The 249449-nt window shown below is 43.3% G+C and overlaps 35 protein-coding genes, 3 long non-coding RNA genes and 1 pseudogene across 54 annotated transcripts; 17 read left to right on the plus strand and 22 right to left on the minus strand.

Moving 5' to 3' along the window:
• Positions 1-14979: 14979 nt before the first annotated feature.
• Positions 14980-17383, minus strand: LOC129592162 (very low-density lipoprotein receptor-like). The gene is made up of 3 exons (XM_055488136.1): positions 17183-17383; positions 15602-15868; positions 14980-15306 (listed from the first exon to the last, which is right to left on the minus strand). Exons 1-3 carry the CDS (start codon positions 17289-17291, stop codon positions 15218-15220), a joined length of 465 nt encoding a protein of 154 aa, XP_055344111.1. The 5' UTR covers positions 17292-17383; the 3' UTR covers positions 14980-15217.
• Positions 17384-19311: 1928 nt separating this feature from the next.
• LOC129592163 (low-density lipoprotein receptor-like) lies at positions 19312-21460 on the minus strand. The gene is made up of 3 exons (XM_055488137.1): positions 21180-21460; positions 20064-20339; positions 19312-19756 (listed from the first exon to the last, which is right to left on the minus strand). The coding sequence occupies exons 1-3, from the start codon at positions 21268-21270 to the stop codon at positions 19668-19670; spliced, it is 456 nt and encodes a 151-aa protein (XP_055344112.1). The 5' UTR covers positions 21271-21460; the 3' UTR covers positions 19312-19667.
• A 1483-nt stretch (positions 21461-22943) lies between these two features.
• Positions 22944-24768, plus strand: LOC129592160 (uncharacterized). Its single transcript, XM_055488134.1, has 2 exons — positions 22944-23938; positions 24045-24768. Exons 1-2 carry the CDS (start codon positions 23036-23038, stop codon positions 24219-24221), a joined length of 1080 nt encoding a protein of 359 aa, XP_055344109.1. The 5' UTR covers positions 22944-23035; the 3' UTR covers positions 24222-24768.
• Positions 24769-25696: 928 nt separating this feature from the next.
• LOC129592164 (uncharacterized) lies at positions 25697-27294 on the minus strand. The gene is made up of 3 exons (XR_008690933.1): positions 26927-27294; positions 26460-26606; positions 25697-26064 (listed from the first exon to the last, which is right to left on the minus strand). It is a non-coding gene; the product is annotated as an uncharacterized LOC129592164 (long non-coding RNA).
• Positions 27295-28266: 972 nt separating this feature from the next.
• Positions 28267-30584, plus strand: LOC129592159 (platelet-activating factor receptor-like). The gene is made up of 4 exons (XM_055488133.1): positions 28267-28677; positions 28932-29069; positions 29206-29473; positions 29600-30584. The coding sequence occupies exons 1-4, from the start codon at positions 28454-28456 to the stop codon at positions 30218-30220; spliced, it is 1251 nt and encodes a 416-aa protein (XP_055344108.1). The 5' UTR covers positions 28267-28453; the 3' UTR covers positions 30221-30584.
• Positions 30585-30606: 22 nt separating this feature from the next.
• Positions 30607-32573, minus strand: LOC129592161 (hatching enzyme 1.2-like). The gene is made up of 7 exons (XM_055488135.1): positions 32520-32573; positions 32190-32307; positions 32027-32124; positions 31840-31938; positions 31479-31772; positions 30844-30927; positions 30607-30747 (listed from the first exon to the last, which is right to left on the minus strand). The coding sequence occupies exons 2-7, from the start codon at positions 32273-32275 to the stop codon at positions 30707-30709; spliced, it is 702 nt and encodes a 233-aa protein (XP_055344110.1). The 5' UTR covers positions 32276-32307; positions 32520-32573; the 3' UTR covers positions 30607-30706.
• Positions 32574-36344: 3771 nt separating this feature from the next.
• Positions 36345-38743, plus strand: LOC129592112 (transmembrane protease serine 9-like). Its single transcript, XM_055488077.1, has 9 exons — positions 36345-36468; positions 36651-36671; positions 36729-37171; positions 37253-37333; positions 37520-37564; positions 37711-37948; positions 38028-38152; positions 38220-38262; positions 38530-38743. The coding sequence occupies exons 1-9, from the start codon at positions 36345-36347 to the stop codon at positions 38697-38699; spliced, it is 1290 nt and encodes a 429-aa protein (XP_055344052.1). The 3' UTR covers positions 38700-38743.
• Positions 38744-46055: 7312 nt separating this feature from the next.
• On the plus strand, positions 46056-47856 carry LOC129592204 (probable G-protein coupled receptor 142). The gene is made up of 4 exons (XM_055488175.1): positions 46056-46246; positions 46425-46562; positions 46798-47065; positions 47142-47856. The coding sequence occupies exons 1-4, from the start codon at positions 46179-46181 to the stop codon at positions 47694-47696; spliced, it is 1029 nt and encodes a 342-aa protein (XP_055344150.1). The 5' UTR covers positions 46056-46178; the 3' UTR covers positions 47697-47856.
• A 5797-nt stretch (positions 47857-53653) lies between these two features.
• LOC129592083 (uncharacterized) lies at positions 53654-57890 on the minus strand. 7 transcript variants are annotated; one of them, XM_055488032.1, is made up of 11 exons: positions 57717-57890; positions 57217-57308; positions 57003-57124; positions 56791-56880; positions 56404-56656; positions 56122-56247; positions 55591-55851; positions 55462-55516; positions 54961-55358; positions 54796-54892; positions 53654-54603 (listed from the first exon to the last, which is right to left on the minus strand). In XM_055488032.1, exons 3-11 carry the CDS (start codon positions 57077-57079, stop codon positions 53666-53668), a joined length of 2295 nt encoding a protein of 764 aa, XP_055344007.1. In that variant the 5' UTR covers positions 57080-57124; positions 57217-57308; positions 57717-57890; the 3' UTR covers positions 53654-53665. The 7 variants fall into 7 exon arrangements, with proteins under 7 accessions (XP_055344007.1, XP_055344011.1, XP_055344009.1 ...); XM_055488036.1 differs by lacking the exon at positions 57217-57308 and having other exon boundaries at positions 56404-56653; positions 56791-56877; XM_055488034.1 differs by lacking the exon at positions 57217-57308 and having other exon boundaries at positions 56791-56877.
• A 563-nt stretch (positions 57891-58453) lies between these two features.
• On the minus strand, positions 58454-60975 carry LOC129592212 (RNA N6-adenosine-methyltransferase mettl16-like). The gene is made up of 3 exons (XM_055488183.1): positions 60412-60975; positions 59644-59890; positions 58454-59228 (listed from the first exon to the last, which is right to left on the minus strand). Exons 1-3 carry the CDS (start codon positions 60875-60877, stop codon positions 58640-58642), a joined length of 1302 nt encoding a protein of 433 aa, XP_055344158.1. The 5' UTR covers positions 60878-60975; the 3' UTR covers positions 58454-58639.
• LOC129592214 (death domain-associated protein 6-like) lies at positions 60440-63272 on the plus strand. The gene is made up of 4 exons (XM_055488186.1): positions 60440-61529; positions 61589-61715; positions 61772-62378; positions 62514-63272. Exons 1-3 carry the CDS (start codon positions 61419-61421, stop codon positions 62086-62088), a joined length of 555 nt encoding a protein of 184 aa, XP_055344161.1. The 5' UTR covers positions 60440-61418; the 3' UTR covers positions 62089-62378; positions 62514-63272.
• LOC129592216 (protein arginine N-methyltransferase 5-like) lies at positions 62475-68988 on the minus strand. Its single transcript, XM_055488187.1, is given in 8 exon segments — positions 62475-63265; positions 65508-65925; positions 66396-66761; positions 66815-66962; positions 66964-67053; positions 67143-67261; positions 67600-67893; positions 68437-68988. Coding segments are annotated over 8 exon segments (2157 nt in total). The 5' UTR covers positions 68824-68988; the 3' UTR covers positions 62475-62930.
• Positions 68989-69202: 214 nt separating this feature from the next.
• On the minus strand, positions 69203-72386 carry LOC129592213 (porphobilinogen deaminase-like). 2 transcript variants are annotated; one of them, XM_055488185.1, is made up of 11 exons: positions 72316-72386; positions 72089-72184; positions 71936-72008; positions 71800-71849; positions 71471-71604; positions 71200-71386; positions 70892-71008; positions 70539-70697; positions 70350-70403; positions 69978-70040; positions 69203-69911 (listed from the first exon to the last, which is right to left on the minus strand). In XM_055488185.1, exons 4-11 carry the CDS (start codon positions 71842-71844, stop codon positions 69669-69671), a joined length of 1002 nt encoding a protein of 333 aa, XP_055344160.1. In that variant the 5' UTR covers positions 71845-71849; positions 71936-72008; positions 72089-72184; positions 72316-72386; the 3' UTR covers positions 69203-69668. The 2 variants fall into 2 exon arrangements, with proteins under 2 accessions (XP_055344160.1, XP_055344159.1); XM_055488184.1 differs by lacking the exon at positions 72316-72386 and having other exon boundaries at positions 69204-69911; positions 72089-72306.
• A 980-nt stretch (positions 72387-73366) lies between these two features.
• Positions 73367-82166, minus strand: LOC129592211 (uncharacterized). Of its 5 annotated transcripts, XM_055488178.1 has the most exons (6): positions 81886-82166; positions 81503-81745; positions 81091-81178; positions 76419-76901; positions 74682-75710; positions 73367-74125 (listed from the first exon to the last, which is right to left on the minus strand). In XM_055488178.1, the coding sequence occupies exons 4-6, from the start codon at positions 76543-76545 to the stop codon at positions 73638-73640; spliced, it is 1644 nt and encodes a 547-aa protein (XP_055344153.1). In that variant the 5' UTR covers positions 76546-76901; positions 81091-81178; positions 81503-81745; positions 81886-82166; the 3' UTR covers positions 73367-73637. The 5 variants fall into 5 exon arrangements, with proteins under 5 accessions (XP_055344153.1, XP_055344154.1, XP_055344156.1 ...); XM_055488179.1 differs by having other exon boundaries at positions 81503-82166; XM_055488181.1 differs by lacking the exons at positions 81503-81745; positions 81886-82166 and adding an exon at positions 78203-78255 and having other exon boundaries at positions 81091-81465.
• A 22497-nt stretch (positions 82167-104663) lies between these two features.
• On the plus strand, positions 104664-106813 carry LOC129592113 (atrial natriuretic peptide receptor 1-like). The gene is made up of 8 exons (XM_055488078.1): positions 104664-105189; positions 105464-105841; positions 105907-105950; positions 106013-106051; positions 106118-106129; positions 106174-106194; positions 106275-106412; positions 106565-106813. Exons 1-8 carry the CDS (start codon positions 104664-104666, stop codon positions 106811-106813), a joined length of 1407 nt encoding a protein of 468 aa, XP_055344053.1.
• On the plus strand, positions 106792-110283 carry LOC129592181 (atrial natriuretic peptide receptor 2-like). The gene is given in 15 exon segments (XM_055488152.1): positions 106792-106797; positions 106879-107108; positions 107178-107355; positions 107412-107588; positions 107674-107856; positions 107920-108160; positions 108248-108360; positions 108423-108721; positions 108780-108854; positions 108856-109000; positions 109266-109431; positions 109505-109553; positions 109633-109682; positions 109749-109846; positions 109915-110283. Coding segments are annotated over 14 exon segments (1920 nt in total). The 5' UTR covers positions 106792-106797; positions 106879-107010; the 3' UTR covers positions 109963-110283.
• Positions 109992-110773, minus strand: LOC129592182 (uncharacterized). Its single transcript, XM_055488153.1, has 3 exons — positions 110677-110773; positions 110395-110556; positions 109992-110271 (listed from the first exon to the last, which is right to left on the minus strand). Exons 1-3 carry the CDS (start codon positions 110716-110718, stop codon positions 110065-110067), a joined length of 411 nt encoding a protein of 136 aa, XP_055344128.1. The 5' UTR covers positions 110719-110773; the 3' UTR covers positions 109992-110064.
• Positions 110774-124150: 13377 nt separating this feature from the next.
• LOC129592158 (uncharacterized) lies at positions 124151-126857 on the plus strand. 3 transcript variants are annotated; one of them, XM_055488132.1, is made up of 6 exons: positions 124151-124327; positions 124402-124485; positions 124662-124794; positions 125036-125523; positions 125773-125904; positions 126094-126857. In XM_055488132.1, exons 1-6 carry the CDS (start codon positions 124264-124266, stop codon positions 126612-126614), a joined length of 1422 nt encoding a protein of 473 aa, XP_055344107.1. In that variant the 5' UTR covers positions 124151-124263; the 3' UTR covers positions 126615-126857. The 3 variants fall into 3 exon arrangements, with proteins under 3 accessions (XP_055344107.1, XP_055344104.1, XP_055344105.1); XM_055488129.1 differs by having other exon boundaries at positions 125773-126857; XM_055488130.1 differs by lacking the exon at positions 124402-124485 and having other exon boundaries at positions 125773-126857.
• A 3173-nt stretch (positions 126858-130030) lies between these two features.
• Positions 130031-135148, minus strand: LOC129592090 (endothelin-converting enzyme homolog). Its single transcript, XM_055488056.1, has 18 exons — positions 134934-135148; positions 134738-134858; positions 134293-134560; positions 134016-134043; positions 133675-133808; positions 133480-133587; positions 133006-133421; positions 132683-132942; positions 132368-132590; positions 131921-131971; positions 131728-131856; positions 131494-131656; positions 131308-131427; positions 131050-131240; positions 130718-130793; positions 130601-130629; positions 130438-130489; positions 130031-130338 (listed from the first exon to the last, which is right to left on the minus strand). The coding sequence occupies exons 1-18, from the start codon at positions 134936-134938 to the stop codon at positions 130214-130216; spliced, it is 2499 nt and encodes an 832-aa protein (XP_055344031.1). The 5' UTR covers positions 134939-135148; the 3' UTR covers positions 130031-130213.
• A 3445-nt stretch (positions 135149-138593) lies between these two features.
• On the plus strand, positions 138594-151625 carry LOC129592114 (atrial natriuretic peptide receptor 1-like). Its single transcript, XM_055488079.1, has 10 exons — positions 138594-138852; positions 139389-139766; positions 139866-139948; positions 140014-140091; positions 140167-140304; positions 140757-140990; positions 141064-141296; positions 141362-141530; positions 141681-141839; positions 151434-151625. The coding sequence occupies exons 1-10, from the start codon at positions 138594-138596 to the stop codon at positions 151623-151625; spliced, it is 1923 nt and encodes a 640-aa protein (XP_055344054.1).
• Positions 144287-145195, plus strand: LOC129592193 (uncharacterized). The gene is made up of 3 exons (XR_008690937.1): positions 144287-144302; positions 144547-144644; positions 144922-145195. It is a non-coding gene; the product is annotated as an uncharacterized LOC129592193 (long non-coding RNA).
• Positions 151626-151687: 62 nt separating the features above from the next.
• LOC129592115 (atrial natriuretic peptide receptor 2-like) lies at positions 151688-154439 on the plus strand. The gene is made up of 9 exons (XM_055488080.1): positions 151688-151787; positions 152101-152213; positions 152371-152672; positions 152730-152952; positions 153015-153204; positions 153275-153323; positions 153581-153630; positions 153820-153917; positions 154277-154439. The coding sequence occupies exons 1-9, from the start codon at positions 151688-151690 to the stop codon at positions 154334-154336; spliced, it is 1185 nt and encodes a 394-aa protein (XP_055344055.1). The 3' UTR covers positions 154337-154439.
• A 598-nt stretch (positions 154440-155037) lies between these two features.
• Positions 155038-156967, minus strand: LOC129592116 (alpha-2B adrenergic receptor-like). Its single transcript, XM_055488081.1, has 2 exons — positions 156283-156967; positions 155038-155496 (listed from the first exon to the last, which is right to left on the minus strand). Exons 1-2 carry the CDS (start codon positions 156832-156834, stop codon positions 155038-155040), a joined length of 1011 nt encoding a protein of 336 aa, XP_055344056.1. The 5' UTR covers positions 156835-156967.
• A 3948-nt stretch (positions 156968-160915) lies between these two features.
• Positions 160916-162182, minus strand: LOC129592117 (uncharacterized). Its single transcript, XM_055488082.1, has 3 exons — positions 162114-162182; positions 161446-161559; positions 160916-161272 (listed from the first exon to the last, which is right to left on the minus strand). Exons 2-3 carry the CDS (start codon positions 161458-161460, stop codon positions 160916-160918), a joined length of 372 nt encoding a protein of 123 aa, XP_055344057.1. The 5' UTR covers positions 161461-161559; positions 162114-162182.
• An 815-nt stretch (positions 162183-162997) lies between these two features.
• On the plus strand, positions 162998-165766 carry LOC129592119 (transmembrane protease serine 9-like). Its single transcript, XM_055488083.1, has 4 exons — positions 162998-163322; positions 164115-164371; positions 164875-165244; positions 165394-165766. Exons 1-4 carry the CDS (start codon positions 162998-163000, stop codon positions 165528-165530), a joined length of 1089 nt encoding a protein of 362 aa, XP_055344058.1. The 3' UTR covers positions 165531-165766.
• Positions 165767-172859: 7093 nt separating this feature from the next.
• Positions 172860-175773, minus strand: LOC129592187 (uncharacterized). Of its 4 annotated transcripts, none has more exons than XM_055488164.1 (7): positions 175580-175773; positions 175228-175341; positions 174736-175077; positions 174297-174428; positions 174041-174187; positions 173864-173971; positions 172860-173476 (listed from the first exon to the last, which is right to left on the minus strand). In XM_055488164.1, exons 1-7 carry the CDS (start codon positions 175748-175750, stop codon positions 173384-173386), a joined length of 1107 nt encoding a protein of 368 aa, XP_055344139.1. In that variant the 5' UTR covers positions 175751-175773; the 3' UTR covers positions 172860-173383. The 4 variants fall into 4 exon arrangements, with proteins under 4 accessions (XP_055344139.1, XP_055344137.1, XP_055344138.1 ...); XM_055488162.1 differs by having other exon boundaries at positions 173850-173971; XM_055488163.1 differs by having other exon boundaries at positions 174032-174187.
• A 1394-nt stretch (positions 175774-177167) lies between these two features.
• Positions 177168-178886, minus strand: LOC129592230 (uncharacterized). The gene is made up of 6 exons (XM_055488209.1): positions 178845-178886; positions 178512-178649; positions 178270-178416; positions 178087-178194; positions 177649-177789; positions 177168-177354 (listed from the first exon to the last, which is right to left on the minus strand). Exons 2-6 carry the CDS (start codon positions 178644-178646, stop codon positions 177271-177273), a joined length of 615 nt encoding a protein of 204 aa, XP_055344184.1. The 5' UTR covers positions 178647-178649; positions 178845-178886; the 3' UTR covers positions 177168-177270.
• Positions 178887-178890: 4 nt separating this feature from the next.
• On the minus strand, positions 178891-179919 carry LOC129592120 (uncharacterized). Its single transcript, XM_055488084.1, has 3 exons — positions 179722-179919; positions 179291-179404; positions 178891-179181 (listed from the first exon to the last, which is right to left on the minus strand). Exons 1-3 carry the CDS (start codon positions 179917-179919, stop codon positions 178891-178893), a joined length of 603 nt encoding a protein of 200 aa, XP_055344059.1.
• Positions 179920-181502: 1583 nt separating this feature from the next.
• Positions 181503-183849, minus strand: LOC129592210 (uncharacterized). Its single transcript, XR_008690948.1, has 6 exons — positions 183756-183849; positions 183268-183609; positions 182494-182625; positions 182233-182379; positions 182017-182124; positions 181503-181625 (listed from the first exon to the last, which is right to left on the minus strand). It is a non-coding gene; the product is annotated as an uncharacterized LOC129592210 (long non-coding RNA).
• A 927-nt stretch (positions 183850-184776) lies between these two features.
• Positions 184777-188959, minus strand: LOC129592168 (WD repeat-containing protein 70-like; annotated as a pseudogene).
• Positions 188960-189421: 462 nt separating this feature from the next.
• Positions 189422-191301, plus strand: LOC129592121 (uncharacterized). Its single transcript, XM_055488085.1, has 3 exons — positions 189422-189701; positions 189758-189869; positions 190801-191301. The coding sequence occupies exons 1-3, from the start codon at positions 189422-189424 to the stop codon at positions 191171-191173; spliced, it is 765 nt and encodes a 254-aa protein (XP_055344060.1). The 3' UTR covers positions 191174-191301.
• Positions 191302-192318: 1017 nt separating this feature from the next.
• On the plus strand, positions 192319-193157 carry LOC129592172 (uncharacterized). The gene has a single exon (XM_055488144.1). It carries the CDS (start codon positions 192383-192385, stop codon positions 192932-192934), a length of 552 nt encoding a protein of 183 aa, XP_055344119.1. The 5' UTR covers positions 192319-192382; the 3' UTR covers positions 192935-193157.
• A 1252-nt stretch (positions 193158-194409) lies between these two features.
• LOC129592201 (uncharacterized) lies at positions 194410-196920 on the plus strand. Its single transcript, XM_055488174.1, has 2 exons — positions 194410-194702; positions 195301-196920. Exons 1-2 carry the CDS (start codon positions 194412-194414, stop codon positions 196867-196869), a joined length of 1860 nt encoding a protein of 619 aa, XP_055344149.1. The 5' UTR covers positions 194410-194411; the 3' UTR covers positions 196870-196920.
• A 4284-nt stretch (positions 196921-201204) lies between these two features.
• Positions 201205-204779, minus strand: LOC129592122 (uncharacterized). Its single transcript, XM_055488087.1, has 5 exons — positions 204656-204779; positions 204312-204594; positions 204090-204234; positions 201350-201612; positions 201205-201230 (listed from the first exon to the last, which is right to left on the minus strand). Exons 1-5 carry the CDS (start codon positions 204773-204775, stop codon positions 201205-201207), a joined length of 837 nt encoding a protein of 278 aa, XP_055344062.1. The 5' UTR covers positions 204776-204779.
• A 2845-nt stretch (positions 204780-207624) lies between these two features.
• Positions 207625-208599, plus strand: LOC129592123 (prostaglandin E2 receptor EP4 subtype-like). The gene has a single exon (XM_055488088.1). It carries the CDS (start codon positions 207625-207627, stop codon positions 208597-208599), a length of 975 nt encoding a protein of 324 aa, XP_055344063.1.
• A 1294-nt stretch (positions 208600-209893) lies between these two features.
• LOC129592124 (5-hydroxytryptamine receptor 1B-like) lies at positions 209894-210859 on the minus strand. Its single transcript, XM_055488089.1, has one exon. It carries the CDS (start codon positions 210857-210859, stop codon positions 209894-209896), a length of 966 nt encoding a protein of 321 aa, XP_055344064.1.
• A 1518-nt stretch (positions 210860-212377) lies between these two features.
• Positions 212378-213337, plus strand: LOC129592125 (alpha-2 adrenergic receptor-like). Its single transcript, XM_055488090.1, has one exon. It carries the CDS (start codon positions 212378-212380, stop codon positions 213335-213337), a length of 960 nt encoding a protein of 319 aa, XP_055344065.1.
• A 28082-nt stretch (positions 213338-241419) lies between these two features.
• LOC129592126 (cysteinyl leukotriene receptor 1-like) lies at positions 241420-242277 on the minus strand. Its single transcript, XM_055488091.1, has one exon. The coding sequence runs from the start codon at positions 242275-242277 to the stop codon at positions 241420-241422; it is 858 nt and encodes a 285-aa protein (XP_055344066.1).
• A 2412-nt stretch (positions 242278-244689) lies between these two features.
• On the minus strand, positions 244690-247153 carry LOC129592127 (uncharacterized). The gene is made up of 2 exons (XM_055488092.1): positions 246845-247153; positions 244690-246258 (listed from the first exon to the last, which is right to left on the minus strand). The coding sequence occupies exons 1-2, from the start codon at positions 247142-247144 to the stop codon at positions 244690-244692; spliced, it is 1869 nt and encodes a 622-aa protein (XP_055344067.1). The 5' UTR covers positions 247145-247153.
• Positions 247154-249449: the final 2296 nt, after the last annotated feature.

A 249449-nucleotide genomic window follows, 5' to 3' on the forward strand; every position in this document is an offset into this window, starting at 1 on the left:
AAGTATCCATCGATTAACGGCCGTCGCTCTTCCACACTCTTGCAAAAGATTCACGAACCGCCGTGCGGTGCTGATTAGCGTGGCGGTCAGCTGGATTATCGGTATCGGCATGGCTGGTCCACTGGCGGCGACGCACGGGATGAAGGCCTACTATATGCAGCCGTGGGGTTTTTGTCACGTGAAGCCTGTCACCAAAGGATGGCGCATCTATTACCAGTTTAACGGCGCCCTGTCGCTGATCCTACCTGCCGTTGGAGCGGTCATGGCGTACGCGGCTGTGGCACTGTTTCTGGCTAAAAAGCGGCATGATGCGTCTTTCGAAGTGCCTAACAGTGTGGTTGTGCGTCGCTATGCGGAGGGAATCCTGATGTCTAAGATCTTGTGCGGAGCCCATACGTGGACGCTACTGTGCTATATACCGCGAGTTATCTTGGCGGTTTTTTATGGCACCCATGTATACCTTGAATATCCTCCTTTGTTCTTGTGGGTCCGCTTGCTATCGTATCTCGGATCTGCTGGGATGCCGGTAAATGGCTTACGGAGAGTTTTGATTATTATTAAATCAGCGTAACCAACACCTGAATCAATTCTTCCGACTGTTCTTAAAAAGTTGTAAAAACTGCACGATTGAATTCTTAGGAGACTGCTGCATATTCCATTGGTTTTACAACTGTCTTTTTAAAAAAACATAATGCTCTCGGAGAAGCGTCTACGCTGTACAGAGAAACGACAACGGAAACAACATCTCCTCGAACAAATCGCTTTTATTTCAATGAAAATAAAGGCTAAAATCACATCAGATGCAAAATCTAAAGGAGAAAGGGCACAAAAACATCTCCATGCTGAAAGTACTGACGTTGTCAGTACCGATGCTGGCACCCAACTGGCAAACACACGCTTTATCGTGTGTGAAGATGGCAAAATAGCAAGCCGATGGTGTGGTGAGGCATATGTGCCAATATCCTGTGCTCTATGCACGGCACTCTGACATGCCACGGGGCGGGATGCCGAGGTCCCTCGAGGCTCACAGGAATAAAAAAAAAATGAGAAAATGTATCAAAACGCAACGCTAATTCAGCGTTTTAACAAAAAAAATGTGCAATCTCATTCCATCATAGTTAGTGAGAACAAAACGCGGCAAAATGCGGCGAAAAATTAATCAAAACGAGTTAAACTCGTTACAAAATCCGGTAAAATTATTCCGGTTAAATCCAAACTCCACGTGTCAATCCGTGTTAATTTCCCAGTCCCATTCCGGAGATTTATCCTCCAATAATACGCATTGTTGCGTTGATCCACGACATCTTTGCAGCTCAGTGCATCTACGGCGATTCTTATCCGTTTGCAAGCATTCAATGCGCTACGGCAATTCGTTAAACTGTGTAGTGTGCACTATTTGTGCTTCTACGGCGATTCATTGTAGTTTAGGAATTAATTGAAATAAATTCAACTTTAAGCACTCTTTGGGCTTTCTACGGCGGTTAAATATCCGATTTCACTTTGTGTACTACGGCGCTTATTTTGCACTTTGTGTAATACGACGATTATCGTTCATTGCACTTTTACGACGATTGAAGTAATATACTTTTTACGGCAATTTATTACTGTTCATTCAATGCATTTAATGCATCTACGGCGGTTTTACCTGCGTTTCTGCGTTTAGTACTTTAAAGGCATCGCCTAATACGGCAGACATAGTCTTTGCTTCGGAGCTATCGTCGGGAAAATTATTTTGACGGTTTGTGAGACACCTGCTGTGTCCTGAAATAACGATCGTTATGTAATTACGGTATCAAATGCGGGATAGCATCTCCGTTAATTTTCAATATGCTGACGCGAGATATCGCATCTCTGCAGTTTTACTTCATTACTTAAGTTGTTTCAAACTGTTGTTAATGCGGGGTATCGCGTCTCCGGTGAAATAAGTCTAAAAAAATACTATTTTAGTATTTCACGGGGTATCTCAATTACGAGATAATTGATTTTACCAGCGTTAGGTAAATGAGTGTAGCCATTGGCACCTTTGCGCACTCGCAATAAAAGTCGTTTTTTAACTGACGGTTTATTAGCGGCATTGCGCTTACGGGTATTTTCCACTGCATTTACAGTTTCCCATTCGTCTTGAGTTTCAGAATTATTTTCTTCAGCGATCGCTGAGTTATCTGCTTCTGGTACTGCAGAGTTTTCTGCTGAGGTACGGACCACATCATTAGTGGGGGAATTATTAGCAGAATTATCTGCGGAGGCATGGACTACCTCATTTGGGGGGAGTTCAGTCAAATTATGATTATCCAATAAATCCTTAATTGATAAAGTTTCGTTTTCACGGTCTTCTTCCGTGGTTTTATACGGTTTAATACGTTCGCAATTTACGATGCGTATTTCTTCTGTTTTATCGGGATTTACCCGTTTTAATTCTACTGCGTTTGTGTACGGAAATCCGATGATTTCCCATGGTTCGATCTCAAATCTGCGACGAAATGATTCTGTCTCGCCCTTCTTCTTCTCTATTTTGAGAATTACACGATCACCAATATTAAAGGTGTCATCCGATCGACCCTTGTCGAAACGCTCGGCATTTTTCTCAAACTCGCTTCGGATGTGCAATTCTGCTATATCGTGTGCGCGATTCAGATTATAGCGCAGTTCTTCCATATATTCGCGAATTGTCGCATGGTCTGGCGGTAGATTTGTCTTAGTTTCAGTATCGCAGGAATAACCTGCTCTCTACCATATAGCATAAAATACGGCGACAGATTTGTCGTCTTATTCGCTACACGATTCTTTCCAGCAATTACAAATGGTAGGACTTTGTCCCAATTACGTTCTCGACCGTCACTGGCGTACATCGCGAGTGAATCGGCAATTGTCTGCATTTGTCGTTCTACAAGTCCTCGCCCGATCGGGTGATACGCAGCACCAAAATGGTGCTGTATTCTTAAGCGTTTATTTATGGCTTCCAATAAATAATTATGGAAATGTGTTCCTCTATCTGTGTTCAATATTTGTGGTGTTCCGTACGGTAGGAACACATCGTAAATCAAGAAATTAGCGACAGTTTCCGCTTTTGCATCGGGTATCGGTTTTGCAATTACGAATTTCGTAAGTTCATCTATCGCCACGGCGATATAGGTATTTCCCCGTGTTGTTTTGGGCAATGGCCCTTTCAAATCCACTTGCATTCTAAACCACGGCTCGCCGATAGCAATCTGCTGTAGCTTGCCTGGTGGCGCTTTGCGCAGTGTCTTGCGATGTTGGCATGCAAAACACTGATCTACGTATTTGATCATCTGAGAGGTCATATTCTCCCAGAAATATCGCAAGGCGATCGCCTGATAAGTTTTGGCGCGGCCTAGATGACCGCTAGCTGGTGCATCATGCATTGCATGCATGATTTCAACTCTCATGTGCTTTGGCACAACAAATCGGCGATTAATTCTGCCGTCTTTCTCAGAGATTTTATATAATACTCCGTTCCACAATTCGTAACCGGAATAACCGGGTCGTTTTAATAAATGTACGCTTTCCACGCGTCCTTCTAACGCGTGAATTATGCGCTCCACATTGGGATCTTTTTCTTGTTCGATGCGATAAAATTTAAAGTTATCTTCATCTTCCTCATGTTCAGCTCCATCCCTGATCGTTACTACACGAATGGACGGAGTACTAAATTTAGAATCCTTGAATTCATCCCAGTCATCGTCTGGGCATTCAATAGCTTCTCCCACCGGGTGTCTACTCAACGCATCAGCGTTGTCACACTGTTTTCCCGGTCTGTACAATATGGTCATTTTGTGACTACTGAGCTGGAGTGCCCAGCGTGTTAGTCGGCCATTTAATCCCTCCTTGCGGGAAACCGATCGCAGCAAATTAGTTAAAGCCTGGTGGTCAGTCTGTACTGAGAAATGCGAGTACTCAATAAAGTGCCGAAATTTCCGGCACGCAAAAACTACTGCCATGCACTCTAGTTCCGTAATCGGATACTTTTTCTCAGCATCAGTGAGCAATTTGCTCGCATAAATAATCGGATGTCCATCTTGGTGTAATATAGCACCAATTCCTATTGTCGATGCATCGCATTCAATTACGGTCGGTTTACTGGGATCGAATTTCGCCAGTACTGGCGCATTAATTAGTGCGGATTTTAAATCAGCAAATTCACTGTCATGGTCGGTCGACCAGTTCGCTTTCACGTCAATTTCTCCTTTTAATAAGCCGTATAGACGACGTGTTCTACCGGCAAAATCTTTAACAAATTTACGGTAATAATTACACAGTCCGAGGAATGACCTCAGATCTTTCTCTGTCTCTGGCTTCGGGTATTTTTCAATAGCTGCTATTTTATTGGGATCTGTTTTTATCCCATCCTTGGACACAATATGCCCAAGGAAATGCAGTTCTGTCTCGCCAATATGGCACTTACTCGGTTTCAGTGTGAAACCAGCCTTTAAAAGGCACTCACACATTAAACGTATTTTACGTTTAAGATCCTCGAAGTCCTTAGCGGCTGCAATAATATCATCCAAATAAGCGAAAATATTTTCGCTATGGACGTCCGACAATGTCCTATTCATGGCTTCCTGAAACGTTGCAGGGCCATTACAGACACCGAACGGCATTCTGAGGAACTCGTAGAGGCCGTCCTGCGTAATAAACGCAGTTTTCTCCACCGAGTCTTCATGCATTTGCACTTGCCAAAATCCAGCATTACAATCAAACCCACAGTAGTACTTATTATCTGCTACTGCTTGTAACAGTTCATCAGGGTTAGGAAGCGGATAGTTGTTCTTTTTTGTAACGTCGTTTAATTTTATATAATTCACGCAAAATCGCGTGCCGATAGTCCCATCGGGATTCTTTTTACTTGCTAGTACAACAGGGAAACACCACGGTGAATTCGACTTGCGAATTATTCCCTTTGCTAACATGTCATTGACATGTTCTTGAATTATTTCACGGCCTCGCCATGAAGTTCTATGTGGTTTTGACTTTATTGGCGCAATATCGCCGGTATCTATCTGGTGCTTCACAATTTGTACATCGCCAAATGGGCGATTTTTTGTGGCAAATAAGCCTGGATATTCAAGGAAAATTTCCTTAATCTCTTTAATTTCCTGTGCGGTTAATTCTGGATTTATTTTTAGCTCATCCACCGCTTTTATCACAGTCTCCTGTTCTTCTGGTGTCATTTCAGCCAACATTGTGGCATTAATTTGTATGTTCACGTCAGGAATATCCTCGTACGGTTCCAAGTAGCCAATAAATTGGCCTTTCTTAATTGACTGCCGCTGATGTTGAAAATTAACGAATACCATATCAAATTTATTATTCAGTGGTTTAACCACTCCTTCCATTGGCCGTATACGCCGCTCAATGTACATATGCGGACTAGGAAGAAATAAAAATTTGTCGGTATCGAATTGCTCATCTGCATCGAAATGGACATTTACTGTCGCCCAATTAGTACCCGGTTTAATTAATAGTTTTTCGGCGGCGAAGACTTTGATAGGCTTAGCGCGATTACCGCGGTAAGAAGGGTTAATGTTCGGGGACTGGGAAAATTCCCAAGTCGGAGGTTCATCACAAATCTCGGCAGAATCGGTGGCGCCTACCTTTTCTGCATTTACGATAATTAAATTGTTAGGATCCGGTACTACTTCGATGCTAGATTCATTAGTTTGATTATTATTAGTTTCGTTAGTAGCGGCAGTATCCAGAGATTTTCTCACTACGATAGGCGAATCGTTTGCCATGAATTCAACTACGCGCGCCATTGGCGCAAAACTTACTGACCGATTATGGTTTGCTACGGTTTTTACAATCGTTTCATTAACGTAATTATCGAGCGGTTTACACTCGTTTAACTGATACGGCAATACTGGCAATTTACGCCTTGTTAGCTGTGCTAATATCCGTAACGGTGTACGTAATACGTACGGTAGCGGCATTTTAAGGTATTTAAATATCTCGTTTAATTGCCTCTGTTTCTCTTCTAAAGCTAAGTATTCAGCTTCATATTGTCTTGCCAAGTTACGGACAATTTCTTCCGCTTTTGCGGAATCTATACCAGGTACTGGTGTCTCTTCGTCCATAAACAAATACATAACATTTGTTCCGTTTTCCTTTGCTTTAACTAATTCCTGTATCTCTTTTACAAGTACTCTGTACTCTGCCCAAAGACGTCGGAATGTTGCTTTTGCAACTAATCTGATCTTCGCTGGTTTCTTTAATATCGGTTTGCGGTTGTTATGTTCTTTTGATTTATCGCCTATATTCTCTGTGGCATTTGCTACGGGTATCGGGAAGACTTTACTCCCTTCTGGTACGGCATTTTTCTCTGCTTGTAGCTTCTCTACGGTATTGTCAATTTGTTCCGTTGCCACGGGTATCGGGAAGACTTCTTCCTCTACGGTACTTGTCGTTTGAATAACCGGCGACACCGGTTCGCTCATTATTAATGGGCCCGGTTTCTTATCGGGCTGATATTCTAAATATCGCAATTTATTATGTCGAACAGCATAAAATTTATCTTGCAGAAAATCCTGCCCCAAGAGTACTTTTATTTCATCGGTCGTTGGCTTAATATAAGCCGAATGTAAAGATTCAAAATCTTTAATTTTTATTGCTATTCTACAATAGTTTGTGACGAGGAATCCACGGACTCCTCCAATACCGCGGATATGTAGCGGTTTAATTAACGGTATTCTTGCGGCTTTAATTTCGTTTACGAATTCACTAGAAACTAGTGAAGTCTCTGCACCGGTATCAATCATTACCGGTACCTCGCAATAATTTACTATTGCCTTTATCATTAATGGTGCCGTTCTTCCAGGCTCGTCATTATCGGTTAAGGTTGTAAAATTAATATCAGCATCGCTGATATCTGATAATTCATCGGTATCGGTTTCAACTACTCGTAATCCATTGATTACTATCTCTTCGGTTTTGTCCGGCGGTTTGGGTGGAATCGGGTCGGTAAAGCCGGAATTTACCGCCCTTCCTCGTTTTGCTGGTCGGCTAGGCCCAAGAACGGGTTATTATCTGGCGACTGCCTATTAGGCGAATTAGGTTCACTTCCTGACTGGCTGCTATTACGGCGCTGGTAGAAATCGGCGGCATATCGCCGATTTCCAGTTTCTGGATCGTGATAGGCCAGATACGTGGGGTTCTCACATCGCGGTTTATCGCGAAACTGACATTCTCGGAAGTAATGCCCGCACAAATCACAGTGCTGGCAGTATTTCACTACTCTAATGCCACGCAAAGTTTTCTGCAAGGCCGGTGACCGATCGGTCGCTTCCTGTATTTTGCTGGCGTTGTTAGCCCACTGCTCTCTGCGTGATGGTGCATGATTATCTGCACCGCTATTACGACTATCGTAGCTCTCAGCTTTGCTGATATTACTCGGACTGCTATTAGCGCGATTACCGTAATTTGGTTTTCCACTATTTTTGCTGCTTGTCCGCGGCGGGCTGGCCGCCGCCGCCGCGTAAGTCTTCGGTTGTACTTGTACAGTTCCTACGGTCACTGCCTCGCTATCGCGATCCTGTTTGCGTCGGAAGTTGCCGACTGGGATTACATATTTTTCAGGGTTATTCGACGATAAATAACGGATAATCTCCAGAAATTGCTCCGGAGTTAGTGGCCTCATGATTTCTATTTTATCGTGCAATTTCTCATGGGTTTTCAACCCTTTTACGAGGAAGTTCACGACCTGTTCCGGTGATCCATTAAAACCTGCGCGATCGCGCAATGTCATCATCGACTGATAATAAGTTTCCAGAGTTTCTTGACCTGGCTTATACGTGCGATTTGCTAATTCAGCGAGTGCATTTACTGCTTTTTTCGAATCGCCAAAACGGGCGATTAATTGTTTCTTCCACTCTTTATAGGTTGTCGGTGGTGTCGTTGACGTTATTAGTCCATTATACCATATAATGGCATCATCTTTAAGGCAATATGCCAATTCTGTAATTTTCCTCTCGTCGGTCACCCAACGATTTGCGGTTACCGCATGTTCAAATTTTATGATAAAACTGTCGATGTCCTCTTTACTACCATTGTAGCTGGGACGCGGTACGGGCTGTCGCATCACTTCAGCCAAGTCCGATTTTCTCACAGGACTTACCGCCCTGCCTTGTACGATGCCAGCTTGCTGGATCTCTTCTCGAAAGATACTGCGGATATATCGCTGTTTGTCATCGATTGACATTTCCTGGGAATTTTTTCCAGTGGATGTCAAGGGTGTATGTTGCTCACGTGATTGCTCTGCTTCCGTATTAGCGGCATACGCCCTACTGAGCGGTCGCTCTTCATACTCTGCTGTCTGCTGATTTATATGTCGGTCGTATAGTACTCGATAGTCCTTCGCTAGGGAATTAAATTTCCCAATAAGGGATTTATGTTCCGTTTGACTTTCATGCAGCATGGACTGCACATTCTTCAAATCCGTTACATGATTAAAACTATCAGTTTTCAATCGCTGATTTTCCTGCCATACCTGGTCTAGCATGGTATCCTTCTCAGCTAATTGCTGATTCATGTCGGAATTTCTGACACGTACTTCATCTACTTTTGCTTTTAATCCGGCAATTGCCGCGTCCTTTTCGCCTATTACGGCCCGCAAGCCCAACACGATTTTTTCCATATTTTTAAAGGAACTATGGGCGTGCTGATACTGATTTTTGTGGTGTTGCACCTCATCTTCGGCTACTTCCAGCTTTCTTTGCAAGTCTTTAATCGCTACCTGGTTTGCCGAGATTGTTTCGGTTGCTTGTTTTAATTCCACAATGGTGGATCCTGTTGCCGGCTTAGCCGCAGAATTTAACAATTCGTTCAAATTGGTCGTGTATGATTGCGTTTTACGCAATGTGCTAGGCACAACTGTTACTGGTTCCTCTTCATCCGTCGTTACGGATTTATTTAGTTCACTTTCGCTTACTTGAGAAAACGACCCCGTTGTGGCCGTTGATTCTGTAGTGGTATCAGATCGCTCAGGTGCAGCTACATGCACCTCTTCCCGATTATCGGGATTAACCTGTTGAGTCCTTTCTGGAGTAAGCGGCCTGAAAAACAACTGTTCCGGCGGCTGCATTAATGGCGTGTCAAGGAGATTATCTCCTTGATCCATTACAGTTGCTTTCCTCGGCTTACGAGGTTTATCCTCGAGAACTTTGTGGGTAATTTTCACACCTGCTTCTTTCAACTGATTCGTTTTACTGCGAGTAACTTCGTCTTGTTGTGTGGTATCACTTGTGCCAGCCTTTGCTGGATCGTCGGTTATTCCTTTCAGTACTTTACTAGCTGATTTTAGGACGTCTTCTACACCCTGTTTCAGCCGATCAATAGCTGGTTGCTTCCTCGGCGGTGAACGATGTATTGGCATTATGCCGTTAATTACGGTATTACTTCCATCGATTGTTAAAAAGACCAAACGATAATAGCTATGGTCAAATTCAAAACTAATTTTAAAGGTATTCCATCGCTGCTTTGCAGCTCACACTCGATGCGGTTTAGAAAGTTGGCCTGGACGGCTATATATAGCTCTCTCTGCTCGAGTCTATTTTGTGGCTTTGCCACTTCCGAGCAACACAAAAGAATAGCTGGCACCGATAGCGATCGGTGAGTGCATCGACTTCTCATACACGGTAATTTCCTTGGAACGATCGTTCCTTCATAAAAGAATATCGTCAATATAAACCGTTATGATATCGGTTACTATTACCCTGACGGTTACATCGTCGACTATCACGACCAAAACTTTCTTCATTTTCTACACAAAATATGTATGATCTTAAAACTGGCCACAATCTGCGGAAATATTTCCCAAGAAAATTCGGAAACTATCGCTTCCTTCGCTCTCGTTATATAAATTCTATAAGAATTGTAACGTGTTTTATTCAACAATTAGTTGTCCCTAATTTAGGGAATTTACGATCATTATTCAGGTTTTAAACCATTACTCTTACAGTAGAACTAATCTACTGGTTTTCATAAAGTAAGCTTACGAATAGAAAAGTGCTCTCCTCGGTTCTTCTCCTTGCTGGCGGCCGCGTGCCTTCCGAACCAGCGACGCTCCTTGCTTCTAGTGCTGTAGGGGATTCTCCTCCGCTAGCTGTCACTGATGAGCTGGGACCTCCACTGAAGGAGAGGAACTTCCGTGTAAGTGCTCTCCTCGGTTCTTCTCCTTGCTGGCGGCCGCGTGCCTTCCGAACCAGCGACGCTCCTTGCTTCTAGTGCTGTAGGGGATTCTCCTCCGCTAGCTGTCACTGATGAGCTGGGACCTGTGGTGAGGCATATGTGCCAATATCCTGTGCTCTATGCACGGCACTCTGACAATGCTATGTATTCCCAGAATTTGTTTTGCACCAGGAATGCAGAAGAAGCGTTAAGCCACAACGTTTACAAAACGGTCCTTGCGTCTTTTTCGAGACATTCTCATTTCTTCCTTGTAGGTAGTTTTTCTGGTACTGGGAAAATCTTACCGGAAAGGAGTCTACAAATGCGTTCATCTTCTGCTGCGAAAAAGGCGGGCGCGGCAAACCGGAGTATCGAATAATGATATAGAAATTTTTTAACTTTTAATTAGCAATTGTAGCAGCGATCTTAAGTCTTTTAGTTAATTTACCCAATAATTGTTGTATCAATCTCCAAGTAATGATGTGGTTACGTTTAAAATAACCATTCTCTCATTCGTTTTGGGTTCTCTCTTTCCTGGTGCTTCGATTACAGTAACTAAAGTAAGCTGTGGTCTGTAGCACTAGCTAACAGCATGCCCCTTTTCGGCAAAGAACCATCAGAACGCGGAAAACGCTGATGCGGTTGCATTACATAAAGCCTAATACAAAGAAAATCTGTAAAAACAATCGAAGTCTCATGTTTGCTTGTGTGTGACAAAATGTCTGGCGTGGCCGTAGCATTCTTTGTAGAGTTTGCTAAAAACAGGCACCTATGTTGGCCGCAAGAAGGCATAGGCTCTTTTCGTTGTCTTCAGTCCAATTGTGCAGTCCAATTGCTGACCCAGAAAGTGTACAGCTGATATGCAGCCGGCACTAAACTCTCACAGACTACAGGGCAAACATTGTATGCACACCCAAGGAGAAGCTATTTCTCCGCCTTTGGTATTTCGACGTCGTTTCCTAACTCTTGGAGCTGCAACAGACATATTCACTCCCAAGCATACAGCGGTATTCCAAGAAGCCGCTTTTCTCTGTACAACAAACATCGGCGTCCTGTTTCTTACGGCAGCACAATAACCCTGTTTTCAGACTAGACAGAAAAATTAGACAACTTCCACTTCTAATCTTCTTCTTCTAATCTTTTTTATGCGTGCTGTGTACAGTTATGCTTTGCCTGAATTTTTATCTGGTTTAAACGTCAAGCACCACATTACTTTTCCACTACGAACATAAGACATACGTATACGATTTGGTAAATGCTCGTACATATCTGCATGCGCTACAGAGCTGCATGTCTCCGTCAGTAATGACAAGTTCTAAGAATTTTTCAACAATCATAGGATTTAAATATGGGCTAGTTGACCTGCACCTCTGCAATGTTTTCGGATGCTATCCAATATGCATGAATGCTTAGTTGTGAGCAAATCTAACGGTACTGCAATACGATCATGTTTACCTGTTTATGTTGCTAATGGTCCTTTTTTACTTCGCCCGTGCTTGTTTTTTCTGCACTTTTCCAATGATCTTTTCTAGATCGTGGTGTGCCACCGCCATCGGTTACTAGGAACGGGGGCACGGTCAAATTTAATATCCACTCGGTGTCTTTGATATTCTTGATGACAATTTCAATAATGCAATAACACAGATGTTGCGCGCTTAAATTAAAAGCAGTTCGACGGCACCTTGTAATACTCTAAGTCCCCGCTGCTTCTAATTGGTGTAGATTCGGTAAGAAAATTTATAATTTGGGACAACACGGAAGAACAGACAGTAGAGCAATGATTTAGTTGCTCCTTGTTGTACTGGGAAATATAATGACAATTACTGTGCCGTTCCGATAAAAAATTTGCCGTCAGAGAGCGGTAGGTCGAATGGTATACTGTCAGCTGCGATGGACATACAATTATCTTGGGAATAAGACTAATGGATCTGAGTGTCTTGTAATCGGAAGTGCAGAATGTGAAACGTCAGAGTTTCTGCGAAAATAACCCGGCAGTTAACCCGCGGCAGCTTGTGTAGTTAAGGTAAGGGTGTTTACAGCATCCGTATACCAACTGTCAATCAGCGCATGGATCACCCCAACTTCCGTTAGTGCTTTTACCTTTTGAAAGCATATCATGCATGGACTGCTCGTAACTAAACAACCATGCCGAGCAACAAATCCTTGTGTGGCTATGTAGGATTGAACACTTCGGAATCCCTTGGTTTTGCAACGCGCTGCCAGTTTTCCACCATTCTAACCCTTTGGTATTATGGCTCGCAGGTCGTAACCTTTGTCAGTGCTGCCCTCGCTTTATTACTGATCATCAGCATCCGAATCCAGAAGCTGCAACACAAAACCTCCCATATCCTGGTGGTGCATTTACTGGTGGATCTCGTCATCGTCAACGCGGTGCTGCAGCCAGTATTCCCGGTTGCCGGGTACTACGAATCGCTACAACTGTCACTCGACGCGTGCCGGTTCATGTATACCGCGTATTGTATCTTTGGTTCGCATGCCTGCTGGATCGCCTTCTTCCTTGGCCTGAACCGTTTGACCGCGGTGACCTCTCCGCATTCTGTGATCAAATTCACCAGTCGGCGAGCGGTGTACGTCAGTATTGCACTAAGCTGGATTATCGCCATCGGTATCACGATCTCCTTCGCCGTGCGTTCACTAATGACTCCGTATTATTCTCAGCCGTTTGGATTCTGTGATGTGAAAGCAGTGAGCAAGATCGGTCGGATAAGTTTTCATCTGTACGGTGCCGTCTCCATAACACTGCCAGCAGCGGGTTGTGTTATGTCGTACGTGGCCATGACGTCGATTATAAGCAGAAAAGCGGATAGGTCGCGGAATGCGGTGTTTGATGTGCCTAATAGTGCCATGGTTCGTCGATCCACCTCGCGTATGGTTATGTCGAAGATACTGATTTCCGCCCACACGTGGACTTTACTTTCCTATGTACCAAGAATTGCTCTGTCCGTTTTCTACGGACCAGAGATCTACGAGAAGTATCCTCCGTTGCTTTTATTTATTCGCTGGTTCTCCTATTTTGGATCTATTGGACCACCGGTAAGCAGTTGTGGATTGTGAACATTTGTGGTAACACTATTTCTCGGGGATTACGGTCGATACATTTCTTAACTGGCTGCCTGTCACATATGTACGTGCACTGCCATCGTATGTATAGAAGTAGTAACACAAAACCTTATCAGATTCTTGTTTAAAAAATGTTGGTGCCAGCTTTAGCAGATAAAAACAAATGCCAGAATTAGTGCTAGCATTATGGTTGGACCGTAGACTATACCTTTGTGACGTACAGACTACACAAAGCAATAATTGCATATTTCTGTGACATTAGTGGTGAACTGCTTATAATAATATTTAGAAGCTTGAAGTCATCCCATCCATGCCTCTAAAACCGGCTTGTAATTTTCGACTTTACCCGTAATGCTGCGAAGCGGAAGGGACATTTCAACGATTAGATACAGCTGATACAGCAGGCCTAAAAAGAAATGCTTTTTACTCTGAATGTTTTTTGTTTCCAGGTTATTTTTCTTGTTTTTGGGAGATCATACCGGGAAGGAGTTTTCAAATGCTTCCGGTTTTTACGTTGTCGACCACGTCCACGAATAACGGGAAAACCTAATAAAATTGGACTTCACTAGCACTGGCGCGCAATATACCACAATTAAAACTGCAGTTTGTAAAAGGTGGCGATTACCCTTACAGGTGTGTCATTACATAATGGAAGCTTCACTGTTTCTATAACTTTTAAAATGTAGAATAAGAACGTGGTTTCATCAAATTGTCGATTTTTGTTGCAGATAAAGGGATTTCCAGATGAATTTGTGTGACGCTTATGTAAGGCAGACAGATTGACGTTAGTTATTCGGTTCGTGCACTTGAAATTATGCCGGCTTGAAATTGGGCTTGACTTTTGTCCGGAAGAAGTACTAACACGCTGTGTAGGTTACGAATAACTGTGAAAAATGTTCACCTAGGCTATCGCTAATTTTCGAGCTGTGAATAAAAAGCGATATTCAACAATCCCAGAAAGCAAAGGAAGTACACTAAATATTATAGTGGTCGGCGTTTTCTTGTGATGAGACGTTTTTCTGTCGAAACATTAATACTAACACGCTGTGTAGGTTACGAATAACTGTGAAAAATGTTCACCTAGGCTATCGCTAATTTTCGAGCTGTGAATAAAAAGCGATATTCAACAATCCCAGAAAGCAAAGGAAGTACACTAAATATTATAGTGGTCGGCGTTTTCTTGTGATGAGACGTTTTTCTGTCGAAACATTAATACGAGTGCGACATCAGAAAGACCAACTATTCAGAACTATACGGAGTTTGTATTTTGTAAGCATATGGATCGCGTCTGCTCAGTTTACATGTACGAAAGTACTTTGATGTTTTCCGTCATAACGGTTTCGTTAAGATGATTACACTTAATGCTTAAGGCAGCTAAGTGCTTTTCATGCGAAATGATATCGCTAAAGCCTTCCCACTTCTATCGCGAAAAGTAGCGGAGTACCAAAGAAAAGAATGTGACCCTAACCTGGAATGACCATTTCGCGGCCGCTTCGTTAAATTGTAGTTTAATTTAGTACGATACATTTGGCGTACATACATTTGGCGGCTACATCGCTTTAAATACAGTAAATCGGTACTGTAAACTTCTAACGGCAATGTAACAATGTAAGTACTGTATAGAATATTATATATACCGATATGTACCGTATGTACAATAACGTACAGTACAATGTGTTACACAGATAGGAATATACGAGGGCAGAAACGTGGTTTGCAATAACTTGTTCTGAAGCTACAATAAATATGTATTCAAACAAAGTACCGGTACCTACAAAGTTACCAGAGAGAGAAAAACATGAAAGATAAACAGAAAGTTATAATGGAGAAATTTACGTACAATCTTAAAGCGTTATCAAAGGGAGCATGTCAACTCTGCGGCAGAGAGGCTCTAATGTAAGACTGTACGCGTATATTCGACAAAATGATTCTGAACCTTTATTCGTAAATAAGTTATCTACAGATGTGGGCACAGATCCTCGTCTTCGCGATTCGGACAGTCGGCGGCACCGTCACAGCGCCAACTCTGTGGAATGCACATTTGGCCTGCAAAGAGTAAATACCGCAAAAAATCAGATGTTTAACGAGCATTACTAACTAAAGATTCTGCTGTGGAAATTGTCAAACGGATAGCACTCGCACGAGATACACGGCAGAGCTGCATCCATTTCCGGATAATACAGCAGCTGAAACGATTTCGTAACATCGCTTGTTATATCGTTTGTTTTATTATATCGCTTGTTATGATCATTTTATTACATCGCTGCATTATATAGTTTATCCGCAAGTTTCATTTTTTCCTTTGAGACCCTTTACTTAAAGCGCTTTCTATTCTCCGTACTTTTTGCGCACTTCCAGTCGGAAGGAGGACATGTCAGTGCACAATTGGTCGGAATTTCATCTGTCCCATCTACGCAGTCCTTCCGGCCATTACAACGCCATTCCAAACGAATACATGACCCATCGCAAGCGTGTTGGTGGGGGGTACAAGTTGGGCGCGGGCAATCCTGTTCATCGCTGCCGTCTTTGCAGTCTTTTTGTCCATCGCACACCCATCCCTTCATGATGCACCGCCCGTCGTTACAACGAACGTCTCCCGGTGGACATTCTGTACAACGAAATAACACGGTATATTAACGCACATGCTTTCCTTCCTACAGACTGACAATGCAAAAGGTAGCATTAGCTTACAGAAATCCGTCAATTAAGCGCAGGAGCCCCTGACAGCAAAACCGGCAGAATGTTGTTCATACAATGTACAAACTGTTGCGGGCTATGGAATACATCATTGCTTAGTAGCTGACGGCACAGTAGCTTACAGAAACTGGCAGCACACTGCTTACGGTGTTTACTGAGTAAATTGTTTTATAAAAAATCGTTTAGAGCATTTGGAAGATGTACTGATGGCCTTTTGCCTGCAAATATGCGTGCATTGTGTATTAAATATTATCCATTTATCCATAAGTCAATTTAAATAGTCGCTTACCACGAATTATCAACTCAACTGGTAAAATATGTTAAAAGTGAAAATCACAAGAATTAAATAGCCCCCAAAATATGAAACCCATCCCGAGTCCAACGCTTTAAAAAAACGAAATGGCTACGCGCGAGAGCCTCCCGCGCTATGAGTTTTGGCTACGCGCGAGAGTATCTCGCGCTATGAGTATTGACTACGCGCGAGAGTTTTTTCCCGCACAAAAAAAACTACCAAAAAACAGTTTAAATCGGTGTATTTATCACCACATGGCAACCAATAATTACGGAAGGTCACCTTTTAGTGCACGAAATACAAAATCTGACCGGCATTTTACATTTTCTGATAATTCAAGTATTCCCAACTATCAGCCGTTATGGCGTCAGAACTTAAAGTGGGAAATCGTTATGAATCCTACGCGGAGGTTTTGAGAGCGGTGGAGCATTGGAGCCAGCGAACACACCAAGTCTTTATAAATCCCGGCGGCAATGCGAAAACGTCAAAGACGCATCCGCTTCACGACACGTTCCCCTACAGCTCAGTGAAGCTGGTCTGCAAAAAAGCTGGCGCTTACCGCCCACACCGGCGGAATTCAGCCCCCACGAAGAAAAGTATAACGACGACTCTGAAAAGTGACTGCCAGGCTATGGTCCGTCTTAAGCTTGTGAACGGCATGATGGAGGTTATTCACCTGCCGGCTTTAGAAGACCATAACCATGAAGTCACGGAAACGATCGCCCAACATTTTCCAGAAAGAAGGCGCCTGTCGGAAGCGGAAAAGAACACTGTGGAGCAGCTAATCGAGACTCGGGTGCCACCTCGAATTATAGCGCGGGAGTATTCTCGCGCGTAGACATGACGTTAAAAAAACACTGACCCTGGGTCACTTACTAGTAAAAGAGGGAACATAAAAGTACTGATTCTGGTACTGCAGTATCCTGTACTTACCGCTCGGATTTGGACTGAACATACGTGACAGCAATGAGGTGTACGCCGATGCAGCATGGATTAGGCAGATGAAGCTGGCAACTGCAATAATCGACCGAGATAAAAACATTCTGGCCAGTCATGTACAAAAACTTTTATTAAAAGTGTTGCCTATAAACAGACTCGGCGGTAACGGGAATCTGCATATCATGAATGGTACGAAGAAAGTGAAAAGAATCGTTCTACCGTTCTTCGCAGACTGGCCAGTTAATAAACACCCGGCCAGACTTCCAAAGTCCCGTTTTATTCAGCTGACGTAATATTGTGGCAGCGTGGAGGTAATTGTTCGAACAATCTGGTGCACTCTTTGAAGGGTGTGGTGCCTCTGAGCACGGTACATGCAAGGTTCGGCGGAAACCACTGATGTCATATCCTACACATTATGGGGTCAACTAAAAGGAAATAGAATGAAAGGGTAGGGTACTTGGATCAAATAGGTTGTAATTGAGGAAAAAACACGCCGTTAGTCATTGGAGAGCCATTAGCGCTAGCAACTGCGCTCGGCAGCTGCTTATCGGGAATCGCGTCTATATTACTTTACTCTGATTAATCGAACCATAAATAAAAAAACTCTTGTCTGTCCAAACAATGTTTTGTTAGAAAACAGAAAAGTCTCAGCTTACTGTATGTAAACTAAATGAAGAAAAAGAATTGGCATAACAAAACCCTAACAAATGTAAGTATACGAGGAGCTTAGCTGGATAAATCTTTTCGTTGACACAAATGATGGATTCGAAAGGAGATAATATTATGGTCTTACTGAGAGGAGAGCTTGGAATTTGTGTAAAAACACTGACCCTAGCAGCAAAGAAGCATCAGTTTATTAAAATTGATAATTTTATAGTACCTATAAGCAGGTGCTGTTGACAGAAGCCTTCGCAAATTGGCTTGTTCAAAAAACGTAAAAAGAAGTGCAATAGGAGACGCACAGTACCATCGTTTAGTTTTGTTTTTGTTTGTGCAGCCGGTTCTACTGTAATGTCCCCCGGGGTTCATAATTAAACTCATAGATTAAGAAGTAGAATATCCCGAAATACAAAGGACGCAGCAGAAACCAGCATTGGCAGAATGAAGCGCATCATTGTTTTGCAGAAACCATCATATTTGATTCACAACACTTTTTGCTGCAAGGGTCTGCAGTACACATCAAAACCATGTGGGCAACATGGGAACGTCGATTAAAATTTTTGCGGGTGGATGGTGTCCATTCAGGGCTGTTCGTTTGTTGGATAACATCAAGCAGAATCGCATGGTTTGGTCTGCTTTGTTTGGATCTGCCTTGGTAAATAAAAAAGTGATGGTCCTCAATCCCAGACAGCCAAAAAAATAAATCGTGGTCGGCGTTTTTCTAGTGTACTGCCGTTTTGCTTCGAAACAAGTTACGAGTGCTATAATAAAAAGACCAACAATCGTGAACTATGCAAAGGTGTCACGATCACACATTATAGATCGAATCTGTTCAGTTTACGTGCAGTTTACAGGTGGTTTTTCGATGTTTCTCGCCTTTTGAACGCTGTTGTTTTTACGACTACACTTAAAGGCTTAGTGCAGCTTTATAGTGTTTTACGCGAACTCATATCGCTAAATTATTTTTAACTATCGCGAAAAGTGGCGGAACACCAAAGTGAATGTAAATCATCTAGTCTGGCACCGTTTCGTGATCGTTTAATTTGTCCAGTTTAAAGAACCGCCGTTGGAAACCGTAGTGTGGTTTAGAAAGGCGTGGCCTATACTATCTTGTACCTGTGGGCTGATTGTCTGAGATGTGCAGTTTATCATTGTAGTTTATACTATCTGTACTGTAAACTGTAAAATATGACGTATTCTTGTAGTACTCGTATGTACAATGTATCGTTGTGTTTTTGTAGTACTCGTAAAATGTAGAATAAATTTATTAATATAAAAGTATTTTTGAACTGCTCGTATGTACGGTTCAAAACGCACTATGGTACGTACAAATCGTGCCGTTGTATGAACTTTGCAATGGCCAGTGAACTGTTTCTGTAAGTACTTACTTCATATGACACTTAAGTACATATATAAACTAAGTCCTTACTAGAGAAAAAATAAAAGGTAAAAGAACAAGTTTTAATAATGAAGAGATTGAGATAACTCACAATCTTAAACGGTGAGCATGGGACAGTACGTGCCTTGCGGCATGGGTATTAGGTCAGCCAAAACTGTACTCAAGGGGTTAATACTGTTAACCCCTTGAGTACAGTTTTGGGTCAGCAAAAGGCAGTTAAGCAGTTATTATGAGCGATTGCTTGTTGAAAATACTGCAATATGTACTAGTAATGTATTGTACTCCGTAAAAAGGATGCAAATTTAAACATAAACCATAATGGGCTGCGCGCTAGAGCATGCATATATCCACTGTAAAATTATTGTATATTCGACAAAATTAATCTGAACTTTTAGCGTTATAATCCCGTAAATAAGTTATCTACAGATGTGGGCACATATCCTCGTCTTCGCGATCCGGACAGTCAGCGGCAAGGTCGCAGCGCCAGTGTTGTGGGATGCACATCTGGCCTGCAATGATCAAATACTAACCGTAAATACCGTTTAAAATCAGATGTTAAATGCAAATTTAATGTGTTAACTAACGCACTCGCTAAGGATGCTCGTAACGAGATTGCTGTTAAGTGATTAACACACTCACTACACACACGACAGAGTTACATTCACTTCCGGCTAGTGCAGCAGCTGAAGCGATTTAATAACTTTGTCAAACCGCTTCGTTATGTCGTTCACTTGACTTCCAGGAAACGTTGCCAAACAGACGTTTAATTTGTCCCCTGTGATACCATTCACTTAAATCGCTCGTCTTTTTACGTACTTTTTGCGCACTTCCAGTAGGCAGGAGGACAGGCCTGGGCGCAATAGGTCGGATTTTCATCTGTCCCATCTTCGCAATCATTCCGGCCATCACAGCGCCATTCCAAGGGAATACATCGCGACAGCTCACAAGCGTGTTGATGAGGAGTACAAGCACGGCCCGGGCAATCCTGTTCATCACTGCCGTCTGGACACTCTTTGCTTCCATCGCACACCCATTTCTTCAAGATGCACCGCCCGTCGTTACAGCGAAAGTCTGTCGGACCTCCTATACAATCTGTGCAACGAAATAACACGGTAGTTTAATACACAGTGCTTTCCTTCCTGTTACTTTACAATTTAAGAACAAGCTTAAAAGAAATCCGAGACTTGCTTGAGCAGTTAGGCGGAGGCGCTACTGAGAGTGAGAGCTAGACCAGGAAAAAGTTGTCTATCAAACTGTTGACGGGCTATGGGATACAGTGCAATAAACTACTATACATCGCTTACGGTAGCTGACTGGCCATATTAAAGGAAGTGAACCAGTACCCAGTATAGAATTCGTGTACATGCACGGAAAATTTTCGCTTAAAATTTTAACACTTTTGATAAATTCTAAAATTTCGAAATTCATTTTAAAATTTGAAAAACATGTTAGAACAGTGAACCGATGTAAGAACAGTCTTATGCTTAAGTGCCTGGAATACGAGAAAGTACTTGTTTTAGAAAGGAGCTGGCGGTACAACGCTTGCGATGTTTACTGTGTCACTTTATGAACAACTTTTTAGTGTGGTTGACAGATACATCGGTGACATTCTGTCTGCGACTTTGCATGCATTGTCTATCAAATCTACATAACAAATTTACCAACAGCGATTTACCAACAGCGAACCCAACTGGTAAAAAGTGGAAAAAGTGGAAATGGCAGCGAATTAAACAGTCTCACCAAATAAAGATCCCTTCATACTATTGTACAAAAAAATAATGACCCCGGGTCAGTTTTAAGTAAAATGTGGTACTTATAGGTAAAACGTAGTAGTATTTCGGTCTTTCTGGTTACAGTGCGCAAATGGCCATGCGCTCTTCCAAAAACGTAAAACACTATTATACTTAAAAAAAACTGTAGAGTAGTACTTACCATACGCGTCGATGTTCATACTCCACACGGATACAACATGGATCAGGCAGATGGCCGTGGCAACTAAAATAATCAACCAAGACAAAAACATTCTTGCAACACAAATTTTTATTAGAATTATTGCCTACAGATATAAACAGACGCGGTGACAAAGGGAATCTGTGTATCAGCGGTACGAAGAAAGTGGAAGGAAATCGTTATACTGTTCTTCGTAGACTGCTACTGTATAATAAACTAGGCTTCCAAAGTCCCGTTTTATTCAGCTGATACACTAACATGGCAGCGTGGAAGTGATTGTACGAACAATCTGATGCATTTTTTGTGCAGTGTGATGCCTCGGAGCACTGTAAACGAATGTTTCGGCGGAAACCGCTGATGTCATATTTTACACAGTATGGGGTCATCTGAAAGGGAACACAGTCAAAGGGTAATGTACTTGGATCAATTGGGTTGTATGCACTCGTATTTAAGAAGAAAAAATCACGCCGTTAGTCAAGTTATTAGCGTTAGTGACTGCCGGCTGCTTATCGGGTAACGCATCTAGTTTTGTGCTACGCATACGTTACCATTAATCTGCAAAACTGGGCAAAAAAAAACAGACAATCGTTGTCTCGGCTTTATGTAAAAATGTTTTGCTGGAAAACTGAAGAGAACATGTAAGGAAATTGAAAAGTAAAAAGAAGCTGCATAAGGAATCAAAAAACTGTGTACAAGGAGTTTAGCTGAAAAACGTTTCGCTGACAAAAATAATGAATCAAAAGGAGTAATCTTGGTCTCACCGAAGTAAGCGCTTGGAATTTAAAAATGTGGATTTTCCAACAACAAGAGGATGCGCCAGCAATGCATCATTTTACTAAAGAATTTACAGAAGCCTGTAAACAAATGTTGCTGGAAAAAGCCTTCGCAAAGTTGCTGGTCGGTTTAAACAACCATCCACGGCATGAAGTAGAAAATTTACCATCGGTTGCATCTGTTTTTGGTAGTGTAATCGGTGCAGCCGTAGTGGCAACCACTCCCCGAAATTAAGGTCATAAATTAACAACTAAAAAATTTAAAATGTCTAACGTATCTGTACAAAAGACGTAGGATAAACCAGCTCTGACAGAGATCAACGAAGCGCAGTAATTTTTTTTCAGAAACAATCATATTTAATTCACAGCATTTTTTGCTGCAAGTGTCTGCAGCACCAGTCAATCTCTGCGGGTAACATGGGAAGGCCGAGTAAAATTTTTGCGGGGATAGTGTCCATTCTGGATAGTTCGTTTTGCCGAATAACATCAAGCAGAAGCGCACGGTTTCATCTGCCTTGTTTTTACAGTAATGACACGTGATACTAACTGCGTACTGTGTAAGGCGCCCACGCTTCAACAGCGTAAGTGACTGCATTGACATCCAATAATTACTCTAACGTACCGCTAATTTCGTACTTGTTATTGAAGCACGCACAGGAACTACGATATTTAGACAAAATTAAACAGGAGTACTTCAGCCGGCGGGGAGAGCATCTACTCGTCGTACTGGTTCAGCGAATTATTGCCTACCTTTCTCGCAATGTAGCGGTCAATGAACGTTACCTCTTCTTTGTTGCGACAACCGGGATTTCAATAATTAATCACCTGACGATATCCTCAAATTTCTTGTCTTCTCTTGCAGCAAAGAGGGGCAATAAACGCTTCCGGCATCCTGGAAGTATTTTTAAAATTCTGCATGTTTGTCTGTTTTCGGTATCTCTGCAGCGTACTTCCATTACCAGCTAGAGCATGTTTTAACAAACCATTATTTTAGACTTTGCCGCGCGACAGTGTTTGTATGATCTTCAACTCGTCAGCTTTAACTGTGCGGGAGGAAAGGTCATCATGTCCAATGCTACAGCTCAATCACAAGCTCTAAATACTAATGGCCAAAATATTTCATCAAGCAGCCAATTCCATCCACGCAACTGGTCGATCCTACAAGCTTTCTGTGGCGTCTCCGGTACTCTTCTGGTCATCCTGGCCGCCCTGTCTATTCTTACCATCCTGACTATGCTGCACCGCCGCAGCACCTTATCCGGTTCCCGTATCCTTCTTTTCCACCAGATCACCATCGAAACCCAGATGACCTTATTCTACTGGCCGGTCAACTCGCTCGTCCTGCAGTTCATCTATACGAAGTACTCCGCCACCGCCAACCGTTTTTGTCAGCATTTCACCTACGGTTTCATGATCACCCTGACCGCCATCTGGTGGGGACTGTTCTTCATCGCCTTGAACCGGTTTATCGCCGTAGCCCGGCCGCATTCCTACGCCCGCTGGATCACCCGACCGGCGCTGGCCGTGCAGATTCTCGTTCCATGGATCATCGGTATCGCTTGCATGATGTATCACTATGTGGGCGGCGATGGAGGATTCCTCTTCGTGGAAAGCACACGCGCGTGTCATGTACCGCAGGGAACGGGTCTCAATGTAGCCAGTATATTCTACAGTTATCTACCGTTGGTGCTTATCTGGCTGTTGTATATCACAACGTTCTTAGTGGTCTGGCGCAATAACCGACAAAGGAAAGCGCAGGTTACAGCCCATGGGGAAGCGGTCCGGTCGGCGCCGGTCGCTCGGAGAGTGACCTTAGCAAAGATGCTGTTTGCGGTGTCGGTGGTGCATACCGTCTGCTTTATCACCATTCCCATACTGTACAGTATTATGCCGGATGTACCGCGTCGCTACCCGATTGTACGTCAGTGGACCAATTTGGTGACCTATATTGGGTACCTTTCCACGCCGGTAAGAATATTACAGTACATTTCGTAAAATTTTGATGCGGAACGCAGATATTTTTCCAAGTAAATTATACAATGAATAAATATATAGCACGATTCTGCGGATGCAGATATCGGTCTTCATAATGAACAAGGACTATCAAGACAGCGCTAAAGAGCTCTTATCCGGCAAATGGAGGACTACGATAGCCGTAGCTTCGGAAAGACACGGACTTGAGATATCGTACAATAAAAGTATGCCGGCCTCCACACATCCTATCAGCCTGCCTGTCAGAAGCCAAAACTAAATGCATCGTTATCCAGTAAAATTAAAAGAAAATTCTGATTTTGAATCTTAATGTAGCGTTAAGAAGCTGGCAATGCTTTGGTTTAGATTATCTATCATGTATTTCATGAAGATTGCCGCTAACACAGATGCTTACTAAGTTACTACACAACGGTGCGTTAGATAACTTAGATTCTAGGTGCATGCATGTTTGGACGCTGTCTATACAAGTTAAGTTGACCGTGAAATGCGCCTTTTAACATTATACGGAGCAAATGTAATCGCTCGCTTTGGAGTTTATGGCATAATTTTCGATAACCCAGGTGAGTATCCACTGTGCACAGAAGCCAACGGACATTGAAGAACCTCTACTCCTGATTTAATTCGTGCATGCAGCCACGGAAGTATTCCCGATGAATTTACCACAAAACGTTATACTTTGAATCGTACGGCAGAATTCTTGCTGATTTGGTTAAGTAACTGCATTTTGTTAGCATTCGCCGTACTGTAACAGAAACCATTATGATATTATGATGATTCGTGTTGTGACCTTGGATACGTGATATGCGATACCATGTTTCGCGTTTTTACAAACTTTCAACCCGCATTTTGTTTGCACATACTTTGGTGTTTTGTGAATCTGCTTACAGGTAAGCATATTTACCACATGGGTGTTACTGTCCAGTTTTGAAGGCCTTGCATTTTAAATTGGCCGGCTTGTAAAATTAATTAAAAGCTCCCTTTTAGTGTCTGCATTACAATGTTATGTGTGCGCGGATATGAATGACAAAAGCTGCCGGATGTATGCTCCTTATTACTGCCACCGAGGACAAGATATCTGTTATAAGTTCGAAGGAGACCTTGCAACTCCTTTTTATTATTACCAAGGTACGACTGCAACTCTTTTCCCAGTTATTAATATCCTGTTCAAGCTAGATCATCCTAAGGCCATCTTAGTTAAGGTCATCCTAATTATGGAATCGATTGCTTATACTGTGAAAAATTTATTGTAAACTGAACAACAAAACTAAGTATCAACAAATTAATAAGGTCGTAGCATAAGCTTAAATTTTATGCTGAACGCGTTTCCGGTAGGCGTTTTTTTTAACTTCACCTAATTATGTATATACAGTAAAGCTAAGTATACGTATACAATAAATTTATTATACGGCAGCGCGCCTTACATATAAGATGATGTCAATAAACATAAACGTTTTACCGCTACCGCTCTTGAATATATTTATAGTTGCATAAGTAAAAACTGCTTTTGTATCGCTTGGTGTTTACTGTTCAGGTATAACGACACGATCATGTGGTGTTTATTCGGCACTACAACTGATACCTTATCAAATTGAGTGGGGACGATGCCGTAATGTCAGCGGAGCCTTTGATCCCGTCACGCGTAACCGCTATACCGGACGTTTCTGTATTTGTGCCGACGCTTACTGCAACACGGGACAACAACGGCATGCAGCTGCAAATTCCGTTGGTCTACTGTCAATTGCGATGATTTTGTTTTCATCATTAATTTCGTTGTAGCATTTTCTTTTCGTAGCACGTAAGAGAGAGGACTGCTTTCAGGAAGAGTATTGAAAGGAATAAATGTATGTAGATACAAAAATCGCTGAGCTAAAAAAGCGTGCGCATCACAGAAAATATTGAGCCGATCGCAAGAAGAACAAAGGAGTATTGTGCATAGGATGAACTATTGCACAGGTTATCGTCACAAAGACAGAATGTCCCGGTGTAGGTATTCCCGGTTGGTTGGTCATATCCGTCGACTACGTAGGCACAGCGATCATAGTCGATCTTATACGAGATTCGGCGCAAATCAGCGTAACTTGCGCAAGTCCGGATGGTACGATCTATACGAGGAATGCACAACTAAATAATTATCTGTATATTTTGTATTACAGTTATGAAGCACTAATTCAATATTCGCGACGGGAATAACAAACTAAAATATCTACCAGTATTAAATGGTTTTAAGCCACAGATACCTGCATGCAGTTGCCACCAAACACAAAGACTAAGTAGATCGGGAATGACATGATGTTACTGTCGTATTATCATTTACAAAAATTTACTACTGGAAAAATGTTAAAGCATTTATCTAATAAACATTCCCAGGGTTTTCTGTTTGTAACCTTGTCTGCTTTTTAATTTACTACGAGTAAAATTGCGATGGAAATGGAAACTACAGTAAACAGATTTACTTAAAACGTTGTAATTCCTTTGACATGGAACGGTCACCGGTTACCTGTATATAAGTTTCCGTTTCGATCTTTGAAATTTCCGTAATATTTAAGGCATGTATCTTGTCTGGAAGAATCGCACTGGGTCTGTGTTACCGTTAGGCAGTTTGGATCATTCGGATCCACGCATACAAAGCAGTTCAGGGCGGAGGCTGTGGAAGACCGAGTTCATGATAAATGGTTAAATTCACATAGTACTTTTTTTAATGAAAAATAATTAGTCACAATGTAAAAGCTGTATTTATGGATGAGGTTCTCTACAATAATTATAATACTGTATTAAAAACTGTCGTGTATGTTTGTTCAACTACATACTTTCAAAAATTAAAGCTGATGACTGTAAAGCTTATTCAAAAAAATGCGCCACTGTACTTTTAGCCCAAGCAATTTACGCTCATATATATATGTACTGAGAGTAAATTATTAGTGACCGGATCCATTAAAAATAAAATAAACAAATAACAAGACCAACCTGTATGAATACCAGCCAATAAACCCAGCAGCAGAATATACTTCGCCATCGTTGATTACGTATTTCGAAAAACGTGTCGACGACAATAATGCAGACTCAAATTGCAACAGACCAACAGCATATATCCACCAATATAAAGAAGCGAAGTCAAAATAATTATAAACAAGTGGAGACAAGTCGTTTTGATAAGACCGATTTTGTAGATGGAATTACCGGTTTACTAATGTGGGTATGTAGAAGATATTGTACAGAGTACCTTATTATTATAGCGCTATTCTATCTTATCATACAAGTACTCTAAACCTCCAGAAATCCAGCAACAACACAACTTAACAAACGGCGATAGGCTTATGGAATTTACATTTTACACTATGAGCTGGTCGTCGCATTCCAAAGTTTTTGTCCGCGTACCGTTAACATGCTCGCCGTGTCAATGTATTATCAGCTATGTGCTGATATGCTAGGAAAGCGGGAATTTCCCGTTATAATTATCATGCGTTCCTTTTGTGTTACACATTTTAAAACTCACCACTGGAACCGTACAACAGCCGGCATGGAATAACAACGAGATAGTATTAAGACTATGTATGAGTACGTACTTTGCAGAGAAGTGTGCGTACTGTACATTCTGCTTTCACAAAGAGCAAACAGGCAAGGTTCATTGACTGAATGCAGTTTATATAATACCTATATTGTTATTATTTTGCTGATTATACAAGATTTGACGATTTTGTTTACCGCGCGCTTCAAACAGTCATTTCCGGCATGCGCAAGGTGTGGCTGGTTGCAAAATGCAGTGTAATTACAGCATTAGCATCCAATTAAAAAAATTTAATAAGTTTAATTATTTAAGCTTCACGTAAAGCAGATATTTCATCCATGATGTTAGTTATACCATGTTAGTTGATGATTTTTTTGCAAGTACAGCTCAAGTGCCCAACACCCGTACATCTGCAATACAATAAACGGGATGAAAATTAACAGTGTTTAGGAAACTGAAAGTGCACGGTTAATAAAAGTATGACTGATGACAGTTTCAGTTTGTAATGCGTGTACTTGCACGTTGCAAGGAATTTGCTTTCTTTATTCGTAAATCTGTAAGTGTACATCTTGCGGACTTGAACTGTAAGCACTTGTTAATAAATTGTGTAAAAGCAGTAATGACACCGTCACACCACTAAAATGAGCAAGCGCAGATTGTGTTTTATATCGCAGTATTAAACAGCCATAAATCGCCAATTCCGTTTAAAGTGTATTGTTGGAAAGATGATTTATATCGAGCGCTTCACACGAAAATATTCCACCATTCACCGTACATACAAGAAAACACCACTCACGATCACAATCATAAACACCCAAAAACGGCAAATACTGGATCGCAATGCACATCAAAAGATTTCATACAAGCGCATTTTACCGAACATTCTATTTTCATAATATTATGACGTAACTCGTTAATTGTTAACTAAAATACTGTTTGTAATTTATGATGCTGTTATGTAATGCATCTTGTAAAAATTATCTTGAATGGAGAACAACATAACGACTAATGCGAGTTATTCATGTCCATGGCCGGAAGAGGAAGTTTATGCATCCCAGTGGGAGTATGTTTTCATCGTGTGCTATCCGATTCTGTTAATAACCTGCACATTTGGGAATTCGCTTAATATCCTGATCTTGGGCTTGGCCAAGGATCCTCAGAGCATCACTGTTTTCTTGCTGGCCTTAGCGGTTGGGGACTTATTAACGCTGTAAGTGTCTTTACTAACCAGGAAAAAACACGGAAAATTAATAGATTTAGACGCACCTTTATTTATTCCCATGGTATCCCGTATAATTAACGAAGGCGCTTTATTTAGCAACGTATCGGCAGTAACGGGTTCATTGGTGTGTAATTCTCTGAGTTACGTGAGCCCTTTACGATTGTTATGGCGATTTTATTCTAAAATCCGATAACAGCTTTGTACAAACTACGTTTATTAACGATAAGTATCTTATAATTTAGGTGGATGCAAGTTCCCCAGTACATGTTTGTGGTTACTCCGGAAATCTTTAATGTCGCTTATATCTTCGATTATGTCAATGATTACGTACAGGGTCTGTACATATGGCTGCAACTGACGTTTCCAACATTCGCTGACTGGTAATATTATTAACTGCTGTATTACGCCATTTTACTGGCATTTATTGTGCAAAAAGGTAGTTTTGAAGAAAACATCGAGCAGAACTGCGATGGTAGAATTTTTGCGATAAACGAGCTTGTCATACCTTTCCTACAGGATTTTGGTTGTATTTTCCGTTGGCCGGGTCCGTGCCGTTATTGACCCTTTATCATACCACGGTCCATCGCCGGCTAGAACCGCCCGGATTATCGTCGTCTGCATCTTTATCTACGCAGCCATAATAAATCTGTACAAAGGGGTAACGCAGTATTACTTATTGGCCACGCTGGATATCCCGACATTCGACGAGGAATCCGGGCGACCATTCATTCGAAACTTGCCGCACTGGCTAGAAACATGGAATACTGTCAACGCATTTTACAAAGTAAAGATCGATACATACAGTACCTGTTTTATTTGTTTCGTCATGTACAAACAGCAGCGTTTATCGTTTTTAAAATTTAATTTACATCCTTACTGTAAATTCTCTTTATAAGTTTTATTGCTTTAGGATGTAGAGATCATGGTGATATTTTTAATCCTACTTTCCTGCAACTCCATCATAATCTGGGCCATTTTCAAGCGTCGCCGGAACCTGCAGTTGCGCGCGACCGTTACCGATACCGACCGGAAGCAGACGAGCGGCAAAGCGATCCTAGTTTCCGCGGTCTCCACCTACCTGATATGCATGCTGCCGGAAGCGATTAACGAAATGCTGGGGATGTTGGCCCGTTATCCGTACTGCATGTACGACTACCGCATGTATAACACCCTATGGCGCCCCGCCCAGCTGCTCATGCTGGTTCCCTATTCCTTCAACTTCTACTTATACTTCGCCTTCAGTATGAAATTCCGCACTGATGCGAAAGAAACGTTCAAGAGGATTGTAGAGAAGTGCCAGTGCTGCCGAGGTGGGATGGAAAATGGATATATGCCGGGTCCAAGAAGAGGCAGCGAAGCGCTTAGTGAGATTTTCCAGCTGGATTCGAGAAGAGCCAGTGATGCCCTTGTGACCATATTCAGTGCGAAACAACAGGGGCGGCAGTCGGAGTTAGGAGGAAAGGTTACTTTGAGTGACGAACGGTCTGCTGAATTACAGTCCAGTCAGGCTACAGGAGAAACGAGCTTGTAGACCTACAGCTCATTATTTGCAACGTTTTGACGAACGCGTTTAGTTTTTCATCAGCTGTCAATCACGACTTTTTCTTTTACATATTTCTTTTACATGTTTATCGTATTGCTGCTGGGTAATATTTATATGATAACAAATTTGTTGAAATAAACATGCTAGGCTGAAGGTAAGTAGTCAGAATGGTTTTACGTGTGTAGAGGTATACAATTAGGTACTATACGCATTTTACTTGCATTTTCTGACAATTCTAACACCGATATCCGACATCTTTGTGCCGAATATACGTGGCATAATATTTCACAATATTTGGTTCCAGTGTCTTTCGTGAATTTGGGATTTATTTTCAACAACCAGAAATGGAATGTCTATAATAATTTGTAAATGCAGAATATTTGATCGCTCAATATGCTCCCTAAATCACATATTGCATCGGCATATTTTATATAACAACGTTAACACTCCAGTTTTATGAGAATAAAAAACGTCTCAACCGCGTCCACCTCCCCCACCAGATCCAAAAAGTACGCCTAGAAAAAAAAGACGGGATGTGACTTTGTCTCGTGTAGCCTGTGGCCTTGGAGCTGCCGTTGTTATATTTGATACTAATTTTTTTCCCGACTTACATGTGTCTGCTCCAGTCGGATCGGGCGTAAGCGTGGCATCGTCGGTTCCTCGAGGGGGACTGATTCCGCTTCCTTCCACGGGGTCTGATATAAGCGGTGCGTAACACATCACTGTGGTCTTTGTGATACACAAACGCAAGGTACGTAATATTCAGCGGTGCCTTCGTATATACATACGTGTTGTCACGCAGCTAAACTAACCGGTTTTCATATTTTGGTATTTCCGGCTATAGTCATATCAATACTTCCCAAATGCTACCATAACTGTTATAGTAATGCACTTTAAGTCTCATAATGACGTATTGCTTCTACGAGCAGGAGTTACAGCCAAATAACAAGCCAAAATTATTCCAGTTCGTGCTATTCAAAGGTCACTTATAGAGGTTAGTGATTTAGCGATGCTGAAGGAAATGTCCGACGAGTCGGGCAAAGCTCAAAAGTTTTATCACTGTTTCTTTGATTTGAACGTACTCGTTAAAAACTGTAATTTATGTAAATATTGCAATCATTAACTGAGATCATTAAAGATCATCATCAGATCAGAGATCATCATAACTGAGATCATTAAAGTCGACTAGACAAATTTGGTAGATAAGATGCACCTTGAAAACAAAGAAGTGTTTGTCACATCTTACCACAAGATGTGGAGGTGTAGGGGCTAGCACTGTAGACGGTTTCGGCTGGTATTACAGGCTGTAGAACCAGGCTGGTGTTTTGCGGGCATGAGTATAAACTGCTGATCTTCTCATAATCCAGATCGCTAACAATCTCCGCGGCGCTGATCCTTGCTGAGGCGTTGTTTTTTCGCGTAATCACCGGTAAACTGAGATTGAGTGCAAATGCTTCGCTATTGTAATGCATGATCGATGTGGTATCATACGGCACATCCACCACAAACTTCCGGTTATATTTGAGAAAATTGTTTTGAACTGTGGATACAATGCTTTGTTATGCATGGTCAAAACTAATCAGATGAACGAGCATTTGTTTACGTACAAGCAGGGTCAACGTTGTTAAGGTCGATATCGATGTATGTATCGCGGTCCAAACGGGATTGCTCATGAACAAATCCCAGAGTGTGCATGAGCTCATGCTCTAGACATTTAAGAAAGCTCATGAAATCTTTCTGGCATTTATTCCCAACATTTTTCAATAATATTTCACCCGCTATCTCATTACCTACCAACCACTGTCCCCGTCAGACATGTTCGATTGTTGGCACCGGCTATTTGCAGCGATAATAACTGCCGCCCGCCCTGTCTTCCCACAAAGGACCAGCAACTAGGAAGTACGAGAATTCTTAGCATCATGTTTTTCCTTGCGATAGTTTGCAAACAGCAGTTTACCCAAGCTGGTTGACTATCTTCACGTAATCGGTCTCTGTTGTCCTTGGATAAAACGTCACGCATGTCTTCTGAGAAATCGCGCACATTTTCTTTACGATGTAAGAGGCATTATCCGCCGCTATAATTGAATAACGTCGTTATCATTCTGAACGTTGTTCATTTACAAATAAAGAATGATGCATCGTTTTCATCGTTGCAATCTAAAAGCATAAAATGGTATGTTTTCGTAAAATAATTCTGTATCGCGCTACAATTACGGTTAACCGAATATAAATTATATGTACATAATATCTTTATGTACATAAATTTTGTAAACATAACTATACGTACAGAAGGCAGAATCTATGACATAGGGAACACCGCCGGGCCACAAACTCGACCGACTGCATACCTACAAAGATTCGAAGCTCCACATTTAGCAGTAGAAACAAATATTTTGCGTTGCAGATAACTGTAACCATACTTCGACAATAGCATTTGTATCGCTGCTGTTGCTAGCTTGCCGCTTTCTCCTAGCTGGCGCGCTTGTAGACGGAGCAGCCGCAATTATATCGTAGGTGATAGAGGCCACCCGAATATCACCCTCGAATAGCTGGGCAGACTGGCGAAGGTCTCCATTGACGAACTTGTTCGGAATTGCTTCATAGCCAACTATTTGGCAATGCAATGGGTATTTCAACCAATAATTAATTAAAAGGGTTAAACTTTGTACAACGGGGATAACCTGGATTAGTACTGTCATCGCGTAGCTGCACAGGACAGCCAACCATGTCTCGGAGACCTCGCGGTACACTGGCACAGGCATCTGTCAGTTAACAAACGTCATGTATAGTAATTTTTGTTATGTCTTGCTGTTTTTATAGATGATGCTTTAAATAATGGACGATTTTAATTACAGGAAAGCAGTTACTTAGAAAGAGCTACAGTCCATTCACTAATGTACTTTAGTATGGGTTACATTTTATGGGTTACATTTTACCATAGTATTCATCTAAAACCGTTGGCGGGCCAGGAGTAATTGGAGCCGGTGTTGGCGCCGCTGTTGGACACGTCGGTGCAGTTGGTCTCGTTGGGGTTGGCGTCGAAGGAGATGGTGTTACCCGCTGGCTCTGAACACTCCGACACAAACCACTGGATGGGTCGAAATAGTGATGCCGATCACACTGACATATCCCTCCACCACTCTCCATTCCATCATTTGCCAATCGGCACACAGAAAACGGCCGCTGACATCGTGTGCCAATCAACCGGCACGGACATCCAATATCCGCTAAGGCACCTACAGTATTACAAGGACGTCCGCTGGCGGAGGTGGCACGCTGTCCGAACGGCCGCATAAAGGCGAACGTTGTGACAAACAAGGTAATATCCAGAACAAGTACTGCATAAAATCCAAAGACTAGGATGCTGCATAAGCAGGATCGAAAGGAGAGCAGCCAGATGAAGTGTCCCTGCATTATTCGACTCATTCAATATCCAAGATTTCAGAAAACAAACGTACAGTTGGACAGAAAGTCACTCTTAATTTTCAGTCTTTTTCCGGTCTGAATTAGCGTATGTATAATACTGATATGGACGAGAGATGTCTCGCTTTCTGATTCGGTAATCTGCCTCGACATCACCGTTACTCTGCTTACATCATTTACGATCTTACATACTCATCTTCATCTTTCTTCTTTTTACAGATTTGAACCGCTGCATCCGGTACTGAAATGTTGACAGAACATCAAAGGGTACTTACGGCTGTACTGACGACAGGTGTAAATGACGGTATAATGACTAAACAATGACTGTACTCTGGGCAGCGCTACCAGCCAACTGCTACGGATGTTATATTAATGGGCGATGGACAGTCCGCTGGGGCATGAAATGAACATCAAGAGTGATCGTTAACCTTGAATCTACTTCTTAGATGGTGCAGGCGTCCTCTCGGCTCCATCTAGAAGGTCTACTTTCTCGGTGAAACGGAATTTGGAAAAACTTGATGTTTCTATCATATAACCATCATGTCTGCTAGTATATTCAAAGCGCAGTTTAAGACCACGGGTATCCAAAAAAAAAGTATATTTTGATAGTAATTTTGTATGCGAAAGAGTGTTGCGCCAGCTTTTAAAACGAACCGCTTGCTAGAAAAATAACAACCACGGCCTGCGATTGGGCATGCAAGGAAATTTATTTTCTAAATGTTACAGTACATCACGGTTACCTAATTAAAAACATTCTGGTACGGGACTATGCGCGACATAACACTGTCCGTTTCGTCAATGCCGGTATCTGGTTTCGGCTCGCCTTCTGGAGCTGTCGCGGGACTCGTACGTAGCAAGAACTACAACATAAAAGTTGCGTCCCTCATACAGTAATTCTGTCTGGTTAAACGGGCAAGAAGAATAATTTTGGGAATAACTACCGGAAACCACTGACGCCTGCGAACAAGCGACCAACACTGCGCACAGCAACATTGTTCTATTGTTCTTTATTATCAGAATGCAGAACCGAAATTATTTAGGGGAGCCGGGAAATTAAGTGCATCGCTGCCATTTTACAGTTAGTTCATCAGCCTTCAGGTTACGAAAGCAACAAATAAGCTGATTGTGAACGGAAAAAAAAGTAGTGCTCTCCGTGAATACCGTATGTTCTAATGGCTTTGCAAGACTTTGTACTAAACGTAAAGCATTGATTAATTCACAAAAATTAAAAGGAGCCGTACGCTCGACAGCCTTAAAACTATTATTTTACCAATTACAATGGGAAATTTCCGACGATAACTAGCTTTAAATTGTCGTTATGTGTCTAGCCATCGTCTTTTTCCTCAGTAATTACTGCAAGCAACTACAATATCTGTAATTTATGTTAGTACAATCCGCAGAGGTAATCCATGTCGCTTCTGTTCTCTACAATGCTGTACATAGCGAAGTACGTTGTAAGAACAGTATGTACATCGCTGTGAACAAACGGAAGACCGCTTCCGCTGCGGAACTGCAAAATGCAATCCCGATACTGTTCCTGGAAGCAACGTGCAACCGCATAGCATAAAACATTTCTATGCAATTGCTATTATAATTTAAGTCGTGGAACTAAAAAACCTCCATCAGAAACATATACGAATCTGTGAGCACTCGCATATACTGTACACTCGCTTATACAAAAAGCCGAGCACTGCTGTTTATGTGAATGGAACTGCAAAATTTTTTTCAGAACTCTGTACAAGTTTTCTAGTAATTTAAGTCTGTACTTTTTTGTGTTTGATTGTTTGGTGCAGCAACCGTTGCATTAGTGCTGTCCGCGTTGCTTCTTGCGTGGTATCTCAAGCTTGTACACAATGTTGCTAGTACTAGTACTTTATTATCACGTGGGAAGTGCGCGAAGGCGAGAGCTTACAAAACCTACAGAACGCAACTTAAATTCTTTTGGTATACGCGATTTTTGGGAAATACATTAATCGCTTGTGAATGCTATACAACAGTCACCTTAGTTTTCTCCACATTCAGGGAATTAAAGTAGTGGTGGTAGCGCAATAAAGCCGCCACTTGAAGCACTCACGTTCTTTTACACTACCGGAACATTTTACTCGTATATACTTGAAAGACCGTCGATTTTCTGGATACAGCACTTAACTTCCCATAATAGTGCTAAATCGTACATTTTTCCAATGGTTTAGTCCGAAACATGACGTCTTACTTCGATGAGGATTTGCTATAAAAACATGCAAGATAGCCGGTAATAACAGTGTTATTAGCATTAACAATCCAACAGTAGATATCATTAATTTTTCTCTATTAACATTTTACGAATAAAGAAGTAAAACGTCCGTAACATATAAGGGAATGTCCATCAGCTCAGTTTTTGCACTTTGTGAAATTCTCGGTTGTGCTAACCTTGCTGCTCAAATAATTGGTAAGTTGTCAGAAATTAATTTCTATCCTGTATTGAAAATTATTTCATGATAACCAACAAATTTCAGTGCCACAGCCAAATAACGCGAAATCGTACGACTCGGACCCTGCGACGCAGATCTTTAACAGTGGTCGAGAAAGCGGTACATTTTATTCGCATCCCGGCTTTTCTAGCCACCCTCGACGGCCGTACGTCGCCGGAACAAAGAAGCGATTCGCTGTTGTACTGCCATCTTATTGTCGAGCAAAGCTTTCCCTGGACATGACCAACACCAGCAATTTCAACATGCGTGATTATGACTTTGGAGTGATGTTCGACGGAGGACTGGCTCTGAATCTTGGAACGTCCATGTGCGACCGCAAAAGTTATGAACATCTCCAACAACGTACGGCTACAATGATTTGTACCAACACGCCATAAATTATTTAAATCTAACTAAAACTAATATGCTAAGACCGTCTTAGTAAGGCGTATACATATTACAAGCATATTGAATTATACATATTGTACATGTACGGTTTTTGTATTACTTTATATTATAGAAGTATGCATTTTTCTCTCTTGCAGAAGGCAACAGCAACTACCAGTGTAAGCTTTTCCAGCATAAGCATTCATTTCTGAACGTAAAGAAATGTCGTTTCTTAGTGGTAACCACTTCCAACAAGTCAGCAGCTCGAAGCTTTCTAAGCAGTACCAATGTGGCGGTGTTTGACTTCTGCGCTCACCCGTACAACAAGGATACAGATGCCACGCGCAGATTGGGATTCGCCACTAAGTGGAGCTGTGTTCGCAGTTCGGCGAACCCCACAACAGTACGGAAGACGACAACCACAAAACGTATGACCACGAAGAGTACCACCACTAAGCCCATGATCCCTCGACCAATCCCCGTCCCAGCCAAACCCAAACCCCCAGTGGCGCCGGTTAACACCGGTTGTGGTATTCCGATTAACTCAGACGATCGACCGGCCTCCAAGTTTCAGCGCATTATCGGCGGCGTGACGCCCGCACCCAGCGCCTGGCCGTGGGCGGCTGCTCTGGTTTTTCAGAATGGACAGAATGAACAGCAGGGCTGCGGCGCCAGTGTGGTACGTAGGCTACTCATTTATCAAAGTGGCGTAGCAGTGAAAAAAACTGAAATTACCCGATTTTATTGTTGTTCACCGCAGCTCAACAGTCAGTGGGTGGTCACCGCCGCGCATTGCGTTAAATTAGGTGTCCCGGAAGATGTGTATCTGAAAGGCATGAAGGTAATGTACTGTTTTGTCTGTGGGCACCGTACATATGCAATGTCGAATAATGGAACTGCTTGTGCTTTATTCCCTGTGAAGTTGATGTACAAAAATAACCTACTTAATTCTTCCGGTCAGCAGATAACTTTAAGTTTGCTAGCGACTTCTGGGTCGTCAAAACGCTAATGTGAAAATCGGTTCTAGGTTTATTACGGCAACCAAAATTTGTTGAAAGTTCCTGCAAGTCAGGTAAGTGATGGTACTCTAAAAAACAGGAAAATTAAAGGCCGTCGTCCGTATTACGCATTTAAATTTCGAAATCAAATAACGAAGAAGTATGCAAAAACTACTCTTTCAAGAAAACAACATAATGGCAGAGAACCTTTCAAATTTAGAAAGCCAGCATCGTCCGCGCTATTGTCCATCCAGATTACACTAAGGCAGCCGGGGGTAATGTCAATGATGTTGCACTGATTAAGTTAACAGCACCCATACCGGATTTCCCTAATTCCATGGTATCGCCTATATGTCTGCCAAGTGATGCAATCGGGACTTTCAAAGCGCAGTCATATGGTGCCAAGGGCCGACCGATTGCTTATGTGGCCGGGTGGGGATTACTAAAACACGGACACGGTAAAATATAAATTCAACATAATTTAAGTAATGCTCTCAGTGTATGAGACTTTGCCGATAAAGCTATCTAAAATTGCAGATAGAGGTGACGCAACGATTGGAGGCGGCACTGACCAGCTCCTGCAGACCAATATAGAAATATTTAGCAACAACGAATGCCACGAGGCTTTGGACCTGCCGACTGGGCGATTCCCTGACACTGCGGTAATGCTAATTTGCCACTCGTTTCGAGAAAAGGTCAGATTATATTCAGTTCCGCGTACAATGCTAGATCTGTGGAGGCTTGGATCAAGGTGGGCGGGACGCTTGTAAAGGTACATTCATCTTTATGGCACTTACAATACATCGGTTGTTGTCGGCTTGCAATTGTTTTTTCGCACCTAATAAACACATAGTACATTTTACACGGTTATTATTATTACGATTCCCAGGATATTTAATTTTTGAATCGATTATCCATCTATCTTATCTCCATCAAAACCGCAATCCTGGTTCCATTTATTCAAAACTGAAGCATTTAGCTTGTCACCGCTGCCAGACTGAAAACAACTTTCGAATGACAAGTTATCACTTGATTGTAGGAGATTCTGGAGGGCCCCTCGTGATGGCCGAGCCACCCAGTTACAACAGATACTCGCTGTTTGGAATTTCATCGTTTGGTTACGGCTGTGGCGAGGCCGGTGTGCCAGGAGCGTACTCGGATGTTTTCAAATTGAAAAAATGGATAACCGACACAATGGCCTCAAATTAGGGAATTTATGAAAGCTGCAGTCTGCAGAGCCTACTGCGCAAAGATTTTTCGGCAGAGGATTTCCTTAAACTGTTTATTCGCAAGAGCAGAGCCATAACTGACCAGTAAAACCCCCTAGTTCCGAAAATTCGTCGTTCAAAATATTTTTTGGTTTGCGTTTTGAAAAAAAGTTTTGTTGTTTGCGCGTCTTGTGACAAAAGATGGAATTTCCATCGGTGAATAATAATAACTATTCATAATTGCCCGTACGCATTTAATTTTACTCATGTAGGAAGTAGTACAGTATTTAATTAATACGATTCCTGAAAACTGGCTTCCCATTCTAAATGCGGCCTCTGCGTTCTTAATAGCTTTATGAAGCTTTTACTTGGTACTGTATTCAAACATTAGTAACCAAAACTGATAGTACGCCCCTAATCATAGTTGCGCACATATTACCATGAGTACAATATTTATTCTTCTTGATGAGTAAATCAGAAGTAGTTTTAATTTTGATAGTACTTCCAAAGTACGATAACAATATCTAGGCCTAATTACGTTTAAACAAAACAGAATTTTTGACTGTACCAATAAAAGGTAGAGCAATACCTCGTTGAATTGCTAGAGATGTGTTCTGCTTTAAAAACTCAAGGCTAAGAATCTCGCCGATTTGTAACAAAATCCCCTTTCCGATTTCTTTGATGAGCAACTTGGCCGATGTCCCAAAACTCTCGAATGTTTCAAATCCGACTGGAACATACTCATATCGTCCAGACAGGAAACTGTATTTCCTTGTTTTACCGACTTCAAACATGTACTGACGAATTAGAGTGAGTCTTGTAATTTACGACCGCGATCGCATAATTCGGATGAGTACCATCGCAATCGTACATGAATTTACGGACGCCCAACTGCCAGTACCGGCAGCAAGGCAGTTATAGCACACGCTATGCTATTGCACCTACTGCACTACAGCAATAGTAGAGCCCCCAAACAGTATACTGTACTGCCGTATACGGCATACTGTACGGCACAACAGTACGTAACCGTAGTGAAAATTGGTACTGTAACGAAAGTGCCGTACGTAACCGTAAGCCAAAAACACGGTTTTACAATGGGCTTGCCGTATACGGTACTGCCGTATACGGCATACCGTACGGTCAATCCAGTTATTTCTGCCGTAACCGTACCGTAGCCGTAGGAGCCGTAAGCGGAAACCGTACGTAGCCGTACACAAATTTGTTACTGTTTGGGGGCTCTAAGCAATAGCAACACCAACCGGACATATGCCACTGTCCTGAAATCAACCAAAGCAGTGGCAAGCATGTACAATTTGACAAGCCCGCCAGTTTCAGAATTTTCACTCTCAGAACAAAAACAGGTTTTCTAAAATATTTTGACACATATCCCATGCACCCGTGTAAACTCAAAATTTTTTGCCAAAACTACCCTGACCCTTCGTGACCTGTACCAAAATGTCGGAATCGGGAGACGCTGAAGGTGAAACTGCTTTTGGTCCTGATGCCGAACTGCTTTTGGTCCTGATGCCACAAAGTAAGTGCAATAATATTGAATGTACGAGTATATATTTATTCGAAATATTCAGCTGCTCTCTATAAATATAACTGTCATAAACAAAATTAAGTTCTTATGTGCGCTTATTATCTCAATTTTAAATATTTATAGACTGTTAATCACTTTGCGAGAAAAGTACGACAAAGAATTTTCCAAGCCGAAGCAAAAGCATGAAATTGCGTGGAAAATGGTTCTTAAAGAATTTCATGAAACCTCTCCATCAGTTCGGGTGACATGGCAAAAGCTGAAAGAAAAATGGGATTATCTGAAAACAACGTACAACGTAAGTTCAATGAACGCTTAAATAATAAAAGAAAAACTGGGTGGGTATCCCTGACGACCGTGGTATGCCACAGTCCCGTGATTCTTTCCAGCTCACTCTTATCCGGATTTCCGCTAACTGTCACAAACATCATCAGAGTTTTGCCCTTCCTAGTCATCTTGATAATGCTTTCTGGATCACCGATATTACCGTTTCGTTCGAGGTCCATTGCCAAAGTTTTCACAAGTCCCACAAATTGGTCTTGATCAATGCGAAAATATTCTTTGAAAAAATTAGGTGGCTTTCTGCAAAAAAAGTAATTGACGGTTTTTTTTGTACTGCACATTAATTACAATCTTCTACTCATTGTAAGGTGGTATACAAGCAAACGTCGAAAATTGTACGTACTGCATCGAGGTGTACGCGTTGATTATTTATTTCTTACCGCAGAAACTGATCAAATGCTCCCCGGAAATGTACGCGGTCATGTTGATCGTCGCGAGCCATTAAAAAAGTAATCTCAGAGAATCTTCTGAGGCTGAGGGAATTTCCATTGGCAGAAAAACTGACAAAATTGCTTCATCGTCGTCATCGTCGGAATCCATTTCAGATAAAAATAGTTTTACATTGTAATCCATGCTTGAATCACGTTTTTATTAATTCAAATCTGATGAGCTGACTGAAATTTCAAGCGATCTGAATTTGTGTGGAACCCTCTTTTGAAACACGAAAAGAAAGTTTCTACCATCATCTACGTTGCTTTGAGGCAACGGAGAAATAGTATGTACCATGATGTGTGCAATGGTGGTATTTGTGGACATCGGTTATTTCGCATTGCCATGGCATATGCTATCGTAGTAAACTGGTAAAATTTTTACCATTGAATTTACGGACACACGTATGCGTTATCGCAGTAACGCAATTTACGGACACTTCGATATACCATTGCGTCCAATATCGCCATCGTACCTGCTATAGCACATCATTTCAGGACGCTGGCATCTACGATTTCTACTGTTATCATCTTGAACGTGAATTACAAGACTCACTCTTAACCGTTGAATCCTACTAGTACTCGTATCTGTACAAACAACTACACAAGCAGAACCTATGTGTGACTCATCCGATGGTTAGTATAATGGTGCTGAAAGTGGCTTGCGTGGGTGGAGACCGTGGAGTAATAATTGTAGGCGAATTTAAAAGGAAGCTATTGAGCGGTGCCTAGATTAAGCTCATCTAGACCCGTATGATCATCTGGAAAAGCTCTTGGAAACGGGAACTGGTATGGTTTTGCGTCGGTGGGAAGTAAATTTGAAGGGATGGACAAGTGAACAGCAAGCGGATACAACATCCAATCCCCTTAACTAAGTGGCAGTGTGGAACCTCGCCGGCTTTCATACTCAACTGATAGGCTGGCAGATACCTGTATAGTCTATTCTTTACTCAATTACATACCCATTAGCTGACCGTCGTTAAGTACGTATGTATCGCGAAGGAACCGGAACGGCACAACATTAAGCAAACTTTTCCGCTAAATGCAATTTGGCTAGAGTTATGAAAGCAGCACGGTATGCAACGTCAACTTTGCATACATTCTACTGTAGTCATTTTGATTAATGGCGTATAAACTACGTGCTCTGTGGAATCGTTTCTTGTACTGTTTCAAGTAAAAAATGTTAAAGCTCAGTCAGCTAATCTAGAAAATCAACAGGCTTTGGACATTGATAACGCTTTTCGGAAACGTATCGTATGCAGTTCCCGGTCGGACCATCGACAATATCTCTCTTCCTGTAATCTGATCCCGTGGTAAGTTCATCGACACCTTGGCAGCAGGTAGCCACTAGCCAGTGACAAAATGCCATATAACCGGCAGATGTAAAATAACACCGCATGTACACATAAAATACATACTCGTATCAGTCGTATTCAACTGCCTCGGTAAATGTCTTACAATATTTACCGAATTTGGACGATTATTGCTGTGCACGCCAGCTGAATTGCTTGGATCCTGTTACAAGCGTCCCGTATGACAGATATCTGCGTTCTGCAGGCATGCCGTACGCCTAGAATATTCATCAACAGCAGTAAAGAAAGCAATTATATGCCTTTGTATCTATATTATGATATGCCTTTCAATTTGTGATACAGAATTACAGATATACTTTCACCGTAGTGCAGCATGTTACTTGGGCACCGAAACTGTTTCGGTGCACGAGTACAGTATACTTCATGTGTAACCTGCAGTCCGAAGACAGTTTTGGCGAGAAAAGTACTTACCTGTACTGCAGTAGTTTGTGACTATCTGTATCAGTTTTTATTCGAATGCAACTGATTCAGGTTTTTACCTGGTCAATATGCAGAGAACTTACGACATTTGAAACTTTCAGGCGGAAGAGCTGAACGGGTTTATTAAATTCAGGACAAACACACGAGACCAAAGGACAAGCACACATTGCTGAAGTGCGCATCCACAATGAAGTTTTCACTTTGAGCGATTTAAGATGCCGGAGAATTCTACGCTTAATACAACCACCAGCTGTCCATGGACCAAAAACGACGAAGATGCACCCCAATGGAAAACCGAGTACGTTTACCTGATTGGCTATCCAATCCTGCTGACACTCTGCACTCTTGGAAATTCGTTAAATATTGCAATTCTTCGAATGGTAAAGGATCCTCATTGTACCACCCTGCTTTTGCTGGCGCTGGCCGTTGGAGATTTGCTGACATTGTAGGTACACCGGAAAAGTTCGATACCTACAATTACTCTAGAGCCAATAGTCTTTGATTGTCAGATTTATAATAATATTATAATGCACCAAAAGCACAGTAGGTAACGTACTGTACAGACCGTATAATATAGATATTATAACAAGCAGTAATAACGAAACTATAACATGTGACTGTTTGTTAAATTCGCTAAAGGGATGACATACGTAATTATGATATGTTTTAGATGGTCGCAAATTCCGCAGTATATGAAGGTAGTAGCTCCTAGGATTTTCAGTGGATCATACTCATTCGACTACCTGAACGATTATGTGCAGGGTCTATACGTCTGGCTGCAGATAGCATCTCCGGACTTTGCTGATTGGTAAGCATTATATTTGTAATACGTAGTACAAGCCCGTTTTCAAACCTGTAGACCGCTGTAACCGGGACATTTGAAAAACGTGGGCTTGAGCCATTCAAAGTGCTTCGGCACGTCACGGCGTATTGATCATTAACGCCACTGCGGTGTGAGGGGTGTGTGAGAGAGACAAGTATGAGATAGACTGAGTGCTCTACGCCAATGCATCCAGTGTAGAGTAGATAAAATCTAGCCTTTAACTGTGCGCTTATTCACTGCGTCGCGCTTACAGCGGTCTACAGGTTTGAAAACGGGCTTGTATGATGTTTGAAAGTACAGTAGCTCGAGTAGGTAATCTGACGAACCTGGGTTCGGCACAATAATTAGAAGTGTCAGTAATAAGTAAAAGCCTATCATTCACGTTTTGCAAATCTATGACAAAAAAGCTATTTCACATGGTACAGGTTAATAAAGCTTATTTGACAATTTTCAACGTTTTCCCACCGTGTAAAGTTTAGATTAATTCAAAAAAAGATAATAACTAAGCACGGGCAGTACGTGTATAATACTGCTCAGCAGCGAAAGATAAAGCTCACTGCTAGAAAGCGCAAATCCAACCATTCCTCGTTTGAAAGCAAAAAAGAAGTCTTCATTCATGTCGTTAGACGTGCATTTTCAAGTTATGCCGTATTTGTATACTGTCGCAGGAATTATGATGTGCTTAGTTAAACTTTTGTTCTGTAGGACCCTAGTTGCGTTCTCCATTAGTCGCGTGCGTGCCGTAATTGATCCATTGTCCAATCCCTCTTCAGCGAAAACAACCAGAATAATCGTGCTCTGTACCCTTCTGTATGCTGCCTCAGCAAGCGTGTACGCAGGAGTGACACAGTATTACCTACTGGCTACCTTGCACATTCCTATGTTCGAAAGGGAAACCAGTCGACCCGTGATGAGAAATATGCCGCATTGGTTAGAAACCTGGAACGATGTTGCCGCGCTTTACCAAGTAAGTGACATCCAAAAATTTGTTAGACCAGCGGTGACCTTTGAAATATCTTAGGATGTGGAGGCGGTCGTCGTTTTTGCGATCCTTTTAACATGCAATATCATCATCATTCGCACTATTATTCAACATCGACAAAATCCCCAGCTGCGCAAAACAGCAACGGCGGCCGATCGCAACCCAACGAAAGGTCACGTTCTCCTTATTTGCGCGGCGTCCACATATGTGGTGTGCATGCTGCCGCAAGCGTTCAACGAAGTATTAGATATGCTGGGCCACTATCCCTACTGCCTGCTGGAATACCATATGTATGCCACCCTATGGCGGCCGGTTCAGCTACTGATGTTGATACCGTATTCGCTCAACTTTTACATGTACTTCGCGTTTAGTAGTAAGTTTCGCAGAGATTCCCAGATTGTATTGCGCCGATTCTTAGGAAAGTTGCATAGTAAGGCTTAGCGTGAAAGCCGAACGCATCAGTTAGAAACGGGTTAGGGAAAAAACGACTGCTTGATTTTTTACATGCGGTGTGCTATTTTCTGCATATTATACTGACATAAAATCCGTCAGATTATTTAATTAACCAAGTAAAATCCATATCCGTTTGTTTTGCTTTTAACCTAATGTTACCGTGTACTAGAATTACTGTTGACCAGAAGACATGTAGCCTATAAATTCAAAGGTCACCGAATAAAAATGCAGCGAACGGCTGTTCTCTCGGAAGAATACCCAGAAGATTACTTTGGGTCCAACTGCAATACATATGTTAATTTTATAGACAAACTGTTATTGTTACTCACATGCTTTATTAAAGGTCCCATGATACTACTTTCGTCGGTACTTGCTGACGCGTTACGATGTATAAACAGCACGCCGTAAAAAAATCGTAGAAGTTTGAAACAAACGTCAAGCAGGTTCATAAATCCAATTATCTGGAGTGGCAAAATTGCCAAAAATTTTTATTACGTATCATTAAAATTTTGACATCGGCTGCAACATGAGCAAAAAAAACGCAAATGTCCGCCGGTGCATGTTAAGCATTAGTTAGAGGAAATCATGCCTGAGATTGAATCACTAATACGAGGTACCAAAGTCACTAATAAGCGAAATAAGTGCGTATTGTTAAAATTATTTAGAGTAATAAATGACTAAGCGGCTTCATACAAAGATGTCATAAATCTTGTCTGCCGTAAACTGGTTCGCACGGTAATGCGTTTAAATTTGTAAAAAAAGGTCAAAAATGATTTATGAGTATTTTGTAAGGCGCATAAATGCAATAAAACCCTAACGTTAATTTGAGCAATATCTGTCGCACTGTAGCTGCTAGGCAAAAAAGCGAATAGCGTCTGCTCATTTATGTCATTTATGTATAACTTTGCCGCCAAGCAGTTAATTTAATCGTGCAAGGCATGTTTTAAATTGAGCATGGCGACCAATGTGACGACTAATTCAAGCGGTGAATGCCCATGGACAAATGAAGAAGAGGGAGCTTCATCGGGATCCCAGTGGGAATACGTTTACATCGTTTGTTATCCAATCTTACTAACCATTTGCACGGTCGGGAATGTGTTAAATTTAACGATCCTCGGCATGGTCAAGGATGCTCAAAATACCACAATACTACTATTAGCGCTGGCGGTGGGCGATTTGTTAACATTGTAAGTTGTCAGATTTCAAGGTTATACTTTATATCCAATACGTGTCTATCATAGTCTGTCAACTTCCGTGCTTTGCTGGTTTATGGTGGTTTGCGTGCAAGTCCAAAGCATCGTGCCAATGTTGTCAAGCTGCAGGAAGTTTGTTTTAGATATTTTATGGAGTATCAAACGTTTGCAGATGGTCCCAGGTACCGCAGTATATGGGGATCGTCACTCCGGAGATTTTCAATGCTACTTACACATTTGATTACGTCAACGATTATGTACAAGGCGCGTACGTTTGGTTGCAGGTGGCGGCACCGGAATTTGCTGACTGGTAACACATCTGATGTCACTAATCAAAGCAGCAGATCTACTTTGTAGATGTTTACATCGCTGCAATAAAAATTATCTTGTATTACAAAAATTATTTGCCATATTACATGCGCAACTTATGATAATGTGATTGTAGAAACGAATGCAAACTCCTCTGTACTTTGCTAACCAGCGTTCTAATACGTTTAGTGACTCGCGCAGAAAATAGCCTGAACATGCTTGCTTGCTGGTTGCAGGATTTTAATAGCGTTCTCCATCGGTCGCGTGCGTGCTGTAATCGCCCCGTTGTCACATCAAGGAGCATCCCCAGCCAGAACATCACGTGTTGTCATCGTCTGCGCTTTTTTGTATGCCGCTGCTACCAGCCTGTATACAGCTGTAACCCAGTACTACCTGTTGGCAACCCTTGATATCCCGACATTTGACATCGAAACCGGTCGACCTGTAATACGAAACCTACCGTACTGGCTCGACACATGGAACACCGCTAACGCACTCTACAAAGTAAGATTTCTCTGTGACCTTTACCACGTAGGTAGAGACCCGGTTTTGAATGTAATCATTAAAATTTGTGCCATAGGATGTGGAAGTCATTGTCGTCTTCGTCATATTTTTAACCTGCAACATTATTATTATTCGCGCCATTGTACAGCGGCGCCGGACCACATCGCTGCGCAAAACATCGACCAGCACCGACCGCAAGCAGACCAGCGGCAAAGCCATTCTAATATCCGCCGTTTCCACGTACCTAGTCTGCATGTTGCCGCAGACGATCAACGAAATCCTGGAAATGCTAGCGCGATATCCCTACTGCGTACGCGAATACCGCATGTATGCGACAGTATGGCGTCCCGCTGAGCTGCTCATGCTGATTCCGTACTCCTTCAACTTTTACCTGTACGTTGCCTTCAGCATGAAATTCCGGAAGGAGGCTAGATCGACATTTCGCCGGATCCTGGCCAGGTTTCCGTGCCGTAGAGGGAGAGTGGCTGATGGATGTGCATCGGGTCAACGAAAAGGCAGCGAAACATACAGTGTGGTATTTCAAGTGGATTCCAGAAGAGCCAGCGATGCGCTGGTGGTTAAGCTCAGCACCAGCAACCCAAGGAAAGCTCAAAAGTCGCCTATGGAGTGACTGTACTGACCAGTGAATAGTGATGCGTTTGGCAAGAAACTGATGGACACAAGGGCATCAGTACTGCGACAGCGATTAGTGATTAAAGGCACTGCTTCGGTTGCCATTTTGTTGCTTCTCAGACTGATGCTGCTTTCATGCACTTGGCTTTAAATCCAAGTTTGTAAAATAGATCTTAATTCTGAACTGGGTTTGACAGTTGAGAGGAAAAGGAAATCAGTACACATGGAATTGAATGCAGCCGCTACTGGTGGAGCATCGATTTTGATTCTGTTATTTCATTCTAAACCAGATTGATATTACTCTCATAAGTCGTATTCTTGTTAATTTTACCATGTAAATTAAATTTTGGGACAGTCTGGATGTGGACTATTTTAAGCCAGCCAGCGCTAGCTGCTCCTGCTGTAAGGTCAGAACTGACCTTACTGAATAAAACAGGCATTTAAATACCCTGAATTCTGGATTGCAGATCCCAGTTATCATCCCAAGAGGGCTTTGTAGTGGAAAATACGTACACACAATATACGATAACCATCTTTCCGAGGTTTCACCATTCGCAAAGGGAGAACACAAACAAAAAGATACCAATACGTAGGTTCAGCGAGCGCTTAACCGTGGCCCCCGTGACCTCCCCCTCCGGGTCCAAAAAGAGCGCCTAAAAAGTAGCATAATAACATTAAGTTATTAACTACATATAAAAATCTGTCCAGAGGAAAATTCATAATCGTGATGAAAACGATTGTCGCACATGTGTCAGCCGTTGATGGGTTGGGAGTGTCCGTATTACTGCCTCGGTTGATGACGTTATCTGAAAGCATTGATTCGACCATTCCCTATAAGTTGTATTGGATTTGTAGACCATTTGCCACAAAAACAATTAATTATGTCGACAAATTCCTTTTGGAATCATAACATGTACAAATTTTAGAAATGAGCCGCTAGTACGCAGACATACTGCATGGAGAAGAGCCATAGTCTTTGCCGATACTGGCATCGATGCACGAGTATAAACTGTTAATCTTTTCATAATCCAGTTCACTCATTGACGTGGCCGGTGCAATACGACTTCCATCTTTATTGGTTGTCATCACCGGGACATCGGGATTGAGTGCAAAGGCATCACTACTGTAGTGCATTACGGATGCAGTGTCGTAGGGAACATCTGGGACGAACTTTCGATTGTACTTGAGAAAGTTGTCGTGAACTGCGCTCACACAAAGCCCATACTTAATTTCATTTCAAGACCAGGTAAACATGTAATTCATCGTACAGGCTGGATCGACTCCGTCAAGGTTAACATTTACATACGTATCCCGATCGAGTCGCGATTGTTCGTGTAGAAATCCAAGAGCGTGCAGAATCTCGTGCTCTAGAAGAAAACATTAAAAGCGGAAGTTCATCACATAAGAATTCTTTTAGTAAATTAGACGTACGAATACGGAACGGGAATAATTATACACACCAACTACAGTTCCGGTCAGGCAAGTGGCTCCGTTATCACCGGCAATTTGTAGCGAGAGTAACTGCAGACCGCCTTGTCGGCCGACAAATGACCAGCATCTACGTCAGTATGCCTAGCTCTCACAGAGAAAAATTTTAAAACATAGGTGTTGAATTCGTACCCGGTTCCGTTGATTATTCTCACGTAATCTGCTTCATTGGTTCGTGGATAGAATGTAACACAGGTCTGCTTCGTGATGGAACACAGTTTATTAGTAATATACCTGACGTTTTCTTCGGCTACACCAACAACGACAGAAACACACTTTGAAATCTATACCTCACTATCACCGAAGTGCTCCAATAAGTATTTTGAAATTTAAGGTAACTTACAAAATGCTTTGTCAATAACGTAGGGCATTCCTCCTGCCCATAAACCGGAGCGACTACACACCTGCAACATTGACGTCACTCAAGTCGGAACTGTCTTTGCGGTCAGCACGTGCTTAATGATTAAAAATGCCCGCCGGACACTTTTGAAAATTAAACGTTAACCGGTAGTGCCCAGATCTGGATTTTTAATAAATCGGTTTTAATAACCCTGCTTTGCCGATCTAGCAGGACTGTTTTGTCTGAACCAATTTAAAGTTTAAAAATTCAAAGATATTGTATAATACCTGTACAACACCGGTAGCGTCTCCGCGGGGTACAGGTACCGGAACAACTGACGGCACGGTAAAACTGGTGGACGGCCTGCTCGTCGTCATCAGTGTCGTTATGGGAAGACCGGTGGTTCCTGGGGTGGTATTTTCAGATGTAATGGGAATCGGGCGTGTCGTAGTACCTTGGAATGTGGTGGAGCTTTGAGAGGTTGTGGTAGTTTCGGGTACGATCGTACTTTCGGGATTTGTAGTACTCTCGGACAAGGTTGTACCTCCAGATGAGATGGTGCTTTCGAGAGACGTAGTTTCGGGTGGAAGGGTACTTTCGGAAATGGTTGTGCCTCCGGATGAGGAAATAGTGCTTTCGAGAGGTGTAGTTTCGGGTGCGATGGTGCTTTCAGAAATTGTAGTACTTTCAGGTATGGTCGTGCCTTCAGATGAGGAAATGGGTGTGTCGGATGAGATAGTGCTTTCAAGAGGTGTAGTTTCTGGGAGGATGGTACTATCGGGGATTGTTGTACTTTCGGGTATGGTTGTGCCTCCAGAGGAAGAAATAGTGCTTTCGAGAGGTGTAGTTTCGGGTGGGATGGTACTTTCGAAAATTGTTGAGCTTTCGGGTGTGGTTGTGCCTTCAGATGTCGTAACAGTGCTGTCGGAAGAGATTGTGCTTTCGAGCGGCGTAGTTTCTGGTGGGATGGTACTTTCGATAAACGTAGAGCTTTCGGGCGTGGCATCGGATGAGGAAGCGGTGCTTTCGGATGGGTCCGTACTTTCAGGGCTTGACGAACCTTCGGGGGTTGTAGTCGTATCCTCAACAGGCGGTGTAGTTGTGCTTTCGTCTACCTGACGCTTTCTTCTCTGGGTACCCGTGCCCCCCGGGGTTGCTTGATAGGTAACTGACGGGACGCGCATATCGCCCTCGACTAACTGAGCGGACTGACGAAGGTCACCGTTTATAAACTTATTCGGTATCGCGGTGTAGCCAATGACTGCAAGGGTATTAGTGTATCAACAAGAAGAAAAAGAAAATAAGAGCAGTTATCGGAAGTCGTGTTTATTTGGTACAGGAGCCATTTGTAATACCTGCTTCAGAAGAGTCACGCAGCTGAAGTGGGCAGCCGGCCATTTCACGGAGTCCCCTGGGGAGTTTTGCACACGCATCTGTATAAATGCCCATTATCATCCTGATGGTACCTCATAAAGATTAATATAAAAACACATTCTGTCTACCAAGATATTCACTAGCAGCAGTTCGGTCGGCTGTCGCGGTGGTTGTTCCGGCCAGTCCGGTGGGACAGGTCACAATTAAAGGTGGCGCTGCCGTTGTCGTCGTCGTTGTTGTTGACGTCAAGCGTTTTGGTACAATACGGCATAATCCAACCGACGTGTCGTGATAATGATTTTTATCACATTGACAGGTCCCGATCCCGTTCGCTGTGTTCCTGATAATCGCACCGTTTACAGCGGTGCACACTGAGAAAGGACGTACACAGCGTTGACCAATCAAATGACAGGGACATCCTATATCCGCCAGTGCTCCAATCGTATGGCATGGATTACCGTTGGCCGATGTGGGACGTTCTGCGGAGAAGGGGCGAAAAAATCCTAGTGTTTCCTTAATCATTGCAAATTCCAAAATGAACAGGTAGAAGAAAAACACTGGATATGAAATTGGTTTTGGTAATACACGAATGAGGATCATGTCTGGAAAAAAGATAGGAGGCGATATATTATTTCGTGTCATACTGTATTATACGCGCTCGGTGCGCTGCGCATAACAATGCTGTGCACGCTTCAGCGAACACTAGAATGTCGGTGTACAACATTACACACAGAAACTACTCGTATAAAAACGAGTAGAATACTGTATGTTATAGAATACTAAATGTGCAAATCTGACAAAGAATTGCTCGTAAATTCATTACTATGTCAAGGCACGTGTGCTCCTGTGGCTGTATAATGAAAGGTCACATTGCTATTCTGAGTTTGCGACATGTTATGCCGTCTTTGCATTATAATAATTATCCTCTATATAAGATTCATGTACGTCACCGGCACGGTAATATTAGCGTAAACATTTTGTTGCCTTGACCGTAAGGAAATAAACATTTTACGGTGCGGTAAACAATCAAAACTGACTGCAATTTCATTACACAAAGTTCCGCACGCATTCCGAATTACCGTATAGCACCGGTACCTGTATTTCGCTAGTCGTTACGCTGACTTGCTTTATCACTTTATTACAGTTACAACGGCCAACCAATTACTTACACTACTCTAGCTTTTACAGTTTACACCTTATTGCCACTTCCGTACTTCATGAACTGTATGTTCAGTCAGTATGCATGGAAATAAAATACGATCCCGCGTACAGCATTTATTGACGATGAGTGAGCGGTACATTGTACGGGAAGAAAGAGGACGATCAGTCGATCACTGCAGTGTCATGACTCATGAGTCCACAACTGTTACGCTACTGCTGCATATTAAAAGAACATTTCTTCCTTTTAAATAATCAAGTCATACATTCCGTATTTTCTTTCGACAGAAAAATCCGAAGCCATATTGAGCTACAATTTACCGGGATTTTCCGCTTAACCGGTCCTATTTTCCACTCTAACCCAGTTCCTTACATTTATTTTCAATAAGAGATCATAAAGACGTTAGCAAACCAACAGCAACAGTTCCATCAACCCTGACCGGAACCACATCACAATCGGCAAAAGTAAGTAACTGAACAATTGGACCTCCACGACCTGTTAAAAAATCGCAAAACAAAAACATCAACAAACCGTACAGAACTATCAATGCAAAAATAAACACTATTCAAGAGACTCTTTATTTGGCGATCACATCCGCCAAGCGATTTTCCAAGAACACCACCACTTCGAGCAGATACTCCCGTTTCGTATTTATGACTTTAAGAGTTATTGCTGTCTAGTTCTACTCCCTTGCACCACATCTTCCACCATGTATTATGCAGTCAGTAAGCACTAAGAAGACAATCAGTTAAATGCATTCATGTTCCCGACCGTCAAGTCCTGACCGCGGTCCCGCTAGCATCTGTAATACGACTCGTATTACATATTACATATACGAGTGGATAATTATATTCTATACCAATGGCCTTGGGCTTGCACAGTTCTACCGGATCAAAATGATGCACTCGTGGGATAGTTCCTCTCCAAAAAAATCTCGAGGAGAGCACGCAGTATATGAACGCCTAAGCGTAAACTAGAAAATTTAAAACTACTACTGTTTAATAGCTGTACAACACCAGTCGCGCCATCGCGGGGTACATTTGCCGGAGCAATTAACCGGTGCTTTCGAGAGGTGTAGTACTTTTCTTCAATGAAATGACATGGAGCCTTTCTAATTTACAGCTTGCCGGAATTTTCCACTTTAACTGTCTCATTTTACACTCTAACAGCTGGTAAGTACTATCAAGTCTTGAATTCATTTTTTATTCGTAGCGAAGTACGGATTTCAGTGCCAGATCGGATTTCAGTGCCAAAAAGACGCGGAACAGCAAGAAAGTAAAAAAAAAACAGGAGAAGAACGTGGAAGAATCTGCGAAACGGGAACAACGGGATGGCGAGGAGGCCGGGAGTCCCACGACGAAAGCACCCGGTCAGGACGATGACGAGGCCAATACCGTACTGTCGAATTGTGGTAAAATGAGTTTTTTTTAAGCATACAAGATCCCATCCACGTTTATGCGTTTTTCTAGAAACAGTTCGAGTGTTATCGCTTTGCAATAACAAAATCATTGGATTGCTTATTGAGTTGCGCCAGCAGTGTTTCCATCAGCGCCGCACTGGCCATCCTATGCAGTTCCGTGGTGCGCGTTCCTGGACAAAACACCTGCTACTTTTTCCGGGCACCAGCAGCTTCCAGTTGGGCAAAATGTTTTTCCCAGAAAATCTTCACCCGCGGAAATAATCTGTCGAGAAGAACCGTGAAAGGCCGCACATACCCATCGGGGTAGACGATCTCGAGATGCACCTCCACTGGTTCCGTCAAGTTGCTGTCGTCCACATGATGTTTCATAACTAGATCGATATCGAACACCCGCCGGATATCATCCCGCGTCATTTTCATCACTTCCTTATTGTACACAGGCTTTCCGTCTAGCAGATGAAACTTGTCATGACCGGATCCCACAGGCTCCCCTTTCAGTGCGTTGTCACACTTTCCGTCAGCGGGGTTGTGGCGCTTCTTTGCTCGGGGAGATGGCATGCGACGAAAGACGTACAGCGTGGCCCAGAAAGGGTTCTTCGATCGGCCATCGTAAGAAATATCGATATCTATTACGTACTGAACGGAAGTCTCGGGACCCAAAAAGTTAGAGGCTTGAATGAATTGGACAATAAGGGTTTCGTTAGCAAATGCCACCTCGAAGGCGACCACGATGTCCGTGGATCCTAGTTCAGGGGCGAATATTACGAACTGCTCGTTCTTTTTGGTGTGGATAATTCCGCATCCCAAACGGTCTTCGTATTTCCTGTTCGTTTCATGGACCTGAATAAAATCACGCCTCTTCAGCTGTTCCATCACAGCCCCTATCAGCTCTCCAATGGCTATCCCATGCACATCGCTGCTGTGAACGACGGCATAAACCCATCCCATGTGCACGGTGATCCGGACCGGCCCCTGATAATCGGCATCGAAGAAGTGCCAATCCGCCTCCGAATAATCGCCGTACTTGCCCACAGCAAACTGCACATCTCCGCCCAACTCGTTCGCTTCGATCAGCGCCGCTACCTGCTCCAAATCCCGAACCAGTACAGGTAGTTTAATCATATCTGCAAACAGAAAAACAGGTTACATAATTATCAAAAGTCAACTGCAACTGCACACCAAAATATTATTAAAATTAAGTAATGATGTATAATCATGAGAAATTATGTACATACTAAAAGAATGTCACATCCATATGACGACAGTCAGCAAGCCTGGCAATGCGATATGAGCGCCGAATACACACGCACACCTACCTACAGATTCCGTGAGTTCACCGTCGTAGCCGCTAATGAGATGACCAATCGATAATATGGCTACATCCAGCACACCCACAAACTGGAAGACAGACAACTGAAACAGGAAAAAACCGTTTAGCTGCAGTGCGCTGACAAAAAACCGCCGAGTGAATGCACGCCTACCGGGCTCCATAAACAGAACAAAAGCGGCTTCAGCACGTCGTCCAGAGGAACCCGCGATCCGGCAACGACAGACTGTAGGATACTATCCAGATTTTTAACCAAGCCGCGAACATTGCATACTTCCGCGTCACGCAACTGTTCCAGCGCCGAGAGCGACGCGTCTGACATATCTCCCGGCGCGGCCAGGGTGCCGTAGAAGACTTTCAGCCGCGATCGGCACACCATCAGCGCCAGGAGGCAAGCGGAGGACAGCTGTACGCGCTGCCGCATGGACAGTTCGGCGGCGGCGTTGGACAATCGCTCTACTTCTTCCCGCACTGCCTCATATTCACCGCGCTTTAGTGCCGCAACGACCACCTCCACGGGATACGTGGCGCTGTCCACATCCACAGTGTCTTCTGAAGAGCCACAAACACAACTTCTGTGGATGTAGTGCGTACAACTGCATTTTACGCTAACTGAATGCACATATCACGTTCTGATAACTTTTATGTAACCGACTTTGTCGCAGTTGGAGGCTGCGGCGGAAGAGGTCCACTTTCAACTCCTTCACTGTCTACAAAAAAAACCACAGAAATACGATCGATCGATCAGGTCAGATCGAAGGGAGGACGGGACAGAAAGACATACTTCGATAATAAATTTCAGATCCACGAAAATCGAAAAATCGAGCATTCTCGGCAACTGGAAAATGGGCATTTCCGGTGGGCATATGCCGGACATTCCGCGGACGCGGATGAATTTCGGCGCAAAGGGAGAAGTGCGGGTGGTGGCTCCGCAGAGGGAGCGGCTCCGCAGCGATGGAGCAAGGAAGCCGACAACAGGCTTCTCTCCTACTTGTCGAGTGACCAGGGAGGGTCCCGTCCGATGCTGACTGCCAGCGGCGACCACCTGCAACGACACTACGATAACGCCTCCATCGGCATTTTTCACCACCACAACTGTACTAAATAGAGAATAATACCACATGCGCGTCCTGCTTTCGGTCTTATTGTTTGTCTGCTCATGAATAAACTGAATAATTTAACCATGGAAAAATTGGCAGAATTTTTGACCGAACGACCGCTGGCAGAATTTTCCAGCAACATTGAATTTTAATAATTTGACATCGGCGTACGTTGTATTCTTTAATGATTTAACTGAACTCAAATAGTACCGCACCTCCGAAGACGGCGTGCCATCTTTGATGGCGATGCGCTGGCACTTTTCGATGATGTGTGTTTTGGACGCGCAGTTTTTTAGCAGTTCGTCCTCGCAGTCCACCGCACGGATCTGCAGCCCGGCCCACTTGACCAGAAAAAAAATTATTCATAAGTAAAAGAAATCTTGGATAAACCGAGGCTCGAATCTTGAATAAATCTAAATCGAGCAATCACACGCCACGCATAATTACTGCGGTCTCGTAACAGAAAACAAAGACAACGGGCGTGGCGTCCGGATTACCTGGCGTCCCGACTCGGACTGGGAACGGTGCAACTGTTCAGCGACGTCGCGCAGGGGCTGCTGGACCAACGGGGCGTCGAAGAGCAGGCCGCCCCCCTCCAGCTTGTGGTGGGCCGGGGCGCCCTGGAGAATGTCAGGTAGAGCCAGTTGGGAGGAGGAGGTACGTAGGAGGGCCTCCTGGCTGATGTCGGAAGAGGGTTTGGGCAGATGGTTCAAGCGAATCTGACTGGGTCCACTGGTGCGGCAGGGGCTGCTGTTAACAGATAACGGCCATCACAGTGCATCAACCAATGTTTCGCCGTCGCGTGCCGAGCGCAGCTACTAACTAGCAACTAGCATGCATATTGCGTACAGTACGACTTACATACGAGTATGGTTGTACTGTACCTGCGGGCTGCGCTGGATGAAGTCACACAGCGCCAGGCTAAACGCAGGGGAACCCCTCCTCCACGGATCAGTTTAGCGGGGAAGATGCTGCTGTCAACAGTTAACGACAATCATGAATCAACATTATCAACCAATGGTCCGCCATGGCGTGCCGAGCATAGCTACTAACCAACAAATAGCATTCGTATTTTTCTATGGTAGTTCTACTGTACCTTCGTGGAGCGCTGGAAAGAGTCGCGGAGCCGTAGGGCCAGGCACAGCGCAGTCGAACTCCTCCGCTATGAATCATTTTTCTTGTTGTGCAGATGGCAGAAAGTGGAGAAAAAGTCCAAGGCTGCAAACAGCGCGTGTTGTAATTTACTGCAACTGCAATGGGACGCATGTGCGATTCTACACCAGAACATAGCCATAACTGTGCTGTCTTACGGTTTTCCCAGTACGTCAGTGACTTCGGCTACGAGCGTAGTACAGAATTTCAACACCACCAACCACAAAAACCCTGGGAACAACGTAGCGGACTACTAACGGAAAAACAACTCAGTTACTGCGCGCAGAAATTACTGTGATGCAAAGTCAAACCAAAGCTTCGCAATCAGTAACTCTTAGTCTTATGTTCCTATAATATACGAAGTACGAAGTCGTTTTCAGAAAATGCAGCTCATAATATTATAAAACAGTTCCAGCCATGCATTTCCTCAACTACATATGTACGATTCAAGAGTACTCGTACAGTCGTACTCCATGCACGGCACATGCTGTCGGGGTTTATTTAGAAATTTAATTTCTACGCTTTTTTCCTTCTACATTCTACAAGTACAGTTTGCAACTGCAAGTATCTGTACAGCAAGTATAGCAAACTGTAGGTCTGCCGTCTGCGAGACTGCAACCATCAACCGATGCATTCTTTCCTACCAGCACTGCCTTACCTGAGGCAATTTTACCCCTTACAATGATTCTCGTAATTGCAGGGAATCCGCGACCATTAAGAAAAGGGACAGAAAGTCGATTTTGGCAAGAAAATACTCGTCTTAATACAAATAACAAATTCAAAACCTCAACAGAATTGCACATCTGGACATTTGGAAATGGCCAGTGGGAATTTGAAACATTAAGTATTGAAAATATTTGAAACTAAAAGCAAATTCACGCTGCCACACCGGGCGGTGCAAACAATCACGTCCCGGAAGTAGCTTTTTCCACTACGGTACAATATGGGCTTTCTACATACGTTAATTCACATAATGACGGTTTTCTATTCATAGTTTTTCCTAGTAATAAATAATAATACTTAATATTATATAGCTATTAAAATTTTATGCTGTAAAACAAAACCTTTCCTCCGGACATCTGTGCCTTTAAAACCGGCATAAATGTCAGGCGGTGCAACTGTTCAACGTTCAAGCAACATTCATAAATTTTTCCTGCCCAGCTTTTTCGGCCCATTTATCTATGGTGAAATGTGAAGTGCCTGGATGCAAGTTTGTAATAAGTCATTTTTGGCGGACTGGGTTTTTAAACAGGACAGTTTTGTCGGCTATACTCGCACTTAGTTTCGGTTATTCGGCATTTTCTTTCAATGGATAAGAGGTGAAGCCGTGTTGGGCTACAGTTTGCCGGGATTTTCCACTTTGATCTGTCTCGTTTTACACTCGAACAGCTCATACAATAAGGTTTCAATTCATTGAGAGATCAGGAAAAAGGTAACCAAACCAACAGCAACACTTAATGACTCCCATAACCGGAACCTGACCGGAACCATATCACAATCTGCAAAAGCGACTGAGCAATCAGACCTCGAATCGTCAACAAGAATTATTAAAACAAAAATAGACACTATTCAAGAGACCCTTTATTTGGCGATCACCTCCGCCAAGCGATTTTTCAAGAACACCACCACCTCGTGGAGGTATTCCCGCTTCTCCCCGTCCACCCACTCCAACTCCACCCCATAGCGGAACGCATCCGCCCGCACCAGCAGGAAGAACTGCAGCACATACCCGCCGGCCGCCACCGGTTTCCCGTTCTCCGGGACACTCTCCTCCCCGTCCACCTCCATCCGCTCCTTCTCACGCCGCTTCCGACGCTGACTGCGCCACGTCATCTCGGTGGCCGCCACCCGCCACTTGCCGGCGCCTTCCGCCACGACGTACATCTGCAGCTCGGACTGTAAGAGATCCATGACGCGGAGGCAGATGCTCATCCGGGAGGTCTCCGACTGCGCGCCGAAATCGATGGGGTAGGAGACGGGTTTCTTGAGGGTTTTGAGTGGATGCGGGAGGGGGTGGTCGTCCAGGTTGAGGCTGGTGGACCACGCCAGACCCCAGCGCATCGTGCGACCTTGGCAGAATTCGGTGGTGGTGAAGGCGAGGTGCTTGGAGTGGAGGAGAGTTTTTAGCGGCGTCAGGCTGGATTTTTTCCCCAGCATCGAGGTATAGATCCTACAAAGATATCCACAAGTTAGCCAGTTCAGGACACTGCAAATATCCAAGAAATATAATACAATAATCAATACAATATAAGTATATAAAAACGTAAATACGTACATAAATACAATAATCAAAACAAAACAGACATGAAAACACGTTCGGAAACCGACCACATTTCATGACCCATGTCCATACTCTACTGCGAAGAACGCACTAACAAATGAAAATGAATTGTTATGAAATTCGATTTCTACATTTGAATGGACTTCAGCCATTATTTCCACATTTTGCTGGGCCTGACGATGACGATATCATTTTTTGTTTAGAGGTAAACAGAAAAAAATATCTACAAATCAAAAATAAAATACGAAACAAAACCTCTTTAAAACCAAAATCAGAAACCTCATACATTTCTAAGACAGCTTACTTTATTTTATTTTCAAGGAGCAGACTTTCCTCGATCATCTTCCCGACAAACGCCACTTCCCCGCCCTCCGCCACGGCATCCGATTCAGCTACCGGGTTGGCACTCAATTTCGGCGGTTTGTACGACGCCTTTTCGGTGCGCTCCGACTGGGATTCGAAGAACGGCGGATTGGACATGCAGAAGGTGAAGTGTCGCCCGGATGACTCTACCGCGGACATTAGCGGCGACTGCTCGTCTCCTTTCGTCACTACAACCAGCACACCGCTACATAAGATTACAAACCGCTACTAAGACACAAGTTGTAATCAAAACTGAAAACATATCATAACAAAAGTTTGGTGCTGCATTCTGCTGGCGCATGCGCAGTGAGCGCACATGTTAAAATGCTAGGAATAAAAATTACTGGATCAGCAAAATTTTTTCACGAGGCAGCCTAACATGCTCCTAATAAAATCTCAATATTATTTGCATTTTATTTCATAGCACTTAAAACAATATCGGTATTTTTTTGCAAAATTATTACTAATCGTAATTAAAACAAAATGTAAAAAATTCATTCTTTCATGCTTAAACAACGAAGATTTTACGCAGGGCTTTAGAACATATGGGCAAGAAATAGAATTAAAAATAAGGTCTCAAAAAAATAAAAATACAGATAATATTCATAACAAAACGATAATAAATAGGTAGGGTTTTTTCTTGGCATGATCACACGATAGATATGGACAGATTGTTACTGATTGTATCTGTAGTTGTCAATGGTCGTACCTAAAATTTTCTCGGTGAGACCATTTCTTTCCACATTATTTTTGGCAAACTGGTAGGCTTCGTCGTTGGATTCCGTCGCCACAAAATGCCAGCCATTTTTCCGCGCGCCCAGCAGCGGATAAATACACGACGCACCCGCACCCACATCCAATCCCCAAACCTCCCCCGTCGTCAATCCCTGACTCTCCAGCAGATCCTCCACCCACAGAACGTAGTTCAGCCGATTGGGCACGGTGGGGATGAGGTGATTCAACGGCAGATCCACCGATAAACCAAAGTCCTGGCGCAGCAGCGCGCATGTCAGTGCGCGGAGTGCCGCGGGATTGTCGAAGTTGTAGGAGACGGTGTTGCGCTCCGCATCGATGCTCATGTACTCCGCCAGATCCGGATTAGTTGCGGAGAGTTTACGGAAATCCGGCGGGGATTTGTAAATGTTTCGCGGATGCATAAAACGGTTTAACGACATCGTGTCAGAAATTTAATTATTCAATTAAATGGCGAAAGAATTTTATTGAGTTTTGTGGAAAACAGAAAGTTTTCAGATGGTTTCACCGTTTCAACTGCTGCGACGAAGGCGCGTAAAACATGAAAAATGCAGATCGTTTCCGATTCCATTGGTAAACGCAACCCACAACACGCCAACTAATATTCACTTCCGGTTCCATTGGATTCCCAATCGAACGAGTTACTGGTAGTCGCTACTGGAATGTTGTCGTTTTTGGGTGTTCCGGTGTTCGGCTTTTGCCGCAAATCGTCAGACGCTACTGCAGAAGCCACAACCGAATTTCTGATTTTGTATTCTGATTTTTCATTCTGATTTTTCATTTTTCATTCATTTCTGATTTTGTATTCTGATTTTCTGTATTCTGATTTTTCATTTTTTTGTCTCGCAACGTTCACTTTGTTTCGTCCCTCATACTTTATGCAGTATCTTTCGACAATCGACATCAATCTATACGATTCTGTGGATTTTTAAACTGTCAGTTTCGTGACTTGCACATACCACCATGGCAAAAACGGAATTAGCAACTGCAAGTCAATCTGCTAATGCACCCAGCATTCCATCCAGTGCTTCCGGAGTTTCTGGAGAATCCTTGGATCCGCCACCGTTGTATCCGGTACTTCATTACTCTCACTTCCACAACGGACCCCTTAATAAGTTAATTTTATTTCTCAGCCCCTGAACATTCCCGAACCGCACATCAGCGAGAAGAAAAAAGAGTCCATGGAGAAGCTTCTGCGATATCGACAGTCCATCGACGCTATGCGCGCCAGTCGCTTCAACGACGATGTCTTCAAGCCGAGTACGCCGTTGCATAATCATCTCTGCGTGCGTCTGTTGTTAATTATGTGTCTCTAGCGAAGTACTTCTGCCCTCCGGATTTCAGCGCCAAAAAGTCGCGGAGTGGCAAGAAAGCCCCGAAGAAGCTTCAGAAAAGCGTGGAGGACGCGGAGAAACGCTCCGAACGCGACGGCGAGGATCCCGGGAGTCCCAAGGCAAAACCAGCCGGTCCGGAGGATGAGGAGGCCAAGGATAAGGAAGAAGAGGACGAGGAGGAGGACACCAACGTCAAATCCGACTCGGATGTGGATGATTACACGGCGGGCGCGGAGTTCGAGGATGATGAGGGGGGCTTCGAGGAGGGCGGGATGGACAACGAGCACGACACCATGTGAAGGTCCCCGTGGACGCTCAACGCTGTTTTAATGACCAAGAGGAGCGTAATCGCTGCTGTGATAAAGGAGTTATTGTTTGAAGCGTACAGGATCTCGTCCATGTTTACGTATTGGTTTTGCTACCAAATATCTCTTGAAAGATTAAACCTTGTGTGTATTGAAGTACGAGTACACTGTACTGACTGTAGTATCAGTGCAAAGACGGTGCTTTACATTTTTTTGTATTGGAAGTTGCGTGTGTGTTATCTGTTTGGAAAAACAGAAAAGAAAGATTAAATCTTGTTATCCAGGTAATAATGTTAATCGTAGCACTTTGATTAGTGATATCGTATCACGGCAACAGGTTGCACTCCACTACACTTGCTACTGAAGTCAGTCAGCAAAACTCATCGCAATTTTTTTATTCCAGTTTTAATCTATTCCAGTTTCCAAGTATTTACCAAACTATCGCCACCGTCCTGCATCAATGGTTCATCACCCGCCCGAAAAACAACGCCAGTACTACTCAGAAGCCACAATGTGCCTGAACAATACTGATTCCGAAGATAATTAACAAAAAATCAACAACACCAACAGAAGACCAGTAATTTTCTAAACTAAGAAAGAACTACGAAAACCTGAGAAGAGAGGTACCATGTACAGAAGCCCATAGATCCCTGATTTTCAACACCAAACAACAAGAGTGCGAAAGAGCAGCAACAGTACACAAGCCCGTAAATTATCCGTCTGATAGTATCTCCTATCACACTCCGAAATCAAGTTAAACAACACAACTTTAACAAAAATCCGACCAATTATTCCCTCGTTAGTCAAAGACCGCATTAAACTATAAACTATTCCTCTTACAACGACATCCAGTGATCGGGACGCGCATTCTGCACCGGCAGCATCACCGGCTCCTGCAACTGCCACACATAGTACACGCGCCGCTCGCTCAGGCGCACCCGTCGCGCCATCGTCACGCGGATGGTGTCGCCGCGCGCCACCTCCACCGGTTGAATCAGCGGGAAGAATGCCGGGAACCAACTGGTCAGGCCGGTGGTGTGCAGCTCCGGATGGATGTTCATGGAGACGTCCTTGTACAGCGTCAGATCGAAGTAGCCCGCGAAGCCCGAGAGGGTGTAGGCCTGGTCCGCTGTGAACGTCAGCGTGGCCTCGCGCTCGTTGGAATGTGGAGCTGAATAGGAAGAAAACAGTTGTAAAAAATACCTAGACAATTTCCATAAAATCGGCAGTTTACAAAATACTGTGAAATTTTTTAATTTAGAAAATTTCTCATCCCTCGCATAATACAATGTGCGTCGATCAAAACCAGAAAACAAATCCCAGCAGATGAATGCTAGGTAAGTACAGGTATTAAACTAAGTTCTTCAAGCAGCAACGATGACTGAAATGTACATAGTAGTAGCACTTAATTGAAGAGGTAGAAACAAAATTGCCACTGGACTACAAATTGTCGTTAACTTAAAGTACTTAAGTCTAAACCTGTTAATGACATGAAATTATTATGATAACTTGCTATTGCGTGCGAGGAATTTGATTTTATTAATCTAATTTGATTAACCCATTCCCGACCATCCCTGTCAAATGGCAGGGTGGCGGACTTTATTCCCCTTCCAGCTCATAATGGAAGAAACTTATGTTCAATGATTTTATTTCACAGCAGGGATGTTGCTGGCTGTTGAAAAAAATTCGACCATCAAATGAAACCCGTATAGGGCACACGACCATTGACCAAAGATGACCGAAATTGCACTTTTTGGGTTCGTAGAGGTCTTGGCTGCTCCTGCAGCTTTCCCATTACCCGATAATTTACAGATAAATCACTCAAAGAGACCCGGTGGCTGACATTACAAAAGCACCAAATGGTTTGAAAAATAACTGGACATTGGGCAAACAGGGTCATTCAAAAATTTCCTGCCAAGTTTGACAGGAATGGGCATGGCGCTACTTTAACAATAAAACTATGACTTCTTTATAAAATCTCAGATACTTGGTAAAATGTCCCACAAGGAATCAAAAAATCAGACAAAAACAGTGCAAAAATGCCTTTTGCTTCGGTGGTCATCAAACTGACCAATGGTCAACAACAGAAAAATTTCCAAAATTCATGTTTTTTGTCGGAAAACTTAGGCTGTTACTTTCGAATAAATTGTGAAATGTAAGAATAAATGTGACATTGCAAAACTGAAGCTGTTTGATATCTTTTTTCATCACCGTTCTGTAGGTTGCTCTGAATAGCCCTAAACATAACAAAGAACTGCATGATGGTCTTCACCCAGTTCAGGATATGATGTAATGGCATGATTTGCATCAATGGGAGCGTAAAATTATATGAAATGTATCTACATACTACCGTTTTAATTCTGCGCAACATCTCCACGTTCTATGAGTTGCATCTTGCAGTCAGTTGTTGTGGTGTAAATGCGTGATAGCGGAAATGACCTTGCCGGTAGTGCCGGTGCCGATGTGCTTTACAGGGTTTAATGCAAGTTATGCAATAAGGGAAGCTATCGCCGAATTTTTAGGGGCAGGCAACTTTTAGACTGCATAATTTACTTATAGTTCAGTAGTTGTACCATCTAAAAAATTAAAAAGTTCACTAAAAGTTAAATTAAAACAGGAAACGGCAAATAAGTACATATGTACTGCTGTTACTGTTGCAGTGTATCATGCAGTATAACGGGAGTATAACTGACAAAACCGCATATCTAATTGTGCCGACATATTCTGTTGTTTTGTGTGACCTAGGGTCATTTTGTATTGTCCTTATATAAAACAAAGTGGATTTTGCACCTTTGTTAGCCTATGGCCGCTCGAAACATACTTTCGTGCAATTTTACCGTTTCTTGACCACTGGTCATTTCGATGACCATAACAGTATCTGACAAATGTAGATCTTGTCAAAACGGTTTTTTAAATAGTCGTGCTTCTCAGTGCGATCTCCCCATCGTTTCCCATAAATTCCGGCGTTTTACCTGCCAAATGGCATGATGCCCATCCCTGTCAGTTTGGCAGGCTATCGCCCTGCTTGACCTATGGTCAAGAAAATTCCCAAAAAAATAATTTTTCTTGATTGAATTATTTGAGGAAGACCCACAAATTTTTAGATTGGTATTCACGTTCCTTCTGGTAGCTGACTTTGTTGGGTTAATTCGGAATTTAATTTAATTTGCATGTAAGTTGTAGTCGCATTTTTTAAATTTGTTCTGCAGCTTTGATACCGTTGTCAGAATACATTTTTTATCAGAAAATCTTGATATACGACTCGTATATCGTACATTTTGCCATCATCGATACGTCTATCACACATCAGTTAGTACAGTAACTAAGTTTCACCTGGCACATAACTGTAATTCCACGCAAAAATGAAATTTAACAAACTATGGCATTACTCTATCCACAATATACCAACCTACCGAAATTCGGATGCTCGAAGGTGAACACTTTCTGGCATGCCGCAATGGGAACAAATCCCCGCAGCTCCGTCAGGACCACGTCATTCAACAGGTGCTGCTTCTTGGGGCCAAACGTCGCCACATCCTCGTACAGGGCATGGGCCATGATCGGCTGCAGGAAGCTGCTGTACGAAGAGGGAATGGAAATTCCGTCGGGCTTCCACAGGTGCTGCGCCCCATCCAAACACTCCGGCGATAACTCATTACAGCCGAAAGAGCCCAACAGTTCGCTGATGATGATATCCGCTTTCTCGCTCGGCTGGAACTCCCGCATGTCCGACGCGATCACCTGGATGCGGTCACCGTGGTTGGCCCAGTCTGTTTGAAATTTCGCCAGCATCGCGCAAATGGCGATGGGATTCTTATCCAAAGCGTAAACCTATCCGAAAATTATCACACTTACTTCAAACAAACAGCTGACAGCGATCCCGACTTTTGCATATAAAAGCAAGCAAAATGCTGCATTTTTGGATTAGGATATGTACAGAACGGCAAACGGGACCACATGGCAATTTCATTTACACTCTTCATTCATTCAGACCGAAAAAAGTTTGTTGAGAAAACTAAACAAGTAAGAAACCCTACTCGTAATCGAACTATAATTAAATAGTAATTTGAATACAATTAAAACAATTTTTTTACAATTAAATTTCAATCTTCACTTTATTCTGATGGCTCGTACACTTATGATGTACAGTTGAACCAAGCATGTACAATATTTTCACTCAGAAATGCCGTATAAAACACGAGCCAAAATAAAAATAATAATAATGATCTATTTACTGGGAAAATAATATTATTAAATTATATTTATTGTGACAACGAAAGAAAACCGTTAATATGACTAACCTTATAATGAATGTTCAGTGCATCAGCGGCGCGGATAAACTCCGTTACCAGCGGTCCACGTCCGGCGCCCAACACCATCGCCACCACCTTCGTCGTCGCATCCCCACCGTATCCACGTTTCTTCAGATCCCCCAACGCCTTCTCACACGCTCTCCCATACAGCTTATACTTGACCGGATCCGTCTCGAACACCGTATAGATCTCCGCCGTCAGATGGTCGCGCAACGGCTGCAGCGGCCGGATCGGCACATCCCCCATATGCCGCACCAAATCCCGGCGATTCGGGTCATCCACCGTGCGATAATACTGGCGGTAGCAGTGCAACAGGAACAGAAGCGCCGTTCCATCTCCGTGGCCAGCTGCGGGCTCACGTGGACGCCGTTGACCGGAGCCGGGCATAAAGTCTGATCCGGCAGCGCGACGAGGTAGGTGAGGGACGGGAGATGGAAGGTCTTTATGAGGAACTGTTTGAGGGGCGCGGGTAGCACCGGGAGATCCATTTTGTTCCGTTTCCACACGGAAGTGGGGATGATGATGCAGCGGAGACGCTCGGCCAGCCAGCGCTCACCGATCTTTACCAGAGGGGATATCCGAGCCGAGTTCCAGGGCCAGACAGAATTTAGGGTTGATGCGGATGTAGGAGCGCAACTGCGACCACCTACAAATTCACAGAATATACTGCTCCGCATCAAACAAGAAACGCCGTTCATCATATTGCATTCCACGAAGGGAAAACCTCACACTAACCATTTCCATGCTTTTTCGTGAGTTTCTTCTGTCGACAACTTCATCCCATCGAATTCGTGACTGTCTTCGTGAACTGACACCTTCACCCAGACCTGCTGCGGACTCAGCGGATGAAATGGCTGAAAACAAAAAAAAAATTCAAAACGGAGGGAAATAGAGGTAAAAAACCAACAAGCGCATCTATCTTAAATAACACTGCTGCAGCTTATGTATTAGGTCGACAGTGTAAATGTGGTAACAATGTAAAAAAACGCTTAAATTATGTTAAATTCAATAAGTAACAAATGTAAAACTAGCTTCGGTAATTATGCAAAAAATATATGGGAATTTATTTTTCCGGAGTAAAATATTAGTCGTCTCATCAAATTAGTCGTCTCAACATTCGTCGGCACAAATTAATAAGTGCTCATTTAAAATAGTATTATAATGTTCAAATGTAACAGCCTTCCCCACTTACATCAACGGGAATCGGCTGGTTTGTCGCTTCCGGCTGCACCGTCCGACCGCGACCGCGCGCCACCACCCGGTTCTGCTCGCGCAGGGCTTTGACGCGGGCTGCCTCGCGTTTGGCCGCCGAGTGCTCGTCCCGGTACTGCAGACGGAAATTATTCTGCAGGATCCCGTTCAGCATGAAGGCGAAGGGCGCCGCGGTGAAGGCATCGGGATTCGGCGGGAAACGGATGCCGTCGTAGGAGAGCAGGAGGGCGCGCACACCTGAGTGCAGCACCTTCACGGCGGTCTGGGCGGCTGCCTAAAACGTCAGAATTTATCAGCAATTTGCGTATAAATTAATAAAGTCATATTCGGAATTAACTATTATTTTTCCACCGGAAAATTTAAATTAATCATTTCACGGACAACGGACAAACAAATCTGCCAATTATTTAATGACTGCCCGTTTACATTCCGCAATAAAAATGGACAAAAAGTTTAAACGCAATTTTCATGCAACAAAAATTCAGCCTGTACTGATCTTGTGATAAAATAATAAAATGCATATGATTTTGAAAACGTTTCTAGTCCCATGGCATCATTTCCAAAATTTAAAATGAAGTACAAAAATTTCGAAAATTTCATTTTAAAATTCAGAAAATTTTATGAATTCGTTGTCCGGTTCATAAAACGACTTTATACTAAAACTGCATTTACGAGTTTCTTTCAGCAAAGTTGCGGGAAGGTCGGATAGTATCATAATAACCTGAATTTTTAGTACGCGACAAATTTTGCGTAATTCTTATTCCTCCTATCCGAGCAAATCGGATGTTAGGATTTCAGAGTACACCGTAATCCTTACCAGATTCAGCGTATCCGCGCATTCCTTATTGGCACACTGCTCCAGATCCGCAATGCGCAGATGATACACGGCATTCTTCACGTCGTACGTCATTGCGGGTTCCCCGTCTTCCTTCTCCGTCAGATGCTCGCCCACGGTAATCAACGGTGCCTGCAACTTTTCTGCCAGCTCCTGCATGATCTTCAACGAGCCTGTATGCGCGTCCTGTACATGGCCGTTGTGGGTACCGTTTTCGCTTCCACCGTTCTCCGTTTTGGCGACAGCAGTGTGTTCTGTGCAGACGAGACGATGCACTTGGCCGTCGCTGATGCTGCCAAAATGCTGGATGGCATCGGCTTTGATCCGCGGGGGCAGTTCGCCGTCCTTCTGCAGGACGGGGTTGGTCATGGTGGTGGGTTATTAAAAAACAGGGAAATCAAAGCTGCATAGCCGAAATTCACGATACAACAGTCCAGGTTGCTGTTCTGCACCCGGAAAAAGAAACAGGATCAGAGAAACTGCAGATAGAAAATTTCACTGCAAGCCAGCAAGTGGAAGCTGGAAATGACAACCAGCTGACTGTATTCACCAGCCTGGTCCAGCCATCCGCGTGCGGACAGACAATTGTTAGAGTGGAATAGTTGGTACAGTGCAGTTCCAGGGGTGGCTGCAACTGCGACACGAGTGGTTACAATAACCACTCTTTTGCTTTGCAGATCAGGTCAAGGCAGTTCAGTGGTCACTTTCCAGTTTCCAAGGATCCATTTTATGACCACTTCGCTTGGTTTTGGGCATTTTGCCGACGGCTCCACTTGCGCGGGCTGGACAAAATTTTAATTTGGCTTTTTTGTGGGCCTGAATTATTGGCGTATCGGCTCAAGCCAGTAAATATAGTTAATTAATTTTGATGTTTATGTCTGTATGTTTTGCCACGTACCGGCTCAGCTCACTCGAGTGACGAACACAAATCTTTTTTTTTACCTTTAATTTTAATAATTTTCGCCTAATTTGTACGCTTCGATTTATCAATCCATTGGCTGTATTAACGACGACTTTGCTACGTACAATAATTTCCTGCAACTGCAGTTAAATACATTAATGCACTTAACTGAAGCAACGGATATAAAGCACTGTCCTAGCAGCATTCTGCTTAATTCGCACTTGAATATAGAAGTTTCGTAGAGGAAAATTCGGGCCTTATTAATTTTCACAGCTCTGTTGTCGGGTTACTGATCATGAGGTACACCAGATTTTCAAACGGCATTTTTCGCACTGCCCGATGTTGGAAGATTAATAATATTGGCGGCCCGTGTCTGGCGTCGTGCTTCGTTTAGAATATTCAGGGCGCCATTTGCTTCTAATTTCTTGGCTAACGTTATGCCGGCTTGCACAGCAGCGTCCAGCATTGTCCTGTTTAGGTGTTGGTGGTGGATACTAACATAATCGCTGTCCAGCTGGTATTCGTTCTCCACCGGCTCCACCGGAAGTAAATTCACCTAAACAGGCGTCTGCGTTGATGCACTGGCAGACTTCTTTTTCGCATTTACATACGGTACAAGTACCTCAATACAATCTTCTACCGCTTGAGATCCATCCAGACTATACACTCCGGCTTTCATCGAAAGCTACAAAGAAATTTCTATAATTCTGTACAACCATTTGACGCAAACCGCAACGCAAGTATCTGTATCAGTTGATATGACGTACCTATTAATTATTGATAATGTATTAATCAGGTAACTAATTAACAATTAGTTGTATCGATTAAGTGTGCAACAATGTTTATACAAGTAGGACAAAATTTTACGCTCGACGCGTGTATACGAAATTCGGTACTTAATAATCAGCCAAAACGAAGAGGTTTGAACTTTGATGTATTACATAATTCAAATTAATTAACGTAATAACTACTGTGTTATTCGTCATTGACTTACAGTATGTTCTTGAATGCATGTACTGACCGCACACGGTACGCTGCAACCGCCCTCCTAAAACACAAAATCATAATTCCTTAAAACAGAACTGCTGATGACCGATGCGATCACGCCAAAAAGCCGTAAATGTTTAAGAGCACTGTAATCAATAGTTTTGTTGGCCCAAATAATAATTGTCTCCGGACGTACCAAATACTTTAACAGTGCCCTTTCCGCAACGCAGCACAACGTTGTATCGGGGTCGACCAACCCTCGCAGAAGGTTGCATGTTTCCACATCATCACTGCGACATTCGACGGCCAGCGCACCCTGACCCACGGCGTACAAACAATCGGCAGTCGGCAAAATCTACAACCTACTTGTATTAGTGACTGATTTGCTAATTTTTCCGAATTGTAACTCGGGCAAGCTAATCTTAAAATAGTTGTATATATACGTGCCTGAACGTACTCGAAGATACATAGCAGTTGTATTTTTAATAAGCAGAAATTAACCTCGTTGACACTGAAAAACCAGAATTACAGGAAGTCACTGCCACTCACAATGCTAATTCGATCTTGCCAACCCAAACGCAGCAGTCCAGCTGTAGCGAGAATCAAAGCATCGTAGGGGCTGTTGGCATCATCCAGTTTCCTCAATCGGCTGTTAAGATTACCTCTCTACAACGGAAGTGTATTTCATAAAGTATAAAATTATGTATTCGTAAATCAAAGCACAGCTATGGGCCAGTGTCTACAATTCGTGCAGAATACGAAATTCCACGGCCATGATCGAATGTTCCGGTCAAATCAGCGAAGGGTTTTGTTCTTCGAATGATAGCGGGCGTCATCAAGTCTGCTCGATCGCTTACCACATCTTTGAAGAGCAAATGCGGATAATGCCGTTTCAGTTGTGCCGCGCGACGCAGCGAACTCGTTCCCACAACCGCGCCCTCCGGCAGATTGGCCAGTGTCCATGTGTTGCCGGCTTCCTGTATTGTCTTACAGCGCGCATGGTGATCCTGGCGAAGTACTACGGCATCTTGGGGATTTTCTCGTCTAACCGGGAAGATTTACAGTGCAGTTATATCGCAAACTTCACTTTCTTGCAAACCATTGTGGTTAACAAATCAGCATACTTACAGTAAAACTGCTGCGATGGTTAGTCCTTCCGGTAAGGTTGAGGGTAAATCTTTTAGGGAATGCACGACAAAATCGACTTTCTTCTGGTCCAGCGCTACTTCTAGCTCTTTTGTGAACAACGATTTTTCACCAATCTAAAACCACCAGTATAACTATTTCTCTCAGGTTTGTATCATTGTGATTGTACTGCCAGCGAAGCATATATGTAAATGTTCCATGTAAACGTACTATACAGTATTCGGCAAGATAAAATTAAATACTGTAATATTTCATTTTATTCAACCAAATTAGAGAATTTAATCATGTACCAGAGTAGAAAGCAAACGCACCTTCGACAGCGCCGTGACTTGGATGTCATCTCCGATAGTGTCCATTCCAACTTGAAAAACACAAACAAATAACTGACAGGAGAAAAAGTCAGCGAATGCAGAACCAAGCGACTCGCTCTTCACGAATCAGACTTACTTATGGAGAAATCCACTCGCGAATTTATTTCACGAAGCCGACTGACCACATAATTTGTTTGCACTATGGCGAGCTGTAAAATTTCCACTAACAATATAAAATGATTGAACAAATGACGGTAGATTACGCGAATGTAAACGGCAGGATGGTTACCTGGCTTCTTCGAGTTCCCACGCAGAATTCTTTTTGACATGGCAGCGGCAGCGTCTCGCTGGAATTTATCTGTTTCAGGCCGTTCCCGACAGGTGCCTGCATGATTAATTCAATATTTCTCTTTTCAGAGATATTTTTATCAATAAAAGCAGTATCGCAGCATAATATTTTTATTGAGAATTGTCGATTATATTACCGTTCACTGTACAGTAAATGAAGTATCGTACCCAACGAACGAAGAATCACGGCTTGGTGGATTGTGTCTTCCGGTAGGAACGTGAATGACCCTAGTTTGCAGTGTGTTGTGCAGCAGATAAGAGATAGCCATCGCCGGTCATAGTCTGGTTGTTCTTTTAAACAACCTTTACCCACAACGTATGTACTGGACATGTAATAAGCAAACAATACGTACTAGTTATTACATCTTCCTAAAATAATTTAATTTTTTTGACAACCTATTTACTGATGTTTTATCAATTACTTTATAGTAGTTATTAATTTTACAGCACAAACGGCTAGGATCGCTGCCATTTTGATCACACGTACCGCTCCGTAACTGCAGCACAGTTCCTGTCACGTACTGTATTGCAGCGATTTTTATTGTGTTTTCTTGTACCTACATTCTGTACCTATGTACCTACATACCTACATACTGTACGTATGTCTACAGACGTATGTCTGTACCGTACGTTTGTACTGTATCTATAATATAGTATAGATATTTTGAGAATTCTTAATAGCATCGGAAGTTGTAGGATTGCTTCCATTTTGGTACAGCCTGTTGATGTGCTATACTTACTTCCAGCTTTTCATGTATGAAGTTTATGTTGCACCTCCTTTTGCAGGGGACGAAATCCTAGAACTACTTTGTTGCTACTGGGTAGCTGGGTGTTCTTCTCCTGTCCTTCTTACATATCTTTAACTGCCCGTGGTGCTGGGGACGATGCTGTTACTTTACAACGGCTCGATTCTACGAGCGGTATTGTTTGATCTTGCACGAACTACATCTCCTGTAAAGTACTAAGGAACGCTTTTGTTTCTTATCAATAAACTATTCTTTTCTGAAGACCGTTGCTCTTACATCTCCGGAATTTTCCACACTCTTGATGGGACGAATCCGTGTCTCCCCAAGGAGTCTCAAGGCCTACCAGAATATAATGCAAAATTAACTTGGCCTTTAGCACTTAAATACACCCATGACACAAGTAACTATAAAAATTTCAGAAAGGTCAATGAAAACCTGTCTTGACAATGTTTGACTATTAACGATACTTTATGGCCAATCTTTATATCATACGCCGTAAATCATCGCATAAACGACAACAAAAATCAATAAGCAATCAAAATTCCGCAAGAGTTTACAATGCCATTCTGTGGAACTGGAGTTTGTCATCAGAACTGGTTCAGCAAACAACGCATATTTACGCGCTGCTCCCGTGTTTCCTTATCTTACATAAAAAATCTTTGGTAAAATCAGTCTGTTCATATCCAACAAACTGAGGTAAAACACTATATACAACTGCGTCAATCGCACAACTGAAAGACTAGTTTACGAAGAGGAGCTGCTTTTCGGCTCACTATGGCCACTGCGTTCCCGCTGCGACGTGGACGACGCCGGGGCCGTAGACGTGGCCGTCGACATGGACGCATCGGCCTGTCGTTGTCCCCAGTGGGTCACTTGTAGCAGGGGATTCTTCGTCAGGGAGGACGAGGAATCCGGACTAGACAGACGCTGACGCGAGGGGATGACCCCGTGGTTGACGAAATTGAGGTACTCCGTCTTCCGCCCCGGGGCGTGCAGGCTGGGCAGGGACGCCTGAAAGTCGGGGTTGGTGTAGGCCCAGGGATTGCGCTCCATGTCGCTCATGAAGAGCTTGGTGGTGCGGGGTAGTCGGGTGAGGGTATAGTCCTGGGCGTTGACGCTGGAGAGTTTCGGCGGGTTGGGCTGGTCACTGGTCAGGGAGATGGAGAACTCCCGGCCGCGGCGACGGTGCAGGCGGACGATGAAGATTGTGGCGATGACCAATAGGGCAAGACCTAAAAGTGCAGCAGAATAGTGTCAACATTTTTTAGGACGCAAGCAAATCAAATCTTTCCGACTTCAGAATGACAAAACTATTGCAAAAAATGAGGATGTTCGATTCACTTTTAATACGTATTCGAATTCGTTTTTAAACACTCCACCCTTGTTTGTTGTCTTCCCACCAAAACAAAGTTTTCATAAATAAATGTTTTACGTTTTATTTGCAAAAAATTCTCTCATGACTTGCGAATCAGAAACTATACAAATCGCCAATAGACTTCATGTAAAAAATTAAAACGAAATAAACTAAATTAAAGTGACCTTATATTACGCTGAATGAGCACTGCGCGCCAATCTTCGTATAGTATGCACTATGCCTGCGTACATATATGTCGGCGAAAACGTCACAGTCATATACTGTAATTACGTATGTAGGAAAAATAAATAAGCATACTTCGAAGTAGCCTTCGTTAATAAATACTTAATTTGAGTGTACCGCGCGAGCGTAAATTGTTGCAACTTGTGACGTAAAGGGGCAACATTATACGCTGGTAATTACAAGTTTCTTACCAACAAGTGCGCCAACCACCACGTAAATCACTCCCGGATAGAACCGACCGGAACTCGGCGCAATCTGCAGGTGGGCGAGTGTCTGTTCGTCCGCCATATCATCCCGCGTACGGGTCAACGCGACCGCCCGGTACACTTTTTCCGTGAAGTAAACCGAGAAGTTGCCCCCTTCCACAATCCTCTGATGCAGATATCCAAAATGATTGGCATGCTCCCAGGTGGGCATGGAGAAGTTGACAATCACCGAGCCGCAGGCGATGGACCACACGTGCACATCCTCCACGGTCAGCGTCTCAAAACGCTCCAGCAGCGCTTTGGAGAAGGCTTGCACGAAACCCTCCGCGGCCTCGTGGGACTCCTCGATCTCGTGACAGCTCCCGTTTAAGGTCAGCAAATAATACACGGAATGGTTAGCGTTGAGGAGTTCCGCTTGTTCCTCCATGTGATGGTAGTATTCCGGCTCCGGCGTCGACGTCCGGCGCTGCGTGACCGGTAAAAGTTTGGCTTTGTTGGTGAAATTATTCGACGGTGTAGTTCGACTTTCCGACGTCACATTTTTTATGGGTTTAGCAGAGAAGGTAGTCGGTAAACGTGTTGTCACCGTCGTGGAAGATTTCGGGATTGTCGGTGTAAAGGTTACGGACGCCTTGGTCAACGGTGTCCGGTACTGGAGATCATTGCTCCCGCGATAAAACGCCGGAGGTGTCGGCCAGGGCAGGGACATACTCCCTTGGTAACTGGGAACGGAATATTTCTCCCGGGATGCGTAGGGATCGTCGTGCTCCAGTTTTCCTTCCCGTTGCATTACGTTCGTGCTTGAATGCGGCGCTGTGGTATTGAGATCGGGTACAACGGTGGTGTTGGGTGCGGTTGTTTTAAGTTTGGGAAAATTTGGCTGGAAGATGGTTTTGTTGAAAAGGGAATGTTTGCGCCAGCACTCCTCACCACAGTCGTATAAAAAGTCGTCGAACGATGTGGTGTTGACCGGTGTGTCGGCTGGAGACGGCGTTGTGGAGTTATGGATCGCGACTGTAAAACAAAAATTTAAATTAAAAATGTATGTGTGAAAATGAATTATTATTCGAGACCGCCCTTGTTACAGGCAAAAATCACCAGGCAGGGCATGGAGATTTGTATAGGTGGTACTTGAAAACTGTAATTGTAGTTAGCGATCGAATGGCATACCTCACTGCATACGCAGTTTACATATACTTGTATAAACTGTGGGAAATACGGTAATTCAGACCGGTTAATTGAATGCTAACTGAACGGTCGCATTAAGCAATTACATTTACTGATTTCTATTATATTTTTTTATTAATTACCACGATATATATTTATGTATATATCTATTCGCTCCATATTGCTCATAAAGAAAATTCGCAAACCGAGACAATCGTTCTATAAACAACAAATTCAGTAAATTGCTTTTTAAACTCAGTGACGTCTGTATACACTGCAGTTGATGGTAAAAACATTTTCGTTACTTTACATAACACGGCCGCCGTCTAATTGGGCAGATAATGCCTAATCCCATTCAGCCGGCAACGGTGTTGATTTAGCCAATAAAGGTCAGCCTATTGTTGTTTGTGCGATTGCAGGTCGACAGTGGCAAGGTGGTGTATTTACTGTGTTATGACTGACACCAAGCTGGGTATCGCTACAACCTTAACTTATTAGCCATGCCGCGACGCACTGACACTGACCACAAGCGTCTCGCGAATGCCCAAAGCTTACCGGTCATTGTTAACGGTGTCCCACTGGCACATGTAGCGGCGTGAAAGATCAGCCAGATCCATGTAAGAGCAACACTAACCCGCATTTTTCTCACACCCTCCCGTGACCGGCGGTTGTGCTGTTCCATAGCGGTGTGGACGGACGCTGGTATTATGGAAACAGTACATCCATCATGCTGAATCACGCTGGTCGTCAACCGGTTCTCCGTTTGAATGCCGGTGCCAATTACAATTATGATCCTGATGGAATGAATATGTATGATCCACAGATTATCCGATTATAGCCGGTATGCGCTGCATCAGACGGAGTCGGCGATGGATGCAATGTGTGATATATGACCATACTGACACAGATCCATCAGCGCGGTTTAATCCTGATGCAATAATATATGTGACAACCAATTCTTATGATGCCGGTTACGGTTTCCTTTCAATGCGATTGCCTCCAATATCAACACGGGGATTTTAATCGCAACGCTGGTCACTGTAACAAAAAGAAACACCCTTCAATGCCAACGAAATTGTATCGAACAGCCAGTCTGACAATAAGGCAGCATGACCGGAAATGATCTGCTTAGCGTCTTTTCGTGGTCGTGCTATATTTTAAGTTTTTAAGAGACACTGTCAATAGAAATATTCAGTTCTTCTATAACTTATGAATAACTTAAACCGGTTCTAACGATAATACAGTACAATGATTCCGCAATAAAATTTCGACGTTGTTAATTAATTGCCCAATTCAAACAGGGAGCTACAAATAATTACAGAATTGAAAGCAATCTAAACAAAGATTTTTTCATGCGCAGTTTTGATACAATACTCAGATTGTTCTCAACGACTCACTCGAACAGCGTCATAATATGTAACAGATGGCGAACGATACAATAAGTCAATACAGGTCATTACTGCAAAACCGGATAAATTGAACAAAGTCTGTACATTAAATTTTAATACAATTTCCCATCGGTTAACGTTAACTAAACAAGAAATTAACAAAAAAATTTTGCTCCTTTGTATCATAAAAAGGTGAGCATAAAAGCGTCTAAAGAAAAATATTCATAATATCGTATCTACACCGGTGAACGTCGTATATATAATTCAATACACAAATATTGGTTTTATGCAATAAAGGCTTATCATGAACCAACATTAAGTAACAATATATCCAATCAGTGCGATGCGCACGCGTGGTGACCATTCATCGTAACGATACATAACGTTCAATAATTACTGCTAAAAGTTATCAGTTTTCCGGTATGCAATTACATTTGGTAGGTGGAGAGTAGGCGAAAAGAACGAACTGTGAAAATCAACAAGCACCGTGGAGAAAAAATGCTAATAATTTCCGGTTAGCATACGACACAATAAAATGCGCGCCGTCGATAGACGCCTTGGCGGCACAGCATGATTATATATGATGCGCAAGTGTCTGACTTCCGGTGTATGACTGGTCTGCGTCCTAATTTAACAGTCCGCGCTTCCTCGGGCAAATATTGGGAATCATGGCAATCTTGTATCAATACATTGTGCAACAAAAATCAAGATGCATAGCGTTTTCCTTTTTCGATATTTATTGGTTAACGTTACATAACACTATCACCCATTTTATCTGCAAAATTTACAAGGAGGAAATTTCCTTTTTTTTGCAAACAAAACTTTTATTGTAGGTCTATAAATGGATTATCGCTTTAATAATCATTGCGCTTAAATCAGCTGTAAATCAAATCAGTAAAATTTGTTCTGAATGCAGAAATTTTTATATGCGGAAGTAAATATGGCACTCACCGAGATTGCGGAATTATCTAACATCCTCAAGCAAAAATAAAGCAAACAATCCTCTGCAATAATAAAAAATCCCCAAATAATTCGATATTATTGCAGATTTCTGGTAAAATTTGGTGCGTAAATTCTAGACATGTGTAACTGAAATTGTACGGCAAATCAGAATCGCGTGCCGGTGATTGTCCGAGCCGGCTAATGCTGTAGCATCTCTCCAGTATATCGCGCAACACAAACTGCGATGCTGGCCACGATGTACAGTACACGGTGAGGTCAGATCGCGAGTGTGGTGAGTAATCTCAATGGCGCTGATTGTGCGCGAGCGGTCGCGCATCGCATCACCGGGGCTGTCAGGTGTACGTCAAAAACAGCGGAGAAAATATATATCTTTGTACCACTGTTGCTAGTTTGGAATACTACGTAAAGCCGGGGCAGCCGGGCTGCCTATCAAAAGCCCTCTTGACTTCTCCATCACCGTGCAAGATGCCGCTAATCCCCTCCAAGCGGACACGTTTGTGCTTGGGTTCCGAATGTGGCGTGTTAACCACCGGTAGACGTCATTAACGGGCTACACGCACATCCGTGTGCGCCGGAAGCCGTTTTTTACAAAACTGAATACAGGAACAACCAGATAATTAAATTATTTCGAAGCCTATTGATCATGAAAATGACGGTCTTTTTTATATAAAATTTTTTGGCAGAATTAGTAATTATACTGTAAATGCAGTAATACCCGTTTGTACAGGGTACAGCCGGAAATACATGAACTTCCATTTTTTTACAAAAGCGTAAAAGTAATACCAAAACTTTTAAAATAGCCGATAACTAATGTTAATTATATTAACCGAAAATCAAATTGAATATCCAACTAAAACCTGCGCCTTAATACTGAAATCACAAAATACATCTGTACTACTAGTGGTATTCCTTTGTGCAGAGAACAACCGCAAATACATTACGTTCTATTTTTCACAAAGATACACAGCTAATAAGTACATCAATTTCGAAGAAACTGCTAAATTTATTTATCGTCAATAAAATTAAATACCGAACAAAAACCTGCACTTTAAGAATACCGTAAAATGATAAATAACCTACTCCTTATAGTTTATTTTCAAATTCAGACATATTCTCGTGGTTCGGACATATTCGCAACAAATCAAATATTTTGAACTATTTGTTACAGAAAGGATTACATCGAACGGACCATTGTCCGAAATAAACGTTATAAATAATAGGCAAGTTTTCTGATAAAATACCTTAGAGCATTATCGACTAATAAAACAGTTATATACGGTAATTGCTCGTGATTACAGAATGGCTTTGGCGCTCAATGTTCGATAACACAGTATCAGCTTTGGTTTTGCTTGTAAAAAGCTACAACGTTGGCTTAACCACAATCCTTAAGCGCATCTACAAATTTACCAAGAACCGGCAACAAAACCCGGTGGTCATCTTTCAGGTTAACGTAACACAAAATATCGTTCAAGGCAAATACTGCGAACAATACACAATAGTCTTAACACCGACCATCCTAAACACTAACAATTGTGCAGCGGTTGTATGTAAACCACAACTTGACCGGCATTAAGGCCACACTGATAGCATTTAACGAGGCTTCCTCTTTACCGGCAATAACAGTGGTATTATTGTTCGGCTTGCAGCAACTCATCAAAGCCGAAGATTGTTTTGCTGTATCTGCCGAAATTGCCGGTGCAATCGTTTTCACCGTTATCATCCCTCGTAAACGCATGATGTTGACCAAACGGCCTAGAGCATTTCACGGCAGTAATAATAATAATGGTCATCGCTAGAGATATCGCTCCGGCTGACCATGATCTTCTGCATATTATAGTGTACACGTACCGGAACCGATCAAGACGCCGTTAACGACACCATGTGCTTCCTAACACCGCTAATCATTTCCGCAAACGACAACAACAATGTCGACGGGCGGAGTGTGTTATATGTCGTGTTGTGACGCCAGCTGCGTATTAACTATACCGTTTCCTAAATGTAACCCTTAAAAATTCGCATTATTAACGGCTTTTGACAATCCGCTGAGTCTTCGCTGTACATAAGACCTATTTAAAGTGGGCCAGCGTTTTACCGCGACGTGCAGTACACGCGGTGAGTATTGTCTCAAGTAGGATAATTGTTAAAAGCCGCTTGTCATTCAGAATCGTTTCTTATTGAGTTTCATGCCAAAGATGTAATGTATAACGCAACAAATGTTATCGAGAAACTACTTACAGCAATTTGTTGAAATTATCTTGGAGATTGACTGCTGTGTACCTAATAATTATTGTCGCACAAAATCGATGCGGTCCGACTTTAAGATTGAAATATACCGAAGCATAATATTTGCCGGTACAGCTTCAAAACCATGTGATATAAATAATATAATATACTTCGATTTTTCAGATGGATGTAGCACGTATATTTAAATGCGTACTTAATAAACCGGAATAAATAAATTATACAATTGCAGCACGCACACATTTGACAGCAAAATTATTTTTTATTATGCAAAGCAAAAACTGCAAGATGCTGATTTGATTAGCTTATCTTAGCTTAGCTTAGATTTGTAAGTATCGTCGTATGGAGAATACAGTGTGCCTGGTTAATAAATGCCTCTGTTTAAAAGCGCGTAAGGATGTAGTGTTATCATACAGAAAGAAACGCCACAAACCAGTTTGATATAACAATGTATACTAACGAGTAGAGACCCAAAAAATATTCTATTAAGGACTTTTACGATAGTCGATATAGGGTATGTACACTGCGGCATACTTTTCGCTGTTATGAGTACGCAGCGGTGCATGGAAAAGTGGCTAGTTATGCAGCTTCCACTAGCCGCTAAGTAATCAGCCAAAATAATTACGTATTCTTACCTTTCCGGTGCTGACTGCTGACCATCCGTCACGGACCACGGCCGCCAACAACAATACCGCGTCTCGAGGACTATGCGGTCGCTAGAAACTGGCACCAAATTATATAAAAATTATGCAAGAAATTAATATGAATCAAATAATTACGAATCGTTGAAAACTTAGACTAGAATATAGATATACGCTTTAAATTTCCGTTCAGGGAAATTTAAGGCAAACGGAATCGATGACTATGAAATTTTCCGATCAACTGAAATCAGCGGATTGCACAGAACCTGCGTGGGCAGTGCATAAGTGATTTCACGATACCGGGAATTCAACGGGCAGAAACCAAGGATCAATCAATACAATACAATCTCACACAGAGGCTCTCGGCATGAAGTATCGACAATATGAGATTATGCGTTCCACATACCCAATGCAAGGTACATATATACGGCCCGTCCAAGCAGCGATGCGGCATTTGTTCTACCGGAAACACGCATGAGTCATAATTGCGCTCCATCACGGGATCCGGTCGACACTCTACACCTCCCCGTTAACCGGAATTTATTCAGATTTGCAAGAGAAAGTTCGCTATATACATGGACGTTTTTGCTTGGCTTTGACTTGGTCAGCTGCAGTGGAAATCCATAATCAAAATATACGAGTACTGCTCCTGAAATATTTTGGTAAAATTAAATTACAGTCTTTGAAAATCATTACTGGTGTCGTGTATAAGCGTTCACGCCGTTTAAGGCTCCATGAACAATCTTTACTCTTCCACGCCTGTAATGCTCAGTCAGTAGGCACTCGTACTCTCAAACTGTAACAGAAGAACTATGGTGGAAATAAGACGAACGATTCAGGAACACAGAAGATCAGGAATCCCTCAGGAACGAGCTAACTACAACTTCCGGTCGTAAGTCCTGTGAGGATCGGCAAGAGCTAGGACGATTGTGTCACGAGCAAACCTGTATACTAAGCGATAATCCGGGAACAACTATGCACTTCAGTAGGAACAAGTATTGCTGTCTCTTTATCCAATTCACATCACAGTTCACAACGCTAGGAAATCGTAATTAGAAGCAGTCTCAGAAGTAAATCTCAGACTACTGATTGCCGATATTAGTGGCAACCAAAACTTATATAGACTTCGCGTTATGACATCATATACACCGCTAGTAAAAGAGAACAGCAAATTACAGATGAGACTGACTAGATTATCCGTTATGTTGCAGGTGGAAGGCGGACAGTCAGCATCCGTACGTACATCCAGTCGGCTCCGCAATTTCAGGAGAATCCTCACGGGCAACAGCGGCAACAGGTGGCACAGCTGGAGCAACTGGCTGCAGAGACGGCAGTGGATCAACATCCATCTTTTCCAGATCGGATCCATCACCACCATCACAATCAACTTCCATATCAACGTTCTCGTCGGTTTCGACATCAGCACTCTGATCAGGGGATAATACGGCCGAAGGATCCTCACGATCTTCCCCATCATCCGAAACGGAACTTCACTGGGCGCAGAGGACGAGGACGGCGAGACCTTCCTGTACTTGCGCTTCTCCCCACGAGTGCGGAAATTATACGGGCGGGCAGCAGAAGTTGAAGCCTGCGGTTCAGCATTTTCCACGGGACCAGCATCAACAACAGCTTGACGCGCAACTGCATCCGCTTTCTGATGCTTGTCCAGAACTTCAAACAGACGAACAAAAACTGGGTTCAAATATAAATATTGGCGACGCAATTCAAAGGCGATAGGCGTGGGCAAGGACCGCGTAATGGTACACAAATCAAATCGATTAATTAAAGATCCGTTGGTAAACAAAAACCGCGATAAGTATAAACGAGGATAATATCGATGAAATCTGTTTAATCCGGAAAAATAAGCCTCGGTAATCACTAACTGATGCTCACCCCGGTTATCCGCTACAGCCATTCGTGGAAATACTCCGGAATGCGCTCGTTTGCGAGCCGTCTGCTTGGTCTTGAAGACCGGCCGCGGTGCATCCGGGTTGTACGGGGCATAAAGGATGCCACCTTTACGCAGATGCTCTTCATCTGTCATTGAATAAAACGTACAATCATCAGTAACACGGCTGAATGATGGGCCTGGACTACATTGTAGACAATACAGCAAGTAGGAGCAGTGATTAAACAGTGAAACACCGATTAATCACGGTGAAGTAAAGCACGCAAATAGACAGACAAGAACAGAACAGCTATACAAAGCGATGAAAAGCAAGCCAAATATGAATTGAGCAAATAGCAGACCAATAAAAGGTAGCCCGAATAGAGACTAGGTAATACCTCGCTTGGCCTTTACAGACGGAGTCTCAGAAGACGATGGTTCTTCTTCCGTCAGGTCTGGAGTACCCAACTGTCTTTCTGCCTGCGTCTGCAGTTTCTTCGGTGACGGCTGACGGATCTCAACGTCAGGATTGGCAGGGAATGATCCTCGGCGGGCCTGACGGCGAACCACAGCAGCATTGCGTCGCGAAATCGTTCGTCGCCGTTGCTTATCATATCGGCGCTGTAAAGCATCGACTATCACATCTGCCCGACTGGCTGAAGGCTGTTGATTCGCTGCTGCACTTACACTTGCAGATGGTGCAGGAGATTGTGCAGAAAACACTGGCTGAGCGGAAGTACGGCGAGAGACGCGAGATCGAGTGACACGCGATGAAGAACGGGCTTCATCGCTGTCCGGAGAATAACCAATACTTAATCCCGCTGTTGCACGATTGGGACGCGGAGTACGCAATGCAGTCTTCCGCGCAGTCGCTTTCTTTGCTGGGGGCGACATTTTCAGCGATAAAACAACAAATGACAGGGCCAGCAGAAAACTTGGGTAAAAATGGATGCAAAAAGTTTAAAGAACTGGAGTGCAGAGAAAAAGCACAACAGAAAATCTCTACTGGCACCGACACCGGAAGTGCCAAATCCACCAAACAAACGCTAACGGCGGTTGACAAGCGACAGACCGAATTTTGTGAATTTGTACGCACGTTAATTGTTTGCCTTAAATCACAGAGAATACCAATTGTTGCGCTGGGGACTTATAAGATACAACCTCAAAACTAGATTTTGACACAAAATAAAGATCTTTGAGAATGAAAAGAACACAAAGAGAGGAAACCGAAACCAAAACACGCGGCTGGGAAATATTCGGAACACAGACCGGAAACCATACAGTTTCCTAACACACTGGCTATTCAAGGCGGTAGACGCGCGACAGAATGCCGGTTCACTAAATATCAGCTGTTCCTCACTAGAAGTGAAAGTGAAGAACCCAACAATATCTATCTTTTTGGTGACGGGATTTTTCTGTTTCTCATTTACTAGCGCATTTTGTTTTCTCTTATTGCTTTTAATTCAATAATTTTTACTAATCATTATGTCAGGACAGCCTGTAGGACCAGCTGGAGAGCCGTTACCTTCGCCCGAAACGGATGCGATTGCCCACTATGAATATTGGAAGGGACGAACTCGCGAATCAGTTCAGTTTGCCATGGCAGAGCCTCTACAGCCAAACGAAACCATCCGAAGCCGTCGACAATTGGCGATGCATACGGCAGCCCACGCGTGCATTCTTGAGGCTGACATTACGGGATATTATGTGGACATGTCATCTATCAAGAAATTCATTGTGGAAATGCACGATGATTTCACGGAAGAACGAGTGGATTTCTTCCTCGGCGACGCTATTAATGCTGGAATCTTGCTCAAGAAGATGAGCCGCGATGGACGTTTCGTGCTCGAAGTGGCCGAGGAAGTAAACAATAACCGCGATCCAGAGACGAAGTTAATCGACACAACTAGCAAGTTTCGTCGGATGATTCGCGTAATTCTTTACCACGGCCGATATGCCATGTCACGCACCGAAATCCAACACTGGATCTGTACGTTCGATGTACATCTGCAGGACGTAGACTACTGGCTGGAGCGCGGGCTGCGCCAACTGGTTAAAAACAAACATGTCGTCGTCGTCTACGGAAATCTTTTCGTGGATAGTTGCATCGACCTGTGGCTACGAAGCATTCGCGGCTGCTGTCTCTGCACCACTCTAGCCCAAACTATCAGTAAGTACTAAGCAGTTTCGATTTCCCGTAATAAAGTCAGGAAAATGTAATGTAGGTGCTTGGTTATATTAATTTATAGACATTTGCGCTTTAAAGGAGGCTAACCATGCTACATACTGCAATTTATCGTACTTTCTGTAGCCTAATTAAAACGACGTATTTTGCAGATATCAAGATGGGCACGATGAAGGTTATCGTAAACGGCAAGGAGACCGAACAGCATGTCGCCGATTGCAGCTTTGGCCATGTGGGGCAAGACGCAGATTTAGTTGTGGATGGGGTTATGGAACGGCTAGAGGCAATCGAGCCCGGGAAGAACAACACCACCAACGTAAATCTGGTAATCCGGGCAAGCAAGGACGGGCGTATTGAGAGAGAGCCAATCATCACTCTCGCTCAACTGAAAGCTATGGGCAGCCGTCCGAAGTACGTTGCCCCATCGCAAAATGCGGATGCGGCTGAGAAAGGCCTGAAGACCAAGGAGAAGGCCGAAAAGCCTGACGCTGAAGTAAGCACTGCAGAACCGGATGCTATTAAAAAGCCAGACGCAATCGACAAGTTACTGGAACAGGTTGAACGCGAAAAGGATATCATGGATAACTGCAAGGCGCTGGTAAATACGCTGAAGGCTCGAGCGACCATGGATGCTAAACATATCGCGTATATCCGTGAGGCTTTGGAACAGCGTCTTGCCAACTTGAAAACTGCGAAGGAGAATTTGGATCTGGACTAAGTAGTGGTGCTGTAGCGCATAATGTTTTTCGCGCAGCTGTCTGTTAATTTTAAATCTGATTTTCGGCCGACTTTGTTTCTTCCGTTTAATCTAACTTCTGTTCTGGTTTTATAATTCTCATTCATACAGATTCTCATATAGTCGTTAATTTTGCTGGTCGAACAGATCTTAATTTGAGATTAATTTTGGATTTATGTAGCATTTTAATAACCGCAATAAAATCGGAGTAACAGTATGCGCATTTGTAACTACAGTGAATTCCAATATAGAGTGGCCAATTAACAAAGTAAAATCAAATATCGCACCCGTAAGCGTGAGTCAAACGCTAAAAACAATTTTAATATTCCATCCTGGGAATAGAGTCACAAAAATCACCAAAGAAAAGTAAAAAGAATGGTGAGAAACTGTTAACACTTGCAAAATTTGTATTCACGCAGGATTGAACCTTGCATCTAGGTGGACAACTAAATCCTGCTCTTGCCCATACGCTAGCATGGCTATTCCACATTTTACTTTTAATTTGGCAATCACCGGAGGCGCTGTACTACGAAATTCCGCAATATAGTAAAAATTCACCACTGAAACAGCTGATAAGTTTTAAGATTTCACCACCATCGTGATCGCAAAATTCACGCCGACAACGGGAATATTTCCACAAGAGTGCCAGTAAAAACATAAAAACGAAAAAGTAAGATTTCAGAAAATGCAATTTTAATTGTAGGGACTCGAACCCGCAACCTTGATTGCACCTGTTGTTGTGGTTCAACAGTTCAGTGCACTACGCCACTACAATCTGCGGAGTTAAACTTTAACTTCGCTCGTCGGGAGTGAACGTAAAATTAGCGATCTCGAAGCCAACATAACGCTGCATATAGATTTAAAAATATAAAACCGAAAAAGAGGGTTTTAAATTAAGCGGATTAACTTTTAGGATTTCGAACTCTAGACTTTGTAAGAAGCGGGTCGGTATGGATTGTCAGTCTAGCCACTACGCCACAAGGTGCTCTACGCTTTAGCCGAGTTAGGTTGAACACCGGAAGCGCCATGTCGTGTATATTTAACCTGACTGCAATAAGGCACCAAACGATTAACTCTTCATCCCACAAAGGTACAAAAATATAGAGCAGAAAAATGTAGTTTTTTTTTTAAACATGCAGCATGTAACCCTGAGATTAAGACCGGCCGTTAAGGAGGTAGTACATGAGGCGAATGGCCATCATTCATAGCCACTGAACTACGAAGTCATTCGAATACAGACAAACAGACGGCCAAGTGCAATGTTAACCATTGAGTGTGTATACAATTTTACGCCCAGCTCTTCGAGTTTAATTCTAATATTCTGGGAACTATTGTCAATACTTTTCCCAAGACGACAACAAGAATATAAAACGAAAAAAGTAAGTTTGTCAAAATTGCAAATTAGCTGTAAGGGACTCGAACCCGCAACCGTTTCATTTCCCCGTTGCTGTAGTTCAACGGTGCAAAGCACTATACTACGCTGTTCTACGACAGTCATTTTTAAATTCGCTCGTCGGGAATGAACGTAAAATTACAACGGTCAACAGCAATACATATTCGATGGTATTATAACAAAATAAAACCCAAAAAAAAGGAAGGTTTTAAGAAATGTGCATTACTTGTAGGGTTTTTGAACCCAGGGCCCTAGATTGACTGAGTCGTAGCGGAGACAAGACGGACAACCACTACACTACGAAGTCTCACGGCAAGATAACAAAATCCGCACGGTAAGGGCTGTACAACTGTGTGCCGCTCGTTGAAAACTAATAAGGAATTAACGGTATCACACCGAATGTGTAAGTACAAACAAATGCAAAAATTTAGACAGAAAAAGGGAGGTTTTATGAAAACGCTTTTAAACTTTTAGGGATTGGAACCCAGGACCAGCAACAGGTAAACGGATTCGCCTGGTATTGTCCACTTTACTGGACCATTCGACTACAGGGGTGATTGACAAAAATAATACTAATAACACAGCTTGCAGTATTCATTTTGACACCTCTCAACAGCGATTCAGCCAATATTCCCCATATTAAATCCCACGAATAAGAATATAACGATTCATGAAATAAAAACCAAAAATGAGGATATTTACCAAATCGCGTTTTTATGTGGACTGGAACCTCCGACCTCCAATGACGAAGCAACGGAAGCCTCTACTATACTAGCGGGGTCGCTCTACGCAAAACCTTTAAAAATGACAGCGTCAGAGGCGAACACCGACAACGATTCATAGTGAAAGTGCCTGTGGCCTACCCACCCAAGTGACCAGCTACATGAAAACCAGTACAACATCCTAACGAAAGTGTAGTCTCGAGCGGTTATGCGTTACATTGTCCAAAAATTACCGACAGACAGCACGGACGGTGACTACCTAGACTTTATTAAACTCGCAACTTGCATAGTAACGAAACAACAAAAGTGTCTTGTGGAACGAAAACGCAAGAACCCTAATGTACCAGCTAAACAGTGTACAACACATATGGCGAAACACAATCTGAATAAAGGAGAAAACTAACCGTAAAACAATAAAAATACAAGATAAAACGCTGCGCTAGATCTATAGTATGAGATCTCTAAAAGAGGGACATAAGTGCACAAGTAAAAGCGTGAAAGCAGGGAGATCATACGCGTGAACAATGCTTCGATGTTTCAAGCATTTCGTACAAAATGCCAAACATTCAACGATAGTGGGCAAAATCCACCTCCAGAAGTCCACCAGATGATACCACTTTAAGGAATCTTGGGAGGGAGCTTAGACACGGCCTCCTTGACAGCAATTCTCCCACGCTCGAAACGCTGCTGGGCTTCAGTGCGTTCAGCCATCTTCTGCGCCACAATCTCCGTCCAAGCCGTGACACGATTTTCCAGCGCCTGCTTGGCCGCTTTCTTCCTCTCGCTTGCCGGAGGGGTCATGATGATGCGAACGATTGGGAGCAAATCACGAATTCCGCAAATAAAGCTTAAGGCAGCAGAGTTAGCAAAATTAGATCACAGTAATAGTAAATAATTAAATTTAAATAAAAACTCATACTGGGATACATTCAGAATAGGAGTTTGACAGCCGCCCACGCTGGCGACCGCATACTTCGTAACCAGCGAAGTCCACTAACACACGGCCTACGGCAGAGCATGTATATTGCAACAACACTTCTTAGCACCGTCAACAATTTCGCTAGAGTGTGTATATTAAACGAATATACGCTCGACAATTTACCGCTTTCAACACGCAAAATCGTAACTTCCACAGGCTTTTAATTCCTTTTACAAAATACTTAAAGCCTATAAAATTACGGATCATTTCATCAGTACAAAATTCATGGAAAACAGAGCCATAACGATGGGCTCGATCACAACTGGAGGAATAGCAAGACAACGCTCATTTAAACATTCAAAACGCGACAGCTGTAAAATTATACTGGATTAAGCGTGCCCCACTGATACATCATAAAGAAAGAACGCAGAAAAGGCAGAGAACAGCACGAGATTTAAACAAAAGAGCCATCAAATCATCTGGCGTGCTTTAAAAATACAAACGGCCGATCGGCAAAAATCCTCACTTCCAGTAGTTGTGGGGAATGCCACGCAGAGAGTGACGCTGCACAACGATGTGCTTACGCTTCTTCTTGGGCGTCCGGTCCGGACCGAGGTCTTCATCCACCCACAGCATATCCGCAGGCAAGGTTTCGACTGGATCCGGAAAATCCAGCTTGTGCTCTGCCCACCAGTCATCCAAATCTGAATCTGGCTCTTTCCAATCTTCAAGATTGCCAGATCCCCACAACTTTGGAATAGGCTCATCGTCCAAAGTATACAGCATCCGACCACACGAGCCTGGGCCATTGTTCTCACACTCCACACAACAAAGCTCTTCTTCCATCACACGCTTGTTGTGTTCCAGCATGCGCTGATGACGCTCACGTGGAGTTTCCGGCGGGTTGAATAAGGATGGCAGCCCATATTCCTTCCGCAGGCGTTCAGATGCTTCACGTCGAACTGGAGTGTCGGGATACAGAATAAACCCGATCTTCAAGTAATACATCTGCGACTCCGACTTGCAAATGTTCTCAATCTCCAGAGCCACCTGAGCCTCGAAATCCAACGGCTCGGGTTCTACAAAAGTTAAGGCCATAATTTCCGAATTAGAGAGCCTGCATAATTCTCTGATAGGAATGTACGGAGCATCAAGCGAACGCCAAAAGTGCACAAACTCAAAAATGTGTTCCTGGTTCGCCAGAACGTAAGCAACAGAGTCAGACAATCTCACAAACTTACGGCGCTTCTGCTCGTCCTGCTCCGCACAGATCATACGCAGGCGCTCTGATTTGTAAAATTCCATCTGCATTGTATGAAAGAGCAGAGATTTAAACCAGAACAAATGACGGCCAAAGTCTGAAGAATTTAAAAGCTGCAGCTAAAAATGTAAAAAGCAAGACTAAACAGGAAAACCGCTGACACACTGCAGCTAGGCAGACCGGAAACAGCTGTGCACTATGTGACTGCCACTGCCCTAACATTTAACGACACACGGGCGGTTGCCATGGTATCAATTGTTTACATGTTCAAACGTGAAGGCTTTGCATTTTTAAACTGTCATTTGTGTGTTAAAATCGTTTTCTGTCGGATTATCTGCCAAATTCTGATTTTAAACAACCGGAGAAGTCTGATTTAAACCGCTTTATTTCTGAACAGCCAAATCTGCGTTCCAGAGAATGAGTGGTAAGCTAGTTCGTAGAATAGCTGCACATTGCACAGGCTGTAAAAATAACGTTAAAGAGCTAAATGTAAACGGAAAACAGGTTCTGTACAATATTCTATGAACTTGGAGTAAAATGCCGAACACCAAAGGTAATGCTCCTCCGTAAAACGAAAAATACAGAAGCTAAAATAAGAGAGCACTAAAACAGGGCTGTGATTGCAGGGAAAATCCTCATTACACCGCAGCGCCCATATTGTCATCATCGTCATCACGGCGTGGGCGATGACGTTTGGCAATCGAAGCATCCAATTTGCCCGGGCCGCGTTTCTCCTGTCCTTCCGTCAGCGACCATCGAAGTGTCAGTCCTTGCCGCTGCTGGCCCGATGGGCGGTGCTGCACAGCATCCAAGCGCTGATAATAACGTTGCTCCGCTTCCAATCGTAAGTCTTCATCAATCATCGAAACATCGTCCGTAATGTGTTGATTATAGACGTCCACGAGTGTGACGACAGCTCCACGGTCACCACTCTCCCCCGGATGATAATTCAAAGCGGTGAGGAACTCTACTGGATTACGCACAACATTAATGCCGTGGTTCCGACGGAGTTCGTAGACAATCTGCCCGATAAGCCATCCTTGCCGGAAGTCCACACGCAGGTAACGAAGTAAAGTATAGTGTGCGTCCTTTGACAGATCCAGAGTGTGGACAAAGCGGTTATATTTGTCCACCGTCATCTGCGAACCATTGTGAAAAATCTTGCCCCGGAAGCGCAGGCGAGTATCCGGGTGCAATTCCACGTAATCAGCATCAGGAGTGTAATGAGAACGTTGCAAACCAGAGGGAGGAATGTAGCTCAGCGCTCCACGAGCATAATCATGCGGAGACGGGCGAAGGCCACAATCCACCATGCGATGGGACCACTCAAATGTCGGTTCTGGCCATCCGACGTGAGGATCAGGATTCTCTGGCGGCGGGATGTCCGCTTCAACTAGCACCGAATCCTCCGAGGAACTCGTGGTATCCTCATGCTGATGAGAAGGATGTGGCGGTACTTTCGGACGATGCATTGCAGCAATATACAGTAATTTTAGCCACAAATTCAGTGTATAAAAAGAGGAAATTCAGACGAGGCTGAAAGCAAATTGACGACTAACGCTGATCTTGCAGGCATGAATATCATTTGCGGCCAGCTATCAGCAGCTTTCCTACGCAGCTGATATGCAAAAAGAGCAACGAACGCTACTACGTCATCGCGGACTGTCCAATGGCGAATACACACCGTCAATCTGTACGTACAAACAGTTTTGGGAATTTTCCAGGCAATTTAATGCAGTAGAGAGTAAAAATTTCAATTCTTAAAATTCAAAAATAAAATGAAATAAAATAAATGTACAAATTTACACGGCCGTCTGGTGATTTAATCGTTACTGCATAAGGTACAGATTTTTATGAAATTATCACAATCACGCCTCATTTCCGGCCAGAAGAGACGAAGACTTCTATACAAGTAATCATACGGCGTAATATTACTGTTATACTTATGCAACAACCGCCGATGTACAGACTCAACTAAGATTTTACGCCACTGATAAGGAATGAGAATTTTAGGTACCCTTTTTGCAATGTCCTGTTTTTCTCCATAATGGCAAATAATGCCGTTTACTTTTAGAACTAAAGGAAGATGCCAGGCCGCGTATGCAGATTCCTCAAGAGTGCAATCTCCATCAACAACGGCGTCCCACAACATCATGTCACTACACTCCATTTGTCGATACTTCCAGAATTCCTGCTTATCAATGGCGTCATCGGATATTACGCCTTGTGGCCAGAACTGCTCAATCGGACGTGCCCAAGCCGCGGCTGGTAGGATTCTATCTTCTACAACGGCCAGGGAAGGCTTCGATGATTGTGCTGGTACAATTTCCATCGCGTTACAGGTAATGGGCGGGGAATCACCAGCCGACGGCGCAACGGGTTCAGATTGGCCCCCTCCCAGCTGGGATACATTCAGAATAGCCGGATCTCTGTTATTTGTAGCATACGCTTTTTAGCATCACCCGACGGGTCTCTTTTACGCTTTTTGTCGTTGTTCTGATTAATAAATCTCTCCACAGGTTTCACCACACGCCCGGAGCGGGTTTTGAGCAATGGAACTGCCTCCATCTGGTTATCCAGGTATTCAGCATACTCAGCATCAAGGCGCGACGATGCTGAGTCAACGGATGGAATCACCGGCGGCGGCGCGGGCGCCTCAGCTAATTCATCGGGGCATTCCTTTTCCACACAGTCGAGTAATTTCGGTAAGTGCTCGTCTTGTAGAATAGTATCGACGTCGCGGAAATTATACGGCTTTAAACGGCTGACATGTACAGTGTCAGTTTTGACATTTCCGCGCCGGTTACTTTTTACTACATAATGCACCGGTCCTGACTGACGCACGATTTCCCATCCAGCAGTCCAACGGGGCATAAGGGATGGATTCTTCCCCACTTTCCGATGAAGTACGTACACCAGAACCTGATCTCCCGGTTTATACGATACATGTGAAATATTTGCATCGTAACGAATTTTGTCCTTAAGTTTATGGCGAAACTCTTCTGCATTCACCAAGTCCAAGGCCTCACCAAGGCCACGCTGCATCTGCTGTACATATATGTGAGCGGGAATTACGAAATCCTCTTCAAATGGCAAGAAGTTATTTATCGGTAAGCGCATCTCGGTGCCGTGCATCATGAAGAATGGTGAACGGCACGTTCGCTCCACAACCTTACTGTTAAATGCCGCACAAAGTGCTGGGAGGAATATATCCCAGTCACTTTGCTGTTCATTAACATACTTCGCCAACGCCTTTTTGATTTCCCCTACACGTTTTTCAACAAGACCGTTACCCTGCTGGTGGCCTGACGCCGTCGGTGCGTGAGCAACACCAGCGAGAGCGAGAAGCTCCCGAAACATTTCAGACATGAAATTGCTGCCGCGGTCCGAGGTAATGTGTACAGGCATACCAAAGACTGTGAGAATACGACGATAAAAGAATAACGCCAATGTGGCAGCATCATTTCTCTCAACTGCCTCTGCGACTATATATTTGCTCCCGTAATCGACAGCGATTATTATGTTTTTATTTCCAGATTCCGTCGTTGGAAGGGCCGGAGCAACGTCGATTGCCCAAACTAACCGGGGAGGAACCGTCGGATTTGACTGGAGAGCACCGGCCGGTGCCGTAGCAAGAGGGTTTTGTGCAAGGCACGCCGGGCAAGAGGCACAATAACTTTTAACGGACTCGAACATACGGGGCCAATAAAAATATTTATACATCCTCTTATAGGTGGCCAGGACGCCCAAGTGTGCTGCTAACGGGGAATCATGGTTATCCTGAAGGAACTGAAGCCGCCAGTGAACAGGTACATACATGCAGTAATAGATCTTCCGGTTTAATTCAAACTTGTAGTATACAACGCCCTGTTTCACTACAAATTTGTTTAGGTGTAATTTCTCGTGCTCTGACATTTTTTCCTTTTTATTCTCTAGGAGCAGTCGCCATCGGACAATCCGGGCATCGCGAGACTGCTCCTCAGCCCAGTGTGAGGCTTTATCATCCGTAATCAACTTTTGGACTTTATCAGTGTCGAAGGCCTGCATATCCTCCTGGGAGACTGCCTTCACTTCAGCCGACATCATTTCGAACCGGATGTCCACATAATCTCTCTCCAAAACCGCAAAGCAGCATTCAATCATCGCTGCATCACCGGCGAAAGGGTGAGTTTGTCGGTAGTCAAATTCGATATCCGAGTCGTCGGAGTCGGGTTCCGGTTGCTCTCCTGGATTTCTACTCAGGGCATCAGCAATAACGTTCTCTTTGCCAGGTATGTGAACAGGTTTAGTGTTAAACTGCTGGATATACAACGCCCAGCGGCCGAGGCGGCCAGCGGCATCGCGCATATTATTTAGGAAGACCAAGGCTTGGTGATCAGTTTGAACTTCAAACTGATAATCAGACAAATAGTGTTTCCATTTTTTAAGAGCACAAATAACTGCATAGGCCTCAAGCTCAGTAGGGAAATACAGTCTTTTTTGCGTCTCTGTCAACTTGCGACTCAAATATGCGATAGGTCTCCAGTTCGTCGGCACATCAGTTGGTTTATCCTTGGGACATTGCATAAGGACTGCACCCACCGCAATAGTACTGGCATCGACGATAACACGCGACAAAGCCTCCGGGTCATAACGGGCCAAGACCGGCGCCGTCACCAAGGCCTCCTTCAATTGTGCGACAGCCCCACACTGATCCGTTCCCCATTCAAAGGTAACTTTTTTAGGAATTAATTTTTGAAGCGGCTCAGCGATTTCTTGAAAATTCTTAATAAATTGGCGATAATATCCAACCATGCCCAAAAATCTGAGAATATCTTTCTTATCTTTTATAGGACCGAACTCCTTAACCGCCTGGATTTTCTCTGGATCCGTACTTATACCAAACTGATCAACCGTATGACCCAAAAAGGTAATCGAATTAACAAATAATTCTGTTTTTTCAGGATTAATGGTCCAGCCGCATTCCTGGAGCCGCAGGAAAAGCTCCTGTAAGTCTCGCATATGATCAGCCAGGTTTTTACTGAAGACAATAATGTCATCAATAAAAACCAACACGTTCCTCCACTTCATGTTCGCAAGAGTCAAATCCATGGCGCGTTGGAAAGCAGAAGGCGCATCCTTCATCCCAAAAGGTAAGACTTTGTATTGAAACGTGAACTCTTCACCAACCATTGTTGTTTTACATCGGTCTTCTGGTTTAATTTTAATTTGCCAAATTCCACTTTTTAAATCGATCTTGCTAAAAACCGTTGCTTTGTCAAGAGCATTCAATATATCGTCCACTCTGGGAAGCGGGTAACTACTGCCCATTAATCTTTCGTTAAACTTACGGAAATCCACGGTTAACGCCTGGATTTATCCTTCTTCTTTACGATGCAAATAGGACTTCCCCACGCCGAATTTGTTGGCTCAATGATACCGTCTTTAATCATTTCCTGTGTTTTAGCTTGGAGCCATTTACGATCTTCAAACGATGTACGATACGGGGGAGTTCTGACCGGCAAGCTGGTGCCTGTATCCACGGAGTGCTCATAAATGGTACAGCATCCCACAGGACGCGTTTTAGTCGGTAAGACTGATTTTGCCTGATAAAATATAGCCTTCAATTCATCTTGCTGGGACAAATGTCTCCCACTTTAATCTTTGCGAAAGTTTCCTCTGTTTCAGGATCAACAGCACTGACGGCAGGTGGCGGCAACTGCATGGCCACACATTCATGGATTTTCTCCGGCACTGGAATGCCCTTGTCATCACAGGGAACACCATTGATCTCTTCTTGACAATTCTCTTGGAACTCCGGCGAGTCCATCTGATAGACCGCATCGACGAGCGCGACTTCGCCAAGGTTAGTTTCTTCGTTTAAAACCAACGGTTTGTCAGAGACATTAACGACGCAGACTCGACAATTACCATACTCATTTAATGTTAAAACGCCGTCCAGTAGTACCGCATTCTTGTTTGATTCAGGAATTTTTCCTTCGTAGAGAAAGGGCTGAGTATATAAATACTCATCCTGGAACTCCATGAATTGCTCATCAGACATAGACGTCATAGCGCGGATAATTCCCTGCGAGTGGGGTTGAAATATGACCGGCGAAGCTGGAAACAGCTCCATTTTGAAGCAATCAATCGGACCGGGTTCTGGCTCGAAGCGGTAAATATCATGTTCTACCGAATTAACTTCAACCTGTGCTTGTGCCTGTTTCAGATGGGCGTCCCTGTACGCCAACTCGATGACATCCTTCGAATAGACGCAAGCTGGAATATCTGTGGACTCACGGACGTCCTGAGACCGTTTCGGTAAATTTTTAGCCGTCGGTTGTTGTAGCACCGGTGCCGGCTGAACTGTCTCAGCCGACATCTGACTTGCAGCCTCGCGCTCTGCATACTCCCGCCGAATTCTGCGGCTGTAACTGAACTTTTTACGCCTGGGCGAGCTTCTTCCTGAACCTTCCGGTGACGGTTCATAATTTCCCACGGTGGGTTGGACTAGACTGACAGCTGCAGATTCACTCAATGCTTTTTGTTTCTGAATCTCATTCCAGATTTCCCACTGTTCATTCATATTAACATTTGTCGAGACATCGTAGGTCGCTCTGACATCCTCTGAAACGAACTCAGACGGCTTCGGCGGCGGTGAGTTACTAATCATTTGAGAATTTATTTCCCTTTGCTTCTCCGCTTGTTTATCTTCGTAGGAGACCGGACACGGGCCGATATTAATGGGTTTCATGCCATCTGCAGGGACAAAGCTACCATTTTCAAATTCACCTGCTGGTGCCGGGTTATCCACAGAAAAGGTAACTTTACGTTTTCCTGCAGCTTTCTGTGCGTGTAATTGCTCTGTGCGTTTCAAGGTTTCAAAATGCCGGCGATCATTAATCGAGTTTCGACAGACCTCGCAGTTCTTTTCATAGCGCTCGATTTCAATTATACAATCAGGCCATTAAAATAATTTCACCAAGTACGGATATAGCTTTTCATGCCGACCGTACGCTTGCTTATGAATAAGAATTTCGTGGAAGCAGGCGATTAATTTCTGTCGCCATTGGTGCGGCACATAAATCCGTGGACAGGCGCCACTATGATCGGGTACTCTGCACAATATACCTTCGCAGATAACAAACCGATTAGTTTCGTACTTCGTAAAATTAGTATTAGCATGCGACGGCTTTTATACATCTTGTACCACATCCGGCTATCAACACACTGCTGTTGCGTTTCGCGCCAAAACTGTGGATCTCTGAAACGTTGTTCCGATGGAAACAACTGTTTATCCTGTGGCCTGTCCATCGGCGTCATCCATTTCTTCAACTCTGGATTGCGTGCCATGTAAGACGGATAATCATGGACTTCATCGACGTCTCTGCGGTCACGCTCAACAGGTATAACATTTAGCAGCTTATTGTCCATGCTCAGACATTCCCGGCTGTGCCGTTCCCGGCTGTGCCGTTCCCGGCTGTGCCGTTCCCGGCTGTGCCGTTCCCGGCTGTGCCGTTCCCGGCTGTGCCGTTCCCGGCTGTGCCGTTCCCGTTGTTCCTGGCTGCCGTTCCCGGCTGTGTTGTTCCTTGTGTTGTTCCCGGCTGTTGTTCCTTATTGTGTTGTTCCTATTGTGTTGTTCCCGGCTGTTGTTCCTTTTGTTGCCGTTGTAAGCTTGTGCCGTTCCGGCTGTTCTTTTTGTGTTGTTCCGTTTTGTTGTTCCCGGCTGTGTTGTTCTTTATTGTGTTGTTCCCGGCTGTTGTTCCTATTGTGCCGTTTTATTGTGTTGTTCCCGTTATTGTGTTGTTCCATTGTGTTGTTCCCGGTTGTGTTAATTCTGCAGTTGTTCTATTGTGTTGTTCCTTATTGTGTTGTTCCCGGCTGTTGTTCTTGGCCGTTGTTCCCGTGTTGTGTGTTCCCTGGGTTGTTCGTTTGTGTTGTTCCGTTCTTGTTCCGTGTGTTGTCTCTGGTCCCATTCATTGTGCCGTTCCCGGCTGTGCCGTTCCCGGCTGCGTTGTTCCTTTTGTGCCGTTCCCGGCTGTGCCGTTCCCGGCTGTGCCGTTCCCGGCTGTGCCGTTCCCGGCTGTGCCGTTCCCGGCTGTGCCGTTCCCGGCTGTGCCGTTCCCGGCTGTGCCGTTCCCGGCTGTGCCGTTCCCGGCTGTGCCGTTCCCGGCACTGCCGGGAACGGCACTTCCTTAGCCGGTTTGGACAACGATGCGAAGATGCGGCTCATGAAGTCCGGGTCTGGCTTGTTAAAGTCGGACGACTGCTTACAGATCCTTCTGATCTGGGCAATCCACCCTTTCACGGCTGTCTTGTCGCCGTCGAAGGTTAGCTGGGTGGTCCGGGCGTTGTTCTTTGCATTAGCCTTTGCATACGAGTCGGCCAGCATCTGCATGTGTACCAGGTCATGCACTGGCGGACTGGCATTTGGCAACGGTGCAGGCGTTATCTGCTGTACCACTACTCGTGGCGGTAGCTGCAGTGCCTATGGCGCTGGGCCCGGCTGATGCCCCTGTTGAGGGTTCAACAACGGTTGAGGCGGGTATTGGATTGCTCCGTTGGACGCCATCAACCCGTATGTTTCATTAGGCAGCTGAACTAGCACGGGCGCATTCTGGCCCTGGTTTTGCTGAGCTGCCGGTCTGGGTGGCGTCGCCGCCGTTGGCGGTGCGCCGGGTGGATTGGGCACATTCTGGCCCGGCTGTAGTTGGGCTTGGCCCGTTGGGGCCGATGGCCCGAACATTGGGCTCGGCGGGTTGGCCCGGTTTGGTTTCGTGCTGCTTGTTGGAGCTTGACCTGATACCAGATGTGGGCTCAGGCGAAAGTTCATATTCGGGAACAGTCATGGGTACAAATGGACATGGCCCTAAGTATCCTCGGCTCGGCGCCTGGTTGTCAAACGTCGGCTGGCTGGGCTAAAGAATAATCCGGTTGACACGGACGGTTGAGTCTGAGTGGCGGGCGTCACTATGGTCTATTGACCCATAGTTGCCGATGCGGTGACCCTGATTGGTGGTGACAGCAGCGTTACTGTCGCAGCTGATGATCCCTGGTTCATTGAACTCAAGGGCGTCGGTATGGTCGGCGGTTGTCCCGTTGATGGCTCCGTTTGGAACCATTGACGTGGTAACGTTGATGATACACTGGCTGCTGGTAGAACCGTTGGTCCTGCCGCAGGGCCTCGTTGGCTTTTTCTTGTCGACTTTGTGTATCCGAGTCCGGAAAGGTCGGTGGTTCTGCGGACATCTCGAAATGTAAATTCTAGAGATGTACTGTACTGCTACCCTGCACTTGTCCAGACTTTTGTACGGTTTGAACCTACTGCACTGTAGTCGAGTGAGAGCTAAAGCCGCTCACGTTCAGTCAGCTGCCTGCTCTCTGTACGCAGTTGCAGGCCGTGTATGTGAATCGTGAATGGGCTCATACAACGTACGTGCGCCTGCACTGCAAAATAAATGGACAAGTGCAGGGTAGCAGTACAGTAATTTTTTCGCATCTAAGCAGGCGTTCTCCGTGCTTAGCCTTTCCAGGTCCTCGTTAAGTTCAGTAATACGTCGGGTGGCCGCCTGGTAGTCTTTGACCAGACCGGCATTGCTGGGCTCCAATTTGATGATCCGGTTGTGTTGGCCCTGAATCACCTGTTTGGCTTGGCTGAAGGCCGACTCAAAGGACAAAATTCTGTTGCCCAACGGCGCTGTTTTGCACAAGTTGGGCTCAAATCGTTGATTCGGTCTTGAGCTGGCTCGGGAGGGCAGCGATCTGCTGCTGTAGTTGCACGATCTGTGCTGCTTTCTGTTGAACCGTTTGGTCCAATAGTCCTCCTTGTTGGGTCACCTGGACGAGAGTTTAATGATTCTCATACAGCAGGTGAAATCCGTTGCGCAAGCGGTAAATCTCGTCCTGCAGCTTGGACATGTCATCGACAAGACGATCGTTTTCTGTCTGAAGTTGGTCCGCCTCAGAGTCAGTTTCGTCGATGATGATTCGACTTCCCGCCAGCCGAGCAAACAGTTTGTTTGTCTGTTGAGGGTTTATAACGGGCCCGCATTTTATGGCATTTTTTTAGCATTTTCTAATTATTTTGTAAGTGAGTTGCCGCGACTTCAAAACAATCGTTGCATTTTATTGCCATTTCTTGCATCTGACCTTGGAGTTTATTTGTAGTGTAGTGGCTACGCGCCATATTAGCGCGTAGCAACCCGCATGACTGTGTTGACCTGTAGAGGACGCATTTTATGTGGTACTACGAGTATTTCCATTATTATCATTATTACTCAGTATCTATCCGGCCAGAGTGGCACAATAAACATCTGTGCCAAGACGTGACAATTGGCGTGAAGTGTAGTATTCTCTGAACTCTGAAGCGGGAAAGGAGAAGAGGAAAGCGAGCGCTATATAATAAGAGATCGAAAATGACGACCACAACCGATCAATTGACCAAGTTCAATCCGGAAACCATGGACTGGAAGGCGTGGAAGTTTTTGTATGATAATTATACTGTGCTGACCGACCTTCATACGGACAAGCACCGTGCCTTGCTAATAAACAGTCTGGACACGAAGGCCCTGCAGCTTTTAGTTTCGATGTGCAAACCCAAGATGCCGTCCGACTTCACACTGGGTGAACTGGTCACGAAGCTGGAAACGGCCTACGCCCCGTACACAAACCAAATAACCGAGTGGGCGCTGTTCTTCAGTCTTCGGCAGGACGAAAAAGAAAAGCCTGGTGGACTTCGCGACACGTTTACGTGACAAAACGATCCTATGCGACTTTCCGGCAACAGTGCTGGAGAAGATTTAAGTGCTGTGCTCGTGGCAGGCGTCAAAAGCGACGCAACAAGACGCTACCTAATGCTGCAAGAGCTGAAGACGTTCGCCCTCAAATTGCTATCAAATATGAAACAAGCGTGAAAGAGTGAGAAAAACTAATGTGGAAGAGAATGTGGTGAACAACATTAAGAAGCGAGAAATAAGAGTGAAGAAAGAGGAGAAGAGCAGTAGAGAAAAGAGACAGGAAGAGAATGATGACGAAAGTGGAAGTGAAGAAGAGATGCCGTCCCGGCGGAAATGTAAAAGATGTGGATCCTGGCGGCATACGCCAGAAGAATGCTGGTATAAAAACACCAGATGCAATGGTTGCGGCATGAAAGGCCATATAGAGAGGGCATGCCAGCAGAAGGACAACAAGAAGAAGGAAAAGGTCAATACCGTCTACAATGTCGAGGAAGATTATTTCGACATTTTGCCATAATGTTCTGCTTTTTCACTTCATTTTAAGGGTGAAGATGTAGTGTAGTGGCTACGCGCCATATTAGCGCGTAGCAACCCGCATGACTGTGTTGACCTGTAGAGGACGCATTTTATGTGGTACTACGAGTATTTCCATTATTATCATTATTACTCAGTATCTATCCGGCCAGAGTGGCACAATAAACATCTGTGCCAAGACGTGACATTATTATACAACATTCTCAACGGGAACAGCGCGAGAGAGATGGATACGAGCAGTTTATAATGTTTTACCGGCGCACTCCCGTTTGTATTTCTATCCGATGTCACTGGTGAAGTTAACAACTGAATATTTGCACTGGCATACCAAAAAATCCAGGATTGGCCACGGCAATGTACCAACCTATAACATTTTTTCCGTTACCTTCGAAAGTGTTATGGGGCTAAATAGCCGGAAGGCTACTCTGACGCCCTCAATGGGGCTAAATAGCCAAGGACTATGAAACCCCAGTATGGGGCTAAATAGCCAACTAACTATTAGACGGGCCCCACTGGGGCAAAATAGCCCAGTAGTTATTGTCCCCCCACACACTGGGGCAAAATAGCCACTCCGTTAAAGTAATCTGTGCAACAAGAGCTTTAAAGGGTGTTAATGAGACTCGTGCTCCGAGTTCCTTATTTAGATGTAGTTAACCAGGACCACTAGATACCTACGGTATATTAAAAGTTACAAATATATATAACTTTTAACTGCTTGTAATTTCAGTTGGTCGGTGCTTCAGAGTTTTGAACGTGTGGTTTTTGATTTAGTCTCGCGATACTGTTACAAAATCCTAATGGCCACCGCGCAGCAAGTCCGCTCTGATGCAGCAGCCGATTTAATTACTTCCGAAATTATGCGGACTAGGCCGACGACCTGACCTTTCTCAGTACCTAAAGTAATCGGTGATGCGTATACGCAAGATTACGACATAAAGTTCTTACTCTCCTGTTCATTGAATTTTTGAAATAACCGCGCGTTGCCGGGATCGCCAAAAAAGGATGCTGAAACAGTTTATTTGATACATACTTGTTGCTATGCTCATGATCAAAGTCTATGGCTGCCGGCCAGAGTACGACGCGAGGTCTGTCCTGAACTGATTTATGGTGAAAGTTTCATTAACCGTTGCAAGAACTTGTACCATGACAGAATCCGTAGCTCTCGCAACAGAAAACTACCACTACGCATTGCCCTGTCACTTTTCTCAACGCTTACACCGCGAGTAATATTAGAAATAAAGAAGTGTCGGATGGCCAAGATCTGTGTTGGGGACGCGGTTATCCGCAACGGTGACATCCAGCTCTCTACAGCTCATGAAAAACCAATTGTGAGATCTTGAATGTTCTGAAAGTGGACTGCTGAGGTTCGAAAGAAGGCAACAACGTGAAGTTCCGAGGTTGCGAACGCTTAATTGTCGCCTTGCCCTGCTAGGCTAGCTCCATGCGAAGAAACCGGTGTGGGACTTTCCGGGGACCCGTGCAAGCTGCCTTGGTGTATATCACGCATTTGTGGCACGTATCGCGATGGCTTCAATGAGTGACGTCGATCCATGTTTGCGAAGGTGTGTCCATGGTTAATGACGGAGCGTGATATTGCGCCTTACTTTCATGTTAACGGTATCTGTGGACGAAGTCTAGAAATGCGGTAGTGTGGTTTAGATGGGACGCTTAACCGTTATAAAGGAACAGAGTATCAAATTCGTCGGGGCCATATTTAACCGGTCAGGCACCGGTTATCACCCTTGGGGAACATGATGTACGAGTATATGTACAATGCATTTACGTACTCGTACTCGCATTTAAACATATTTTATAACCAGCTGCAGTTCTACAGCTCCAAACTTAAACTCTAGGTGTACAGTATTACTGGTAAAGGTCTCAGCCGTCCTAAAAGGGATTAAGCGGTATAATATCATCAAGTATATCATTAATAATATCATTAAGTATGGTGGGAATGCCGGCAAGTTATCTTGACATTGCGGTTTCATATTTTTGTTTGCGGAGGTTGATTTTCAAGTACCACAGAATTACACCCCAGTCTCCTTATGGAGAATCCATTTGTGAAAGCCCCTAGACACCAGTAAGCACAAACAGAAATGCAAGTCTCGTGTATTCACTGCAAGATCATGTTTCCGGTAAATGGATTGTAGTCATTGTACTCCACATGTGATGATTGCAGTGTTCAAGGCTATGTTTTACGAAAGGTTTCACGTTTTACAGTTTCGGCGTAACACAATGTGGGAATATTTACTGATCGTGAAACGATTTTCGTTGATCACGGCTGACAAGCAGCTTAGAAATGCGCACAGATTTTGCTGCGTGTAAAGTAGCACGTATTGCACAGCAAGAACATTTACGGTTCATACCGGATATGCAGTTGCCGGAAACTAATGGAGGAAGGGAGGTGGTGAGCCCTGTTGCTGATCGGTTTTCACGACGCATCGTATAGACCTCGAGGGCCAGAAACGAGGCAGCATGGGATTAAAAAATATTTTTTAGCCAGAACTGTGCGACAAGAGACTCGGCGAATTCGTCAACCCACAGCGTTCAATTCGTCAATCCATTCTTGCCATGCAACGACGAAATTGAAAATGTATCGCGTGTGCTGTGATCAGTTTTTCAACTTGCTACTCTTTTCCTGCAGTACACTCTAATAGGTATGTGCTACCTTTAACTGCACGTATGCGGGCCAGCTGCAGACTCTCTAGTATATTGTAATAATACGTAATATTTCTTTACATATAGTACAATATGTACTTGTAAAAGCGTGCTGGCTGACATTGTGATCAGTATGTTAAATGCATGCAATGCCTGTTCCGGATCCGAAAGTTGACATAAAATGCGCAGTACATAATCTGCGCATTACGACATCTGTGTGCGTAAAAGAGACAAACAAAATTACCACGCAATAAACTTCACTTGATTCTGATTTGAACGGATTACATTCCTGTATCTGTACACACCACCTCGTGCACGATAATAACAACCGTCTAACCCTAGAAACACCTGCAACCGAGATCAAAAGACGATCCCATCCGGCATTATCTTTCATGCAGGGATAATCAGGGCTGATAATCCTCAAGATGTCACATTATGTTAATGGCAGCTGTCACGGCGACAAAGTGCCGGTCCGATGCAACGGGCACCGGTGTCTTTCTGTCCACGATATAACTATTTCCGTCACGCTGCCACTCTCCAAGGGACTTCACTTTACATGACGAGCCCAGTGGCAATATGTACACTGCCTCCCACGCGCTTTACCCGTCGCTTTAATAAAGCGCCGGCGCTGGTGCGGTTGGAGTGGCAGACCGCACTCGACACGATGATGCGCTTCGTTAATGCGGCATTTTTCCTCCCGCTCTTCCTGCCGGTATCCCGCACACAATCACCGAATAATGCTTCCACGTCGGAAGAAGAGACCGTTACGCGGTCCGTTGTGCAGAATGCACAAGCGGCCGACTTCTTACCGAAAGTTCTTCCCAGTATCGGCGAGACGAAATTGTTGGGCTGTATTCTGATGGAACGCGGAGACACGAACGATTTGTATGATTATAATAAAGCCGCAGCGGCCTTTGAACTGGCGGTGGAGTGGATCAACCAGTATGTCTTCCCGGTTAATCTCAGCCTGCAGACGCGCTATCTGGATATCGGCAGTAATTGCGCACCGCGCAATCGCATTGTCGCGTACGCGATGGATCTGTGGAATCGCAACATCAATTGTGACGTGTATTTTGGACCGGGTACGAAAAACTATATTAAGGCTTTATTTTGCTACAGAAATCCTTTAAATTGACAGGTTTTAAAAGCTTTATTATCAGTTTTCTTATTTGCTGACTCGCTTAGTGTTTGTTTATTTATAATGTTTAGTAACATACATTGAGTAAGCAGGCATTATAAAGGTAAAATTAAACTGCACAAATTTTGTTTACACGTTGGACGCTGGACCTCCAATCCGAATTTAAGAATGATTTAATTAGCTTTAGAGTAATTTAATATTCGTCTAATTTTACACAGGGTGTGGTGCGGCGGCGGAGAATCTCAATGACTTTGCCGAATTTACCGGCACACCCATCTTCGGTTTGCCAGCGGCCAGTGTCGGGATGAAAGCGTCACTGGATAAGTACACATTGGTGTTGCGTCCATCGATAACGCATTCGACACTGGCTAACGTCCTGGTGCGCTTCTTCACGAAATTCAACTATACAACACCGTTCTTCTTATACGACACGTTCAGCCCGTTTTTCCGCGAAATGGGCGTACTGCTGAGTGCAGCGATTCTGGAAGAAAACGCCGATCTGTACTACAGCGCAAAATTCCAGGGTTTCGACAGCTCAGTGGCCGGTCATGCCGATACGGTGGATTTCCTGGGAGAAGTCTCAAAAATCTCCCGCGGTTAGCGCAAGGAATATACCGACATTCCATTCCTGCGAACAGATGTGTAATCTTTCTGATTGCAGTGCTGATTATCCTAGCCAACGCGACGACGGTTAGGAATATCATGGTAAAACCATCTCTATACTAGCTTAAACTGTTTGGAAATTAACCACAACCTCTGGGGATCAGGTGACCGCATTCCAAGAAGGAATGACGAACGGCGATTATGTACGTTAAAGGTTGTTGAGCATGTTTACTACAAATGTACACGTGTTCGCTTTTACCGGAATTCAGGTGTTTCTCGCGGTGGAGTTGTTTGAAAATTCCTCTGGGGACGCTTCACATGGCAGTATTACGACGAGAAGGATTCGGTCAGTTGTGCATCTTATTGGCTCTTATTAAAGATGCGATGTTGACATGCCGCATGAGTGGCTTCTGTTTTGCTATTCAGCTGGCTAAACTGGCCTTCCGCCCACTCCTTCTCTTATCCATACGCTTGCCCACGGACGACAGTCTAATGAATTTTTGGACGGATGTGCGAGAGCGCGCCCAAAAGAAGGGATATTATCATTTTGCTTCCGATTCCAAAGTGGGTGTTGTAATTTCCGCTCGTTTCCTCGTGGTTCACTTAACATAATTATTTTATTTATCCTATCTTGTATACCGTATACACATGCTTATGATTTATTATTCATACACATCAACAGAAGATTAAGGTTATCGTTGAAGTTGCTTTTATAGCCGGATTTAATGGTCGCCCATGTCTATGATGCTGTCTACCTCTACGCTTCCGTGGTGGTAACGCTTTTGTCGCGATATCAAGACTTCCTGAACGGTTCGCTTGTAGCAGCTTCCGTTGTCAACTTTACCTTCTTCAGTGTGCCTTTAAACCGTCCAGTCGTCATGGACCAAAACGGTGACCGGGTGTCCACTTATACCATTAGAAATTTCGATCCCGGATCGGGAAGTTTAATGTACGAAATGATCTGACAGTATCGTACCTGCATTCTGTCGCGTATTGGAAAAAACCGTTTTTATGTTATTTCTTTCGATAGGAACTGTACTTGGCCCCATCAACCTCGAAAAAACTTGTCTGTATCAGCCGGCTAAGTTGGCCCATCGGAAACCAGCTACCGCCGAATACTCCCCTCTGCGGTTTCGACGGGAACGCCCTTATCTGCCAGCAGATGAACGCTTTGTCTACATCAACGTTAACTGTGATAATCGTGTTACCGATTTTATTTGTTGCCGCTTGTGTAGTCATCGCCTGGGTGATTGTAAAACGGTAACCATCTGTGAAAAAACCGATAGACTCAAATGGAGAAAGCGTTTTACGCTTAATTTCGCTCATTAGGTTATCGGCTCCGATTGACCCGTACTGGTGGCGAATATACATACATGAACTGAAAGCTCCTGTACTGGATACCGGTGCCGTTAATTTTAAACGCGAATCACAGCTTCATCACACCAACGGGACTTTGTCAGTTCACACTATGAGAGGACGATCGGTGACCTTTAACGGTCATGTTCAGGTACATATTTCTAGTTGCATTAAAAATAGATTTAAAAATTGATTTTTCCGTTTTAGGACCATGCGGACGCTGAGGATAAATCACATGAAATGTCGGAATCGAATATTTTTAGCACCGTGGCAGAGAATCCTTACACGATCGGCGTGCTCCATCTAGAGATGGCGGTGGGATTAGCCGAGCTGCCGAACCCAAAGCACAAAGTGCCTAAGACGCTGCTAAAAGACGTTACTCCGGTAAGGATTAGTGACAATATTTCCTTAATGCATGCACAATATTTCCTTTTGGTTACCTGAAGAAAGTCGCATCGTGTTTGCGCAGATGAAGTTCATTCACCACAGCAATCTTCATCAGTTCATCGGAATTGTTGTCAGTGATGAGAATCTTTGCGTATTTACGGCCGGCGAAGTCTGCTCTAAGGGCTCCTTAAAGCAGCTGCTAATGACATCTCATTTCGAGATCGATAATGTGTGCAAGAATTCCCTGATTGCCGACATTGTCAGTGTGAGTATTGTGTGTTAAATTACGCAACGTCAGCAGCCGCTATGGCGCGGTGTTTTTTTCTAGGGAATGAATGCGCTGCACGCAAGTGTCATCCGCTCACACGGGAATCTCACGGCCCTTACTTGCCTGATCGACAGCCAGTTAATGCTCAAGATTACCGACTATGGTTTACCTAATTTGACAAGAACACTTAATTTCTTTGATGCGCCGTTCGAATCACAAACCGAGCGGAATTTTCATGAACTGTTATGGCGTGCGCCAGAATTACTTCGAAGAAGAATGGAGCCAGCTGGAACGCAAAAAGGTCACGCAAACATTTTCAACGGGGTTTTATGGCCATTTTGATTTAATTTTTTTCTTTTTTAATCTTGTTTTTATGACCTTATTCCAGGCGATGTGTACAGCTTTGCCATACTTCTTCAGCAAATTATTTTGCGTAGTGCACCTTTTCGCTTGGAAGGTGTACCGGGAAGTAATGAAAAAGCAAGAGAAATAGTTCTTGAGGTAACGCTTAAATCTCCGCCTGTTAACACTAAACCGGTATGAAACTCAAATCTGTTTAACAGCTTAAACACGGTACAGCGCCGCCACTGCGCCCACCCGTTCCGTCCTCCGCTTGCGGGCCGCGGCTATACGATTTAATGGAGGCCTGCTGGGACGAGAATCCACTATCCCGCCCATCATTTCCGCGGATTCGCAGCCTTCTCGGCCGCATCGTCGGCCACTCGGGGAACATCGTTGACAGTTTAATTAAATCCATGGAGCGTTACGCCATGACCTTAGAGCAGCAGGTGGAGGATCAAATGCACAATTTCATGGAAGAAAAGCAGCGCTCGGAGATGCTGTTAAGCAATTTGTTGCCAAAGTATAACGTTTTGGTTCACTACCAGCACTGCTCGCAGAAAAGAAAGGGTTTTTTGCAGATCGATTGCCGAAGCAATGCAAACGGGGCACACAATTTACCCGGAAACGTTTGCTAGCACAACCGTATACTTCGGGATATTCCGGGTTTACGGATATTATCTCCAGGGAACCCTCGCCGAAACACGTCATCGGTGTTCTCAATTCTATGTATAATACGTTTGACAGCATCTTGGAGAAATTCGACGTTTACAAAGTCGAGACAATCAATGATGCTTATTTGGTAAGCACAATTGCTTTCCATTTTGTAAAATCTTTCCTCATAGTAAAGCTGTATTTTTAAATATCTTAATAAATATTAAAATATTTTTAGGCGTATCAAAGCGTTTAAAATCTTTTGAACATCTTTTAAGCGAAACGTCTTTAAATCGTACATATCCTTTAAATATCTTCAAGCGTAATATCTTTTCAGTATCTTTTAAAGCGTAAATATGTTTAAGCGTAACAAGGCGCTTATTAGGGAAATTGTTGCTTGATGACCTTTTTAGGTTGTAAGTGGTCTTCCAGTTAGTAATGGCCTTCGCCATGCCAACGAAATTGTGTCCATGGCCATGAGTATGATGAGGGACACGGAGAAACTGAACAGCTTCAACGCAACCGTCCGCTCAGCGGGCAATTCGCCCATGTTTGAACTACGTGTCGGTGTTAACTCAGGTGTTGATCCAAGCACATTTTCGCGCACATATAAACCCAGTATAAAACTGTCACGCCAGTGATCCATTTGTAGGTCCTTGCGTTGCCGGCGTGGTTGGACTGAAAATGCCTAGATACTGTTTGTAAGGTCACATTTCATCTGTCGTAGCGTAAGTTTCGTGAAATTGTGAGTTTGTGACATGTGAATGCGCTGACATGCAGATTCGGGGATACGGTGAATACAGCTGCCAGAATGCAAACCAACGGAAAAGGTTTGTGACAGTTTGTTTTGAAAATTCAGAAGGTTTTACGCTCACTACACCGGTGAATGCTCACAGCGGGTAAAGTACATTCCACACCAACGACAATGGAGATACTGGAGCGAGCGAATAGCGGCCAATACGGTTTCTCTAGCAGAGGCCAAATACAAATTAAGGTACGCAACAATGATGTCACGCTTCTCAACACCCTGTATCGCTGACTGCGAGGTTGCTATATTTCTAGGGCAAAGGACTTATGGAAACATTCTGGATTGTGGAAAAACAACAGTGAAAAGTGTTACTGTGATCTCAGCTTCCGCACTGATAATTCATATTCAAAGCGCTTGCCAGCCCGTGAAAACAATTTCTTGCGTACTAGTATACATGAAATCCGTCAGTGAAAACTTAAGATACGGAACGACTCTTTCAAATCAGCGGCACTGGACGCGGTATCGTTGTTGTACAAGGAAGTGTGGTGGTCCAGCTGCGGCAGCATTCCCTTCATTAGGTTAAGAAGATTATTTTGCAAATGTTTGATCTGTTGTTTGGAGTCGCGGGCTTGATAGATTAAGATGAAGTATGTCAGCATCATTCCGGTTATCTAAAAGTAACACTTCCCTTGTAATTAATATCATTTAATAATTACAGTTGCATATTCTGTACCAATACAAGCATATGTAGCTTGATGATACTCGAAGCAGAAATCAAATATTCGTATTTTTACCGCCCCAAAATATTCTTTAGTGATGACAGCGAAACCGGCAGCGGAAATGGCAGCATTTCCACCCTGATTCAATGCTGCGTCCACGCGTGCACATTCGTTCTGAATTCGTTGATCGTCCGATTTTAAGCTCATACGCTGTGCGTAGTTTCCAAGAATTTTTGCCTGCAATTAAGATAAAATATCATATGCAGATAATAAGTGTTTTCAGCATACAAATTCTTCAGTACTGCGAACTAGGTATCTGCCAAATTATCTGTAATAAGTGTATGCTGCGGTACGTACTTGTTCGTAACAGTAACTGCAGACGCAAAAGCGGAGCACCATATTAATCAATGTTGCTACAACCGGGGCGATGTTCCTCAGAAGCAAGGTAATCCGATCTTTCCGGCGGATTTCATATACAAGCGTCGCTGCAGCTCCTTCGGGCTGAGGTGTCACGTCTTCCAACCATAGCGACACATACAGAATAAACACCATCAAATCCTGCACGCAGAAAATAAAGTTTATCCACCCGAACAGATCGTTAATCCTCTTAATAACATCCAGTAATATGCCACTGTTATGAACACATATCCTCCATTTCTCGATTGTCATATCTAGTTGACCTTTACAGCTTTTGACTGATTTTATTTGGCGTTGAAACGCTTTGGCGGTGGCGAAAACCAGTAAAAATACCAGCGACTGAGAAGTATTACAGATTGCTGTGTTGATAGATGTATGCAGCATAATCAGGGCATTCGGCAGTGCGTTTGGGCCTTTGATTAGGCCAAAAAAGATGGCGGTATCCAAATGAACTGTTCCGTTTACGACCACTGGAGAATCTGCCAATTCCATGCTGTACTGCCAAAACGAGGAGGCCAATCCGACTAGAAACCAAATGACGGCGCACACAGGACATAGCGTTAACCACAGCGGGTGTTTTTCGGAACCGCTGCCCATCCATAAGGCTGGATTTTGCAGGTGCGATAGTAATTTTGGTAGTTTCTTCACTTCTCGCCACATCAGTAAAATTGTCAGTAAAACCTGAAATTTCAATCAAATCAGCTGGTTTGATGCTTTCTTAAATTTGCAAATGCAGGATTTATAACTGCAAATTACCCTTATCTGGGACGATGAAAAACACGTGATGTTGACCAGCGTAAAGAATTCCAGCTGCTTCAAATCCTCTCCATACAGCAGCTGGTGCTTATCGATCCGCACGATTGTGAACCAGAGAAAAAAGCAGAACAATAACACAGAATAGACCATCCACAACCGATGTATGGGCGCATTCTTCCGGGATGGATCATCGCGTGAAAACGTAACCGGTAGGACACCACAGATCTGCAAGCATCGCCAGAAGTACTTTGGAACGACGGTTGGAACGAATGGCGTTGGCAGCACTGGATCGACCGTCATTACTTGCTGTACAGGGTGAACGGTGTTCACAGCGTTCATTTTCATCAGCTGCAATCGGATTTAATAGAAGGTTACCGTGGCGGAAAATAAAAAAGTTCAATAGTAAAGGAAAAGCGTTTGCATGGAACAGGTTTTCCGACAGCATAATTATTATAAAAAGGGAATGTGACTATTCGGTACCTTTCTGCAGATCTGCGCTGAATGGTAGTAGCACTGTATGGTGTTGTGTTTTGTAGTATACTTCCGTTTTAAATATTTTTGCCACAAAAATCGATACAATCTTGTCAAAAATGATAGCAAAGGGCAAGGAGCTACTTGGACAAGCAAACAGTAGGCCATTTTGATGGAACATTAAGTAAACATACAAGACTTCATGATCAAGAAAGTAGTCGCAAGTTTCCCAGTCAATCACCTGTGACCTTTAGGCTTTAGGATATAACGCTTGGGTGTTGCTTCGGTGCTTAACTGCATCTGTTTTGCAAACGAGTGCAGTACAGATCTGTATCATAAAAGGAGTTTGCAAATATAATTTATGCACTTTCGATTGCATAAGTAGTTCCACTAGTTATTATGTACTGTTATTGTACATTGTATTATTATGTAAGGGTAAAAAGCAGATTGTGTGCTAATGTGGTTAACTGGGTTGTGCATTTTCTTTGTTTACAAGAAACAGAAATATTTAGACCTAAGATCAGAAAATACTTACGTATGCTTGAAAGGCTGCCGAATTGATCATCGCTCAGCACTTCCAACCTAATGTATTCCCAATTTGCATAATATTATACTTGGCATCGGCGAAAGGGGAATGCGCAGACGCTATTACATTATGATAATTTTGTTGTCACAGACAAATGCAGCATTGGAATTTTCTTCCGATCATGGATAAATAAAAGCGTATTCCTTATGCATTTCACCACCAATACATTTTCCGAAAGCCTAGTCCAGTTGTTTCCTCGATGTATCTGTACTTTCCTCAAATATACATAGGTAATTTGTATTCATAATTCTTTGACTATTTCGCAAGATCTTCACAATGGCAAAGCCCGAGCCGTCTGAAGTGAAACCGAATCAACTTAGCGTTACTGTAGTGTGCCCAAATGTGATTCCAAAATGTCTTTGGAGATGCCTTCAGATCATCGGTGTTTTACCGGTTGACTATTTCGATCCTACAAAACAAGCGGAACCTGCGTTGAATTGTCCCCTCTTGGCGTACTCCGTAGTTGTAATGGGACTGGTGATCACATACGGAGTTATTCGTGTTGGCAGCTACGTGGAACTGTACGAAGAACAACTTCGAGGTCTAGAGTTCTTCTCATTGATTAGCTTCTTTTGCTTTACTTCTTCTCAACTCCAAGTACGTACTAATCGCAAAAGCCAAGTTATTTTCAGAAAAAGCAGAAAATTACTGGTACGTGGGTAATAATTAAAAAAATTAATTTTACTATGTTCTTTCATACGTAATATCACTGATCAGCTTTTGCGTTGCCGCTTTCGCTTCACGATAGTACGGTAATTCAGTACTCTAGTAATTTTTAATTGTTAGGTCAGCACGGTGCTAATCATCTTATACACAAAATCAAAGCACATTCCTGTCCTGCTAAGTAAACTTCACAACGGTCATTTCTGGAAACGTCCAATCTCCAGCAACAGACGACCTTTATGGACACTGGTCAGTGCTCCAACGGCGCTTGTTTGGATTATACTAACTATCGCCGCGCCCTTTCTCCATATCCAGCAAACAATTGCTCACCGAATCCAGTTTGATGAATCCGTACGCAACAACAAATCTTGGGATACCAACGAACCGTTATTTTACGGCACACTGCCTGGACGATCCTCATACTGGATCACACTGGATGCGCTGCATCGTTCTGTGACGCTGGGAATCATTAACGGCAGCCAGATGTTGACCTTTCTCATTGTTCTGGCCATTGGAAAAGCCTATGCGCAGCAAGGGGATATGCTCGAAAACTGTGTCCCCACACCAATGGTGGACCAGATGGCGTTAATCCGACAGAATGTCGCCAGTTTGCTGGACATCGTTAGCGGTACTAATGCCGTGTTCTCGTGGATAAACTTGTCAGCATGCATGCAGGATATGATGAACATGGTGAATTACGTGGCATTGTTGTTGGATGATAATGACGTTACGGAAGACACGGTCGTTTATGCGGCGAAATTTCGCGCACATCTGCGACATGTTATAATTGCGCAGAATGTCGATGAGGTTATCATGTCGGTTGTTAATCTAATGCTGCGGGTTGCCGTTTGCAGTTACTGCCACGAACAGGTACGGTGCGCTGGTGTGGGCCCCTTTCAAATGCAAAGGTCCCGGGTATCTCTACAAAATTAGCATCGAATTTACTCTATGTAGCATATATCATTTCAGGGCGAGGCTTTGGGCTTTCTGGCGCTAAAGTGCAATCTACGAACAGATGATTCCCGAGTTCACGAAGAGTGTGTGAAAATTCAAATGGCAACGTCGAACAATCGATGCACCGCAATCTCGGCCGGTGGCTTCGTGTGCATCACTAAGGAATTTCTGGCCATTGTAAGAGCCTTTTGTTCCAAGATACGATTATATTGTAAACCAAATGAAACCAGAAATATACATAATATGCACCAAGCCGATCAAAATACATAAATAAATATGCCGAATTAAAACATCTTATTTAAAGTTCATAACTAAACAGAGCGAACTCATGTTAAGAACCTGTGTAACTTTTCTTTAGCTGTTTGGACTCTTTATCACATATTTCATCCTTATCTATCAAACTCGAGATGCAAGGAATGAGATGGATAAACTGGAAACAGCCATTGGTTACCGAGTGAGCAGGGAACTGAGCCAGTTGCTCAACATCTCGCGATTGCAAATGTTTACCTACGTGTAGTTATATTTTGCTGGCATATACGCCCTAATTGTAGTAGTTAACTGAATTACATCGAATTGCCAAAGTTGTTTCTGGTTCATCTGTTTAGCTGTTTCATCTGCTTAGTGCTGTAATTCCCGTTTACTTGCATACGTGACCTTCCATACCTGCAGCGCAATTGCAATTATAGTGAACTTTGTAATTATCGAAATTCTCCAGACACTAAAAGTGTTCAACGTGTCTCACTACGGGGTCTCAAATAAATTCGCCGCAAAAAATGCTGTTTGAGTAAGGATGACAAAATCCATTAACGGAGTTTGTTTACCTTTGTGATTATTTCACCAACTACAAGGAAAAGAATTGTCCCATTTACCTCGAACGGAAGGACTCTACATATGCTTGCACAAACAGGAGAGTATTTGTTGTGTCGGTTTGCATGCTCATCATCCCTTTCGCTTTTCCAGAGACAAGTAAGCAAACAGAAATATTACACGCAGGGCTAACCTGTCCTAAACAAACACTTGTGAGCCCTCATCCGTCCAATTGTAATCACACAACTCTGTGTTTCCGCTGCTATAGTCGATCACTTAGTGCAATATTACATATATCATTGCACCGTACAAATTGCGTTTCCTAAGGTTCTACACAAATGCAAAGCGTGTTATTTCAGTGTCCATATGGCAGTTTCCGTTGATTCCGTGACATAGCATAATGAGCGCCATGCTAGCTCCCATCCAGACAGACCAAAACAATCTCGGCATTCCTCAAACGAAACCGTCAAGTCCCGTGGTTATTCCCAAGTATCTGTGGCGAATTTTCCAGTTTATTGGACTGTTGCCGGTTTCCTATCGTCGACCCACGGAACCTTGTCTTAATCCTCATAATAACTGTTTTCTCGTGCTGTCTTCGCTGCTTTTGCTGTGCCTCATTTTGGCGTACTCAGTTATACGAATTGGAGATTATGTTGCTCTGTACCTCGATCAGCTGAAGGATCTGGAGTTTTTCACGTTGATAAGCTGCATTTGCTTCATATCATCACAACTGGTGTCAACAGAATAGCTCCATAGCTCTGGATGTAGGGCAACAGAATGCTTAAGTTTAACACTTAAAACTACGATAGACGACATGTTTCGATAAACGTTGAAAAGCCGAAAGTCAATTTCGATTAGACACAGGTCCATATCAGAAGCATTGCTTCATCCGCGTCAATCCAAATGATAAAATATCAATATAATTATAAAATACAACTTTTTCTTTATAGTGTTCTCTAATCTCGTTGAGTGGGGTGAAACCGTTATAGTGGTAGAGGTAGTGTATTGTAGTGGCAATCGTTCACAGAGCAACGTATCCGCTAAATACCTTTACGTACCTTTACGATAGAAATTACGGACAAGCTTGTATGCAAAAGCGGATGAATGCTGATTCAGCATGTCTAATTCATCGATATAGACACAGGTCCATATCAGAAGCATTGCTTCATCCGGGATCGGATCAATCCAAATGATAAAATATCAATATAATTATAAAATACAACTTTTTCTTTATAGTGTTCTCTAATCTCGTTGAGTGGGGTGAAACCGTTATAGTGGTAGAGGTAGTGTATTGTAGTGGCAATCGTTCACAGAGCAACGTATCCGCTAAATACCTTTACGTACCTTTACGATAGAAATTACGGGACAAGCTTGTATGCATGTGTTAAAGCGGATGAATGCTGTGTAAGCCATTCAGCATGTGTGACTACCTGTTTTGACCAGCTCGTCATGAGCGTAGTATGACTAGGCACTTTATCGGAAGCTGCCCATTCTACAGGCAGGGGGTAAAACGTGGCATTGGCACCTTCCAGTGGCACTGCCAATGGCATGGCGAGCGATGAAACCTGGAGGCTCTGGCAACTGGCAAACGATAAAACCTGGCAGATGCCACATAAAATGTGGCACATTTCGTAAGCGGGCGAATTTCAGAGCGCTTGGTCAACTGTAGAGTTCTGAAACTTTGCCAGTGCCCTGAGTACAGGCACATTATTTGTAAAGAAACAGCACTGGCCATGAACGAAGTGCCTAAATAAGCGCCGGCATACAAAATTTCAAAAGGTCAGTTTGCCTCTTGCCGTTTGCGCAAATTACCGTAATAAAAAAGAATGACCGGACAAGTTTAGAGTACTATGGCGGCACTTACTGAAGGCGCACCGTTGGAATGTTACTTGCGAATTGCGGTTGAACTTGGTTCTTTAAAGTTCAACCGGCAATTAAATGGGGTGCAGTACAGTAGCCTAAACAAAAAAATAACCTAAAGAACCAGGCCTAAGCGTTCAGGGCATTACAAGTACAGTTCAACACATGATGTCTACCGGTAACACATTGACTGACGTAGCAGCAGAAATTAAGTTTTATTACTTCAGAGTAACGCAATTTGCCATATGCAGACTGTCTGTTCTTGTTTGGTACTCATATAGTACTAATAGTAGAACTTTTAAACTATAAGCTTATGTAGAAGCATAGAACCATGACAGAACTCTCGATGCTGAAACGCTTTGCTGTTATTATCTCTGCACGTGTTGTACAACTTAGCATGCGAAGATTATCTGAAATTGCTATTTTGCACCAATTACCAGTACTTCTGGTAATTAAGGAAGTACGAATGCTTTGCAATACAAATGTACATAGTAATAACATAACTAGCGGGTGGTTCCTAATCACAGCATCTCGGTGCACTGGATGCAAAAATGATTACGAATAACTTAATAAATACTCCAGTTACAGTTTGGAATCAGTTAGGCCTATGTGGTATCCATAAATAACGCCAACATTCGCCAATTTCACCCCCTCCTTCCCTGCGATACGTTTTTTTGCAATATCGAGATAAGGCAAACAGAATTGTCAGACGCTCCTGCTCCCGCCAATTCGCGTCACGGACTTTATGGATGCCGCCTGAAGTATTATGCAACGCTGGGAATTAAATCATCCAACACCACAGCTTTCTTAAGCGGAGTTACTACTCGTTTGCACCCCTTTTGCAAGAAAAAATGCCATGACGGGATCGTAAACAGTACCATAGCGTACGTTACTGCTTCCAGTGCTCAGAACATTGAGCTATACCGCTTTAAAGTCAAAATGTGCGCGCAATAACCGGCTCTTGCGAAATCGCTCAAAAAAGTTTAAAAACTCAGACGCGTCAAATAACTCAGCTATCTACCCAAATTTTATGAAACTTTCCAGTATGCTAAACCTACAAATGAAGTACATTCTGAACCAATATGATGATGTAATCTTAAAAAACAAAGATGCAGCGAATTTTCAAATATTTTAAACTCGTATAACTCGGTGAATTCGCTTCGGATAACCTTTATTTTGGTTCAGAATGTGTACAGGAATTTACTCCATAAGATGGAGTTGTCAAACTTAAAATCGGAGAAAACGCTGAGTTATTTGATCCGTATTTGTAACTTTGAGAAATTCAACTTTTTGTGTTGGGCCAGATAGGCCGGAGAGCAGACTTATTCTTGGGGCGACTGCTGCGTATCCTGTTGTGTCCTGGTCTCATCAGGTCACGTATTGTTCAGCGGAGCAGGAATGGCTTTCTGGCACTGACTTGTGAGTCAAGCGCAAGCAGGGAATGGTGATGCACATGCTAACAGGGGCAATAAATTTGATTGTTCCACCTGATCATTTATGATAGAGTCTGCGTATTCTGATTCCTATACAGCCACGGCTGTCACTTGTTAGCTTCTTGTGGCTTGTACAATGCGAGCAAGAAAGGAAGCTACGGGTTTAGGGTATGCGTTGTAGCGAAGACAGCGAAAACCGGTTTGTACAGCTAGTACGCGCACAGACAGCCACACTCATACGTGTGTAAGTGAATGCGAGCGGATTTACCCACTCACACACACATGTGCGCGATCGATCGATACAGCAAGGCAGCACTCCGCTTGCGCTTTTTGGCAGCACCGGAATGCGCTGTCTTCAGTCTATTTATAGTCACAACAGAGATGCTGCATTGATCAACCAGCCTCAGCGGGCAAAAAAGGCTGTTCGCTGGCTTTTTAACATAGACCGTAGCCTCCTCATTTAGTCAGATTGTAGTCAGCAAACTTGCCGCCACCCGAAACAGAGATATTCTCCTCTACTGCGCAGTATTAAAACGTTGTTAAAGATTTCTACCCTATGACAGTTTTTAAAATAACTGCTTGTGTACAATTTTTTCACAAAGACGTAATGCACATCAATAGATAGAAAAATGAATTCTCTATCGATTCCTGTATAATTTAAAATGGTCTAATTTGAGTAGAAATTCACCTTAAGATCATGCACACACAACAGCGCCGATGATCACTAACTTAGACACCAATAATTAACGGCGCCCGTACTTGTATTACTTGTACATTATTAGCGTGGAATGTACTACGTAGTATGTAGTTGATTTCACGATAATAATGAGTAGTACCAACCTAGTTGTAAAAATGCGCAGTTACCAGTATCGTACAAAATTTAAACCACATACAGGAAGTGTAGTGCGTTTAAACCTCTTGAAACCTTTAAAGTGAAAAGCTCTCAAATGTCAATAATAGGCTAACAGAGGTGCAGGCAACAATCAAGCTGTTTGTTACTTATTACTTACGCAAATTGGCATAGTAGTGGAATATTGAGAACAGAATGATAGAAACTATTACTGGAATGTATTTTACGTAATGCTTCCCGCGAGGATCCTATCCTACTTGATGGAGTGCATATTCTATAGAACTGACTGAACGTCAACTTGGCATGTGTCGGAATTGTTAGGCACGCCGCACAATACAAACAGCATCGCACTAAGACTCAAAAAAACAGGTCAGATGCAGAAGTTCCGACTTACGCAGAGTCAAAAACGTACGCACTACGCACACTGGAAAAAAAAATCTATCGCTTGGGCTCATCTGCTTGTCGCATGAATCATAAGCGGCGTTATGTACACCCTACTACAACGGGCAAAATATTATCAGCCGGCAAAACAAAAAGATAAAGCTGGATGTACAGTATGTATGTGAAGTACAGGGTGTACTATGTGAACTGTGAATGTAAAAGTGTGAATCTACATGGCGCCGGTTTTTTTGTAATAACAGTACTCACATTTCAAAACACTCAGCCGAGCAGGCCTCATAGTACGACTCGTAGATTGAAAATTAAGATTATACAAAGTGTAACACCGTTTACCGTTCTCGGCCTGGTTTGTAGTCTGCAGTCAAAACACTATTGGTGAGCGTGTTAAAAAAGCGCTGCTACATTAAACTTTAATAACTGTAATTTTCTCTTCAGAAGTGATAACGTTAATAAAGTCATTCAACTTATAGTAACACGGTTTCTCTACCAGTCTGAAACTGTTTATCGTGAATCATACTCAAGGAGTGTTATTAGGTACGTCTAATCTAATTCGCATTACAGTGCTCGAAATTTTGAGAAACTCAATGATTTTTAACTGCGAAAATACGAGCACCAGTAACATTACCATTCATTAGCTGCACGTTTACCGATCAAAAAATTAAAGTTTTTGATCGGTAAACGTGCAGCTAATAGTGGTGTCGTTATAAATGATTTTTTATGTACATTTAGCCCGCGGTCAGTTTAGTTTTTATGGACTGTGCTATTTCAGTTTCCTTAAGGGACTTGGCCCGGTACATAGCACCAAATTCGTGTATATCCACGGGAACTTTCGCTATTGCACACTCCCAGTATAAGTGGTTGTGAAATCCGTTTGCGCGCGCAACAAATTTTAAAATTCATTTCAAAATTCCAAAAAAAATCGTAGTAGTCTGGATCCGTACTAAAACCATCCTCATGGTTATGTGCATTTACGTGCAAATTTGAAAGGAATCGGTCCATAATGAGACTTTCGGTACACCTGAATGCATTTGAACTTTTTGGAAATAAATACCATAAAGCAGTGCAAAAAAGTGTTTGGAAGTGCGCGATAGCGAAGTTCCCGTCAATGTACACGAATTTAGTGCTATGTACCGGGCCAAATCCCTTAATCAGCGTTGTTGCGTACTGTATATTTTTCATCCAGGTCAGTCAGACGATATGCAGACGATTAACACCTAAAAATAAACTGAAAACTAATGTTTCGTCACGTAAATTAATAAACAGCAGAAATAAGCGGGCTAATCACAGAGAACATTTTATTTAAATTACCCGAAACAGGTCACGTTATGTAAGCAGTACAAAAATACGAAAATGGTACTGCCACTCTCCAGTAGTACAACATAAATTATCTAAACAAATTACAGAGTCGTTCTTGAATTAGTTTAAAACCGAGAATGGTACTAGTGCAATGGTACTAGAAAATTAATTTTGACTAAGTAAATATGCGTATCATTAATTTTGCATACTGTTTTGTACAGCATTGTACGTGTACAGATACGGTGTGGTGTGTACTTAATAGTGCAATGTTGTGCTGAAGTACTGCTATCCAAAAAATGAAGTGGAAAATTAGATTAATGAACTAACAAATCTGTTCCAGACTTTTATTTTGCCAGTTGTTTCCATAACAGCAAGCCAGTTATGTTTCGGGTTTGAATATGATAGAAGTATTTATCTAAATCATTGTTGGCGGTACAAATTAAACCACCAACTTTTCACATGCGCGTTGCTGCGCATTACAGTGCCTACTTGAATTATGCACTATGAATAAATGTGTTAGCTACCAGCAGACGGTGATTAACTGCTTATGTTCACAACTTCACATCTATCACTTAATTCGATTGCATACGCATATTACAGCGGCGTGCCTTCAGGAATTGCAGCAATTGTACTTTTACGTGTCTGGTCATTCTTTTTATTACGGTAATTTGCGCAAACGGCAAGAAGCAAACTGACCTTTTGAAATTTTGTATGCCGGCGCTTATTTAGGCACTTCGTTCATGGCCAGTGCTGTTTCTTTACAAATAAAGTGCCTGTACTCAGGGCACTGGCAAAGTTTCAGAACTCTACAGTTGATCAAGCGCTCTGAAGTTCGCCCGCTTACGAAATGTGCCACATTTTATGTGGCATCTGCCAGGTTTTATCGTTTGCCAGTTGCCAGAGCCTCCTCCAGGTTTTATCGCTCGCCATGCCATTGGCAGTGCCACTGGCAGGTGCCAATGCCACGTTTTACCCCCTGCCCATTCTACAGTATTTCTAAACCTGATTTTAATAATTTTTCTTCTTCCGTTCTTACGGGACGACGTTCTTCTAAGTTAGGTCTGCGATCTGGCCGCACAGTGAACTGGTGTTTCTCTCGCTTTTGGTAATCGTGATCATAGCGGATGTATGTTGTATTTCTGTTTTTAGGTGCCATGGATTTTCATGCTTATGTACATAAAAGCCAAGTATCTTCCAAATTTATTATGCAAACTACACAAACCGCTTCTCTGGTATGACAACAACAAAGCACGGCGGCCGTTGTGGTCGGTGATTGCAGCACTGTTAGCTCTGCTGTGGGTCATCGTGACCTTCATCGCACCGGTATTCCACCTAGGCCAGGTCATCCGGCAGAACATCATTTACGAATGGTACAATGATCTCAACGATACCTGGAGCACTCCTGATACGAAGTTCTTCAACCTGATCGCCGCTCCGTCCTGGCTGTGGCTGGCCGTGGAAATCATCCATAAAGGGGTCATTCTGGGCGTGACCAACGGCAGCCAGATGTTGACGTTCTTGGTGGTGCTGGCCATTGGGAAAGGCTTTCGTGATCAGTGTCGTCTGTTGAAGAATAACACGGTTAATGATCGCAAACCGGGTTTGGAGGCGTGGGTGTTCTGCCGGCGAAATACGGCGGCATTACTGGATATCGTCTATATAACGAACGACATCTTTGGCTGGATGAACCTGGTTGTCTGCATGCAGGATCTGCTGAATCTTATTCACTATGTCGCACTCATGCTACAGGAGATGATTCGCGAGCAGACACAGGATGAAGACACGTTTGAGGATCAGAGGTTTGAGAAGAAACTAATTCAGATACAAAACGTGGACCCGCTAATCATGTCCGTTGTCGATCTGGCGCTACGCTTTGCGGTGTGCAGTTATTGCAATGAGCAGGTAAATATTCGCGCTAGAAGCTGAATTGTCGGTTCACATTGCCACCGGTTTTCAGGGACAAAAGTTGGGCTTTCTGGCGCAACAGTGCACTCTACAGTCTGATGATGTGAAAGTACAAGATGAATGCCAAAAGATCGTCACCGCAGTGTCCCGGAATGGGAGTACGACGATTTCTGCCGGTGGATTTGCGCAGATTACAAAGGAGTATCTCGCTGCGGTAACAATACCATCAAGACCGCGATCTAATACAGCAGCATCTTCTGTGACAGTAGCGTGCAATTAATTTATCGTTTTTTTTGTTGCAGTTGGTCGGATTGTTCCTGACGTATTTCATTTTGATTTATCAAGCCCGCGATTCCAAACAAGAGATGAGAAAACTCCAAGACGGCATCAAGAGCGACATCAAAGGGCAGATTTCAAAGTTTTCTAAGCTACCCACTAACTGAAGATATTTGTGTACGGACTCAGTAAAAACTACATAATCGCTGGCATGGAGAAACCGTTTACTGTATTTGATTTTTGTGTATAGAGTAATAAATACAGGAAATAGCAAACCCCAGTAGTCCTTCCGCTTGTTATATAACCACGAGTCGCTCATTAGCCTCGAAAAGGGTAATGCGCACGCTCCTCAGAAAATTCCATTGTATACATATGCGTGTACAGGAGCCTGAACTCACCTTGTATGTTTTTTTTCGAGTATACGAATTTTTCTTGCTATACGAAGGGATGGCGGTAGCGCATTTCAGCACTCCCTTTACTTGCTGCCGTCAGCCAGATGGAGTAAGACGTTGCGGCAATACATATGGCTAAATCAAATCTGGCGCGGTATATACAGTATAAAGCACCATGCTTAACCACAACGTCGTACTCCAGCCGGCTGACGGCAGCAAGTACAGGGGGTACTGAAATGCGCTACCGTCATCCCCTCGTTTAATTTTTTAGGTACCGGTATACTTCTTCATATGAATCTTCAGGAGACGAAAAAATCTTTATTGTTAGACTTCGCACTGAAATGTCAAGAAAATTGATACAGTCTGGGGCGCCGTCTAACAGGAGTTCCGATTTTTAATTTAGTTTTTCAGAGTTAAATTTAATAGTGCACAAAGTAATTACGCAATTTACGCGATTTTTTTATAAGTATGACTGCACGAACGAATACAGAGGTTGCAGCTAATAATGAATGTGGTCATTATAAGTTGCAATCTCTGTACTTAAAGTATTGTAAGTTCGTAGGAAACGCGCGTGGAGGTGCAGTGTGCTACGCAAAAAAATAAGATATCGCCGGAACTGACGTATCTTCTGTAGCGCAATCAATATTGTGATCGCAACTTATACAGATACTGTCGCTGTGAATTCTGATCAAATCGCTCTAAAATAATAAAGTAGGCAAAGCATTGCTACGAGTATATTACTTGTATATGTCAAACAGAGCTCAGGCACTCGGCATATCATATGGCGCTGATGTTGTTTTCGTACTACCGTACGTTTCCCCAGCCACCGTTGTTTGCAAGTTTATATTGTCATTGAACGTCATTAAATATCATAGAAAAATGTTGGGTTGCTTTTCTGTGATCTTTCTGAATCTGGCATTACTCGGATCTGTAACATTACAAGGTGAGAAAGTCAAAAATTTCGTCATTCCTCAAAACGTCATACATGGGTATAGGTTAGCGTTGTCATATTTGCAGTATCTGCGTGGACCGGCCTGACGAAGCCAGAAAATTATTGGCCCAGTCCACAATGTATTCCTTACCATATAAGCTCGAATTTCGGTACATACTGATACGCTTTGACAGCCAACTGAAGTTAATTTTTAGCATATAACCAGTCGAAAACAGGGACAGCGACATCAGGAATTGCGTCTCTCGCACCTTGCCACCAACTGCTTTATACATTATAGTAGAGAATATATATCATGAAACTAATTTCTATCGTACAATAATTTTAGATGCAATAACAACGCTACGTATTAAGGATGCGCTTGGGACTATAGTAAATGAAACACGATCGTGTGTGAAATTCAAACGGCGTACCGATGAGAAGGAATATATATGGTTCGAGCTAGTACCAGCAAGGAGCAGGTTCGTTGTGAATTTCGGTCTTCAGTTTTCCTGCCGTTTGTTGTTAAGGACAGGATAAATATACAGACTGTAGAGACAAAATAATATATTTTCCCTATCACGGTTTAAGGGCCAATAAATTATAAAAATGCTCATAAAATAACACAGAAATATCGTTAAGGTTTTTGTATTACCCTTTGCTGGCGTACCATACGGCCTTACTCGTATGACATTGTCTCAGCAAAATCTTTTAATTTCTTAGCTGCGCAGCAGCGGTTGGACGATCGTCCGGTAGGACTACCAATATCCGTCTCTCCACCGATTGCACGAAATCTTCCGGTACCGTTATCCTTAAAATTTTGCATGCGCTAGGATTTTTTTACGAACATCAGCGTCCCGACCGCGACCAGTATGTGCAAGTTCTAACAGACAATATACTCGTAAACCAACGCTCACGGCAATACTACGCAATTCTTCCCAACATGTCTTCGTTTGGACTGCCTTACGACTTTCAGTCCATCACGCACGCAGGTCCATTCGACTTTAGCATTTCTATGAGGAAGCCGGCGTTTGTGCCAAGGGCTAACGTATCCATGGTTATGGGTCAGCAGTCCCAGTTAAGCCCTTTGGATATTGCCCGCATACGCGCGGCCTACGCATGCGATACAAAGCCCGGAAAGTCTCGTTCTGCCAAATGCGCGCCAGATTTCGGGGACGACAATGATGTTCCATTTTCCACCGATAGTTCAGGTCAGTCGCTATGCCAACATTCCTTGGAACCTTTTTTTCCAATTGCATTAGGAAAAATTAGTCAACTGTTCAAATATGGTATCGAGTGGTTTTAAAAACAGCTCGTAAAAGCTGGATACAAGCTGTAACATAAAAATTATGGCATACGTCCAATTTGTTAAATTAGTTGTGGAGTCCTGTTCTTCCAGTTTACTATCCCATATAGGTATTTGCTATTTCAATTCGATTCACAGCGTTCTCTCTCCGCAGATGATAATTACACATGTTTCAAAGCCAGGGTCATGGCAATGAAATGCCGGTCAAGCGCGATAGATATTCCGGTATTCGATCCCGATAAGTCGGACGCTGCTGCCGCTGTTTTCGTTAGCGATGCCACACCACGTTGCGTAATTATGTTCCACAGTTTCTATTACTTTCTTCTCGAACTGGCTAACGCCACTGCGCCTGCTGCTTCGCAATCGTGGGAATCCGCTAGCCCTGCTGTTATGTTCCGGTGTAACGATAACTCGTCTTCTGTATTGGGTCCGGATCTTACCGTTCTTAACTCAAATAAAATTATCATCGACACAGATGGCAGCTTTGCTTGTCGCAGCGCCTTCTTCAAATTTCTGCAGTTCGTAAAAACCGATTTTGTGGAAAATGGAGAAGAGGCTGTGGACTCATTGGTCCCATCCATCATCCCGATTGACGAGTGGGCGGATCGATTGTCACACTGCCCGGAATACGAGCGTTCTCTCGTGGTTAAATGCACGACTGGCATTGTGACCTTTTCGGAGCCAAATGGGACTACATACAAAATAATTGTGGCAAGTGATAACACCTTTCGCTGTCGACAGTTTGTCGTGAGCCTCCACGAACATATTGTTGCAACTCCAACCTATCAAGTATCGCATGGCCTGTCGGTTCGCAATTCCATTGTTGCGGTTTGTCAGCAAGGCCGGACTGTCATTTCGGATGCTAATCCAAGAGACTCAGAAAAGATCAATCTTGTGTTCTATTCCGCACCGAACAAACTCTGCCAGGATCATTTTCGTACATTCCTAAACTTCATTCGCGACAGAGCAACCATAAAAGGTAACGGTTCCTGTTGACATCGGCAGCATTGCAACAAGCGAAGCACAATGAGATATTTTTATTATTTTTCAAACGTCTCTTGGTATCGAAGCTTCATAACAGTAAGTAATTATTGCAAGTCCTGCTTTACCTTGTTTTCTGCTCTATTGGGCGTGATGCCATCTATGACTGTACCTGTAGCTTACAATTTCAATATTTTTATTCCTGTTTGTTTGCGTATAGTACGTAGTTCAGAAAATGGATCCTGGATGCAGTAAGAAGATAAATAAATTGAAGAGTATTATCGAGTATTACAAATTAAGAAGCTGTTAAAATATTACATTTGTGTCCAATAACCCCAATTACTGTGCAAAAATTACAATACTGTTTTCGCCAGAAACTTGGAAGTGTACTTGCGTTTGAAATCCGACATTGTAGCATTAGCATTAGCAGCTTCATCCTATACGATCTAACAAAATGCATGTAAGCGCTTTCAATAAGCCGAGTCGGTCTTGCTCGAAGCATGTAACTTATATAACGGCTTCACGAGCAAATGAACAACTTCCACTTTGTGGGCATGCATCTGCTACTTAAGTGGACTGTGTTGCTCGCTCCTTATTTGTCAGCTGAAGATCTATTTCGATTCCCGACACACTGAAATAAAACAGCATTAATGCTGTGTCAGAAGCAACTGACAGTTAGCACAGCTGTAGCTCATGGACAGCACGCTACGAAAAGTGTGGAGAGTGGATCGTAATTGTTCCGTGTTGTATCAATGTGTTGACGTACTAAACATCAATAAACTCCAAACGTAAACCCTTATGCGATACTGCCAACTGCTTATAGATTTTGTTAGATTGTCGAATAGTTTAGAGGTATGGGAAAGACGCTTTTGGAAAGAACCAACGATCCACCAGAAATCGTTCCACGATACTTATGGAGATGCTTTCAGGTTTTGGGTTTGCTGCCGGTATCTTTTCCAGACCTCAAGCATCCTTCCGGTCATCGCAACGTTGTGCTTTTGCGAGTATATTCCGCTCTCATTGCAATAATTTCTGCAGCGTATATTGTCATACGGTTTGGGAGTTTCGCTGATATGTATTTGGAGAGATTAGAAAGTCTGGAAATGTTCACGCTGGTCAGCTTTATTTGTCTGATTTCGTTTAACGCCCAAGTAAGACAAGAACAACACCAAATGGTAGAGTTTCTCTTCAAAAACAACTGCTAGCGAAATTTCATTCATCATAATATTCGTACAGTTCTGACCATGTTGAATGACTATATTAAATCAAAAATGCGGTCGGTACTCCGGCTGGCCGAATTTGCGAACACGTGCCCTTCGATGTCACATTTTCGGATGCTGTTTACTGAGCGGAACAGACATACGATTTCAGACAAAGCGGTCGCGTGGTCCCTTTATCTCGTACCGAGCATACCATGTCTATGTACGACGAACTTAGAGTGTCCGCAGCTGTCGTACAGTGAACAGGAGTCCTGAGTACGGGAGCGCGCGACCGCTTAGTGTTGAACTGTACAGTGTTTGTTAATATTACAGTCTGTATTTTATCAAACAACCTTTTACTTCGACTGCCTTGTAAAAGCGTTCTACTGCTTTCTCAAGCAGCGTTTTAGTTAAGCTTTTGTTAAAGGAAATACTACGACTATTTTGAGTACATTACCTTTTAATCCGAGAGAGGATAAGGATTGTGGTTGTTTTTTCAATGTTAAACTTTTTACTATTTAGTGTACCAGCGCTTGCACTTATTGATGTATCAAACAAACCGTACTAATTTTGCAGATAACAAATAAACTATAAGTACGGCATTAGGTGGTCTTCTTCTTCGGTTTTTGTTTATTGCATATACGGATATGGCCGAACACTTTCTGAGTAGGTATTCATGGTTCTTCTCGCCATGGCTGTCAAAGGCAAGCACATTCCCGACCTGCTGTACAAACTCAGAAATCAAGACCTCTGGCATGGTGCGCAGCAGCAGCTACGCAGTTCAACGGTTCTGCCAGCTGTATCGCTTATCTGGATTGTTGTCACCTTTTCCATCCAGTTCACGTCCATTGACCACACAATGAATGAATGGGAAGATTTTGATGCTGACTTTGAAGAGCGTCTGAACTCGACCTGGGATGATCCCGAGGACATCTTCTTTGGTCTCATCAGCGGACCCAGCTGGATGTGGGTTTTTCTGGATGTCATCCACCAAACACTTCTCCTGTCCATCAATACTGCCAGTCAAATGCTTAACTTTCTAATTATCTTTTCTGTCGGAAAGCTCTTCGCAACTCATAGTAGAATATGTGAGAAACTGTACAGTGATCCGGAACACACAAAGGTGACTCTAGAAACTTGGAAGATGTGCCGGCAAAATGTGCGCTGTCTCTTGGATATCTTGAAGCAGTTTAACGATATATTTTCCTGGATTACTCTGGTTGTCTGCGTACAAGACCTGTTGAACCTCGTACACTTATCGGCGGTTGCACTGCAGCAAGTCGTTTTATCCAAGGGTGACGACGTGCAGCTGACGTACATGCAAGCGTCCAACCGGCAAATCCTCCTGGTGCAACTTGCGGTTCCGCTGATTGTGTCCGTAGTGCATTTGATACTGCGCTTTAGTGTGTGCAGCTATTGCGACGAGCAGGTATGTGTGCTGATTAATTAAATAATGGTATTGAAGGGTCATTTTTTAGGGTTGTGTTTGCTGTACAGGGACGACGGCTGGGCTTTGTGGCTCAACAGCATAGTCTAGACACCGACGATCCTCAGATCCGGGAAGAATGCCAAATGATTCAAGTGGCACTGCTAAACACTAACAGCACGACTGTTTCTGCTGGTGGATTTGGTTACATGACGAAAGAATATCTATCAGCGGTAAGGAGTTCTCCCAGTCCAGAAAAACTTCTCTTGTATTCTTATCGAACACTCTCTTGTATCACAAATGTACGGAGGCACAGATTTGTTCGAGGCACTCTGCTTCCACGACATTTCTGACAATTTTGGGTTGCAGCTTGTCGGACTCTTCTTGACGTATTTCATCCTCTTGTACCAAGCCCGGGATTCAAAGCAGGATTTTCGACTTCTGCGCACTGATCTGTTTAAGGAAATCAGGGCACAATTCGGATTACTTTTGAACACTTCATGCGGAAATATTACAGGCTCCGGTATGGATCAAAGCGTTGACAATCCGAGTACAGAGGAATCCGGCAGCGGCTATGGCGAAGAAGACTCGGTTTACAAATGATCATATCTTGGAGTGATGTGCTTATTCTTCAAATTGTTTCGGGGCGCGTCGGTGTTTTCACCGTTGTAAGAACTGGTTACTTAAATCAAACCCTTCGTATGTACATATTTGTATAAGGTGTTGTTCGTATAAAGTAGCTAGAACCAGGGAAAGGCAACTAGTTGTGATTATCCAGATGTACACGAAATAACGACAAGATTTCACTAACATATCATTTCCATAAAGGTGGCTGTTTTGTTTTGATAAGTGTGTACACTGCATAATACCAGCCCGGCAACCGATAACGCTTCCATATAAGCAACAATAAGACGGCATTCTGACATTCCCGTAAAGCCTCATAAGAACCCTTGCGACATATTCACCAGAGACTGACAATATTTTTTACACTACCACACGCCATTCTTCTGTACTGGATTCATATAAGAATCCGCTGAGCAGTTGAAAGCCTTTGAGAATTCGTCATAGTTCTGCATGGGTCCGATGACTCGGAACCGTCCAGGTGCATGCGGGTCTGCGAAATAAAGTAGTTGGTAATGCGCATTGCTTTCGTAAAAGGTGCGGACGGTAAATCAGCAATGGTCCTCGCCAGTTTAATGAAAGAACATCTTACTTCTCCGGACGTCAATATATAACCCCAAGTCGGTGTATGAGCTGCACCATGCCTAAAACAATATAACAAATGTAGCTTTAGTCAGTCCATATATCGTACCGTAGAACTGAAAACAAACTAGTAGTGTACACTAAGAACAGACAAGTATACAGGACAAGTGTACCTGGGCATTGGCAATAAAAAATAATTGCTCTGCAGAAAAAAGAATTGTCAGAACTGCGGCATTAAGTTCCGAAGTCCGATCTAACGGTATATTCTCGTTGAAATACAGTTAACCTACCTGCGTTGTAATCTAATCCTGGAAGGGGCAACTCTGCTTTTCCACCCCGCTCTCGGCTCACAAATAGACGGTATGCCTACAAAATCAGCACATGTACATTGTACATGCAGATGCTAAGATGCAAAACCACAGACTGATAATTTTACTGAGAATCTCTCGATACTTCCGCAAACATACAAAATGATCCTGGAACATTTACACATTAACATGTATCATACGCTGTCAAATACGTTAACAGAATCAAGATAATTAATTATCTTTAACACAAACACTTGGCAGCTAATTATGGAGAACATTGAAAATACCTAAGGTATCCTATTAAAATACCCTACCTGAAAAGCCTCTTTAAGAGCACCGTTATCGGCAATGTTTTCTCCGATAGTTAATGTCCCGTTGACTCGCTCGCCTTGCATCTCATAGCCGTTGTACTGTTGGACCAGCCCCATCTTTCGTTGTTCGAAATTCATCCGCGATTCAATGTCCCACCAGTTGACCAGGTTACCGTAGCCATCAAAAAGCGAACCTATTGTGGTTTGACTGTGAATGTACTTTTCCAGTTTCTACCACCAAGCGCTTCAACCAAAACTTACCAATATCATCGAAGCCGTGAGTGATTTCATGACCGATGACTGTCCCGATAGCCCCGAAATTCCACCAATCAGGATAATCGTCACCGAAGAACGGCGGCTGCAGAATGGCAGCCGGAAAAGCTATACGAATAAAATGTCAAAAACTTGAGCTGATGTCATATAATGCAATAATTCGAGCAGCCTTACTAATGGACGCAAAGTTTGGTATGTACCACGCGTTGATGGTTGCCGGACCGAACAACCACGAGGTTGTACCCATTTTCGTTAACAACGCCTGACCCTCCGACAAGGCCACGAATCGTCGGTAATTTATGGAATTGGCAACGTACGAATGTTTCGACACACTGAACTGCAAGCAATTACAATGATAGCATTTTTCTGTGTTATCAATAGTAGAGCGTAAAATCTATCGGGATTTACGTTTCGGTAGCCTTCGTCCAGGGCTTCTGGTGAATCGACAATGGCATCATCATACCCAATATTGACTTTAAAGAGCTGTGCTTTTCGCAGTGCTTCTAAGCGAGTTGTAGCGGTCATCCATTCGGAGTCCTATAAAGCAGACGCTTGCTTTACAAAAGGTTGTCCCGGAACAAAGATCCGAAGTGACCTTTACCAGGATAATCGATCGCAACGAGTTGAATAAATAGTCCACTTTTTGCTCCAACTAAAATAAGAAGAAAATCGTCACTAACCCTTAACATGGTAGAGTAGACTAAAGGAGAACATGAGCAGCGGTACGAACTAGGTGGTGAGCTGGTTCGCCAAATAGAGTAACTTAAGGATTCTGCCGATGCCAGAAACGATTAAGTGCGCAAAGCATCGTAATCCGCTTGTTAAGGGTCTTCATGCAGTGTTCTACTGGAGCCACTGCCCCATTAAGACGACTTCAACGACTGCGCGAAATGTTTTAGGCATCGTAGGCGTATATGCTGAATACATATTAAACTACACTGTCTTAGCAAGTTTGCAAGTTTCTTAGCAAGTTTGCATAATCATGAACCCGGAAACCTTCGTAGTTCAAACACAAACGTTTCACCTGTTTTTCTTTGTACAACCTTACCCGTTTCTTTGTGTCTTTATGGAAATGCTCCATCACATACAGTCGGCCAACGGGATCAGGTAGCTCCAGTTGTGTTCGTGTTATGCACGTCACCCATCGCTCGGTAGCTTCGGTGATGCCGGCTGCAGCGGCTAAATATCGCCGTGTAATATTGGAGAAATCCTCGCCCAATCGGCTCGTAAAGGATGTGGCAAGTTGGAAAGAGATGTAATTCGCATACAGTCTACAAAAATGTTTTGGTTACGGTTCGTTTCTGTACAGCTCAATGACCGATACACATAGTTAATAGCGCACATAGTAAATTTCTTCTATTACCTTCGCACCTCCGAATCATTTGCAGCGTTACCGAAGAAATTAATAACAGCTTGATAATAACCAGGCTCCATTACGTTGACAATCGTGCTGGCGTTGACCAGATCGTTGACTTGCTCATTATCCCACGCATTGCGAAAATACTCAACCAGTTTGTCCGTTGGCAGTCCCAAATGTTGCGTCGCGCCGGTGGCGAACTGCTCCATGGTCATTTTATGTGTCGTGATTTGTTTATTCTTTGCTTGCACCGGCGACAGTTTGTTCTGGTAAGAAAAATAAAAAAAATTCCAGAAAGTATAGAGGATAATGTTTTTAAGGAAACTCACCCTGGAAGTGGCAGCTTCATAGTCGTAGAACTCGAGAGTCAGTGTCTCCGCCTCTTCCGTCGATAAACTCATATTGGCTTTGCGGGTAAAGGTCAGCAACATATCCATCATCCACGCTTGGTAGTGGGACAGATGGGTGGTGTTGGACCTTTTCAGGTACGCCTGCGTGTCGGGTCCGTACTGGCCAGCGATAAACACAATAATCGGTTTGGTGGAGTCTTCTGTATCCGGGCTGATACCGGCGGTGATGATGTTCAACGACTGTCCGTATTTGCGGGCGTTAATCAGAGCCTGTGCGATTTGTTCCATGGTGGGAATGGTGGCGTTTTCACGGTACGGGAAGCTGGTAATTTGTGGGAAGATATCCTGCAGGAATTGTAGGTAGTAATCAAAGTTCTTCGGTGCTTCCAGTGCGACTGTCAACAGAAAAGCGTTTTTTGGGAATTGATAAGTAGTCTTCATGCAGTGAAGCACCTTCGTCGACGCACGTTCCATAATAAAACTGAGCTTTCTCCGTAGCATTCATTTGGGCAATGTGGTCCTCGCTTTCCGTGAAAGGGTCACGACTGGGCTCGAGAAGTTCTGATGGCAGTAATAAAAATATTACTTCTCTGCGTTTTTCATTATATTGTAGCTTATAAGGGTAAAATAATTTTGAGGGGAACCTACCATGAAGAGCTTGATTCAAATCGACGCCTAAAAGTCCAAAAGCATCCCACTGGTTCGCGGTTAATGGCATGGGATGGGACTCCGCCCATGTGCCGCAAGCGAAATCGTAGAAGTTATCGCATGGGTTAACACTCCTGGACGATAAATATAACAGCAATTTAAATAAACATTAGCAACCAGACTAACAATTCAGTGACATTATTGACAGTATTTAGGAAAAAACACACTTGAAAAATAAAGCAAAATAATGAAGACATTAAAATTAACATAAACCAGCATCAAAACGTTACATCACTATTTGTACTAAGTGCACATTACTTTCAAATCGTACGAGTACATACCTGTTCATGGATCGCTGAAGAGCATTCGCTGTAAAAAAAGGAGACATGAGCAAAATGTATGCTGCTCTTTACGCAACATGGTTTGGGAATCGGAATATTTTAAAGGTTCAGTGATTCTATAACGCAGTCAACGCACCCCATGCCGCCAATCTTCTTCTGCTTTGCGTTAGCACAGACTTAAAAATGTATTTCCTGATTTTCGTAGTAACAAGCTGAAAACGTTGTCTCCACACATATTTTGGGCTGACACACTTGTAAGTTATAACAATCCCCTTACCAGCTTTCAAGCAACCCCCACTGACGCATTCGGTTTCGGAAAAGGGCGTTTCTGTCGATGTGGTTGCCGGCGGTGTTGAGTTTGTGACCGGTGACGGTGATGTAACCGGCAAAGTGGAATTAGTGTCTGCCAAAGATGCTGTTACCGGCGCGGTAGCGTTCGTTATCGGTGTAGTTGACGTGACCGATACCGTGGAGTTGGTAACCGGCGTAGAAGGCGCAGTTACCGGTGGTGAAACCGGTGATGAAGTATCACCTGGTGCTGCAGTCTAATGATCCAAACAAAAGCTGTGTTTAAAAATGGCAAATTAAACAATAATTCCAGAGTGCTAGAAATAGTGGTTTAAAGTAATTTTCCGCGCAGCGGTATCATTTAATACCTCAGCAACAGTTTTGTCGGACAGCTAGTGTATTAAATCGACATAAATAACAATTAATATGTTTACCGGTGACGTCGATTTGTCTTCGAAGTACAGAACCGCGAAGGTAACCGTTAGCATCACGAGAGCCGAAACAACCAAAGCGAGAGAAAAGGCTAGCGCCTTATTATTAGCAATCGCACCTTTCCTGCAAGGAAAAATTTAAACTGTTGTGCCACTGTGATTGATGTTAGTTTTAAAATGGGTTATTTAAAACACTTACCCCATTTTAGGTGTTAAAATCCTTATGATAAGAATTTGAATCAGCAGTTCAGCCCTCAAGCCAGATTTAATAAATCAGCTGGAGGTGATCACAGCTATTAAACTGTATTCTCGTCCACTATAATAAATCGGGCAAATCCTGGCAAAACTGCACAGGATATTTACTATAATTATGCTCTGGCGCTGACTGACAAAAGTAGGCATCCTTCGGAATGTCAACGCTTTATCGCTCCAAATTTCGTAACTTGTACAATCGTTTATGCAATGCATATTGTAAAGATTACAGCCACTAAACACAGTAACTGCCATATTGTGACAATTATATTTGATATCTGCTCTCTGTTGTGAATCTTACTTTATTATTAATTTTATATACGTGTTGCTTTCGGTTTCCCTGATAAGATGTGACACATATCTTTACTCACCGCACCAATAATACATATAATCGTGTGAAACTACGAATCGATCCACTACTATGACGAGCCGTTTATGACGAGCCGTTCGTGCAAAAAGGTTTTATGTATGTTATGTTACTGATGATATGCTTGTTATGATTGCCATGTTACGCTTGTTATGTATGTTATGTACGTTAATAATGCTATGTTATCCATGATACTGTTTTGTGCTTCATTTTAAATTCTTCATATATTATTATTACATTTGCTTCGAATTCCCAACGAGAAATCTTTCAAGTTTGCACATATAAGTTTGGTGCGGGCTACGGACAAACGGTATCATAATATTGCCGGTACATGTAATACCTACATGCTGATCATATTGAAACGGCAAGTCCTCCGCGAAGTCATCTGTAATATTACAAAGTATCTGACGATGGATTATTTTATATACAGTATATCTTGAAGATATCCCAGACGACGCATGCCCGCCCTACGAGATCCAAAATAAACTTTTATTTAGCGCGCGTTTTTAGAGAATCTCAGTCATTAATACGAGCATTTGCATTTCTCGTAGCATTTGCTGGTACAACCATTCGATAAGTTAAAACCATTTACTGGGATATACATACTTCCCGTTAGCACAATTCAAAAACAAAATATAAATAGATATGAAGTCGGCCGGCGTATCAAAGAACAAACAGGAGAAGCGCGCGCTGTTCATTATTTATGGCAACGTATAAGTGTGGAAATTCAGCGCGGAAACGCGGCTTCTGTCCTGGGAACGGTCGGGTGTTCTCGAGAGTTAGAAGAGTTATTTTACTTGTTCTAATTATTGGGGTTTTTAAAGTTTGAATGTAAATGGCATTGGCTTGTACAAGTTGACAATAAATGACAATATACTGATAGATATATTCACTTTCAAATTCTGCGTAGCATTACACAACTACAGAGTGCAGATATAACTTCAACAATGAACTCTCAAACAGATTTGCACCATGTCAGTGTCCGTTATAACTTTATTTAATTAACTATTGTTACAAAAAATGATATTTAAAGAAAAATGACGTTGAAGCAAGTTGTTAGATCGGATTCGGAATGGAGTTTTACATATGGTTGTTCAGAAGTCCTATATGTCTCACGATATTGTCTCATCTGAAATGACAATGGCTAGGCACGCTACGCCTCGTATACCCTCGGCACGCCTGATTGTGCCGTTGTCAATTGGAAAAGTGTGACATGACGCTCTTCGTAGCGTCAAGAAGATTTGTGCTTATCGGAGCCTCTCGCTACGCTTGATTAGAAATAATCATACGTACTTTCAAAGTATGGCACACCGACATGTGTAAATACGTAAATGCACAATACGTAATTTAATACATGCTTGCTCTTGGGATCTTAATGGATGCAGAAGTGAAAGTTATATCGCGGCCATCCTAGCATTCGACCACAGTAGCAATGTACGCTCGGCACTCACTCTGTACACAATCACCCAACTTAAATTATTTAACTACATTAGCAACCCAGAATCCTACAAAATCCAAAGTGGAACCAATTGAAAGTTATTTAAACAACGTTTGTCGGAAAGCATAAACAATAATTACACTCTACGGGACGAGTGCGTGCCGATCGCGACTACTGACGATAATTAAGTACGCAAGTTTAAATTTAAGATATATACTGTATGCAACGGTTATTACGCAAGGGCGCCTGGCATAAAACCGGAGTAGAAAATTCCATTATAAATTGTCAACAGACATCAGCTTGGTGTAATCCATTCGCGATTCGTGTTAAATTACAGAATCGGTACATCGTAAACAGAAAAAGGTGACTTTTGTAAGGAAATCGTCTCGCTTAACCCACCAAAGTCAAATACCAGATGGAGTGCGAATGCCATTTTGAAAATTATTGGTGTTTTGTAACGAAATAATTCAATCAAAGAAATTAACTTGTATGGGAATTTCTGTGACCACAGGTCAAGCACGGCGATAGCCTGCCAGATTGACAGACCATTTGGAAGGTCACTCGTCGGAATTTATAGGGAATGATGGAAGATAGCACAGCAGAGCACTACCACACAAACTGGACCGCACTACTATTATCACAAACTGTTATGGTCATCAAGATAACCATGCAGTAATCACAGATAATAAAAATTGTGAAAAAAAGAAACACGTGTGGGTGGGGACATGGTTAAACAAATACAGCATTTTGTTGTCTTAAAATATGATACAGAAATGGTTTAACACCAGATAAAATCGGCAAGCTGCATGTTGAAGGTGATTTTCGTTTGTGACGGCGTAATAACGCTTGAAACGTCGATCTATGTATATATTGTTGCCGGTTGGATAAATACCACAGCAATTACAGCGGTATTTCACTGAATAGATACTACAGCAATAAACAGTGATTACGAGTTGATTCGAACTACGCTTTCCTAAAACTGTAAATAGACCGATAAAGGCAACAGCGCCTACCGACCGCGGCGACCGGCACTGCATTACCAGTAGTGTGTACAATATATAGCGCTTAGCTCCTACTCTACTCGGGTAGATAACTGAACCCGCAAGATCATATTATCCGTTTGCCGTTGTCGCACCTCGTCAACATGTAATACCGGCCAAATGTTAGGATACTGTAAAAAATCTGGATTTTTTTGCCCGATTTTCTGGTTTTATGTCAGGCTTTATGACAGAGTGAGATTTTAAACAGAATTTTTAGTTTAATGGGGAAGCAGCGCCATGCCCATCCCTGTCAAACTTGGCAGGGAATTTCTTAATGACCATCTTTGACCACTGCAAAGTTCCTTTTTTTAATCCGGGTATTGGTGGCCTGCATGACAAATTTCCGGGGTCAATGCATAAATGACACTCTCAAAGGGAATAACCCGGAATTATTGCTTTCGAGTAGCTAATTTTACTCCAGTCCCTCACACGATGATTCCTAATTATTTTTGCGATGGAATATGCTTTTGTCAAAGCATTGAATGGAACGGTTGCACACCCGAACTTGGATTTCATTTCGTTAGTACACATACCGGTGTATAGTTTCGACTTTCGTGTTAAAACAGGGTATTTTGCGATCAACACGTTTTGACTATGTATTTCACTACAACAAAAGTATTATTCTGTGTGTGTTTTATAAAAACAATAAGAATTTCGTACGGCCAACAGGATAACGCCACCACAACGGCGCCCGTTGAAACAACAACATTTGCATGGCGCACAGCCCAAGCCAAAGATTTTTTGCCGGCAAGTCTTCCTGCAATGAACGACAGCGTTACTTTACGCGGCTGCATTCTTATGGAGCGCGGGAATACGTATGATCTTCATGATTATGATAAATCCGCAGCGGCCATTGAATTAGCCGTGGAATGGGTCAATCAGAATGTGTTTCCCGCCAATCTCACCATGCAGACTATTTACGTCGATATCGGAAGTCGATGCTCGGGGAAACCGATGGTATTGTCGTATGCCATGGATTTATGGCAGAGAAATATTACTTGTAACGCGTATTTCGGTCCCGGTAAGAAAAGCGACTTTTGGCAAATGATATTAATTATATTACTAATTCAGTCTAATTGTAAGGAGTGCCATACTACAATGGACGACAAAAAGAGGTTGAAATCGACCGGCTAGAGTGCGATCGCGCCTCATCAACTTCTTTTTGTCGTGCTTCTTCTTCTTTTGTTCTTTTTTTTGTCGCCTCATCAGCTTCTTTTTTATAACTTCAAGGTATAGTATGATCACGAAGCATGATTATTTTGCAACCTGGTGCAACAGCACAAAAATTTAATAAACTTGAGTTATAACTTACTTCAGCGATCCGACGGGATTGCTGTGTTCCCAAACGCAAAAGTACCTTTCGCGATTACTACCCATACCCATACGCCATCTATATCACATACTGACGAGGTGTTATATATACTGTGTTTGTGTTGAAGATGTGTATGTGTTATATACTGTGTTTTTCCAATAGTATATGTGAATATTTTATTGAATATTAGCGATTCAAAAGCTGTAAACGAATATAGCCGAAAAAGCACATATTTTTGTTTACAGGATGCGGCACAGCTGCCGAGGTGTTGAATGACTTTGCCGAATATCTTGGCACTCCCATCTTTGGAATGCCAGCCGCTAGTGTCGGAATCAAAGCCCCATTTGCGAATTACAAACTGATGATCCGTGCATCGGTGTCCCATACATCCATGGCCTACGCCCTCATCCGCTTTCTAACCTACTTTAACTACACTACACCATATTTCTTCCTTGATACCTTCGGCACATTCTACCGCGAAATGCGTGTATTGGTATCAGCCACTTTTTTGCGTCGAAATCCAGAACTATATTATGGATCCAAGGGCAAACGCTTCGACAGCTCCATAACTACATATGAAGATTACAGACGCTATCTGCGGGCGGTGATGGCAGTTTCGCGAGGTAATAGCTAGCGCATCTCCATCTGTTCTTCGAAAGGGCACATTATTGATTCTCTATAGAGAACTCATGGAACAAACTAGAAATGTCAGTTGTTTACAGTGGTATTTATCATGGCAAACGCTTCCACGGTTCGCCAGATAATGTTAGCGGCACTAGATGAAGGAATGACATCAGGAGACTACGTAAAGACTTCTCCCGATGACTGCTTCTGCGTATCGCCAGCATATTTTTGTGTAACTTCCTCTAGGTTTTTATTGCTGTGGAATATTTCGCAAGCGATTTCTGGGGAAGATTCACGTGGAGATTTGACGATGACCGTGATGAGGTCGTTCCTAATTATACAATATATTAATCAGCGTCTTATTCAAGCACACCGTTTTGTACATTTGTACAATTTTAGGATGCACGCACAGCGTTTCGCACGCTCCTCTTACTATCCATACGATCACCGGTGGACAGCAGTCTGAACACGTTTTGGAGCAACGTTAAAAGGCGGTCTAGAAGGGAAAACTTTTACCGTTTCAGCGCAAATTCAGTTGTAAGCTCAACATTTAACGCCATATAGTTCTAGTAACTTGTATAAATTATAATGATACAGGTTTTGAAAATCAATTGTTGCAGCTGCAGCGTTAACAAAAAGATAATAATATAACGATAATTAAATTCGTGACACTCGCCGAAACCGCACCACAGGAGACCTTAGAACTTTTATTGCTTTGTGGGTTAAAAACTGGAGAACAACAAATAATTCATGGCGAGGCATATAGATCGACGATATGAATACGACAAGGAGAAGCCGTCTCTGAGAAAAAGAGAAGAGAACGGGGAGGGGAAATTCTGGTCAAGGAATATCGCATTAGGCAGCAAGTGAAAAACGCTAACATTAACCGTTCTTAACTTTGACAAGGCTTCATACTTTATTGTCGACGCATTGTTAACGTGAAACATCTTCTGTCTCATGTTATTTGACAAGAGTGGATATTCTTTCAGCCGGACATGATGGCTGTGAACTCGTACGATACCATCTACCTTTATGCCAGTCTCGTTGTCACACTGCTATCACGGGGACAAGACTTCCTTAACGGCTCGCTAATTGCCGCCACCGCCAGTAACTTCACATTCTTCAGCGTACCGCAAAGCCGTGTCTCCAAACTGGACGAAAACGGCGATCGCATTTTAACATATGCGTTTCGCAATCTGGATCCGAACAGCGGCCAATTTATTGTACTAAAAGATTGTCATCAAATTTGAGATGGCAGTTAGCTGCCCGGTTCTTAATATGGCTGGCATATTGCAGGATTTGTACATTATTCCATCCACTTTCGCTGGTGTGTTTCCGCTCGGCGTTCTGTACTGGCCCAATGGTGACACGCTACCGCCAAACTCTCCCTTCTGTGGATTCGATGGAAAGGCGGCCAGGTGTCAAGCAGTGCAGGCCTCCACGATGCCGACGATTGCCGGATCAGTGAGCGTTCTGGTGGTTCTATTGATACTGATCCCGATTGGAGTCTGCACATATATTCAAAAAACGTAATTCTGATTAAACCCAAGGCTACAAAATTTTTTAACTGCATAGCTGGTGCGTGTACATGTAGTATTGCCGCCAAACGTGATCCTTATTGGTGGAGAATTTACCGACGGGAACTAGCTCTGGTTGTGGATGATGGATCAATCATCGCGGACGACTATCGTGCCGTTGGAAGGGATATGGGTGGCACCATTGGGCATCGCGAACGCTCGGTTACGTTTACCGAACCGATGGAGGTATAGCTTGAACGAGTAATCGTATAGGCTTTGGTACGACATTATGACATAATAACACTACGTACTTCGTGGGGATGGCTATACACTGAAGCCTCAACAGTATCTCCATCAATTCTAGTTTATTTGTCGAGGGTGTTACTGTTCTCGCAGAAATCATTTTCCGGAAAAGATGACTTGGCTCAACTGGATGCAGTGGCCCGAGCGTATTTTGCGCTGCCTGTAATATACCGTTCAAATCCAGTCGGACTGGCGGATCTGCCGCAGCCCAAACACAAAGCGTCACCGCGGATAATAAAGAGCGTCAAACCGGTACACTAAATCATTTCCGCGTATCGCTTTCTCTGATTAAAGTCTTTTTTCTAATAATTTGTGCATACTTCGCTATGACAGTTAGGCTTCCGTCCATGTTGTTACAATAGGTTACAAAATCTTTGACAACAGTTTTTGCATGGAAGTACAGTATCGTTTATTTTACGCTTCCCAGCAGTAAACGTAGTTTCCTCCACTTGTCTTCAGCTAAAAACACTGCACCATACCAGTCTCCATCATTTTATCGGAATTGTGCTCAGCGACGACAATGTATGCCAGTATACTGTTGGCGAGTTATGCCATCGCAGAACACTGACTAATCTGCTCCTGGAAGAAAGCTTTCCGCTTGATCAAACTTGCAAGGATTCCCTAATTATGGATATTGTTGATGTAGGTTGATAATAATTCGACTACTTACAGACTATCAGCGGTAACAACGCAATGCTTTTGCTGTCACGCAGGGTATGAATGTGCTTCACGGCAGCGACATTAAGTCTCACGGGAATTTAACATCGGGGACCTGTCTAATTACCAGTCAGCTAGTGCTGAAGGTCACCGATTACGGTATTCCCATGCTTACCCGCCCACTTCAGTGGACCTTGCCACCGTCAAATTCACAGACGGAGAGGAATTTCTACACTTTGCTGTGGCGCGCCCCGGAATTATTACGGCACAAGATGAATCCATTTGGCACACAAAAAGGTCAAATTTGCGATCTACACATCCATCATTTGTAGTAGCTGTACCGTAGAAGAAACATCAACGTCCGAAACCTTAAAGCCTTTTGATTTCAGTATGGATAAAATAAATTTTGCAATAATATCAATCTCAACCTTGCTTCTCTTAAAAGAATGAAAAAACGGATTAAAAGATCTTTCCATGCTTTATTCACAGGTGATGTCTACAGTTTTGCCATATTACTGCAACAAATTATCCTTCGCTCTGGACCATTCCGATTAGAAGATTCTGCTATCATCAATGACAAAGCCAGAGAAATAGTTGCAGAAGTACGGTTATTTCTGCAAACCTATATTCTGTTACGGTTACCGTTTATTACGCGAAACCTCGTTTGTGTCATAATGTCGTGTGTACTCAGTGAACCATGAAATCATTGTTGGCACAAATATCTAAAACTGAATTTGCTGTAAACGATAGGTTCAGCACGGTTCCGTTCCTCCATTACGACCGCCCGTTCCCAGTGTGGCTTGCAACCCGAGGATTTACAGTCTCATGGAGACCTGTTGGGAGGAGAATCCTGATGAACGCCCACCCTTTTCCCGAATACGGTCAACGGTCAACCGGATCATCGGTCAGTCCGAGAGGAACTTGATCGGTAGCTTAATGAAATCCATGGAGAAGTACGCCATCTCGCTCGAAACACAAGTCGAGGAGCAGACGCGCAATTTTATGGAAGAAAAACGCCGATCCGAGCAAATGCTGAGCTCTTTACTTCCTCAGTAAGAAAGCTACAGACAACGAAATACATATTATGGTCATTTTGTCTAACGTCGACTACCGACAGCTCAGTCGCCGACGCAATGCAGCGACGCGAAGCCGTCCATCCGGAAATGTTCGACAGTGCCACCGTCTGCTTCGCGGATGTGCCCATGTTGTCTGAGATGCTGGAAAGTGGTCCCTCGTTAAAATGGATCATCGATGTTCTGAACTCTCTCTGCCGTATTTTCGATACCGTAGGCAGAAAATTCGAAGTGTACGACGTGGAAACTATCAATGATGCTCACTTGGTACGACTCACTTTCACCAGTTGTTAGTTCATAACACCATACTGTGGTTTTTTGGCTGTTTACAGCTTGTGAGCGGAGTTCCCATACGGAATGGTCAGGAACACGCCAAAGAAATTGTTTGTATGGCTACGGAGTTACTGCACGATACGAACAAGCGGTCGGCATACACGGACGGATTAACCAGGAGACGTGGCAGCAGCTTTAGCTATAAGAATCTCAGCGAAGAGTTTGATCTGCGATTTGGAATTAATACCGGCAAGTTTGATGATGATGTTCTTGGCAGTGGTTTGACCCTCAATTACCAAGGGTTACCTTTATAAAATACAGGTCCATGTGTGGCTGGTGTCATAGGACTGAAACTGCCACGTTATTGTCTGTAAGTGTTTCAAAACAGAACCTCTTCTGCAACGTTTGATAGCATATTTCGTGGAAACTCAGGAATAAGTACAACTTGCATAGGTTGCGGTCATTATATTCCATATTACTTTCATATCCATAAAATACTGTAGTACTGCTTGCTTCAAGTTGCTACATGTAGAATAATTGATAAGTTTCTCTTCAGTCCTTTAGTTTATGCTTACTAAAAGGGAAGAGATTTATGTGGGCTGAATCGCTCATAGCGTAGTTGCGTAAACTTAACTTGGGTTATGGATGCTGGGATGTTCAAGGTTCGGCGATACGGTCAATACGGCGGCCAGGATGAAAACGTATGGAACCGGTAAGCCACATAACGTGCTGTCTGAAGCCCAGAGGGGCAACGCCTCGTTGCAAAAGCAATAATCTCCGTTATTATTATTATTAATCAACCCAATATGAGCCGGTAATTACAAATGTTTTACAATTAAACGAGGATTTCTTTGCGTCATCTGTATGATACTCTGCTTATTTCGAAAAGCGTAAAGGCACGCTTTTGAGACACAACAGGGCCCACGGCAAACAATGTCTTTGACTTTTTGTTACAGCGGGAAAAATACACAGCAGCTTATCAACAAAGTGCTTGCTGGATCAGACATGTCCCGATCGATTTTTATTTTCCAGTCGCGGGAAAATCGACATAAAGGTAAAAACACTTGCACTGAAGTTGATCAGAGATTGAAATATCTGTAGAATTTCTTTCCTCAATATACATAACATTACTTTTTCAAAATTCGGGTAATTAAAACGCAATTTAGTTTCGGGCCGGTGGGTACGCTAATTTTACAGGATAGCCGCCAACACTGTTCAAATGCAGTTACTGTACGCTTAAAGATCGGAGAAGCGTTGTAAAACGCCTAACCGAAACAAAACCTTCACGGTGGTTCTGCGTTTTATTATACAACGCTCACTGTATTTCACAGGGCAAAGGCCTTATGGAGACGTACTGGGTAGTGGATAGCACGCATCAACTTCCGTCCTAAAAAGAAATACGGAGTCCCCTATTGATCTATTAGCGGAATCGGAATTGGTTCCGAAATGAAGCCACTTGAGCTCGATTATTTGCCGACCACACTTACCACAGAAACCTCAGTTCAATAGCGTGTACACAATTGTTAATAAACCATACATGCAACTGCCCGCCGGCGCTACAAGCCGCCGAAATAGAATAAATATGCAGGCCATCGATGATGCCGATCGAGTACAGAATTATCTTTTGAAAGATTGCTTATTTATATTTCACAAAAGAGTTGTGAGATATCCTACGGCTATTCACAGCATATTGTATATTTCACAGCATATGTGCTGCTCATCTACATGCTTCCGTACATTGCGCTACTTGATATGCCTGTCCGTTGCGCTACTTATTATGCGTGCTCTTTGATTAGACGTTACCGACTGACATAGCGGTTCATATCCGCTATCGCATTCGCCGTATATATAGCGAGCTTCTGCTTATGATCTTGGCCCATTACTTCTCCAGCTTCTGCATTTTTGTCAGCTTGCTTGTCAGCAGATTGTTCACCAGCTTCTGTGTTTGTGTTGCTTTGTTGTTTGTTCAGTCTCATTGCGAATAAAGGCTTATTCACAACGACCTTTTTGCTCTCCCACTGGCCACCACATTTCACAGAGTACTTACTTATATTTGCATCATTCTTTCAGTTGAACTGAGTTCAAACAAAGTTGAAAAATGGCAGACTGTTAACTGCGGGGGTATTCGTATTTCTATTCGTTTGTCTTAATGCAAAGCAGCATTAAATCGCGCAGTTTCTGGTGTCCGATCATTGTGGTGGATTGTGCACTCGGCAGTTTGTACCTTTCACGCGAAATGGAATGTGTGGCTACTTATAAACCAGAAATCCAACAAAAGTCAAATTAAGTAGAATCATTTAAAAAAAACAAATAATGCCGCAAGCACATCAAACAACAAAATTAGTGTTCTTGTAGGGAAAAAGAATCAACAACACTTAACCATGATCAGCAGCAGCAATTAACGATAATTAAGTACATTAAAGTTTACGATGTTATATGTGAAAGTTAATATACAAGAATGCCCGCGCATAAAAATGCCGCAACAGAACTGCAAAATATGTTGTGCTACAGGCTTCGAGATCAACTTGCTGCATCCCATTATTAACGAGAATCGCGTTACTGGATTCCGATCGATACAGCATAAGCATGAGGTAAAGAAACTTTTGTACGGCATCGTTATGCGTAAAAAACGTAAGGAATCTGTGCTACCCCAATTTTGTGAGATTTTTTTCAATGGGACAATATCCGCGTCGCTGGTATGGTGCAAGAAAAGGGAACGTGCCTGATGTAGTACATGTACAGTAATGTAACCTGTGTCGACACGGTCCCTCTTTTTTACATACAGTCGACTTCTGTAATCGCTGCATGTGCGGCTGTTCTAGCGGACGAAAGAAACTTGCGGTCGCGCATTTACGCTTAGCCGGAAGGGCAGTAATCTTTTACCAACTGCTTTCACGACAAGAGGCCATTGGCGCCCATCGGCTAGCGTAATTGTCAAGGAGTTAGGGAAAACAGTTCAACAGCAGACAGGAGAACGCCGCGCGCATGAATTCCTGCGCCTGCGACTGAAATGCGGTATCCGTCCTTAGAACAATACAACAGTTAAAACATAAACGAATTTTTTTGGTTGTGAACATAATTTTGTTGTCTGTTTCCTAGAACGAACTACGTAAGGCGATTTCAATATGTACTAAAAATTTCAAACGCAGGAAGATTCCTTGAAAAGTCTTGCAAAGGTAATGGTTACAAGAAACAGCCTCGGCTTCGCCTCCGCGTTTTTGTTTGTCAAAGATGTTGAAAAACACCATAACCCCGAAACGAATGTGATCAGAAAATTAGTAAATGAAAATTACGAGTGATCCGCAGTTTACGAATGGTTTGACCAGTTTCCCTTAAGGCCGGTATGGAATTAAGTTTGCAAAACTTCAAATCGCGATGTGAAGACGTATTATTTGGAACTTTTCTGAACTTTTATTTCATATTTTTTCAATCGTGCGGTCACTGCGGTGAAAAGTAACCGAAATATAGGAAAGGAACTCGGTAACGGTAAGATAAAAACATTACAGTACAGTATATAAATTTTAAAAATTTAAAGTTTCACAAATTTCTTGGACGTACATTTTCAGATTATTTTAAGGCGCGACCAATGTTCGTCCATAAATTTCAACGCAGGAGATAATTTGGAAATGTGTATATATGTACGACATGGTGTTGGCTGAGGAAACCTGTTGACCTACGCGTGCAGACATGCTAACAAAATTGCTTTACTTACTGTAGGCTTCAGAATAATAGCAATAGGGGAACACACGTGCTTTCATTTTTGCAATTTTTGGAACAATTTTTTTGAATAATGAACTGCAGTTGCTAGGCTGGTTATATGATCACCACTTGAATTATGAATACATTTATACCCGTAGAAATTTCTGGACGCTTCTTGAAACTACTGCTTAAGCACTGTAAAAACTTTAAAAAATTTCAGAAACTGTTGACGAGGCTGAACTTTTTTTATAAATGCAAATGAATCTTTTCTGACATGAGCCTGAATTTGTAAAAAAATTTTGGAGCTTGAACGTATGACTCTCAAATTAGTTTTTGAATTACAAAGGTAAGAAGACGTAATAGTGTATAACTCTTAAGATAGAGATAATAATTTAGTTACATTTGGTGAAGGTAGTCAAAACTCTTCCGCTGTGGCGCTCGAAGCGGGAGAGGTTTTAAAAGAAATGAATACTATCTGGCCGGGTTTTCGATTACGGGCTTTCAGAATATAATATTGGTTTTGGTCAGTCTTTTCTGGTTTGCCGGCTCTGGTGTATCCCATTCGTGGCAATATAGATCTGAATCTTGATAATGAATTCTATTAATAATCGTATGACATTTTAATTAGGGTTACGGTGGCCTGGTAAATTTTCCCCGGTCAGTGGAGAAATGGTATTCTCAAAGGGAATAACCCGGAATTATTGCTCTCGGGTTGTTAATTACTAGGCGCACACATGATGATTCCTAATTATTTTGGCGATACAATATGGTTCTGGCAAATCATTCATGCGAGCGATATCCCCACGTGGATTTCTTCATCCATAGCATACACATACCGGTGTGTATGTTTTAGCACCTCCTATTTGACTTTCGATGGAGATAGTATTTTACGATAAAAAACATCTGGCAATAATTATCTATCTATGTATATCATGGCGGCAGAACTATTATTCTGTTTGTTTTTTATAAAAACATTGAGAATTTCTTGCGGGCAGCAGAATAACACCACCACAATGGCGCCCGCTGAGACAACTACACTAGCGTGGCGTACAGTCCAAGCCAAGGATTTTTTACCGGGAAGCCTCCCTGCAATGAACGACAGTGTTACTTTACGCGGCTGCATTCTTATGGAGCGCGGGAATACGTATGATCTGCATGATTATGATAAATCTGCAGCGGCCATTGAATTAGCCGTGGAATGGGTCAATCAGAATGTGTTTCCCGCCAATCTCAGCATGCAGACTATTTACGTCGATATCGGAAGTCGATGCTTGGGGAAACCGATGGTGTTGTCGTATGCCATGGATTTATGGCAGAGAAATATTACTTGTAACGTGTATTTCGGTCCCGGTAAGGACTTCTGATACATGATAACTGGATGGAGTGTTACTAGTATACTAATTTGAATTGATATGATAGTAGAAATCATCATCACCATGATTATTTGGCAACCGCGCCTAATAGCACCTAAAATTGTTATACTTAGATTGCTAAGTTTCTAAATACAAATGCAATTCACCGCAGTTTTTATACGTACTCCATTAATATCGTACATTTGAGCTCCTTATACTATCCTATTTTTCTTATGCATATGTGAATATTTTATTCGGTTTCATAAAGGTTGTGGATCTGATTAACCATTCAGAATGTGAAACGATAACTGGAAAAGCACATATTTTTATTACAGGATGCGGTTCAGCTGCCGAGGCGCTAAACGATTTCGCCGAATACCTCAGCACTCCCATCTTCGGCATGCCAGCCGCCAGTGTAGGTACCAAAGCGCCCTTTGCGGATTATAAACTGATGCTCCGCGCATCAGTCTCCCATACATCCATGGCCTATGGCCTCCTCCGCTTCCTAACGTACTTTAACTACACCACACCGTATTTTTTCCTTGATACATACGGTACATTCTATCGAGAAATGCGCGTGCTAGTATCAGCAACGTTTTTGCGCCGAAATCCAGAGCTGTATTATGGGTCCAAGGCTAAACGCTTCGATAGCTCTGCATCTACGTATGGAGATTACAGAAGCTATCTGCGCGCAGTGACGGCAGTTTCGCGAGGTAATAGCATCTTCTTGCAAAGGAAGATTGTTATTCGCTCTGTGAAGTATGTTTGAAACATAATTAGAACTCTGTGTATAGTGGTTTTCATCATGGCAAACGCTTCAACGGTTCGTCAGATAATGCTAGCGGCACTAGACGAAGGAATGACCTCAGGAGACCACGTAAGAACTTTCACTGCCTCTCTGCGTATGCACAACAAATTGTACTTCACATTCCCCAGGTTTTTATTGCTGTGGAATATTTTGAAAGCGATTTTTGGGGACGGTTCACGTGGAGGTTTAACGATGACCGAGATGAGGTCGTTCCGGCATATTCATTATTTTATTTATTTAACAGCTGATTTAGGTACACCGTTCTGTACGTTTGTACATTTTCAGGATGCGCGTACAGCGTTTCGCACGCTCCTCATACTGTCCATTCGATCATCGATAGACAGCAGTCTGAACACGTTCTGGAGGAACGTCAAAAGACGGTCAAGACGGGAAAACTTTTACAAGTTCAGCACGAATTCTACCGTAAGCTCAGTGCATGTATCGCTGTAGGCATAATGACATTTAGAATGATACAGATTTTTGTTACCTAGTGTTAAGACGTTGTAGCTGTAGTGGTAGGCAAAGGCATTTAGTGACAATTTGATATTACTAGTATTAGAATCGTAACAAGTTTTCTTATTTTTTTTTCATGTTAATCTAATGTTTGACAAAGTTAGCAATCTTTCAGCCCGACATGATAGTGGCGAACTCATACGACACCATTTATCTGTATGCCAGTCTCGTTGTCACACTGCTATCACGGGGACAAGACTTCCTTAACGGCTCGCTAATAGCCGCAATCGCTCGTAACTTCACATTCTTCAGCGTACCGCTGAACCGTGTCTCCAAACTGGACGAAAACGGCGATCGTATTTCAACATTCGCGTTTCGTAATCTGGATCCTAACAGCGGACAGTTTATTGTATAGCTCTCAGCATTCTCGTAGTAACAATCCGGTTTTAACCTGGCTGGTATTTTACAGGATTTGTACATTATTCCGTCTACTTCCACTGGCGTGTTTCCACTGGGCGTTCTGTACTGGCCCAATGGTGACACGCTACCGCCAAACTCTCCCTTCTGTGGATTCGATGGAAAGGCAGCTAGGTGCCAAGCAGTGCAGGCCTCCATGATACCGGTGATTGCCGGATCAGTGAGCGTTCTGGTGATTCTCTTGATACTGATCCCGATTGGAGTCTACACATATATTCAGAAAACGTAATCTTGCTCAAAACTTAAACGCAACTATAAAAATCTGTATAAGCATATAGCGTGTACACCGTAGTATTGCGGCCAAACGAGATCCTTATTGGTGGAGGATCTACCGACGGGAACTTGTTCTTGTAGCGAGTGATGGATCAGGTATCGCGGACGACTACCGTGTCGTGGATGGGGATACTGGCGACACTCTTGGACTTCGCGAACGCTCGGTTACGTTTTCCGAACCGATCGAGGTATAGCAGGTTGCCCTGTACTATGGCAGTACTAGTATGTGCCAGCTTTTACGCGGCTTTGGTATATCTGTGATGTATGGATGGTTTCTATAATATCACCATTAATTTACATGTCGAGGGTATGCTTGCAGAAATCGTTTTCCGGGAAAGGTGACCTGATTCAACTTGATGCTGTTGCACGAGCGTACTATGCGCTGCCTGTAATTTACCGTTCAAATCCAGTCGGACTGGCGGATCTGCCGCAACCCAAACACAAAGCCTCGCCGCGGGTTGTGAAGAGTGTCACACCGGTATGTCTTGTCATTTTGAGCGTATTACGTAGTACGTACCATCATTAATTTTATCTTTACGTAAGAAGGGAAAATACGAAAATACTTTTTGTACGTGCCAGCAATTTTACATAGGTAGTTAATAAAATGCTTTGGTCTTTGAATATTTAGTTCACATTTTGACTCGACATATATTTTTTTGTTTTATTTTGCTGTTCATTTTATTACTGCATTTTGCAAATTTTTTTGACAACTGTTTCGCATTTGAGTACAAATAGTTGTTTTCATACAGTGCGTACGTAATTTCCATCCAAATGTTTTTAGCTAAAAACACTGCACCATACAAATCTCCATAATTTTATTGGAATCGTGCTCAGCGACGACAATGTGTGTCAGTACACCGTTGGTGAGTTATGTCATCGCAGAACACTGACTAGTCTGCTCCTGGCGGAAAGCTTTCCGCTTGATCAAGCCTGCAAGAATTCCCTAATCATGGATATTGTCGATGTGGGTTGATAGTAATTGGACTACTTGCTGTCAACGGTAAACAACGCAATGTTTCTGCTGTCATACAGGGCATGAACGTGCTTCACGGCAGCGACATTAAGTCTCACGGGAATTTGACATCGGGGACCTGTCTAATTACTAGTCAGCTAGTGCTGAAGGTCACCGATTACGGTATTCCCATGCTTACCCGCCCACTTCAATGGACCTTGCCACCGTCAAATTCACAGACGGAGAGGAATTTCTACACTTTGCTGTGGCGCGCCCCGGAATTATTAAGGCACAAGATGAATCCATTTGGCACACAGAAAGGTCATAATTGCGATTTTCATACATCCATCATTTTTAATAGCGTCAGCACACAACAAACAACAATGATTGAAAAGTTAAAGCGTTTTCCATATAATATTGTGATAATATAAATTCCAGTGTTGCTTATCTTAGAACAGAGAAGGATGACAAAGATTCTTGAGAACTATATTCACAGGTGATGTCTACAGTTTTGCCATTCTGCTGCAACAAATTATCCTTCGCTCTGGACCTTTCCGATTAGAAGACTCTGCTATCACCAACGACAAAGCTAGAGAAGTAGTTGCGGAAGTACGCGTGCTTTTTACAAATCCGCATTGTATTATATTAACCATTTATTACGCGACAACCTCATTTGAGCAATTACTGACTTACTGTCATGCGCTTTCAGTGAACCAATCGTCATCGGCACAAATATTTTAAAAGTAAATTTTGCTGTAATCGATAGGTTCAGCACGGTTCCGTCCCTCCATTGCGCCCGCCCGTTCCCAGTGTGGCTTGTAACCCGAGAATTTACAGCCTCATGGAAAACTGTTGGGAGGAGAATCCAGATGAACGCCCAACTTTCTCCCGAATACGCTCCACAGTCAACCGGATCATCGGTCAGTCCGAGCGGAACTTGATCGGTAGCTTAATGAAATCCATGGAGAAGTACGCCATCACGCTGGAATCCCAAGTCGAGGAACAGACGCGCAATTTCATGGAAGAAAAACGCCGATCCGAGCAAATGCTGAGCTTCCTGCTTCCTCAGTAAGATACCTCGAAATAAAGTAGTGTGATTATTCGGTCTACAGTTGATAATGGCAGATCAATCGCCGACGCAATGCAGCGACGCGAAGCCGTCCATCCAGAAATGTTCGACAGTTCCACCGTCTGCTTCGCTGATGTGCCCATGTTGTCCGAGATGCTCGAAAGTGGCTCCTCGTTAAAATGGATCGTTGATGTTCTGAACTCTCTCTGCGGTATTTTCGACACCGTAACCAGGAAGTTCGAGGTGTACGATGTTGAAACGATCAACGATGCTCACCTTGTACGACTCCATTTCACCGGTTATTGGTGCACAACAGCATGTGACCGTTTGGCTGTTTACAGCTGGTTAGCGGAGTACCCATACGGAATGGTCAGGAACACGCCAAAGAAATTGTGTGTATGGCGGCGGAGCTACTGCATGATACCAACAAGCTATCGGCACATACGGACGGATTGGCCAACAGACGCAGCAGCAGCATAAGCTACAAGAATCTTAGCGAAGAGTTTGACCTGCGATTCGGAATTAATACGGGTGAGCGTGATGGTGATGCTCTTGGCAGTGGTTTAATTGGTTATTTGTACTTTAAATTTCCCCACTGCAGGTCCCTGTGTGGCTGGCGTCATAGGACTGAAGCTGCCACGTTACTGTCTGTAAGTGTTAACGTCCAAAAGGCCAAAAGATCTTTTTACATTTGATTGCATATTTTGTCTGAATGGAACTAGGTAGCTAGTACAATATAAACTAAATGCTAAATAGCAACCTTTTATATTGGTTTCCATATTCCATAAGTTCTATCATTGCTGTATTTGTAATCTAGAGAATAATACAACAAGTTTTTATTCAGTTATTTAGTTTATTCGGAAGAAATTAATGCGTAAACAATAATATCGACGTTGGCATCCTTAAGGTTTGGAGATACGGTCAATACGGCGGCTAGGATGAAAACATACGGAACCGGTAAGCAGTATTCTGCAATGCTATGAAGATCCTTGACCGCAAGGCAAAATGTTCCACCTGAATACAACTGTTTTAACATTTTGAGGATACCTTTAAGCTCTCGGTACACCAATTTACTTAATTCGAAAAGTCTGCATATAGAGACACGCATGCGCGACACACCAAATGTGAACATTATTTTTGTTGCAGCTGGAAAAATACATAGCAGCTTATCCACCAAGTACTTGTTGGACCAGACATGTCCCGATCGATTTTTATTTACCAGTCGTGGGAAAATCGACATAAAGGTAAAGTGCACTTGCAGTGAAGTTGATCAGAGACTGAAGTAGAAAATTTCTACTTCAGACTAGAAAATTAGAAATTCATTTCCTCAATATGCATAAAAATTACATATGGAAGATCCTGTTAAACGCAATTGAGTTTCCCCTGCCAATCAGTCCGCCTACACGTGCCGGTGGCTTCGTTAATTTTGCAGCCGGCTTCAGCAGTGTTCAACGCCAGTCGTGCATGTTTTATTGAAGATTGGAGATAGCAATGGCGTTATAAAGCGCCTAACCGAAATACCGACCTTTGCGGTGCCGACCGAAATACCGACCGAAATACCGACCTTTTTAATTAAGTAAACAACGCTCAATGCATTTTACAGAGCAAAGGCTTTATGGAGACGTACTGGGTAGTGGATAGCACGCAGCAACTTCCGTCCTGAACAGAATACGGATTCCCCGGTTGATCCATTAGCGGAATTGGTTCCGAAATGAACCACTTAAGCTCGATTATTTGCCGACCACACTTACCACAGAAATCATAGTCTCAATAGCGTGTACAGAACTGTTAATAAATATGCAAGCAACTGCCCGCCGGCGCTACAAGCCGATGAAATAGAATAAATACAACCAGCCGCAATTTGTTCCACGATGCCGATCGAGTACAGGCTTGTCCTTCGAAATTTAATGCATAGAAAATGAAGGGTCCCGCGCAGAGCGCCACTTGAATAGCACCATGAAAATCGGTAAATAGCTGCTGCCGGGGCTTCATTAGCACAGATCAAAAACCAAACATCTCAACAAAACCAACATCTGCAATTCACATACTGTATTACGATGAATAACGCATAGAAGTACGCATGATCTCATACTGCGCAATGTCACCTGGATGTTAAACTGTGTACAATGGTAAAATTAGGCCACTGCCGTCGACGACGATCTGTGTGATAAAGATGTGCATTAAGTACCATTCACAGTTTGTCATTGACGAATGAATTGTGGGGATTCTGACTGAGAGTGACTGTTATCTTTATTACACTTTAACGTGCGCAAGATTACCGTACGTTAAACGTTACGGATAACGTATGTTATGTATCACGCAGGCTTTATAACGAACAACATTATTACAAAATCTCAAAAGTATTCATCGCATATTTCGGCACTTAATCACCTGTATAACGGCTGCCCGCAGCTCAGGCAAAACTAGGACAAATAAAAGAGGATCAATAACCATTTGAATCATGTACATAATATTGCCTACTTGGCCTAACCAGCCTAATTCATAGTGGAAATATGCCGATGCGGTGCCGTAAATCTTGGAGCTGGTCCAGCAGACCAGGATAGATATCGTCTGTACAGTGAGGACGGTGAAGCCCGTAGAGCTCTCCCGGCTTCGTTTTTTAGCTACGGGTTTTCTGGATTGCTCTTGCGGTGTATTTTTCGTTGGAGTCGTGTTCAAAGAATTGTCTTCCGTCCCCGACAACGGTATCCACTCTTTACTACGTGGCATTGCCCGCATCTGCATTCGACGCCGGTGCCATAGAAAGGGATAGGCAAGGAGTATTAAGATGTACGGAATAAGATAAATGACAAGCTGTAGCATCTGTAATGACACCATACGTAAGTGCAAAAAATAGGCACTTTATTGCACTTACGCCATTACTACTCAACTGGCTATGTAGAGCGGCATCTTACTATCAACGCTTACAAATGATTTATTTTCCGGAATCAAAATGGTCCCAGGAATTTTACTCTACTATATTCGTTTACTGCGTACAGTGTCATATGTATGTGCAATACAGAACTTACGATTTTTATTTCATAAAATGGGGTACATTACGGGTTAGAAACAATTATTATAGCAAAAAATGTTCATTTAACGCTGCCGCTCCATCCATTGTTCCGAGTACGGAAGCGGCGTTGCCTCGTTGGATTTCGAGGGAAATGCGCTGCCGGAGAAACCCATGAGAGCGCGGTTCACCCGTATGAAGTTGGAGCGCGGTTCACCCGTATGAATACACAACTTACAAACATACTACTGAGTATGTACATGCGTATACTGTTGAGTACAAACAATGAGTGCACAAATCCAAAAATGTAAAAAAAGCGTAAAACAATAAAACAAATAGAAAGAAAGTGCTGTTAAATTTTATAAACCTATCAAATTTATATCCGCCTTAAGACTTCTACCGAGGATAGAAAAACTATCCACATTTAAGCAGTTTAAATTTTAACCATTCCATAAAATTAATTATGCATGTACGTATATTCAGTCCTTCCCAATACGACCAGCATGCCACTTAATCATTCATTGTAGAATAAATGATGACTTATGTAAATTTTCCCATGCACAAACACATCATTTATTAAACCAACAGCATTTGCATACCATAGCGTAACCCTTCTGCGCGCTGACATTAACGATACACCAGCGATCCGAATCAAAATTCCCATAATACAGTAAATCCCGCACATAAAACGGCAGGATGATAATGTGCACATATAGCCACGTGCCGGCGCATATCGCCATCGCTACCGGCTTCGTATGGGAATTCCGGTAGGAAATCGGGCGAGCGATGGCCCAGATCCGGTTGACGGTGATGAGCAGATGGGACTGCTGTACAATAGCATTGGGTATCCAATCACTATACAGCATCACCAGACACCACCGGCTCCAGGCGAACCACTCGGTCCGTAGCAGTTCCACGATGCGCAACGGATTGGCTAATGTGTCGACAACATTGGCGATTAGCAGGTTAATCAGGTAGATGGAGAAGGGGGTAATGAGGCGTGGTCGGCTGGCGAAGATCGCCAGGACAAAACCGTTGGTCAGGAATGTGGCGACGGTGAAGAGAACTTGGAGCGTAGCGCCGCCGCTCCATTCGTAATACCCCGCGTGCGACTGGTTTGTAAAATTGGAAAGACTGTTGACTGCATCCATTATATAGTCATAAATCTGCGGGGAGGAAGTTATGATACATATACCGACAAGAAGTATTACATCGTTATGGCGAGAGTTTCAGCATGATGCACATGAATAGTGACGAACCGGCATAAAACTTACAACCGGCAAGAGAGTTTCCAACTGAGTGCACGAGCACTGATGACAAGTAAAAGTCAATCGGGAAACAATTCCCACCAAATCCCCGACTGTACACTGGCACGGGAAAATGACCGGCGTAATGGATGTGTTGATAGGCAATGTGTCGTACGCGTGTCGGCAGCAGCTGCGCCAACACTGTCATGATATCCCGATGACGGATTACTAGCGGCTTACAAAAACGCATTCCCCAATCGATCGCAGGATTACACTGTGAGAGTATGTGTTGTCTACAGCGGCTTTATAGTCGCAATTGAGGATCACGCAAGCGCAACGTTATTCAACATGCTGCAGCCGTGGCCGGGGAAGTCACAGCAGCCCAACAAATTAAACTTCCTTATTACGGGGTCTGGCCTTGGCGCTGGACGGGTAGAGGATCGATGGCCATGAAAAGTGCGGTTGGGATGAGGGTAATGTCGTATAATTGCATTAGGGAAAATGAATGCCATGCCACTTCGGACTAATTTTCCATGATAAAAGCAGTACATACGCCGGCAAGGCAGGATGAATTAGAGACCTAAATGGGCTTTGTCAATACTCAATTACATTCCTGTAATGTTCCAATATTTCCTTGCTACTGCATAACCTGTATTTCACTAAAACGATCTATTGTATGTTTTGCGTGTACTCGTATTATAGATGACACTGGACTAGAATCAACGCAGAAAATAAATACTTTACTTTATCCACCTAAGCAGCTTTTCGTCGTTTAAGTCTCATCGTTTCTTTTCTTGAGATTCAACGTGAAATGCCAAAGTGTGAATTGGGAACTGTTTCTGGGATTAGTGACTAACGAACCAAAAACTCGTATTGTTTTCTTCGAATGCTTATAAGTTTTAACACACGATCGCTTGACATGCGACCAAGGTGATGCTCAAGCAGGGATGAGTTGATCCTTGAGTCAGTTCGACCTCTGAACTTACAATACCGATACCATCACGAATAGAATAAACCATACATGTGCGACATGTGTAAAAACTGTTTATTACACATAATGTGTCATAAACAGTTTTTATTGCATACTGAACTAGGTTGGACTTTCTGTACATCATTTTAGCAGTTTTCGTAACCATTTTTCTGTCTTTTCGTAGATGAACAAGTGCAGATTTTATCACGACCCAAACTAGCAACTTTTATCCATGATAACATATTTTAGCATACTAATAAAAAAAGTCGGGAACACATGGTTTTCCCCTTTGCTCAAACAGGAAGGCCAGAAACGCCGCAACCAACATCAAAGGTACCGTATATATGAAAATCCAAAAAAAGTACAGAAAATAGCACAACTAAAAGATCCATATTATGCAGATACGCTTTCAGGCCGTGTTCCACAGAGGTTGATGATCAGCTCCAATGTGCCAAACCATGTAATCTCGCTCCCAGTACATTACCGAGCAATCCTACAACACAGATTAAAATTACACAAACCAAACCAACAATTTTACAGCGAGGCAATCAGATCGTCTGTACCCAATACCATATTTCTAACTGCAGTTTAAACTTATAATAAAATTGTGAATCTTGCATGAATACATCACTGCTCGACGTAATCTAATGGGCGCACTCTACTGCCAATCTGGATCAGGGTCATCATTCTTATTCTTAATATCAATTTTCCAGCTGCTCACATTACATAGGTACCTGATCAGGGCATAAATACTTCCACAAGTACCGCTGCATTTTTTTATCAGAGTTGCTCTCAACACAATCCTCCAACAAACCGTCTAAAGTCTCTCCAACACGCACACGCCGCTGGTCCATTTTTATCACGAGGTCCATTCGTTTCTATGAACACAAAGTACAGAAAATCAAAAAGATTAGCCGTGATTTCGAAATACATAGTGTAGCGTATGTATAAGTCGAGATCCTCGTCTTCTTAGCAACTGCTGCTGTTTTTATCATGTTTCTGTAGCTAGCTACGATTCTTTCTTTTCTGTTCAATTGTTTTCTGCTGCGAAGCCTGCGATACCAGTCGGATCAATAAAGAGCGTACGATTCTACTAACACTACAGACATCACTCATAGAACGGAAACCCTGTTGTTTGTAGCCTTCACGAGGGAATACATAACCGCAATTTTTCATCCGAAGGAATCTTTACGACAGCGCTTGTCAATAAATGGTCAACGACGAAACGCAGCGTCAGTGCTGGGCACAATGGAAGGGCCAGCTATTTCAAATTTTGTTGCTTTAGTGTCCCGTGTTCCGCTTTGTCCGCACTTCGTACAATAAGTTCGATCTGATCCACAAAACGATAGACTCCTAGTAACCGTGAACATTCAAAACCTTGGAACGGTTAAATATACTGCGCCACGCTACACCGCGACTTCCACGGGAGGGCATGATAGACAATTTCATCGCCTGCACATTGCCCAATTCCTGAACTGCGCTTAGTGCCGATAACTGTATCATACAGTTGGAGCCATTGCAGTACGTTAATTTACTGCATCAAGTACTGTGGACCTGATCGTAACGGCGCTAATACGGGCAGCACATTTTCTGGATAGTAACAGTTCATCATCTTCTACAGCAATGCGCAACTACGTACTTCGCAAGCGCATTTAATTTACACGAATTTATTGCCAGCGGAAGTTCAGTGCGGCAACCACAGAACTTGTTACTCTGGAATATTTTCGGAATTTTTCACCTTTCAGTTACAAATTGAATTACCTGCAAGGCGTTCCCCGAGTATTCAGGCTTGCCGCACAGCAAAGGATGCATCGCTGTCACATGTGACACCATGTGGTTCGTGGATGCCTTCGCGATCGCCTCGCAACCCTGGAGAAAAAACCCATGCTCCGAATTTTATTTTACGTTAAATTAATTCGAGTAATTTTGTTAAATTTACTGGAGCCAACAGTAACACATCTAGTTCATAGTGGCGTTAACAAGCAGCTTCAACCCATTCGCATGGAAAAGGACTCACTTCAGTCATTTGGGCAGGGCATCCAAAGAAAAGGTCGGTTTCAATAGTACCTGTTCCTTGTGGGAAGAATAGATGTGACCTCTCATTTGGTCAGCGTTTCGGATGAGGTTATCTTTACATGGTTCAAGATTGCAGACGTAATGCAAGCAGTTCTTCTGCAAAATCAGCACCGTTCTGCAGGCCACGCCATCGTAACATCCCTGTCACGACCCTGTGTACCACATTTACGGTGGACGAGACACATAATATTATATCACATGCTGCACAATACATGACCTCTATGACGGTAGGTTGGATGAATTTATCTGGAATTGTCTGGCTAGGAAACGGTCGAGTCGGATCAAATACCCATTCCGGAAACGTTTTACGCCCATTCAAATGCTTGAGGTAGGCCATATCGTCCATTTTCTAAGTTTAAACATGAGATAGAAGTTACTAGCGGTGGTTGATAACCACATCATTGCACCGAGCGCGAGCAATAGCCACTGAGATCTGTTACGCATTTCCAGTACCACTTGAAGTGATACGTACCACTGGAAATGGAATCAATATTGTGGAATTCCACATATCCCATAGGAAAGAGGTGACGGTGACGCGCTTTTGGCGTCAGATATACTCTGCTATGGAGCGTGTAGTCTTGACGATCAGTTAATTGCAGCACCTCGCGCTTCGCGCTCGGTGCAAAAAACTTATGACGGCGAAAACCAGCACATCGATTTTAAACAGGTAACACCACGTCATGCATCGAGCAGAAGGGGAACTAAAATACAAACTAAAACTTTAGCGAAAAATCGCAGTCGATTATCAAAAAAATCACGTACACAAAATATTCACCTAGTAGTATAGTACCTACTTATGGTATCTATTTTTAGCATGGCATTCCTTTTATCAAAACGGCTAAACAAGGCAGCTGTGCAGCATGGACAGAGAGATACGGACGGAAAATCAAGGGAACAGAGATATAGAAGTATAGGTATCTGTCCTCTTATAATAAATCTCTATAGTTGCTTCACCAAATCATTTTCCTCCAGAAATTCTTCGAGATCATCATCGTCGTCGTCATCACTGCAGTTGATGCAGCACGTTAGTGTTTCCAGTTTTTCATAGAATTCCTTGTGCGCAGCCGTCAGGTGATCCTCCAAAAACATTCCTGTGTGCTGATCATATGCAACATCCTCGCATTCCTTGTTTCCGTTGCATTCCGCCGGACAGGGGCACACCAGATTGATCTGCACATCTGTCAGTTGGTGCGCGGTTTCCAGATGCGCCTTTAGACTCTCCGTCGACGTAAAGCACAACTCCTTGCAAGTATCGGATTCGGACACGTACGGACACTTAAGAGGATTGCCACCATACTGCAGATTGTAAAAAACAAAGAATACGAGCAGACATAGGACACGACATACACGATGAATGTAAATTATAATAATATGTCACATAACGCATTATAGAAATATGTAATTATTATAGTAATATGTATTATAGTAATATGTCACATAAGCCCACAAAATAAATTGCTGATTTTTACCGATACTGTTCCCATAACGAGTACATGATTAGCCAGTTCCGTTTTGCGAACGATAATTTTGTGAAGAATTATGGTCGTTTCCAGCACTTTCGTATCGGGTCGCACGGAGCACTTCTATGAAATTAGAAGACCGCTCGTATCACATTAATTACGGAATTTAAAGCTGACGCACCCATTTAATATCACAATTTACAAAAGCAAATTTATAGCAAAAAACAAAAACATGGAATCATCGGCTATTAAAAAGTACTCTGTACACGAAATTATTGATTATTTGATACTACAGAGTAGTACGTAGTACACATATCAAGTGAAAACTTTTTATACGAATTTTAATGCAGTAATGACGTACAGTTTTCTGGAATCATCATCCGCTTAGATACTGTGATACATCTCATCAAGATTCAAACCCCGTTAATGTAGAAGTTATAGAAAGCACCTCTTTACAAGTACAGTACCATAATTAATTAGGGTTTGGGAAGCACTAACTGTTAGAGCTTTCGAATTAAAGAATTCAAAGCTGTCTTTGAACTGTTTCAGCTTTGCCTGCAGCACACCTGCGGTCCTACTACTGATCGCTATAGATCTACCCGCTTATTTCGGTCTTAAGATTCATGAGTTCGTCAACATAAAAGCAGTTGGGAGCCGTTTCGCTCGATGGAACATACCAGCACATTCGGCAGCTCCACGTTCTGCCTCGGTTTTCCGTCGTACAACGAAGAGTAAGGAATTTTGGGATCATCATTCGGAACCCTACTTGATTCTGCACAATGAGAAGTTTTCTGTTTTAACTCACATCTTTGGCGCTTCTGGCTGAACGGGTCAACTCCTCTGTCACTAATGGAGCACGCGTCCATTGGTTCAAAACGATCGCACGACATTACGTATCTCAAAAGTGAATTCAATACTGAATAGTATTCAGTGAATACTCGAACAACAAAAGAACTGCGAGGGCGACGTCGTTATAAGGTTGAACAGAAAAGGCAGAGTGTAAAGAAAACGTAAAGAAAGCCGTTGCCCCAACGGCGGAAGCCTGTGTGCACTCCACAAGCGTATTACAACCGGTGATTGGCAACCGCCAATGTACGCGTAACTGCATAAGTTGTTAGAAAATATTACTGTACTGTGCATGATGAGAAAAAAATATTATTAAGATGCGGTCACACGAAATTGCGAATACCATTAATTAAAGAAATTACCAGTAAAAACCGAGGACTACCTTCAGCCGGCGCCAGCAGCCGTATGTAGGTGCCCTACTGCCGCGTTCTCCCGCGTCCGCCAGACACCAAATTTTGCCTAAGATGCCGGCTGACACGGCTCCTGCTGTCATGGCTCGTGGCTTTCGGGATCTAAAGAGGCAGGGAAGCTGTATACTGAAGGTGATAATCTGTTCGCAATCCCATGCGATAAAGTCGCTGCATATGGGTTTTATGGAGCTGGTGGAGGGGATGGTGGACGGGCAGGGTTGCCGCGAACTGCTTCCCGCCGACAGATTCGCAGTCCGTTTCGAGAATCCGAGAGACCAGGGCTGCTTCCAGCCGGCAATTTGGTCATGCAAGCATGCCGTGCGCCGAACGGGTACTGGACTCTGCCGCCGTCTGAATCGGCGTTGCTGCTTCATGAAGTTGAGCGAAAGTCCTATGTGCGGCTTGTCAAGGCTGATGCCGAGCCGAAACGGAAACAGTCGTTGTGTGCCGGTGAGCGCGTATTGGAGTTGCCGCTGGAAATGCTAAAGGATATCTTCCAGTCACTGGACATCGTTGAAAGGCTGCGCTGCCGCCACACCTGTCAGCTATGGGATGCTATTCTCACGACGGCGGAACTGTGTAGCGATGTGCGTGTATCGCGGCAGTCGTCAAACGCACCAAATCGGCAAAGTGGGACTAAAATTACGCCCTGTACGCTTGCATCTTCAAGCATATCACGCCCGCAGCGCGTACCCATCTGCATTCGCGATACCGACTCGCGCTATCTTTACCATGGGAGCTTGCATGACCTTGTCACTCATACATCTCGCTTTATTCCTAAAAATTTTATACAAATTTAAAAATAAGCGTGACCTTTCGTGTGTTAAAGCATGGGACAGCGGCATTAAAAATGCACAATTCCAGCATTTGCCGCTGACTTGTCGCTTTTCTAAATTAAATAAATATGCAGTAAATGTTCACCATTACAGGATTGTTTTGATTCCAGTAGTACAATACATATTCATTATAACGCACTGCTTTTGTAATCCTAACAACAGTGACATAATTTCGAAGTATTGGTCAGTGCTTCCACTTCAACACTCCTGCAAAAATGCGAAGGGCAGCAAAATTCTCCACTCCACATTGGCTTAAGAAATGCGCTCGCGGAATCATGCACATGGGATTTTCACAACCCAACCTGCATGAATTATGTTGTCCATTTCTGCCATAATTAATTTCCACCACCTTGACGATGGATATTCGTAACAACCCTTCAGCGGTTGCTCAAGTCCATATTTTCTTAATTATGATTAAATTTATCTGCATTTTCATATGTCTGACCGTTGCTGTCCAAGCTCGTAAATATCAGCTGTAATCAGCAGAAAGTAAATTTGTTTTAAAATATCTGTATGTTTATTTTAATCCGGTACATCATCGAATTTTTTTATTTATTTGGATTAATTAATTGACATCCGTTGACAGAATGGTGGAAGCCAATCAGCAATAGCCCGGCAATTATTAAATCCAAAACTCCGCCCCTGCCGGCGCCAACCACGGGCGCCGCCGCCGGCGATTCGAATACACCGACCAAAGTGTTACCAGACGCTCTGTGGGCCACAGGCTCCAGGATTATCGGCGGTGTGGAGGCGCAGGAAGAAAGCTGGCCGTGGATTGTGGCACTCATCCAGTTCCGGCCGGAATACATGCCGCCCGTCTACCAGTTTTGTGCTGCCAGTCTGGTATGTACAAATGGTAATGTTTTAATAATTACCGTCTAATCGGTATTTGAGTTTAGGGATATTTTTCACATCATTAGAAAATTTATCCGATTATCAAGCCGATCGCCAAGCGAGTTTGTTTCCCCAATACTTGAAACCGTAGTGTACCGTAGAGGCAGTACAGATACAACAGAATCCGCTTGTGACGCTATCGATACGTAAAAATTTCCTCTCTTCCTGAGAGTTCTTGGTTTACGGCAGAAAAATAAAATATAAAACCCTTAGATTTTTATTGCCGCATTTCTTATTCTGATTTTGATGTTTTCATGCTGCTTGCAGTAATAACACCCACACAATTCGTGTTCAGTTTTTACAATATAAATAAACATCATTAATGTAGTGCATAATTAAGCGATAGCCAACCGTGTAGTTTATAAAATGAACACACCGATTTATACTTAATGTGGTACTTTTCTTTAATGAAATTACCATTGCACTGGTTTGATTAACAAAATTCACTACAGATTAGCGATCGCTGGATCGTGACTGCCGGTCACTGCGTGGACAACCACCCCGACGACTTCCTCACCACCCACATTAAAGCGGTGGTCGGGATTACCGACATTAAACAAGTGCTCACCCAGCCGGAGCTACTGCTGCCCATCTCCCGGGTTTTCCACCATCCGGACTACGACAATCCCAAGGACAACACTAACAATGATGTGGCCCTGCTGGAGCTGGCGGAGCCTGTCAAGTTCACCTCGCGTATCCAGCCTATCTGCTTGCCGACGCATCCGTCCACGGATCTGGCCAGTGCCGCCAATATTGACAAAGAACGCGACGGAAAGAAAGTGGCATTTGTTGCTGGATGGGGGCATTTGGTGGAAAACCAAGGTCAGGCGTTTTATAAAAGGTCACTGAAATGATCTTATTTTTTTCACGATTTTGTTCCGTAGTTTTATGTTTTATCATGAAGCCGGTGAAGGTCATCCAGAGACCAGATGTATATAAAATAATAAGTGGAAATACATATCTTATAACAGGACGGAGCGACAATAATTTCGCCGTTCCTATCTTGATCTTGGGCATCGGTTCGGATAAACTGCAGCAAGTGGCCATTGATTTGTATGACCGGACTACGTGCTTTAAACAGCTGGAAGAGTTCACATTCACTGATTGATGCTTTATTCGGATTGTATCATACTGGTATATCTATATGTACTGGTATATCCGGCGCAAAAATAACTAACTGCCGTGAATTTGTGGGTTTGTGGTGGCTTCCGGGAAAATTGGAAAAATTCCTGCCAAGGCGACAGCGGTGGCCCGTTGGTGGCTAAGGACAAGGATGGGCACCACGAGCTGATCGGAGTGGTGTCGTGGGCCGACGTGGGGGAAGGGCTGCGCGCAGCCCGGTGTGCCGGGAATCTATGCGAATGTGTTATATCTAAAGAACTGGATTGAAAGTACTATTGTCAACGCCACTAAAAGGCATAAATTACCTATAAGCAGTAAAAATGTCTTAGCAATAAGTTTAATCGATATCACCGCAACCGTAGCGCATATGAAGAAGACTATACGTGGCTATTCATATGCACTACGCCGCAACTGACGAAGACCACGATTAGCTGACTACAATATACTTTGCTCGTATTGCTTTTATCAAGGTAATAACGTCTCTGCGTGTGTATTGTGTATAATCAAACGGCTGGCTGTTCGGCACAAAAGTTTTAGTTCTTATGGGCGTAGCGTACACCAAAGAGAACGTTCTGGCTAAGCCTATAATAATCGCAACAAACAACAGGAAAACCAAACAAACAGAACCGCTCAACGAGAGCGAACAAACAGGCAGTTCAACGCAGTGAGCCCAAGGGAAACCCAAGGGAAACCCGTGGCCGCGGCACGGGCAAAAAGAAGACGCCGATCGTTTTCCCGAACAATGTATTTCTCGAAACAGGCGCTGCGCCAATTTCCTTGCGCTTTTATAGCTTCTGGAGACGCACCACATTCGGATGCAAATGATGCACCACCCCCGCCGGAAGGAGTGAATACTAAATTTTGCGCCATCGTACCCAGCCTCATGCATAGCAGTCTGCAATAAACGCGTGAATTTGGCCGCGGGCAGGTTTCTTAACGCCCCACTGTTATCACGGTAACAGAAGACTGAACGGTCACTTTCAAGCACACCACTTTCACGAAGCTCTGTAAAAGCTTTAGCGGGGCAAAACACCGAGCCCGGTCGGATCGGGAGCGGAATAAGGATTTTTTCACCAATGCAGTGACTGGTTTTCATAACCGGAGCGGACACGAGAACGTTGTTTTTTCCCACAGTAACATCCCGGAAACGAATGTGTAGATGACCTTTATCGGTTCCAAACAGACTGCGTTTCCGTAACAATGAAAAGAATGCAAACAAACAACTTGAAACAAGCAGCCCAGAACGCCTTTCGTACTTCCGCGGGAAGTCGGTGCACTACTTCAAAAATGCCAACCAAATGGTGTGTCGTAAACTCGTAATTGGGGGTTTTTTGCTAGGAAATTCCCTGCGCTGACGACGCACTCCTTCCATAGCCTGAGCGATCACAAAATGTTTGAGATCCGGCGCCGGTTTATAATGAAGATGGTACAACGGCACAATGGCAGCCAGGTAGTTCTGAACGGAACTAAACTCAAGATTACGTGACAGTGACTTGGCAATGTATAATCAAACTGTACTTGGCTTTGCCGGTACTGACTGAAGCCGATCTTTACTGCAGAAGCTGCTAAACCTCCTCCACTGGGCCTTCCGGGTGCGGACAGAGGACGGTGTCATAGCACTGAGCCGCAACGCGGTCAGGGTCCCGTTCAGACTTGCTATTTGGGTATCTGGAACAGTAGTTACCGCTCAGGCGCAGTACACTTTCACGGTGCCTGATACAATCGACCACGGTCGACTTATAACAATCAGCAGTACAAACACGGCTTAACGCATCCGCAAAGGTGTTATCGGCGACCGGAATATAAAGTCTTTAAGATACAAATCTTAAACAGCTTTACAAATCTTCATTCTAATCTGATAAACTCAATACGGAATTCACGTTAATGATAGTTTGATTGTCACCTTGTCATATAAAAGCGGTGAAGGCGAACCGCGTAGTACAATTTTATGAACGATACTAACGAGTAACGGCTTACGCGTATAGATTACTGCTTTGTATTGCATGGATGACCAGACTTTCCGGATATCCGCTCAGCTGTGGCTTGGCCTCAAGGTCACTGCGCCCGGCTCTTGTTTTATGTAGGAAAATAAAATTCAGGAAGACTTCGCGCCATCGTTTTGGCTAATAAAAATAAATTTACCGCTAAAAAACCTGCTATCTAACCTTCTAGTTAATTCATACGGTGTACGGTACAAAGTTTTAGCCGACAGACGCAGCTGGGCATGAATATACACTATAAACGTCTGAAGCTAACCATTGGTGGAGGTCAATTACATTTGGGTAACCGTTGCGCGTCGGGTAACGGTGGAACGCGTAAAAAATTACGAATGAGTCAGCAAAAAATGAAATGGCAAATAAGAAAACGAGTAAATTTACGTGCCAGGGTGGAAATTGACCATCCAAGTGTAAAAAAGTTATCGTTTAATGCAGCTCCTCTGTGATTCAGACTGGATCATTTCTCGATATAAAAACAGTACATAATCTCATTGGAACTTAATTATGGATTACGAGTGCGTAACATAATATTATCTTTTGTTATTTTTCTGGTATGGCACCGACGAAAAAACAGCGAGACAAAAAAATTATCAGTCTGATCTTGAGCTGGCAGCAGGCCTCTGTTAGCCACCTTTGGTTTTATGGGTCCTCGCTTCTTCTTCGCGGAGACGTCCTCTTAGGAGATGTCATAATGGCACAGTACGTGATAAAAAATAATTACAACCTACAGCACTTGTGTTCAGCAATGCGATCTCGATATGATGATGATAATTACACCCCAAATAAAAATCGTAAACGATAATAGCACAACAACTTCTAAAGAGAAATAATTTTGTAGCGTCAAGCCAACAATTAAAATTTTTCAGAACTTCAAAAATTTGCTGATCGGTGCGCGTAAGAAGTTTGGGTAATGGTTGCGCTTCGACGTCGAAGCGCAACGCTTACGCGGACAAGTAAGCCAAAAACCCATCCCAGATTTCGCGATTACCAATCAGAATGTTTACTTAATTACGCGCTGTTACGTCACACTTTTTACGCGTTTCCCCGTTACCCGACGCGCAACGGTTACCCAAATGTAATCGACCTCCACCATTGTAAAACGCGTAAAATTAATGCAGGAAAAATAAGCATACATGCAAAATGCATTTACTGTAAATACCGCCGATACATAACTTCGCGCCAAATACCTAGTTGAAGCGCTATGGTTAGTTGAGGAGACCGCCATGCATGCTGGTATCCGTCTCGAACGTCTCATCGTGCACCAGCGTTCCATCACGATCGCACCGCCAGCACAAGGTGTTCCATGGAAATTCAGTTGGATTTCTGATGAGATGGCCGTGAACAGTGGTGTGCTGCGAGCGTGTGATTTGGAAAGAATCTTTCCAAATCACACGCTCGGAGCACGATATGCTTTGCCACTGTTAGGCACGGACGCTGTTCCCGCATTGGAATTCCGTATTCGGCTGTCGTCATCACCCTGGAAAAATAGCTTCGTAAATGTGCATCTTATGGTTAGAGACTTAGGGTGGAGGATTTCGAAATCAGTCACCTCATTTTCAGACGCTTTTCTGTCCCAGCAAATTTCCATTTCAGTGCTCGGCAGTCAGCATGTAAGGGAACTGGATGTGTTTAGGGTTCCTGTCGCATCCTGTTCGTGATTTTATTATTTTAAATTTTTGGAGCGCGCATCGGCATCCCAGTTTCCACTTGTTTAGTTAATTGTGGAGGTCGCTTTTACACCAAACCAGAGTTCCATCTTTTCGTGACACTGGAAATTAAATGCCAAGATTTACAAATTTGAGAATTCAGGAGAAACAAATCCGGCTGCCGGTATGGTTCGGCAAATTTGGCTGATAATCTTCTTAGTCTGCTTAGGTACACCGTGAAACCCAGTGAATAACTCTGTAGATTCTTCAGGACTACCAAAGCAGGAATCCCCGTCCGTCGGCACATTACCATGGACGCCAGTGGAGTGTAGACGATCTAACCGGTGAAGGTTCGCCTGACGTGGGCAAACTGAACCGGTACTGCCTGCGGCGTTATCGCACTACATGTTCAGCATCGGCGGATGACGACAACGTATATATGGTGCCATCCCGCGACCCCAGCGCTAAATCTGTTGTAGTTTGAAAACGGCGTTGTACTGTATTACTGCCAGTTTTTGACCCTTACCGTTTACGCTCGCGTAATTTTGCGGCAGGTTCATTGAACCGTGACAGGTGCGGTATACGACTAGAATCAGTCGTAGCATATATAAAACTGTAGTTTCGGTTTTTGGTCTTCGATATCCGTGTGTAAACAAAAGTAATTTTGGCGCCCGTAGAGTACGGAAGGGTCCGGCCGGTTGAAGGAAGCGGTGGGGCCTAACAGTCATGTGACATGAGTCATGTGACATGAGTCGAGTAACGATGCGTGAAACTTGTAGATGGCGTTGTTAGCTCGGCATCTTTTTAGGTTACATTATGTGCTCCTACATTATGTAGGAGCACCTTACTGTGCTCGTACATAATGCAGGAGCACATTGCATCGGTTCTGTGGAGGAGAAAAACGGAATTGTAGTATCCAAACAAACGTAATCCAGTATGCTCCTGCAATGTGCTCCTACATATATGTCCTCCTACATATATGTGCTCCTTCATATGTATAGTGTTGGGTCGGCCCGGCCCTGCCCGGCCTCTAACGATCCCAGATTTGCTGCATGCATAGAGGAAAACGGTTGCAGAACTTCAGGCCCGGGCCGTCGTTTACACGGCCCGGGCCGCGGGCCGATCCGGGCTGCGGCCCGACATGTCCCCGGGCCGCGGCCCGGGCCGTCTTGCAGCAAAGTAAAGATTTCATTCCCGGATGTCATTATGCGAGCGGCTACAGCGGGTATGTCAACGGAAAAATAGACGGATTTTGGCCTAGAAACGTTTAATGCTGTAAAAATTAAGAAAAACTCATCGAAAAAGACTAAATTTCAGTAAAACCCAAAGAAATTTTTTGTTTTTCAAGGTTTTTTCCATATTTAACGTCCACAACGGGCCACGGCCCGGGCCGCAGCCCGGGCCATGGCCCTTCTCCCCGGGCCGAGGGCCGCGGCCCGACGCGGCCCTCCCAAAAGGGGCGGGCTGACCTCGGTCCGGGCCGTTCGGGCCGCGGCCCTAGGCCGGGCCGGCCCAACACTACATATGCACATTGCAATGTGCTTCTACATAATGTAGGAGCACATTGCAGGAGCATATTGTATGTGGAGATTATAAGGGGTAGGAAATAAAGTGCTGAATAGAGAATTTGTTAATATAGTAAATTATATTAAAAGTGATATGTTTGACGAAAAGTGATAATGAAGAAAGGGTGAATGTTAAATTAGGGTGAAGGTAGTGGGAGTTTTACTATAGTATGGTAGAAATATATTCGACTTTCTGGTTGTTTGCATTTGAGTGTTTAATGAAGTGTTACAGGAAGTGGAGTGTGTTGCGGGTTGTAGATAGTGATGGATTATTGTGGAAAATTCAAGAAATTTCGAGAAAGTTGATTGCTTAATGGAGCACACTATTATGTTTTGCTCTGATAGTCTTGGATGTGTAGGAACAGGTGGTTTGTATGTGGGAAGTAGGTTGGTAGGTACATTAAAAGGTTGTTCGAGGAAATGTATAGTTTAATTTGGTTGTTGACTGGATTTTTTGAGTTCGGTGGAAATTGAGAAATCTTGTGTTTGAGTTATTATGGAGTGGTCGAAGTATATGGAGTGAGCAAAATGTTTTTCGTGTTGGTTTTTTTTGGTGGCCGGTATGGATTTGTGGATACTTACTGATTCAGGTTGCTGTCTTTGTTTGGCTTTGGTAAGTCTTTTAGGTTGAGTTTGGTTTAGTAAGTTTTCTTTCATACATTATTACAGAATTCTTTTTTAATAAAATAATGGAAGGTGGTTGTGATCGTGAGAAATACATGCGTGAGTATATGCGTGGTTATATAAAGAAATGCAAAATCAAAACTGATGGTAATTGTAGCAGGGAGAATAATGTGCGAAGTAGTGATGATGTTAGATAGAGAATGTAAAAGTTAAAAAACAAAAATGTAATCGGAATACTAAAGGTGGTGCGTTTTCTGGTATGTTTGGAAAAAATTATTGGAGAATTTTTGGACAATTATTGGACAATTGTTGTAAAGGAACGTGCTAAACGACATTTGCGGAGTATGGTAGTATGTAATGGTTGTCCGGATCTTTTCTTAAGCATTACTTTACGATTTTGTCCTGAATTTGTTGTGTTTTGCTGACCCTGTTAAGTTTACATTTTTGTTTTTTGACTTCAAATTTTCATGTCTAACATCATCACTACTTCATTATCTTCCTTGCTACAATTACCATCAATTTCCGTTTTGCGTTTTTGTTCTATAATCACGCACATACTCACGCATGTATTTCTTGCGATCACAACCAGTTTCCATTATTCTATTAAAAAAAAACAATACTTAAAAGAAGCTATCTATGAAAGCAAACTTACTAAACTATACTTAACCTAAAAAGACCAAACAAAATTCAACAACCTGAATCGGTACGCTTCCGAAAATCTAAACCGGCCACCAGAAAATAACCAACAAGAAAAACATTCTCCTCACTGCATATACTTTGTCAAATCCATAATAACTCAAACACAACGTTCCTCAACTTCTAATATACCCACCGAACTCAAAAAATCCAGTCAACAAACCAATTAAACCAAACATTCTCTCGAACAACCTTTTAATGTACGTCCCAGCCTACATCACATATACAAACCACCTGTTACTACACATCCAAGACTATCAGTGCAAAACATAATAGTTCGCTCCATTAAGCAATCAACTTTCTTAACTACACAAATTACTACTACACAAATTACTACCACCAAAATGACTGTGTAAACCTATGGAAAGTTACAGACTAAACGCGCAATTTTCAAGGTCTCAACTGTAGTAAAGAAACACCCACAACCTCTCATGTCCTTCATGCACTCACAAAATTCTTTCCCCTACTATTATTATTCCTTTTATATACACAAATCCGAAATTATTTTAAATCCCAGAGATTCCTTTTTTATCCCGTACCTGCCGCTGCACAATCGAGAGATTGTCCACGTAGTGTATAATTACTTTACGTTACTGTTACTTTCTTCCCACCCAAACGTTTGCTGTTTACTATTCGTCCGAAACTTTACTGGAGTAATGGAGCTATTCCAGGAGTACTAAGCCTAATAATACGTAGTAATTCTTTTTCTAGCCAAGATTTTCAGTCCAGGAAATTTGTTTGTTTTGTTTTGCCAATGAAAATTAAATGGTGCACCGCGCGCGTCACAGTGCAGGCTGTGCAGTGCGCGAACTCTTCCAAAAGTAGGTCTTGCACATCTTGGCTTCGGCAACAAATGTCACAACATGCAAAAACATTTTTTTCCGTAAAGTTGACGAGCGTTTCGAAGCGAGTGGCATGCATCCGCCGCATGTTTTTTAAACTGCAAACAACTGCACACAGTACAGAAAAACTGTACACAACTGTAAACTACAGTTGTGATCATTTAGCTATGTAATTAGAATATTCTAACGGTTCTGGGCACCGTTTTGTTTAACGTTGGATGCAGTTGTTACAGTGCGATTAAAAGCAGACCATGGGTACCAGTCCTTTGAGAGCATGCACACTGCACAATATGCTAACAATGAAGGTATTTTCACTTGTCTCAAATTGAAACAGGTTAGTCGTAGGAGAAACATATGGGAGATGTATCCCACAAAGAGATGCCGCCGTCATGGCAGCCGGCGGCGACGAATTTTCGTTCTTGGCTGGAGGCGCAGGTGGTGGGAACAGTCTTGAGGCCGCTGGAAGATTTCACTTTGAGACAGACTCTGTGTTTTTCTCTGTTGTCGATGGACCAGATGCGGAAGGCGCCGTCGTATGGGAAGATGCAGAAATCCGATTTGTCTATCAGTGAAAACCAATGAGGACCTTACCACAACAAAAAAAGTTCGATCTTCCATGTTTTAAATTCCAGGTTTAACTACTTTCTACCCTAGTAATCCCTCTGATTCCCACTTCCAGATAAATGCGTTTGTAGATACTGTAGAACTGCAAGACGTAAACTAAATACGGTACGTAATATGAGATGTCTGCTACTGCACTGCACAACTGATGCACGTGTTTTATTAGGTATAGGTAAGTACGCAAATCACATTTGATAATTTCAATGGCAGCCGCTACCCGGTAGTGTCACTGACGGCAGCAGTGGCAGAACCACTGCAATTGCATTTCTAAACATCTTGGGCTTTTCATATTCATCTATTACCAAGCAAATTACCTAGTAATACCTACCTCCAAAGCCGTCTCCGAGCAGCCAGGCTTGCCGCAAAGCAAGGGATGAACTGCTTTCACGTGTGATATCATGTCTTTAGTGTTACACCTTGCGATGGCTTCGCATCCCTGCCAAAAGAACCCACACACTTCTACTATGCTAGAAATACCAAGTTGAAGAAAACTCACTTCAGTCACCTGGGCCGGGCAACCAAAGAAAACATCGGTTTCCCTGCGAACCTGACTTTTATGCACAATAAAGATGTGAATTCTCATTTGCTGCGAGTTGCGGATAATGTTGTCTTTGCACGGCTCAACATTGCAGACATAACGCAAGCAATAATTCTGTTAACCAAACACATTCGTGCAAGAAATCTCAATATCCATGTGATGTGTATCTTCTGTACGAGTAGACCAACCGTGCATATCTATTACAGTAAACGATGAACCGAACCTCAACAACGGTTGGAATGACGAATTTATCTGGAATCAGTTGGCTGGGAAACGGCTGAGTCGTGTTGTATACCCATTCCGGAAACGTTTTACGCCCATCCAGGTGTTTGAGATAAGCCATATCTTCCAGTTTCTGTGTTCAAAGCACAGGTTAAAACTGAAATGAAATTTATCTATTTTCTACTGATATAAGATTTCTTGTACTGTTACTTCTTCTACTGATATTTTTTCAAAGTTTAAGTTAAAGCCACGTGCTTACTTTTCTTCAAATAAACCAAATGAATGTATATACGAACTAACTTGTCTCGATACTCGTACTACCGATCCGTAGAGCTAGCTGCCTAGTGCCTACTGTTAATTTTAAGTTTTTAACTGCTGCCTGTCTACAAAACATGTTTTTAATAGCGTTTATAAAGGCGCATGCTGCATAGTTGTCATACCAAATCATATTCCTCCAGAAATTCTTCAAGGAAATCCGATTTGTCATCCGGGTTCATACAGCACATTAATGTTTGCAGTTTTTCAAAGTGATCTTCATGAGCAGTTGTCAGGTGATTCTCCAAAAACATTCCTGTGTGCTGATCATAAACGACAACCGGACATTCCATATTTCCATTGCATTCCGCAGGACATGGGCACAACAGATTGATCTGCACGTTGGTTAGTGCGTGCGCGGCTTGCAGATGTGCCTTCAGTGTTTCCGTCGACGTATAGCACAGGTTCTTACAAGCGTCGCCGTTTACGGTCCCGTATAAAGGACATTTAATCGGATTGTAACCATACTACACATTGTAGTCGGTCAGTTTGAAAGAGAAACCGCAAACGTAACTTCATAAGTACAGTACAGCTAAGACAAACGTCCAGAATAATAAAAACCAATAAGAATTATACTGGTACTCGCTATTCTTCCAAATGTTTTACCAGGCTCTTACCGATAATGTTCCCATAACGAGCACATGACTGGCCAGTTCCGTTTTGCGTATAATAATACTATGAGGAATTATGGTCGTTTCCAGCACTTTCGTATCGGGTCGCGCGGAGTATTTCTAGGAAATCGCATATCTTTAACAAAATTAATAGAAAGCGTCTCTTTATAAGCTCAACATATCTATTCTGAATAATATTAAAAACTCTGTTGACTTACTTGAACTACATACTTTAGTTTGCAGTACACTACTATACAAGTAATAAAATTAATAATTATGATAATTCGATCCGCTTTTTGCTGGTCTGTATTCATCAGCCTATAATATTCTGAGGATGTAGGTTCCTCGATAAATATACCAGAACGTTCGGTAGCTTCGGGCAATTCATCGGTTTTGCATCTTGGGACGAAGAGTTAGGAGAATCGTTCGGGTCGCTGCTTGATTCTCCAGTACGAGGAACTTTCTCGTCTCGCTCCCCACGTTTGAGCTTCTGGTCGAACGTATTATCACTATCCGAGGAGATGGCCATCGGTTCAAGATGATCGCGTGATATCATTTTGATGGTTGAAAACGGTAAATTTAATACAACAAAACGTTGTCCACACTCCACAGTACTATTGTACTGTACAGTGTGTACACAGTTGTTCCCACAGAACTGTAAGCTGCAGTAATAAATAAAACAATCCCAAGTTAGCGACAGTCGCAACACCATCGCAATACTCGTAATGTTGTTGCGTCAGCCTGCATGATGGCTGCATCGCAAGACTCGCATTAAAAGGCCTACTGTAATGCCTGCCATTTATACCGGCCTAAAAAATGCGGTACATACATAGCCTAAACAAGCTGATTTAACATCTGACTGGTATTATGTATAGCAATATAATAATAGCATTAATATTATTATGTAAGTTCATGCAGAGAAACCACAAAGGAAAACTATTCAAACCGCCTGTTTGTGCTCTTTGGCAGAAGTAAAATAAGTTGCCATTTGCCAAGTACACAGTACATATTATCGACCGGAGTGCAGCGAAGGTCCTCTTAATTCAGCACCAATGCAAAAACGTACTGTATCTGTGTCCGTTACGGAAGTGCCAACAAACGATAACACAAATAATAAAACAATAACAAACAAACAAACAATAACGCAAATTGCGCCTACAACCATTCGCGGTAACTTTCATTCCGTGCATAACCACTTTGAATCCGTTAACTCTGAGTACCGGCAAATGCGAAACGGATTTATTTTTTACTTGTTAATGAATTTCCACAACAGCTGTTTGTTTTGAAATTATTTCGATCCAAGCTGTGTACATTTCTCATAAAATCCTACTGAACTTCAAGGTAACAGCGCAAAAAAATGCAGTTTCTGTTGTCTCCTCCGAGTGAATTTTCAGACGTCGAATTCAGGAATTTGACACACGGAAAATTCGCTGACCACTTTCCTGCTGATCGACAATTTGCTGAGGACGTTTTGCTGACCGAAGAAACGATGACCCGACCGGTGAATCATTGATAGTACATAGCACATAACTGGAAAAAATGCACGTTGGCGTGCCTTGACAGGCCGGAGCGTTGCTGGAAAGGTTGGGAACGGTGTGGTCACACATTCAACCGAGCATTTTTGTCGTGTTCTCTGAGTTTCCCCAAATTCAATGACAGGCTAGGGCGTTCGAAAGTGCCAGACAGTATCGTCCTTTTATAATCAGTTGCGCAAGAAATCCGCAGAGTCGGATGCCGAGCCGAAACGGAAACAGCCGTTGTGTGCCGCTGAGCGCGTATTGGCGTTGCCGCTGGAAGTGCTAAAGGAGACCTTTCAGTCATTGGACACCGTTAAAGGCTGCGCTGCCGCCGCACCTGTCAACAGTGGGATGCCATTCTCACGTCGACGAAGCTGTGTACTGATGTACGTATCGCGGCAGCGGACCCGATCGTCAACGCGCGCCAACTCTCAGAAATGCGAGCATCAAACACATAACTACGACTGCATTTTTCAGGCAATATTCCAGCGATTTCTTGCGAGCATCAAACACATAACTACGACTGCATTTTTCAGGCAATATTCCAGCGATTCTGATGATCAGCTCCAATGTGCCAAACCATGTACTCACGATCCCAGTACTCCACCGAACAATCCTACAAGACAATCAAACCATACTTATCGATTATGATTTTTCAGTTAGTGCTAATACGTTGTGCCACAGGTAAATGAAATAGTACATAAATATACCAATTATACGACGAAACAAGCATGTGTGTCATTGTGTGAAATGTTTTACTGTTACGATTTTTTCCTAAGTTCAAAAGCTGCTGCATGGAAGAAGTACGAGAAGCCCACCATATGGTCAGCATGCTCATGTTGCCTGCCCTTAAAACTGGAAAACTGGTATTTTAATTCGAAATTTAGAAGTTCTTTATGAGCCAGCATACCGGTACAGGGCACGAGTACTTGCAGAAGTGCCGGTGCATTTTGTCACTACAACAATCTTCACACTTCTCCAAGGAACCATCCAAAGTCTCTCTGACGAGCACACGACGCCGATCCATATCCATTATCAAGTCCCTTCGGTTCTGTGAACACAACGAACAGTATTAAATTGTCTTGAAATCTGAATTCCTAAGTTCCCATACTAAATTAACTCATATCTCCAGTCGCCACCGCCAGATTAAATCGCTTTGCACGACAGCAAAAAAACAAAGTTTTAGCCCCATTCTATTGTTAGTGGAGCTAAAGTGGCCATGAGAATTTTACCTTTCAAAGTGAGGTGGCGGTGACAGACGGACACCACATTTTTCATAGAAACTTAATATAGAGAACCTTCGCTACGCTTCGGTCGAAAGTGTTAATATTCAAATTACAACACCCACCTGCAATGCGTTCTCGGAGTAGTCGGGCTTGCCGCAGAGTAAAGGATGCATCGCTTTCACGTGTGATACCATATGCTTCGTTTCGGCCATCGCGATATCATTGCATCCCTGGTGAATGAACCCAAACGCTTTAGTGACTTCAGAGTAAGTTCAGACACATGTCAAAGTAGAAAAAGAGCTCACTGGAGCAGGGCATCCAAAGAACAGGTCGGTTTCCATGCGCACCTGCTCCTCGTGCGCAACAGCGATATGACTTTTTATTTGTCGCGCGTAGCGAAAGCCAGTTCTTTTACATGGTTCAAGATTGCAGACGTAACGTAAGCAGCAATTCTGTGAAATAACGAACGTTCTATAAACTGCTGCAAAACGCATCTACCTAGAATTCTGGAGGATAAATATAATCATTTTGCTAATTGCAACCCCACCTCTACGACGGTAGGAATGACGAATTTATCTGGAATAATCTGGCTAGGAAACGGTTGTTTTGCATCCAGATCAAGTACCCATTCCGGAAATGTTTTACGCCCGTTCAGATGGTCCAGATATTTTATATCGTCCATTTTCTGTTATCAGACCAAAGGTTGAAATTAATCATTACACAAAGTACGATATTATTAGCCTGTAAATAATAGGTAAAATATTTAATGTTAGGCCTTCAGAAATGTCCAGATTTACTGATACGAAGAATTTTCTACAGAAAGGATTTTGTATGGTTGATGCCGGCGGATTAACTGTGGTAAAAAACGCTTTTATCATACCAAATCATTCTCTTCGAGAAATGCTTCGAGAAATTCCTTCTGGTCATCATCGCTTATCGCAGCATGTTAATGTTTGCAGTTTTTCATAGAACTCCTTGTGAGCAAGCGTCATGTGGTCATCCAGAAACACCCCGGAGTACTGATCGTACACCACAACCAGGCATTCCTCATTTCCGTTGCATTCCGCGGGACAGGGACACAGTAGATTAACCTGAACATTAGTTAGTTCGTGCGCAGCTTCCAGATGAGCCTTCAGACTATCCGTCGACGTGAATTCCACTGTGTTACAAGCGTTGGTTTCGGTTCCGTACGGGCACTTGATAGGATTGTCTCCATACTGCAGATTGTAAGCGGTCAAGGCCAGTTAACAATAAATAACAAAAACATAAGTGACAGTAACCAAGGATCTTATTAGCCAGCCATAAAATTTATCGTTAGTCTCTTACCGATACTGTTCCCATAACAAGCACATGATTGGCCAGTTCCGTTTGGCGAACAATAATTTTATCAGGAATTACGGTCGTTTTCAGCACTTTCGTATCGGGTCGCGCGGAGTATTTCTACGAATAAAAAGTCAAGTTCCTATCACGTTTATTTTCACGCAGTCCAGAATGGATTATTCCAGTGCGATAAGCAGTTATCATTATTCAGTTTCAGTACAGTAAGTACTTTTAACAACAGTCCACAAACTTCACGGAAATTCAGCCTGATTTACTCTGTATAATATGTAATTAATTATAATATACATACTTAAATTCTACAATTAATTGTTAATATTCAGATTATGCTTTTAGTGATCTTTGTTCTTCGGCGTGAAAGCGCAGACCATGAAGAAATTTTTTAAGGAAAACATTACTACGGTTGGTTACTACATTACTAGCGCATTCGGTTGCTCCAGGGCCTTCATCGGCTTTCCGTCTTGGAACAACTCAGAGTGAGGAGAATCGTCTGGATCGCTGCTGGATTCACCAGTACGAGGAACTTTCTGGTCGCGTTCCCATCGTTTGCGCTTCTGGTTGAACGTATCGTCACTATCCGAGCAGGTGGCCATCGGTTCAAGATGATCATGAGACATCATTTGGAGCAGACCATAAATTTAATACAGTTACAAAACTCACGAAAAAGTACGCCGCGATGGCGCCAAAACGCGAATCAACGTTAAAGAAAAAGTCCCCAAGTGCAGAGTCACCCTGGCTTGTTGACGCGTCGCAACAGGCTACTACTCTTACATGCGTAGAACGTATTTGCAAATTGATAGCAAACCGGATGAAAACAAATATTTGACGCTCAAAAATATAATTTTACAGTAAAATTTAGTATTAAAATAGTATTTGCAAACTGCAGTTTGCTGCGCGAAAATCGTTGGTCTTCACTCTTCACTCTCCAGTGACTCTTCCTTCACTCGCTTGTCAGTTGTGGCTTGTCTTAACAGTTTAATCTGAAACTGGAACCCGGCGGCGGAAACGTTTGCGGCGCCCGTCAGCAATTCAGCCAACGTTTTCAGCTGTCTGTTCACAACGATGGATCATGCACACAAACAGCGAATTATGGTAAGTAATTTTATTGGTCAAAACAGACGTGATACACAAAATGAAAGAACCAGGAAAAATTACAACAAGAACATCTTATAATCTTATTTATTTATTAATTCCTTCCATCGTGCCCACTGCTCAGCGTTGACGCCGCGTTTCCGTTGAATTTCTATCGACAAGCGCTGTCGTAAAATTGTATTTACAGTAACATGTAAAAAAACTGACAAAACTGAATTGTATTTCTTTTTAAAAGTTGTCACGCAAGCTAATTCTTTTACTCCCGTTAACGGATCCTTGCGGGCTCGCTCAAACTGCGCCTGCTTACTGCGTTGCTTCTCTTCCTTGTACAAAGGGCACAGCGAACGTGGTAATAGACGTAATCCGCGGTCACCAAATCCGCCAGCTTCGGTTTGACGCGTTTCTCGGGCGTCCGGATAAGCAGTGCCCTGGCCCTGTTGTAAGTGCAGGTGGTGGGGACGGTCTTCAGGCAGCTGGCGGATTTCAGTTTCAGGCAGACTTTGTGCTTCTCCTTGTTGTCGATAGATCAGATGCGGAGAGTGCCGTCGTAGGAGGAGCTCAGAATTCCGGTTTGATTTTGGGCGAAAACCAGCCGAAAGTTAGCATAGCAACGTCACCCTAAACAGAACCTTACAAACACAAACTCGGTAACGGAAAATATCGGCAAATAGTTTGATGCAAAAATACAAAACTAGCTTATCGAGAATTTGTCGGTAAATAAAATATAATTTAACACTGCTATAATAAAACCACTTTGTAATACGCATGACGTTAAACATAATAATATTAAAATAAATTCATGCACATCACACCAACATTCAAAACTGGAAACGATAATCTATCAAAATCTTCTTTCTACCAGCACAAAATTAATAATAAACGGTATTATATATACTTCAAGCAGTAGTCCAGATTTTTTGATGATCAGCTCCAATGTGCCAAATCATATAATCCCGATCCCAGTACACCACCGTGCAACCTACAACACAGCAATAAAACTTCCAGATTATGCCGAAACACGCATCTATAGCACACTTTTAACGCAATGTTGTTTTATTAATCAACTCTCCGCACATACCTCAGCCGGACATGAGTACTTGTACAAGTACCGCGTGTACTCCTCCTTTTCGCTATCAGGACTGCTGTCATCGGAATCCTCAGATGAATCGTCCAGAGTCTGACTGACCCGTACAGAACCACTATCCATTTCCATTATCATGCGCTCTCGTTTCTATGAACACCAAAGCACATAAAATCAGAATTTTCAGCCAGCATTTTATACGAACACGATGGCTATGCTGTACAATAGCCGCTCGCCGTCTAATAATCTTTTAATATCAGTACTGACGCAGTATGCGTCATTTGCTGCGACTTCCGTATAGCATGTCAGTATCTTTATTTTCAAAATTAGTATGCTGTGGTTTTTGTAAAATAGTGTCAAATGCCCAGAGGAGATATCTGTCCCACTGCACAGGACAATAAATAAAACTGATACAGTATTATTGTTATTATCACCGTACTGCGATGAGACTAATCCTAATTTCAAATTTTAAAAAAAATGAAATCTGTAATCTGCAGCGGCTTCATGAGTAAGATTATCAGAAAGAAAACGCTACACTCACCTGCAAAGCGTTCTGCGAGTAATCAGGCCTGCCGCACAAAGAAGGATGCATCGCTTTCACGTGCGATATTATGAGATTCGTGTTGGACTTCACGATGTCCTTGCATCCCTGCAGAAAAAGCACAAACGCTTCAGCTACTCACAGCACATGCGCTTTAGCCACGAAAAGGCCAAACGCTTAAGGTACACATAGCGTGCTACAGCTTCAATTACTCACTGGGGCAGGGCATCCAAAGTAAAGGTCGGTCTGCATGGGCACCTGTTCCAGGTGCACTGTGCAAATGTGACTTCTGATTCGTCGCGGGCTGGGGAAACGGTTCCCTTTACATGGTTCAAGGTTGCAGACGTAATACAAGCAACGATTCTACAAAACAATCACTCAGTGCTTAGCAAAATATCAGAACATCCCTGTGGACCGTAGGGTACAGATTAGAATAAATTATAATCTGTATCTGTCATTAGAATAAATGCACCACACCTCTACAACTGTTGGCTGAACGAATTTGTCTGGAATCAGCTGGCTTTAAAACGGTTTAGTCACATCGCGTGTCCATTCCGGAAACGTTTTACGCCCATCCAGATGCTTGAGATAATCCATATCTTTCCTATTCTGTTTTTACAACAAGAGTTAAATTAGAATAAATTTGGACAGCGGAAGTGGACATTATGAAACGTAATTACTCGTATGTTCCGCATTCTAGCAGAATTTATTGACCGTATCCGTGAACATAATAATGTACGTGTTCAGTAAATTTAAAATCCATAAAAAATTTATATTGAACTACAGCTCATTTTTTATTAAGCTCTTTCGTTTACTAAACGCAAAAGCACTCACAGCTTCGCGCGAAGCTTGACGATGCAGTATTAGGTATTCAGAAAGCCGGAGAAAACCATCCAGTGTTCAGTACATGTTACAGCAAGCGAATTAAAGAAAATGGCATATTTATCGTGTGTTGAAAATAATATAATAATCCTTTCAAGTTTGCTGGCTCCCTCGTAAAAAGGAGCCTGACAACAGCTGGCGCGTTCAGATTTCATTAGCACACCTTAATTCTCCCATCTGAAGCCTCTTCCGAAATTTTGTACTCAGACTCAATGAAAGCGTTAACTTGCCAGTAACAGCGAACACAATGTTGTACCCGTTCGCCAGTCACCTTTTCGCACTAATAATACGTAGTAGGAGAATAATGACCCGTTTATATATTATGCAATCCAGTTTTCGTACTAAAAAATTTTTAATATGAAACCGTACCAAATTGTTTTCCTTCAGGAATGCTTCGAGGTCATCCTGGTCATCGTCATCGTCAACATCCACGCAGCACAGTAATGCCTGGAGTTTGTTGTAGAACTGCTCATGAGCCTCGGTCAAATGATCTACCAGATACAGTCCTGAGTACTGATCATATATGGCAACCGGACATTCCTTATCTCCGTTGCATTCCGCCGGACAGGGACACAACAGATTGATCTGCACATTGGGCAACTGGTGCGCGACTTCCAAATGCGCCTTCAGCCGATCCGTCGACACAAACTTGACGTTGTTACAGGCGTTGGTTTCGGCCCCGTACGGACACTTGACAGGACTGTCAGAATACTACAGAAGTGGCCAGTTGTAGACATAGACACACAGTCACATAACACACGAATGACTAATAATCCATAAATAATAAATAAAAAAAATAAATAACGGTAACCAAGAAGCTTGTTAGCCAGCCAGAAGATTTATCATTAGTCTCCTACCGATACTGTTCCCATAACAAGCACATGATTGGCCAGTTCCGTTGTGCGAACAATAATTTTGTTAAGAATTACGGTCGTTTTCAGCACATTCGTATCGGGTCGCTTCGGAGTATTTCTACGAATAAAACTCCCGTTGGTTGAACGTTTATTCTTCGAACAGTTTAAAATATATTATTACAATGAGGGACAAAATCTTATTAATTAAAAAAAAATTTAATTATAAATGAAGTACTACTTAGTGTCCTAGTATGCTTCTAAAGTTCTTACTGATCGTTGATCTTCGGCCGGAAAGTTCGGACCAATAACAGATATTCTCAAAAGCATTACCAGCACATTCGGTTTTTCCAGGGCCTTCGTCGGTTTTCCATCTGGGAACGAAGAGTTAGGAGAATCGTCCGGAACGCTGTTTGATTCTCCCGTGCGAGGAACTTTCTCGTCCCGCTCCCATCGTTTGCGTTTCTGGTTGAACGTTTCCTCACTATCGGAGCAGGTGGCCATCGGTTCAAGATGATCATGAGACATCATTTTGGAGGCAGATAGTCAGATACCGTACATAAATTTAATACAGCAAAACTTTTGCTGCAGCAGTTAGAAAACTTACTGTTACCAGTTACAGTACTTAAAAAGGTGAAAAGTACTTAAATACGCTTACGTATTAGTTATTAAAGAGTACCAACTAGGCAACTACCCAGCAAAGACACATTGAAAGACTGCATTCTCTATCAGAACACTGAACAGTTTTAATATGATACTCGACCCCAGGGGCGGTAATGTTTGTGGCAACTTTGCGCACTTTTAGAACATAGTGGCTACTGGCCCGCTAGCACTAAGCAGTGCCAATTTAGGTAATATTTTGTGAATTGTATTTCTTTTAAAGTTGTCACCAAAAGCTAGTTCTTTGATTTCCGCTTGTCCATTTATTAAAGTACGTAAAATGATACCAGCATAATTTCTTATGAGCACGAATTAAGGGTAATATTTGGTAACGATCACAGTTTCACAACAAAGTTTATGATCGTCCTTTTATTCCATCTGCGACAATTCGTCCTTCGACTCGTGTCAACAAGATTTCGTCACTTATTTAAAAACAGCGTGTCTGTCTTACATATGATTGCTACATACTGGCCATCAATCAAACACTACGAGTACGAGTAATACAGTACCACACTGTATCAAACCCATTAGCTACATTTCTACAACAACAGCCCAACAACTAAAACTTTTTCTGTTTCTTGGCCACACTCTCCCCCAATTCATGTCCCGCCGCATCCCCCTCGCCCTGCTGAAAGATCGTATTGGGTTGCGTCTTCGCGTAGGCCGGCGACACCCAATACGGGTCCTTGGCCGCCGCTTCCGCGTGCCGTAACAACGCCTGTCGGGGATCCACATCCTCATCCTTCCGCTTCTGCGCATACCCCAACTTCCGCACCAAAAATGAGCTCAACGTCCCACCCGCCTGTCCCACGCGACCACCGGCACCGGGGCCCGTAACCGGCAGTTCCGGTCGTTGGGATTTGATCGGGTCCTTGCGGGCCCGCTCAAATTGCGCCTGCTTACTGCGCTGCTTCTCTTCCTTGTACATAGGAAGCGCGAACGGTGTATAAACGTAATCCGCGGTCACCGAATCCGCCAACTTCGGTTTGACGCGTTTCTTGGACGTCCGGCAGAGCAGCGCGCCGTTGTGCGAGATGTTGGGATCGAAGAAAACCTTGACGGTGCCTTCGTTGGTGCTGGCGAAGATCTGGTTGAGCCGGGGATGCCACACGATGCGGATGACACTCTGCGGACCGACCGGGTGCTCTTTCACCACATTAAACGTGTTCCGGTCCAAAAACACCAGTTTCCCGTTCTCCCCGCTGCCTTTCTGCACCGCCGTTCCGCAGAGAACGACTTTATCATTCGGACTGAATACGCAATCGGACTGCGAGGAGATATTGGATAATCCGCGCGCCTCGAACACGGGCTTCTTCAGCATGTTCAGATCCCACAACTTCACCGTGTCGTCCAGACCCCGCGAGCACAACATCCGGTTGTCGTAGGAGAAGCAGATGGAGGAGATGTCGGTGGCGTTCTGGTGGGCGTTGCGGATGGTCTTGGCCGGGTTGACAAAGTTGGCTTTGGTGGTGTCCCACATGGAGATGCTGCCGTCCTGGCAGCCGGCGGCCACGAATTTCCCGTCTTTACTGTAGGCGCAGGTGGTGGGGACGGTCTTGAGGCCGCTGGCGGATTTCAGTTTCAAGCAGACTTTGTGCTTTTCTTTGTTATCGATGGACCAGATGCGCAGCGTGCCGTCGTAGGAGGAGGTGCAGAATTCCGATTTGACTTTGGGTGAAAACCAACCGGAAGTCAACATACCGATGTGACCCTAGATAGAACCGGGAAATCTCAAACGACAGTCGAAAACAAGATACAAAACAGAAATATTTGAGTGGTACAAAACTATGATTCTCGAAAAACACTCGCCAAAGAAAATATAATTCAACAATGCTATTTACTCTGTACTCCGTAGGCAAAAACTAATACGTATAATATTAAAAACAGATTCATGAAACTGACAATTAAACGAAAACAAAGCATACAAAAATTTTAAACCGGGAACGATAATCTCTTAGCCTTTAGCCTCAGGAACAGAATTCCGTTAAATTAAGAAACCACGTATCACGCCAAATGAACGAAATCGCAACACACAGCAATGCAAAACGACATCCATAAATTCTTCTTTAAATTAAAAACCACCGGTTATTTACAAACAGGATATGCAGAATACATGATTAATATTTCGTTATGCTTTGTCAATGAATATTATCTGTACAATAGTTCACGTACATATGAATTTTGAAATTACCTTGGTAGCGGCCATATCGTTGAGGTACTGGAAGCCTTTGGGACACTCCATGACGTTAAATCCATCCCGGTCGATCACTTTCGCCTGGGCATTGCCGGAGACAACCAGCACCTGCTCCCCGCCGTTACTGAAGCTGACGTTGTGGATGGCATGCGATTCACAGGGTTTACAGGTGCGAAAAGCGAACAGGATTGGCCTGCATCCCGCCGAAATCCCACAGCTTCACTTCGTAATCAACGCTGCCCGTGGCGAATCGCGCGCCGACCGAATCCACATTCAGGGCGGTGATCTGCCAGAAAAATCATTCATCAACAAAAAGCATCCACCAAAAAAGCTTTTAATATTACTCAGAGCAAAAGAAAATTAGAAATTTCGATTCGGTGTGTTTGGACAATTTCTGTTCAATATTAAGTAAAGTCTAATCGTACAGCGGCTGTTTTGCAACTACCGAACTCCGTAATATACAATATTTAAGTACTGTACATTTTTATTTCAAGCTCAATAAAAATCAGAGTGAAATACTGATTAGTGATTACTAAAGCATATGATTCTTAAAAAAAAAACTGTTATAATTCAGTTCAATTTCATAGGCCGTCAAAATCGTCCTAATCAAGAGACTGTAAGGATGTGCATTCGGAAAAGCTCAGTCCCTTATTCTACGATTTCACTGCGCATAACTAAAAATCGTAATATAAAACACCTAAATATTCGTATTTTGCAGTCAGAATGCGTGTGCAAACAGTGAAACTTTCAAGGCTACCCATAAAAGCAATAGCAGCATCGTAAGTTCACGAATCACAACTAAAATAACCAAACTATAACGACTGACACATTCACACAAAACATACGCTAAAAGTCAACAACTTCAAACATCGAACGGTACGAAACACAAACCACATTTAATCAATAAATTTGATACTTATTGTTCACCTGATCGGTTTTACGGAGGCTGATTAGAAACAACGGTAAACCCGAGTAAATGTTCTGCGTAATGTAAAACTGCACCTACATCAACGAAAAAATTTACTGGTGCTTACCGCCTTGTCGCCGTGTTCGAAGGTGAGATCATACGAACAAGGAATCCGGAAATCCCCTCCCCCCACATCCCCGCTCTCCTCGTCATCCGACACATCGGAATTATCATCGGCCGCGTCAGATTGTGAAGATCCTGACGGTAACGCCGAAGAAGAAGCTGACGGGGGCGGGGATGGCCCCACGGTCCCGGAGGCGCTCCCGGGGGCCGCTGCCGGCTTCGGGGGTAGGGGTGGACCGGGTGCGTCGTCGTCGCTGTCGGATTCCGTTCCTTTGGATGACAGCGTGGCGTTCTGGCGGGCCTCGTTGACCAGGGTGTCAATGCCGAAAGTCCGAGATTTTTCGCACCTGAAAATTCCACGAAAACATTGCAAAATTCACGTCTATGCTATTTCAGTCTTAGCGATTTTACAACTTTGGACTACAATTTTATGGACATTATAAAAATAATAATACCCATTTTAAAAAAAAGTAATTTTCATTGACGAAATTCTTTAAAATTATTTTTATAATTTTTTCATTAATTTTTATGGACAGGAATTATAGACGAAAATACGACGAATAATTATAGACGAACACGAGCGTATGTTTTTATTTTTAAGAGCTGGTGAGCGCACCTGAAGCGAAACCAGAGAAACCCATCATTTTTGCCATGGTTTCGTTCTCGTCCTCTTCTTTGGCGGACGCTGCAGACGGTTGGTTGAGTGTGGAGCCAAAAACGTAGGTAGACGCTGCTGCAGGCTCCTCTGCTGTGGTGTGTGCTTCTTCATCGTCGTCGGAGCCAGCATCGCGACTAGGACGAAGTCCCACATGGAACTTGTCTGCATAAAATAACCATTCAGCATTAATTTTACGTAACAATCATAGCACATGAAAGACGACACAACTGTATTCTAAAATCTCAAACAGCCATTAACAATTTCAGTCACTGCTCGTACGTCGCAAATGGCGCATTTCTTCCAAATCGTCTTCTGCCATGGCGAGTATGGAACGCGTAACAAATATCAAAATAAATCAGGATGATCTACTGGCGCTTCTATGCTTCCAGTTTCGGTCCAACAAGATTATAACCCAGGAATCACATTAATACCAGGCTACCAGCATGAACACGAAGGTAGCGAAACTCAAAGAAGCTCACTTTGGAAGCCCATCGCTCATCAGGGTTCAAACTCCTTGAGATCGTGACAGCAAGCTTAAGCTTTGGGCTGCAACGCCAACTGATAGTGGTCACTGAATCAAATATTTAGTTTTCGAAAACGATCAAGATGAAATACTTGAGAACATTTTTGTTTTTGAAACCCTAACAGTCTCACAGTCAGAAACAAAAATTCAAAACTGACAAGTTGAAGTCAGTGAAGTCACAAGTGACGAGTGGCCAGCAAACAGAGTGTGCAGCAAAGATGCTCGCTACCATTTCCATTACATGGTTCTGCTACGATCCGTAGCCGACTCATACCCGGTTCCATTTCCAACACGGTACATGCAGCCGAGTTCCAACACCATTTAAGCGTACCGGAAAAAGCCGCATTTTCATTTGCTCACAGATCCCTTTATTCCCTTCCTTACGGGACAGGTTGCAAACAAAGCAATTTGTAATTTTATTTGTGGATGACGCGATGAGAGATTTTCATAAAGAGATTTCTGGGTTAAGGGACTCTCATCTCTTTTCTTAAATCATATTTTCTAATTGCCACCGTGAAGTGTTGGTCGTAATTTAACTACATGGCCCCCACACCGTGTTGAATTTATCCTGAGTTATATCACCATCCGTTTATCCGATGTGTGGATGATGGGCGACTCGGCCAAAACCCTCCCCGACGGCGCCATCGCCTTTCGGCCGCGCTCAACACCCTACAGTCTAATCCCGCAAATCCCCACCGCGACCGACAGCGCTCTAAATGACACCCTCACCTTGCAGCACACGGAGCTGGCCGCGCACTACACCCAGCTGCAGACGCTGGTGGAGCGTCTGGAGAAAACGCAGAAGGACTGCGTGAAGCGGGTGCGTCATCTGGACGGCACTTTCAGCGGGATACTGCACCGTCTGCCGGTAGAGAATCATGCCAAGAGCAACGGGGACGTCGGGACGGCCGCGGAGGGACGACGTGGGAGGAGCGCGGATAAGGGGCGCTGCGCGATCTGGAGGAGCAGGTCTTCGAGTTCCAGGTGTGCTTGGAGAGGAATCTGCAGTGTGTCGAGACGGCCATGCGGGATCTGGTCAGGAGACGGCTCAGACGGTAAGGAATTTGTAAGGTGGAAATAGTTTTAAGTTTTCTTGATTTTCACGGTGTAGGTGCTTTCGATGATTTGATTTCTTGAAATTCTCTAGGATCTCATGGTGGTTCTTATGCAGCCAAAATACACACAGTCGATACTCACCAATCACCATCGTATTCGTGCTTCTCGGAAGACCACTTTGATTTTACCATTAATTAGAATGTATCGTTGTGGAAAATATTTTCATAATTTTATTGTGTCAGTCTGATTTGGTTTGTCATTTGTATTCTGTAGATGCTTTCAGAGCAACCAGTACGGCGGCGTACTGAACACTTATTTTTTTTGCAACTAGAAAAAGCTTTTGTAACTTGAAATCCTTTTTTGTGTTTGTTTTCAGTTTTCTCAGCAAGCTAGTGATGTTTACAAGTAGGACAGAAGCTTTGGAATTTATAAAAGCATTTTCTGCTTACTGGTTGTCTGGTTAGCTTTGGTGTTTCAAAATGGTTGGAAAAACTTCGTGGTTGGACGTGGAAATATTGTAGTGCAGAGGCTTGTTTCTGCAGAGGTTATTCAAGTACAATATTGCTTCTGACTTTGCAGTTTGCATTAAGTATTGTTTACACACAAAATCGTGAGACTCAAGCTTAAAAATCCCTTTTTTGACTAAAGTTTTTGAAAATACAGTTTACAATAATTATAAAGTTTAGTCGGTTTAAATTCTTACTATCAAATATTGCTTAAACGCTTTGCTAATATGTATGGGCGGGTATTGCAGTTTTCTTCGAGAGTGAATCTGTTCCTCTGCTCTGTTAAAAAAACCATAGAAATCGAGGTTTACGATCGATAGGTATTCGCACCATAATCAGAGGAATCTTTTAAACATGTTTTCAGAAGGAAAACTGACAAATTAACAATCTTTGTTCTTTTCTAAAACAATTTGTTGTCCTACAGTGAATACGTGCAGACCCAGACGGAATCCACTTCCATAACCGCCCGCGATGTCGCCCTACAGACCTCGGACGATCCCTCTGCAGAAGAGGACAGTAGCGAGCGCATCGTGTATGCTCTTCCCGATCTGGAGGAGGCCGTGGAGCATCTCCAGATCCACGCGGAATGCCAGACGGATCTGGCCATGGAGCACTTCCTGGCCACCGTCAACGCTCCCTTCAGCGCCGTCAACCGCGACAATGTCCTCATTATCTACCGGAATCCCAATATCTACTCCTTTCTCAAACCCTACGCCATTGGGGTGGGCGGGACGGCGTTGGGCGTGGTGGTGCTGTATAAAGTGGTCAAAGGTCTGGTGATGCTGATGCGTGCATAAAAACAGTGTGGTATTCTGGTATTTTATGTGAAGTGTCAAAAGACAGCTACTGCTTCTGGATTATCGTACATTTGTTTCGTTTTTGCGGTGAGGATGAACTGGTTTGAATTAAGCGGAAATAAAATAAGCGTGCCTTTGGGTGATATTCATTTTGCACACTTCGTGGGATTAATTTTGAAGCGATGATAAAACAAATTATGGTACAGTAAGTAGCATTGATTTTCTGAGTTTGATTTTCTAAGATTTTATAAGTGTCTAAGGATCAGTCGTAAAAAAAATGTATACAGATATAGCCCTGGTTATAGTTTTTCAGCTCCACCAAATTTACTTTGGGAACTGGGATGAACGTTATTTTGATATCAACGTATTATTACTCTTTGTAATGATTATATTATTGCAATACATATCGTATTATTATCATCTGAAATCTGTATATATATTGCAATACATCATATTATTGCATTTAGTATCCTCTGTGGTAAACAGCTACTACAGATGTTTTTAAAGTGCTAGATATCTGTACATATATTTTTAAGCGCAAGATTCACGAAATATGATATTTTTCCACATACTTTTGCGAACTGTGCTTGTGACTGTCTTACTGTATTCTTGTTGTATCTACGCTGAATTTATGTTTCGGCTTTCGAGCAACGAAGTACTGTCGGAATTTAAAAATATTAGTTACAGAGAAAGCGTTCCGCACTACGGGTGTTTCAAGAAATACGTTGCAAATCCCATTCAGGAAAAATAGCTACTGCTTTGCGAAAGCGGGCGCATGTTGACCCTCAGCGTCGATGATTACACATGCCGATAAAATCACGACGTCTGCGTGCCAACCGTTGTCGCCGTATTAACTGCCACATTTACAAACTGAAACATCCATATGCGGTAACTTTTCCACACATCCGTGGGAAATTGTACCGTGTTTACGAGAACCAGCATGGGTAAACCACCGGCGCTTGGCAGTGACCTTTGGAGTCCAGCAACAAAATGAGTAATTATATGGTGCGACCAATAATCTTGCAATGAAATTCCGGAAGCTTCCATGAATAAACGGGGATTATTCCGGCAAATGTGTAATAGAAAACAATTCTGAGATGGATATCACGGAAATCCAAGCAGTATTTAATGGCCATTGAAAACCGTTAACAGCATAAACTTTCCTTCATCAAACATTTCTTTTTCAATTATTAACATTCTTCCAAAGTCATGTATCTAAAAAGCGGCGTATTAATTCTACTCTGTGCAGTAGCGACCCACGCCCGCCCCCGCCCCGATGAGGAGACCGTCCCCGTGGCGGTCACCGACTCCGCCGGCAACGCCGTCACCGAGACCTCCACTGTCCTCGTCCAGCAGACCGTCGTGACCGAGGTGGCCTCGGCCGTTCCCGTGGAAGTGACCACCCTCGTCCCGGTGGAAGGGGACACCACCGCGTCCGGCGCAGCAGAAGGGGTCACCGCGTCCGGCGCGGCGGCCGCCGGTGATAGCGTGACGCTGGGCTCCGGGCAGGTCGTCGTCCTCAACACCGCCTCGGGCATCGGCGGATCCGGCATCGGCAACATCATGATCGTGCAGCCGACCGTGGCGCCGGCGACGGTGGGGGAATGGCAGAAGGGCGCGTCGTATAATGCCGGGGATGTGGTGGTGTGGGATGGACAGCGGTATAAGGCGCTGCAGCAGCATAACGCCTACGCGTATAACTGGACGCCGCCGCAGGCCGCCTCGTTGTGGCAGCTGCAGAATGAAGAGGCCGCCGTGTAATGGGGAAATGCCGGCTGCTAATTGTACAGACTGCGTCTGATCTTCAACTGCATGTTTGTAAATTACTCAATAACAGTCCGTACTTGCATTTATTGGGTTATATGAAACGCATTGCTATCTATACCTAGTGCGCTAAGAAAACTCTGAATTTTCATAATATTCCTTGCATATTGTGTATATGTTACCGGTCATCGCGGCAATCAATAAAAAAGTACGAAGTATTTCCGGCTGATGAGTGATATTAAAAATATATAAAATAGCAAATGCACTTTGACCTGTGACCTTTGAAATGGCAGTCACATCGGTCATTTCACATGCGCTCTCATTACTTTTCCCGCCGCGACAACACACCGCAAACCATGCAGCAACACATTTTAAATTGTAATCATCATTTTGTATTGGTTTCACAGCTTTCTCGTAGAAGTTCAGGAATACAGTACTGTGAATTTAAGGGGTCGGCACAATAAAAATGATTACACCCTTTTAGCATCCACAATGCGAAAGAACAGCTGCTAATACTTCCCTTAAAAATTCTCACTAGCGCAGGATACATTATTAAAACTGATCAGTGTGCGTAACAGATTTCTCATACGCCTAACAGATTTTTTATACTCGTACAGTACTTATACCCATTTAATTTTCACAGTTTCACAGAAAAATATTTTTATTTCCCGCCAAATTTATTCTGTGGAAGTGTCTACTGTACATACATGCAAATATGTGTGTTATGATTTGGATAACATAATCTGCTACTAACGTGCTACATTTATACGCCTTCCGGAAACATTTCTCACAGTAATTAGAACGAACAGTGTACAGAATCTAGATATTTGGTTAATAGTTCTTGCACACTTTACGATAGTTTCATGACCGAAAAAAAACACTGAAAAACATGCACCCGATCAATGGCAATTATCGCATGATGCCACTTAATTGCCGGCGAGAACGTGCCCGTTATTTCAATAAATAGGAAGGTAATTGGCTCTTAATAACCGATACTTAACTGCCGTTCGATGGAACGATACGCGTGGACTTTTCGTCACTTTGTTGCTGCATAGAATCCAGAGCGTAGAGTTACTGTAATAACTCTACGCGCTGTTACAAATTACAGAGGGAAGATAGTTATTTCTAACGTATTTATGGTAGGTGGTCGGTACAGTGTTACTTTTATAGAAAAAAAGCAAAATCACTATTATCAGAAAAATAAATTAAGGAATCGAACAAGCCTACACAAAGGTGCGTGGTGAAAAGGTATACCGATTGATAACAATACACCATCGATTTATAGAGCATATCGTCGAAATTGAAGCGTTCCATTGGCATATATGACAGTAATGCCACTTTCGCGCAAGCGTTCAACGCGCTTGGGTTTTTGACACCGCCGCAGGGGTTTGTTACAAATTTTCCAGCGTTCCGAAAAGCCAACGCTACATTGTTATTCTAAATATACACGCCGGGTTGGACAATTACGGATATTATGCAGATTTATTTATATTTTATTGCGTCCGTTGTCTGTCAATGGATATGTGTGCAGGCGGCTGCCAATTATTATCCCGCCACGCCTCCTTCTGTCGTGGTACATGATGACACCTTCCGGCCGGATATTATACTGCGGGTGTCCGGAGTGGTGCTGGCGGTAGCCGACTGTACGAGCCGGTATTCCAGTGTGGTTAATGGGACGGCGCCCGGTCCGACGTTGCGGTTCAAGGAGGGCGATCGAGCGTGGATACGGGTGTATAATGATCATGACAATGAGAACACAACCATAGTAAGTAACAGCCAGCAAAAGCCGAAAGCCACATAATCTGTATTTGAACCTTATGTTTTAACGCATGTAATTTAACAGAAAACTTAATTGCTTGTACAGATATTAACTTATTGCCTGTTATTTTCTCTAAAATACGTTATTATTACGTCAAGTGTGTACGTTTTGAACACATAAGCTAACAGTATATAGTAATTAACATAATATTTTCACTGCGTTTTTCATAACTTTTTAACAAACTTAGTTATATACAACAGTAATACAATTACGTCTATAATTTTATATTAACGTCTACCGGCGCAGCACTATTATCTACTGTATAAGAATTAAGCGAACTGGATGTTACCGATTAAAGTGCAGCATAACGGGCAACCTAATATATTTAATAATAGGTTTTTTGCGACACCAAAAAGAAAATGTGTCGTATTTTTTAAAACATCCTATTCCGTTACAATCGGTTACAGTATATATAAAATAATTTAATAAATAAAACTATATAGGTAAAACATGCACACCTGAAGTTTCTCAGAATTCATCATATCAGTTAATACGAGGTATATTTTACAGAGGTGTATTTACAGAGAAATATCACTTTTTGCAGCATTGGCATGGATTAACCATGCGCACATCCCCGTTCTCAGACGGCACACCCATGGCCAGTCAATGGCCCATCCCGCCCCATCACTACTTCGACTACGAATTCCAACTGCAACCCGGCGATGCCGGCACCTACTTTTATCACTCCCACGTCGGCTTCCAGGCCATCACCGCCAGCGGCGTTCTGATCGTGGACGAGGCCGATGGCAAGAAACCTCCGTACGACTACGACGACGAACTGATCATCCTCTTCTCCGACGTCTACTTCCAGAACGACTCCTTCATGTTGAACGATTTAACCAGCCGTCCGTTCACGTGGAGCGGTGACCCGGATAACGTGGCCGTCAACGGAAAATCCCGCTCTCTTAACGCCACACAGGAGCAGCAAGGCTCTGGGTGTGAGATGGCCGTGCTGGATGTGGAGCCGAATAAAGCCTACCGGGTGCGGTTTATCGGGGGTACGGCGTTCTCTCAAGTATACGTCGCGTTTGAGGAACACGCATCGTTAGTACTGATCGAGATTGATGGGAAGTACGTCATGCCGCACGTGGTGGATCATTTAGAAGTTGTACCCGGACAACGTTACAGCGCTATTCTGTTCACGAAAACTGTTCAAGAATTAACGGGAGCCGATGGAAAAATCCGGGATCGCTTCTGGGTACAACTGGAAACCCGGTCACCGGACAATGATACAACAGCGTACGCGATTTTACATTATAAGGTTAACTCCAACCCGGTGGACACGTTCACACTGCCGGCAACGAAACCGTTGACCGTCGCTAGCGAAACCTTCACCGGTGGTTGGCTAGAGGATAAAATCCAGATGTACTATCCCGATCCGGGGAATCCATTCCCGCGGCTGGAAGAGGTCACCCGGCGGATCATTGTCAACGTCCAGGAAATTGTCACCAACGGGTCCATGGGGATCGGGGCGTTTTTCGAACAGTCCGGCTCGCCATGGTTCGAAACGATAACCAACACCATGGAACCGTATCTCGTGTCGTTATACCGGAATAACACGGCCAACTTCCCGAACTACGAGAGGGCGCTGGCCAACGGCGGTTTCGACCCGGTGACCAAGACCTTCCCGGCCAAAATGGGGGAGGTCCTGGAGATTGTGTGGTACCTGATTGGGAATAATTTCACCGGGACGGTGGAGTCGCATCCCTGGCATATGCACGGGGATCATTTTTACGACTGCGGTACCGGGAATGGGACGTACGATCCAGTGGCTAATGAGGCGCTGCTGGTGGCGCGACATGGGCGGATCACGCGGCGGGATACGTCGAATATATACCGCCCGGCACCGTCGGACCAACAGACGTTGGGGCCGGGGGCGGTGTATAGTTGGCGGGCCATGCGCATCCGGGTGCAGAATCCCGGGGTGTGGATGATCCACTGCCACGCCCTGCAGCATATGATTATGGGCATGCAGACGGTGTGGGTGTTCGGGGATGTTAATGATGTCACACCGCTACCGAAGGATTTAGTAGACGGGTATTTTACGTTTGGTGGAGCGGCGTACGGGAATGCCAGCCGTGCGCCACGGGTGCTGCATTACTGGCATGATTAGATTTTTGTGAATGGCTGCTTTCTCTGTGATTATGACTCTTTATGAGCAGTACCGAAGAAAACTGTTGTGTATTTACCGTGTACAATACAGATACAAATAATAAGTGCAACGTGTAATGGATGACTGTGCATTTTTGGCATTACCGGCAAAAAGCAAACTTTTCCAGGGTTATGCGGTGGATACAAATACAATCAAAATCAATGTTCCGATGTAATGCAGACATATCCAACAAAAGCTGTTTAACATAGCGATGGCAATTGGGATGTATGTGGGATATATTCCGGTTCAATGCACACAGTTTTTTGAGTTTATCATAAGTACGTACTTACATTTTTGAGCCGCGGACCCACGACGAATAACTGAGTACGTAATGTAGCTGGCTAAATTAATTACTACTAAGTATTTATTGGGTGTCGCATTACTATAGTGAACACCGGAGGTGCAGTTGTTGGATAAGCCAGATTGCTGCGTTATTGCTGATTTGCTAGCGGTGAGAATGACTTTGCACGATTTTCCCTGGTTCCTGAAACTGAGAAGGGTATTTATCGGGATTTCACCAGAATACCAGATAGCATGTGATGTTGTGATGCTATGCCTGAATTCCCGGCGGCTGACGGGAACGTGTGACCAGCGATCCGGATATCCGGAAAGGTCATTCTAACCATCGAATGATATGACATTGTGGTAAATACTTTTACGTGCACGCGGAGACGTTAAGGAAAAGCAGGCACAGGTGATCTCAGCCAAATGTCAAAACATGTTGGCACAAGAAGACGTACAAATTCCCGAAACCATAAAAATTTGATGGCCAATTAGATTGTTGTGTACTGTAATTGATGTGGCGTACGGATGCTGTGCGTTCTCCAGCACCGGCACGACGTGGATCAGGGGGTGCATGGAGAGGAATAACCGGCAAGCCCGGCTCTCACTAGAGTAAGATGCACAGCCGGCGCTTTGCTGATCTCCAGCTGCGAATTTCTGCGCGTTCCTATATCGCTCTCTCTCTCTCTCTCTTTTCTATTCGAGGATCCTAAAATCATGGCGAGCAAAACATTAATAGATCATTAAGTGGGTGCATATTTGAAACAAAGCAGTTAGATGAACAACATTACGTACACTTTAGGCACGTAATGTTGTTCACTGAACCGTTATAAATTTTTTATAGAAAACATAATTACCGATCTGTGACCTGCACATGCATGACAGCATAACGTCAGGTAGATCTGTAAACGGGACCCGCTAATTGCTCAACGAATGCACAGAGAGAGACGCGTAGTTCTTTTCCAGTTTAAAGTAAGGAACCCCTTTTTAATGTTCTTTATGCTGACGTCGTGACAGTTTGATTTATTGCCTGTCTGTACAATAGCCGCAATCCTTTCCTCATTCGTCAGTGCGATGTTTAATTTGTGCCCGGTAATTTCTGTTTCCGGTGCTGTCTGACAATTTTTTTCTGAATGAACGGGTAGGAAATTTCCCTGGTTCTTTGTTCCGGTGCCATGCATATGTTTCCCTGCATTATCTCACTTAGGTTATCATCTTGTAATCATAAGCCGTAAATTTTTCGACATCAGTAAAGCAGCAAGCCTGATTTCCGGTCTTCTTATCAACCCTTGTTGTGGACGGAGAACGCAACCCGGATTCAGCGTAATTTGGGGATAAACACAGGAAGAAACTGGCGTCCAGACGGCCTTGGTACGACCGGCAGGAAAATTATTTACTGCCTCGGTACAGGAGAATGTCTGCCGGGGAATTGCTCCAAGATAATTTAATTGCGATCACGCCGTCAAATGATAAATTAATCAGACGGCATCGTATTGCAAAACAAATTATCCCGATCCAGCGCCATATAATGTGGAACCCGGCATTCTACTTCACAGCTTTGAAAATCAGTGCCATGCGAATTCGACCGATACTTCGCATAGCGCGGTTGTTGCACCCGCTTCATCGCTTTTCTAGCGTTTCCAAGGAGATCCTTAACTTGTGCTTTATCAGCCACATAGCGAATACTACACATCATGGAAATATTTAACAATACATCCGTTTATCATAATACCACGGTGACCTTTTCATTCCGCGAACTGGCTGGAACCCTCTACTGATTCTTCAGTTATCCATAGCTGTTATATCCGTTATCTTAAACGCCATGATGCTCGTCCTGCAGTTTCTCCCGCAAACCCACGTGACCTCTTTCACTATCTACCTGATTGTCATCGCTACCGGGAATATCGTCATCATGGTGGTCATGCGGCCCATCGGTGTGATGAACTCTTACACCGGCATCTGGCCAGGCGGACGGCCACTGTGTGCGGCATACACTTACGCTCAGTTTGTCGTTAGTATGATCCCCGTACTCCTGCATGTCCTCATCGCCGTCAACCGCTTATGGGCGGTGACCTACCCCGTCCATTATCGTGCGCGTCACAATAAAAAAGTGGCTTTATTGCTATGCCTGGGCGTAATGGTCTACGTCCACATGGTGCACTTTCCGATTTTCTTGCTAGAATTCTACTATTTCGGTCCAGCGGGGAAGCAGACGGGCTGCCAGCCGGGGGAGGGCGGGATCATACAGTGGCGTCGCGCCGATTTTATTATCCATCGGATCATGCCGCTGTTTACCATTCTTACTATTTACATCTACGTCATTATTAAGCGCTGGTTGAACCGACGCATTATTGCACACCAACCGGAAACGCATCCTAGTGCGGATGCTGATACGCCGAACGCTGATACCGCGGGGAGAAAATCTATAAGCCGCTTGAATCGCCGACAGCAGGATGGCATGGGTATACGACGCCGGACAGTGAAGCCGTTTATCGTTTTGGCCCTGACGTCCATCAACGTTATTGTCTGCTGGGTCCCGGCAGATACCGACTGGGCGCTACTATATTTGAATATGCGACCGCCGGCCTGGGCGCACACCTTAACGGGGACTTTGTACTCGTTGCAGATGGTGTTCGACCCGTTGATGTGGCTGTTCAGCGTACGATAACACCTGCTCATCAATAGCTACCCTAGCGTTAATTTCTTGTTTCGTTGTGCCGAAAAAATAACTGCATCACATCTCTACCGCTGCATCTGCTCTGCTCTGGCATATCTGCTTTAGACTAAATAATTCAATTTTTGGTACGGGCCTACAATAATCTGATTAATTGCTTCAGCTCCGTCTTTTACCCGTAGTTATTTCTACGGTTACTCGCTCTTGGTAGTTATTACAAATGTAAAATGTTTACGTCAAATAAGTACAGAGTGTACATGGCACCCGATGAAGAACAAGCAAAGGGCTTACAGAGTTGGCGTAATGCGTCAATCTTTTTCAAAAGCTTCTAGGGTAGTCTAGATTGAGCATTAATTTCACTCACAAATTTCTTTTGCCGATCGGGGACTCCGTATAACAGCCAGCGCTGCGCTTCGACGATCTCAAGAATGATCACATCAAAATGCATGTACTCCTTAAACACATAAACACGAAAAGTGATTTGTATTAACCTTGATTAGATCGTGGACAGCGTCACAAAATTACATCGAATAAATCAAACATAACCGGAGTTATCAAAATTGTACATATACTCAAACCATTTAGGAAAGCAAGAAAATAAATAATTTATTAAACATAGCTGTTCACCAGTTCGTGTTATCAATATCATGCAACGGTGCCGCTCGATTTTAACTTGCACCGAATACAAAACCTTTTCCGCCAACATATACAGCGTCTTCCTGCCCAGGCAATATTAGCCACTGGTCCGGGGAGGAATGGAAATAGTGCCGATAAACACTCCTCCGGGGTGTATACGCGTACTCCATTGCTGACGGTCACGTAAATGTTGCCCTTCTCATCCACTTTGACCGTATCCGGCACGCCCACATCGGTCCCCGTGGAAATGGGATCCAGCTCGGTCAGAACGGGAACACCTTTGTTGCCTTTGGACATGGCGAATACGTGCACGACAATGGGCACGGTGGCATCTGTGGAGCCGTTTCCGATTTGGAATCCTATTTGTTCATAAAACTGTCAATCGCACCTGCTAATACGGCAACGTAACGTATTGTACATACATATGATTAACGATACTACAGTCGAGATGTAACTATTGTTTACGTTATTTACCTGAATTAGCGACGTACAGTCGCGATCCGTCAAGGGAAGGCGAAAGTCCATTCGGCCGGTAATTAGGAGGGAACTCCCAAATGCGTGTGACATTCAGACTTCTTTTGTCGGCAAAATAAACAGAAGGCGGCAACGTGTTCTTTGGTCGGAAGTTTTGATAGAAACCATAAGGCGGATCGGTGAAAAAGTAGCCATCGTACTGGTCGCTTAATACAACATCGTTGGGACTACTAAAATCCAGATTTGGCTGTAGTGGCTGCAAAAGCAAAATGCAAAGTGAATTAATGATATTTTTTTGGCAGCAATATTGCGAAAGCATTTCACTGACGATTTTTGTAGCCACTAGTGTTTCGATATTCAGCCTCATCAACGAACCCGATGTCGCGTTATATCCTTGCGAACAGTAGACAATCTCGTTCCGATTGATGCGTGCGCCTCCATTGGCCATCAGAATCGGGGGATTGGTTATCACTGTGACCGGCATTGCGTTCGGCGTCGCCACATTCAATTTAGAAATGCGAATATGTTCTTCTCCATTGCTGTTAATAAAGCGGTTGGACGAGAAATACAACTCGTTGGTGGTCTCCACAAACACCGGTCCTTCGTGAAATATCGCGTCGTTTGACTGGGATACTTGCCTAAATGTGTTCATGTCCACAATGTCCGATAAAGACACTGCCGGGTTTCCGGCATAGTTTTGTGGGGCCGCATATGCGGACGGTAATGCATAAGTCGGTATACTTGCCGGGGCAGATGGATAGGAACCTACCAGAGGGACCGGTGATGGAGGTGACGGATACGGTATGGGTGGGCCATGTGGTATCTGATAAGCTGGTAACAGAGAAATTTGATATCGTGGATAGAGTGCCGGATTTTGGTACGGGATGGGTTGCGGAACAGCATAATGCACGTCGGGAGGGGCATGATTGTAAGGATAGTAACTGCTATTGACCGGAGCTTCATTATAAGGGTACCAGCGCCGTCTGGGTAACGGTGCATAAGGGCCGGGATAATTCTGACTGGTACCTCGTCAAACAACAAATCTTGCATAATTAACATCTATCGATGCATTTCATGCGTAAGTTATAATGCTACTCGTATAAAGTATTATAAATTTTGTTACTTCCAGCTGGACAACAGTACACAAACCTCCACCGCTCTCCTTATGGGATTGTTGTTTAATTATCACCTGGTTCTTTTCAATAATTAACAGTATTCTTCAGAAAAAACGGTTATATTATGATATGCATGTTTTTTTGCAATGTCTAAATATACTGCCGATTTTTCATACAAATTTCTACATATTTACCGCTACGTAAATACGCACATCCTTTTATTTGCATTTATGTCTACCTTGAACGCGGACAATGTAAGATCCATTCATAGCCCGCTGTAGTAGTGGGTCATACGTCACCGGCTTATAATCAGAGTTTGTTGGCACTGGAAAATAACTGGCACCGCCATCGCTGTTCCGGTTAAGATATCCGGCGTTATAATAACTTAACTGATGATTCTCTGACAGGATAACACGTAAAACATAAGAAATAGCAATAAAACAATGCCAGTATAATTTCACAAACGTATAACGATTTCCCATCCTGATATTGATGTACTGGTACATTTACTGCGTATGGCTTGTAGCTGGATGATCAAAACCCGCAAAAATTAGCAAAATTTTCACTGGACGCAATTGAACGCCACATTAGTGCGATGGCGTTGCGGTTCAAAAAACCAGGTTCAAAACACAAGCGATCATTTACATTTCTGTACAAAAAAGAGGTACGAGCATGACCTTTGACACATTGCGGAGACCGATCGACTGTGAATCGTCAGTGCCACTATGGAATACGACTGATCTTTAATGCGATTACGCCTCCGGAATGATGCATTTACATACTGACACATGTTCGTAATGCTGAATTAAACATTAGCATTAAGCCCAAATATTACTTACTCTGTATATTATATGTACTGTACTAGTGCCTCCGGAATGATGCATTTACATACTGACACATGTTCGTAATGCTGAATTAAACATTAGCATTAAGCCCAAATATTACTTACTCTGTATATTATATGTACAGTACTAGTACATCAGCTGCAGCTATAATTACATTATATTACACAAAAGATACTACACAAAAACTCATAAATCATTATGTTTATTAGTTAATATGATAATCATATTTGATTTGTTGATATTGTTTTCGTGACGCTGTCCACTATACTCAAGCTTAATAAAGATTTATACTCGTATAATCATTTGTCTGTATCCAGTTATGAAGTAAAATTGTTGGACTGACGCTTGATACTTGATAGTTGCTGGGCACGGTTTTGCTCGACTTGATCGTTTCTTATATTCAGTGTTATTCGCTGCATAGTTACTGGAATGCTTATTACTTACGTATAACTGTAAAAGTAAACCCGCGCAGGCGTATTGTTTATAACATTACTTTTATTAGTGTAAACCCGCGCAGGCGTATTGTTATGTGTAATGGCAGATGCATAATGGCAGATGGAGAGACTGTATAAGTTAACCACTAGCATAATCTGTAGTTTGTGTGAAAACATTTTTACGAGTCAGATACATGACCTGCATCCGTAATTTTGTATGAGTACATGACACATTACAAGTTTCAGTTGACAAAAAACAGGGTTGCGCTTATGTTGTGTGCATTTCTGAAATTATTATGAGTCTTTATTGAAGTTGCTTCTGTGAAGCAATCTGTTTAATTCTACTGTTCGTTGCTGTGTTGCTAAATGCAGTCATTGCCGCGCTTATCTCAAGAATCAATGTATTACTTGAACGCCTGTGCACGAAATTGCCTGTGCACGAAATTTTAAAAATTTATAAATAATTTTGGAAAGGAAAACATTTATTGTATCACCAGTTTGTGTTATTAATATCATGCAACGGTGCCGCTCCGTTTTTTGCTTGCACCGAATACAAAAACGTTTCCGCTAAGATGTACAATGTCTTCCCCGCCCAGGCAATATTGGCCACTGGTCCGGCGGACGGAATGAGGATGGTGTCGATATACACTCCTCCCGGGGTGTACACGCGGACTCCATTGCTGACGGTCACGTAAATGTTGCCCTTCTCGTCCACTTTGACCGTATCCGGCACACCGACGCCGGTGCCGTGGAAATGGGATCCATCTCGGTCAACACGGGAACACCCTTGCTGCCTTTGGACATGGCGAAGACGTGCATGACAATGGGAACGCTCGGGTCCGTTGAACCGTTGCCGATTTGGAATCCTAGTCGTTGATAAAATTGTCAATCCTACATGCATGGGGGCGCTTAAGAGAAAACATGTATTGAAAAAGTCTTGTACCTGAGTTGGCGACATACAACCGAGATCCGTCGGCGGACGGCGAAAGCCCATTTGGCCGGTAGTTCGAGGGAAAAAACCAAATGCGTGTGACATTCAAACTTCGTCTGTCGGCGAAATAAACAGCAGGCGGCATGGTGTTCTCGGGACGGAAGTTTTGATAGTATCCATATGGTGGATCGGTGAAAAAGTAGCCATCGTACTGGTCGCTTAAAACAACATCGTTTGGACTGCTAAAATCTGGGTTTGGATCTGCGGTCCCGAAAGGCCGCACAATTTGCAAAGGCTGCAAAGGGAGCAAAAAGGTAAGTTAAATCCTACCTACCCATGAACAGCATGTCACTTACGATTTTTGTAGCCACGAGTGTTTCGATATTCAGCCTCATCAATGATCCCGGCGTCGAGTTATACCCTTGCGAACAATAGACAATTTCCTTCAGATTAATGCGTGCACCTCCATTAGCCATCAGAATCGGGGATTGGTTGTCACTGTGACCGGCGTGGCATTGGGCGTGGTCACATTCAGTTTGAAATGCGGATGTTCTGTCCACCGCTGCTGTCGGTAAAACGGTTGGACGAGAAGTAGAGCTCATTGGTCGTCTCCACAAACACCGGTCCTTCGTGGAATATCGCCTCGGTTGACTGTGATACTTGCTTAAATGTACTCATATCTACAATGTCCGATAAGGACATTGCCGTGTTCCGGCATAGTTTTGCGCGACAGACAGGCTGACGTGCACCAGAAAGGTAAATATTTTCCAGAACATTGTCGCTGTTGGAAGGAGCAGGAAAGATGTATCGTCGAGGCTTTGCTTGAATATGTACAACGTCTAGTTTTTGTGCATGACGGTATCAATATCAACGTCTAGTTAATGATATACTGGGTATATAAACAGGTTTTTCAAGCTAACTTTGCAGAAGCTGATATTGCTGAAATATAATGCCGATCCTTGTTCAAAGCGTATTATTGAATGAACAAGATGCGGTGTCGGTGTACGCGAAAGGTTTTTGTCTGTAGAGTGCCATTTAAGCGATGGTCTGTTTCCACAAGCGGTGATTTATTTTCTTATTGTGGCATAAACGCCGATTTGATAACTCTATTTGTACTTGCACAACAGATTGCTACAACCGCATTATGCCATCATTGGGTTTGTAATAATTTGTTTGGTGTCGTAAAAGCACTTTAAGGTACGAGTACATTATGCAGCCACCCAGTTTTAAAACCCCCGGTCAGACGCTGCTTCGGAAAACCGTTACAACAGTACGATTTGCCGAGAATCCAGTTGCTATCATGCTCTATTATCCGCTCTAACTGAAATACCCAGACCAAGTACGGTATTTACGTACCCAGACCGAGTAAGTACGAATGAAGATGTACGAGTATTTTGTCCCCTTTCAATCGATTTTCACAAAACATGATAAAACGAGAAAATCATTATTCACGAATTGCCATTTTAACCACCAAAAACACGTGTTTACTCTCTTCTATGCCTTCGATACTGCCAAGAACAGACACTACAATCATTTCCTCTTTGAATTTCAGCACTTGATATAAAACCATCTAAATACCGATCTACAGTACAAGGGAATACGTACACAATAATAACATACGGGTAGACTTAAATTTTTATTAAATTCACAGAATAAAAAGCAGCTTAATAAATCTATCACCTGAAACGTTCAGGTAAATGCACTACATGTCTCTAATATGAAACATACGCAAAAGAAACCGGGAGTGGAATAATAAACAGGCCCATAACATAAATCACCTGATCTGTGTCCGACCTAACCTATCTTCAACTACCAAACGACATGCGGGCAATTGATCATCAGCTTTTAAATAGAATTAGCTAAGCTAATTCCGGTTAACGCAGCGGAGGCGATCGCAAGGCTGGACGACTTGGTTGACCAGTGTTCAGCCAAGAAAACCCATTAGGGTGTGTCTTGGGATGCATATCCCGATGCTGTATAAGCAATGCAGTTTCGGTTGTGGATGTTTCATGTGTAGTGATTGTGCATTTCTGTTAGTGCATTTTCAGTTCCTGTTGTGTTGGAGTAAAGGTTGTTCTCGTGTAACAAGTTGTTCTTCCTCCCGCCCACCCTCTTTGGAGAGAGGGGGGGTTATTTTAACAAGGACGGCGGGGCCGGTTGCGCCGGTGTCCCGTGTTCCGGTGCTAGTGTCTTCACCCAATGCCCAAATAAAATTGAATCGTTACGCGCTGCTGTTGTTCCTACCGTAGACTGCGTTAAGAGCCCATTATTCACTATTGCAGTACTCCTATATTGCTCTTACACGCCACGCGAGAACACCAAGGTCGGCTCGGAATTTACTTCCTTTGGGCAGTTATGCCGAACATGGCCGGAACCGGCCCCAAGCCATCACAAACACAAAAAAAACGAAGAAAAAATTTTACGCAGCAAGTGACACATATTAGCGTTTAACATTTCCAAATTTATACCAATTCAAACACTCATACATAACTGTAACAGAGAGACCACTAGAAAGGGGTGTGCCGTGTGTCATAAGCAATACCCGGATTCCTGCGTCCTCTGCATCCAATCCGTACAAGACTGCCGATTTTGCTGCTTGCCAGAAGACGTTTCTGTTTTTATGGTTTTGCGTGACAAACAATCAAACACTAGATAAATCATAAATATCGAGAAACTTGACAGTAACGGTTTGTGTACTTCGAAATCACGAGAGCAGTGTCACGTTTTTAATGCGAAAACGAATAGAGATCGAGTATTCTCTTGAAAATCAACATTGTTTGCCATCCAGCAGGTGGTTTGTACTCTGAAAAACAATACTCCGATTACATTTTTAATCTCCGCTTTGACACTGACCTTACTGACTTGTCGAGCAAGTTCGTAAGGGCACATGCCAGTATGACGAAGTCAGACGGATGTTTACAAACTGATTGAATTATTAGACAAATTTCAAAGGGAGACTGAACCCACAGTATGACATAGTTTAGCAGTGGTCGAGAAATTTAGTTACAGACGTAGTCTTGTGACGGAGCACGTCTACAGTAAAATGACCTTTGTAAAAGACAGAAGAGAGAACGGACCCTCGAATCGAATCTTTCACTTTGCAATATGACACCCAAAATAATATTTTGACAGCACATGTTACAGCTACTAACTGCAATCATAGAATGACTGCATAGGTTCCGTAACATTAGGTCGAAGAACGTTCGTATTTCCAAATTCCACGGTTTTCCGGCACAAAAGTTTTAAAGCTCCTCAAGCCGGAGCTTTTGTTTAGATTCATTTTATTAGCACGCGTACAACTCGGCAGTTTTCTATTACGTCATATATGGCTTTTTTTAACAACACCACGGCTCAGAACGCCAGCCAGCCGGCCGCTGCACAACTGGGCTGGACACCGTTACTGCTGGCATCCACAACCATCTCCTGTGCGTCCTTCACCTGCAACGCCATCATGCTGCTTCTCCAGTTCCTACCGCAGACACTGGTCACATCTTTCACCATCTACCTCATCGCCATCTCCATCGGGAATATTTTATGGCTGGTCGGCGTGCGGCCGCTCGCTGTTTACAGCTCGATTACGGGCGTATGGCCTGGAGGTCACGGCGTGTGTGCAACGTACACGTATTTCCAGTTCGTTATCAGTCAAATACCCGTACTCATCCATGTCCTCATCTCTCTCAACCGTCTCTGGGCAGTCAGCTATCCCGCATCGTACCGGCAGTTCCATCATAAAAAGATGGCAGTTCTACTTTGTCTAGCAACTGTGGCATACGTCCACGTCGTGCATTTTACCATGTTTTTACTTGAGTTCTTTCACTACAGTCCAGCTGTTAAACCGAGTGGTTGCCAGCCGGGTGCCGGAGGGATACTCAACTGGCGACGGGTCGACATCATCATCCATCGCATCATTCCTCTTTTTCTGGTTTTGGGTATCTATATCTATATAATCTTTAAACGCTGGATGAAGAAACACGAGCAACAGGCTGTAAATCCAGCGTCCAGCCAAAATGCTACAGCTAGTACCAAAGCTGCGGGAGAAGCCGGTGGTGTAGAAAGGTTAGCAGGGATCATGCAAGCAGGACGACGTCGTTCGCTAATCAAGCGGCGTCAAGTGAAGCCCTTCATTATCCTGACTGCTACGTCAATAACGGTTTTCATTTGCTGGGTCCCGTCGGATGTTTACTGGGCACTGACTTATCTGAACTTTCGACTGCCCTATTGGGTATTTAATATAACATCGACGTTGTACTCTCTGCAAATGTTTTTTGACCCCATAATGTGGCTGATCAGTCTACGATAACAGTACCCCGTGCATTTTACTCGAAAAGATGTTTTATTGGGTTATTCAAATCAACGTTGGTTAAACACAAGATCACTTAAGCACTGGTTAAACGCCAGATCACGCAGTACAAGTATTTCTTTTCCGCATATAATACACTTCGTCCAAGACTCCAAACTCTTACCGCTACAGAACGTTTCGTGAACGCAAGCAGCATTGCCTTGCATTAAAGCGACATTAAACATATTTATAGATTAGGTGCATTTTTTAAAGTTGAATAATGTATTGTCTTAATGATTTGTCAATTTCGAATAGCAAGAGTTTTTTCTTGTGAAATAAATACAATAGATCACACGTTAATGAAGATTTTGTCCATGAAAACATGTTCTTGAAATGGGTCGATTTAAATGATCAAAGAGGTAGAACGCGCTATACGTTATGGACACCCTACCGGACTCTGACGGCATATCCGAAGTGATTTTGGTGTAACTTTGAATGTCATTTGCTGTTACCGCATACGATAATTGGCATGCCGCAGTTTATGGTAATGCAAAATTTTCTAACATTGTCTGTGGGTGCCAAGTACAGATATAACGCAACCATTTCAGGAATCAGCACCCCAGACTTTCTATCTGGAACAATAATAGCGACACCGAATGTGTTTTGAGCATGCCGCTCTTAATTTGTGAAAGACTAATCATGTACGTAATTTAATCGACTGCTCCTTCTGCCTTTGGTTCAGATCAATCGGGGATGAAATTCGTTAATCGTTAATAAGAACTAAAGATGCTGCTAACGTTCAAAGACATCGTGCGATCAAAAATGATCAAAAATCAGTGCTTAGAACCTAAGTAGGGTAAGTAATTAAACCGTAAGCGAAGTGGAAACAAGTTCTCGATCTCATATTGTAGTGGGCTACTGGGCTCAGTGGGCTAAATGGGCTACCTGCTCTGATTCGAATTTAATTAAATTAATTAAATTAAATTAAATTAAATTAGTAATGTCTAAACACGATGCTTCAAAATCTACGCGTATACGGCGTATTTAATTAATAAATTGCACACATTTCGAATTGCAATACAATGAATGATGCAAGCAAAAGCAGTTAAAAAGCCAATATCACGATACCATGGGCGACACGCTTTTAAGGTGTGGCTAACAAAGCCTGGACCAACGTAATGCATCTTAATGTAAATTTACTGGCGCTTTGACCTAACCTTTAAACGCTTGATTTTTCTTTTTCGGCATTACCATAGGATAGTTTTGGGATAATCAGGGGCGCTGAAGAGAACTAAGTGGTATTACTCAAGCTCTTTTACTTCAGGCTTAAAAGCCACATAAGCGGGTCAAAAATTGTTTGCAGAGCCGTCAGAATAATGCTGACGTTGAAAGCCCAGAAAGGCATTTGGATGCCGGCGTAGAGCATTGCCCAGTAGATATCGGCGGGAAGCCAGCAAACCAGCACGCTAAGCGTCGTCATCGTCAGGACCAGAAACGGTTTGACCTTTCTTTGCCGAGCATACTTCCTTCTCAGTCGGCGAGACCTCACTCCCTCTGTGGCACTTGCCTTCGTCTCGCTGCCACTAACTCCTTGGCTCGTTCCAGCGTTGCTATCATTATTAACCGCCCGCCTGTTCTTCCAGCGCGTCACTGTCATGTAAATATAAATCCCGATCACCAGCAGCAGCGGAATAAACCGGTGCAGAACGATATCCGCGCGTCGCCACTCCAGAATGCCTCCCGCGCCGGGTTGGCAGTTGTTGTGTCGGCCGGGCGGACTGTAGTAGAAGAATTCCAGCAAGAAGAGGGGGAAGTGCACAAGATGGACATAAGCTACCGTCCCCAGACACAGTAACGCCGCCGTCTTTTGGCTGTGGTGTCGCCGGTACGAGTGAGGATACTGGAAAGCCCATAGACGGTTCACCGAGATGAGGACGTGCAGGAATACCGGGATCTGCGTGATGACAAACTGTACGTACATGTACAGGATACATACGGGTTGGCCGCCGGGCCAGGCGCCCCGGACAGTGTTGATTACGGCGATGACCCGCATCACGGCCAAACCGGGAAGATTACTGATGCAGATGAAAATCAGGTAAATGGTGAAGGAGGTTAAGCGCATTCGCGGTGACAGTTGTAGCAGCAGTATACCTATGTTTAGAATGACGGCGATGGCAGCAATGGCGGTCAAGAAGCCAAGTATGGGATTCCATCCGGGTCGGGTGCCGCCAGACTGCGTGGCATTAAACTGGCGAAATGTTGTGTTATTAGCGGCATCCATCAGAAACAGGTTTTTTTCAAATATTGATAAACAAACGGGAATGCACTGATATTTGTAGATGGATGGTGACAATCTCGAGCTCCAAATATACAGTAACTGCCGTCTTTAGTAGAGACAAAAGGATCGCGGAAACTGATTTGTAATTTTAATTGTGCTCAAATGAATTTCGATGTTTGCATCAGACCCTGGATTCCGGAATATGAGGATGTAATCCAAATGAACCATGAGAAAGGAAGTTAATTTCCTGTATGAATTAACAGAAAAGATAACAGCCTACACATGACGCGCGTGGACATTTACTGCGCTTGTCTGTCTGAGAATCAATGAGATTTGCGGTAATATTCCAGGCCAAATAACAAGACATTCAACGACGACTGCCATGCTATAATTATGACCTTTTTGATGCTTACGCAATAACATATCAAAACAATAGATGCAATCCGAAAACAAGAAAAAAACCAGCTGGTGATCGCTTTGTGCGGGAATCAAAGAAAACCGACCTTATGACGCACTACGCCGCCGATAAGAAAAGAAAGTAATCCGCTCACTTCTGCTCGTTTGCATAAGTCTTACGTATACGTAGATGTAGAGTGTAGAGATATCGCAATTGCAAGGCTAACCGCTTGGCGTACGCAATCGATTTCCTGCTTATGCACTGGGATACGGTCAAGACTACAACGGAGGTATCTGTCTCCGCATTTGTCAGTTCATTTTTAACCAGCTCCTCCCAGCAAGAATTCTATTATGTGGTTACATCATTAATTGGATCGTTTAGTGGCAGTTGCCGGTGCCGACGTAAACAAGCCTATCGGAAAGGAGGTAAACCATATTTCTTTTAAAAGCTGTCCAATATTCCGGCATATTTGAAAAGGCAGCATTCAACGGTACGATACCAGTATCCGGGACAACCGAGATTCTGTAAAGTAGCCGTAATTACGGCAGTCATGGCAAGCAAAAGTATGTAGCGGTTAAAGGTCATCCTGACGCTGTTCTCATGTTAACACTCGAACAGTGGCTGGCCAAACTACTTTCGCGGACCACCTATTCCAGACATCCGATCCATCGTCTCCAGCACTCTTATAACAACAATCGTGCACGGTTTTTCGCTTCCTGGAAAAGTGATAGTGGCGTAAGCGCTTGTATAATCAAGCTAATTAACGCGTTAACACAAGTTAGCAGCGTGCAAATCCGTACAACGAGCTCGTTGTACGGATTTGCAAATTAGGTTAGCTGAACAAATTAGGCTCGAGCCTAATTTGTTCAGCTCATCCCTGAATCAGCGGAATATAAGACGACGGTCATGTGATAGATGGGCTGGAATGCTGGCATCAATTTCCTGATTTCTAACGGCTAAATGTCACCGGATTTTGGAATACGGTAAGAGGATTTAACTGCATACCGCAGTATAGGACAAGGTCATGGTTCTATTGCAGATACATTCCGTAAAATCGTCTACGTGGACGTTGACCTTTCATTAGAGTTCTCCTAATTGTCCTACAGTGAACCGGTAGCTGAATAATGAATTCCACTAGCAACACTACAATTACCTTCAACACCACTCAGCCGGCAGCTGCACCATCAGGCTGGACGCCCGTCCTGGTCATGATGGCCCTCATTGCTGGTATCTCATTTTCATTAAACGCCGTCATGCTCCTGCTACAGTTCCTCCCGCAAACCCGCATCACATCCTTCACCGTGTACCTGATTGCCATATCCATTGGAAATCTCGGCTATTTAGCCATCGTCCGGCCGATCGGGATTATGACCACCGCAACGGGAGCATTCCCCGGCGGTTTGGCATTATGTATGTTTTACATGTACGTGCAGTTTGTCATCTGTCAATTGCCGGTACTGGTGCACGCCCTCATCTCCATCAACCGGTTCTGGGCGATCAGGTACCCCGTATCCTACCGGCATCGTCATCATAAAAAGATGGCCATTTCGTTGTGCGCCGGCGTGCTGCTGTACGTCCACGTGGTGCAGTTTCCTATGCTCATGGTGGAATACTTAAGTATCAGCCCTATCAAGGAAGGTTGCCAGGTGACCAGCGCCTCGTGGATGCCCTGGCGCATCGCCGATATCGTTCTGCATCGCTTCGTGCCGCTGATTCTAGTCATCGGAATTTACATCTACATTATTGTCACGAAATGGAAAAAGAAGCGTGCTGTTGATCACCACGAAATGAGCGCCGTCTCCACGCAGAATGGCACAGTTTTCACGAAGGCAGATATTGTCGAGGATGATGATGAAAGGGCCGCCGAAAAGAAACCCAAAGGGAAGAAGTCCCCAGGGAAGAAGCGGCAGGTTAAGCCGTTTATCGTACTAACGATGACCTCAGTTTCCGTGCTGCTGTGCTGGATTCCGCGGATGTGTATTGGACGATGCTGTACGTGGGATTCCGCCTGGCTGGGCCTACACAATAATCAGTACTTTATACAGTCTGCAAATGATTTTCGACCCTCTGATGTGGATGATTAGCCTGAAATAACCGAGTAGTGCTATACTGTATTATAATTTATAAGTACCTAGTTCGTAAATTTGCTGATCGAGTATTGCTGTCTACTTTTGGCTGGCGAACCTTATCAGAATCTTAGTGGCTAATGGTGGCTCTTTCAGCTGTGCACACAATAATTACGGGTCGTTAATAATGCGTTCCTTTAGGTTTCTCGCGGATCTTTCCGTAACACCTGTGTCGTTTGAGGCACCTCACATACAGTACATGAAAAATTTTTGCACTTGATAGCGTGAATAAAAGTGTTCGTTTGTATCATATTCTCATTCGATTTGAAACAGTAATAGTCGTTTACCTGAATTAGCGATCGTACAACTGAGATCCATCCGCGGAAGGCGAAAGTCCCTTCGGTCGGTAATTAGGAAGAAACTCCTAAATGAGTGTGACATTCAGACTTCTTCTGTCAGCGAAGTAGACAAGAGATGGCAATGTGTTTTAGGTCGAAAGCTTTGGTAGTAGCCATAAGGCGGACCAGTGAAAAAGTAGCTGTCTGTTGGCCGCTTAACAGAATATCGTTTGGACTGCTAAAATCCAGGTTTGGCTGCAACTGCTGCAAGAACGATAAATAAAATTGTCAGGCTGACGTTATTACGTACGAGTTACGACAACGCTTAACGGTTTCGGTCACCATTTTTGCAGCCACGGCCCACGAGGTGTTTCCATATCCAGTCTCATCAGTGACCCCGGTGCGTGTCGTGTTAAGCCCTTGCGAACAATAGACAATCCTTTAAGGTTAGTGCGGGCGCTTCCATTAACAATCGAAATCGAGGGACTGGTTGACACCATCACAGGCGCTGTACTGGGCGTGGTCACATTTAATTTGGAATTCGGCATTCAATTTGTCCACCATTGCTGTTGGTAAACCGGTTGGACGAAATGCACAGCTCATAGAGAGTCTCAACAAACATCGGTCCTTCACAAATATCGCCTCAGTTGACTGGGGATACTCAATATTTTCCAGTTGGACCAAAGCACCATCAGACTAGTGATGCGTTAATCTGCAAGTGTGAAGGTTCGTATGTGACACTAACTGTGCTAAGCCAGCGCTAGACTTTATACACGAAGTTTATACGTATCGACGTCGAGTTTCTACGAGTATCATGTAACCGGTTTAGCACGTAATTTTGCGTTTTGTCAGCACTAATTGTGAAAAACCCATTAAAGTCGCTGGTTTTAAAGTCAATGTTCCAGAATGCCGAATTATGTATAATGCCGATACATGTCCTGCCCGTAATTCTTAGTTGAACAAGGTGCAGTGTGAGTAAGCGATGGTTTTTGTCTGTAAAGTGCCATTCAGCGATAGTTAACTGTTTTCATAAACGGGGATTGTTTTCATGTTCAAATTTCATAATTATGTCTATTGTAACTTATTTCACACAGACTGTTGTAACAACACTATGCGAGTTTTGGTTTTAATCGTTAGATGGCATAAACGCACTTTAAGGCACGTTATGCAGTTGATCAGTTTTTAAATCCAAAGGTCAATACTTTATCAAAAACGGATGCAGTCACTGCATCGCTTATCGACAAACATAAATTACGTACCATATGTGCTCCGCGCTAATAATTTCAAATATGTAGATTGATTGTAGCCTCCCTGTAAATATTTTGGTATACGAACGTTAACAGTTTTCCACTCGTAAGTTTAATGTTGCTGTCGTCTTTAATTAATCAATTAACATGCCACAAGCGATACATTCATTATATTTGCTTTGTTTCATGCTGTCACGAAGCGTTCCCTTAACTGACCCGTTTTCCAATTTTACGACCATTAAGGGTACAGGGCACATCTTAGAATCGATACTGACATGCAATAATACTCATTCTCACCAATTAAAAGCAGCATAATAAACTTACTGACAGAAACATTTGCAGCTATGTCTGATGCGCATTTAATACTGTAGTAAAATATTAGACTACAAAAGAAACTTCGAGTATCAATTCGAAGTTTCGATTTCGAGAACTTTCGATTTAAAGTATTAAAATCCGTTGGCAAACACTCGTAGGATATTTAAGTACGTACCTGTAAATCAAAGCATCTAGAGAATGTGATTCAAATTCTGTCACCTGAGTATCTTATTTTGCGTACAGTAAGCGATATCGTTTTTCGCGGTAAGGTAAAGAGTGCATTCCATCGAATATCGGTACTGTTTGCTGTGCAGCTATTACGAAGACTCAGACATTCCCGTATCTTTCCAACGCCAGTTGGTTTTTTGTGCATAATGCGCAGTAGATAACGACGGGTAACGTGTCATCACGATCCGGAACTTATCTGCGCTCGAATGGTCAAAACAACTATACCGCACGTATTCAAGATACCGCGCTGCACAGCTCCGTTTTCTAACATACCCGTCCTTATCTCTATGAATCATAACTTATGCACCATAGTGCGCTGCACTGGCCGTATACCAGCCAACAGAGAAAGATGTCTGACTTTTCGTATTAACGCCTTCTGAAAAATATAACTCCGGTTTCTTTTTTAATTTCCGTTTTGCCTCTGACGTTAGCGTCTTAGCGATCCGTGGAATAGCTGAGAATGAGCGCCCCGGAATGCCTGCGACCCCATGTCGTGCGAGTAGTTGTCCTTGGCGAAATATGAGTCATCAATGAGGCTTAAGTAAGAATAACGATGTTTGTAAACCGATTAAATTATTAAGCTACGTAAATTATTCGGCATGGCGAAGTCGGAATAATGTTTACAACCTGATTAAACTTCTAAGGTGATTAAATTAATAGGCATGAGGAAGTCGGCATGGAGCTTTGAAACTGATAAATTATTAAGGTGAATATTAAGCTTAAGGTAGACAGCATCGACAAAGTGGCATACTGCGGAAATCGTTAGAGGTATCCCTTTACAGACCCAGTCTGGCGACAGGGTCTTCATCTCACGATGGCATTTCCTAAAAAAAAGCTGTAACTGGTTTCTCGAATCCAACATTTGTCTTTGCAATACGATACTCAAAACATTGTGATAGCAAATTTTACCGGTCAAATTAGATTCCTACCCTAGAGCGAATGGATTATATAAACTCGTGGGTTGTAACAATGAGCAGAACTGCGAGTGTAGAACATTGGGCTTTTCCGATTTCGAGATATACTCAATAAATAATATTCTTTAGCTTTTAAGTTATTGTGAAATTTATACTAATTACATGCAACCGCTGTATCGGACTACGATAATACTCCCAATTGTGCAATATACTAAAGCAGCAGCCTAATATTATGACTTTCTTCAACAACACTACAGCGCAGAACGCCAGTCATGCAGCCTCCACACCACCCGGCTGGACTCCACTACTATTAACATCAACAGTCATTGCCTGTGCATCCTTTCTCTTCAATGTCATCGTATTATTTGTACAGCTCCTCCCGCAAACACGGGTTACATCCTTTACCATCTACCTCATCGCTATCTCCGTCGGGAATGTTTTATGGTTAATCGGCGTGCGCCCGCTGTCCATTTACAGCTCGGTCACGGGCGTGTGGCCCGGCGGCTATGCCGTGTGTGCAACGTTCTCGTATTTCCAGTTTGTGGAAAGCCAAATCCCCGTGTTCGTCCATGTTCTCATATGCATCAACCGCGTGTGGGCGATCACTTATCCCGTATCATACCGACGACGTCACAACTTCAAGATGGCAGTTTTATCATGTCTGGCAGTGTTGGCATACGTCCACGGTCCGCAGTTTGCCAGGTTCATATTGGAATACTTTTATTACAGTCCACCGGTTAAGCCCACTGACTGCCAGCCCGGTGCCGGAGGGATACTGATTTGGCGACGCATCGATACCGTACTCCATCGCGCCGTTCCCTGTGTTCTGGTTTTAGCTATTTATGTTTATATCATTTTCAAACGGTGGCAGAGGAAGCGCGAACGGCAGGTTATAAATCCAGCCGGTGGATCAGAAAGGTCACCAGGGATGGTGCCCCGTTCGACAGTTAAGCGACGGCAACGGCAAGTGAAGCCCTTCGTTATTCTGACTGCTACGACAATAACGGTTCTCCTCACCTGGGTTCCTTCGAATGTTTACTTTGGGTTGATTTATCTGGGCTTTCGCATACCATATTGGGTAACTAATTTTCAGGCAATAATGTACAATCTGCAGATGCTTTTCGACCCTATGATATGGCTGGTCAGTCTACGATAAACGCCTCGTACTGTTTTTGTATGCGAAATTGTAATTACACTGTATATTGTGCGACACGTGTATCGATCGGAAATGCTGATATAAAAAATTTCCTTTTTAGTGGAATAATTACAAATAACTATAAATTACGGGAGATGACAGGTTCTGTACTCCTTGTCTTATTTAATTTACGGAAAAGCATGTTCAAATCTGCTTTCGGTTAAATGTTGTCTATACGTTTTGCGCACATTCTTCGGTTCGAGTCACTGAGCAATCATGTATTGTAAAAATGTGAAAAGCAGCGATACGTGTAAGCAACAAATAAAGACGTACATTAGATAACATCCGCGGGTATATCGCCCTTACACATCAGTAGCAGCAAACACGCTGAATGTGAATTACACAGTAAAATCTATATGTAACAATAAAAACGGAATTCACCTTAACATTATGAAAAATTCACCATAATTACAGAGTATTAAAACTAATTTTAGCTTTCGTTCTTCGTTCGTACGAGAAGTACTAATAAAGCTAGGCCTGCGATCTGGCCGCACATTGAATTGGTGTTTATTCTCGATTCTGGTAATCGTAATCATAGCTGCCTCGTGACCTTACATCCTTTTCCATCCTGAACAGTCGTTTCCTCCCTAGAAGCGCTGTATAAGCAACTCTAGTTGAGATGCTTTAAAAGCATCGTTTTAGTGTGTTTCGTTTGTACATCGAGAACTGTTTAATAATATTATTTACATGTAGTATGAGAGCTTGCACAAGTACACAGATGCTCTCATTATTCTCATAAATACGTATTATTACAATGGCACATGTACAGTTGTACTACATACCAAACAGTTCTCGACCTATTGCATTGGCATTCAGCAACGGTGTATTCAATATTTTGCAAAACAAACATGCAACGCGCAAGAAATCTAGCAGACAAATTTTTACACAGCATGCAACTTTAATTCGTTGACTGTTCCTTTAAGCCTTTTCCTTTTTTCGGTTTCAGTAGAATAATTCCGGAACAACTATTACCTAAGTCTGTCCAGCGTCCAGGAGCTAGATTTCTTAAGCCAAATTCAAGCTTAAAAATTATTTTAAGTCCTGTATTTCCAGCTTAAAATCACATAAACCGGTCAAAAACTGTTTGCATGGCTGTAAGAGGGATGCAAGTCCCAGAACGGCATTTGGATGCTAACGTGGAGTTTCACCCGGTAGACATCCGACCACCCTCTCACCTTACATGGTGGAGCTTCCTGAATATTTAGCCAGTAGATCTCGATATATCAGAATACGAAAACCGAATGTTCCAGGTTTCCAGTTCTGCATAGTCGTTGTTATAACAATGATTTTATTGATTTTATATGACGCATTCGTTCTTGGAATCTACCGGTAATTAGATCTGTATCATTTCCTATCACAATATTTTGGGTGTCGTATTATACAGTGCAAGCTTCGATTCGAGAAACCAACTACTGTCTGTCTTCAGGAGATGCAGTCTTCCGATGGAATTGCCCTGTGACCAGACTGGATCTGTAAAGCAATACCTTTAACCATTTCCGAAGCATGCCATTTTGTGGGTGCAGTCTCCCTTAATAATTGGCTAAATAATTTAATTAGTTTGAAAGCATTATGCTGACTTCATCAAGCTTAATAATTTAAGCAGCCTAACAGTTTAATCATTTTGTAAACATTATTGTGACTTCGCGGTGCTCATAATTTAATTAGCTTGATGATTTAATCGGTTTATAAACATCATTAAATTCTTGTGGAAATTCCGTACGAAAAACTGGAAATTAGGCCTTTGCGCGTACAACAGGCCGGCGGCGCGTGATCGGCGCCATATGCGAAGTCGAAGGTGTATGCCTCACCGGTTCGAGCTTCCGATAGCCCCGCTTCCACCCGACTGCCCCCGTTATTGCGTTGAGTAACAGAACAGCTGTGACAAAGTTTTTACGAAATTTATATTAGAGCTGCATGCAGGCGTTGTAACGAACTACGACATAATCTTCCCAACTGAGCAATACTATCGCAGAAGCTTAATATTATGACTTTCCTCAACAACACTACGGCGCAGAACGCCAATTAGCCAGCCTCCGCACAACCCGGTTGGACTCCATTACTTTTAGCATCAACCTTCATTTGCTGCGCATCCTTTATCTGCAATGCCATCATGTTATTTCTGCAGTTCCTCCCGAACACCCGGGTCACATCCTTTACCATTTACCTCATCGCCATCTCCCTCGGGAATGTTTTATGGTTAATCGTCGTGCGCCCGCTGGCTATTTACAGCGCGGTCACGGGCGTGTGGCCCGGTGGTCATGCCGTGTGTGCCACGTATTCCTATTTCCAGTTTGTTATCAGTCAGATACCTGTGTTCGTCCATGTTCTCATATCCATCAACCGCCTGTGGGCGATCACATATCCCGTCTCATACCGGCAACGCCATCACACCAAGATGGCCGTTTTATTATGCCTGGCAGTGGTGGCATACGTCCACGGTCCGCAGTTTGCCAGGTTCATATTGGAATTCTTTTATTACAGTACTCCGGTTAAGCCAACTGGCTGCCAGCCCGGTGCCGGAGGGATACTGATTTGGCGACGCATCGTTGCCGTGCTCCACCGTGCCGTTCCTTGTATTCTGGTTTTAGCTGTTTATGTTCATATAATTTTCAAAGGTGGCTGAAGAAACGCGAACGGCAGGCTTTCAATCCAGCCGGTGGATCAGAAAGGTCACCTGGGATGGTGCGGCATTCGGCAATTACGCGGCGACAAGTGAAGCCATTCGTCATTCTTACTGCTACGACAATAACGGTTCTCATTACCTGGATTCCTGCGAATGTTTACTGGGGTTGATTTATCTGAACTTTCGGTTGCCATATTGGGTGTTTTAATTTAACATCGACGATTTTCTCTCTGCAAATGCTTTTCGACCCTATAATATGGCTGGTCAGCCTACGATAAACACCTCGTACTGTTTTTGTACTTGTAGCCGAAATTAAATTATAATATTGTCCTATACGAGTATCGATTGGAAATGGTGGAAATATTGATAAGAAATCTCCTTTCTGGTGAATCGACGGTGATCTTTGATAAAGCAATCCCCAAAGCCTTTATCAGAATTCCGAAAACCTTGAAAATTCACCACAATCCGTTGTTTTCTAATTGAGCACTTCTATAGGTATACACTACATGAACAAACCAAACATGTTTCGATCTCTACCATTAGCATTCAACATCGATGTATTCCGTGGTTCACAATCAGCATTTTGCACAACAAAAACGCAATGCGCACATGAAATGTCGTATTGTTAAAGAAACAATAATTCCTGGAACAACTAGTCAAGGTGTCCATGAGTTAGATTTCGCAAGCCCAGATTTAAATTAAAAGTTATTTCGGTTCTTTTAAGCTTTTAAAAGCCACATGAGCGGGTCAAAAACTGTTTGCAAAGCTGTGAGAATGATGCCGACGTGAAAAAACCAGACCGGCTTTTGGAAGACGGCGGACATCGGCGGGAAGCCAGCACATCAGCACGACATCGTCAGCACCAGAAACGGCCTGACCTTTCGTTGCCAGTCACCTGCACGCTTCCTTTTGAATCGGCGTGGCCTCAGTTCTGCTACAAGGATTCCATTAGCCTCAGTACCACTACAGTCCGCTTTGTTTGCTCCAGCGTTGGTTTCGTCGCAGCCGCGCGCCTTTTCTTCCAGCGCTTTAGTGTCATATACATATAAATTCCGATCACCAGCAACAGCGGAATAAACCGGTGCAGAACGATTGCCATGCGGGCTGCGGTAGAAGAAATCTTGGAAAAAAAAGAAAACCGCACAAAATGGACGCAGGCCACAGTCCCCAGACACAGTAACGCCGCCGTCTTTTGTCCGTGATGTCGCCGGTACGATTGGAAGGCTCAAAGACGGCTCATCGAGATGAGGACGTGCAGGAACACTGGAATTTAATCAGCATGAACACAAATTGTCTGCAAATGTACCGGATGCAGACTGGTTGGCGGCAGGCGCCATGCAGGTGTTGACTCGCAACACCTCTAAACCGGGCAGGTTACTGAAGCAGATAAAATCCATTAAGTAGTGATGGATGTGGCAATAATTGCAGCAGCACCATACCGATATTTAAAAAAAATACTTTTGTAACAGAAGCGATGGCGGTGGCGGTAACTTCCCAGTATGGGATTCCAGCCGCCGGGTCGGATAGTGCCGGGCTGGGTGGCATTGATGCATAATTACCAGCTTCTATCGTCATTAAAGCGATTCCAAAACCGAATGTCTAACAAATACATTAGGAAAATGTTGATAACCGAACTCGAAATCGTTGCGGTGCGCTGGTATTTGCAGATACATGGCGATATTCACAAAATCTAATTTTCGCGCTTAGTCGATTAGCAGATGCAACCAATCACGTTAGAAACTGATCAGTCTGTTTTAATTGTTTCCTGAGAATTTTTGTTGTTTACATCTGAGTGGAGCCGGAATTTCGGGATCTGAGGATGTAATCCGAATGGACGATAAGAAAGGTATAAATTTACTTCCTATGTGAATTTCAATTAGCAGAAAAAAATATCAGCCTAAAGATGACGCACATGCCACAGCGTGTGATGTTAGGCTGCAGCTGTTGTCGAAATATTCCAGGCTTAACCACTCCCTTTCGGCGCCAAATAATTAGACATTCAACGACAACTATCATGCTGTGTGACCTTCTCGACAACAGCAGGGGTTGCACCATGAACAGAAGAAAAAAACTAACTAGTGATCACTTTGAGCGGAATTTGTGAAGAAAACTGGACTTATGACGCATGATGTTGCAGATATGAAGAGAGAATGATCCGGTCACTGCTGTTGAGTTGAAATGCATAAATGTCTTACAAATAATTATACGTAGGGATTAAGCCTGTTCAGTTAGGCGTCAGCAAAATCAGTTTCCTGTTTATGCTCAAGACTATAAGTGAAATACATGTCCCGCCTTCTCCCGTTCTTCGTTAAGCACGTCCCTCCCACAAGAGTTCAGTTTATGTGGTGTTCTGCCTACATTAATTTGCTCTTTCAGTTACAGACTTGCAGTTACCGGTTATGACCTAAGCAGGCTAATCCGAAAGAAGGTAAACCGTGCTTCTTTTAAAAGCTGCCCTGTATACGTGCTCCGGCACATTCGAAAGCTCAGCATTCAGCGTTACGAAACCAGTATACGCGACATCTGAGATTTTGCAAGTTAATTACAACTATGACATGTAAAAGTGTAGTGGTTAAAGGTCATCCTGACGTTGTTGCTATTTCAGGCACTTTAAAAGTGGCTGGCATTACTGCTTTCGCGGACCACGTACCTATTCCATACATCCGATCCCTCGCCTTCACTACTCTTGTAACAACTATCGTGCACCTTTATCGCTTTCTGGAAAAGTGACAGTGGCGTAAGCACTTGTGTAATCAAGCTTATTAACGTATAAATCCCGATTAACAGCGTTGAAATCCGTAAAACGAGGCTAATTTGATCAGCTCATCATTGCATCAGCGGAATATAAGACGACGACCATGTGATGGATGTGGTGGAATGCTGGCATCAATTTCCTGATTTCCTACGACTAAATGTCACCGGATTTTGGAACATGCCAAAAGTATTTAACGGCCTGCTGCAGGACATGTGAAGGTCAGGTATTCCTTTTGCAAATACATTCTCGTAAAACCGTCTACATGGACGTTGACCTTTGATGCGAGTTCTCCAACTTTTCCATGGTGAACGGATCATTGAAAAATGAATTCTTCATACAACACCACAATTATCTTCAACACCACCCAGCCCGCATCCTCACCACCGGGCTGGACTCCCGTCCTGATCATGATGGCCCTCATTGCTGGTATCTCCTTCTCACTAAACTCCGTAATGCTCCTGCTGCAGTTCCTCCCGCAAACCCGTATCACATCCACCGTGTACCTGATTGCCATATGCATCGGAATCTCGGTTATTTAGGCATCGTCCGACCGATCCTCGGCAATTATTATTTAGGCATCGTCCGACCAATCGGGATTATGACCTCGGCAGGAGTGTTCCCCGGTGGTTACGCATTATGTATGTTCTACATGTACGTGCAGTTTATCATCTGTCAAGTCCCGGTACTGGTGCACGCTCATCTCCATCAACCGCTTTTGGGCGATCCGCTACCCGGTATCTTACCGGCATCGTCATCATAAAAGATGTCCATTCTGCTCTGCGCCAGCGTGTTCCTGTACGTCCACTTGGTGCAGTTTCCCATGTTCATGGTGGAATACTACATTATCAGTCCAATCAAGAAAGGTTGTCAGTTGACCGGGGCAGCGTGGATGCCTGGCGCAACGCCGATATTGTTCTGCATCGCTTCATACCGCTGATTCTGGTCATCGGGATCTACATCTACATTATTGTCAAGAAATGGAAAAAGAAGCGCACTATTGATCACCACGAAATGAGTGTGGCTTCCACGCAGAATGGCACTGCGTTTACGAAGGCTGATATTGTTGAAGACGATGATGAAAGAGCCGGCGCGAAGAAGCTTAAAGGGAAGAATTCCCGTGGGAATAAGCGGGCAGTTAAGCCGTTTGTCGTCTTAACGATGACCTCGATTTCCGTGCTGCTGTGCTGGATTCCGGCGGATGTATACTGGGCGATGCTGTACCTGGGATTCCGCTTGCCCGCCTGGGCATACACAATTGTCAGTACTTTATACAGTCTGCAAATGATTTTTGATCCTCTGATGTGGATGATTAGTCTGAAATAACCAAGGAACGCCATCTGCAGTTTTCATAACTTGTGCATTTGTTGATTATTAAAATTATAAGAATGACTTGTTTCTACTATTGAACGGAAAACCTTTTCAGTAACTCATATGAGCACGTTTCAGTTACATGGATCACAGATATTTAATGATGCGTTCCTTTAAATTTCTCACCAGTGTTTTCGTAACCTCTTGTCGCGCGCCGATTGAAACACTTGACATCTCTGGAAAAGGGTGCAGTTTATGGTTGGGTAAAAATAGATAGGTTCATTGCGACCGTTAAATAAACCTCATTAATCGTTGAAAAATTCCCAAACACAATTCAAGCAGCCACAGAACTAACTTTCAGACTCTGCGCTCAGCTACATCAATCGCACAACAACGTACACAAACTTTCCGTGATACTATCCATGACATACAGTGCTACAGCTGACCACTGCCCAAGCGCCCACCGGCGCCCAACCGCATCTCCGATCCGCCTTTCGTTCTTCTCCGCTGTCTTAACCGGAATTAGCTCGGCTAATTCTATTTAAGACAGGCTCATGAACTCCTCAGCAATGATGACTTTAGTAGTTTGGGGGTTAATACATAGTATCGATGTCCTATGTAACCGACGCAGCGGATCCAATAGGTCATCTCCACAAAAGGTAACCGACACAGCGGATCCATTACACACTTCCAAAACAACCCCCCAAAACCCCCAAATGCGTCAAACATAGGGCCGCAAACCGTCAAGAGGCTTGGTGGAGCGGATATAACCTTGATACGCATCGCTCTTCCACCGACCGGAACGCTTAATACAGATATCCGACTGGTGACAGTTGGCAGCAGTAGTCGCAGCTCCGATACGGAAGCTGTGCGGTGTAATACAGCCAAGTGTAGGAATACCGTGCACAAGCGCCTTCAACATGCCGGCGAAGCGAGAGCGAGAGAGAAATGCCATCCCGAAAAGTAAATGGGATAACTATTAGGATAATCAAATCGTTACGCAATATGTGATATTTAGATAGACCGAAAGGGGCACACAGATCAGCAGACAGAGAAACGACCGAACCTTGAGCAAACTGGTCACTTTTAGATCGCTTAATAGAAAGTAAAACTGCAGATTTCTGAAAGGTTACATCAGACAGCAACAAGGTAGAATAAGCTTGGAAAGAGCGTTTGTGCGACGACGTAAACTCACACGGACGAAGGAAGCCAGTATGCAGCATTACAAGCTGCCCAAAATAACGACTTATCGTAAAGTGTCCACTGAGAATCATTAAGACCGCGCTTAATTAATCTCATGACATCCAATGATACCGGTAATCTTTTATCGCACCGAGGCGGACGGAGCCGCGCATAGCCTTTAACCGCGCGAGTAATAACAAGCGAGTTTGTGAAATCAAGACTTCCATGCTCACACAGCCAGTTAGAAATACCAGATACATATACACGAAGCGTGGCATAAGATTTATTAGACTCGAACAAATATGCAATGAAACGCAACAAAGATGTGCAGCTAAGCTGATATTTGCGTTGCTGGCAAAAGTTGCGATAAGTGGTAAAGCCAATACTGTAAACGGACCGAGAAGAGGATGCAATATGATTTTTTAATAACAATTTAATAGTAGAATCCATGCTATTCAATCAATAACTCATTCAACACATCCGGTACGAACTCAGGGTTAGCATTAGCATTAGGACAAAGCTGACGAAATTTAACTAGCTGACCGCGTGATAAAGCATCGGCAACATGATTCGACAAACCAGATATGTGAAGAAGACGTAAATTAAAGTTATGTTGAGCTGCACAGAAAAATATTTTCCGCATAACACTGTTTACTTGCAAATTAGCAGAGCAAAACTTAGACCATGCCTGCACAACAGCGAGATTATCAGAATGTAACTGAACTTTCTTGCCGGCCAGTAACGTTCCCCATAGCAGACAGGCAATGTACACAGGAATTACTTCACAAAGTGCGATACCATACTCCGCCATAACCACGCCAGCTGGCCATTTAACAGAAAACCAACGACCGGCAAAATAACCACCGATACCAAACGATAACGATGCGTCAGTGTATAACTGCAACACATCCGCATTTGACCAATCCACATCTATGAACGAATTAGTGCCGTTCCATGTCGGCAAGAAATCGCGCCACCACTGTATATCCGCATGGAAAGCGGCATCCAGCAGGACTGTATCCAGCTGATTATGCAGCAAATTAATCATACGACGCAAAAACAACCGGCCAACCGGCACACATTTGGCAGCAAACTGCAATTTGCCAATGATGCTTTGTAGCTCGGTTTTGGAACACGTAATACGATCCGCCCACTGGTTAAGTAATAAAATAAGCTCAGCCAACTTTTTAGACGGCAAAGAGATCGTACCGGCAACTGAATCGAGCACAATACCCAGAAAGGTCAAGGCAGTTGCCGGACCTTCCGTCTTTTCTACTGCCAAAGGAACACCAAGGGCGCCACATAAATCAATAAAACTGTCAAGTATAACCCGACACTGTGCCGATGCAGCCATGCCAATCAAAAGAAAATCATCCACATAAGAGTAAAATCCACTCGTGATGGGTGATATTCGATAAGATCCAGTGGATTGCATCGGAAAATAAACAGAACAAATAAGGGGAAGAACGCGAGCCGAACGGTAATACAATATCAAAATAGTATCCATTTCCCACACGATAACCGAGGAGATGCCAATCTTCACGCCGAACTGGCACCAGTCTAAACGCATGTTTTATATCTAATTTAACCATAATGGCGCCTTTACCAGCTGTCTTTAGGTAGCGGATAGCATCATCAACCGTACAATAAGAAACAGTATACGTGTGACGGTCAATGCAGTCATTAACAGATGTGCCAGACGGAGCTGACAGATTATTAATGATTCGATGTCCACCTGACGCTTTAGGAATAACGCCCAGAGAATTGCAGACAAAATTAATTAGCGGCGGCTTGTCAAACGGACCAACTGAGTGGCCTAATGACACTTCCTTCTGCACAGACTGTAACAAAATATCATGATGCAAAACTGCCGATTTCATATTAGGCACTGACCAAGATACGCGGGACCGGTATAACCAATATCCGCTCCATTTAATAAGATATCAGATATCTGCGCAACAAACAACCGATCTGGGTGGTCTGCCAATAACTGGACAAACTTCTCACGACGAAGCGGAGTTGCCGGTTTTGTTGGCATCAAGAACTTCATAACAGGAATAGAAACCGTGTCCTCCACGGCCGCAATGGGAGCAGAAATGACGAAGTTTCTTTCGGCATGGTGTTGAACAGATTCCATCGTTGAACTCCTGACAAATGACTTTTCCCACACTACCGGAACCGTTTTTTCGATCCCCGCCGGCCGCTGCCGGCCGGTCACGAAAAAGCTGTGTGTTGCTCCGGCTAGTACTGGCAACACCCACAGCCGGCCGCATCCAACACTCACGAGCAAAATGACCAATACGGCCGCAGTTATTACAAGCACCGCGCTGCGGTTCCGGTAGGCGTTGCGTCTGCTGTATTTCCGGTAAACGTTGCATCTGGAAAGACTGCCGAAAGATTTCTTGATCGGATGTCTCCCATATAGCCACGTTAAACGGCTGCGTACGAGCAAACATGCGGAATCGATGGTCGTACCCCAACCACTGGTTAACAGAGTAACCACTGGCCGCAAAACTTGCCATTACACTCAAGTACTTAATCAGCGGAAGCCGCATATCAGGATAATAATGCGTACGATGAGCCATAAACACGGAGTATGCGCTCACCCACTGCGCAAATGATTCAATCGGTGGCGGCTTACGGACTTTTTATCCCGAACAGAATAATACTGGAAGTCTGTGGCGGCGAGCAGTTCAGCAAAATCAACGTATCGTTCATTACTGCGCAGATCAGCTTCAATGGACGGATCCACTGCCGGCAAATTCAAGAATGGACCAAGGCGCGCACTTACTGGAAGCTTCGGTAAAACAACAGGCGACGAGCAATCACTGATTAAAATGCTGTCACGCTGACCAACATCCGGCGACACATCAGACTGAGGCGGGCGGTGATGCCGGGCAGATGTCAACATGTCGATCTGAGCTTGCAATTCGTTTTGTCTTTGAAGCAGAGACTCCACGGAAGGCGATATACGGGAGCGTGACTTTTTCCTGGGAGGTGAAACTGACTTTTCACTCTTACCGGCAATACGATAAAGTGTCCCTGTAGATTCATCCGACTCATCAGACAGCGCTGAAGACGTACCTTTCGCGGACACTTCCGGCAGAGAAGACACAGAAGCGATTTGCGATCTCAAACGACGCGACATTGCAACAAAATTAACCAAAAACGAATCAGCGAAAATTCATAAATCGTCAATTACGATAACATAGATTGGAAACTCGAGAAACTGATCATAGGAAACACAAGCAGCACGATAAAGGTCATCACGAAGCCGGTAATATAATGCCCTAAGCTTACAACCACGGCACAGCTTATACCATAGCATTCTTCCCAAGAAATTCCCAAACACAATTCAAGCAGCCACAGAACTAACTTTCAGACTCTGCGCTCAGCTACATCAATCGCACAACAACGTACACAAACTTTCCGTGATACTATCCATGACATACAGTGCTACAGCTGACCACTGCCCAAGCGCCCCACCGGCGCCCAACCGCATCTCCCCGATCCGCCTTTCGTCCTTCTCCGCTGTCTTAACCGGAATTAGCTCGGCTAATTCTATTTAATGATGCGTTCCTTTAAATTTCTCACCAGTGTTTTCGTAACCTCTTGTCGCGCGCCGATTGAAACACTTGAATTCTGCAGTTTATGGTGCGGGTAAAAATAGATAGGTTCATTGCGACCGTTAAATAAACCTCATTAATCGTTGAAAAATTTAGGTAGCGTATGCAGTGTGGTTCTGTAGAATCAGCCCGAGATGACGTATTGTGATGACGGTGTGCTTTTGCTTTTATTAATTTTCAAGCAAAAAGCTTACAGTACAATATAGCGATGATATTTGTTCACTGAGCTGCTTTATCGAACCCTTCCGTTCTTTGCGCTGTCGGGAAGAATGTTATTTCTTATACTAACTAAAAGCGCAAATTAAGGCATATATAGTATGTACTGTACATTAAGGCAGATATGTATGTACAATAATCAGTGCATTACTGGTAATTTCAAACGTGAGTATTGAATATCTTACTGGAATGGTTGGTTAAATGAAAGGTTTTATATGACAAGGTATACACAAATCTGGGACATCTTTCATGGAACTAATTACGCGATGTAATTCAACCTGCAGTGTTATCACGGACGACGTCACGAGGCAGTACGAACAGGCATACGACCTGCGCAATTCTCCTGTACCTCTAAAGTTCGAAGATAATTAAGTAAACGCTTAAAATAGCGGGTTCCCTTCTGTTCAGAACAGTAAAATTAGCTAAGAATGTTGAAGCACAATACAATTTCTAACCCATTATGTAAAAGTAGAGCCCTCAGGTCAACTAATAAAATAATGTTAATTTCGGTATGATTTATCCACCGTTTTACGAAACTACCAACCCAAAGCCTTGCAACCATTTATGTGTACGTGCCATAGGCAAAGAAAAGCACGATCAAGCGATTTCAACATTGCAGCGATATTACTGCATTCTCTCGCATTATCTCATGCTAAAAAGCCACATTAACGGATCGAATACGATTTGCACGGAATATAAAAACGACGTCACATTGTGCACCCATCCGGGCGGTGGCATGTTCACATAAACTAACGCCCAGTGCACATCAGCGGGTACCCAGCAGATTAGAACATTAATCGAGGTCAAGGTTAACACGACAAACGGTTTAACTTTGCGTCGCTTGATTCCGGACCGGTATCCAGTGGTTGGCGCGTAGTCTCCGGCATTTTTGTCAGCAACCATCGGCTTACTAGAGTTATCATTGGGATCCGTTGACTGGCGTGCGTCTCCCTGTTCACCTACACGACCTTTCCTCCATCGTTTCAGCATGACGTAGACGTAAATCACCAGAATAGTTAAAAGTGGGATCATCCGGTGCAGAATAAAATCCACCAGCCGCCATGCCACGATGGCTCCCGCTCCCGGCTGGCAAGTGGTGTAATCTTTAGCCGGAGCATGGTAAAATTCCACCAGCATCACGGGAAAGATCAGGATGTGCACGTAGGCCATCACGGCGATACAGAGCAAAACAGCGACGTTTTTATTATGACGCTGCCGATACGACACGGGATGCGTGACCGCCCATAAACGGTTAACAGCGATCAGAACGTGTACTAGCACGGGAATCATGCTGACCACCATCTGGGAATACACGTAGAACGCACATACGGCTTGACCGCCGGGAAAGCGGCCGGTGACGAAATTGAGAAAACCAATGGTGCGCGTAGGGAGCAGAACGACAATGTTGCCGATGGAGATGCAGATTAAATAGATGGTGAAGGCAGTGACCTTGGTTTGTGGTAGCCACTGAAGCAGTAGTATCGTAACGTTCAGTACAACGGATATACAGGATAAACATAGTTGGGCGATTAACAGAGGCGTCCAGCCGTATGGCGTTACAATGGGCAGCGTAGTGTTAGTAAGATATTTTATTGTGGTGTTGTTGAACGCCAGGGCGTTCATGTTTGTCGCGCTCCTGGTCCGAAATAATGCAACAATGTTTCAATGAATATGACTATTTAATTTATCCCAGCTTACGAGAGCTTACATATAAACATCTGCTAGTTTAGCGACGACGATTTAAGAACAACAACAGATCAAATCCAAAGCAAGGTTATTTTGCTGCAATCAACAATAAACCAAGTTGGTGCCATGTGACAGCAATATTTTTATGTGAATCGAGACTTTCGAGTTATAATATGTAGAGAGTACTATGCTGCAGATTTCCGTGATCAGCATTTGCCTCCTGATGAAAGATCTGCAATGCGGCTTACTGTAACAAATACTAATAAGTAATAAGCAATACGTTTTAGCGGATAATGCACAGATAAAACGCCAGAGTGAACATTATGACCTTGTACTTTATGAATTACGTCTCGTCAGAACCAAATTACTGACGCAAATTAGTGGCAATTTTCAATTTCCTTGAAAGGGCATGTTGAATTCCAACTGCATGACAAGATTCAATTCTGCAAAACAGGATTATTGTTACTTAGGTCGCACGCAGTATCACATGCCCACCGGAAATTAAACGCAGTCTAAGCAAAATTTTACTGCGAACATATTTGTTTACGGGTAATACAAAATAATTATTCTCAAGAACAAAATTAATGTTGTGTCAAAGCATGTGATAAAGTTCCGAAACTATTTAGCGGTGTTATCTGTACCTGCTGTTGTACTGTAGTAGAGTGATCTCGAGCAACCGTGTTTCGTTATCGTGCCAAGTTCAAACACATGCGCTGTTGAAAATCGCTAATTAACGATGTTTAATTTTTTATCGTGTTTAGCATTAAAATTACCGAAAAATTAGGTGTTTTAGTGGTGATTACGGCTATCATACCGAAGGATATATAAAGTAAATGAGCTACTGGAGTGAAATGACCTTTGCATAAATGAAAATAATTGCGCATGTAAATTACTATCAAAGATCAGTGAGAGAACTGCTCAAAAGAGAACAATTAGAGAACTGCTCAAAAGCCGCAGCTTGATTGCATAGTTAAGCACATACACATTCAATATCAGATTTATTTCGTTACATAAAAGCGCGGCAGCGGTGACAATAATCGAGCGGGCGAGCGAAGCGAGCCCGCGTTTTTTTCAATATAAGCACTTTGAGGTTTTAAGACACGGCGAGCTTGACCTTCAGGTTCCTTCAGGTTCACACCCCGAAACTGCGGTTCTAAGACACGGCGACCCTGACCTTTGGGTCGCCGTGTGACCTTTGATAACCTTTGTGACCTTTAAGTTCCCGACACCCCGAAACTGCGGTTCTAAGACACGGCGACCCTGACCTTTGGGTCGCCGAGTGACCTTTAGCGACTTTACAGTTCCTGAAACCACACAACCGCGATTCTACGGAGCTTAAATTTCTCAATCTTATGTGCTGACACAGCAAACTATACCTCTTGATTTTGGTGTGCACGTTAGTGTTGCAGTAATCAGCGTCATTTCTGAATAAGATGGGCTACTTTTAGCATATTATGAGATAACGTTTAACATGACGTTTCTCTTAATGCAGGCGACTACAGACCATAATATCACGTTAAGGCGTAACGCAATGTTGTCGTAACGAGCCGCGGGTACTGTGACACGATGGCGATGCTCCAACTTTAAGCTACAATTTATTTACCATGAGGGATATCACGTTACCTCAACAGATAACGTGAGCGTACAAAGCTGCAGTTATTGCATTTATTGCATTTATCCGTGTTTCACTGCTTCTTGCCTTAACTGGCTTAAGTTTGCGTTATTGTGACTGTTAGCTATAACAATGAAAGCAAAATCGTAACTGCTTTACTTCGACTCACCCGAACTGCAAGAGGTTATCGCAAATGCAGCTGGCTGACGTTACTTTAATCGGTTGTAGTTAACACAGCGGTTCGTTGTAATGGGCCACCACTAATAAGTTTAGCCTTGACTAAGGTTACGGATTTGCGTTACAGGGACGTTTGTTGTTTGATAATAATGAATTTAATGCCTTCGGCAACGGTACAAAGTCGCCTCACGCACACAGTAAGATAACACGCATATAACTGGGGCAAAACTGGACAAAATCAAACTCAAAATTTGCGTACTTTAACGTAATAATTCGAAATTACCGTGGAATAACAGCTATCGCACCGATCTGCAGTGCGGTAGATTGATTTTGTTATTTTCGAAACTGGCTTTAGTTGCTGTAACGAGCGATGGTAACTGTTACGGGCTTCCTCAGCATAATGAACCACGGTCTCAGTCACCGCTACCATGGAAGTCTAAGGTTACCGTAAGGGATTCGCACTAACGCCTACCCACATATCGTTTCTGCCAAAATCTGCAGACTTATCCCATAAAAAACTGCAGTTCCCGTACCAGATCACCGCTATAGTAGCAAATTACAGCACATTGAACCGGTTGCTGCTGGGACATTATTCTTTAACGTTTCCGAATGCTTGCTAACGCAATGGGCTCAAGAAACCATAAAAGGATACGATACTGTTATGTAATGTTTTACCGCTGTGCTAAGCAAATTACCGTAAGCGTAACGTTTTCTCTCGTCAAAATTTACGGTTACAATGACAGGTCATAGAACGCTTACGGAAAGCATATTTCTTGCGCAACATTTTGCTTTCACTGGTTGGTGGATAGCGTGTAAAGTACCTGATACCCTTCAATAAACTTATAACTGTAAAATAGATGGTTAAAACATTACAAGAAGAAAACCTTCCATATAAATACATTAATTATGGCATTTTTGGCTCCCGGAAATAAGAGCCCCACTGCATCAAGCGCACCTCACCTAGCCTGTTTGAATAATAACACCTCCTCTCGAAATTACGCCCTAGGGAGACCTTTATAAATATAAAACCTTGCAGGATGATAAGAATGCTGCAAATTGCCTCACAAAAGTTGTTGCAGTTGTGAGCAAACAATGAACATTCTTTTGCAGAATTTCTACGTAACTAAATATATGCTGACAATATTGCTGGCACGATTAAGCGGTTGCAGGTTCCGGCAACTATTATGTTCGCGTTTGCTAGAACAGAATGCGCAGTCTTATAAACTACGGTGTCTTTCCCAAAACATATCGTTCAAGAAACAATGACACCTTCCGAGATTGCGCCCTTCCCAAAATAAGCTCCTGTGTCATAGCCTTAGGCTTATATGTACCCCACGGCCGCAGATTCTCTAATTACAGTAAGAAATTTTATTGATACGTTTCGGTGGAATATTTTTGCTCGAACGCAAACACAGTTTTCGCTACAACTTTAACTTTCACGCTAGCGTTCTACATATCGAGTTTAAGCTTGATTTAAAGCAGACTTTATGTAGAGCCACTGTTCAGTGGTTTAAAAGGTTAGTTAAATTATAAGCGGATTTTGTCTAACGCTCCCGTTTCGTGAGTGAGTTTGCTTTCTATCACAGCGGCAACAAACGAAGAAATAATTTGCGCAATTCAGTTGCCCGATGTTCAAATCTGCGTTATATTCTACTGCTTATGTAGTAATTAAATTCACTGTACTTTACATCCTTTATTTGAAGTGAAATTGCAGGTGTTTTAGAACTGAAATCAGTTAGGCCTTGTTGATTTGCATACCCACTTATCCCAGGAACTCTTTTCGATAAATATACCCCACTTAAACGAAAGTATCAGAAGGACAAGACAGATTCAGTCGACCAGTACAGAGTTAAAGTATGCATCTTTTCTTGATGGGTGTTACAGAACATATTCAAAATGATTAAATTTAATTTTAAAAAAACTAAGAAAACAATTTAACAATAGACACGTTTAATTGCACTTTGCTCGTTTGCGTATCAAAGTTGCACACTTCGTTTATGTTAATATTAGTAGAAAGTAAAAGTAAACTTTGTAATTTGTTTGTTGCGGAGATTCAACTAGCTGCTAATTTCAGTTTAAAAATCAAATGACCTGTTTAATTTTGTCATCCAATGTTTTCTTGAATGTCTGGCTTGGACGAAAAGGTTTGTTTCGAAACGTTTCCTGCAAAGACTTGTTTTCATCGCTTTTGTTTATTCCACTGAATGTATACTACATACTTTATTGTATTCTGCTTACTTTATTTACTGCTTTACAACTTGATCACCTCTGGCTGCTATTGTACTAAAATTATGAAACAGATTTTTTGGTTCAGAGGGTAAACTGCACGAGTGATTCCAGGCAATAATCCTCACAGAATAAACAACATGCCGGACGGCTAATAGAAATGTTGAACGTTTTATCTGTTGTTTGATAAACTGGGTGGATTTTGAAAAACAGAACTTAAGATACCATTCTTCAGACCACAAATTGTAACTCAGCCATGTATAATAATTTGTCTCATGTTGCTGCTTTGGGGTGAGCAGTCGGTTAACTTGATGTAGGAGATTGTGTTCGCGACACACCAACGACAGATGGTCCGGTGTACGACACGAGCGAACGGCGCACCGTAATCATATCGCCGGTGATTTATTGTGTTCGCTCTCATCACAACCGACAAACGATAAACGCTATATGGTCGAGGGTTGCCTCCGAAATGAAACGTGAAATGTTTCAATCAGCCTTGGCGCTTTTGTTTGTGCGAAATTGGTTTTAGCTGTGAAGCCGATGAAAATTAAAATTATAAATTATTTTTTGACAACAAAGCTGCTAGATTTGAGCGCCAATGAGCGTTGTTATGAACATTTGAGTTAAAACAGGCGTCTACGGAGTTTGAGTAAAGAGTTCGCACTGAGTACTTCAACGACGCCGTAAGCTTTGCATGTTAAATTCAAATAGTTGCAAAACCGTTTGTTTTAGGACAAACTCTCCTCACTTGGTATCAAAAAACTTATTCTGATTTACTTCGCTTGCTAATCAACAACCATTCGAACTTATTCTGATACCTCAAAAGTTTCGTGATTTGGTAACTGCTGCCGTTCTAATCGATGCATTCGCCACGAGAGCGGTTGCTATTTCGCAGAGCTGTAGGGTAAGCTTGACGATCTCTATGCTTTCTATCGTCAGTCGTATCGTCAGACGGTCCGATAAGGGTACGCCATGAAGACGTGCAAGAGCCTATCGTAAATCATACCGTACATCGTAAGCATTTTTGTGATTGCGAACACAATCTAATTGCTGAATTCTAACAAAGGTGTTTACCCAGTAAACGGAATAAATGGATTGCACACAAGTAAGTATATTTTGCAAAGGGCACAAGAATAGCTTTACAAATGCTTTTTTGGGTCGACGCCTGAAAAACCTTCCTGATTCAATAGTTTTGTTGCAAGTGCAACTTTTGTGAGCTACATTTAAATTCATACCGGCCTTTTTTTTTCTTTTCCGTCAATGTTACTTTGGCCTAAATGGTCAACTGATCAAGAGGAAGTGGCCGAAGAATTGCTATGATCACAAAGGTGACAGTAGCTTAGGGTAGTGCCCTAAGTTTTTAAAAACGGAGCGACAGTGGCCGAAGGGGGTGAAAGGGGTGACAATACCCGTTTCCAGCTTAACTGCTTATTCAGAAAGGCAAAAATTTAAAGCTGAAAAAAATATATAACTTAACGTATTAAAATGCCAAACACATACGATTTAAGTTACGAATATGCAGCTTTGATATTGCAAGTTTCTACCTTTCTAACATGACGGAATATGTTGTACGGTAGCAGCAATGTACGTACTTCTATAATATCTGTACTGAGGTGCCTGTACTTTACGGCTATATTAATTTGTACGTTCTGGCATTTTCTCTTTGCTTGAGGTAATACTTTGCTTTGCTAACCGGATGCGTTTCGCGCCTATATAAGTCCGAGGGTTGCAGTATTTTTAGCATCAGTTCATTCTAATTCTGAGTATGGCAGTTTCGGAGTTTACTATTAAAATATATCTTCGGAATGCAATCGTATACTCGCTTCGCGTAGATCGTAGCGTATGCACATTCTATTTAGTTATGCCACATTAAAATTATCAGCTCATTCTCTGTCGTTGAGTAAGATCGGTAGGGTTGATATTGCGTTATTATTTTATTTTTATTGCGTTTTTATTATATTGCGTTATCGTATTCGTAACTCGTCTCTCGTCAAAAATAAGACCTCTACTTTCTACATGAAAAGCTTAACACCGCCGCCCGCTCGACCTAAGGGCGGTCACGACCTTCTATGCTAGTAAAATTCATAAACAGCAAGTGGCTCGAGAAAACCAAGCGCAACCTCATGCGATCGAAAATGTAGCAAATTTCACGCTCAAGCATGAAATCCTAACGGATACTAAACAACCACATTAACGGATCAAAAACCATTTGGATAGAAGACAAGGTCCCAATTAAAGTGGCGACCCACCAAGGCGGTCGCGCGTTCATATAAATCATCGCCCAGTAGACATCCGGTGGAATCCAGCAGACGAAAACAGTAATAGATGTTAAAGTCAGCACTAAATACGGTTTCACTCTCCGTCGCCGATTCATCGCGGAATGCTGTGGTGCCGGCGCTCGTGCCCTTTGTGCAGTACTCTCTCCGGCTGTCGCTTTTGTCGTTGAAGTGGCATTATGCTCCGTTGATTGATTCGATCTTTCAATCTGCTGGTCGCCCACTTCGTCTTTTCCATCGCTTAACGATCACATAAATATACGTTCCAAGAATTACCAGCAGCGGAATTATTCGGTGAAGCACGAAATCAGCGCGCCGCCATTCGAGAATACCACCCGACCCGCCTTGCAGACAAGCTGATTTTCCGGCTGGAGTGTATAAGAAGAATTCCACCATAAACATGGAAAAATGAATCACGTGGACGTAGGCCACGGCACCGAGACACAGCAAGATAGCCGTCTTTTTCCTGTGCTTCTGACTATATGAGACAGGATACGTGACCGCCCATAAACGGTTGACAGAGATCAGGACGTGCATCAGTACCGGAACCATACTGGCCACAAATCCGCCGTAGACGTAAACAGCACACACTGCCTGACCACCGGGAAACATTCCCGTCACGGAATTCGTCATGCCGATGGGGCGCATGGTCACTAGAATGACGATATGGCCGATGGAGATGAAGATCAGGTATATTGTGAACGAAGTCACCTGCGTCTGCGGAAGGCACTGCAGAATCAGCATCATGCCATTTAGTCCGACGCCCGCGCATGCTAATACGAGCTGTGTGATGACCAGTGGAGACCAGCCTTGTGGAACGGCTTGCGTTAAAAATACAGTTGCATTACGATGAATGATGCTGGTGTTATTCATCGCTGCCGTTTTCTTGCCGGTGTAAAAACGAAGGAGGAAATGCCGACAATAAAATATTTTCAATTGTATAGCTTCAACCTATGCTAAATTATAACTGGATTTTAAAAGTTCCGACTGTTCGGAATCTAGAACTATAGGAACAGATTGGGAGCGCACATGAGCGCGCTTAGAAAAGCAATCTGACCTTTGCGCGCTTAGAAAAGCAATCTGACCCAATCTGACCTTCTGAATAGCAATCTGACCTTTGAAAAAAGCCGAGTTCCTACTGAAACCATAGTTTGTCTCCCGGTGTGCTGTCTTTTATCGCACCAAATTCCCTTCTAGCCGATACAAGATGTTTAATTATTTCCAGTTTAATTGCTATTTCCAATTAGATGCTGGACAGTGTATGCCGGTTTTTTCATAGAAAAGTAATCATTAACGCGAGATGTAATACTGATTTGCTGCATACAGACAGACATGTCGATGAGATACTCTGTCACTGAAGGTCATTTTTTTCATTTTCCTGTTTTCAGGAGCAGCAATAACATGTTTACACGATCCAGGGAATAACACGTTCAGTCTACGACCTACTATACGCTGCTCTTCATTAAATTTCTAATTAAGTATTATGGAAGTCAATGGCGTATCTGAAATCTATCCCGGTTTCAGTTGTTTAGAGGTATTTTCCAAAAATAAACATGCTTCTCACAGTGGTATTACTGTACAGGTTTTAAGTAGTGAAGAAGCAGAATGCTATAAACAGCGTCACATACGTCACATACGTCTGTACCAACGACCACGAAAAACGTTTTATTACTGTATGTAGAAATTTGTATGAAAATCGGCAGTATATTTAGATATTGCCGTTTACAATAGTGCAGACGACAGCAGCAGTCTGCACTATTGTAGAGCGGCAATTATTTAGATAAATGTTGTGCATTTGAGAGAGCCGCTTTTACATTGCAAAAAAACATGCATATCATAATATAACCGTTTTTTCTGAAGAATACTGTTAATTATTGAAAAGAACCAGGTGATAATTAAACAACAATCCCATAAGAAGAGCGGTGGAGGTTTGTGTACTGTTGTCCAGCTGGAAGTAACAAAATTTATAATATACGAGTAGCATTATAACTTACGCATGAAATGCATCGATGGATGTTAATTATGCAAGATTTGTTGTTGACTAGGTACCAGTCAGAATTATCCCGGCCCTCATGCACCGTTACCCAGACGGCGCTGGTACCCTTATAACGAAGCTCCGGTCAATAACAGTTACCATCCTTACAATAATGCCCCTCCCGACGTGCATTATGCTGTTCCGCAACCCATCCCGTACCAAAATCCGGCACCCTATCCACGATATCAAATTTCTCTGTTACCAGCTTATCAGATACCACAGGGCCCACCCATACCGTATCCGTCACCTCCATCACCGGTCCCTCTGGTAGGTTCCTATCCATCTGCCCCGGCAATTATACCGACTTATGCATTACCGTCCGCATAGTGGCCCCATTAAAGCTATGCCGGAAACCCGGCAGTGTCTTTATCGGACATTGTGGACATGAACACATTTAGGCAAGTATCCCAGTCAAACGACGCGATATTTCACGAAGGACCGGTGTTTGTGGAGACCACCAACGAGTTGTATTTCTCGTCCAACCGCTTTATTAACAGCAATGGAGAAGAACATATTCGCATTTCTAAATTGAATGGCGACGCCGAACGCAATGCCGGTCACAGTGATAACCAATCCCCGATTCTGATGGCCAATGGAGGCGCACGCATCAATCGGAACGAGATTGTCTACTGTTCGCAAGGATATAACGCGACATCGGGTTCGTTGATGAGGCTGAATATCGAAACACTAGTGGCTACAAAAATCGTCAGTGAAATGCTTTCGCAATATTGCTGCCAAAAAAATATCATTAATTCACTTTGCATTTTGCTTTTGCAGCCACTACAGCCAAATCTGGATTTTAGTAGTCCCAACGATGTTGTATTAAGCGACCAGTACGATGGCTACTTTTCACCGATCCGCCTTATGGTTTCTATCAAAACTTCCGACCAAAGAACACGTTGCCGCCTTCTGTTTATTTTGCCGACAAAAGAAGTCTGAATGTCACACGCATTTGGGAGTTCCCTCCTAATTACCGGCCGAATGGACTTTCGCCTTCCCTTGACGGATCGCGACTGTACGTCGCTAATTCAGGTAAATAACGTAAACAATAGTTACATCTCGACTGTAGTATCGTTAATCATATGTATGTACAATACGTTACGTTGCCGTATTAGCAGGTGCGATTGACAGTTTTATGAACAAATAGGATTCCAAATCGGAAACGGCTCCACAGATGCCACCGTGCCCATTGTCGTGCACGTATTCGCCATGTCCAAAGGCAACAAAGGTGTTCCCGTTCTGACCGAGCTGGATCCCATTTCCACGGGGACCGATGTGGGCGTGCCGGATACGGTCAAAGTGGATGAGAAGGCAACATTTACGTGACCGTCAGCAATGGAGTACGTATACACCCCGGAGGAGTGTTTATCGGCACTATTTCCATTCCTCCCCGGACCAGTGGCTAATATTGCCTGGGCAGGGAAGACGCTGTATATGTTGGCGGAAAAGGTTTTGTATTCGGTGCAAGTTAAAATCGAGCGGCACCGTTGCATGATATTGATAACACGAACTGGTGAACAGCTATGTTTAATAAATTATTTATTTTCTTGCTTTCCTAAATGGTTTGAGTATATGTACAATTTTGATAACTCCTAGGAGTTATCAAACAGGCCTGTTTGATTTATTCGATGTAATTTTGTGACGCTGTCCACGATCTAATCAAGGTTAATACAAATCACTTTTCGTGTTTATGTGTTTAAGGAGTACATGCATTTTTGATGTGATCATTCTTGAGATCGTCGAAGCGCAGCGCTGGCTGTTATACGGAGTCCCCGATCGGCAAAAGAAATTTGTGAGTGAAATTAATGCTCAATCTAGACTACCCTAGAAGCTTTTGAAAAAGATTGACGCATTACGCCAACTCTGTAAGCCCTTTGCTTGTTCTTCATCGGGTGCCATGTACTGTACTTATTTGACGTAAACATTTTACATTTGTAATAACTACCAAGAGCGAGTAACCGTAGAAATAACTACGGGTAAAAGACGGAGCTGAAGCAATTAATCAGATTATTGTAGGCCCGTACCAAAAATTGAATTATTTAGTCTAAAGCAGATATGCCAGAGCAGAGCAGATGCAGCGGTAGAGATGTGATGCAGTTATTTTTTCGGCACAACGAAACAAGAAATTAACGCTAGGGTAGCTATTGATGAGCAGGTGTTATCGTACGCTGAACAGCCACATCAACGGGTCGAACACCATCTGCAACGAGTACAAAGTCCCCGTTAAGGTGCGCCCAGGCCGGCGGTCGCATATTCAAATATAGTAGCGCCCAGTCGGTATCTGCCGGGACCCAGCAGACAATAACGTTGATGAACGTCAGGGCCAAAACGATAAACGGCTTCACTGTCCGGCGTCGTATACCCATGCCATCCTGCTGTCGGCGATTCAAGCGGCTTATAGATTTTCTCCCCGCGGTATCAGCGTTCGGCGTATCAGCATCCGCACTGGGATGCGTTTCCGGTTGGTGTGCAATAATGCGTCGGTTCAACCAGCGCTTAATAATGACGTAGATGTAAATAGTAAGTATGGTAAAAAGCGGCACGATCCGATGGATAATAAAATCGGCGCGACGCCACTGTATGATCCCGCCCTCCCCCGGCTGGCAGCCCGTCTGCTTCCCCGCTGGACCGAAATAGTAGAATTCTAGCAAGAAAATCGGAAAGTGCACCATGTGGACGTAGACCATTACGCCGAGGCATAACAATAAAGCCACTTTTTTATTATGACGCGCACGATAATGGACGGGGTAAGTGACCGCCCATAAACGGTTGACGGCGATGAGGACATGCAGCAGTACGGGGATCATACTAACGACAAACTGAGCGTAAGTGTATGCCGCACACAGTGGCCGTCCGCCTGGCCAGATGCCGGTGTAGGAGTTCATCACACCGATGGGTCGCATGACCACCATGATGACGATATTCCCGGTGGCGATGACAATCAGGTAGATAGTGAAAGAGGTCACGTGGGTTTGCGGGAGAAATTGCAGGACGAGCATCATGGCGTTTAAGATAACGGATATAACGGCTATGGATAACTGAAGAATCAGTAGAGGGTTCCAGCCAGTTCGCGGAATGAAAAAGGTCACCGTGGTATTATGATAAACGGATGTATTATTAAATATTTCCATGATGTGTAGTATTCGCTATGTGGCTGATAAAGCACAAGTTAAGGATCTCCCTTGGAAACGGTAGAAAGCGATGAAGCGGGTGCAACTACCGCGCTATGCGAAGTATCGGTCGAATTCGCATGGCACTGATTTTCAAAGCTGTGAAGTAGAATGCCGGGTTCCACATTATATGGCGCTGGATCGGGATAATTTGTTTTTGCAATACGATGCCGTCTGATTAATTTATCATTTGACGGCGTGATCGCAATTAAATTATTTTGGAGCAGTTCCCCGGCAGACATTCTCCTGTACCGAGGCAGTAAATAATTTTCCTGCCGGTCGTACCAAGGCCGTCTGGACGCCAGTTTCTTCCTGTGTTTATCCCCAAATTACGCTGAATCCTGGTTGCGTTCTCCGTCCACAACAAAGGTTGATAAGAAGACCGGAAATCAGGCTTGCTGCTTTACTGATGTCGAAAAATTTACGGTTTATGATTACAAGATGATAACCTAAGTGAGATAATGCAAGGAAACATATGCATGGCACCGGAACAAAGAACCAGGGAAATTTCCTACCCGTTCATTCAGAAAAAAATTGTCAGACAGCACCGGAAACACAGATTGCCGGGCACAAATTAAACATCGCACTGACGAATGAGGAAAGGATTGCGGCTATTGTACAGACAGGCAATAAATCAGGCTGTCACGACGTCAGCATAAAGAACATTAAAAAGGGGTTCCTTACTTTAAACTGGAAAAGAACTACCGCGTCTCTCTCTGTGCATTCGTTGAGCAATTAGCGGCTCCAGTTTACAGATCCACCTGGCGCTATGCTATCATGCATGTGCAGGTCCCAGATCGGTAATTACGTTTTCTTTAAAAAATTTATAACGGTTCAATGAAACAACATTACGTGCTTAAAGTGTACTACTAATCATTTGACTGCTTTGTTTCAAATATGCACCCACTTAATGATATGTTAATGTTTTGCTCGCCGTGATTTTGGGATCCTCGAAAAGAAAAGAGAGAGAGAGAGAGAGAGAGCGATATACGAACGCGTAGAAATTCGCAGCTGGAGATCAGCAAAGCGCCGGCTGTGCACCTTACTCTAGTGGGAGCCGGGCTTGCCGGTTATTCCTCTCCGTGCACCCACTGATCCACGTCGTGTCGGTGCTGGAGAGCGCACAGCACCCCTACGCCAAATGAACTACACAAACAATCTAATTGGACATTAAATTTTTATGGTTTCTGGAATTTATATGTCTTCTTTTGCCAACATGTTTTGACATTTGGCTGAGATCACCTGTGCCTGCTTTTCCTTAACGTCTCAGCGTGCACGTAAAAGTATTTACCGCAATGTCATATCATTCGATGCTTAGAATGACCTTTCCGGATATCCGGATCGAGTGGTCCCACCGTCCCGTCAGCTGGTTCGATAGGATTTCTCATCGCCAGATCATCACTGCTATCTGGTATCGTTCTGGTGAATCCCGATAACCATTCTCTCAGCATTTAGGAATGAAGGGACAAAATCGTGCAATTGTCATGTCTCGTCCGCATAGCTGTAGTATAACACTGACACTAACGGCAGTCAGTCTCCGTCTGGACTCATTCTTCCACGGTAATATCCGGATCGCTGTCACGTTCCGTCAGCCGCCAAGAGAGCATCACATGCTATCTGGTATTCTGGTAATAAACACTTCTCAGTGAACCCAATCGCAAAGTCATACCCAATAAATATAGTACTCGTACTCAGCTGCGTATGCAGTTATTCGTCAAGTGTCCGCGGTAAAAAAATGTACTCAATTAATAAACTCAAAAACAGTGTGCATTAAAGAGACGCATCCCACATAAATCACCAGCGCTACTTTCAAACTGCAAGCAGCGCTTGTTGGGAACTTTGCGCTGTCTGCATCTAATAAATCGAAACATTTGATTGTACTACGTAGTACATGTATCCGCCGGGTAACTCCAGAAAATTTTGCTTTTCCTTGGAAACAGTCTTCCGATGGAAAGGCAGTATAAAAGTGTTTCGGTTCATTAAAAAGTATTTCTTTGCCAAATTAACTGCATTACTGCAACAAAAAAGTGAATGGAATCGGTTTCTATAAAGATAGAATAACTGGAGTACTGTATCTCTACAAGTATAGGTATGTTGTAATACCTAATTAAATGCACAGTCTTCGATTACACGTTGCCCTTATTGCTCCTTCATTACTGTACACGGTAAATACACAACAGTTTTCTTCGGTACTGCTCATAAAGAGTCATAATCACAGAGAAAGCAGCCACTCACAAAAATCTAATCATGCCAGTAATGCAGCACCCGTGCCGCACGGCTGGCATTCCCGTACGCCGCTCCACCAAACGTAAAATACCCGTCTACTAAATCCTTCGGTAGCGGTGTGACATCATTAACATCCCCGAACACCCACACCGTCTGCATGCCCATGATCATATGCTGCAGGGCGTGGCAGTGGATCATCCACACCCCGGGATTCTGCACCCGGATGCGCATGGCCCGCCAACTATACACCGCCCCCGGCCCCAGCGTCTGCTGGTCCGACGGTGCCGGGCGATATAAATTCGACGTATCCCGTTGCGTGATCCGCCCATGTCGCGCCACCAACAGCGCCTCATTGGCCACCGGATCGTACGTCCCATTCCCGGTACCGCAGTCGTAAAAATGATCCCCGTGCATATGCCAGGGATGCGACTCCACCGTCCCGGTGAAATTATTCCCAATCAAGTACCAGACAATCTCCAGAACCTCGCCCATCTTAGCCGGGAAGGTCTTGGTCACCGGGTCGAAACCGCCGTTGGCCAGCGCCCGTTCGTAGTTCGGGAAGTTGGCCGTGTTATTCCGGTACAACGAGACGAGATACGGCTCCATCGTGTTGGTTATCGTTTCGAACCATGGCGAACCTGACTGTTCGAAAAACGCCCCGATCCCCATGGACCCGTTGGTGACGATCTCCTGGACGTTGACGATGATCCGCCGTGTGACCTCTTCCAGCCGCGGGAACGGGTTCCCCGGATCGGGATAGTACATCTGGATTTTATCCTCTAGCCAACCACCGGTGAAGGTTTCGCTAGCGACGGTCAACGGTTTCGTTGCCGGCAGTGTGAACGTGTCCACCGGGTTGGAGTTGACCTTGTAATGTAAAATCGCGTACGCTGTTGTATCATTATCCGGTGACCGGGTTTCCAGTTGTACCCAGAAGCGATCCCGGATTTTTCCATCGGCTCCCGTTAATTCTTGTAGCGTTTTCGTGAACAGAATCGCACTGTAACGTTGTCCGGGTACAACTTCTAAATGATCCACCACATGCGGCATAACGTACTTCCCATCAATCTCGATCAGTACTAACGATGCGTGTTCCTCAAACGCGACGTATACTTGAGAGAACGCCGTACCCCCGATAAACCGCACCCGGTAGGCTTTGTTCGGCTCCACATCCAGCACGGCCATCTCACACCCAGAGCCTTGCTGCTCTTGTGTGGCGTTAAGAGAGCGGGATTTTCCGTTGACGGCCACGTTATCCGGGTCACCGCTCCATGTGAACGGACGGCTGGTTAAATCGTTCAACATGAAGGAGTCGTTCTGGAAGTAGACGTCCGAGAAGAGGATGATCAGTTCGTCGTCGTAGTCGTATGGAGGTTTCTTGCCATCGGCCTCGTCAACGATCAGAACACCGCTGGCGGTGATGGACTGGAAGCCGACGTGGGAGTGGTAAAAGTAGGTGCCGGCATCGCCGGGTTGTAGTTGGAATTCGTAGTCAAAGTAGTGATGGGGTGGGATGGGCCACTGACTGGCCATGGGGGTGCCGTCTGAGAACGGGGATGTTCGCATGGTTAACCCATGCCAATGCTGCAAAAAGTGATATACATATCTCTATAAATACACCTCTGTAAAATATACCTCGTATTAACTGATATCATGAATTCGGAGAAACCTCAGATGTGCGTGTTTTACCTATTTGGTTTTATTTAAAAATTGTTTTATATATACTGTAACCGATTGTAACAAAATAAGATGTATTAAGAAATACGACACATTTTCTGTTTAGCGTCGCAAGAAGCCAATTATCAAATACATTAAGTTGCCCGTTATGCTGCACTTTAATCGGTTCGCTTAATTCTTGCAGTATATACTAGTGCTGCGCCGGTAGACTTTAATATAAAATTATAGACGTAATTGTATTATTGTTGTATATAACTAAGTTTGTTAAAAAGTTATGAAAAATGCAGTAAAAATATTATATTAATTGCTAAATACTGTTAGCTTATGTGTACAAAACGTACACACTTGACGTAATAATACCGTATTTTAGAGAAAATAATGCAATAAGTTAATATCGGTACCGCAGTTAACTTTTCTGTTAAATTACGTGCATTAAAACATTAGGTTCAAATACAGATTATGTGCCTTTCGGTTTTTGCTGGCTGCTACTTACTATGGTTGTGTTCTCATTGTCATGATCATTATACACCCGTATCCACGCTCGATCGCCCTCCTTAAACCGCAACGTCGGACCGGGCGCCGTTCCATTGACCACACTGGAATACCGGCTTGTACAGTCGGCCACCGCCAGCACCACTCCGGACACCCGCAGTATCATATCCGGCCGGAAGGTGTCATCGTGTACCACGACAGAAGGAGGCGTGGCGGGATAATAATTGGCAGCCGCCTGCACACATATCCATTGACAGACAACGGACGCAATAAAATATAAATAAATCTGCATAATATCCATAATTGTCTAACCCGGCGTGTATATTTAGAATAACAATGTAGCGTTGGCTTTTCGGAACGCTGGAAAATTTGTAACAAACCCCTGCGGCGGTGTCAAAAACCCAAGCGCGTTGAACGCTCGCGCGAAAGTGGCATTACTGTCATATATGCCAATGGAACGCTTCAATTTCGACGATATGCTCTATTAATCGATGATGTATTGTTATTAATCGGTATACCTTTTCACCACGCACCTTTTTGTAGGCTTGTTCGATTCCTTAATTTATTTTTCTGATAATAGTGATTTTGCTTTTTTTCTATAAAAGTAACACTGTACCGACCACCTACCATAAATACGTTAGAAATAACTATCTTCCCTCTGTAATTTGTAACAGCGCGTAGAGTTATTACAGTAACTCTACGCTCTGGATTCTATGCGGCAACAAAGTGACGAAAAGTTCACGCGTATCGTCACCTGTGGCACTCTTCGTACCAAAGAAAAAAAGTGAATCGTTTTTTCTCTCCTCGTAGTCACAGTAGACATCTGTATAAAGGCTGTAGACTCCCTGTAGACCTATCGGTAGTCACCTAGGTTTCTTAGGATGTATACAGCGTGTCTACAACGGTATCTACAGGTCGTCTACGGATGTCTACCGCTGTATACAGGCAGCCCTTCTTAGGTTCAGCTCGATACTCTGTTTGTATACACCGGTAGTCTTCTGTAGACATCCGGTAGACACCACTGTAGACATACTGCAGTCACCCGGTTTCTTAGGCTTTTTTTGGGTGCTTACAGGGTGCCTATAGGTTGTCTACAGGGTGTTTACCGGTTTTCTACAGATGTCTACCGTTGTATACAGGCAGGCTTACTTAAGTTCAGCTGAATGTTCTGCTGTATACACCTGTAGTCTTCTGTAGACAGCTCGTATACACCACTGTAGACATACTGTAGTCACTTGGTTTCTTAGGTTTTCTTAGGATATATACACAGGGTGTCTACAGGATGTCTATGTCTACAGGTTGTCTACAGATGTCTACCGCTGTATACAGGTAGCCCTTCTTAGGTTGAGCTGGATGTTCTTCTGTATACACCTGTAGACGCTCTGTAGACAGCCCGTAGACACCACTGTAGACATACTGTAGTCACCTGGTTTTCTTAGGATTTCTTAGGATTCTTAGGATGATTTCTTAGGATGGTTTTCTTAGGATGTATACAGGTTGTATACAGGGTGTCTACTGGTTGTCTACAGATGACTACAGTGACTACAAGAAGGAAAAAAAAAACGTTCCAGTTTTTTTCTTTGGTACGAAACGTTCCATATATAGTATCGTTCCATCGAACGGCAGTTAAGTATCGGTTATTAAGAGCCAATTACCTTCCTATTTATTGAAATAACGGGCACGTTCTCGCCGGCAATTAAGTGGCATCATGCGATAATTGCCATTGATCGGGTGCATGTTTTTCAGTGTTTTTTTTTCGGTCATGAAACTAACGTAAAGTGTGCAAGAACTATTAACCAAATATCTAGATTCTGTACACTGCTCGTTCTAATTACTGTGAGAAATGTTTCCGGAAGGCGTATAAATGTAGCACGTTAGTAGCAGATTATGTTATCCAAATCATAACACACATATTTGCATGTATGTACAGTAGGCACTTCCACAGAATAAATTTGGCGGGAAATAAAAATATTTTTCTGTGAAACTGTGAAAATTAAATGGGTATAAGTACTGTACGAGTATAAAAAATCTGTTAGGCGTATGAGAAATCTGTTACGCAAACTGATCAGTTTTAATAATGTATCCTGCACGAGTGAGAATTTTTAAGGGAACATCTGTTCTTTCGCATTGTGGATGCTAAAAGGGTGTAATCATTTTTATTGTGCCGACCCCTTAAATTCACAGTATTCCTGAAATTAAAATTTAACGAAGAAGCAGTGGAACCAATACAAAATGATAATTACAATTTAAAATGTGTTGCTGCATGGTGTACGGTGTGTTGTCGCGGCGAGAAAAATAATGAGAGCACATGTGAAATGACCGATGTGACTGCCATTTCAAAGGTCACAGTGCAAAGTGCAACTGCTATTGTATATATTTTTAATATCACTCATCAGCCGGAAATACTTCGTACTTTTTTATTGATTGCTGCGATGACCGGTAGCATATACACAGTAATGCAAGGAATATTATGAAAATTCAAAGTTTTCTTAGAGTAGTGCATGCACTAGGTATGGATAGCAATGCTTTTCATATAACATAATGTTCGGACTGTTAATGAGTAATTTACAAACATGCAGTTGAAGAGCAGACGCAGTCTGTACAAT

Source organism: Paramacrobiotus metropolitanus, unplaced genomic scaffold (assembly GCF_019649055.1).
Source record: "Paramacrobiotus metropolitanus isolate TYO unplaced genomic scaffold, Prichtersi_v1.0 Parri_scaffold0000050, whole genome shotgun sequence".
Taxonomy (NCBI): Eukaryota; Metazoa; Tardigrada; class Eutardigrada; order Parachela; family Macrobiotidae; genus Paramacrobiotus; species Paramacrobiotus metropolitanus.

Excerpts from the sequence above, each read along its gene's own strand:
- LOC129592162 (XM_055488136.1), bottom strand. The coding sequence starts at position 17,291 with ATGTTTTTATCTCGGTCGATTATTGCAGTTGCCAGCTTCATCTGCCTA. Across the intron at positions 15,869-17,182 it reads GTTCAGTCCAAATCCGAGCG|AATGTCCACCGGGAGACGTT; the intron begins GTAAGTACAGGA and ends TTCGTTGTACAG. Across the intron at positions 15,307-15,601 it reads CGACTGGAAGTGCGCAAAAA|GCCAAATGTGCATTCCACAG; the intron begins GTACGGAGAATA and ends TACTCTTTGCAG.
- LOC129592163 (XM_055488137.1), bottom strand. The coding sequence starts at position 21,270 with ATGTTTTTGTCTTGGTTGATTATTTTAGTTGCCACGGCCATCTGCCTG. Across the intron at positions 20,340-21,179 it reads TATGAACATCGACGCGTATG|ATTGTATAGGAGGTCCGACA; the intron begins GTAAGTACTACT and ends TTCGTTGCACAG. Across the intron at positions 19,757-20,063 it reads CTACTGGAAGTGCGCAAAAA|GCCAGATGTGCATCCCACAA; the intron begins GTACGTAAAAAG and ends TGATCATTGCAG.
- LOC129592160 (XM_055488134.1), top strand. The coding sequence starts at position 23,036 with ATGTCCAATGCTACAGCTCAATCACAAGCTCTAAATACTAATGGCCAA. Across the intron at positions 23,939-24,044 it reads TTGGGTACCTTTCCACGCCG|ATATCGGTCTTCATAATGAA; the intron begins GTAAGAATATTA and ends CTGCGGATGCAG.
- LOC129592159 (XM_055488133.1), top strand. The coding sequence starts at position 28,454 with ATGGAGAACAACATAACGACTAATGCGAGTTATTCATGTCCATGGCCG. Across the intron at positions 28,678-28,931 it reads GTTGGGGACTTATTAACGCT|GTGGATGCAAGTTCCCCAGT; the intron begins GTAAGTGTCTTT and ends CTTATAATTTAG. Across the intron at positions 29,474-29,599 it reads CTGTCAACGCATTTTACAAA|GATGTAGAGATCATGGTGAT; the intron begins GTAAAGATCGAT and ends TTATTGCTTTAG.
- LOC129592161 (XM_055488135.1), bottom strand. The coding sequence starts at position 32,275 with ATGTGCGCGATTTCTCAGAAGACATGCGTGACGTTTTATCCAAGGACA. Across the intron at positions 31,939-32,026 it reads TCTGACGGGGACAGTGGTTG|AGCATGAGCTCATGCACACT; the intron begins GTAGGTAATGAG and ends TTAAATGTCTAG. Across the intron at positions 30,748-30,843 it reads TCCGACTGGAGCAGACACAT|GCGTACTTTTTGGATCTGGT; the intron begins GTAAGTCGGGAA and ends TTTTTTTTCTAG.
- LOC129592112 (XM_055488077.1), top strand. The coding sequence starts at position 36,345 with ATGACCAACACCAGCAATTTCAACATGCGTGATTATGACTTTGGAGTG. Across the intron at positions 36,672-36,728 it reads AGGCAACAGCAACTACCAGT|TGGTAACCACTTCCAACAAG; the intron begins GTAAGCTTTTCC and ends GTCGTTTCTTAG. Across the intron at positions 38,263-38,529 it reads TGGGCGGGACGCTTGTAAAG|GAGATTCTGGAGGGCCCCTC; the intron begins GTACATTCATCT and ends ACTTGATTGTAG.
- LOC129592204 (XM_055488175.1), top strand. The coding sequence starts at position 46,179 with ATGGTCAAGGATGCTCAAAATACCACAATACTACTATTAGCGCTGGCG. Across the intron at positions 46,247-46,424 it reads GTGGGCGATTTGTTAACATT|ATGGTCCCAGGTACCGCAGT; the intron begins GTAAGTTGTCAG and ends AAACGTTTGCAG. Across the intron at positions 47,066-47,141 it reads CCGCTAACGCACTCTACAAA|GATGTGGAAGTCATTGTCGT; the intron begins GTAAGATTTCTC and ends TTTGTGCCATAG.
- LOC129592083 (XM_055488030.1), bottom strand. The coding sequence starts at position 57,079 with ATGATTCATAGCGGAGGAGTTCGACTGCGCTGTGCCTGGCCCTACGGC. Across the intron at positions 55,359-55,461 it reads CAGCCTCCAACTGCGACAAA|AAGACACTGTGGATGTGGAC; the intron begins GTCGGTTACATA and ends GTGGCTCTTCAG. Across the intron at positions 54,604-54,795 it reads TGAACTCACGGAATCTGTAG|ATATGATTAAACTACCTGTA; the intron begins GTAGGTGTGCGT and ends TTCTGTTTGCAG.
- LOC129592212 (XM_055488183.1), bottom strand. The coding sequence starts at position 60,877 with ATGTCGTTAAACCGTTTTATGCATCCGCGAAACATTTACAAATCCCCG. Across the intron at positions 59,891-60,411 it reads TCTCACCGAGAAAATTTTAG|TGACGAAAGGAGACGAGCAG; the intron begins GTACGACCATTG and ends TGCTGGTTGTAG. Across the intron at positions 59,229-59,643 it reads CTCCTTGAAAATAAAATAAA|GATCTATACCTCGATGCTGG; the intron begins GTAAGCTGTCTT and ends ATATCTTTGTAG.
- LOC129592214 (XM_055488186.1), top strand. The coding sequence starts at position 61,419 with ATGGCAAAAACGGAATTAGCAACTGCAAGTCAATCTGCTAATGCACCC. Across the intron at positions 61,530-61,588 it reads ATCCGCCACCGTTGTATCCG|CCCCTGAACATTCCCGAACC; the intron begins GTACTTCATTAC and ends TTTATTTCTCAG. Across the intron at positions 61,716-61,771 it reads CGACGATGTCTTCAAGCCGA|CGAAGTACTTCTGCCCTCCG; the intron begins GTACGCCGTTGC and ends ATGTGTCTCTAG.
- LOC129592213 (XM_055488184.1), bottom strand. The coding sequence starts at position 72,190 with ATGCAGGCACCTGTCGGGAACGGCCTGAAACAGATAAATTCCAGCGAG. Across the intron at positions 72,009-72,088 it reads TGGGAACTCGAAGAAGCCAG|CTCGCCATAGTGCAAACAAA; the intron begins GTAACCATCCTG and ends GAAATTTTACAG. Across the intron at positions 70,041-70,349 it reads CATGCATTCAAGAACATACT|CTTTCGATGAAAGCCGGAGT; the intron begins GTAAGTCAATGA and ends ATTTCTTTGTAG.
- LOC129592211 (XM_055488178.1), bottom strand. The coding sequence starts at position 76,545 with ATGGAACAGCACAACCGCCGGTCACGGGAGGGTGTGAGAAAAATGCGG. Across the intron at positions 75,711-76,418 it reads GACACCGTTAACAATGACCG|TCGCGATCCATAACTCCACA; the intron begins GTAAGCTTTGGG and ends TTTGTTTTACAG. Across the intron at positions 74,126-74,681 it reads GGTGGTTGGCGCACTTGTTG|GTCTTGCCCTATTGGTCATC; the intron begins GTAAGAAACTTG and ends CTGCACTTTTAG.
- LOC129592113 (XM_055488078.1), top strand. The coding sequence starts at position 104,664 with ATGACGAGCCCAGTGGCAATATGTACACTGCCTCCCACGCGCTTTACC. Across the intron at positions 105,842-105,906 it reads AGTCTCAAAAATCTCCCGCG|TGCTGATTATCCTAGCCAAC; the intron begins GTTAGCGCAAGG and ends TTCTGATTGCAG. Across the intron at positions 106,195-106,274 it reads ATTACGACGAGAAGGATTCG|CTGGCTAAACTGGCCTTCCG; the intron begins GTCAGTTGTGCA and ends TTTGCTATTCAG.
- LOC129592182 (XM_055488153.1), bottom strand. The coding sequence starts at position 110,718 with ATGGTGCTCCGCTTTTGCGTCTGCAGTTACTGTTACGAACAA. Across the intron at positions 110,557-110,676 it reads GCAGTTACTGTTACGAACAA|GCAAAAATTCTTGGAAACTA; the intron begins GTACGTACCGCA and ends TCTTAATTGCAG. Across the intron at positions 110,272-110,394 it reads CTAAAGAATATTTTGGGGCG|ATAACCGGAATGATGCTGAC; the intron begins GTAAAAATACGA and ends TGTTACTTTTAG.
- LOC129592158 (XM_055488129.1), top strand. The coding sequence starts at position 124,264 with ATGTTGGGTTGCTTTTCTGTGATCTTTCTGAATCTGGCATTACTCGGA. Across the intron at positions 124,795-125,035 it reads CTAGTACCAGCAAGGAGCAG|CTGCGCAGCAGCGGTTGGAC; the intron begins GTTCGTTGTGAA and ends TTAATTTCTTAG. Across the intron at positions 125,524-125,772 it reads ATTTTCCACCGATAGTTCAG|ATGATAATTACACATGTTTC; the intron begins GTCAGTCGCTAT and ends CTCTCTCCGCAG.
- LOC129592090 (XM_055488056.1), bottom strand. Across the intron at positions 131,972-132,367 it reads ATAAAGACACAAAGAAACGG|TTGGAGCAAAAAGTGGACTA; the intron begins GTAAGGTTGTAC and ends TTCTTATTTTAG. Across the intron at positions 130,339-130,437 it reads ATATATTGACGTCCGGAGAA|ACCCGCATGCACCTGGACGG; the intron begins GTAAGATGTTCT and ends TTTATTTCGCAG.
- LOC129592114 (XM_055488079.1), top strand. The coding sequence starts at position 138,594 with ATGAACGACAGCGTTACTTTACGCGGCTGCATTCTTATGGAGCGCGGG. Across the intron at positions 139,767-139,865 it reads GGTGATGGCAGTTTCGCGAG|TGGTATTTATCATGGCAAAC; the intron begins GTAATAGCTAGC and ends AGTTGTTTACAG. Across the intron at positions 141,840-151,433 it reads TAATAAAGAGCGTCAAACCG|CTAAAAACACTGCACCATAC; the intron begins GTACACTAAATC and ends AAATGTTTTTAG.
- LOC129592115 (XM_055488080.1), top strand. The coding sequence starts at position 151,688 with ATGAACGTGCTTCACGGCAGCGACATTAAGTCTCACGGGAATTTGACA. Across the intron at positions 152,673-152,729 it reads CTGAGCTTCCTGCTTCCTCA|ATCAATCGCCGACGCAATGC; the intron begins GTAAGATACCTC and ends TGATAATGGCAG. Across the intron at positions 153,631-153,819 it reads GATGAAAACATACGGAACCG|CTGGAAAAATACATAGCAGC; the intron begins GTAAGCAGTATT and ends TTTTTGTTGCAG.
- LOC129592116 (XM_055488081.1), bottom strand. The coding sequence starts at position 156,834 with ATGGATGCAGTCAACAGTCTTTCCAATTTTACAAACCAGTCGCACGCG. Across the intron at positions 155,497-156,282 it reads CGCAGAAGGGTTACGCTATG|ATGCTACAGCTTGTCATTTA; the intron begins GTATGCAAATGC and ends GTGTCATTACAG.
- LOC129592119 (XM_055488083.1), top strand. The coding sequence starts at position 162,998 with ATGCAAGCATGCCGTGCGCCGAACGGGTACTGGACTCTGCCGCCGTCT. Across the intron at positions 163,323-164,114 it reads AAACGCACCAAATCGGCAAA|AATGGTGGAAGCCAATCAGC; the intron begins GTGGGACTAAAA and ends ATCCGTTGACAG. Across the intron at positions 164,372-164,874 it reads AGTTTTGTGCTGCCAGTCTG|ATTAGCGATCGCTGGATCGT; the intron begins GTATGTACAAAT and ends AATTCACTACAG.
- LOC129592187 (XM_055488161.1), bottom strand. The coding sequence starts at position 175,750 with ATGGCCATCTCCTCGGATAGTGATAATACGTTCGACCAGAAGCTCAAA. Across the intron at positions 175,342-175,579 it reads CGAAGCTACCGAACGTTCTG|AAATACTCCGCGCGACCCGA; the intron begins GTATATTTATCG and ends GCGATTTCCTAG. Across the intron at positions 173,972-174,031 it reads GCCCGGCCCAGGTGACTGAA|GGATGCGAAGCCATCGCAAG; the intron begins GTGAGTTTTCTT and ends TTCTTTTGGCAG.
- LOC129592230 (XM_055488209.1), bottom strand. The coding sequence starts at position 178,646 with ATGGACGATATAAAATATCTGGACCATCTGAACGGGCGTAAAACATTT. Across the intron at positions 177,790-178,086 it reads ACTCCGAGAACGCATTGCAG|AACCGAAGGGACTTGATAAT; the intron begins GTGGGTGTTGTA and ends TTGTGTTCACAG. Across the intron at positions 177,355-177,648 it reads AGTACTCGTGCCCTGTACCG|GATTGTTCGGTGGAGTACTG; the intron begins GTATGCTGGCTC and ends ATTGTCTTGTAG.
- LOC129592120 (XM_055488084.1), bottom strand. The coding sequence starts at position 179,919 with ATGTCTCATGATCATCTTGAACCGATGGCCACCTGCTCGGATAGTGAC. Across the intron at positions 179,405-179,721 it reads TGGAGCAACCGAATGCGCTA|AAATACTCCGCGCGACCCGA; the intron begins GTAATGTAGTAA and ends TTTTATTCGTAG. Across the intron at positions 179,182-179,290 it reads TTGTTATGGGAACAGTATCG|TATGGAGACAATCCTATCAA; the intron begins GTAAGAGACTAA and ends TACAATCTGCAG.
- LOC129592121 (XM_055488085.1), top strand. The coding sequence starts at position 189,422 with ATGGGCGACTCGGCCAAAACCCTCCCCGACGGCGCCATCGCCTTTCGG. Across the intron at positions 189,702-189,757 it reads GGTAGAGAATCATGCCAAGA|GGGCGCTGCGCGATCTGGAG; the intron begins GCAACGGGGACG and ends AGCGCGGATAAG. Across the intron at positions 189,870-190,800 it reads GTCAGGAGACGGCTCAGACG|TGAATACGTGCAGACCCAGA; the intron begins GTAAGGAATTTG and ends GTTGTCCTACAG.
- LOC129592172 (XM_055488144.1), top strand. The coding sequence starts at position 192,383 with ATGTATCTAAAAAGCGGCGTATTAATTCTACTCTGTGCAGTAGCGACC.
- LOC129592201 (XM_055488174.1), top strand. The coding sequence starts at position 194,412 with ATGCAGATTTATTTATATTTTATTGCGTCCGTTGTCTGTCAATGGATA. Across the intron at positions 194,703-195,300 it reads ACAATGAGAACACAACCATA|CATTGGCATGGATTAACCAT; the intron begins GTAAGTAACAGC and ends CACTTTTTGCAG.
- LOC129592122 (XM_055488087.1), bottom strand. The coding sequence starts at position 204,775 with ATGGCTAATGGAGGTGCACGCATTAATCTGAAGGAAATTGTCTATTGT. Across the intron at positions 204,235-204,311 it reads GTTGTATGTCGCCAACTCAG|GATTCCAAATCGGCAACGGT; the intron begins GTACAAGACTTT and ends ATCAACGACTAG. Across the intron at positions 201,231-201,349 it reads AGGATATAACGCGACATCGG|CCACTACAGCCAAATCTGGA; the intron begins GTTCGTTGATGA and ends TTGCTTTTGCAG.
- LOC129592123 (XM_055488088.1), top strand. The coding sequence starts at position 207,625 with ATGGCTTTTTTTAACAACACCACGGCTCAGAACGCCAGCCAGCCGGCC.
- LOC129592124 (XM_055488089.1), bottom strand. The coding sequence starts at position 210,859 with ATGGATGCCGCTAATAACACAACATTTCGCCAGTTTAATGCCACGCAG.
- LOC129592125 (XM_055488090.1), top strand. The coding sequence starts at position 212,378 with ATGAATTCCACTAGCAACACTACAATTACCTTCAACACCACTCAGCCG.
- LOC129592126 (XM_055488091.1), bottom strand. The coding sequence starts at position 242,277 with ATGCTCGTCCTGCAATTTCTCCCGCAAACCCACGTGACCTCTTTCACT.
- LOC129592127 (XM_055488092.1), bottom strand. The coding sequence starts at position 247,144 with ATGGATATTATGCAGATTTATTTATATTTTATTGCGTCCGTTGTCTGT. Across the intron at positions 246,259-246,844 it reads ACAATGAGAACACAACCATA|CATTGGCATGGGTTAACCAT; the intron begins GTAAGTAGCAGC and ends CACTTTTTGCAG.